Below are 285327 nucleotides of genomic sequence, written 5' to 3' on the forward strand. Positions count from 1 at the left end.
GATTGTGTGGAGATGTACATCAAAAGGAGTCGGGAGACAGGAAAATGGAATGATGAGTGGTGTGGAAAGAAGAAGACTGCTTTGTGTTATGCAGGTGAAAACTTTTAGTTGATGCCCTTACTAATTATCCAACACTCAACTGATTTCACAATCTAATAATGAATTGTCTTTATAGTTTAATTTAACTTTACATAGCAAAATATTTGAATGTGTTTAATCTTGTCATCAGCTGCCTGTAAGAACGACTCATGCGCCTACGGAGAGTGTGTCGAGACCGTCAACAATCACAAGTGTGAATGCGTTCCTGGTTTTTATGGAGAGAGGTGTGAGCAAGGTAAGGTGATACAACTTTTTACTAAGCTGACATTTTTTACACTTACAAGAATTGACATCTAATTGTTGTTCCCTGTTTTCTTTTTACAGTTGTTAAATGTAGCGCAGATGAGTTGATCATCCCAGATAAGGGAAATCTAAGTTGTACTCATACCTATGGGGAATTTACCTATGACTCCTCATGCCAGTATTCCTGTGAGGAAGGATACCAGCTGAGTGTACCAAGACCTCTGAGATGTACTGCCACTGGAAACTGGTCAGAGCCACCTCCTACGTGTAAACGTGAGTTGAGACATATTAGATATATGCAATTACTCAGCAGATAAAGACATGTTACATTCATCAATGTTAATCTAAAGTGATGCTTTGAGCAGCTAAACTTTATTATCAAACTGCTTAGTCTGGTCTAATTTATGTTTTGTCCTGTTCTCAACAGTGGTGCAGTGTCAAGAACTGTCCCAGTCTCCAAGGGGATCCATTGAGTGCTTTGATCCTTTGGGCTCTTTCAGCTACCAGTCCACTTGTATCTTCACTTGTGATCAAGGATATGAGCTGAATGATTCCCTGTCTAACACTCTGCAGTGTGAATCATCAGGAAACTGGAATAGCTCACAACCATCTTGCATCCGTAAGATAATATACTTAAATAATATTTTGTGTTCTTACTTTTACAGTTTCAACTATACCAATCCACTGCAACATTTATATGATTCTTATTTAATAAAACCAATCTCTATTTTTTCAGCTGTCCAGTGCTCTACTCTCCAAGATCTAGAAAATGGTATTGTCACATGTGAGAATGATACAGATATGACATTCAACTATGGAAAGACCTGTAGCTTCAGCTGTGCTCATGGCTTAAGACTGTCAGGACGGTTCACTCAGCAATTCTTAGTTGTGTTTTTTCAGCAGTCTAGGAGGAAATATTTCTAAAACAGCCCAGACCCAAGGTCTGTGTATGTCACCCCATCCATTATAAAAGTCAGCACAAAACAGGTTCACAATGAGAATCATGCAAGGAAGGAAGAATCTTATTACTAAGATAATCTGGTTTAGAGTTCATCCTTATTATTTTATGGAAGTTGGTGTGTCAGCATTTTCATGAAGTTAGAAGTAGATGTTTCATGAGGCCAAAGGTGACTACACAAGCTTTCTTTGTGTATTACTTATCTGCAAAAATAACTGAAGTCTATTCTTGAAAATGTCAGGATGCTGAGAGGCAGTGTCACCAAACACAGCCAATAGCAAAAGAAACTTATTTAAGCGGTTGACAAACAGATTTGTGTAAGGCTTTGCTTGCAATTGCCCATTTGATATGCAATAATAAAGCAGGTGATCAACAGATCTGAGTGATCTGGAGGACACATGAGGCTTCAAGAGGTCAGACAGATAAACAGGTAGAAGAGTAGGAGAATTTAAATTTGAGGCTGACGCCTGCAAAAATTGGTATATCTTCCAGCTAGTTTTCAGCTACAAAACAGCACTAAGCCTAGCTAAGGTCTTTAATGACACTTGCTTGAGCAGAGATAACATTTTAATCCTGGTACTATTGGATCTCAGTGCTGCACTTCACATGTTGGACTATAACATCTTACTAGACTGGCTGAAAAGTTGGGTAGGACTTTCTGAAATGACAATTAATTGGTTTGACTTCTATTTAAAAGACGGTGACTACTTTGTGTCTTTAGGTAACAATAAAACTGAGTGAACTTAATTAACCTGTGGAGTTCCCCAAGGTTCCATCTTGGGGCCACTGTTGTTTATCATCTACATGCTCCCACTTGCTCAAATTATGAAAAATAACTAAATATGTTACCACAGTGATGCTAATGACACACAAATCTACATAACCATCTCACCAGTAGACTATAGTCATATCCAAACTCTGATCAAATGTATTGATCAAAATAAAGATTGGATATGGCAGAAATTCCTTTAGTTAAATGAAGACAAAACTGAAATAATAGTTTTTGGAGCCAAGGAAGAAAAATTAAGATTCAGTACTCTGCTTCTAACAGCTACGTTTAAAACCAACAACCAAACCAGAAATCTGGGAGTAGTCATGGACTCAGACCTGAATTTTAGCAGTTACATTAAGGACCAAAATCCATTCAGGATCCTCTGGTTCGTTATGAACCAACCAGATCCCTCCTCGGGTCATCAGGGTCAAATCTACTTTCTGTTCCTAGAGTCATAACTAAACATGGAGAGGCAGTGTTCAGCTTTTACGTTCCTTACTCTTTACTTACAAGACACAAATGAGCAACTACAGGGCAATCTCAAATCTTCTGTTTCTAAGTTAGATCATCGATAAAGACTTTTTTCGTCAGCTAAATGACTTTTTAACACAAAACAACTATGATGTCTTCCAAGTCAGGTTTTAGACAGCACCACAGCACTAAAATTGCTCTGACCAAAGTCATTAATGACATATGTTTGAATACAGACAATGAAAAAATGCCACTCTTAGTCTTACTGGACCTCAGTGCTGCATTTGATACAGCTGACCACAATATATTACTTAAACGACTGGATAACTGGGTGGGCCTCTCTGGCGCTGCACTACACTGGTTTAAAATTTATTTAGAGAACAGAAAGTACTTTGTCTCAATAGGTAACTTTACATCTGAGCAGACAAGAATTACATGTGGTGTTCCCCAAGGTTCCATCCTGGGGCCTCTTCTGTTTAACATCTACGTACATGTGTCTGAACTTTCTTCTGGTGAACAAAAACAAAACTAACTACTTTATTTCTTTTGAAGTTGTTTTTAATGATTCTTCTGTATGATGGAGTATTAGGGCCACATTGAGAAAAATCATTTTTCACAGACTTTGAAAATAAAGTCCTAATATTATGAGAATAAAGTTGTAATTTTATGAGTATAAAGTTGTGATATTAAAAGAATGAAGTCTTACTTTTTTGAGAATAAGAAGACAAGAACGTTGTCAAAATGAGGGCGGTTGAGCATTTTGTGAAGCTGTACTTCAGCACAGGTTTCACAAACCAGGAGATACTTCATCTTTTGGCACATTAGCATCACATTATCATTAGCATCAGGACTTTGAACAGAATCTGCAAGAAAAGATCTATTCTGCAGAAAGAAGCAGGCGGACTTGCAGGAAATCGTTGCTTTAGGGGAGAACGAAATGGCTGAAACTGCTACAATTATGACTTTATTCTTGTAATATTATGACTTCATTATCATCAAACTAGTAATTTATTCTCGTACTATTACAACTTTATCCTTGTAATATTAAGACTTTATTTTTTTATAAAATTATTAATTAATTCTCGTAACATTACAACTTGTATTCTCAAAGCTTGGAAAAAAAACTTTTCTTAATGTGGTCCTAATACTTCTTCGTACTTCTGCACCCCACTGTAATGCTTTAAAATATCATACATTTGCTCCTACAAACTGACCCTTGACTATATAAAATATGATGAGTCATTTTTCATTATTTTGATTCATTTTTTTTTTTTCATTTTTTTTATTTTTATCTTGCATTTGTTTCATCATACCACAGAGATCTTTACTGTGCTGTGAAATGAAACTTTTTTTCTTTCAGATAAAAGAAGCCTGCCTCTGAATCAACATTTATCAGAAATGGGGGAATTCCACTAAAGGTTTGTCCTTAAATCTTTCATCATTCATCACCTCTATTCAACCTATGCCACTAACATCCAGGTATTCTATGATAATGTTGGAGTAACTTGCTAAAGAGAGACCATAAAAGCTTGACATTTGATTCCTAGCTGCACTGAACCACAAAGTGTTTATATTGGACTGCTGAGCTTCAACATTTTAAGTGTGACACAATTAGAAAAACAGGAGTTTAACTAAAGCTGATTTTTTTTCTTTTAAATCTAACAATTTTGGGTAAGTAAGACACTCTTATCATAATATTGTAAAATGATAGTCTTATAAAGTAACCCTTTTCCTTTTTTTTTCTTAAAACATGCAACCAGTTGCTCACTGAAAATGAAGTGGACTGTAATTCTTATCCTTGGTGGGTTTTGAGTTTTAACACAATGCAAAATGTGTTATTGTTGGTTGAGGATTTGCTGACATGGGAAATGAATGAATTTTTACACTTGCTCTTCTGAACTTTTTTAGGTTGCTTCTTAACTGAAACTACCTTGAGTTGGACATATCATTTCTCAGAGGAAGCACTGAACTGGACCAAAGCCAGAGAGTTGTGCCAGACCAATTTTACAGACATGGTGGTGATTCAAAACCAGCTAGAGAATGACTATATAGTCTCCCTGCTGCCAAATAAAACTGGAAGCCCATATTACTGGATTGGAATCACCAAAAAACAACTGAATGAGCCTTGGACATGGGTTGGGAATAACAGCACATGGGTTGGTGAACATTCATGGGCCCTAAATGAGCCGAACAACAATCACGTGACAGAGTTTTGTGTAGAGATCTACGTCAACACAGGACCAAACCGAGGGAAGTGGAATGATGAGAAATGCTCCAATAAAAAACAGGCAGTTTGTTTTAAAGGTATGTAAAGATGATTGTTTTAATAAGTCAACCAATTGTTTGTCCACAGAAAAGTAGCAGTGCTTTGCTTTAAAAAGTTTTTTTTTTTTTTCTTTTCTTTGCAGCCCAATGCAATTCAACATCATGTGAAAGAGGAAGATGCCAGGAGACCATAGGCAACACAACCTGCCTCTGTGAACCTGGTTTTGAAGGCAATAGGTGCCAAACAGGTGAGAAGAAAGATCTTGACAGTTTTTTTGTTTTTATTTTTCATTGTACTAGGTGCAGTGAAATAAAATTATGTGGGGCAGCTGTGGCATTAGAAAAGAGCAAGAAAGATTTTCAGTGATTTAAGGTACATCAGACAATATGAAGGAAACATGCTCAGCAGGGTTTTTAATTAATCAAACTGAAGAGCCAGACTGTGGTAGATATTTTTATAAATAAAACCACTTTCAAATTTTATGCCTATTGCTAGCTCTTTCCACTCTAAAACCTTAACATTGTTCACAGACCTACTCTGCATCTGTTTTCTTTATTTCCTGAGTCCGTGCAGAGGATGACATTTAAAAAGCACGTTTCAGCATTTTGTCCTTTCATTTTTACAATACAAAGCTATCTTAAGATATTATATAACTGTATTGGTGCTTAACCTGTTTGTGCCCTCAGCTGTGAAATGCCCTCCTCTATCTCAGTCTGATAACGGATTTGTGAGCTGTTCAAGTGGAAGTCGGATATTCAACACAACATGTCAGTTCAAGTGCCATGGTTTCCTCATTGTTGGTTCATCAGAACTGATCTGCACCCATGGGGCTAACTGGGAATGGAGTGGCCCGAGACCTGTTTGTGCAAGTATGTAACATTTCAAATAATTATAAATAAAAAAAGTCTACTTCCAATCTCAGCCAGCCATTTAATGTGCTGTCTTTGTTGATTTTCTACAAGCAATTGATTCTATATTAACATTATAAGGAGAATCAGTCACACTGTCAAAGGCTGCATGACTGCATTTTATCTTCTCAGGCTATGAACTGATTCTGCTGGTTGTAGTAGGATCTGGAGTTTTATCCTCCTGTTACTGCATCTGTTTCTGCTGCATAAGTCACAGAAAAAGTAAGTGTTTCTTAATTATATCTCAAAGAAATAAAATGATGTGCATAATTCCATTACAAAATCTCTGATCTGTTAGTCTAATCATTTTTACAGAACAGAAACTTATCAGAGAAAAGTGAGTATTAAACATATATCCCATGCAGTTCCACCTTTACTCAGTATGTCTTCTTGTGTATTAAACAATGTTATAAAATCTTAAATCTCAATCTGTTTGTCTTTCATAGGCAACCAGAGGATGCAACAAGTCCATCAGGGGGTATAAACAAATGAGTGACACCTCAATACTCACTAATCTTAAAAAAAATATATCCATAAAACTCAAACTGTATCCACATATTAATACTCATAAGAACTTCATTTGTGCATTTTAACACTCACTGTCAATGTTTGAGCATCTATCACTCAGCTCTAAGTATGCTGAGGGATAGCGATTATATTTTAAATATTGCTTAGATACAAATTATGTTTCTGTGATTATTTTTTCTTTTCTGCCAGAAAAATATCCATGTAAACGCAAACACTGCTGTGGAAATTATAATAAATGGAGTTAAATACATTTTAAGGTCATTTTAAAAGTATTGTGAGTGTTTGTGTGTATTGGGGCGGGGGGTTAATTTGGTAGAAGTTGCATAAAGAGACTTAAATTAATTGTAATATCAAGGTGTAAAACAGAACTAGACTAACTGATTAGGCTTGGCCAATTTTTTTCTTTGAATAGTTATAGTTGTTTGTACTTTTTTCTTTGCTGTTTGATTGGTTTGGGGTATAAAGTTGGCAAAGCAGCTGATTAGTAACAAGCACCTGGCAGCCACCTTGCTTTGATGCTGAAGGGAGATCGATCAGATAAAAAGCGGGACATTTGTGGAATGAGGCAGGTCAGAATACAGAGAGGATGCCTGAGGTCTGAGGTCAGAGGTCGGAACACAACGGAGGCGCCCAGGAGGGAGAAGGCAGTGAAGGCGCCCGGAAGCCAGATAGACGGAAAGCGGGTAGCGTCAGCGGCGGTGAATCTGGCCAGTACAAGTCGACTGAGGGGTGGAGTGACGCAGGAGGAGTCCCCGCCTGGAATTAAGAGATGGAGCAACGCACTTGACAAATTAGTGTACAGGGACGTGACACACTGTAACTGCTGTGCGGGTGGGCTGCTCGTCTGGATGAACAGTATCTTCGTGCCTCTTGTCTTTTTGGTAGCAAGCGGCTGCAATGGAGCATCGGCGGTCAGAGACATAGGCGCCTGGGCGCCTCGGAGAGGACACACCGCCGTTCTAGCTGCAGTGGAGGAGCACCGTTTATGGTTTAATCACTTTTTTTTATTTTTATTGACTCCCAAGACTGTAAATAAACTGAAGTAAGATCATTTGGCAACGACCCTTTAATCCAAACCATCACCAGACAAACTGCTACATTTGTACACACCAGCAAATTTCCTGCAGTTTTTACAGAAAACCAGAGCTAAGTACCAAATGCAAACTCCCAGGAAAAAAAAAACAAAAATATTTCTTTGTGTATAAACCCATTGGACAACTCGGTGACTGTGTCAGCATGCAGAGGATGAGGAATAAGGAGTGATCTGTGAGGAGTGGTGAGTGAGATCAAGCTAATACGACCATGCCTCGACGGAGGCTAGAGGCAGACCAGGGCAGCCCAGAGACCTGGGCCATCAGCAGCAACCCCGTAGCACAAACCCAAGCTACCCCTTGCTGAAGAAGACCCCAGTCCCACCTGGAGGGTGGCAGAGGAGAGCCCCAACCAGATCCCCCCGCGGTCTTTGGGCAGAGGCCCCAGTGGGCCAAGATGGGCAGCAGCACCCGCCAGGGACCAGCCATCCAGGGCGGACCAAGAGAAGGGTCCAGGGCCCCAAGAGCCCAGAGGTAGCTCCCTCCATACTCTGGGTCCCAGGGAGGCAACCAGACACCAGGGCATGCACTAACCCACCCCATGGTAGCACATCCGGGCAGGCCCAGACCCCGGCACATACAGACCCCACCACCTCAAAGGGGGGGGGGGGGGGGGGGGGGGGGGGGGGCGGCACCAGACCCCAGAACCCCCACCCAGCCTGCCCGAGAATAACCCGGCCCAAGGCCGATGCCCACCAACCTAGGCACCACCAGTGGTCTCACCCCCCACCATGAGGTGACCCCAACTGCTGGATCCCACAGCCCCTGACAAGGCCAGACCAAGAACCACCCCCATCGCAGAACAGCCTAGTATTGCACCACGTGAAACCACCAAGGATTCGCAACCACTAGTCGCACCCCGCCATTTTCCAACCCCCAAAGCGACGAGGTCACAGTCCTCCACCTACTCTAAGTGATGGAGCTAATCACAGGGGACCAGAGGGAATGAGATTCAGCTAACTGGTTTTTTAAAGAGGCAGACGTTGTCTCACTACTGATGTGGTCTACTAAGAGATTCCTAAACTGCTGAATACACAGATTGTTTTTGGTTTTCCAGTTTACAAGTTCTTAAGTAAACCTTTGCCAGATCTGGAACAAGGTTTTTATCACCAATTCTATCCCTCTGGGTCCAGTCATTTCAGTTGTTCCTGTATTTTTCATTTTGCAACCCAGATGCCAGCAATGACTAAATAATAATAATCATTTGAAAGATACAAGGTGCCTCCTGTCTAGACTGTTCATCATATCTAATCACAGCTGTCATCACTTTTCTGTACACTCACTGATGACTGCAGTAGACAAACAACATTGTGACATTACACGGGGAGGGCAGTGCTGTTTTACTTGACCATTTGTCAGCATGATGATTCATGCCCCTGCCACCTCATGGTCAAACAATGTTTGTAAACCGAGTTAAATCAGGCATGTTTCATAAAACTATTGACACCCCCTAATTGTCTCTCCTGTTACTGGAAATGTGTAAACATTTCTCCTTTGGATAACTGCCAGCTACTGCCAGACAACATTCTCAGCTCTTTAAATAATTCTTTTTAGTTTGCTCTGATCCTCATGGAGACTTTACTTTTGATTTTCAGTGCATATCATCCTGTCCCAGGCATTTTATCCAGAATGTGATGGCTGGTACTAGCTTTCTGAGGAACCAGAGCACAGTTATTCTTCAGTGCCTTTGGAAAGAAAATATAGGGCTCGTTGTTCAAACATAATCTGATCAGATTTTAGTTATCAGATTGGATCAAATCTTGAAAATGGGTTGTCCAAAAGGTAAGGAAGAATTCTAAAATCAGATTGGATTATGTAATCCAATCCTAGTTGTGATCTAGAGCCTTCAGTTTTGAGTAGGATTTGGACAACTTTGATCCAAGAAAACAGGATTATCCTGATCCCAAGAGGGGGGTTGAATTTCAAGGTGGATTTCAGGAAAAAAAATGTGGTAAAACCTCCAATTTAATAAATAATAGTATCTTTTTAGTCAGTCCATATGCTTATATTTTGCACTTGACTTGCTTAACCGTTATAGTGATGATAGGTATAGACTACCTATTAAGTCTGTCAGCATAGTACAGTAGAAATAATATCATAACATGATCTTGTCCCAATGAAATAAACCCCCAAACAAACTTCAATAAAAAACACAAATAAAATAATCTATTTTCCTGTAATTCATCACTGAATAATCAGATAAGAACCTGTCAAAAATAATTTCTAACAATTGCATCCCTCACTACACATCCAGTCCCTCATTCTGAAAGAGTGCCAAAGGTTAGTCCGGTTCCTCACCATGGGGCTCAGGTGCTTAATTAACATTGTCACAGAGAGGGACATCACACCTTTTTCATGTAAGACGTTTCTAAAATATCCACAATGTAGCTGTTAACGAATTTGTTTTATATTTGTTGTGACTCAGATGAGAAATCATAAAATTATTAACAGAAGTGGATGTTTATGATTTTTGTGTTTTGTCTCAAGATGAAAAACACTTAAAGTAACCCCATATTGGCTTCTTTACATAGCTGGTAGCCCACATCGTTTTAAATTCTAGTTATCCGAATTTGGTTCTTGAAAACCTTAATTCTAGATTAGGATGATCCAATCCAATGCTGCTTTAAACAACCGAGTTAAAAGTAAGATGGATTACGTGATCTTCCACTGTGAAAAATGGGATTTCCAAATTCAGATAGCCTTTATCTGAATTAAATCTTTTGAACAACTGGCCCATACCGATCATTGAGAAGCCATGTGTTTGATGATGCTTTAACAAATCTTATCACATTTGTCCGTCTGTGTCTTCTTTTGTTTGCTCTGATCTACGTGGAGCATGAATTTGCCCTGTTAGGGGGCATCTGTTCATATCATAATCAGTTTCATTAATTCATCATATCTTGACTCAAATGAAGAAAAGATGCCCCTCTTCATAACTTTCACATAACACAAAGTTTAGTATGTTTAGTTTGTTATCATCTATTGTACACTGATGCCCTCTACTGGCCAGAGCACCTCACTTACTATCTTTTTATTTATGGCTCAAACTTTGACTTTAAATGTGCAGAAGGTTTCTGGATGAGAAGAAAGAAAGAAAGAATTAGAAAAGACGTGTGAAAATTCAGACCATTTGAACCAGAATCTACCCACCTGGAAACAAGAAAAAAAAAATCCCTATTGATTAAGAAAGAAACAGAGAAAATCCAGCTTTTGAATTCAGATTTTTGTTCTTATTTTCAGAGATTTTACATCATGCTTGCTGTTTGTGTAAAAACAAAAAACTTGGTGGTTATTATATGATACTTGTTCCAAACCCTTTCTTTCGATTGACAGTCATTCTTGTCATATTATATATATTTCATGCATGATATATAAAGTTTGTGTGTAGCTTTAGCTTTATTCCACAGATTACAGATCACAGATTACACTACACACTGGTTTAAGTCTCGGCTTGGAAGGGGTTCAAACAGGGGCCTTTCTGTTTGGAGTTTGCATGTTCTCCCCACATGGGTCCTCTCCGAGCATTCCAGCTTCCTCCCACCATGCAAAAACATGCATGTTAGATTAACTGATCATTCTAAATTGACCTTAGGAGTGAATGTGAGCGTGAATGTTTGTCACTCTGTGTTGGCGTTGCAATAGACTGGCGACCTGTCCAGTAAACCCTGCCTCTCTCCTGCTAATCTTAGGCTCCAGCTTCCATGTGACCCTGAATTGGGAAAAGCAGTATAGAAAAAGGAGAAATTACAGTACTTTCAATAAACTATTAATTTTCTTTTTTTTTTATCTTTATCATGACAAATTCACACTCAGCAACAAATCGAGCATTTAGTAAAAGAAATTGTCCAGTGAAGTGACATTCAGCACAACATGGGCTGATCCTGTCTTGCAGGTGCCGTCCCTCAACAGCAGCTCTGATTAGCCAGATCAACTGAAGAAGAGGAGCAAAATCTCATCATAAGGTGTCATTCTAGTTTATTTAGTGACCAGAAATCTAATGTCAAAGAGTAGAGGTGATCTATCATTGGTCTCAGCTTTCAGAGCACTCTGGGCTCTGAGAGCTGATTGAATATCAGAATATGTTTCATATTTTGATTTCTAAACAATAAACAGATTGAAATCACTATTCAAAAGTAAATTTGCATTTAATGGCTGCCTGAAATACAAGAAAATGTAATCGTTCTTGTCTGTTTGCACTAATACTATACCCTCACACCTTTATATGTGCTGCAATAGGCCCCTTGGAGTACCCTGGGCAAAGTGTGTGCATCTGTCTTGGTACTGCAGCAGCATGAAGCCAATTATAGCAGTTAAAAGACAGAGGGTTTGTGGCCGGTGGTTGGCATGAGGGGTGCAATAAATAACCGACTGTTGACAGGAAACTGTTTGGCTACCATCAGAATAATAATGAGGTTATTGCTACCTGCTGTGACCGTATGATCACTGATTTTTTTTTTGTCTCATCCCATCCAGTGCTGCTGGCAGCCATATATGCATGCCAATTGCAGACACACTCACACACAAGAAGGGAAAAGGTGACCGGCTTGGCTTCTTTCCTGATATTTAAGTCTGTTTTTCCATCCCTTCATCTACCTAAAGATACAAGGAAATGCATTATGATATCGTAGTCCCTACAGCAGAGTGCTGATCCTCTTAACACATGAGCATGCACATATGCGCATGCCAGCAGATACAGACACAAAGGGACTCACAGAAACACACACACAGGTATTCTATGCTGCACACTTCTTTAGCTCTGGTTGGCTGTAGCACACTATGGTGACAGACAGTTAGATTGTTCCTGATCACTGACTTGCGCTCTCGGCTCTGCAAGGTCTGATTTCATAGTGGGAAATATGAGATGGGTACGGGGGAGGGTTCATGGCAGGGGCAAGGAGGCACTCCATACAGTGGGGCTTCATATCTTGGTGTCACCCTGGGCATTCTCCCCTGACACAGCTTTCAGCCCCTCCATTGTCTGAAGCTTCCCCTCCCTCCCTGGGTTTTCTCAACCTCCCATCCCAGGTTTGGTACATTCCAGCTGGGCACAGCGCCTGGGTGGTCCCCCCTTCTCCTCCGCCCCAGTCTTCTTTGACTGGAGGAAGGAAAAGGCAGAAAAATGCGAGAAGCACAATGTGAGCGTTGATGAAGGCGGCATGGATGTGATGCTTACCTGCCACTGACCCATACGGCTGTCATAGCCCAACATTTTACAATCTGATGATCCATCCAGCAGCCAGGGGAAGATGTCTCTCTGACCTGTCACCTAGATGGGACTGATAAGGGCTGAGGATGGACTGACCTCTATCTAAACCTCAGTCTGAATAGTCCATCTTCTCACCAAGAAATTAGCCTGAGCCTACTCACTTCACAGATTCATATTTATTATTTTCATCACTCTTCATTCAAAAAAGAAAAAAAGAAAAAAAGAATCATACACGCATTGAGAATAAATACAAATACACACCCAAAGAGCTATTTACATGAGTAGATGCAATTAAATTCTCATAATCTAGAGAGATTTAACAGTAGGCATGCACAAATTAAACCCTTTTAAGAGCTTGTGCTGTACAGAGGGACAAGAACACAATAGAGGCAGTACTGTAACAATTATTTGTTAGGAGGTGAATATGGTATATTGCACCACAGTATACTCCTGTCCATTTCCCATAGTTTACATCCACTTAATTAAATGCCCATACACTTTGGAGAAGAAAGATGTATCCAGAGTGCTTTGCAGAGTGAGAGAGATGCACAGCTTCTCACTGAGTCAGATCTCCATCCTCAGGAGGTGAAGTATGAGTCTTGCATGGAGTAGAGGCGGTCAATGGGAGTGAGTGGAGAGGAGTCACCAAGAGAGAGGCAGTCGCTGTCAGCTACATGACAGAGAAGGTCACCATCCATGCTCCCATATATGTTCCCACCTTTAAAACCTGCAAAATTCATGTCATTGATCATTGTCAGTTGTGTTGTACTTCAGATTTTATACACAAAGTTGAATTTATTCAACATTAGGAGTACAGCTTTGTTTTAGTCCTGTCTGGTTTGTGTTTTTAAGATTAAAATGTTCTAATCCTGTTTTTAAGGAGTGAGATGTGGGATCTGGTGTTTCTGAGCTTGATCCACACAGAAACCTAATGAATCACAATGTCCCAGCCACTGTTTTACTAATTTGGCTTTAATCAGTTTGGATTAAATCTGTGTGTAGTAGCTGTTGATGTAAAGCAGAGACATTAGTAAGAAAAAGAAAAAAAATACACAAACAGTGCATTTTTACTACATTTTCCTGACATTTTTATATGGTATTTTTATTTTCAATATATTTGTTTTTTTGTTTTTTTGTGTTGGACAGTTGGAATGAAAGTTTTTTTATTATCATTATTTTTTATTATTATTATTTTAAGTCATTTTCTATTTATATTTAAGTGTTTTTTAGAACCACACCTCCCTATTTCTCAGTGGAAGATTTTTTTCTGACCTCACACAAAAAAGAGAAGTTAAACCAGTTTTAGAGTGGAAGAGTAATCCAAAACAAAAAATAGTCATAATGCAGAGATGAAATTTACCACTTCCATAAATTACATTTTCATTGCAGTAAAACAGTGCAAGTTACTCACAATTCTTTACTTATTTTGTTTTTATTTTACAGATCACAAAATAATAATTCTGCATTGTAGCTTTACTGCAGTCAAGTCCTTTACCGTAAGGATGCATGTGGTCCCCTGGCATCTGAGGTGGGGTCAGCCCCTGTCTGAAGGGGTCTGTGTCCCAGTCCTGCTGCTCCAGTGTGGTAAGTCCCATCTGCTGCTGCTGAGTATGAACATGAGACTGTGCGAGGCGCTTCATCTCAGAGGTCAAACTACCACGGGAGGGCGCTGTGAAGCACAGAACAAACAGGAGATCTCACTTCAAGTTGTCCAATACTGATGAGCTTTTGTTCAATTTTTGTTGCTGTTAATTATTTAGCCTCTTTTGGGGCTCTGTTAACTCACATGCTAGACTTCATACAAGTCTTTTATGTCAAAATCTCCTGCATTTCTTGTGACTTAGATGATTTTCTGCTGCAAATTCCCACACCTCTGAATTTTGAGTCAAAGTTAACCTCTTTTATTGCATTTTTTTTCCTGGAAAAACTACTTTTTGCCACTGTGGAACTGCCATATCTTAAAACAGAGCACACGCAAAGAGTCACAATTAATAACATTATTAATACCTGTGTGAAGTGAAGGATGTTCACACTGCTCCTGAGTCTGGTGCTGCTCCTGCTGCTGCTGCTGCCTCCTGGCCAACTTCTTCATCTAAACAACATGTATCACCACAAATTAAAATGCTGTGTCTGTATATCATATCAGTTAATTAAAAAAAAAGAAGAAGAAGAATCCTCATAGTCTCTCTGCCACCCAGGCATGTGAGTATGTTCACTCAATTGCAAAGTATCAACGGTGAGGTAAAGGGCTTCTGTCAGTGAGGGAGGGAAACAAACCACACATGAGCCCACTTTGTGAGGAAATATTGGGTTTAATCTACAGTGATCTTTCTGTGAGATGTCATCAGCTTCCTGTATGAAGAGATAACCAGGCAGATTTCCATTCTGGCTTACAAACATGGTGTAGAAAGACTGATTTTATTAGCTGACATGTGACTGTGTGTGTGGGGGTGTGTGTATGTGTGTGTAATGTGCAGTACCTTGGCTCTTTGGTTCTGGAACCAGACCTGCACAACCCGGACACTCAGACCAGTCTCTGCTGCCAAGGTCTCTCTTACCTTGGATTAAGATTGAGGACAGAAAGGAGAACAGGGGAAGGCAGAAAGGGAGGGTTTAAAGAAAAGTAGAATTGAAAGAGAAAGCAGTCATTTGAAGGTTATGAAACTGATATCATGTCGCCAATTTGCCTCAGAAAGTGAGTATAAGATTATAAGAACAGATTACATTTGAATTAGAATTTTTTACTTTAAGATACTTTAAGAACTGATCAAGGTCATTTATAGGTTATTCCTACACATACTCTCTAACAGCACATTTTTAGTATTTATATGAAATCTTATCAGGCTTCTGGGCTGACTTGAAATGAGACAGTTTGTTTGAAAATGACACACAATGGTTTTCATGTATTAATGTCATAAAAACATCTAAATAACAGAAAGTTTTGGAGGTATTGCATGATCATTTTAAAGGCAGACATATTTCAAAAATAGAAATAGTTTGTACAAGTTGGTATAGTAAGAATGCAGACAGAAAACATCTCTATGCAAAGAGAGCATACAATAAATAACCAGTTTCATACTGTATGTGAGATAAAAGCTGTGATGTAGAAAAAAAAGAATTTAGCTGTTTGTATCCACTCACTACATGACAATACAGTCAGTCTCTACCTTTCGGCATGGTTTAGATGAGACCTCAAAGGATGCTTTAAATGTGCGCCTTTGCTGAGTGGTCAGAATTGTGCGAGGTCTCTTGGGACGTTTGATCTCCAGATCATCTGTTCTTCCACGCCTGCCTGATGCCCTCCCAGAATTCTCCTCTTCCTCTTCATCATCATCACTCTTACCTAGCAAGTAAAAAATGGTTGAAAAAGCATCCGTCTCAAGACTAAGACAAATGCTTAGAAACATTTTTCCCACCACAGGAAAACTCTTTTAAAAAGCTGAATGCTAGTTATATCCTTAGCTTGTGTTTTTCTGCTAAAGTGACACAACAGTAAAATTTTGTTCTAATTCTGATCTGGACCAGCAGTCGACCATGTTTTGCAGACACATTGCTTTGCATCAGAGCTTAATCTGCTGGCCAAAACACTTTATGACTCTGCTTTATATGTGAATTTACACATCATGTGTCATGACTTTCTGTCACACACCACTAAAAAATAATCAAGATGCAAAGACATATTATAATCAATGTAACATGAGGAAAAAGCTCATACTTAAATGCATTTGTAACCAGATCAGTTGGATTTCAGTAAAACATTAATTCAAACTATCAGATGTAATAATGCACAACACAGTAAGTAAATAAAGCTCTACATAAAGAAAAAAACATACTGACATGCTGCTAACTTAATTACACATAAATTTATGAATGATGTGTGATGTAACTTTAATATTCCTAAACTGATCTATTAAGAAGGAACTAAACACATAACATTATATTGATTTGATCATTTGTTATTGATGGCCAACAGGAATCTATGAAGTACCCTGCATTAAGACATTTTCCTCTTATTATACAACCCTGTTATCTGCTTGTGCAAACTTCTGCTGTTACAGTTGGCATCTTCTGTAGATAGTGCAGTTAGTGTAAGACCTCATACAAAAACACAGAAGTAACCTTTTGCAACTGTCAAAGAACACATTAATTATTAACAAATAGCAACATTAAAGCATACACAAACCTGTGTCAGAAGATGCAGGACTGGTCAGACACTGGTGGTAGTCCTCTCTAGCACATAATAACTGTCCCTCCCTGAGGACGCAACGGTCTCCAGTCTGCAAGCGGCAGGAACAAACACTGCAGGTGAAGCAGCGTAGGTGGAACACAGCGTCCCCTGCACGCATCACCAGCTCCGCAGGTGAGATGGCTTCTGCACAGCCCCTACAACGCACTGCGAATAAACTGGAGGGAAGGATGGGTACAAAAAGATTTTGTGAGAACTTAGTAAATAACTGAATGATGCTTTTGTTTGATTTAAATTATTGAGGACCGCTTACACCTTTGTCAAACTGGACTTCAGAAAAAAAAAATTTCTGTAGACATAGGGAATGTTGCTGAGTCGAGCTGTCACTCAAAACAAGTGCCAGCCTGACTTCTCCCCTTTCCTCCTCCTCCTCCTCCAGCCCAGACCACTCAGGCGCATACCCTTAGCATGTCGGTGTGTATTTTAGCGCCTGGCAACCAGGACTGGTGGGCTTAGTCCCAGAGACTGTTGCCGTGGCTCCGGCTGCCGTGTCCGAGGCCGCGCTCCTGGGGACGCAAGAGAAAGGCTCTCGGCAGGCCATGGCTCCAGGCAGAGGGGGGGAATCAGATCTCCTGGTGGGAGAGACTGAGCCACTGGGCCCAGGAATTATCCGTGGAATTATCCTTAAGTCTGCTTAACCAGAATTGCACAAAGACAGAGCCGGCCCCCAAGCAGCAGGACCATTGTCCACTGGCTGGCACCACTGCATTTTGGGTCTGTCACGCAGGATGATGCGTCATCATTCCTGAAGATGCTGTTTGCCTCCAGGCCTGACTGGGTCACCAGGACAGTCAGCACAGAAGCATGAGAAAGTGACAGCTTTTCCTCTTTTGTTGTTTTCAAAAAATACTTCTTACGATTACAGAAAAATTAGGATAATCCCTGCCGTGGCCGCCTATGTGAGTTTCATCTGAATAACAGAAATGCAGCTAAAAATCAGCATTTTTTCATTTATAATTCTCATGATGTAATTTTATTTTCTCTGTGTTTCAGTTGCAAACTGATTAGTGGTAAAGTAAAGGTTATATACTTTTTTGAAGCATTTCACCATTCCCAAAATTTAATAATAGTTCACAAAAATTAGACAAAATAATTCAAGATTTAAAAAATGATGAAGAAAAAAGTAACTTGCTTCAAATAAACCAAGAATTGCATTAGACTTCCTTTTGGATACAGTTAAAATGCAAATTTTGCACAATATTTACAAACAAACAAAGCTCAAACTGAACATAAAGAAAACACCTCTGTGAAGAGATTCCTGTCAAGACGTGCAACATCCTAAAGCCAAACATTGCAGAGACCTCTTATTGTGGCTCTGAAGTCACTATGGAAACGGTAAAGCCCATTCCCAGAATCTCACGAGGGCCAGTCGGACAGCTTGACCCATCAGAGTTGTCTGCCCCACAGCCTCAGCGGTATGTGCTCCAATATGGCCAACATACCGGCAGTGGTATGCACATTCCTGTGGCAACACAAGATGCATCAACCAAATATTTCAAAGAAAGTGTGGCTGAAGATATACTCCAAATGTTTCTCTGTGATACCGCAAAGTGCTTTATTTGATATCTTAAAGTGAAGTTAATGCTATATGTCAGCTGAGAGCAAACTATAGGCATTAGTGTTTTGAGATAATTTGTGTTTCGAGAACTGCTGTTCCATTATACTCGCTGTTCAGTTCGCCTTATTAGCCCCAGTTCTCCTAAGAGTCGTTAATGCAAAGGTAAGAGTACCTCCAATACTTATGGAGCAACTCAATGTGTTTAATATTTCAGAGTTTCCGTTCACATCATTGGCTCAGCGGCTCTGCTACGAGAGCGGGAACACTCAGTCATGCTGGATTTAGACATGGCAATTAGCGACAGGATCATTGCAGAGAAATAAGTCAGCAAATCTCGCACTCCTTCACACTGACATGGTGAACTCTTAAGGTGGATGCACTAACAAGTTGAGTGTTTAGCAAAAAATGTTCACCCACACAAACCAACACTTTCCTTCACAGCCCTCCTCTCTCATTGTTCTTGCCCTGACTTCAGAGCTGACCTTTGGCAGTCAGGCAAACAGAACAGACTGCTGGTCTGGAGGACAAGCAGAGCAACAGATCCTGTTTCTGGATCAGGTTAACCTGGATCCTTTGCTGAACACACTCACCAACAGAGGCTGCATATCAAATACACATCTTGGGGTCAAATGCACCACTTGTCACCCCACTTATCTGACGGCCAATCTGCTGTCCAGTCCACCTATCCACTGAACCGTTTAGCCAATCTAAATCTACCGACAGTCCAACCAACCCTGAACATCACATTACCTGACAGTCATCTGGTTTATAAAATGATACTACAGTCTATTATATGTGGCTTATACAGGTCACACAAGTACAGAAATGTTTATTTTCTTTACATTTATATATAGCTTCTCAAACTTTTTCTGATTTTACAAGCCCAAAAAAGCGAACATATCCCTCAATCCCCCAATTTTGCATCAATCCTGTGAACAGATTTTACCCACATTAATGTCCTGGTTTGGTCAAATTCTGGATTTGGTGTTTGCATGGAAATAAAAACTACAGGTAGGTCAGGTGCCTTAAAACAAAGTCATTCAAGCATTTTTATTATGTCTGAACATTTGTGTTGTTTTCTCCTAATCTTCTTAGACATGTAGCAGAAAATTTACAATAACTTGAATAAGGTTGTTACAGCCACAGAATTCTAGTCTTAATTAAGGAGTAAGCTATTTACATCTTCTAAAAATCCCCAGGATACTCCAGAACAGTGGATACTAGTGTTTATGTAAGATCAGCAAATGAAAGAGGAAACTATTTCTCAGCACAGATCAGAGAAACTAAATAACATATTCAGTCATTTCAGTAGATTTCTATTTATTATTGATTAACTTTAAAACGTATTTTTGATTAACTTGGCTACTAAACTTAGAGGAAAACTACATTCATTCAACCCTTCCAGTTATCGCTGAGGTGAGGTTAATTCACACCAATGATATATACTGACAATGATTCGAATTCATTCAGTTTTGTCCATAAATGTAATTTGCCCTACAAAGAGTATAAAAATCCCTTAATTTTAAGGTTAATTTCTATCATTTTGAAGTCAAATAGAGATAAATAAAATCATACAACAAAAAAAGAAATGTATCATAACAGATTGTGACATGAAGCTACAAAAAAGGAGAAAAAAATAATTTGAATTCAGTTTTCAACATTTTTCTCTAAAGTTTACATTGTAATGTCATCTTGTGGTTGATTAATATAAAGTGTGTTTACTGTATGTGTAATGTTTTGTCAGTACTGAAAATACTAAAGAAATTTCTCTAAGTTTTTCTACCTGCAGCGATTAACAAGATTATTTTATTTTATGATATTTAGGTTCAGTAATTATTATAATTTATTGCCTACAAATTTAAATAAATAAGTCCATAATATTAATTTATCAATATTACAAATTTCTCAAAACTTTTAGATTTTTTTTTATTTATTTATTTATAGTAAAATGCCCCTGCAGGTTTTAAATAATGTTTGTGGTCAGTTAAATTCAAATATTGGCTTTCATCAGTTTAACTCCATTTTTATTGACTTCATTCCATAAATTAACTGTGTCTACTTATTCTGGTATCAATGTATGCAACATTTCAACTAATAATATGATATAACGAGTAAACAAGAACAACATTAACTCCATTCTGTGTTAGAGCTCCTCAAACAAGCATCCAGCACTCAAAAGCTTTGATGGCTAAAAATGCTGGCATTGTTGTCTCATAGTTCATTCCAAACCCGGTGGTCTGGCTGGCACTCGACCACACAAGCAAAGGTAAAAACAAGGCATGAACCAGACAGACGGTACAGCGTGTGGTAAGAGACAAATGTTGTCACAGTATGGAATAATCACACAAGTTCTGCATCAAAAGAAGGGGGAGTGGGGGGGTTGGACATAGTTTGTTTGGTGAGAAAAATATCCTGGCACAGATTTAAAACAAAAGTGATGCCAGTGTTTGGGGTGTCAGAACCCACCCAGACAGGACAGGGGGGGAAGGGAAGATGAAGAAAATGGGGAGGCTCAGAGGAGGAGCCTTGGCACCAGGCCTCCTGCTAATTGGTCAGGTCAGATATCTCACGGTTGGCTGGGCGTTGTCCCATTGCTCAACACAGGAGCTGCAGTGAGAAGAGCTTTCCAGATGCCACTGCACATAACACCAGGGCTCATGGAGCGCAATGTCCCCCAAAATAAGTTCACACCATCCACAATGTTGCTTTGGTTTCACCAGACCTTCTGACATATGGCTCTATTCTCCTAATTACCTCTCAGTCCTGCTCTTTGCTCCTTCCATTGACCCAGATAGTGCTGTTATCTGCAGTGAGTGTTTTGGGAATTTGCATTTTGACTGGAATCAACTCAGATTTTTATCATTTGAAACATCAGTAACAACAGTAGAAAAGTAATCCACTTAAAAATTCGTATGAATATTTTCCTTTTAGGATGCTTGGGCATTCAATGTAAGACTTTTAAAGTAAGGGGAATGATTCCCTGCCTGCTTGGCAAAACAACCACCACTAAATTGTTCAGAAATAATGTGAGCTGTTACCTTTTAGGGTGTGTGGGTTTAGTCTTGGCTCTTGTGTAGACAAGACTGAGGATGAGGCAGTAGCCAAATAGGATGGAGCCAGACAATGTAGAGTTTTCTTTTTGTTGTTGTTTTTTTTTTTATTTTTAGTTTGGGGTGGGCATGAGGGGGACACCATATGTTGTCCCCAGCTTGCAGTTGCCACGCCAATGGGCCTCAGCATTTTAACACATTTTGACAATGTGTCAGTTGAGCTCTACCCCTGGTTGCGCGTGAAGGTGTGACCGCGTTGCTGTGCATGTGTGGTGTGTGGATGTACAGATGTACACCATACAATAGCTTTTTTATATTCCAGCTCCCTCACCACCCGTTCCTCCTTCAGTCACCTTGTTCTGTTGATGCACTGTGCCAAGTTTCCTAAGTCAGTGCACAATATAGGCTCATACAGTAAACACACAACTCCTCATGAGTCATCTAAAATGCACTTGTAGGAATTTAATAATATAGAGATTCATTTAACCCTCTTTGTTATATACAAAAATCGATGTGTGCTTCTTTGACATTCTCTGACACACACAAACACACATGCATTCTTGTTCAAGGTCAGATGTGAACAAGGGTTCTGTTGTAAAAATTGGATTAATGATACACAAATATTTTTTGTTACCAGACCAAAAAGAAATAAAAGAAAGAAGAAAATAAAATAGAAAAGAAAACTATATTCAAAGTAAATTAAATTGTCTGTAATCCTGTTTAAATGGGAGAAATGTGTGTTTAAATGGAACATGGACTGTAATTGCCCTTAAATGGTAGTATTCATAGGTTTTCTGTGAAATTGACTTATTTTTAAGGTGATATGCATAAACTCTCTAGTAACTTAAGTCTAGTTTAGTTTGTTTTATCTTTCAAAAGAAGTTTAATTATTCCCTTCACAATTGCAAACAGTGAAACACATGCACTCACTCAGCATAGTCCCGCTTGCAGTAAAGTTTGCGGTCCCGCAAGAAGCAGGAGGTCCTGAGTGCGTCTCCGCACGCTGCGCACCGCACACACACCTCATGCCAGAGTCCGTCATTGACTCTGAGCAGGAATCTGTCTCTGATCAGGCGGTGACATCCGGCACACACTGCGCTCCGGTCCACATCTGCAAAGTGGGCAAATGGTCTAATGAGCATCGTTTTAACCTCATGAGGGTGCAGCTGAAGTACAGCTAGGAGGTGAAGTGGTGAAACTGAAGTATTTTTGGTGAACACTTTAAAATGTGAGTTCACCTCTTTAATGTAACATAAGCAAAATGCATATTTGGCATAACTGTTTTACTAAAAAGCGAGAAGTTAATTTTGCTTGACATTTGTTAACAGCTGCAAAAAGTAATGCTAGAAATCAAATGCTTCCATTTAAACTGAGGCTAAAGAAAATTTTATTTATTTATTTTTAACATGAGGCTACGAAATAAGAAGTAGTCACCATGTATGTTCACTTACCTAAGGATGCAGCCGGGATATCCATTGCAATTTTGCTGAAGAAAACTGCTAAATATGTTTTGACCGAGAGTTAATAAACAGAAGAGATTTCAAAATAAACTTTTTAAAGTCAAGACTTAAGCTGATGAAAGTCTCGCCGGCCAAACAGAAAACTATTCTGGTTATTCTTCTCACAACATCTCCCACGCTCAAGCAGCCGCTGCAAAAGTTGCTGCTGGGAGCACAGCAGCGCATCCCAGTTTCTCCTCGCGCTCCTCTCCGCGTCCACGCGCACTGAGCAAACAGGCTGCCTATCAATTATCCCGTTAGGACTGAACGGAACGGAGGAAGAAAGACTTCCACCATGTGCAGGTGCAACTTACCTCTCTCTCAGTCAGTCTCCCCCCTCCTCTGTCACTTTCTCTCCCCCTCCGAGGCTCTGCCTATCTGTCTTTCACTCTCCACGAGGAATGCCACAAAAGCAGCTGCACGCGCTTTTTTTTCTTTCTTTTTTTACAGTGCTCGCGTGATGAAAAGAAGGTTAAAAGTTCGTTTTAGAAATATTCACTTCACAGATACTATTTTCTTCTCTTGTTTAATTGATATGATTTAACTACGGTTATATTTGTTTTTCTAAATTATTTATGGCCCCCGCGATAGACTGGAGTCCTGTCCAGGGTGTACCCTGCATCTCCCCTGCTAATTGCTGGGACGGGCTCCAGTCCCCCGCGAGCCTGAATTGGACTAAGCGGTATAAAAAAAAAAGAATAAATGGATGATAATTATTTATTTATTTTAAAGTTTATTATTTGGGCTGCTGTAAAGACCGAATGTGCATAACTCACAAAGAAAATGTTTTAAAAAGAGTTTTAATAGATAACTGAACGTTAGCAATATTTTGGGTATGATTTTGGGTAAATTTATTATCTAATGAATTAATTATTACGTTTCTAAAAATTGCATGAAATTTATAGCTAAGCAATTTGAACCAAAATTGTGATTAGAAGAGAATGAAAAGAGATAGTAACAGCAACAAAATAATTCCACAAAGACCAGCCACAACATCATAACCACAAGCCTAATAGTTTTACCAAATCCAACCAAAACAGTGCTGACACAGATCCTCTGGGGATGCTCTTGCCTGTATCCAGGATGATGGCTGCAGATCTTGGGTGGGGACTCCACAGTTTGGGTTGTTACAGCTGCAGTCTTTAGCTGCTGGATCGGATTGAGGTATGTGGAGTTTGGTCTCCCAGCAGAGCATTGTATTTGAAAGGATGATCAATGTTGCTTGCTTCACCTAATTTTATGGTTGATCAGCAGCTGTGTGATACATTCTGTATGAAGTGATACACTGAAATTATTTAGGTCCATTTGCCCACTTCCATAAAAGGTTCACTGCAAATCTATAAAGTTATCATGAATCATCTTTCTTCTATGAGAAAAATCCTGGGTGTGGTAACTTTGAAGATAAGCAAAGGTGCTTAAGAAATCAATTTTGAAGTTAAACTCTCACGCTGAACCCTCATGTGAGATTTTGTGCAGATATACTAATCAAAACACAAAAGAAGGGAGTATCATTTGGAAGAATCATATTCAACTCTTGCAACAGAGATCCACATTTGTATATTTAAGGGCAGTGCACACAAATCTTCTTTGTGATGAGGTGAAGGGGTCACTGATGTCACTTAGCGCTGGCAAACTGGAACAACTGGAACAATGTTGGGAGGAAGCATCTTTCCATAAGTGATGGTCCACTGTCGCCATCTAGTGGACAAGAGGTAAAAAAATACCAGTAGCAAACAGTCTCCACTAAGTTTTCAGCAACAACGATAGTATATCAATTAAATCATAAGATAAACACACATTTTAAATTATTTTATTCTGTAAGAATCTGTAAATGTGTTTTTTAAGAAATGCAAAGATGGTATCTGTCTCTATACAATTCCTCTTTGAATAAAATATGATTCCTTTTCAAATTGCATTGGGCTGCTTTTAAAATGAAAACCTGAAATCAACTATTTACATAATCTGTTAACAACTCTATAAGAATTTGTTTTGACAGTGTACTTTCCCCACAACCACAAAACACTTTTTTTAATAATATATATTTTTTGCTTGGTACAAAATATGCTGTTTTACAGTTTCAATTGAGTCTCTTTTCGTTTTTTAATTCCATTTTCATATCGCTCATAACATGGGAGTATATACAGGGGGTAGGGGAAGACAGGTGTCATGTGATCTGATGCGGAGCCTCCAGCATCTCCATTAGGAAGGTGTCAATAGGCGTGTCCCCGATGAGCTTGAAGAAGAAGAGATGCTCTAGACACTTGAGGCCGATGGAGCGTAGAGCAGGCAGGCGGAGCAGCAGTTTGGCAAACCTGCAAATGATGAGAAGAAATTTTGTTCAGCGATGTCAACTGGGACTTACTCATTTCCAAAGGTGCTCCCATTTGTCAACACGACGTTATTATCATTCACCTCCAAATTTTAAAATCTAATTCAATGTGTCACCAAAGCATTTTCTGTAAATGATTCTTGTTATATTTCTTTTCATATTTTGGTTTGTTTTTATGTTTGTTTGTTTTTTCTTATTAGAACTAGAAGCAAACAATGACACATATATGAGCTGGAACTGTTACAACCCTGGCTTCAGCTTACAATTGTGGATATTAGTTTTATTAATTATTTTGAATGAAATTACAATTAAATTAGATGGAAAAAATTATTTATTAATCCATAAAAGGAAACCATAAATTACAAATTTATAATTATTCTTTTTCTCACCTGGACAACAAACCTACTAAACAAAATGGAACACTATAAAATGTGTGTGTATTCATCTGCCAATTTCTTTAGATTTTTAATGACATGTTGTACACCATGTTGAGCCTCTAAGAATCACCTTGTTGGTGCACAAAAATATTTTACATCTGAGTGTTTTATCTTAAGTTTTTAGTTTAGTTTTTTTTTTTTTTGTAGATGCAACCATAGAAAGGTAAACTCATTGTGTATTTGCAACAAATAGTGTCTAAAGGTAGACTTTAAACACATAATCCATAACTTTCTGACCCCAAAACTTTGTGTTGACTTGTTTAATGGTACAGTGACATAAATTATGTGCTTTTCTGGAGCTGTAACTCCCCAGCAGCATCCCGGGGCTGAGACGTCATGTGATGTTTCAACCAAGTTTCACTTTATGCTAGCAAGCAGATATAAACACACTGGCTGTTTTGAACGCCCACTGTAGCTGATTAAGTAAAGAAATGCAAAGAAAGAAGAGAGGAAAAGAAAGAGAGATAAGATCAGCTTTTACTAGCTAGAGAGAGCTCACAGTACAGGCAGAGAATCCAAATCCAAGATGGATGCTCAATTATTTGTCGATAGAGGATGCAAAAGTTCTGTAGAGCATCTTTAAAATAGATTCTTTGCTAAAATTTTCTGTTACGTATAGACACAACACTGGTTTATCCTTTGAGTTAGGTGCGTATTTATTTTGGATTGTTCATAGATCAGTGGTAATTGCAGCCAAGCTAAAGAATATTTTCAAAGATCTTCAGAAAGTCTAAAGAAACTATTTTTCAGGATCACTTTAAAACCCCACTGGAAAGTTTTGAAGTAAAACTTTCCAGTAGTGGTTCAAGACTTGCGTAATACATTCTGTAACAAACACAATCTACAATCTAGTCAAGTAACATCACATGTAACATAAGTTTTTACCATTCTGTGAAACCCAAGCTGTAATTAAACAGTGTTGTGTAAAACTGATCGATGCCTACCTGCCGGGCTGGTCTGGGTACTTTTGCTTTGTATATGCCTCAAGCGAAGCATAGACCTTTTCCCTTAGACCCTCTACTTCTGATGGGTTTGACAAACCCTTTGCATCTGAAACAAAGTTTTAAAAAAAACAATAAATAAATAATCACAAGATTTTGTTGCACTGCTTAATATTTGTCTAATCACATTTACAAATCAGTATCAAAAGGTGTGGGATCTACTCCACCTGAGAACATTTTCTGAAACTGTTCTTTTTGAGTAAAAGCCAGACTGACCTGGGTTGAAGAGGACAATAGCTCGCAGACATCCAAGCTCTGTCTTGTCCATCTGCATGTCTTTCATTTTAGAAACCAGCTCTGTCAGGACTCTGCAGAAAGTCAAGATCAACACATGAGCAGGGGAATTACCTTCTCATTTCCTACTTAATTTCCTACATTTTCCTGACACTTCTGAGTCCAGTTAAAGATTCAAGGTTTAACCTATTTACCAAAACCATGACATCATTATCAGCATGATTCTAAGTATACAAGTATACAAGATTTAATCCCTCTGTCAACACACACATAAATACACACCAGGAACAACAGGAAAATATGTACAGATGAACAAAAAGGATGTATGAGGCTTTTGTAGCTGACAGTAGTGTATTTATTATGTCTTCTATTTTGGATGTTAACACTTTTAGTTGTAATGAGTAATCTGCCATGCGACACTGGTCTGCTTAGAGGACTGCATTATGATATTCAAGGAATTTAAAATCTGTATTCACCCTGTATCTACCAGCATTTTGTAACAGCACTGATCTTTAGCTTAAACTGACAAATTCACTGTCTCCTCTGGACAGTTTCTTTGCTTTACTGAATTCCGAAAATCTTGAGATATACATGAAAATTTATTCAGATTAGTAAATATTCTCTTAACATAATACATCCAAGAGTTTTTAATGTGAACCAAAATCTATCTGTTTAAAATACAAATACTGCAATTCATAGCATTTATTTCCCTGAATGTAGAAAGGAGGGTCAGTACGCCGTGTATAAATGCAGGATCACCAACTGTCCTGCAGGTTTTACACATTTCCCTGCACAACACACCTGATCCACATGACAGCTTGTTGTCAAGTTCTGCACAGGCCTCTTAATGACCTATAAATAATATGACTCAAGGTCCACAGATGGTGATCCCTGCAGTAGTGCATCAGAAAAATCTTCATTTTTAAAATAGCTTGAGATGAGTACAGAAAATATTAACTTTAAACTTTTAAAAAATTTAATAAATCCAATACTCCAGCATCCTGGATTTTTATACCACAGACATTCCAGTTTGCTGCTCTTATATTGGTCCCTTCTTATTAAGTTTTTAATACCCAAAAGTTGCAACGGCGCTGTAGCAACAACAACAACACCTGTGCTGTGATTGCGTGTGCACTGCAGATGCATCTGTGTGCCATTGGTGTTACGTCTTGGGAAATGACAGCAGACAGAGAGAAGATCATGGAAAAAATAAAATAAAATAAAATAAAAAAGATTGCTCATGAGTCTCAAATCGCGAGTCTGAGTCGAGTCTCACGTCTTTTGAGTGTGAGTCCAAGTCTAGTCTCAAGTCACTGGCACAAGTGCAACTTAAGTCTGAGTCCCAGACTCGAGTCCCCATCTCTGGCTGATAACCTCAAATGATTAGTTTGAAGATTTAATATGCATTTTGTATATATATATAGTGGCAACATACTTAAGAATACATAAAAAAATGGAAATTTACTTCTACATTTACAAAATTTCATAAATCTTCTGAGTCACTGATAAAAGACTATAAATCATATGATTCAAACCTTTTTACTACCCACATCTAACAAGAAGAGACCATGTAAACCCAATTTTAGCGTTTTTTCTTTGACTCTTGACTCATCTTTGATACTTCATACCTGTCAAAGATGGATCCCACTCCAGCACTGTGGGCGCTGCTTCTATGGACATGCAGACCTGTTGCTAACAGGATGCCATCTTTAACTGTGACTGAGCGGTGTGAGAAAGAGGCGATGAGCAGCTCATTCCAGCCTGGACAGAAATAAAAATATATGTGTATAATGAACTATTAAATATCTGCAGTGACTTGTCAATCTTGTCTACTTTGCTGCCAAGTCTCTTATTGGGTTGGATTTGACCCCCTCATTCAAGCATGTGCATGAAATCTCTCACCAGCAGAGGTCAGTGCTGGTGCAGCTGCAAATCACACTGTTGGGATTTGGCAAATAGTGCAGTTATATTTGGTTTCACTGCTCCATTAAACTAGATGGCAAAAATGTGTTAAGCAAATGTAAAATACTTAAATAGATGGCCTGACAGGGAATGAGTAAGTGCCCTGAAGCAATACTACATGAGTATAAGGACACAGGGTTATTGAAAGGCCTGTTTATTCCTGCAGGATAATGTGCTGCATGTGTTTATAATTAACCTTTCTCTATACACATACATTTATACTGCATCCACAAGCTTGTGTTTGTGTGCCTACCTGCTCGTAGTAGGATGACCTGGTCATCCAGAGGGAGTTCGGAGAAATGCGGGATTCTTTTGGCCCATTCAACCAAGGTGAAGAGCTGCTTGTCTGCTGCTTGGCAGATATTGGTGACAGGGTCATTGGTCTGGAGAGGAATAAGGAGGGAAATGCCATAACAATACAGTGAATAACTGTGCTGTAAAGCTTCCTCAGTGACATCAAGTCGTTGTTACAACATTCAGTGAGCAGGTGCAACTGTGGCTATTTTTGGATAACCAGCAATTTATTCTGAGTTGTGAAAGCTGCAGCAGTCTTGAATCTCACATGTTGAGTGACAGACAGAGTGCAGGACTGTAAAAAACTTACAGTATAAATCCAAACGTGCCTTACAAATGACAAATGACACAAAACAAAAAAGATTTCTATTAAAACATAATAAATATGTTTGACAATTCTTTCTAAAAAGGCAGAGAAACCATGTTGTAATCTAATTGTGCATTGGGTGTTGTTTGGAATTTTCAATCAATTTTCTGTTCAAGATTTACAAGTCTGGTCTGACAGTGAGTGGGTACTTAGGGTGGGTGAATGCTGACCCTGCCCCTAACACTGCAATATTAAAAATTGATCTACTATGATGCATTTAGCCTCTACTGAGCCAACCATACCATCTAGCTGTGCGTCTGTTCTGCCTTTACAACAGAAATGTGTCTTTCTTGAATGTTAGATTTTGCAGAACTTAGGCTGCCTAAGTAAACTGCAGAGGAATTCGGAGATGAAGGAGAACTAGATTTAGTTGGTTAAGAGTTTAAATGTGGAACTACAGATGTTAGAGAAGATACACCAGCTTAGAAAATCAGATTAATCCTTCTTGGATTAAATTGCCAAGTTAACCGTATCATACAGGGACTGCATGTCTGCATACTTGTGTACTTGTAAGTTACACACTATTTTTAATTTGGTTATGATTAAACACCACAGCATAGAGTTAACTGTGCCAAAGGAGTAAGCGGATGCTTGCTTTGTTGATTTTTGTAGAGTTACTATAACAGAGTCGAGGATCACTACTAATACCTGCCTTGTTTTTGATTAAGCAGTTTGAAAAACTTTCACTGCAGACAGCAAGGATTAAGACATGCACCGCTAACACAGTTTGTCTTATCCAAACTGGCTCTCCAGCTCATCGTAACAATAGCTAAACAATATCTTTGGCAAGAAATGACTGCAGTGTGAATTTAAGTTACAGAATCAACCTTCTTGCCTGCGTACATTTTAGTTATTTTTATCTAACAAATTTATTGTATTTATTTATTTGCTTTTATTAGCTCATATTTATGTATTTGTCTTTATTTGTTAATTGTTATTAATTTATTAAAAATTTAATTTTTATCTTATTCCAGTCTCTTTCTTTTGATTCCAGATTTTTTCCTGTATTCATTTTGTTTTTATGTAATTGCAAATAAATTCAGGCTTTAATGGGTTAAACAATTTTGGTAACTTAGTCTAAAGCTGGAGAGTAGCCAAATATTTCATTGTGAACATTTGTGGTATCACATTGAAACAGTTTGATTTAGTTAAAATCAACTGTGCCCCATTTAACTTGTTAGAGCGATTTCTTTAAGCTGGTCTGAGACCTGTCAATTGGATTCCTCAGCAGATACACCCCAAACATTTTAGAGGACTGCTGCTTTTCTTAAGATTCTGAAACTTAATTTTTATATACTTGGTGACTGTTTCAATAGATCATGTTTGAAGTTTATGATTCATGAATCCCAAAGCTGCTGAGCTTATGTTAATCTTTTATTAGCGAACAATTAAACCTGATTTTTTTTTGTACTTATTTTCACTTTGACTGATCAGTCTCCATTTATTCAGTTTAAAATAGTTTAGAATTACTTCAATTGAAGCCAAAGTTTTCAATTAGATTACCATAACATCACAGTACTTCTTAAGAACATAGTAGGAGGATGTCTGTTAGGGGCTGCCAAGTCTCACAATAAAAACAAAGAGTAGTTTGTGGGTTTAGACCACACCATGCTAAGTGACAGGGGTCCTTACAGAGTTCCCGGGGCTGCCTTCGCTGTACGTCTCTGTTTTAGGTTCCACAGCTAACTCAGCGTCCAGGATTTTGTCTACAGGCATGTCTTCATTGAAACCGCTGGTGGATTCCACCTCATTCTCCCCACGCTCCTTCCCACGCTGCCTTTCTTCCTGCACAGCTATATATGCACACAAACATTTAAGGTCAAAAACCCCTTGTGAGACATCCTGTGTCAGCAAGTACAAAGACTTTCAGGTTTACAGTTTGCAAACTAAACAACTACACATTCCCTCCTTGGTGGCTAGTAGTGATTGCTAGAAGGTTTTTACTAAATTAATGATTTAAAACATAAAAATATCCAATTTACTAGTTATAAGTAAATGCTTGAAAGATGTTCTCGCACACAAACACACCTTCTCTTTTCATGCCCATGGCCAGGCACTTCTGGTAGCGACAGTACTGGCAGCGGTTTCGCTGGCGCTTGTCAATCAGGCACTCCTTGCTGTCTCGACAAGTGTAGGTGAGATCTTTACGGACCGTCCTCTTGAAGAAGCCCTTGCAGCCTTCGCAGCTGTACACACCATAGTGCTTTCCTGTGGAATATAAACACACACCACATCAGTCCTGCTTCCAGCCACCAATACAGGGAATCCTGTAAATCTCTATTTGGATTCATCTTTGGTTTGACTGAAAACATGTTCCTATCATAAATATACTGACAATGAAATAGAGATTTTTGCAGAAGGAAGACAACAGTAAAAAAAAAAAAAAACCTGATTAAATGCTCTACAGTGTATTATTGGTGTGTGTGTGTGTGTGTATTTGTAGTGAGTGGGGGTGTCAATATATCTGCCTGACCTTATCCTCCATCCATCCTTACCCTTCAACATTACCTGAGGAGCGATCCCCACAAATGGCACAGATGTGCTTTGACATTCCCCCTGGGCTTGTACACTGGTAGTTGATGTTTCCTAGATTCTGTAGGCCTGGTGGAGGCTTGATGTCCTCCGAGCTGCTAACACTGTTCATAGAGTTCATCTGAGAATGATGGGAAGACAGAAGAGAGAACAAAGAGTTTAAGCTGAGGTGGCCAGATCTGAGCATAACAGAGCAGAGGAGGAAGTACGGAGGAAGCTAAAAGTGTTCCGCAGCCTCATGACACTCTCTCCCTTCCCCTATTTTCTCACTTCATCTTCCGCTAGATCATAATTTTCTTTTCTCCCCACCCACACACTTTGTTGTGAAAGTGTCTCAGCATATGATCACATGCTCAGTCAGTGGGCAGGGCTGAGGCCTCTGTGTGAGGCTTGTCATACAGGCTTTGGTGACAAGGGAGGCAAAAGAGAAGAATAACGTGTGCAGCTGGTGCAGTTCTCAAAGCCGGCAACAGAGGCCACTGATGTAAGAGCCTCACATGTGATTATGAGGGAAATGTACATACACAATAAACTATAATAAACTTAAAATTAATGTAAATTTAATTATATTTGCCAATAATGTCATAGGAAAATTCATCAGCTATTTACAGTAATATCTAAGGTACTTTCATAACTCACACTTAAATGAATGTGACTGATTACTCTTGCTACAATATGACATTGTTGAGTCCCATCAGACTCGCTCAGGACTAAAGCCCTTTACATGAGGATTAGCTTAAAGGCAGAGCAAAATGTTAGATTTCCTTTGACTTCAGTATATTTTCTGCCCCTTATCATCACGAGCCTCTCCCATTGATAAGAACCAAGTAGACGGCATATTTGTGTCCTGTATTTTTGTTTGTTTGTGTGCAAACATTCTTAAAACAGCTGGAGTGACGAGTGACCTACATGCACCCCCGTGCCCTATATATTTGATGCAGTGTGGCTTATAGAACATCCTTCCCAGAGTCACCTCAGGCTCTTCCTATCATTTATTTACAATGTGTACTCTGAATATCCTCCAATGGCAGGTTGAACTTGGACATTACAACTGAGGAAAGGATGCAAGACACTTCGTTAGTTTTCTTTAGTTTTCTCTGAATACGATGGCTTCTATGTGATGGCAACCCTCTCCTACTGTGGATGGCCTAGAGGTGGATACTCACACTTAAAAGAGACATCAGCCTCTACATACTCGCTCATCGGTGAGTCAGTGGAGGGCAGCAATTCCTCTTCAGTGTACAATATTGTTGTGACAAATAATTAATTTCACATAGACTGAAAAAGTAAGTCTTTTTAAGCTCCTGTTCAGATGAGATGATGTTTTAAACATCCAACAAACTGCTGCAGAAAAGGGCTACAAGCACTACATATGGATTATTGATGCATCATACATTCTTTATTCAGCACATGGTATGAAGAGCATTCCACTTCATAAATGCATGGCTTATCTAAGCCTTTACTGAGCTCCACTGTGAAGTGCAAATCTCTTGTATCTGTAAAATGAACGTTTAAGGTTGGAGGGAAAAAAAAGTACAACACATTTAACAGATTTAACATAAGTTTTAAAGCTACTGTTGAGGTTATAAATGAAAACAGAATGGGGAGATTTAATCATTAATCATCTGTTGGGTTTTAAAATCTTTAACTCATTAACTGCTAATGAAATTAACTACTAGTTCCAGCCCCAAATGTAAACAAATATGAAGCTCATATTACCTAAAAACTCATAGGCAGAGGCAAAACTGTTGAGAGCCATTAATCAATGTGATGTTGTAAATTATATAACACAAGGACAAATTTGTTGGTACCTTTCGATTAAAAAAAAAAAAAAAAAAAAAAAAAAAAAGATCCTCACTGACAAAATGAGATTATTTGTTTTGTATTTAGAACAAATAAGACTGGTTTAGATTTTTTTATTCAACCCTTCCTGATTTAATAATTTAGTTTGGGTTAAGTTTGGAGGGTACTCTCTTCACACTGCATTTTAGCCATTCATGGGTGCTGTTAGCTGTGTGTTTTGGATCAAAATCCTGTTGGAGGATGAGACTGAAGCTGACCTTTCTGACACTGGCAATATGTTTCTCTCCAGAAAGCCTTAAGCCTTGATAGTCTTGAAACTTCATTGTATCCTGCACAGATTTAAGGCTCCCCATGCCAGACTCAGCATGAGGAGCCTTTTGAAAGCTTAATTTTCCTCTCTATGAACACTATTTGACACTCCATGTCACTGATGTTATGTTAAAAAAATCCCTGTTTTATCTCATCAGGCCTTTCTCCCAGAAACTTCATGGGTTGTCAAAATGCATCTTAAGAATATTAAGTCTGGCACTGTTCTTCAAACAGTAGAGTTCTCCTGGGTCTTCTTCCACGCACCCCATTGCTGTTTGAAAGCCAGTGGATGGGATAATCAGAAAGTGACATGCCTTGACTCTGAAGCCTTTAGATGTTTTCCTTGGCTCTATTTCAAAACTATCCTTCTGATCAACGTAGGGTTACATTTTCTCTTGCAGCCACATCCTGGGAAGTTGGCTACAGTCCCACAGACTTTATACTTTTTAATAATAGTTGCAATTTGTTGTGACAAAAATATGAATCTACCTGGAGATGGTCTTAAAGCTTTTACCTTTAACATGCTGGTGTGGTGTATTTCTTACTGAGCTTCTCAGAGAACTCTGTCCTTTGCTTACTTAGGGCCATATAAGTGTGGTACACACAGAATTATTTGTTGTTTGCTGTTTGTATTTAGACTGAATGGAAAAACTGAAGACATAAAGGTTTGATTAATTAGTTTTGAACCATTTTTGAAGGACCAGCAAATTTGCCCAGGTTATTTTAAATACTTATGTAAAATAAACAACATATTCCATCTTTTGTCTTTTATTGGCCTACACTATCACATACCAAAAGAATGCACCTTCTGTTGCTGCGCTTCTTTTATAACTAAATCCAACAGTAACTGGATAAGTATTTTGTAATTCTCACAATTAACCCGTTAATTAACAGAACTACACAGTGACATATATGTTTAGAATAGTACTTTACATGTAACGTACAAAATAAGTCTCAAAAGCAATAATCAGGATGTATGTATAGCTAAAACTTTAAATTTGCTTATAGCTTCTGATAGGTACAAACCTTGTATTTCCAAGGCTTTTGGGTTTTAGAAAACACAACTAACTTTGTTAATATTTTTGATTTGTTAAATAATTGTAAAACCCACTCACAGATGCTGTTGCTTTTAGCCCACTTTAACTCCATTTCTCCCATGAAAAACATGTCAGGTTACTGGGTGACATTGTTAGTATCGTCCAGTATATTATTGGAAATGATAGTTTCGTTAAGTAGAGGAAAGATTATTGTTCCACATCAACCAGACTCTCCTTACAGGGCCAGATCTGAAGTAGTATATATCATTGGCTCCTGTGCCCTGCAGCCCTGGCCTCAATTCAGCCATTGAAGCGGCATATGGGTGTAAGAATGTGTTATTCTGTAAGTGCAGCTGATCGTCAAAAGCACTGAGCCTTATGGGGTTTGTAGTTCATCCTACTGACCACTTCAGGCATTTCTATTAGCCTCTTTCTAGTGGTCAACTGGGCCACATGAAGAACTGCAGTGTTGTGTGAGCTGGTGTCCCTGAACCTGAACCTGAAAAGATTCAACCTCAAACAGAAATTAGGATCACACACAGCTCTGGTATTATAATAACAGCATAAGCAAAGCCAGACGAGCAGAAAAAGGAGAAAGCAGGAAAATTGGGTTTCTTTCAGCCTGTCTTCCCTGTCCTCCAGTTATCTATTAAAAGGTCGATAGTGCTTTTGGGTTTCATGTCCCCTTGCATGAGAGTAGTAATTCAGGACTCAGAGATGACCTTTAGGAAGAAGGGTTTAAAGGTCAACTGAAGGGTAGGGGAGACAGCAAAGCCAAGATATGCGATTCAATCACAGTGGATATGCCTAACGCTCAACCTCCTATCTGTACAAGATTCCAAGAATGGAAGGCACATGATCAACCGATGAACATGAGAGTTCAGTGCACATGTAGCGGGTTAGTTTAATTGCCGCCTGTAACTCGAACTCTTCAGCTCTTTGAACTACAGTTTCTAGTGGTTCTAAATTTTGTTCTGAATAGTTTTTTTTTCACAGAAGAGGCAGCTTTGAACATACATGGCGAGGAAAACATGAAAATCAGGAGGATATATTAGAACATTTTGTTTACAAATAAAAACATCCTAAATACAGTAAATTCAAGCTACTAGTGGGAAACCATTTTTAGACGCTCTGATGCTATCAAATAACCATCAAACACCCACATATATTCTTACCTGTGGACTGCTGAGTGGTCCAAAGTTCATGTTGGGAGTAGACGGCAGCGATACAGAGGGCGATCCCAGAGACGATGTGATGACAGAATAAGGAGATGCAAGTCCATTCATTGGTGAGCCCAAGGTGGACATGGGAGATGGCAAGGGCCTCGAGGTGCTGATGACTGACGGGTGGCCCACCATGCTACCCATAGAAGGAGGATGTGTGTGGGCTGCACTCATCGGCCCTGTAGAGTCTAGAGGAGAAAGAAGAGTGTTAAAAAAGAAAAAGCAAGTCAAACAAATTTACACCAGGTTCTGAGCTGCTCAGACACCTGGACAATCAAACACCTATAACAGACAATCTGCCATTGTGATGAATGCAGCCATTAGTATACACTGATACTGTGTGAAAGGCAACCTTGAACACTGTGGTTGGTGGTGGTGTTTTGTTAAACAGCATATTGTCAAAGGTGTTGCTTACATATCTATGAGGCAAAACAAAGCTAACATAACGCATCATAACCCCTCTGCTTACACTGACCTCATGAATTACTTACAAACTCACTTATTAACTTTATTAATATTTTTTAACTGCATTGAAAATAAATGATAATGCATTTGGTGTTACAACCAATAAAAAACACTGATGTTTTAACTTCTTTAAAAGTGAAACAGATGGCAAGGATTTGCTAATTTACTATTTAATCAGACACAGAACACCCTAACTTGATTTAGGGTCCTGTTTCTGTTTAAATCGGAAGTAGGCAACTCCAATCTTATTGTAGTCCTACAAGTTTTAGATGTAGATGTGTTTCGTCACACCGGTTTAAAATAATGAGTCATTGAACAGAACTTGATTAGGTGTTGGATCCATTTAATTTGAATTGTGTGTGTTAGGGAAACATCTAAAACCAGCAGAACTGCAGCTTTCAAAGACAGGAGTTGCCTACCCCTGAATCAAATCAAGCTAACTGAAAACCTCCACACTTTAAAATAGTGGTAGTTAAGCAGGTGAAAACAAATGGCTGCAAAAGTTTATTTAACAACAAGCACGGTCAAAAGGATCAAACACGGATCAACAGCCACCTGAGAACATACTGTTGACCAATAATACAGCATGCACCTTTTATTCTGTTAGCGTTGTGTAAGTACGGCTCCACAGTATGAAGCCCATCTGATTTTGGTCACAGGGTGCTGACTTTGCTTTGCATCTATTGATGTAAACTGACAGGCTGGCATTTACATAGATGACCTACTTAGAAAAGCCGTCAGTCAGCTGTGTAACAGGGCATGGTGTGTAATTTCATGCATGTGTTGTAGCTGTGAGCAAAACAAATTCTAGCAAATATCATCATACACATGCAGTACATACATGCTAAAACAAACATGTACAGTAAACATAATTAATGCACATGCCACAGGCCATCAAAGTACAGCATTGCTTCTCTGGACTGATGTTGTTGACTCTAAGAAATGAACAAAACTGTGTGTTCTTGAGCAAAATGTTGCTGATGAACAGCGACATGCCATCATGAGCATGTAAACATGTAAATCAGCTGGCAGAAGACTGCTGAACCACCCTACACCCACTCAAACACCACCATCACCATTACCACCATTGCACACATACACAGTTTGATACTCGGCACAGTGCCACTGGTCTTAGTTAAATGCCACATTCCTCTGTGTATGTTAGTATGAGTAAAGGCACGTGGCATGATGCCAGGGTAACACAAATAAAACACAAGTACAATTATTTGAAGATGACTTTATTACACAAGTAATGCTGCAATTTTATCAACATGATTTTCTTAATGAAATGGAAGAGCATTCTTATTTTATATACTATATATCAGGGCTTCTTAATTCTGTCCTACGAGGGCCGCAGTCCTGCAGGTTTTCAATGTGTCCCTGCTACAACACACCTGACTCAAATAGTAAATGTGTAGATCTTCTGTTGGATTTACTTAATTTTTTTTTTTTGTTGTTTGTTTGTTCGTTTTTGTTGTTGTTTTGATTTGTTTTTTTTTTTGGTTTTTTTGTCATTAAGACTTGAAATAAATATGTTGCTTTTTGTTCTTGTTTGATCTAAAGTTTGACACTCAAAGTAGTCTCCATGCATGTTATTTTCCCAGAGGCAGGAGTTGTCCTTGGAGCTGCTAACAAAGACGTGTTTCTTTGTGTAGCTCCAAGAAATAACTGCTTGCTCACAAACAGTGTTGGGATTGTTTAGCATGCAAAGTTATTTAAGGTGATTTCTGTGTTCGGGCTGTTTTGAAAGTTACAAGAAAAATAAATAAATAAATAAAACAAAAATGTGCAATCGTTTTGAAATGTTTTTCTGATACTTGATCTCTGTTGGCATTGCGCCAATATCTTTTCTGTTCGATATTACAGGATTAAATTCAGTTTAGAGGAAATTAAGACTTCTAGCAATGACAACTGTTTACAGGGTGAAAGATTGAGTGAAACTGATGGAAAATGTCTGCCTAGTTGAATACAGCACTTTTTGCATGGCACAGCTGGACATTAAGTTCAACTCCGTAAGCCCAGGAACAAATGTTGTGCAACTTCCTGTTTAGGACTGAGACTTTTGCATCCACTCCCCTTTGTTTTTAACCCACACACTTTCTCCAGCCCCCGTGAATGGACTTTTGCAGACAAAAATAACTCTCTCTGTCCCACTGAGATGACTGGACACAAAACTACTGCATTAAATATAGAGGTGGGCCGATTCACTATTTAATCGATTTTAATCGATGCGACACGTGCCAATTCCATTACATCTGGTAAATGTTAAAAATCAATAATTTTTTTTAACAATTAAATGGCAGTAACACAGCTGCAAAATGTGTTAAGAACATAAAAGTGGTGAGACATATTAAGGGGACGGATGGCAAACAGTAAACAACAGAGCTACAAGAAGGCAGCAGCTAGCCCTTCAATCACTGTTACAGAGCATAAGATTTACTTATCCGGCTTAAAGGCTAGCATTTGGAAGCATTTTTTTTATGGACTGGACAAGACTTACTCCTTATGTAAGTTGTTTAAAGTCTAAATAAAATATAATTGTAATACTACAACATGCAGCAGCATCTCATGTGTTCCCGACCCAGGTTGGAGGAGGAGTCGGTTTGACATACGTTGTCAGAATAGCAAACCACAGCCTTGTCTGTCGGTTTAGACTGCTTTTTAAAACAGTATAGATATGTATGCTGTTTTGATAGATAGGTTACAATGATATTTAATATTTTATTTTAAATAGTGTTTTATGTCTTTACATGTTCAATCTCACACAGTTTAGGAGAATGCACTGAATGCTAATAAGTCAATGCTACAATACGTGTTTAAACGACACTATGACCTCACTTGCAAAAAGATTAATAGAAAAAATTTAAATGCATTTCTCCTAAAGTTAGTCATACAAGAGAAGCACTTGAGCAATGTTATTTTTACAATACATTAAACTATTTTGTGGCATCACAGTCGATCGTATACCAACGCAATTTCTGAGCAGTCAGTGGTGCTGAATTGATGGGTCATTTGCAGCTTTCTGTGCTATGCTTTAATCATGGGTAGCTATTCTGACAAGCTATTCCAAATTGACAGAACACCTGTTGTTGCTCCTAACTATTGCTAACATTTTTCCTGTAGATTCCATGTAAAATATGTTTGATATGTGTTGGATAAATGTATGGTTTGACATAAATAAAAGGGAGTGGAGATATGTTTGTTTGATTACTTGAATTAATGGATATTGAACGGATTTAGGAGCATGAAGTAGCCACGGAGGGAGAAAAAATTCCTGAATGGGTAAAAAAAAAAAAAAGATGCAATGAAAATCCTGATAATCGTTTAATAATTGAATCAAAGCACCCTAAATCATATTTTAATCCCTAATTAAATACATACATACCAAAGTCAAGCTTCATGCATCATTAGCTACTATAAAAAGAGATTCCTAGATTTCAATATAACTATGATAGTCCCAATATTTCTAGAGTGCAAGTTTATGCAATAAGCAAGCTTATGTAATAGATGACCACTGTACAGCATGTCCTGGGCCTAATTCTGGCATTGACCCTTCTCTTTATGTAAATAGTAAATTTCTTTTAGGGTTCATAGGATCTATTCTATTCCAGGGCTGAGTAGGAGTGACAGAGATATCATCACACCAGTAGGCTGGCAGCATTCTCATGTTGACATTAAAAGCAAGATGACAAGTTGAGGGTATTAAAATGGAAATGGCAAGTTGGTGAGGTAGAGAAGTTGCAAATAGAAAAGTTAGGGCTGTCACAATCAGGATATTCCAATGTACTATCAACTGGCTTATAAATAACTACAATTAATGATTTTCTTTTTCTGTCTAATTTACTGAACTATGACAGTATTTATTAGTATTGAACTACTTCAAACTTATAGTATGAATAATTTCAAACTTGCAGACTCTGCAAAACAATGTGTCTACTATTTATTCATGTTCTTAGAATCAATAACAAGAGGACAGACCTGATCAGAACTAAAAGCATTGGTCTACAATCATTAATGTACACAGACTCAAAATATTGCATTTGAATGGGCAAGAACATTATCATTTTTATTTATTAAGATAAATGAATGTGGCTAGCAACAAGCAAAGTAATACATTCAATACTGAATTTAGACTGCTAAACCTGAGCTATAACAATCTTTCACTATTTCTTGACATCTGCATATTAGATGTCTAATTTATAATAACCACTGCATTGATAATGAGAATAGTCATGAGCTGCTGTCCTCTTTGAAATCTGAATGTTTACATTTCCTGTGTGGGTACAGACACGAACTGTCTAGAACGTAACCTGCATGTTTGAGACTATATCAAAGACAAATGCTGAAAGTCCTCAAGGCAGCAATACACAGGGGGGAACAGAGGCACATGGACAGTCAGCTGCTGGGATGCCTGCAAGGGAATGACTGGCGAGGTGAACATGCTTTCAAAGGGAACGGGTGAGTATGTGTCTGTGTATGTGTGTGTGTGTGTGTGTGTGTGTGTGCAGGAAAGGCTGACATATTCAGCCAAGGACACTAAACTTAGGCCTGTGCAACTCACAGAGGCACATGCTTGACTTGCAGCTTCAACTGTGTAAATCACTTATATGAAAAAAACCACTGTGCAGTGTAAGCATGTGAGTGGAAGCACTTTTTACTTTACACTCTGTCAGCATAGCAGTTATTTAAAAAAAAAAACAATAAAAATCTTCAAAAATGTTGATAGCTACTAAAAACTTCACTTAGCAGAAACACTGCATTCATCTTTTTGTTGTTTACAGGTTTGTATAATAGTTTTCCAATGTCAGTTTTCACAAAATAGTAAAATAATCAAGTCTGTCACACGTTTCTGTCTAAGCTCGTGTAGTGCTTCAGAAATTTAAGCATCTGAATGTTTGTCTGTCTGAGCACAAACAAACATACAGAGCAGTGACGGACACCTTTGACCGCTGCCGTCGCCAGTCAAAGGTCAACTGTTGCCAAACTCCTGAACCAAGTTCAAAAGAGTTTTCCGCCTGCAGCTGCCTCTTTACACTGATCGCTCTAAGAAATGATTGCACTGTAAAACCAGGAAGCAATCAGGGATCATTAAGGTGTGATGTGAATGTGGGATGCATGGGTTCTAAAATTGGTAGTCATCATAACATGTCATTGCAGGTTTATCTTCTATAAATAAGAGTTGTGTTGGTCATTAGTTTGTTTAGTAGTTGGAAGTAGTTTGAGTGTATTGCTGCAGCACAAATATCAGATTTTCATTACTCAATAGGTATTGATAATAATGACTATTTTGATCAAGTCAATTTATAATATAATTCAAATATAACATTTATTTAAAAATCTAATTATTTGTTTAAGTTAAATCGTTACACTCGCTTTAAATTTATTAGAATTTGCAACTTTTTTTCATGTTTCACATTAATGTGATAAAAAAAATCCTTTAGTTTTGACTTGTGGTTGAACATGATAAAACTTAAAGTCATCACCTTTGGCTCTTGGCATTTTATAGACCAGTTAAGCAGAAAGTGGATCATACGGAAAATTATTTCCAACTATAGTCTTAAGATGACCTTCAGTGAGCTTCAATGTAAACAATATCATCTTGCCCCCTGTATGAAAAATACTAAGAGACCAATCATCATCAAATGATAAAGAATAGCCACAAGCCACAAATGTATTACTCTGATCTGCTTATCAACAGGTTTAAATAAACATCACAGACAGCAAACCCTCTAAATCCCTTAATCTTAATTACTAGGTTGTAACTGGATGGTGAGATCCACTGTGTGGTAATTCAGTAAGACTGTGCCCCCCCCCCTAACTAATAATATCTCCTGTCTGGATAGCAGACCAACAGTGGGAGTGTGCAATGGTGGGAGTGAGCCATGAAGGATGAGTAAAGAGGGTGGGGAGCAGCAGATCTACTCCTGAACGAGCCTCGACATCTGAGATTAACCCCTACAAAGACTAATAATCCTCAGCATGTGCATCAGTCTGTTTAATACCTGTCTTGCAGGTATCTGGATTCAGCATCAGCCAAGTGTGATTTTCAAAAACGGTTGCATGTTCTAATGTGAATGTCTGTGGCAGACAGTGTACTAACCAGATGACAAAGAACAGAGTGCCTCCGAAAGTAATCTGACGAACAACCCGCAGATCTCATTGATCAATTGTGTTACTAAATCCTTTTATCCTTCGTAAGTATCTACAGCTCAGCGGGCCAGCTGTCAAGAAGGTGGGAGGCCAGAGAGGAAAGGACAGAGAGACAAACAGAGCCAGAGAGGAAAGACAGGGGCAATGGATGGCTAGATGGATGGAGGAGGGCACTGATTCCCATGCACTCATAATACCTCTGACTGGTTGACAACATAAAATCATCAATCAAAATGTTTTATTTTTCTGCCCAGCTGAGATTTAGAAGAAATAGTTATCATTGAAACAAGAAAATGAGGAATTGTCCTCACAGTTACATTAACAGCAAACTGGAGACACTTCAAACTGCTTTGTCTGAGTTTAACTGCTAAAGGAATACCGCTCACATTGTCATCTGAACATGAGATATAGATATGCGTCAGCTTTCGTTTTTTGGGAGGAAAAGAAAACATAAAAAAGTTACTTTTATTTCCCATAAATGGACACGGCTGTGAAAACACAAGGAGCTGAGCTAGTGAACTTCCCTGACCTTAAAATGTGCCCTCTGGTGAACTCACAGACATGTCCCCTGAAAAGAGGAGGAAAAAACCCTGCCCCCATCCTTTGCTTGAGTTCATCTGAAGCTGAGATTCAGACAAACAAAATAAATAGTTTAGTCTGCACATAGAAAGCAAATATCATGTTCTTATGTAGGACATCACTGCTGCGTCATTGCATCCACAAATACAGACATTTTCAAAGGGAGACTTTTACACAGAGGCAGAGACAATCAATAAGGAGGCCTGAGCAGAGGTAGGGACAAGATAAAGATTGTTTAGCAAATGATAAAAAAGTTTGAAGCTTAAACAAAAAGAGCTAACACAGAACAGATTGACCAAGCAGACCCTGGAAAGCAAACACACAGCTGGATGTTAGGGCCAAAAGCAAATCAAGGCATCTGCCCACTTGGCTCTGCATGATGAAGCAACTCAATTTGGTTCCTGGAAGTAGTCTTGCACTGTTCCAGTGGGGTCATGAAGAGATAGCCACATGCTACCAAAAAACATACACACATATCTGCACCTTACTTTCATGTAGTGACCCGGTAAATGTGACCAGGGCAACCTGCCTCCTGGACTTTGGGTCAGACCCTGGAATTACAGCCAAGCGTTGCAACCAGCTTCATGGACTGATGTATATTCCTGAGTTACTCAAAGTAATAAACTCATAATTGTAACAGCAGAACGAATGCCAACAGTGCTTTTCCTCTGTATGGGACTGATCAATCTGACACTACTCATTTGTCTCTACTTCATTTATTACTGTGACAGTACTTCCTTAATGAAGGCAGGATTAACTGTATACCAGAGCATAGCAACAAAAAACTACTAACACAAAAACACAAGACACAAATGTTCTGTGTGTGTTTGTGGAAGGAGACATTGCACTGTGAAAACATGTGAGGAAAACAACACAGCTTTTCTGTACTTGTAACATCTCTGTATTAAAAAGATCATGTAAGGTCAGCTGTAAAAGAATAAGTCATGTGTAAAGCCATAGTTGTGATCTAAATCAGAGAGTATGGTGGATGGTAAATCTGTGGATTTGTTCAGATTTGCAGTTCTTGTGCACTGATTTGTCAGCAGCTTCCTCTCAAAGAACAAGAAATGGTACCAGTGTAGTCAAGAGGTCAGCACAGATTTTGCATCCGATCATTGTTATCAGCTTGGATCATTTGGGAGCCTTGACCAAGATGGTGCCATAAAAAGGACAGAGTATAAGATATAAATTATCATGGAAACACCACTACACCAAAAGTAAGCTTCAAGATGAAGATGAAAGAATATATATACGTGCATTTAAATGTGTGAGCTTTTGCTTACTGTTGGCACTGCTGTAAGATAAGTGCTACAATTAGACATAAGTAATAATCAACATGACCAACTTAGACAAATACAACAATTTTGATGCATTTCCTTAGCAAGAGTTTATTTTAGCATATAATGTCTACTTCGATTAAATACAGACTCAATTAGGAACTTAAACATTTAACCCCTTAACACCTGAATTTATTTAAAAAAAATAAATAAATAAGAGAAAAGAATCTGGGAAAAAGTTACAAAAAGAAAATGACTGAAACAAAAATAAATAAATACATAAAGATCAATAATAAATAAATAATATAGACATAGAATAAAATCAATACGTGAATAATAGCAAATAAATAAATTAAACAGAATAACTAGATTTAAAGAATGAAATAAACAAAGGCTCGAAGTGGTTTGATGCATGAATCTGTGGACACGTAAACTCTACACAGCATAAGATTTTGAAATATTAGTAGTCACAAACATACATCATCTTATCAAGATGAAGTACAGAAGACTCTAAAACGGCCTATTTGACACCATTTTTGTACATATGAAATTGGCATGGCAGTGTACTTGCTTGTACATACAATCTGTAGCAATGATAAGCATGACATTGCCATCACATAAGCTAGTCCTGAAGATTTGGCCTAAATACTTCACAGCATACTTTGTTTCACCACTGCAGTCATTTGCTACTTTAAAGGTACAGCTGAGATGTTGGACAAAGTCATCAATTTTCCAGGTTTTCAGAGATAAAACCTAAAAAGAATTTAACAAACTTAAGTTGTTGAATCAAATATGGCGTTGCATGACATTGCTATACCTAAGTATCTTTAAGATCCACCCTTAGAGGAACACTGCTGTCATATAAACAAAATAGATGACCAATAGATGAACCTGACTGTTACGGCCACTGGCCTTTTGGATTGGCCGTAACACTGACCAACTGCAGTAACCCCAGATCATAGCCCCCACAGGCTTGTACAGTAGGTACTTGGCATGATGGCTGCATCATTTCATCTGCCTTTCTTTGTACCCTGATGCTCTCATCACTCTGAAACAGGGGCAGTCTGGACTCATCAGACCACATGACCTTCTTCCATTGCTCCAGATTCTAATCTTTATGCTCCCTCGCAAATTAAAGCTTTTTTTTCTAGTTAACCTCACCGATTAGTGGTTTTCTAATGGCTACACAGCTGTTCAGTTCGATTCCTAGAGTTCCCTTCGCATTGTGTGTGGAAACATTTTTACTTTCACTATTAAACGTAGCCCAGAGTTCTACTGTTGTTTGTCTTCACTTTGATATTACCAATTGTTTAAGTGGTCCCTGATCATTCGGGATTTTCTTCCAAACACATTTCTTTCTGGAAGATAGTTCTCCACTGTCCTTCCAGTTTTTATTAATGTGTTGGACAGTTCTTAACCCAATTTTAGTAGTTTTTTGCTTGCTGCATGACAATGATTTGACCCTTCTTAAACAGACGAACATCTTTTCCATGACCACAGGATGTGTCTTTCCTCATAGTTGTTTAAAAAACATGAGAAGCTACTCGTTGCATCATTTGGGGTTAAATAACTTGTTGCCAGCTGAAAGATAATCGCCCATGCAGTAATTATCCAACAGGAGGATCATACCTATTTGCTTTGTTAAATCCAGATGGCAACTTTTCTTTAGTCCAGGCAGGCAGTGTAGTTTCCAGGGAAACTGCTGAAAAATTTTGTTGACTTATCCTGCACTTATGTTTCAATTTAAAGTGTCCAGCGTTAAGGCATTTATTAAACTATAAGCACTCAGAGAGAACAGACCTCTGCATGGTTCCTCTGCCGGAGCTGCATCAACGCCAGAATGACCCAGCGTCCATTTTTTTTATTGAGCTGTTGACATGCGATACAGTAAATTAATATCAGCTGACTTATTCATTACATTGGCATTATATGATGCTTTTTGCTATTTTCCCCCCTCAGATAATTAAAAAAAATATAAATATATTTAAAAAAAATTTAATTATGTTATATGTTACCTTAAACAGTAAGATAATGTTGTAAGCTAGTGAATATTTGACATTTTCTATTTGAAATACAAGCTCAAAGTAATCCCACTGCTAATCAAATAATTATTTATTGAAGCTGTGTTTAGGCCTGTCACAATAATAAATTTTGCTGTGCAATTAATTTTCTTAGAAATTATTGCGATAAATGATAGCAGTGTGCAAGGCGATAATGTTGTCAGTTTGAGACCATTTTCAACTAATATAATGACAATGCCATAATAATGCAAGTACACCCTTCCAAAGATCAGTAAACTTCAATTTCTAAAGAACATTTTACACTGGAACTGGAACAAAATGTTAAAACAAGAAAAAATAGAATGGATTCTCAGTCTCATTAACAAATAATGAAAAGCAAACACAATCAAAAACAATAAGTATGATAGATAATAAAGTCTCTGTTCTGTAAACAAAATTACCCTTAAAAAAATATTAAAAAGAGATTTTAAACATGAGGCTCAGACAGGGAAAACCAGCAAAACTGCCAGTTAGTACCACTGTATTAAAAGAAATAGAAAACAAATATCCTGTGCTTCGTTGCTGTTTGTGAAGCTAAAACATCCCCCTCATCACTGCGTGTCAGACTGATCTATGAGTGGTGAGTGAACTGCACGCTGCTGCTACGCGACGCTGCGCTTTTTTCACATAGGCCAGGACACCGGCCCAAAAGTAATGCAGCCCACTGGGAATCCTCCCGGACCTCTCGATTAGCCGGCATTTGCGTTTGATGTGTATTTCAGCATGAGAAAGGTTTGAGTCTCATGCGTGAGTTTCAGGGCCAATGTGGCTTGGCAGCCCTGTAAAACAAATGCGGCATACCAGCTCACACAGGTTAAGTGGTTCACTACGGTCTCGTGCTGCAACATGCTGCTATCAAGTATGACACAAGAGAGATCACTCCGCAAGAAACAAGTGTTCAGTTGAGATACTCCATAGTGAAACTTACTGTCATTCTTAGTATGTGTAAAGTAAGATAGAAAAAAAAATAAAAAAAATAATGAAAATCATCGCAGGCGGCAAATACAGTATGTCGCGCTCATTTTTTTTGACCTGTTACTTATCGCGACAGGCCTAGCTGTGTCTACTTCTAACAGAAAAGATTCAAAGAAAAAACAAATTGCCTCTGTAAATGTCACCTTTATCATTTTGTTTTTAATGCTCCGTTGGCAGGGTGTCAAAATGACCCCCTCTGGCAGTTGTAGAGGGTAATAAAATGTTCTAGTGTCCAAAACATTTCTGGATCCAGGTGGCGATCCAGATCACCCTCAAATTCTAATCACTTGTTCCTTATTCCATTTTCAAGACATGCTTTTTAAGTTACGTTTTTAACAGACAGACAGACAAACTTTTACAAGACAAATTTTACAGCAATTGACTCATGTTGCCTTCTACTCAGGCCCCTGTGTCTCGACTTCCTCTCATGTCCACAGACAGACAATAGTCCATGTCTCTTGTGTCATCACATGGACAACTGGAGATGAAGTGTATCTTTGCTGCATACAAGATGCCAGAGCATCTCCTTCTAGTTTGCCCAGATGATTACACGAATCCAGGCTGCTTGCTGGTGTTTCTTCACTGGAAACTGGTAAAACATATTCCCTTTTTGCGTGCCTTCTCGCCTTGAAAATTGGATCAGTCAAGTACACAACAACTGTCTGGCATTGTTCTAATTTCCTCGGTAAACACAAACACGTAGCCTATTTCACTTAACAGCTCAGCTTTATGCCCTGCATTGTGGTTATGAGCATGCACGCATGACATACACATAAATTAAAGGTAAAGGAATCCTTTAAATGTGACTTAGGATTTTCTTGTTCATCAGATCAGCGTGGCTGAGATTCAAACTGGCTACAGCTTCACTGCTGGCACCTTAGGTTTTAATAAGTAAGTGACTAAGTGACTTATTGCCTTTGTAGGACAACACTTCGTTTGTTTGGCACATCTTTTTTTAAAACCTTTTTCATTAAGAAGACAACAAACTGTAGAAAAAGACAGCTTTTGTAAAGCAATGTTCTTTTTTCAGAATACTCGACTAGCATGTAGACTTTTCATCTTATCCACATGCTGGAGCTCAAAATAATATGGATTTAACAGCTGTGTCAAATGTCCAGCTGTGCTCTAAGCGGAGGGGACAAGCTGCCCTCCTATCATCAACAGACAACATTAGTTGAAAGGCACTCTTGTATATCAGTGCTTCTTCCGCTGTCATAAATCCCTTTTTTCAATCCTGGAGAGTCTAGTGAACATCCTCGTGGCTTTCAGAGTGGACAAAGTGCCCTTGTAAACAGCAGAGTTACACACGTTTCTTTCAAGGACACTTTAGAATATGATAGTGCTCTATTATCTACACTTGACAGAGACATAATCACACATTCACACACAGTGAAGCCACTTAATGGGATAACTAAAGCATTTGTTCGAGTGAGCTCACATCAACACCTCCCACTCTTCCTTAGGAAGGAGGAGGAGAAAGAAACTAATCAGCATGAGCGTAGATGGAAGGATGCAAGGTGACAGACAGTAGAAACAAACAGAAGGGGAAAGCAGGATGGAGATGGCTGATGAGAAGGGACAAGTGTTGAGTGTTAAACAGATAGTGAAGGACAAGGCAGTGAGAGCTGGAAGCATCCTTTATGGTTGAGTGGCATCCCTGCTGAACACATCTGAGATTTCAAGTGAGTCACAAGCTCTCAGTTTTAACGCGAAACAGCAAAGCCTTGTACCTGTCACAGTCAGTTAAAATGATGCTTTGATGATGATCATTTTAAAAGCAGGAACTGAGCTGTTGAATGCAGGCATAGTGAATTACTAGGGATGCAGTTCTTTGCCAAAGATAAAACCTTAACATTTAAAAACTGCATCACCAAGAAAATCATGCATAATCCAAAAGACACAATGCAGATTCATAAGAGGAAAATGGATGAATTAGATGAACGTAACTTGATCAAAGAATGCACAGGGATTATAGGCATTACAGTAATACATCTGTGCTGCATAAGCATTTCATGCTCAAGCTGCACCTCTTTGGAAAATCGGAGCAACATTGTTGCAGTGTAGCTAATTTGATTTCCAACAACAGGCGTATACACACACATTCAGGCAGCACAAAACCCAACTACTCACAGTGGCCAAAACCTATCTCCCTCGCTGGACTGCTTCCAGTTGCAGGTGATGTCACGGGAAACCACATGCCTTTGGTTTCAAGTGTAACACTGGCAAAATGCCAGCCACTCAAGACTAGAAGTCAGTGGATACTCAATCAACCACTTCTCAGGAGAGGACAGGAACAAGAGGGTCAGTATGGAGAAGAACGGGTACTGGGAGGGGCGGTGTCACTGGAAAGCAAAAGAGGCGGAGTCCACCAGTGCCAGTTATAGGATTACCCAGATTATCCTTTCCCGGAGATCAATCCCACAGTAAGAGTTTGCTGCCCGGCTGCTGCACAAATCAGCCCTTATACCGCCCACTCAACTAATGTCTGTCTCTCTCTCTATCTGTACTGAGACACCTGTTGTAGTGGCACAACCAGGGTGTTAGGAGTACAGGGAGGTGGGGGTCATGCTTAAGATTGAAGAACAACCAGAAGTTTCTGATTACTCCCCTCGAAAAAAGTATCAAGACTGGAGAGCATCTGAAAACACTATGTAGACTCAGTCTTAGCCCCTAGAGGTTTCAAGTGTCAATGACATTTTACTTTTTATCTCTTTTTTATGTTTGAATGGTGTAAATGGGATGCGAGCTGAGAAAGTATTTGCGAAGGTGGAGGCAGAGGCTGAAGAATTCCCTCCTTTATCTTCTGCCAAGCATCTGTAATCCCCCTTTATGCTAAAAAATAAATATGACAGTATGTGCGCTCAACAGTATTGCTGACGCCACGTTGAGTTGCTTGTGTGCTGCATTAGCATGTTTGTGTGTTTAACAAGTGTTATGGCATTCCAGGATGTCAGGAATTGTCTTTTCTTGTCGATGCTGTGGGATGGCCAAGAAAACACACTGCAAAGTGAAAACCCATATGCAAACACAAGCCAAAAATATACCTTAAAAGGCAACAGCAAACAATACCTGACATGTCCTGAGGGAACCTAAAAAAACTACAAATGCAGTACTATACAGTATGATCCTTGAGCTTTTAGGAGGACTAATACCATGTTTTTATAAAAATAAATAAATAAATAAATAAGTGTTTTTTATAGCTTCTCATCCAACAGTGAGAGAAGCAGCATGTTTTTTTTGTCAAGCAGCACCACAAGCTAAAATAATGTGAAATGGACACTGATTTTAGTCTTCAGCTCCTTTACCATACAGATCAGGGTGTGTGTTTACCATGCCAACCTATCAAATGCTCACCCTTTTGCATTGAAATGCAGCACTAAAAACCTGAGAAGCCTTCCTTGGCATGTGTGCATGTTTATACTCAACAGAATTGTGCAGGACACCTGCATGGCACTGGATCAACTATCCAGACAGTGCTTGAAAGAGAGCCAGTAGTAACCTTATCCTGTCAGAGGCTTGGCAGGAGGCACCCCGACACATGAAGAGAACCACGAAAGAGAAAAAACACTTACCTCTCCTTCAAATGTAACAAAACCCATGAGGAAAAATTAAAATAATGTAGCTCTTCTCAAAAGCATGCAATGTTATGATAGTGTGTCACGGCCCACATAAATCATGTCAAATTAACCCTGAGAGCCCTCATTATAGCAATCATAGATGTATTGTGGATTGTGAAGATATGGGAGGAGGATAATTGGCAGTCCTAAATTTAGGGTATGTAAATGTTTAATCTGAGCTTCTAATAATCTAATCAGCAAACTGTCATCTCAGGAGGAAAGTTTCTCCTTACGTCCTTCTGTCCCTGCCAGCAGTGAAGGGCATACAGTGATCATGTAACACGCTTAACCACGTTTGTTCTTTTGTGAAAGAAGGAAGTTTAAAAATAACAAACAATATTTCAAACAGCAATGTGCACCTTTTGCATTCAGCATTAAATGCCTAAATTGTTGAGGAAAAAATCTCATATATAACATAAATGAAAAATATCAATTTATTATCTGAAGAAGCTAAATCTAAAAATTAAACCAATCTCAACACAACACAATAAGCAGTAACACTACACAATTTGTTGCAACACAACACTGTTACCACAACACTCCACGATTAGCTGCAGCACTCCATAATTAGCAACAACATAATTAGGGCTGTGTGTAGTCACTAATTTCCTGATTTGATTCGATTCACAGCAACCTATTTCGATTCAGTTTCAATTAAATCTGATTCAATATTGATTCCTTTATAGCTAATTGTGTAACACCACCTATTTTCTTGAATATAAATACACTCTTACATAACTATTTGTATAAACACAGTCCATTTACATGACAAGCAAAATTAGTTATTTGGGAGTAACCAGATCACTTGAATAATCTGATCTAACGCGTCTACATGCATTTCTGAAATACCATACAGGCTTTCCCACACATAGACCAATGTTTGGCACAGCGCCACAGAATGAACTCCAAGCACAACAAATTCCACCCTGCCCTTCCTTGATGCTGTCTTAAGCATAAAAACTGAATATTTAAGGAAACATCTTTATTAGCTTTGTGGATGACTCTCAGCCGCTCAACATGGATCAACCCGCGCATTACTGATACATGCTCACACACTGACAGCATATGGCTCGACACACGGGAGGCGACGTTGCTTCTTCTTCATTCATTTCATATGGAACTTGCGAAAAGTAAGGCGAAAATCACTGCCCTTCTCCAGCTAAGGCAGCATTCGTGCAAGTGAAATGTTCACGTGAGTTCACGTAGCCATGCACACGGAGGCTTGTGATTTGACCTCGCATGGAGCGAGGGGCTTTAATGACTGACCAATGAGCTGAGAGCAAGCTAGACCGTGCAGTAGGGCTGGGCGATATGGCTTAAAAATAAAATCTCTGATTTTTTTATAACCAAATCCGATTTCCGGTTTTAGTCGATATTTTTCTTTTCTTTTACAAAACATAAATAAACTTATTAAAAACACTTATTTGTTTATATAGATGAATGCCAGCAAAAATAACTTTATATCTTACATAGAAATATGCGACACAATGCATCCGTGATCTCTTTCCATCTGGATCCTTATCATACAGGATCCACTGCAGGAATAATTCCCCTGATGAAGGTTGTCTCTTAACGAGGGTTTGTGGGTTAAGTTGGCTTCTGCATCGCATAGAGAGCAGCATTTCTCACTGCAGTTACACGCTCAGCTAAATCCCAGGTGTGAGTGAAGAGTCACCTCACTGAAAATCTGTCAAAAACCGTTCTGGTGTGGAGGGAGGGCTAAGTCTGCTGCTAACTCACTATGGAAAAAAATCCCAATTTTCATAAAAATAAATCTCCAGAAATGGAAAATTCGATTTATCGATTAATCGCCCAGCCCTACCGTGCAGTCTGCAAACACTTTCAACATGGAGGAACAGATCATTTTAGCTGTGTCTGACTTTCCTATACTTTACAATGCTTCACGCAAAGATTACAGAGATGTAAATAAAAAGGCAGCTGTGTGGCACCATCATTAATTTGTCTGAACGTAGGTCCTGGATTTATCTGGATCAGCCTTGAAGTCCACCATCAAATAATGATATTCACCATGCTGTTTCCTTGCTTGTAAAATAGGATGAACCCAGGGTTGTCTTTCTCTTTTGTACAGTAGAGTCAACAGCAAGATTTCTGTCAATTCAAGCAAAGTCTTCTAACTATTCATCTTTGATATCTTGTCTTTCAAGGACTGCTTTGAAAATGTCAAAATTCTCTCCAATATCAACCAATCACTTTACTTGGAAACAAACAATTCAAGAGCACGATGCGCGACACTGCCCCCGCCGCTGCCATTTGTCAGGTCCCATGTGTTGGGTTTAACCTGGCTGGCAATGAATTTTTCTTGTCGTGCGTCAAGCCCATATCAAAAGCACACATGAAGCAGCAGAATATTAGCAATAGAGAAGACGGTTAACGACATCTGAAGTTAACGAAAGGTTAGTATTATATATTGTACTCAAACACACCTGCCCAAAAATGTACTGTAACTCAGAAAAAGTAGTGTTAGCACTGTGAACTAAACGTTATTTATATTGAACATCGAGCACCCTAAGTCTGCATATAACACTGGTAACGCAGCAAATAATGCAATTAAAATTAATTGCAGTTAGTTGAGATTGGCTATGTTAGGCTATATGCCCATACAGGGGTGTCTTACCCGTGATGGATTTCATGTTGAGAGGGTCCAACACCCTTATGTCCCCCTCCATCTCCTTTGCTTCTTGAATCATGAATGACGGTGATCAGCTGATTGGCTGTTCTGCGGCAGGTATGGTCTCTTGTCATTCACCTTGTGTTGAGGGGGAGGAAACTACCAGGATGTTGACGTGAAACAGTAGTCCATTTTAATTAAGATGGCTTATTGTTTGCATTTATTTGAAATAATTTTCATTATTAGATGAGGTTTGCAGAAGCCACAGCTGTGAAATCTGCTGGTTATAATACAGCCGAATGGATCAGGTAAAGATGTCAACAGCAAGATAAAACAAGGTGATGTCTTCTCTAAATCACTGGTTTATTTTTTAGGAGCCACGAATGTGGTAAAGGGAATTATGAACAGGTTCTGAAATACAAATCAGAATAGGACCTTCTCTAACCAGGTGGTTGACAGGTAACAGAATTTATATGCAGGGGCGGGTGTAGAAAAGTTTCGATGAGGAGGCAAGGCAAAGACACTCATCAGGACAAGGGTGGCACAAATGAGAAATTTTTTCTGTTTTTAAGGCTTTAGAAAATAATTTGCTGATTATTATAACTTAAGTGGCCAAATGTTAAATGTGTTAAAACAAACAGCTAATGACATTTTTCAGTGTTGACGACAATATGTAGAAGTGCATTACAGGGTTTTCTCCAGGATTTTTTTCAACTGTGGTGGAGGGCTTTCCACCCCCCCATCCCAAATAAGACATAAAGACACAGACCGCTGCTAATGTGAGAGACTGAAGTCTTAGTGTTAGCTGCTAATGTGAGTGGTAACACGCTGAAAAATACTTTACAGGTTAATATGATCCACACTGGTGAATGAAAAAGTCTGAGTTTGGCATTATCTCGGCAACAGAATCCGATTTTGAACAGAGGCGACGCAGGAAAACAGTTGTGTTTATATATGCTAAGTTTTCGTCGAGTCTCGGTAAGTCACCCAAGAGTAAGGTCACGTCATCAGAACAGAAGACACGTAACAAATCGATCTCCAGGCTTTATGAATAAATATTGGGTTTATTAAATTTGAATCGATTCAAATCGATAAACCCTAAACACAATAAGCCGCAACACTACACAATTAGCTACAACACATCACAAAAGCTGCAACACAACACAAGCTCCAATGGAAGTTACATCATAGTTATCATGTGCTCCAGTTGTCCTCAAAACTCAGAATTTCAAGGAATTTTTGCCAGAAATGACAAAGTGATCTGTTTTTTTCAAACAGCGAAGTTGTAAGTTGTAGAGGACCCAAAGATTCCAGATTAAAGATGGCTGCACCCAGTACCACTTGTAGTCCAGTGTTGTCTTTGTTAAAATTCTTAATATATTTAGTGCCCATTAAGTTTCTAGTGTAAACAGCAGCGATTTGTTGTTATCGATAATTACGTTGTTACAGCAGGCTTGTTCGTGAAAAATCATGTCAATATGTGTGGTTTATTGATCATTATCACCAAAATGGGCAGCTGTGCTCATGGTGCTCATTTTTACAACAGGTTTGTGAGGTTCTAGTTTTATACAGCATTTGTAGATGCTCATGTGCATTAATTTATCTGGCTTGGTTAAAGCACTAAAACTAGTTAGGGTGGCATGATGGTGTGGTGCTTAACACCAAACCTCCCATAACAAGAAGATTCCTGCTTTGAAACTCATTTTTAACTTTCTGTTGGGAAAGAAAAATTTGAAAATTTATATAGAAAAGCTATGAAGTAAATGTTAGCCTATTAGCTAATTAGAGCCAGCTGTGTAAACTTAAACTAACCCAAGTCTGTGGTATGAATGACTAGGATCAACACATTGCTAGTCTAAAGACAACTTTATGTACTTTGATAACTTTAAAACAACATTTGTAGAGACCTAGTGGAACTCTTTATTTAGGTCTAAATGCACTGAGTGTGGTTATGGTTGACTGGCATCACTGAGAAGCCAGTACTGGGGCACACTGATTTTTTAAAAGCCAGCTATCCCAGCCTCGGTACAGTATGATACCCTCAGTAAAAAAAAAAAAAAAAAAAAATCAAATCTAAAGTCTATGAGGTAGTATAAAGACATCCATGGATGTAGTTTTGCCACAAAAAGTGTTTTATGGACTAGAGCAAACAATCCTGTTTCTATATATGCACAGCCTTTTTGTTTTTGCAAACAGAAAAAAAACATCTAAAGCACATTCAGAGAAACAAACTACGGTGCACAGGTTTGCTCAATTAAGAATGCAGCTTTAGTAGCAGCAGTTTTATTTAAATGCAGTATTCCAACCAGGAAAGCTTGGTTCATACTCAGGTAGTCTTCAGTTAAGAAAAAAGAAAGTCACTTTTCCACCCCATAGATATATTTATTTTGGTTATTTGGTCATTTATATGGATGCAATCTTCTACAAAATAACTATAACCTTATATATATATATATACACTACCGTTCAAAAGTTTGGGGTCACTTCCCTATTGAATCCCATGGTAAAGTGACCCCAAACTTTTGAACGGTAGTGTACATATATATATATATATATATATATATATATATATATATATATATATATATATATATATATATATATATATATATATATAATTGTATCATTGTAAATCTGAATATTAACATGCTTATTTTTCCCATATTCAGCAGCATCAATTCCAGCACTGTCTGAATATATTAGAACACTGTGAAATTCTACACTGACATATTTACTTGGTAACCAGTTCTGTTCTCTAGGAATAAATCTGCAGAAGTATCAACAGCTGTAGCTGTATGTTTATGGCTGCAACTGTTACTCTACAAATTATGTAAAATGAGCCATCAAAATACCTGTTATACAGCTGACCAATGAAATAAAAACAAAAAACACATAAGAAAAGAGGGATGTGTAATACCTATGGCAAATAAGTTTTCAGTTCATGGAAAACATGTGCATCTATGTGTATACATGTATGTTGTTTTTGCATAATTAGCTAAGGAATAGCTTAGTGATCAAATACTGTTGTAGCCGGTGGGCCTTTAAGGTTCTCTGCTTGATTAAATCTGGAATTAAATCAAGGCTTTGACCTTCTTCACTAATGACTAATTACTGGCAATTAGCCCAGAGAATGGCCTCCTTACGCCCCTTCTTCTCCCTCATTCTGTTCTCACAATCAGCACCTTTTCACACGCAGTCAAGACTGTGTTTTTTACTGGCATAGAAATGCAACACTGAATCAAAAGTACCACAAAATAGAACTATTGTATGTATTGTGTGCTAATGCATGTGTCTGCACTGAGGGATTGCAGGTCTGAAGCTGGAGAGTCCTTAAGCAAATACCTGCAGAGGACCACACCCTTCCTACCTGTGTGGTTTATCTAATTCTGCGGGAGTGGGAAGGAAATTATTTGAGCAGGGATTGACATTGAGCATGCTTTAATGCCCCAAGAACTTCGCACTCAAATAGTACAAACCACATTCTTTAGGTCACATGATGCATATAGAAAGCCTGCATAATTGTATCTATAAAGAATATGCATGGGTGTGTGTCTGTCTTTGCCTCTGCCTGTTTGTGTACTAAGAGGTGAATTTGTGACCCCTGGCAAGTAATGAGGATTCAAATCAACTAGGATAACCTCTTTCTCCACTGCCCGCCTACTCCCCCAATCTTCATTTCCCCTTTCTTTAGCTCTGTCACTCTTCAATCTTGTTCTCCTTTCTGTCATGAGTTCCCTGATCATCGAGCTAAATAAGTTCTCACTGTCTATAGCAACGAGTAGGTGCTCATCAGCTTGTCTAGAACCACTGACAGGAAAAAAACACAAAAAATGCTGAAGTGCTGGGAAAGGAAAAATGCTGATTCTACTCCTAGGCCTCAGGCAAGCCTGCATGAAACCTGCTGAAACATAACATGTCTGGGAAAAGCTGAGGAGAGGGATCATGAAAAAATCTGCACATAATCACCAGCTTGTTTTTTGACTCCACACACTTACAACAGATTACCAACACTGACCATTTCAGAGTCATGACATGAGTACAGTTCATGACCGTATTTTCATCTGAGCATTAGTGTGTGTGCTGTTGATGCTAGAATACAACCACAAATCATAATTATGACCCAACAGAAAGACAAAACAAGGCTTGGAATGATCTGCGGTTGTGGATGTCACTCAGCTTAGTGAAATAAAGTTATTGCTCTATAAGGGCAAATTAAACTGCTGCTAGTTTATAACTATTAGAAATATTAAACTTGTTCATATTTTGAATTTTGTGGCCTTTTTCTTCTACAAAAATATGTACAAACAGTTATCATTTAACCCAGATTGCAGGCCTTTGTGGGACCCTTTGTAAGCTGAAACATTACTGTGGGACCATACTGGAATGCCAAAATTCTCTACTTAAAACCAATCAAATTTTGGGGGGTGGGGGCTGGAGTAGATTTAACAACTCTTGAGCTTATCTGCACAAGCCTTTAGACTGATTAGAGGCCAACAAGAAAGACAGCAAAGCCTGGGAGGTGACTGCTCTGTTACTTCATGCAGCAGGCTTCCCTATGCATGCATTCCCTCCCAGATGTGTCTGTGATTCCCTTGAGAGCTGCATTCATTATGGAAACAATTTTCAGCCTCTCTAAACGGCTCAGATATCTGCGATAACAAAAAAGAGGGCTGCACAGCTTTATCTTCAAAGCGTGGTTTTATTTGTCTCCTTGTAATAGCCCATGATCATCTTTAACGTCTCCCACAAAGGACTGGTTAAGAGACACATGCCATATTTTTAGTGGCTCAACAATGAGTGTGTCATTCAGGGAGAAAAAAAAAACATCACATGATATAAGTGATGTAGTGTGTGACACAGTGAGGCAGAAATAAACCTAAGACTCTCACTTTACATACTGTGCAGCCTCCTGTAGCTGTAGCTACTTCACATGTTGAAAACTCCTGGGCGTCCCAGTCTCTGCGCATTATAAGAGAAAGGTATCACCTGGTTCAAGGGCAAAGTCGACAAGTCTGACCTTAGATTGCAGCTTTATATAGTAAAATCACATCATGTTATCCAGAGCGCTGACCAGGGAGCGTCTAACACACTTCTCTCCACCTCAAAGAGGCAATAAGTTTGTTTATCAGCAGTCATCCGCCATTCCTCCGCGCTGTTACACGCAGTTTTCTTCGGATCCAACGACCACCCCAGACCAATAAATTGTGTTTCTGTCTCAAACAGTTTAGCAATAGACGCGCGACAAGCACCATAAATTACATAAGCGCAATTAAAGTGCCAACCTCTGACCTTGCCGGGCAGGCAAAAGCACGATCACCTGACTTACGCAATGGGCACAGCTTTCGTTTCAGTTCGAACACTTGCAAAATTATTATTACAAGGGATTAACATGACAGCTGGATTCACAAACACGAGTCGGGTAGTTAAAGTCCGCCAACAATTTCGCTCACAGTTAACACACAGTAGAGAAAGACGCCATGAAACAAACCCCTCTCCCGAGTCAAAACAGAAACGCAGCAGATTGGTGAAAAGCAACAACAGTCAGTCTGCGCTGTAAATAAATCGTAAAAGCATAGCCTACTTACTGAGGTGTAAATATGGATCATTACTGTCCATAGCGTGCGAGTTGTTGCGTCGATTTCCTACAGTTGGTGCTGCTCCGCATCCCCGCGCATTCCTCTCCCAGCCCGACTGAACTCTGCGAGGCGGCTCAACACGGGGGCCCAGCGAGGGAGGGGGCGGTAAAACAGGGCTTCTCCCAATGACAGCAGTGGTCGATATCAAGCTTCATCGCGATCATGACGAAACATCTCTCCTGCAGTGACAGTGTGTTGCAACATTTTCACAGTAAAGTGTGACTCGATGGAAAAAGGCTGCATTGCCAACGTTTATTTTTCTTTAGAATCCGGGAAAGCCCATTCAACGAGTTTTAAGAGTCGCATACACAAAATGTAAACGTCATATTAGGTACAACCAGTTTAACCAGAATGGAGTGGAGCTGATTTTTCATTCATGTCATATTGAGCAGTTCAACGCTTGTAAAATACACATGGGATCCTTCAATAGTCAAAAGCAAACAAAACATTGGTTTTCACACTAGTTTTCAGTGTAGCCGCATTAATTTGCATAACCCAAAATAAATCTTATAGGGCTATGCTTTATACAGTAAATTTGTTTTGCAAATGTCTATTGCAGAATAAGTGTTTTTAATCTCCTGCCGTTTTTTCTCTGAGGGGATTCCTCCTGTGTTTACCTAATTGTTGGTGTGAGGCCTGATCTGGATAACCCACCCCCCCGGAGTCCCCCCACAGTCCTGTTCAGAGTACGGGGTCATGCAGGGGTGAAGCTCCCGGTACCTCAGAAGGTTATTCAGGAGTCAAGCCGCACTGAGGCATTCACAGTCTTGAACTGCAGAGCGGGCAGACGCTCCGTCAACGCCGGGGCCGCTGACCACTCAGCGGGGCCCGCTAATGGGACAAGCACCCCCGGCTCCACCGTCCTTGTAACAGCGACCCATAAAGGAGCACAGGAGGATGCTAACCAAGATGAATGGCATTTTTTTCTCAGCTCATTCTACACTAATCAGAGCTTTTCATTTGTTATGGCCTCGCGCCAGCCCCTACGCAGCAGCCTCCATTAGAGCCAGATAACGTATAAATTCATTAAAGTCAAAGAGGGGCATTAAAATGGTCATTTGTCAGATCTCTCTTTGTGTGTTCCTAATGGTGGCACATGGTTCAAGGCATTGAGATGATTTGAGTAGGGCTTTTTCACTGCTGTGCATTAGGAGAGGGACGTGGGAACTAGAAAGCCAGAAACTTTGTTTTCTAGCCAAGGTGAAAAAAAATACTAATCCTTAACCTACTTTTTAATGTTTTTTAATGTTTTGTATTTCTTTATTTATTGTTGTTTTTCTTAAATATTTTCTTTATATATATATATATATATATATATATATATATATATATATATATATATATGTGTGTGTGTGTGTGTGTATGTGTGTGTGTATGTATGTATGTTTATAGTAATTGTAGTCTATTATTAGTTTATTATCATTATGGGTATTTCAACAGAATATTTGCCTTTATCTTAATTAAAACCAAATGTTTTATTTGAGTGGCCATCCAATCCATCAGCCTCAGATGACTACTCCCCCGACTCTAAAACACACACATACACAAACTCAGTCAGTGAAGCAACCCTTTGCACTAATCCCTTTGTATTCATAGCCCCATGCCCCCCAAACAATGTCCTAAAGCCTAATCCTAACCCAAGCTCAGCAAATTTATAGGCCACCTGCTTGCAAGTCACAGTGCAGCTAAAGGCCCAATAACAAAGCTTAACAACAAGCCACCTGTTTTAAGTCACCTTAAAACACCACTTCACATTCAGTTGTGCAAAGTGCACCTATTCATTAATTCCATGTGTAAACACACACCCAGACAAACACTTTTTTTTCTTTTTTTTTTTTTGTAAAATCTTTGTCCTTTTTCTTTTGGTTTGGCCAATTTTTGCCTTTCCTCCTGTTCCCCGTCCTTCTCTGGCTCCAGTATGGAGGTGGCAGCATCGTCATGGGAGATGGCTGTCTCCATCTGCCTCCACTGTCATTAACCCATCTCCATCATGCTTTATCAGAGGGAGCTCCACCACCCCTCACCCTCCTCGACCCTCTTCACCACTCTGACAACCCCTGCCCCCTGCTCCACATATAAGCCTGAGATGATAAGTGTTCTGCCTCTTTGTGCAGGCCAGGATAAGACAATGCCACACAACACTACAGAACATCATCCATCTCATAGGTCATCAATCTGGTGCACAAAAGATGAAATGCGACTCAAGCTCCCTTTTGCTAAGCTGTTCCTCTTTGCTTAGAAGAAACTTGCCTTCCAGCTCTCTTGCTGCTTTCCACTTAGTTTGTGGTTCAGGAGTCTGGAGTCCAAGAAATTCCTCACTGTTGTGTGGCACATATGAGGAAATTAGTTTATGCCTTTCAGCTCTGCATAACAGCAACAGCATAAAACCACACAAGTATTCAGATAATCAACATCAGTGAATTAACTTAGTATGTGCAAAAGTAACTTCTACCCATGAAAAAGTCTAACTGAAAGCAAACTGTCAATCCACGAAAATGTCTTGAATGGAAATGATACAAAATCTCAGCCAATTTTACAAAAATTAAAACCTCTGTGTCACATGGATAACATTATTTACTCCTCTGTGCTTAATCAGGTTTACATTGTCCCATGACCAGCATTGGGTTTTTTTTTATGTCTTTGTTCACTGCCTGCCATTTTCAGTAGTTTTAACAAGATGTTAATGATTTTAAGTGATCCATCCATCCATCCATCCATCCATCCATCCATCCATCCATCCATCCATCCATCCATCCATCCATCCATCCATCCATCCATCCATCCATCCATCCATCCATCCATTTTCTACTGCTTATCTGGGGTCGGGTCGTGGGGGAGGTGCCTAAGCAGAGAAACCCAGACTTCTCTCTCCTTGGTCACATTCACCAGCTCATCTGGGGGGATCCCTAGGCTTTCCCAGGCCAGCCGAGAGAAAGCACTCCACCCTGGGTGGCAAACATGGTCTAGGATTTTGAGGTGTTGATTCTCATCCCAGCTGTTTCACACTTGGATACAAATTGCTCCAGTGAGAGCTGAAGATCACGGCCCGATGAAGCCAATAGAACCATATCATCCACAAAGAGCAGAGACCCAATCCTGAGGCCACCAAACTGGATCCACCCCAACACCTTGGCTGCACCTGGAATTTGTGTCCATAAAAGTTATGAACAGAATCGGAGACAAAGGACAGCCTTAGCAGAAACCAACCCTCGCTGGAAACAAATTTGTTTTACTGCTGGCAATGCGGACCAAGCTCTGGCACCGGTCATACAGGGACCATACAGCTCGTATAATGGGGTCCGGCACTCCATACTCCTGGAGCACCCTCCACAGGAATCCTGGGGGACATGGTCGAATGCCTTCTCCAAATCCACAAAGCACGACCGTGATGAAAACCATACTATTTCTCCTCAATCCGAGGTTTGACTACCCAACAGACCCTCCTCTCTAGGCCCCCCGAATAGACCATACCAGGGAGGCTGAGGAGTGTGATCCGCCTGTAGTTGGAACACACCCTCCGGTCACCCTTTTTGAAGAGGGGGACAACTGTCCCCGATGTCCACACGATGCTGCAGATGCATGTCAGCCAAGTCAGCCCTACAGCATCCAGAACCTTAAGAAACTCCAGGTGGATCTCATCCACCCACTGGGCCCTGCCACAGAGGAGGTTTTTAACCACCTCAGCAACCTCAGCCACAGAAATAGGAGAGCCCACGCAGGGGTCCCCTGACTCTACTTCCATGTCGGAAGATGCGTCAATGGGATTGAGGAGGCCTTTGAAGTATTACCTCCACCTACCCACAATGTCCCCAGTCGAGATCATCCCCACTGTAAACAGTGTTGATGGAGCACTGCTTCCCTTTCCTGAGCTGTCTGATGGTGGACCAGAGTCTTCTTGAAGATGTCCAAAAGTCATTCTCCATGGCCTCTCTTAACTCCTCCCATGCCCAAGTTTTTGACTTAGCGACTGCTGAAGATGTGTTCCGCTTAGCCTGCCGATACCCATCAGCTGCCTCCGGAATCCAACAGGCCAAAAAAGCCTGATAGGACTCCGTCTTCAGCTTGATGGCATCCATTACTGCTGGTGTCCACCAACAAGTTTGGGGATTTCACACAGTCCACTCAGACTTAATGTACCGCGCCTCACCCAGGACATAGTTGAAGAGGGTCCAGCCTATCTCAAGGACAGTGGTTCCAGAGCCCAAGCTGTGCGTCGAATTAAATCCAACTATATCTTGCTGGAACTGCTCAACCTCAAGCACCAGCCCCGACCCCCTCCCCGCCAGAGTGGTGACATTCCACATCCCAAGAGCTAGCTTCTGCAGCCGAGGATCAGACCGCCAGCGTCCCAGCCTTCGGCCACCTCCCAGCTCACACTGCATCCGACCCTCCTGTGGCCCCTCCTCCAGGTGGTGAGTCCACAGGAGGAGGGGCCCATGTCACCCTTTTAGGCTTAGCCTGGCCGGGCCCCATGGGCAAAGGCCCATCCACCAGGCACTCACCTCCGTGGCCCACCTCCAGGCCTGGCTTCAGAGGGGCGCCCCTGTGAGCTACTTCCGGGCAAGGGAAACCTGGATTCACTGATTTGACTCATCATAGGGGTTTATTGAGCCGTGCTTTGTCTGGTCCCTCCCCTAGAGACCTGTTCGCCATGGTTGACCCAAGCAGGGGCATAAAGCTCCCAACAACATAGCTCTTAGGATTGTTAGGATGCGCAAACTCCTTCACCGCAGTAAGGTGGCAGCTCAAGGAGGAGTGATTTTAAATTAATCTTTTTAACCAGAACCTTTGCTTGTATGCAGACATTTCATTCTGGTGAACAAAATGTGTTCTTTTGTCAAATTTAATCTTGACCTTTTCCTGTTTGGTTAAAGTTTGAACTACCTTTAGGGATTAGCACTATTCAAGCTCTCTTGAGTGGTCCAAAGTTTAGGCTTTAAACCTGTTGTGAGAATGTGTGATTGTCCAAATGAGATGACAAGTTGATAACACCTGGGATTGTGTTTATAACATTAAATAATGCCATTTAATACAATTTGAATGCAAATTTTGTGATAATGTACATATTGTATGATAAAAAAACACATAGAAATTGCATTTAAAGTTCAAATAGTTTAAACATGTTCTCATCAAGAGACTGATTTCTGTCAGGTTTGCTTTAAATTGTTAAATAGCTTTTGCTATCATCCGGTCATCAGATAATTTTGACTTAAATGTTAGAAATTAAAGTTGAAACGTTACTGAATGAGGCAACATCAAGACGGATGTTGTGTTTCAGACAAAAAAGAGGACATGTATTATAGTAGATTTCAAAACAATGTGACTGAAATCCTAATCCATTTACTCAAATGTTCCACAAACCGTTCAGACAGCATATCAGGTTAACCCATTAATCTGCTGTCCGTGCGCGCGTGTGTGTGTCAGGGGCTTTACACACAATCAATATGATGAGCCCTGGACCGGCGCAAATAAGGACGCCATCCAATCAGAAATTGTAATTATCATCACAGAACTGCAAAGCAGGCATATGGTTCACGTTTTCAGGATATTTAGAGTTTTCCACCATTGCTCAGTCACAAAGCCACTTTGGTAATTAATACTCTTGCTGCAATGTAAACTATTAAAATCCAACTGACAACTTACCAAATTTAACAGATAAAAAACTGGCTATAGATTGTACTGCATTGGGCTGCAAACTGGGCAGATGGTTGACCTCTATATTAGTTGTCACCTCACAGTAATAAGTTAAGACAGACTAGGGGCTTGTTCTTTTTGAAAGGAGCTGAACCAGACCACCTCAGGTTAATCTCACTCCGTCCTGAAATGCCCATTAGGGATTAGGCTGCTTGTACACCTGCTGCTGATTTTTACATACAACCTCTCTTCTTCCTGTGACCATGGTATTATAATATCATGAAAAATGTTGAAGAAAAAACACAAGAGCTGTCTGATTTTGTTAATGAGACACACCAAAAAGAAATCTCTTTGCATACATTTCCTTAGAACGCTTGGTTTGTCTTTGTGCTAGTGTGACGTAAATCATATTCTATCTCTAACTGTCTTATTCTGCCTCATTACATTTTAAATTAATAGACTCACATCAGTCCTGTTTATCAACTGAATTTTCTTTGAATGGAAGGGAATATGTGCTCTAAGTCATTCAAAACCAGATGCTTGGAATCCTTGTTGTGACACTAAAGCACAGTTCACACCTGGAGTGGTACGTCAGCAGCACATTAGCCTCATGGAATAATCTGTGATCTATCTGATCCCATTGACACGGCCTATGGTCACAACATTCCTTTAGGTGTCTTAACATCAGTTTCAAGTCAAGTGAGAAACTTGACTTCAACATCAATTAACACTTTGATTTGTTTGACTCTGACACTGTCACACGATTGCCGTGTGTGTAGCCTTAATGACTCATCAGGGTGTGAATGACCCAACAAGCTGTCAATGCCTTTATCTCAAACCAGACAGAATAACTAAAATGGCTCCTTGATTGTGCATGTGGTCTTGTAGAAGTTTCCTTTTATTCAAATGTGGTACTGTCAGAGTAAATTAAAGAGATAGGACACAAACACGGCTGTAATTTACTGGAAGGAATGTTATCAGATAGTAGCTAATATTAGAATTGATTGTATAGCCCTTGGTTGGGGCACTCCTTTGTGGCAAAGATATTTGTGTATAAAATTGCACAGAAAATAATTGAAACTAAAGTTGTGCATAATTTAGTGGAAATTATGCAATGCACATGCCATTCTAAGCTCTGCTCCTTATGCAACACTTAAAGTAGGCTACAGCACAGGAAGTGTGAACTTTAAGCCTCAATTACTTAAAAATTAGAACTTAAAATTTTGTATTTTAAGTAATAAATGTTTTGTTGAGTCACTTCACTTTTTTAGCTGCAGGTCATGAACTTCTTAACACCCTTTTCACAGAGAACTTCAACATCCGCGCCATGTGTCGGAGCCCCGCAGTGTTGTACTGCCCTCTTGTGACCTTAACAGGCACCGCTAAATGTAAAGCGCATTTTCGCTTATTACATGTTTGTACCTCGGCGGCGCCCGTACATTTACGCTAAAGACAGACGTGTATCTAGACGTCAAACAGGAAGTTTCCTACAACTCAGCTGAAAGCTTCACAAGTGATGCGAGTCTCCGCTTGTTACAGTCTGATAAGTCACTAATATATTCAGAAAAAGATGTCCTCCGATTTAACGTTAGACTTCAGAAATCGCCACCAATACCCTGTGATGGATAGTGAAGCGGGCACCATCTCCATTGACCAGGGAGGAGAGTGGGGTAAGGGGTCTAGCTCTTTCTAGAAAGACCCACATCGAAGAAGCAAAAGCATTAACAGCTGGCTATTAGGTTACCAGCATAAAGAATCAGGAACATATATGATCGATGAAGTTAACAGTCATAAATATACCCTTGCTTAAGCTTAAAGGGGATATTGTGGCGTTGATTTGTTATTATCCAAGTCACAGCAAGACTGTTAGCGTTAGCGACCTATGGATGTTGAGATGATGTAACCCGCTAACCTCGATGTTAATAACGATCAAAATAGTTACTGGATACAAAGTAACTAGTAATGTATAATATGGATACAACGCCAGTGCTGAATAGGTAAATATTTAAACATAAGATCCTTTTTTATTGGCTAATATTAACCGTGAATTTGAATATTGAGTTTAATTAATTACAAAGACAGTGTAGGAGTACTGTTATTTCTCTACATAATTTCGAAGTGAAAATTTAGTTAACTTGACTTAGACATATTCACACTTACAAATTTATGTTTACAGTAATACTCTATGCTAAAATTACTATTATAAAAAGAAATTTATATATTTTGCTTTATTCTTATACAAACAAAGATGGTTTATTTTGCCTCCTGTAGTAGAAAACGCTTCAGAATACCGCTGACAAAGTATCTTTAAAAATAAATAAATAAAATTTATTTGGATCCAATCTAAGTCATGCCCTTGGGTTTTCCCACACACAACTGGGTACGTGTGGATAATAGCAAAGAACAGCACTTGCTCACAGATAGAGAGACAGACAGTGTGTCTCCCCTCTCATCTGACCCTGAATGTTTTTGTCCCAATCAGGGCCAAAACACACTCCGAGTTTCTCAAACCTCACCCTTTCCACCAGAGCCACTGATTCAGAAGTTACTTAAAGCTGTCACAGTGAAGCTATTTAAAATATATTACCTACTACACAGTAAAAACCAACTGTCAGTATCACTCATGTGTCTTCGAGAAACGTGACTTAACTAAATATAACAGTGCTCTCCCAACAGGCATTGGCAACATCACTGTCACCATGCTCTTCTACCTGTATTGTGTCAGATCACTTTAAGGTTGTCTTTAAATAATTATTCACTGATGTAATTCAAACTAGATAATAATAATTATAAAGTGCATAATATGAGTACTCCATTTATGGAAGAATTTTAGAAAAAAAAATGCTAAATTGATTTAATTTATCACAGGAGGATCTGATGTGATGATTGATTTTGATCACTTAGCTGAAATTCTAAAATACTTCTTGTTGCAGCCCTTGTATGTGTTGATAGTTGTGTGTTGTTTTCTTTCTGACTCTTTAATCATGCAGTGGACTGAAAACAGTTTGATCAGTCTTGTATCCCTATGATCATTGTTACACAGACATAAGCCTGTTTGATGAGCTGGATAACCTTGGAGATGCAGATGAACTGCTTGAGGCCCTCCAGAGTGCTGGCTATGTGAGTGTAATCCTCTTGGCAAAATTATTTATGTTACCTCTACCAAGTTAACAAAGAATTTTGTGTAAGGAAATATGATACAGGAACAGATTTACTCACAGCGTCTGTTTCTGACTGATGGATTATACTGCTTCTACACACCTGGCTCTACAATGTACAGTAGACTGTTTTGTTCAAATCTAAATTTTTCTAAAGGTCTGTTTAAAAAAATGTGTGCTTTGTTTTTTTTTAGGCTAATGAAGGTCCAGATCTGGATTTTGATATTGACATTCCCCCATGGAATGAAATTGACACAAGCAGCACCTGCACAGGTACAATAACACAAGTTGTGTCATATCTCAGTGTGTAACGATAATATTTTTATCTGATCTGATGGAGCTAATAGGATATTTCCAAGTATAACCATGTTTTGGTGAATTCAGCTGTAAGTGTAATGCATTAGCTTTTGTTCATTGTTGAGGAAATCAATTATTTTTGACCAAGATAGCACTGAATTTCTTTAGTTCCAAAACTTGCTTTGTCAGATTTTTTCCTTTTCCTTGTGCTACTCTTATCATTTTTATTTTTTTAATTGTGAATTACATTTGTGTCTTTCATGCTGTCATTGCTACTTTATGATTAAAACAAACAGGATAAGGGATTTGGGTGTTCTTCATTGTGCTTACATGGAGTATATAAGACATGTGTCTCTGTCCTTGTGCATCCAGATGGTGAGATGAGTGTGGACTCTCTGTCACCTGCCCACACTCTGAGTTCCGTCCCTTCCCCTGCCTCTGTGGAAGCTTTGTCTCCGTACATCTTACATGTAAGACACCATTTTCACTGCATTTGAATTAGATTTTCTATGCAAATTCTTACCATTGTTATATCCTTGTGAATGCAGTTGGAGCAAAGACAATATTCATCCAGATGGTCTTAAAAAAATGACAGACACACACACTTGAGACACTTATTAACAAAAGTCTTAAACACCTTGTCAGATTAATAATTAACTGTCCATCTGAGCTGTGTGCCAGCCCCTCATTAAAGAAGGTGCTGACAACTTCAGCGTTATTAGCATAATTTTGCAGGCAGTTGTTTTCACAGTATGTCAACACAAGGACAAGGGTTACATCTTTTTCTAGCCCAACGCGGTCTGCACATATTTGTCTGCTAATCACCCTGACGTCCCAAGGACATGTTTGTCTACTGTTGAGTATTTGAATATTGACAAGGACACTTGATTCGTTGTTGAATAGAGTATATATTCTTTTATATAGAATCAGGGCTGTGCTGCAGAAGAATTTCTTTAAGCTCTTTTTTCTGTAGTTACTATGTTGCACATGGTACATTTGCAAACCTTGTTTTAGTGCATGTACTTAAAGAAAGACTTGTCCACTAGATACATGATCTTAAGTTGGATATGTTTCTCCATCCAGGATGAAGCTCTGTCCCCACAATCGCAGCTTTCTCCAGTTTCCTTGTACTCAGATTCCAGTGACTTTTCTGAAATCCACCCCCCACCCAAAAAAGCCGCTAAAAGGACCACTCAGGTGGCACGAGGTGAGAGTCTCCACATCTGCCCACTTGGCTGTCATCTTTATTCTTTGTGCTTTCAGTATCTCTATATTAACGCTTAAATGTACACACACTCCAGCAAAACCAACTCAGCCAGTCAAGAGGCCGATTCAGATCGGCCCAAAGGTCTCCATCCAGCCCAAACCGCTGATTACGGCCATGCCCTTGACTCCGGCAGCAGCATCCTTGCAAGCCAAGACAATAATCATCCAGCCCCTACAGACCTCTGTGCTGCCTGTGTTTAAACCCGCTCCAATCAGCATCCAACCAGCACCCCCTCCAGGTCAGACCTCTCATTGCAACACATTGTACACGTTGCCTTTCACTAGTATTACATCAGACTGTTGCTTTTTTTTTCCACTCAGAGAATTATTTAAACATCTTATCATAATGTAGAGATGAAATATGGATAACTTGTTATTAATGTTAAATTAGGTTATTATTCATGCTTAATCAATAATTTAGCTGTTGTTTTTAGTCTTTAGGCCAGTAGATGGTGCCTTAACATTTGTTTTACTTGTCTGTAAACACCAGTGTCGCTATTGGTCTGTTTGATAATGAAATAAGTAAATAAAACATTTATTCTTTGATCTGCAAAAACATTTTTGGAAGGTGGAATCAACCATTATAAACATACAATCAAAAGTATTTAGCATTCATGATCCACATATAAATCTGAAACCTTTTATGTGCTGCTGTGTGTTACACATTAAAGTGATTATTGGTGTTTTGTGGTTTAGCTTGCATGGTTTGGTGTGTTAGATCAGCACTATTTAGGCCAGTATAAATACTTATGTCATTGCATGGGGCCTAAATGGGTGGAATATCTGACCTTACTCAAAGTTAATTGAAACCTGGCCCTGTTTTTTTTACTCAGTATTGGCCAAGATGGCAGACGGTTAAGGCCAAAATATCCACATGTTGGTCCTCATATGGATGTCAGAACTGCTTAATGTTACAAAGTTATGTGTTGGTTTGAAATCTTGTCTATGTTCACAGCTGGGTTGTATATCTTTATGCAACAGAGAGATTAAAGAACAAAATTAGTGCATCAGTGCATTTTATGTTCTGATGAGGCAGTAATTTTCTTAAGAACAACAAAACTAGTGTAAGTGATGCTTTAAATTTTGTTTGACTTTAAGCTTCATGAATTCTGCATACAGATGGTGAACTTGGACACAAGACAGGGTGCAGACAGTTCACATATTCATTAGTAAGACCTAGCTAACACTTCAATACAATTAGCAATGACAAGCTAATTCATTAAAAATGAAGAGTACTGGTTCATTTTGAAGAATAGTTCCTGGCACAGCCTTGACTGGGATGGTTGTGCTCCATTTTTAGAGACTGTTTCTGAGCAGCATCACTACAGAGGTGGGTGTACAACTCAAGACACAAGTAGTGCTGATCCTGGTGTGTTCAGCAAAGTGGGTAACTCTAACAACTGACAATTAACGTGGATGAAAGTTGCCCACCGTTTCAGTGAGATCACAATTTTTTGCTAAGAGCAGAAGAAGATTGTGGATCTAGGAATAAAAGGGCAGACTGGAGTCCCAAAATCACCTAAATCTCGACAGTACACACTTGATGTCTAAAAAAAATTAAACAGATTTTCTGTCTTCAAGGTATAATAACCAGGAGATCATAACTGCATGCATCTGTAGATTTGTATACATACGGATTTGTGGTGACTTCTCAGACCATGCTAAATGAAAAATGGGTGATTGTGTGGTACAGCAGGCCATCACTAAGAAATGTATGTCTGTTCTAGACAGTGTTGGGAACTCTTTAGATGAAAACAAATTAAACTATCTAAACTAACCAAATCAAATAAGATTTAGATTTTAGACTCAAATGTGAGAACATGTATATGTTAATGTGTTCAAACACATAAGTCTCACACCTCTCAGTTTGGAATGTGGAAGTTTAAGACCACAGGTCAAGGTGGCAGACATCTTTTCCACCTGTACTTAAAACACAGCGTCCCATTAAAGACAAGGGGTTAATGTAGGTCAACAGAATTGGGGAGGGGTTGGAGGAACTGGACTGTACCATCTGTAGTTGGAGGCTGATCTGACTTCCAGGTTGTATAGAAAAGTAGGTTAAATATAATTTTTCTGTGCTTAAGAGTGTGTAGACCTTTTCTTTTTTGGAATTTGGCATAAACAATAATCAGATTTTTTAAAATAGAAGACCCAAGATTAGATAAGGGGTTCAAATTCAGCAGTAACGCCCAAAGACCAGGGTCAGTGCTGTATTTTGTAATTTTGTGTATTTTACTGGAATCTTTGTTCTAACACTATTGAGTTTTAAAAGTTTTGGCTATATAATTTCACCTGATTGTACAGAAAACACCAGCAATCACATCCACCTCAGCTTTTGCCCTGGCAGAACAAATTAGACAAATTAATATAACAAAAAAATATTTAGTGGATGACCTTGTGCAGCTATAACTGAAACTTATGTTTCTTATAGCAGTTTATTAGACCATCTGCATTAGTTCAGAGTTGTGTTAGCCTATTCCTCTGTACAGAACAGACTCAGCATTGGGATAATGTAGGGTTTCCCTACATCAGGGGTGCCCAAGTTTGGTCCTCAAGATCTACCATCCTGCTACTTTTAGATGCAACCCTTCTCCACACACTTGAATCAGATGTCATCTGCATGTCATTTAGCTCTGCAGAGGTCTGGTAACGAGCCAGTCATTTGATTCAGGTATGTTGGAGAAGGGGTGCATCTAAAAGTTGCAGGAGGGTAGATCTCGGGGACCGGACTTGGGCACCCCTGCCCTACATAGTCCCTGTGGGTCCTCATACAACATTTCTACAGCAGGATTATTACTCTGGAGTTTTATTTAGTTATACCAAAAAAAAAAAACATTCTTGAACAACTTGTTACCTTGATTTGGATCATTGGCTTGTTGCGTGACCTGCTTTCCCTGGATATCCTGAAATTTCCCTTTTAAAATTTGATGTCATTCAGAGTTGTTCCTTCAGTGATCATCAATCACTTTAACCTACACAGTGCAAAGCTGACCCAAATAATGATAGTATTACTTCTTTGTATCACAAGTAGGATAAGGCTACCAACTTTCCAGTTCCACAACATATAGAATATTAGTTCCTCTGAACATAAAGACTAAGCATTTTGTCTTTGGCTTGTTTTAGGTCATGTTATTATAGAAATATGGGAGATTATTAAGTATTTACAAACTTTTAATCACTACTGTAGCTTGTAAGATGAATTTGATAAGACAAGATACACACACATATTCAGTTTGTAACAGCTAATAGTATTCAAACAGTAAACATATCATTGCAGTAAAGCTAAACCCTGTAATTTGATAATGTATGTGTGTTTTTGTCTTTCACTCAGGTCATCCTATTGTGCTTTCTCAGCCAAGCCAGTTACTGCAGATCCAAACGCCGCAGGCCACCTCCGGAAGTGTGGTTGCTATGCCAACACTCACCCAAGACAAGCCTGTTCCTGTAGCTGCTCCCTCCCTGGTTTCTGTCTCACTTCGGACTCCTTCCTCAGACGATGATGTGAGTCAGTCAAACACTGCGATATTAACACTCAGAGGAGAAACAGAAACTTTTGCTCCCGGTTAAAGAGCTGCAATACAGAAAAACAAATAATTTGAACAGTTAAAGATAATATGATAGATGTTTGTATTGTCGTGCTCGTGGTTTACTTTGTCTTATCAGGTACAGACAGAATATGCATAAAGGCAAAATAGTGTACCTGTGGTCTAACAGAAATATGATTGCCCAAACAAGTCGTTTGACATCCGTGTAAAACATTTCGTCTCACCATATATGATTTAGAAGTGCATGGCTGTCACAGTTATTTACCTCTATTGAGTTCTTGGATGTAGTTCATTTCTTTGGTTTATTTTTCTGTCTCTAATCTGAACTATTTTAACCTAAAAACTATTTTGAATGTTGATCCTGCCCAGCTAATGTGTCAATAAGCATTTTATTAGACAAATCTTTTGAATAAGAGTTTATTTTTTATTGCCCACTTTCATAGTGGGAACTCTGACTGGAACACATCCAGCCCAAACTCCTTCATTTTAGACTTTTTTTTTTTTATTTACTTTAATTTTATTTAATGAAAACAAAGTGTTAAAGGGGCAAAAAGCACAATTGTTTCACCGCAAGGTTTGCTGATGTGCGCTGCCTGCAGACCAAAACAAAGTGTATCATGTGCCACACCTTGCTCTTGAGACGCCCACTTCTCTCCAGCTACTATAACAACAACATACACACAACTGACATTTTAGCGACGCTCATAAGGTTCAGTTAGCTGAAGCAGTTTCTGCTTCAGCTAACTTAAAGTCAAAAAAGAAAACTAGTTGTGGTATATCCTTCTGTTGTGTGTGCGTTTTGGGTGGGGAGAATCTTTCATGGTCTTTAAAATAAATGAGAATTGTTTGTTTGCTCGTCCTTCTGATTCCGTCTTTATGGTTCTTTTGAAAACAGCTCTCTCACTGTGTTTTCAGTGCTCTGCTCCAGCACAATCATTTCTGATGTTTTTCCTCTTGTTTGACCTTTTAGTAAGTTGTGAAACATGCTCTCCCACTGCTCCCTCCTCTGAGCTTTGTTTTACGAACAGAACTTTGATATTCCGTGTGTCTCATTATGCTGTCGAACATTCAACTGAAAAAAAGCTGCAAAAATACATAACCGTAGTAGTTTTTTTAATTACTAAGAACTGTGTTTCTCATTGTGGAACTGAACAAATGCAACTTCAGAAAATGTGTCACCTTCTCCTCACTGTGTAGAAAACATGGTCCTGATACACATGAAAGTAAAGAACTTGAGTCGTGACCTAATGTAACAATATTTCGTTTTATTTGTCTGGGCAATTTATCTAGACATTACCAGAGTTGGAACTTGGCCAATAATGTTGGCTGTAATCAAGTGAATGGACCCGCTTTTCATGCCAGACCAAGAAGGCAGTGTCAAGGAATTCCAGACCCTGGAGGCCAAAACAAACACGCCTCTCTGCCATTTATGAAGCTAACTAAGTCAATAAAGTTTACAATAGACAATTAAAGAGGAGGGTCTGTACACTTTAACTATAAGGAAGGGATTCAGACTGGATACTTGTGCTTATTTTTTAAGTGAAAGTGGAGGGAGATTAAAAATATATATTCAAAGGGCATTTTTAGTCCCAACAAAATGACTGTTTTTATCTTTTTGGAAATGCTGTTAAAATATGTTGCAGAACTTTGATGGATTTCATACAAGCTATGGAGTGATTTCAGTAAACGTCCTGTTAAAGAATCTGCTGAGCTGATTAACTATGTGTGCCAGCATATGATTGTGCTCTGTACAACTGCAGCTGTGTCTGCTGACTGCTGTGGCATTGCTGTTGGACTTGTAAAATGCATGTTAAAGATGGCATGCCTGTGCCAGGTGTTTCTGCAAGTTGTATCTCCAACATGCCTATATTCATCACTGTTCCTGTTGTCGTTTACTGTACTGTGGCCTATCATCGGCTCGTGTAAGTCTTGGTGTTAACATGGCTGCTAACGATTACATGCCTTAGGCAGGTGTTTTGCAGAATGAAGCCTTTTGCGACAGCTGTAAACAGCCATCAGGGGATTGGGCCAGTGTAATGTAATGAGCTCCTATACTACTTGGGATTTATCAGCGTGTGCATGACCACTGTGTGTGTTCAACAAAAAAAAAAACACAGTATAGCCTTCTATTAGCAGGATGGGAGGCTTTACAAGAAGAGACTCCAGGAGATGTTAAGCATGCTATGACTCGTGAAGAAATCAAGATCCTTTACATAAAGTCCAAAATCTCCTGTGTTTATTTCTTTTCTTTTCATTTTTTTTTCCAAGCTGGATAGCTGTATGGCTACATGATTATTAAATTTCTTTAAAACATGGCGTTATCCTGTCCTACCCCCTTTATGCATTTCTCATATTCTATTTAAAGCCCTTAAATGAATACACTAGTTAATGGTTTTCATCCTGTTGGGTGTGGTTTTCTATTCTAGTGTTTATTAGCTTTCTTTATGTGTAAAGATTTGTTTATTGTAATATTTTTTCTGCAATAATGCACAAAATCAAACTATAACTTTTTTGTTAAATTATGTAATGAAAGTGTGAAGTTTTGGTTGTTTTACAGTGACATCAGTCAGACTTGTTACCTTCCATCTGCGTGTATAAACTTAAGCTAATTTCAGTTGTATTGTCTGTGGATTTTAAAAAAGCATATTTAGTTAAACTGGGCATATAATAAGCAAATTGCAAAACAAAACACAATTTAGACAAAACATAACATGTTAACTGTTATTACACCTGTGGAGCACATTCCACAATTATAGGGGTTTGTGACCTACAGTAAAATCACCACACATTTTCACCCAATCTGTTGGGTGGAGCGCCTCCCATTTGGACGAGTTAATGGTTAATTACAGACTTCCCTTAAGAGTAACCTGTGAAATTCTGAATACAAAGAGGAGTCCGGACCTTCAGCGGTATTGTGACAGTCATGGGTACTGGAGGCTGTTGTTCCAACTCTTCCCTCTTCACCTATATTTATCTGTTTAAGAGTGATTGTGCAGGCATTCCCCTTTTAACATCTCTCCACATTCCCCGCTTAGTATACCAGCTGCTATATGCATTTGTACATTTCTGTACATTTCCACAGCAACAGCTGGGTAGCCTTCTTCGTTGACTTTTCCCACTGACACATAAACATAAGTTTGAACCAGTATCAGTTTTCAGCTCTCACACATTCTAGTCGACTTAATTGAGAAATCCCACTCTATCATTTTTTTTTTACCCTCTGTCCCACATTCTCCTTTTCAGCATCATTGTGGAGGTGAACTGAAGTTCCCCCTGCTCTCCACTCCCTGGTAACTGCTTACATGCAGTGTTCCCAGGCTTAAGCTGGTGGCACGGCTCCCAGATCTGGGCTGGGAGACAGAAGGGTTTCTCAGGAGACAGAACACAAATACAGGGATCCAAATAACTTAATCACCAGCGGGGCTATTAGGCCCAGGATCTTAGAAACTTCCCCTTGAGAAGGATGTTTGTGTTTGAAGTAGGGGCAGTACAGGGTTGGTTGGTGGACTGGGTGGACAGTGAAGGTGTTTGGATTTGGGTATTCACTGCCATGGGTTGTGTTCTTTTGCGAGAGGTCATGTTAAGTTATGCACTATTTGGGTTTACATGCAGGGCTTTGATTTTACTTCTCATCTTACTGACATCAACTGGAAACAATTACTGTCCAGCACTTGACCTTGGTGTTAGTCATCAATTTAATAATATGTTTATTTATATGTACATATTTTGTATTTGTGGTGATTTGTAAGAAATTTTCTCACTAGCAGATCTAAAAAGAGAAAAAGCTGAATGTAATCGGTTTATTTGCAGATTAACTTGCCGTTTAAGGCTCTAATTATAGTAATTATGATTGGCTATGGCTGAACTCTAACATCCAGACATACAAGATATATAGTGGCCCTGTGTTTATGGGTCTTTGATGTGAACCCATTCTTCAAAGAGCGACACACTCCATAAACACATTCCTCCTCACATGTAGAACAGAGGCATCACTAGTGGCCTCTTAACCTCTTAAGAGGAGCATGGCATAAATATTTTCAAGCAGGAGCTTAATTTGTACACTTTAGGGCTGTTCTAAGTGATAAGTCTGATTTGTTTTTGAGTTGCCATTAACTTTGCAACACATCTTGAAAGTGTCCTTGTATTATTATGTTTTAATGGTAAAGTAAAGCACCAGCAGCCCAAGCACTCGGCTCTCCTTCACTTAATTTATTATCTCACTTTTCTTCTCATGCCAACATCTGCAAGCTTAATCCTCTGTGCTTGTACCTCCTATTGTTAGCTCCTCTATGCATCTTAGTGTACCACACATGCCTTTACTAATGAGATGTTTGAGCTCTTTAATGGAATAAAATAAGTAATGAATACATGTGACACATTTATCTAAGATATAAGATTGAGACTTTTTTTTGGCATGCCTACATGTGCATATCTTCTTTTTTTATTGTCTGTTCCATGCCAGTTTTAAAGAAACCTCCTAAAAATATCTATATAAGTGAAAGGCCATGTTTTTTTAAACCCGAATGTTGTGAAAACATGGCTAAACATCATGTCATTATAGTGAGGGTAACCTATGATATACAGCCTAACAGGTGGCTCAAGCAGGCATTTTATTGCTCGCAACAACAACCTCTCCTTCCTGTTTGGATACATTTTAAGTGTAAGAGGATGAAATTTATTACTTGTAATGAATAATAAATTAAAAAACAATGTGTTCCTGTTTTTGTTGCATTCTTACTCTAGTCAAAGATGTCCCAGAGGCAGCAGCGCATGATAAAGAACCGGGAGTCTGCATCGCTGTCCCGGAAAAAGAAGAAAGAATATCTGCTCTCATTGGAAGCTCGCCTGAAAGTGGCGTTGTCTGAGAATGAGGTGCTCAAGTGTGAGAATGGGAACCTTAAGAGGCAGCTGGAGGGCCTGCTGAGTGAGGTGAGAGGCGAGCGTCTGTCCACAGCTCTGCTCATTGTTCCACAAAACCAATGTTTCTGTGGAGATGAGTGTGCATGTGCTTCGCTGAAAAGGTAGCAATGAAAACTTGAGAAGTTAAAAAGGAAGGACAAAAAAAAAAATGCATTCTTTTATGAGTCATTTCTGCTATTTGTTATTTGTGTTGAAATGTATTTCCTCTCTTTCCCACAGAACACAGTAATAAAGACAAAAACATCCAAAAGGAAAGCTGTGTGCCTCATGGTGGTCCTGGTGTTCCTCGTGCTTAACGTTGGACCAATGAGGTGAGGAAGGGAAAGTGAACTTCTATATTCCTTTGTGAACCCTTCACAGTAACTTGATTTGGTATCCGGTGGTTCAAACTGAATTCAAACTAAGAGAGCTGATGATTGCAGATGCTGTAGCTCAAGCTTTAGCCACTAACTGTGTCTCTGTAAATGCACATGTATTTGATTACTGGAGGAAAACAAACGGGAAGCCCCATGACTCATTGTGGAAATCTCTCTCATGTAAGATATTATGCAGAAGACGTTAACTGAAAGGCAACGTACCGCATTTCCTAGTGAGGTAATACATGAAGGTTAAAGCATTAGGTGTTTTTTATTAAAATGGTGATTAATAGCCTTATCATACCTTATTGTTATTGTGTTTGTACTGCAGTTCTCTAATGTTGCTACCAGACTTTGTTTGACTTCATGATGAATTGAAAAATCTTCAAGGCGTTGTGCTGCTTTGTTGCAAAAGAAAACATGTACTTGAGAAACACAATTTCATGTAGTCATTTTTCTTATCTTTCTTTGTAATGGTCACATTTTTGACCAGTTAGAACATATTATATAAAACTACGCTGAGGAAAAAAGTCTTAATTCCATCCAACAAGCAGAAGGATTGTGCAATTCCACCAAGTCAAAGTCGGAAACCATAACAACAGATTCAGTGTTTTCATTTTTTAGAAATGTTTGTTTTCTGTTGGGAATAATTTTCTCCACAAAGACGTAAGCATCTGCTCATTTGCTGGGAAAATGCTCTTTCAGTTGTTTTCTACAGCTCAAACATGAATGCATTTCTTACAACGCATGAACATGTTTTTGCAATATTAGTGGTAGTCCAGGTAGCTGAAGTATGGGCTTGTGCTTGGGTTTGTATCTGTACACTTGTTGTATTCAGAATCTCCTTTGGCATTTAAAATATGACCAGCTTGTGAGCAGACTCCTTTGAAATGAAAATGCCATCCAGTGTATTAATATGCAACAGCTTGTATTTTTGTGTATGCATGCTAGTGTGCTTTTTTGTTTTTTCAGCCAAGATCAGAACTTAGATCCTGTCTGTGCAAGGGATGTGGGTCACATCAAAATCAGCGTTTATCTAAGTCGTGTAACATCAGACATATTTTAAAAATGGTTTCTTTAATCCTAATGCCCTAATTTTTGTCTCACCTGTCTCATTTTTTTTCAGTGTGTTTCAGGGTGGCTCCAAGCTCGAGGTTACTCCCGTGCAGCATGGTGGCAGACACCTGTTGGGTTTCTCGTCAGAGGCAGAAAATGAGCTGACGATGGATTCCGAGGTCAGCAGCAGCTCCTCTGAGATGCCATTCAGGTAATGTCCCAAACCACACCAACACCCATTACAATATTGTTTTAACCTGCTAATGTTAGACCAGGATGCACCTGTTCCTGCGCTCAGTCTGAACTGGTACGGCTCATTTAGGCATGTATAAACATGTACATCGGCTGATTACCAACGCTGTCCAAATGTCTTCCTTTTGAATGCCTGCAGACCCCAGAGTAACTGGGTAGCTCGTGGGCTTTGAGCAACAGGAAACCAGGGCCAGGTCTTGTTTGACGTTAAGCTTTTATTGTTAGTAAGTCTATTTTAGTTGGGGGTTATATATTTGTCTTTCTTTGTTTAAATACCACTGAGGCCCAACAGTCACATTTGTAAATTGCATAAATAACATTTCTGAACTTCTATGTCACGAAAATGATGTTTTGCAAGGTGGTCAGGGCTCTAATGTCTCCATGGCATTGCCAGCCTGTGTTGTATGTTAGATCTCTGTGTAGGGTATGTCACATGTTAATGCAAACCATTCATCAGTGTTATCAGGTTTCCTAGCAGCATTTATCCAGAGCAGGCAGGAAGGAATATATTAGCCTTTACAAAAGGGGTGACGGTACCAAATGCAGCAGGAAGAAGGATGGGGGGGGGGTATGCAACCTAATCTTGAGATCCCACTGAACAGGACGGTATGTGTGCACACTAGAAGTATAATACGGGCCCCTTAGTGATGAGCAGACCTCCATGGTCTGACATGTCTCATGGAACCATTTCCAGAGTATTCAGAGACAGGAACATGAGGCATAGCCAAGCAGTTGGTTCACATCAAGGAGGCCCAGAGGAGAGATTATGTTGGTGGCATATATTTCCTTTCAGGTGGGCACTGACTGTGGACAGTCTACATCAACCCCTCCAGCATCATAATCATTCACTTTTCGACAGGTTTAAGACAGGTGATTAAAATCATTCCATGTGAGTAACATCTAAGAAGGAATGTTATGCAGTGCTGCATGCTGCTACCAGTGCCACCCATTCAGCAATATACAGTATGTAAACCTAGCATATGGTAACAATTCAGACTCTTTTTCTGTTGATTTAATCTGTTATTGTCAGACTGGGTATGACTAACTGGTTGGGAGCACTCAATTCTCCCAATTCTCTGCATTTTCACAATAATTATGTGCAGGATTTGCCTCTGTGATGCAGGCCAGTCTTTTCTGGCAAATGTTTAGTGACTGAATTTCTGCCACTTGTGTACATGTCAAAAAAGAACCAAACCCATTTTACATAGTTGATTTAAGCATTCAAGCTTTGTGAATTCCTCTCTTGGTTAAATTGTGTTTTCCGTTAACGAAGCCATAACAGACGTTTGACCTACAATAAAAGAGCTTGCAGCCGTATTGGCTCTCACTATGCATTTAAAGCATAATCTCAACATGTGGAAAATATATTCAGCAAATAGTAATTAGAAATTCTTACATATTAATTTATACATTAATGTCATAACAGCCTTGTATGGTTTACATAAAAAAAGAAAAAAATCTAACTGTGTCCATGTGCTTTTATTCTGCTATAGCTCTAAGGATAAAGCCTTGATGGTGGTGAAAGATCCCATCTTTCTCAGACCACCTCCCCCGTGCCAACCTCCTATTAACAGGACCAAGTGCATTGAGTAAGTAATGAATCATTTAATAAATATCCTACTGCATCTCAGGTTTTCTACTTTCACATAAGACCAAATAAAAATCCATCAATTCTCACTTGAAATAAACAAAAAATTAATTGTTTTCACTTGTCAGGTTGGCCCATGAGTTGAGGGGATGGGTCCATCGTCACGAAGTACAGCAGACCAAATCCAGGCGCTTGAGTAACAGCAACCATAAACACACCAGGACCATTCTGGTAAGTCACAGGAAAACATATCTAATAAGCTTACTAATCTATCTTGATACTTATCATTGGCTATCCAAATTGCAAAACTGAATCTAATTTCAAGAAATTACTTTTGGTATTGTGGTATTTTGGCAGGTCAAGCCTTTGCTTTTACCACGTTTCACCTCCCCTCACACCTTCCTTTTTCTGCCTCTCATTTTGCTTTCTTGGACTGAGTTTAGTCCGGCAGCCAAGAGGGAGCAAACATAACACTTCATGGGGAGCTGCAGGATTAGTGCCCCCCTGCTCTTTTTTTCCATATTTTTTTTTCTATATATATGTCACACTAAGTCCAGTCTACACAGATCTGCCCATTTAGTGATTTAGTGTACTAGTTCTTTTTATCACTATAAATAGAAAAGGTTGGATGTGTTTACTTATCAGCGGTGTTTAGCTATTTTAATCTTTTAATCTTTAACCCTCACAGTACTCAGACTTGTTAATTTTTCCACTATGGAGCTCTTTCTTTCTTTCTTTCTTTCTTTCTTTCTTTCTTTCTTTCTTTCTTTCTTTCTTTTTTTCTTCTTTAAACTTGCTCATTATAAGTTTCTATATAATTTTATGTGTATGCCACTGTTTGTGATGCAGTCATATGAAAGTAAATTAGTTTACTTTGATGATAAAACATGATAATATGGGCCACTTGAAGACCTTTGTCTCCTGGTGGATCGCATCTGGATTAAATATGTTTAGAAAGAAATGTGTGTTGATCCCTAGAAACTTTAAAACAACAGTTATTGTGTTTTTTTTAAACAGTCAGTGTTTACAAATTTGCTAGCAGTGTGTTCTAGAATAGTTACTTCATGTAATTATACAAAGATTGGAGCTAATTTTGTTTGTTCTTCCTCAACAGAAAACTGAAAGTAGGGAGGCTGAGAGTGCCCAGATTGTTGCAGTTCCATACACAGATACTACTGAGAAAAAGTGAGTAAAGGTCCATTACTTTGCATTTATATCAGCTTTACACAAGTAAACCTTAAAACTAAATAGTCAAATATAACCCACTGCCTCTCAGCACCCAGTCAGCTGTGTATCTGGTTGATCTTTAGAAGAAATATCAATTCGTTCCCAGTTTTTGTCTTTTTATCTTCATATTTGTCTGCATGTTCATTGTTCTCTCTACCATTCTGCTAACCCTTATCAGGAATCCAGGCAGGGAGCTGCAGGTATACTACGCACCTCAACATATCTACACTGACTTCTTTGAAGAGCTCAATCGCCGCGGTGATACTTTCTACGTGGTGTCTTTCCGTAGGGTAAGTCTCAATTCTCCTGGTGCAGAACTCAGAGATAAGATGGGAAATGCCTGCTGGCTCACAAAACTGTCTCAGTGGTTAAATGAATTAGATTAAATATAAATAAAGTGGTACTGTTCAGTCAGAAAACATCTGGCCTCTCTAGGCCATGTTAAGGTCTTAATCCTCAAGATCGCTTGGTGTGGTAAGAGTTTTGAGTCATGTGGTCAAAGATCAAGGCTCTTCATCACCAAGCAAACTACAATGATCTAAGTTGGCATGGTGACGGCAGGGATAATGGTAACAATGATGCTCTGTCTGGAATTGGAGGCCCCAACAGGTCAAGTAGTTGTTTTTATATTTGTGCCAGGAACAAAGTTTTTGATGTTCCTCTAAACAAGAAAAAAGACATTAAGCTTTACATTAAAAAAAAAAATCTTGGCTATTTTTTCAATTTTTTTCTTTTTCCTAAATTTGCTAAGATTTAATCCTTGCTAAGCTGTTGACCAAAGCCTTCTTATCATTTCAAAGGTTTGACAATTTGATGTGTAAATTTCTAACAGTTGATAACTAAAACTTTACTTCTTAATTTGCTAAATGGTTTCTGGGTCAAGTGATTTGTCATTAATGTTATAAGAGCAGTGGAAAGTGCTTATAAGCCAGTGTCTTCACAGAGCCCTTTTAAGTTTATTATTAAAATCACTGATTTTTAATTGTGTATGGGTTGATTTGTTAAATAGTTGTCCTGCTCTGTGGATTCTTCTGTTTTTTTTTTTTTTTTTTTGCTTCCAGTCCTGTCTTATTTTTTATGTCTGCTCTTCATAGATTCTAACTTATTTATGTTTTAATGTACAGGTGTAGAGATAAAGTGATGTGTGCCATTCCCTGTCCATGTAAAGTTTTTTGTTTGTTTTTTTTTTATCAGGAAAGTTTTGTCATGAGACTAGGAAGAGCTGGATTAAAGTTGGAATTTGATTATATTTACTTTATTGCTTATGCACCTAATTTTCAGAACTTTATTTTTTTTTGCCAAGTGTAGCATGCTTGTGACTTTCTGGCATCCAGCATTACATTGTGATGCTGACCCCAGCATGTTAACATGCCTATGACAAGTAAATGTGAGTTTAAGCTTTTTACAAGAATTTTGTAAAAAAAAAAACAGAAAAAAAATCCCTTTTCTTATTTTAGCGTTAAATTCAAGTTGTACAAACTTGTTCTAATTCTGTGCTAATCACGCAACAGCTGCAGTCCCTGTCTGGACAATCTGCTTCTAGAAGTGAGCTTTTCTGAGTTTGTTGGGGTAATTTCTGCTTGACATAGTATTCAGGTTTATCTGTGGATAGACAGTTGTGACCAGGACTGTTTCTCCTCCTTTTTTCTTAGTTACTGATTTATAATTTCTGCTTTAAGAATGGCCACCTGCAAAAAAAAAGAGGGAGGGAGGGACAGTTTTATTCTTACAGTCCTTTTATTTGCTTTTCATCTTCAGTTCATTTGTCTATATTTTGTTTCCTGGGTTTCAGTTTGTGTGTGTGTGTGGGTGGGGGTGTGTGTGTGTGTGTGTGTGGGGGGGGGGGGCCTTTGTTTTGATTCCAGTCCCTATGATGTTATTACAAGACCGCCAAAGCTCTGGATTAAATTTGGAATTTGTTTAGATTAAGCCAATCACCACCAGTTCTGACTTTTGTCCCTAAGGCAGAAATATTTCACAGAGTTCATCATGGCCTGTTTGCTCTCTCTCCAGCAGTTAGGGCCACTCGCTCATGTTGGGTTATGGCCAGGTTAGAGAAAATGGCCATGTTTAGGTTACAGTTACCTCACCACCTGTTTCTCTGTTTAGGTGTGAAATGAGGTGAGGGAGTGGAAAACAAAACTTTTCTACTGTCATTTTGTGGTTTGGCTGCACTTTTCATGTTGTTTTAGCATCTTTGGCCTCAAGTAAGTGCGTGTTTAGGTGAGGTGGTGGAAACAGTGCTGGCTTTCACTGTAGATTGTGTCTAGTAAGGTTAAGGGAAATGTTATCTGTTGTCAGGGTAGCCTCAGTTTTTGTGTATTTTTTTCTCTGTAATCAGTCTCCTAAACTCTGAAACATCCTTATGTCTTATGTCATTGCTCTTGTCAGTCATCCCAGATCACAAACACACATTCTTTTTTTATACACACCTACGTGCATGTATACACACATATATACAGAAACTTTTTTTCTTTTTTTTTTGTTTATCCATGTGTTTCTGTATTTTCTTTTTCTCTCTCCTGGGGTCTCTTGGTCAGCTTATGTCTGATATTCAATTTTGATTTATTCATATTACATTAAAACAAGTGTAAGAATTTGAAGTCTTAAAATGTAGCCCAACGACTTTACATAAATGTAAAAATAAAAAAAGACAAATTTATTACTTAAGCATGCAAAGACCGGATACTCACAGAAGACTTAAAGTCAAGATTCAAAGTAATCTCCACTGTTGAAAGTGCACTACATTTTCAGTTCAGCTGTTGTTGAGTTGAAAACTTGGATATTATATGATCACACTTGTGCTAACAGTGTGCAGTGGCTCACATTGGGATCCACTGACCCTAAGCACCACCCTCCACTCCGCTCAACTCATTGAACACATTATTAGGACACTCTTTTAAATACAGGATGAGTCTTTAAACATTTTATCACAATTTTCTAGAAAATTACACTCTGAAATCAAATCAAATCAAACTTTATTTCTAAAGCACTTTTCATGCCACAGGCAACACAAAGTGCTTTACATGATTAAAAACATTTATGTATATTAAAAATAAAACAAGCCTTTTCATACATCAAAGTAGAATTACATAACAATAAAAACACTCATTAAAATATTCCGCACACATATGTATACACACACCAAGCAGCCACACACACACACACACACCCTATTCTGTACGAACATGACTCTCTCATTTCTGTCTCTGAACTGAATGTTGGTATGAAATGCTAAAAGTGATAAACATCTGGCTTGATGCTGCTGTGAGGAAACAGTATCAAAGGTCATGGGGATCCATTCACACCAGGGGCCAGTCCACCCATGTCCAACAGCAGCAACCACCCCCATCAGAACAGATCAGGGCCCACACCACAGCCATAAGGCTGCAGTGCAGGGCCACCCCGATAAGTGCAATCTGAAAGAATAGCTATGAAACTAAACTACCCGTGGGCAGGTGGTGACTTTTTTAAAAATGACGTATTGTGCAAATGTCATAAAATAGCACTTTGACATTGAATTTAACTTCATGGAGACTTAAATGTCATTTTGATCTCAGACTTCTGGTGCTTTAATAAGCTCAGTAATTGCTTCAAGATGTTGCAAGTTGAATGTATTAATCAGTGCATGAAGCAGCTACAATGATGGAATAAAAAAAAACATTTGAAAATTACGTGTTGAGAATTATTACTTCATTTAGTTCATTTATGTGCAACAGATGTAAAATGAACTGTTTTCTGATTAAGGAAGTATATAAAATGTCCAGGTCTATGTGTGGTCCTCTTCCCTCAAGCAGATGAAAAAATAAAGGATTATATATAACTTTGAGGCGCATTTTTCTTTCAGTCTGTAGTCAGCTCAGGGTTAATAATGGAGTCCATGGAGTGTTATGAACTGAGATTCAAATTGATACACAGCCTTCATTTGATTCCAAGTGAACTCCATTTTCCTCTTGATGAACTTCTGTTCTTTGTTTTCAGGATCATCTTCTTCTTCCTGCCACCAACCACAACAAAGGAAGTCGACCCAAGATGTCTTTGGTGTTGCCAGCCATGAACATAAATGGTAAGAGCTGCCGCACAGACATAACAGTTGGGGAGTTTGGTCACTCAACATAACCTAGCAGATGAAAGGCGAGCTGGAAGGAGACTCAGAAACACGTCTCCACACAAGAATGCTTTACCGGCAGTCTGACTTTTTCATAAAGAAGAAAAAGAAAAGAAAAACTTTTCAAGAACCAAAATGGATTTTTTTTAAATGACAGACAGTGAGCTTGTGTTGACCTTTTTTTCTTTTTTTTTTTAAAGTCTACCTCAGTGGAACTAGGATTTGAGTTACTTGTTAATCTGATAGAGTGGTCCCTTTTCTGCACATTTATACATATATTCTTTAAGAAATAGTGTAAATCAAAAGTGTGGACATACCTACCCTTTCATTTATCAGTTCATCCATCCAGAATGTCACACATAAAGGCTGCACACAAAATTAAATATGCTGTCAACAGATGGTGATGTGTTCTTGGTTCTGTTTTTTATTTATTTGGCCATTTTCCTGCAAAGGCAAACTGACAAGAAACATTTAAATACTGGTTTACATGAGGCACTGAAGTCTTGATGAACAAAAACATTAGACTTCCTTTTGTCCATTTATTGCAGAATTGTCATTTAACATATTAAAATGTACACTTGCTCTTTATTTTCATGAGATCACCCAAACTTTCTCTCTGACCTTTAGATCTGCTAGAGTGTCCACGCAGCATGTCGTAGTGTTTACGTGGATATGCCTGTAAGCAGTGTCAGTTTAACCAGCTTTTTCTTTTTTTTTTATCTTTTATCAGAAAGCATCTTACTGTTTTATCTCCATGTCTATCTGTGGAAAAACACCAGCAACAGTTTTGATCAGTGTTTCAACCACCCCTGTGAGGGGTGAGTCAGTGGAATAAGAGCCTCGTAGTCAGCAGGGAAGACATGGCCATTAAGATTTTTTTTTCTTTCCCTGGGAGAGGGGTGTTGAAGATTGATGAAAATAAACATTGTTCTTGGTTTGTCTTGTCAGTGAGGAATGTTAAGGTCCATGTCGGTCAGATGGCCCATTGAAATGGCAGCAAACAGTGAAATCCAAGACTTGTCTTTCAGCTAATTGTTGAAATGGCCAAACAAAGGTGGTATTCACAGATTAATATCAGGTCTGGAAAGATTCTTATTTGCTCCAGAAAGAGTTTCCTTTTGCATTATGTTATGAATGCCCACAGTCAGTTGCAAATGTAAAGCATTGTGTTCTATCAGTCTGTCTTAGGGGTTAGTATTTGCATTTAATAAGCTGGCTGGACCATGTGGTGCCTTTTTAGAGAGAGAGGGCTAACCCCAGTTTCTTTTTTTGGGGGGGGATAGCACTACTTCTCCTGCTGGTTGTTCCTCTTTGACCTGACAGTGAGGACTGTAGTTAAAAAAAACAATCCAATAAAGACTGACAAAGCAAAAGCTGGTTGTGGTTCTCTGCAGCACAACACATGCAGGGTTCTCCCTCCTTTTTACACATGAAGCAACATGTGTCACACAGATGACAGCATTCAAGTAGCATTTCAAGTTCATGCTGTCTTTGCCTGAAACTTTGAAGTGGTCGAGTGCAAATTTACATATTTACCCGTCAGACATCCTTAGAAAAGTTGAGGCGGTGTACTCTTTGAGAAGCGTGATTACTCCACAGTGGAAGATAATTCTTTCCAGCTACCTGTTGGTGTTCTCCTTTAGGAATACCTGCCCTCTACAGTCACTAAATGGTTTTCATCTGGAGTGTGTGGATATAATCTGCTAATCTGAACTGATTGTCTGATATATCTTGGTCAATAACTGAACATGGAGGTAGAGACTTTGATGTAAACCCTGGTCTGTTTCTGTCTCACCGTGTGTCTACAGTTCAGGAGTTCTACTCAAGTTACCGCTTTCGCTCAGAAATTGCGCATGGCTAAGCACTGGCTCCTTATAAGGACTGAAGGGTGTGTTTATTTAATGATCTTAGTTTGAAAGTAGCTCAATCAAGTGGAAGTGACATGTTTGGATGTGGATGGAGAAGAGGAATATTTCGGGGGTGACATAATTTACAGGTGGATAGACTGAGGGACTGATGTACTACAGTCTGTTTTTGTTTCTCTGAGATTGTACGTGTGCATTGTAGCTAGCTGGCAGCTTTCACTGGGGGAGCTCTACACCACTGACAGACTTGGGGGTCATACTTTCCTACCCCTCTAAACCAAACAAAACCTCCCCAACAGTGATCTAAAAGGGTGTGCACTCTTAGCAACTAAATGTTCAACCCTTGCCATTATTTCACAGTTATTTTCAGTTCTCGGATGAGGTCATATGTTTCAAAACAGCTGTTCTTCATTGACTACTATTGTCCTCAATGAATCTCAGCTTCAAATTGATAATATATAGTTTTATATGGTTCAAAGAAAATTAATCTTATAGGCTTCTTTTGCTAACCTTTTTTTTGGTGGTTCTGGGTAACCATACAGCCAAAAATTTCATTTTTTAAATATAGTTAAAACTGTTCTGCATTCTGTTGAATGTCCTATTATTGATATAGTGTAAAGGAAAATCTCAGTTTTGGAAGTGAAAGCCAAGTACACTGGCAGAATGTTGTTAACAAAAAACAAGTAAAGTGAACATGAAGCTTGGCTCATGCTCACCATTTGTGCCCCTGTTCTTTCTGGCAGATCGCTTGGGACTGTTTTTGCTTCATGAAGCACCCCACAGTTTTTGTTACTTCCTGTCTTTATTAGCGCATATATAATTTGTATGAGCTGGAAGCATGAGTTTGCTTTGTCTCTTTTTGGATGTGATTATGCATGTTGATGACTTGCTCCCTTCTTTATCTAAAGGGGGAAAAAAAGGATCCACCCTGAAGGTGTCCTGAGAGTTTATTCCAAACTTGCAGTCAGCATCCTTCTGAGACGCTTTCTCAGGTTTCCTCTGATGCATTATTGCCAGGCATTAGGCCCTTATCAGCATCTCGCAGCTCACTATGTCACTGAAACTTTCTGGACTATTTCCAGATGGCACCAGTAAAAGGGGGAAAGAAAGCCATAGAGACCAGGACAGTGGATTTGGCAGCTTCTTCAAAGAGTTGCTATTTGAAGGTGGACTTCATGGCTGCATTCTTGTGGTTCGTCTTTCACTGTTTTGGCTTCTCAAGGAGTTTGAGATTAGAGTGGTAATCTAGTGAAAGAAGGATGACAAAGGATTTAGCTATCAAAGCGGAGTCTAAAGTTTGGATTATGGTTGATTTTGACTCGCATATTACAGTGTGATTATAGTGCACTTGATTATATTTAGACACAACAGTGCTTGAAGTCTAACAAAATCCTTAAGTATCTGTAAATGAATAAGGACGTGTTTTACTGTATAAGAGTAACTTTTCATTTGGGGAGTTTGAGTGTGTTATTTAATCTGTTATTTAATCTGAGTACAGCCTTACAGAGTCGTTCATGTGGCTTGAAGGAGGTGGAAATATCTGTCCTGATCTCATCAAACTGTGTAACTTTTCAGCGTAAATTTGAGCCTAATTTTTTTTGCTGGATGTAGCAAAACAAAAATTATAAATACAGTCACACAGGATGATTTTCAGACTTTTCTTTTGAAACACTGGTCGTTTAAAAGGTCCCAGTTTTACTACAGGTGCAAAAGCAGGAAGAGTATCTGGTAGATGAAGTCATCCTCATTATTAGGAATGCAAACCATCTATTGACCTGCATCCTCCAGTCACAGAGGGAGCTATCATATGGTTTCTGTACATTTTGATGAACTCTACCACATCCTGTATGTCCCTGAAAATCTTTTTGTGAAGTAGAGGAGGCTGATGTCTTGTACAGGTGTCTGGAAAAAAAATGGCTGCAGCTTTTAAACTACTTGCAGCTCTCAGGCATTTTAAAGACTCCTTACAGCTCCATTTCTGGGTCATATAAAAGTGCACTAAAACTAAGTGAGGTGTGCTCCAGATGGGGAATGTTACCTCCACAGGCACACAATAGAAGCTCAAGTTTTTAAGTTGTCTATCAATCTAAATGCATCCAGGATGCCTCGACATGTTACTGCACCCCCCCCCCCCCCCTTTTTTTTTTTTTTTTTTTTTTTTTTTTTAGCAAAGAATTTTACAAGAGTGTCCACTTAAAAGGATGTTCTTACATGAGACTAAGTAAAGTTTAGTTTTGGGATACCACAGACCACGTACCACCAAGGATGAATTCCAGGATCAGTTTCCAAGTTTAAATTTCTCAAGAGAAAGCCAAAAAAAAAAAAAAAGCTTGTTTGAAGGTTACAATGACTTTAAGGCAACTTACAGTATTTATCTTTGATAACGTCCTGTAAACCACCTGTGGTCACTGGGTTTATTCAAACACAATGGTCTGATTCATGAGCATTTATTACATTCGGTCTTAAAGATTTGCCAGTTTCTGTTTCTCCAAGCACAAGTTTCACTGTTAGTGATCACTCTTTTCCTGCTTCCGGCACTCTTGTCAGACTTTTCAATTTCTCCTTTTAAATGTGCACGTCCTGGTTTTGTTTAGGGCTGTTTAGCTTATCTCCATGATGAAGAAATCCAGTGTGTGACTCACCTCTGGACTTCATCTGTAACCCAGCCTCTCAGCCCCTTCCCTCGCTGTCTCAAACATTATGCCTTTCCCTCCCAAAATACAATCTTATCATGTCTCTACAGCAAGCATGATGAAATAACTTCTCCATTATGCTGATGAAAAATGAATACAGTTTGGCGAGCATTATTTGTGTCTCGAGTTGGTTAAGTCATTTGTCTTGGTATAAATCCACCCAATAACTTTTAATAAGGGATGAATTTAAAGATCAAGAGGTAATAACTTGCTTCTTTCCTTCTTACCTCTACAGACAGCATCATAAGGGACAAAGAGTTCGAGGTGATGATGCAGATAGACTGTGAAGTAACAGACACCAGGATCCTCCACATCAGGTCCTCCAGCATCCCACCTTTGCTGCGGGTCAACCACACAGATACATTTTACCAGCACGCCCCGACCGACAACAAGGCTGCGCCTCTTGTTGGTGTGCTAATGGGATCTGCGTAGGATTACCACTGGTCCCAACAAAACTTAATGCAAACGCAAGATAACACAGTTAACAGTTTTTTTTTTTTTTAATAAATTGTTCAAGAATAATTTAGATCTGCTGAACCCCATTGTAATTTAGATTTTTTTTGTTTTTGTTTTTGATTTGAATGCATGAGCTCTGCGGAAGGGATCCCCATATCTGGTCCTCAAGGCCCACTCTCCTGCAGACTTTCAATGTTTCCCTGCTTCAACACACCTGATTCAAATGAATGGGTCAATAGCAGACTTCTGCAGAGTTTGTCAGAGATCCATCTAATTTGAATCAGGTGTGTTGCTGCAGGCAAACATATAATACCTGCAGGACAGTGGGTCTTGAGGACCAGGGTTGGGGATCACTGCTCTGCAGGACTGTACAAAACAAGAATACAAAATAGGTTGAAACCGTCAACTGCTGTGAGCCACATTTTTCAGAGGGGCTGATATTCGGAGGTAGTCAGTAATGGGGTCCGAGCAGAGGCTGGCTCCTTGTGTGGCAACACTGACTTCTCCCTGTAACCCCAGACGCTCTCACATAAGGGTAATTGTTTAGCGGCAGGGGGCAGAGCATTGAACCCTGAGTCACCTCATCATAACACAAATACTTCAACTCCTACCAGCTCTCCTCAAGTCAGCTCTTTCTCTTTTTTTGACCCACTCAACAAATCCATTTATATCTGGTTGGAAGAACAATAGTGTGTTTATGTTTTTGCTAAACAATGAAGTGATCTAACGTTTTTCTTTCTCTGTGTAAATGGGAGGATTTTATAGATGAAATTATAACACAAGCTCAATTTCCTGCAGCAAAGGAACAAAACTCAGGAAAACAGGTGAACTGTAAAAACTAGATGGTGAACCACTATGTTGCTGGCATTTTTAGAATAATTTAAGGGTTCCATGTGCTCAGTTTACTGCACTTTGAAGGATTTTAGTACTTCATTTGGGAGGGTCTTTGTGTCACACATATTGGTGAACAATTCTTTTTATTATGAGTAGTTCACCTATAGGGTTCATTGAATTTTGTGTTTTGATTTGTTAATTTTTTAAGACTTTCTTTATCTCTTTGTGAAGTCTCTAATTCCATTTAAACTCTGTCACATGTTGTAAATAAAGTTTCTAAATGTTGCAAAAGTTGAAGTACATTATAGACTTTAGTAGATATTTTTTGTGTGTGTTTGTGTCAGTGTTATCCTAGAAAAACTTCTTCATTTTTTTATTATATCTTTAAACTGTTGAGCTTATTCTAGACATACAACCACAAATGAAAACACTGATAGACCTCTCCGTCCACATGCTGAATATTTGGTAGTGAAATTTTAAAAGTTGCAGGAATTTCTGTAGAATCATAATTTTTTACTTAATTAACAACTTGTGGTAAAATTTTGTGCTCTAAATGCAGAATATGGGAAGATAAATTCTGGTTTTTAATGCCTTACATTGTGTTTTGTCTACTTTAATGATTATAATTTGATTTTAAATAATGAAGTATTTCCTCACCAGTTTTGTATGTTTATAAAATGGCATATACTTGTATGTTTCTTTTAGCTCCAGGCTTGCACAGATGCCAGCTCAACAGATGCCCATTAAAAACATGTTGTTTTCTTTTTAATGACAGGCATTCTTTGTGTGCAGCTTTCCTTTTTTTTCTTTAATGTTAAGTTTGGACACACAGAAAATGCATAACGTGTGTTTTTGTCTTTTAAGTCCTATTATGTGCTTAAACCAAAATAAACACTGGATTTTCTCTTAAGTATATATGTGTATGTGTGTATACCTGTAAGTCTATTGCCAGAAATCATATTTTTCTTCTGCGTTAATTTTTGTTTTGGCACATTAGATGGTATTCCTGGTACTCTTTTCCCACATTGACTAAATTTGCATCCAGAGAGTGCTCTAAATTACATGTTTAAACATTCAGACGCATTATTTCCCGCCATAGTACCTTCTTTCCTCGCAATGTTCCAGTTAAAATGAAAGCTTACAAGCAACAATTAAAACTACTTTAACATCCCTTCTAATCCAAATAAAGAACACATCCTCCATGTGTAGCTCTGAGCTTTATTGCAGTCTTCTCTACAAAGTCTATCTGGGAATAAGTGATTTCACAAGGTGGACTTGTGGCATACATTATGATGCAAAGAAAAATAGAAAATTAAATGCTGTTTATGAAACAAAGATGTGATTTGAAGAACTGGGAATTAGTTCAAAGAACCAGATTTTATTTCTGTGCAAAAACACCAGCTCAAATACTTTGAGTATGTACAGTTGACTGAGGAAACAGGCTCACTGTTTTAGTTATTTAGGTACCCATTTAAAAAAAAATAATGGAAACACTTTAAACACTAAAATATATGTACACATTTGGCCCATCTGTCTTCATGCTGAAGGCCATGTGGACTGATCTACAATCCATTCAGTTAAAAGGGTACATCAGTCCCTTAATAAGAGTCTACATAGGCAAACTTAATGTCATATGTGACTTGGTGTCCATTGTCCCATGCATACAAAACACCCTCTTTAGGATTGTAGTCAATCTGTGTGGTATAGGTGTAGTTATTTATGAAGGGCATTCTAGGAATCATTTGAGTGTTTGTGTGTGTGTCAAAGGCATATTCTAGGTTAGCATCCTTTTGGTTATAGCTGTCAACGGCATACAGGACGCCGCAAACGATGAAGCAATTCCCAAAACTGTTCCTTCTAAGCCCAGTTCTCCAAGTGGTCTCTCTCTCCATGCTGAGGTCTAAGGGGTTCAGTCGACTTAGAACAACCACCTCCTGTAAGAAGCCCTCGTCATCCAGTGCTGGGTAAATAATCCACAAACCACTCTCGTCAATGGCAAAGTCGATGTCTGAGTGGCTGCGCCACTCCCAAGGTGATGATGACTCCTCAAACAGGGCATCATGAAGCATGGTCCAGGCAGCCACGTGACGCTGTCGTAGGTCAAATTTGATGATGTCACGGGAGAATGCTCGGTTATAGTAGAAGGCCCCTCCATAGACCACATGTCCCGTGCCAATCCAGTTGTAAGGAAGCTTGTAGGAATTGGTGAAACGGCCTTGAAAAGGATAAAACCTTGACTAAGCATGAGATTTATCAAATAGAATAAAGTCTGGTTTACTACAAAAACAACTGGCTCTTACCTTGTTTAAACACTTCCAGGTTGTGGAACTCTAAGAGGTTGTTTCCATAATAGAAGTTTGTGACATAAATTTTGTCATCAGCAGCCTTTGGATCCTTCATCCATGCTCCCTCAGTTCTGCCATAGGTGTTATGAGTGACTGGCTCGGAGATGGTTGCCAATGTGTCCTTACATTCCCCTGTGAAAAAGACACAGAGAAGTATAAGTAAGGATTAAAGCCAGCTTAACAGTATCCAGACCAATGCCAATGAGTCTGAAAATAATTACGGGCTTTTGTTTTAACCAGCTTGAATCACATAATGGATGAGGTTGCCCCAGGAGTGATGGTGGTAAAGGTTTAGGAATTTACTGAGAAACATCCATTTGTTTTTCACTAAATAAGAAATGTTAAACAAAGTCAGTCCTCTCCATTTGGCAACAAGTAAATGCATTTTTTTCTTTTCTTTTGGTAACAGATTTCAAGGAAATCTTTTATAAGTAAAATTTTTAACTGTGAGTGGCCATAGGTACAAAATTAATAATTATTTACCAGGTTTCTTTGAAGATGATTCCTCCTGTCTTTGCATTGGTTCACTGGCATCCAGGTATCCTTCCTCCTTCTCCTCCTCTTCCCAGCTGATTTTGTATTTCTGTTTGACTCGAGTGGACTGTCTGGTAATGGTAGTGGTGCTGGCTGAAGAGAAAGGTGCTACAGTTGCGGCATTGGTCAGAGCAGGGTTAGGAGGTAAAACTGAGACTGACAAGTCGGTGGAATCTGTTTCTTTTTGTGGTGTTGTAGCATCAGGCTGTGTGGATGTGGGAGGTGTGGGATGTACTGTAGCTGAGCTTGTGAAAGCTGTAGCAGATGGAGTGCTGGTAGTTGAAGCCTCTGCCACAGGGTGTCGTGCAATAGTGCTTGGATAAGCCGCTGTCCTGCCAGATAGGGTTTGTGTTTGGTCTCTCATTTCAACACTAGAGGTTTCCCTCTCAGCGACGGATGCATTTACCGTTGTTAATGCTAGTACCATTTGCTTTGTGGTGGTATTATTAGAGGGTTGAGTTGTGTTTATTGTAATTTGAGTTGTTTCCTCAGGAGTTATACTTAAAGATGAATCTACTACCTCAGTCACCAAAGACATTGGCCACTTGGTGACTTCAGGAGTGTGTCTTTGAGTAGTCTGTGGCATCATGTTTGTGGTTTTCTGTTGGTGCACTGCACTGGTTGGTCCAAATCTGACACTAGGTGTGGTTGCTACATCACTTGTTGACTGTGGAGACACATTCACTGTTGCCGTTCCAGCGTCACTGATTATCTCATTGTGAGTTTCTGAAATGGGCTCAGTTTCTTTTGTTGTCACCGATTGGATGGTTTTCCTAGAATCACGAACAGAACCTGATGTTTTTACTTGGAATGATCCAAATCCTGGTCTCATCCTGGGCCGAGGGGCTCTGTGTAGAAGAAGATTCTCTTCTATGAAAAGGTTGACTGAGCCATCACCGCTGAATCCATGATATTCAAAAACTAAAAAAGAGAAAGGGGAATATAGTCCACACACACACACACCCACACACAGATAGATAGATAGATAGATAGATAGATAGATAGATAGATAGATAGATAGATAGATAGATAGATAGATAGATAGATAGATAGATAGATAGATAGATAGATAGATATGACCATTTGTGAGTGTATATGTATACACTTGCTTTAAAGTGATCTTAAAGTGACAGCTACTTTTGACTTACAGTTCTCTCCAGGCTCACCGTCATCTGCCACCATGGGATCTGGTTCTGATTTGTAAAAAGTCATCCCTCTGATGATCATTCCATTTGGGCCAGTCTTCAACACCTGTGGAGCTTCCTTTTGAGCCATGTTTTTCAGGGTCACCTGAGGTCTGACCTCAGTGATCTGACCAGGGCCATCTGTCTGTGGCAAAGGTGGATTTTCCCCAATAAACTTCCCTTCATACCTCTCCTGTTAATGACAGACAGACATATGCAGGTTCTAGAAAAATCCTTTAGTCCACAGTAACATCAGACCAATACATCTGTTCTGCTAAAACTGCATGTCCTCTCTTATTTTTTTTGGGACACAACATGTCTCCAAATAAACTAAATCCACTTCTCTCATCATTTAACACCTTTGGCTAAGACATGAGGGCTTACAGTTCACATTCATAATGTCCATATCTGCCATTTTAACAACCAGAACAAACACACAAACACCGCTTAACTTGTGATAGCTTCTCCTACAACTTGCTAGAGCCCCACCCAGGAAATCAAATTAAAATTTAATTAATTTTATAGACTGTGTGACTTATTAATTGTTAACAAGCAACAAACATAATTTGGTGATGTTAATATTATGAAAAAGTTCATTTTTAGCAAAGGGGATTTTCAATAAAGAGAGAACTTTTCAGCAAACGTTAGTTAAAGCATCTTGTTTCATTCTGATTTTCTTTAAAATCCTCATTGAATGTTTCCCACAAGTTCCCCTGAGAAACATCTTAAGCTGGCGAATCAGCTGCATGTGGAGTTTAGGTCTACATAGTGCAGCACTGCTGGACTTCCTCTCAAGTTTATATTAAAGCAGTCAGGAACCAGCACCCAGCAGGACAGTTCCTGATCTGAGGTCTGCTATTTTTCCCTGATCCTGCCAAACCTTTCAATTACCTCAATGGTTCTTTTACACATTCTTTTTGCTTGACAATGACTTTACGAAGGAGTTTGTTGAAAGTGCATGTTGCTTTTGTGTAGATGAAATGTTGGAGGCTTAGACAATATTTACTAGGTTTTTAACATTTGTGTCTTTCCTACAATGGTCAAATAATTGGACTTGGTTTGCATAATAACCCTTTTTTTATGATTACCAAGCAAAAGTGCAGGTATAGTGATGTTAATGAGACAAATACACAGAAATAACCTCAAAAAAGGTCTTTAAATGACCGTGAATTCCCAAATCATATGAGGTAGTATAGATTTGCCTGAACAATAGAAAGAATGCAATAAGGCAGAAGTGTTTACAGTTAGAACTTCAAATACTTTATCTGTTATACTACAGCTATTTAGTAAATATGACAAATGACTATTTAACTTGCAATCCGGTTGAAGAAAAGTTCTCATTTTATAATTTTTTTAGATGTTAAGCAATTTTTTGTAAAATTGTAGTATAAATAACTGGTGTATAAAAGGAATTTGTTGTGATTTGGCAACAAAAGGTGTTGCATATTGTATTGATACTAACAATACACTGTTACTATTATTGCATCTGTATAATATAGTATGACATGTACTGCATGGAAATCATTACTGGTATACTCTGTTATGACCATGTTCCTGTCTGTTAAGTCGGTGATATTACCTCTAGGTTTTGATATGCTGCTGCCTTTCCACCCTCATTGAGCCTCCTCTCATTCTGATGCTGATGCTGAGGAAGAAGAGAAGGAAGTGGGCCTTCAGTCACCTCTGCTTGGACTGGAGGACTCTCCTGAGGCTTCTCCTTATCTACGCTGTGGTTTGGAGACACCGCCTTCAAAAAGTCAAGGACAAATTAAGATATGAACATAAATTAGAGCAGCTTTAAATGAAAATAAGCTACAGTTTTAAATATGGTATTGCTATTTTGAGTTGTTAATGGGACTTTCATACCTCATCGTGTCATTTTGACATATCATAGAAAGAAAAGTGTTGGAGTTAAAACTAATTTCTTTTATAAATATGTTGTGACAATAGAGGACCCCAAAATTAAGGGGCATCTTCAAAAACCTACAACTTTCCTGCTGACATATTCTGTAAAAAAAGGTCTGTACACCAGATGCACCTTTCCTAGAATGGACTTAAAAATGCAGTGATCATCTTTGTTAATCATTGCTGACATCACTACACATCTCTTGAATAGCAACATCCGTTTCTAATATGTAGAACCTGGACAGTCGACAGTGATTTTTACCCTCCAGTTAGTTTTGCTGCACCTGTTAGGGTGGGTCAGCTTTGTGATTTATAATGGATATGAAGTTTGGTGACTTCAGCAAAATCCTAGCTGCTCCACCCAACTTTCATCCAAAGAGAGTTGTCATGAGTTATCAAACCTGCAGATGCAGCAGCTGTTCACAAGGCTTCTTTAAAGACATGCTTTTCTTAATCTGGAAGACATGAAAATAGGCTTGACTCCGAAACCCCTCCGTGATTGCAACACTATTTGGCTCCAGCTTCTCTCTGGATTAAAGTCTTTGCTTTCATTTAGATAATATTAATATCTTTCAATTATTCACAAAAGTATTAAAGGGAAAAACTATAGAAAGATGTCGCTAGATATTTGGTTTTTGAGAAAAAATAATCAGTATTCTGTCTGATAAATTTCCAAATGATGGAAATAATCAGCACATCTTCCAGGTCCAGTTCCAAACAAATCTGAAGCCTGTCCTGAAGTATTTCATTAAATCCATTGAAGAGTTCACCAGTGTAAGCATGCATGCTACTATGATTTAGTCATTTAATTGTATTTGCATACAGTGAATTGCTGTTTTTGCACCTTTTCGATGTAATCCACACGATCTAGGAGCTTACTGGTAACGGAGTGCAGCTTCAGTAAATCCATTCCATAGAAAGAGCCCTCCAGCAGCTCAAGGATGGTGGGCAGCTGCAACGATCAAGTACATCCCTTGAAAAGAGTTTATCTCAAGACATGCCAATAAAATAGATCCTTCCCCAACTCTTTCAAACTGAGTTTCTGATGATACACACAATATGAGAATATTCTTTTCTGAATCTTATCAAAAATTAAATCAAGGCTTCTTTACAAATCCATTAGCGACAAAACTCTTGGATCTTTTGAGCACTTGATGCGCTTGTGCGAATTGAAAATGGACAAGATGAGGCTTCACCTTGACATTTTCTTTTCCAGCTTCCCTAAGTTTTTTAAGCCTGAACTCTCCCTCGCATGGGTTGACCGCTGACGGAGGAGCGATGCAGGCGCACTTGCACTGTGGTCCTGAGGTGATAGTCTCCACCGTGTAGAAGTCCTGCGCGGTGGCGCTCCCTTCTTCTATCCGCCGACAGGCGCTCCTGCTCAGGGGTCTGACAACACATTTACACCGACAGTCAGAGCCTTCCGAGAGGGCTTTCACTTTGTCAAAATCACCCAGCAGCTATAAAGAGAAGAGGATGGATGTATTTTCCACCAGACTGAATCAGAATTTTACCCACAAAATAATTATAATCAATAAAACATAAATACATAAAAAACTCATCATAAGGAGGCATTTCCTCCTACCTTTGAAATGATGCTCTCTTGACCCTCAATCTCCTCTTGCAGCCCGTCAGTTTCCTCTACGCTGCTTTCAAGTTGAAACCTTGGATCTTCACCTAAGGACTTAGGTGCCGCAAACCCCCGTGAGAAAACCGCGCAGCACACGATAACAGCGCATAACCTATACATACTGTGGCTCTCTGAGCTCCAACAAATCTAATATCACAAGTTATGAACAGCAGGCACAGCCTGTCACCAGCTTGTTTATCTTCAGGGAAATTTTCATAGCCTCCTTATAAGTCCTAAAAAAACAGAGCATATCCAAAGGTTGCATAAAAAACAGCAACATCAAACTTTCAGCGCGACGTCATCTTTCTCGTTCACAATGAATGACAGATAGAGATGCAAAAATAAGAGAGCACTCAGTCAGAGATCGGCCGGCATCTGCAGCTGACAGGAGGCGGACCTGATCACACTGACGAGGAGGAGCTGACCTGCTTAACGGAAGACTTCTCAAACATTATGTGCAGCTTCGGAGTGCGCAAAGCATACTGATATTCATTCTAGAAACTTCTCACAGGCGGATATTTAAAGTAACAATATGTATATTTGTTTCCAAATCAAGCTAACTGCCTGTTACAAAACAACCTGATGTTGCTTAGCAACTCTGCAGCAGCCCGGTTGTGCTGCCCTCAACTGACTCCAGGGACAATAAATGAAGCACTTTAAATACAATAGTTTATTGTTATTTTAAGGCACATTTATACAGATTTTTACCCATTAAATTTCTACTTGAAGTGAAACATGTACATGTATACAGAAAAAAAGGACATAGAATTTTCAAACAAGGCAAATGGTGCCATGTAGGTATGAAAAAGATTTTGACACAATAGAAAATTAAACAAAAACGTAACCCTGTGTTGTGATGCCAAAATAATAGCTATACCTGGTACTTGTTTTATGATCATTATTTAAATAATAATCTAATCTTGCATTAAATAAGTTTTAAATGCAGCAGTTCACATTAAAATCTATTAAAATCCTATTTTCTACTCTGCGATTTATCATTTACAATTGATCAAAGGACTAAAAGAATAAAGTGCTATAGAATTTTGTATCTAATTTTTGTACAATGAATGGAAGCAGTTTTTACAAATATCCCATAGCATTATGTCTTATTCAATCTTCATCTGTGCTGAACATTATTTAAATTTACAAGAACCATTCAGATCTTTAAAATCACTACAAAGAGCCCCAGAAAGTCAGAGATCTGATAGATATGTGAGTGCTTAGACTCAAAGCTCAAACTGGAGTGGCTGTGCTCTTTAACACCCTTCCTGTTCTACGCTTTCCTCTGCTGCCACAGGCAGGATAAGGTGAGAAATGCAGCTCCACAGACCAACATACTTATCGAGGTCCATCCTATCAAAGGACACAGGGTAGTCATCAGACAGAAACTTTTTCTGAAGGTGATCGTCCACCATCTCTTCCACAGTGCTCAAGTGAATCTTTGTAGGGATCTCCTCTTCCTCACCTAGCAGTACTGTAAAAATCAGAAAAGTCTTTTTATACGCAGCATTTTCGTGATCACAGTAGCGGTAGAAAATGAGCGTGGAGCCTGGAGGCAACTCTTCAAAGCGATGAATGACAGCTACAGGTTTGTCTCCCTCGAAAGCTCCCTGTAACTTGCTGTCAATGTCCAACTTGACTTGGTCACTGTCTTGGCTGGCTTTGCTGGCTCCATCGATGTGGAGGACAGAGGCATTGAGTGCAGAGGAGAAGGCAGAGGCCAAACTCTGAGCTAAGCAGTGCAGCGTTCTCTCAGCTTTGAGACCAGATGTCAGGATTAGACTCACTGGCTCAGTGGGCTGGGCAGTCTGGAGGTGTCTCTTCAGGTGGATTCTGCTCCTGGTCCAGAGTACAGCACGCTGGTTAGGAAACTGAGTCTTTACTTTTTCCATCTGCTTGAGGAAGATGTCTATTTGCCGTACATCCTTTTTCTGAGGTGGAGATTCAGATTTTAGGTGATGCTGTATCAGGATGCCTAGGATAGCCACTCCACACACTACTATCCAGAATATTTTTTTTCCTGTGGAGAAATGGCCAGTGTTATTTCAAAAAGATTCATAACTACTTTCAACTATTATATCATGAAAAACACACACACACTGTATATTTTTAAATGACAACCACATCAGAGATTTTCTGAGTCAATACTTGTAGATAAGGGGAAAATTATAACAAAATTACCAGCAGAAATGTTAGCAGCCCCTGAAACTGCTGCTTCAGTTGCCTCAGCAGAGGTTGGGCCAATGGTTTCTACATTATTTCCCTGTTCATCTGACTGTTCCACCTCTGATGTTTTTAACAGAATTGGTGTCTCTTCTGGAGCTGCATTCTGCAGTGTGTCCTTTTCGTCTTCTAGAGCTGAAGTATTCAACAAATCTGGCCAGAGAGAGAAAAAAAGTTCAACACTAACAGATAGGGGGAAAAGAAATCTGATGAATTGAGCCATGCATAAAAACTTCCTTACTAGATACACCTATGCAAACAGTCCCAGATATTTCTGTAAAGTAAAGACTAACCTTCCCCATCTTCGATGTTTGTATCATTAATGGCTGTGGGGTCTCTTTTTGTGGGCCCATCAACCTGCTCATCCATTCTGTCATTCAGTACTTCCGGAGGGTTTGCTTCTAGTGGTTTCCTATCTCTGTTGCAGTCTTCCCCTGCTTAAGTAAAAAAAAAAAAAAAAAGAAAACAAAACAAAACTTAACTTCCACAAAAGCCTGATCATTTCTATGTCTTAACTATCCAGAATATTTTTTTTCCCGTGGAGAAATGGCAAGTGTTATTTCAAAAAGATTCATAACTACTTTCAACTATTATATCATGAAAAACACACACACACTGTATATTTTTAAATGACAACCACATCAGAGATTTTCTGAGTCAATACTTGTAGATAAGGGGAAAATTATAACAAAATTACCAGCAGAAATGTTAGCAGCCCCTGAAACTGCTGCTTCAGTTGCCTCAGCAGAGGTTGGGCCAATGGTTTCTACATTATTTCCCTGTTCATCTGACTGTTCCACCTCTGATGTTTTTAACAGAATTGGTGTCTCTTCTGGAGCTGCATTCTGCAGTGTGTCCTTTTCGTCTTCTAGAGCTGAAGTATTCAACAAATCTGGCCAGAGAGAGAAAAAAAGTTCAACACTAACAGATAGGGGGAAAAGAAATCTGATGAATTGAGCCATGCATAAAAACTTCCTTACTAGATACACCTATGCAAACAGTCCCAGATATTTCTGTAAAGTAAAGACTAACCTTCCCCATCTTCGATGTTTGTATCATTAATGGCTGTGGGGTCTCTTTTTGTGGGCCCATCAACCTGCTCATCCATTCTGTCATTCAGTACTTCCGGAGGGTTTGCTTCTAGTGGTTTCCTATCTCTGTTGCAGTCTTCCCCTGCTTAAGTAAAAAAAAAAAAAAAAAAAAAGAAAACAAAACAAAACTTAACTTCCACAAAAGCCTGATCATGTCTATGTCTTAACTATCCAGAATATTTTTTTCCTGTGGAGAAATGGCCAGTGTTATTTCAAAAAGATTCATAACTACTTTCAACTATTATATCATGAAAAACACACACACACTGTATATTTTTAAATGACAACCACATCAGAGATTTTCTGAGTCAATACTTGTAGATAAGGGGAAAATTATAACAAAATTACCAGCAGAAATGTTAGCAGCCCCTGAAACTGCTGCTTCAGTTGCCTCAGCAGAGGTTGGGCCAATGGTTTCTACATTATTTCCCTGTTCATCTGACTGTTCCACCTCTGATGTTTTTAACAGAATTGGTGTCTCTTCTGGAGCTGCATTCTGCAGTGTGTCCTTTTTGTCTTCTAGAGCTGAAGTATTCAACAAATCTGGCCAGAGAGAGAAAAAAAGTTCAACACTAACAGATAGGGGGAAAAGAAATCTGATGAATTGAGCCATGCATAAAAACTTCCTTACTAGATACACCTATGCAAACAGTCCCAGATATTTCTGTAAAGTAAAGACTAACCTTCCCCATCTTCGATGTTTGTATCATTAATGGCTGTGGGGTCTCTTTTTGTGGGCCCATCAACCTGCTCATCCATTCTGTCATTCAGTACTTCCGGAGGGTTTGCTTCTAGTGGTTTCCTATCTCTGTTGCAGTCTTCCCCTGCTTAAGTAAAAAAAAAAAAAAAAAAAAAAGAAGAAAACAAAACAAAACTTAACTTCCACAAAAGCCTGATCATGTCTATGTCTTAACTATCCAGAATATTTTTTTCCTGTGGAGAAATGGCCAGTGTTATTTCAAAAAGATTCATAACTACTTTCAACTATTATATCATGAAAAACACACACACACTGTATATTTTTAAATGACAACCACATCAGAGATTTTCTGAGTCAATACTTGTAGATAAGGGGAAAATTATAACAAAATTACCAGCAGAAATGTTAGCAGCCCCTGAAACTGCTGCTTCAGTTGCCTCAGCAGAGGTTGGGCCAATGGTTTCTACATTATTTCCCTGTTCATCCGACTGTTCCACCTCTGGTGTTTTTAACAGAATTGGTGTCTCTTCTGGAGCTGCATTCTGCAGTGTGTCCTTTTCGTCTTCTAGAGCTGAAGTATTCAACAAATCTGGCCAGAGAGAGAAAAAAAGTTCAACACTAACAGATAGGGGGAAAAGAAATCTGATGAATTGAGCCATGCATAAAAACTTCCTTACTAGATACACATATGCAAACAGTCCCAGATATTTCTGTAAAGTAAAGACTAACCTTCCCCATCTTCGATGTTTGTATCATTAATGGCTGTGGGGTCTCTTTTTGTGGGCCCATCAACCTGCTCATCCATTCTGTCATTCAGTACTTCCGGAGGGTTTGCTTCTAGTGGTTTCCTATCTCTGTTGCAGTCTTCCCCTGCTTAAGTAAAAAAAAAAAAAAAAAAAAGAAAACAAAACAAAACTTAACTTCCACAAAAGCCTGATCATGTCTATGTCTTAACTATCCAGAATATTTTTTTTCCCGTGGAGAAATGGCCAGTGTTATTTCAAAAAGATTCATAACTACTTTCAACTATTATATCATGAAAAACACACACACACTGTATATTTTTAAATGACAACCACATCAGAGATTTTCTGAGTCAATACTTGTAGATAAGGGGAAAATTATAACAAAATTACCAGCAGAAATGTTAGCAGCCCCTGAAACTGCTGCTTCAGTTGCCTCAGCAGAGGTTGGGCCAATGGTTTCTACATTATTTCCCTGTTCATCTGACTGTTCCACCTCTGATGTTTTTAACAGAATTGGTGTCTCTTCTGGAGCTGCATTCTGCAGTGTGTCCTTTTTGTCTTCTAGAGCTGAAGTATTCAACAAATCTGGCCAGAGAGAGAAAAAAAGTTCAACACTAACAGATAGGGGGAAAAGAAATCTGATGAATTGAGCCATGCATAAAAACTTCCTTACTAGATACACCTATGCAAACAGTCCCAGATATTTCTGTAAAGTAAAGACTAACCTTCCCCATCTTCGATGTTTGTATCATTAATGGCTGTGGAGTCTCTTTTTGTGGGCTCATCAACCTGCTCATCCATTCTGTCATTCAGTACTTCCGGAGGGTTTGCTTCTAGTGGTTTCCTATCTCTGTTGCAGTCTTCCCCTGCTTAAGTAAAAAAAAAAAAAGAAAAAAAGAAAACAAAACAAAACTTAACTTCCACAAAAGCCTGATCATTTCTATGGTCATCCCCTTCTGAAGGAGAAGGTCCTTCTGTACCAGGCACCCCCTTATTTTCAGCTGAATTATTATCTGCAACCAAAACATAAATTAAGTTTCATCAAAGACAGTCATTGTTGAAACAAACTCATGTTTTATCTATTATGTAAAAAAGACCTGTTTTTTTCTCTTTCTTGCCCCAATAAGGTCAGAGCAATCAGATTTTTCTTTCTTAGATAAATGTATTGTCTGTTCTATAACAGAAGTTCATCTGTGACACAGCTCGAGAAAATTTAAAAACATTCTTAATTCACATTCACAGCAACAATTCTTACCTTTAAATTTGGGCACCATGTCTTCACCACTGTTGTTTGGATCCTCTTTGGTTGCAGGTGTAGGTGATAAAAGTGGTATATTAGTAGATTAAATGATGGCGTAGTTTATACAGAAATATATTTAGTATGGGATGAATAACTATCAAGTGTGCTTGAATAATTTACCTTCTGAATATTGCTGTTTCACATCATCAGAAACATTCGCTGGTCTAGACTTATCTCCTGACTGTGTTACACCTTCCTTAAGATCTATTAAAAGTATGTTTATGTAAATATGTTGAAGAAAGTTTCAAGAAAAAAAAAAGGCTTTTATCTCTGGTTTTTGAGTACCTTCTGTGTGCTGACAGAAGACATCCAGGCGATCTTGCTGCTGTTCCTCTGCCATGTCTTTAGATTGGGGCACTTTACTTCGATCAAAATGGTTCACTGGATGGTTCAAGGCTACACACACAAGACGATACATACATACATTTATTTGTGTGTATATATATACGTGTGTATATATATATATATATATATATATATACACACGCAAAGCCACGAGTATATCTATGCTCAAAGTCCAAACTGATGTCAATCTACTAAAATACCTGTCATGTTGGCTATTAAGAAATCTTGAAAAAAACTTTAAAACAGTCATAACAGTACATACAGAAAAAACCAATCACTATGTGAACTCGAAGTCTAAATAAATTTAATAATCTCTTTCGAACGTTCTTTGGGTTTTGATCTATAATATTTGAATGCTAATTGATTGTACGACTGAATTAGCTGCTAGCACAGCAAGAAAACTGATGAGGAGAGCAGCACAGTTAGCTAGGTTACTGGGAACGTGGATCCAACATCATAAATATCTTTTTTTATTATGTTGTGTGCGTAACCCCTGTATACTAGTCAACGGGTTACGTGTTAGACAAGACAAGAATAGTTTCGTTATCGTCTGAGACGCTAATTTTGCTAGTAGTTAGCAAACAACCAATGGCTTCAGTTCATATACGGTTTTGGTGTATAATACAATTTCATTCATCTACAAAAAGGTGTTAATATTTAGTTTTGTATAATTACCAGCTTAAAGCAATCGTTTCCTTTACATATCAGCGGAGTTTAATGCTTCTCAGTCACAATAACAGGAAACCATATTGGGGCGGAACTTTCAGTGCCTTCCTTGTTTCCAGAAGTAAATTTGGTGTTGCCCGGAAATTGACACGTTCCGTCCACTGTTCCTTGCAGTGGGTTTTGAATGTTATGTTGTGTTGTATTGATTAATTGATGTTTTGGGATTGTTTGGTTGATTTTTAATCATCAATGGATTCTAAGATTACTAAAAACAAAGGTTCTACCCCTCCGAGACGATCGACAAGGTCTCGGGAAAAAGTGGCAGGAAAAGGTAAGCAAACTGACAGAATAGCTAGCTTAGCTTTCTAGCTTTCAACGTTTCCCTCGAAGTTTAGCATCCACGTATTTGAATATCTCCTGAAACCACAGTGTACTTTCTTTTTTTTTTTTTGTGCGATTTGTCATTTAATTTTACAAATGCGATATAACTAAACGCAATGTTTTTTTTTTTTTTTTTAATAACAAGAAAACAACAAGAAAACAAACAAAAAAAACAACTTAAATTGCAAATGAACAGACAGACCCTGAAGCAGGAAGTATGGACAAACTCAAGTATGACACTGACTTGTGACAATCTGTAACGGTAAAATGAGACGATACTAGCGTTTCGCGCGACAGGTGTCTTGTGGGATGTTGCCAGTTTATCAGTTTCCGTCACCCTAATATTTTGGGAACTTCTTTTGCATTGTCATAAATGTTTAGTACGTTTGTTAAATGTTTATCAATATTATTTGACGAAATAATGTACCCTACCTCTCTAAAAATAGTCCAGAAACAGTTTTATGAACATGAGAAAAAAACTCAAATGAGTTGACTACCCTTATATTCCGTTGTCTTACCTGGACCGTGTCTATGATTTGCGGGGGAAATTAGTGACCCACCTTAAATCTCTATAGTCCATTATTTTAATGAGGTCTTGGTCAGTATTGAGCAAATTTATTGGTATATTTATTTTGAAATTCATTTCCTTAATCTCCAGCACTGAGCTTTGAACCAACCCCCCGGGGGCCTCTTAAACGGACCAGAAAGAAAACAGAAGACCAGTCTTCAGCGGCAGTTGTCAATGGTGCCACAGATGTGGAAAATGGCTTGGAAGACGAAGGTGGGATGCTCCAATTAATGGTATTTCTATAGTCATAACAACTAAGATACCTATTATTTACACTGTTTACTTGATACTATTATTTTTAATTAAGAGTCCCCTAGCAAGAAGAGTTGACTGGGCACTGCAGGAGCAGATGGTGACAAGAACTATGACAGTGACACTGAGATGGATGTCCAGGAATCAACTGAAGAATTGGAGAATTGTGCGATTTGTCATTTAATTTTACAAATGCGATATAACTAAACGCAATGTTTTTTTTGTTTTGTTTTTTGTTTTGTTTTTTTTTTTACTTTTGGTTTCATTTTTAGGCATCAGAGTCATCTTTAAAACTACAGGTGAAGTGAATAATCGACTGGGCACTGCAGGAGCAGATGGTGACAGGAACTATGACAGTAACACTGAGATGGATGTCCAGGAATCAACTGAAGAATTGGAGAAAAACGAGGACCAGGAAATGGAAACTATAAAGGAGTCTTCAAAAGACAGTAAACTACCGAAAACATACAAAGGTTGAGGCTGTCAGAATCAGTACACAGTAGGATAGACACTTTTAATGATCAAAGATTAACATTAGACTCATATTTTTGTTGATTAATCTATCACCTGTTTCTATTACTGCTCTGCAGAAGCCAACTTACTTGTTGCAATATAAAATATTTTTCTCAGTATATGAAATATGATTCAATGTAATCATAAAGTGCAAAGTGGAATTGGTTTTCACCAGCGTAGATGTTCACTGTGCTTTCCCTGCTGGTTTCCTATTGATTACCAAATATACTGCACATAATTTTACACAGTTTTGTGCTCTGAGTCAGATCAGGACCTCGTTATAGAATCTGATTTGTGCCAAGATTTTATACAACCCCAGTCCTTTTTTTTGTCTTGATTTAATATAACTTCTAATGCGTGCAGCTGTTGTAAGTAAAAAAAAATAATATCACTTTAGCTGGTGTACTATTTCCATTTTTCCTATCTAATTACTGCTAGCTTATCACTTTTAAATAATGATGATTTTGTCTTTGTATAAATAGACTCCCTTGGTGCTACGAGGTTATCTCCTCGTGTAGTGCTTGGTGAACGCTGTCAAGTGATTCATTCTTCCAATAAAGATCAAGACTATTTGAAGCCCAAGAAAGGTAGGAGAACACTGCAGCTTCTTTCTGCACGTGCAAAAAATAATTAAAACCTAGATAATAAATGTGCATCATTCTGCCAAATAAGTGTTAGTTTTAGAGAAGATAATTTGATTGACTGTAAACTCACTTATTTGTTTTGTTTTCACTTAAACCAGCAGTAAAAGCAAATGAGTCTATCAATTCTGTTATACACCTCAAATCAACGGAGCTCAAACATGATGTGATGATCAACAGCATGGCTGATTATAAAAGGACAATGGAGGCCAAAATTAAGAGCACAGGTATCAAACTGTTGATATTTTATCCTTAAGTCATTTTTGTGAAGAAAGATACATTGAGCGTCTGTTGAATGGATTGTCATCTTTGGTAAGATTTTTATGTTAACGATGAAACCTCATTTTTAGATAAACCCAGAGTTAACCATTTTGGCCAAAGCGTGTTTCCAGCTTCTCAGAAAACTTATGCAACACAACGATGTGTGAATAACATTCCAATAAAAAAAGAAACCGTTCATGCCAGAAAAACAGGTATTGCATCTTCAGCAGAAAATAATTTGCTGCATCTGATGTAGCTGAGACTTTTTCAAAACTGATACAAGATTTTGACTTTTCGAAGGCACAGAGAAAACTACTACTAACAACACAAGATCTGTAAATTCCTGTAGAGGTAAGCAGAACTTGTTTTAATTATAATGCCTTCAGACTCAGAATTCCTCATGTTTTGCTACTAATGTGGTTCTTTGTCCCTGCAGGATTTATGTGGTATTTATGGCGTTTGGTTTTCCTGGTGCTGCTCTGCTCGGCAGCCTTGCTGGCATACAGGATCATTCCTGTATTCCAAAGGACAGCAGGTAGTGGAGGGCATCCATCCAGGGAAGTGAAACTAGAAATGTTTGCTGAACAGCTATCACTTCTTAAGACTCAGTTCCCCCATCAGCAGTCTGAGTCGTGGAGGAGGATTAAGATCCACCTGGAGAAGCACCTTAAAACAGAACAACCCACAGAGCCGGTCAGTTTGATCTTCACCGCAGGCCTCAGGGCTGAGAGGACACTGCACTGCCTGGCTCAAAGTCTGGCTTCCACTTTCTCATTTGTCCTCAATGCCTCTGTCCTCCATATTGATGGAGCAAGTAAAGCCGGTGAGGATAGCGATAAGGTGAAGCTGGACATTGACAACCAGCTGCAAGCAGCTTTTGAGGGAGATAAACCGGTGGCGGTCATTCATCGATTTGAAGAGTTACCTCCTGGTTCCACTCTAATTTTTTATCGCTACTGTGATCACGAGAACGCCGCATATAAGAAGGTGTTCTTGTTGTTTACTTTGCTGCTTCCTCAAGATGAGATCAGCAGTCAGCTCAGTCTGAAGGAGGTGGAGGAGATGGCGCAAGAGCATGCCATAAAAAAGCTGGTGGGCTCTGAGAGCCAAGCAGCCTTTAATAAGATGGATTTTGACAAGTTTGGGGGACTGTGGAGTCGCATCTCCCATCTGATTCTGCCTGTAGCGTCAGAGGTGGAGGTAGAGCAAGGTGGATGTCCATATAACAAACCAACATCCCAGAAGGAAACTGTGTTGGACCAAGCAGATTCTTAGTACTGTGCAAGAAGCTACATAACTGTGGTAACAAGGAAACATTTGTGTACTGTGATATTTCACACACAGACTGGATTTAAAACGTTTAAATGATCCCTGTCAGAGATGAGAACCTCTCCAATTGGGAGAAATGTATATAATTCAGTTTAAAGGCAAAGAAAATCGTTTTTATATACATGTAAATGCCCTATTTGCATAAAGGTGTAAAGAGAATGGTACATTATCCTATGAGCTTCAGTTTATGTTAACATTAAGAGGTTTTCTCAGGCAGATGTTACAAACTATGAGTTCTTGTGTTGTATCCACAGGACTCTGTCCACCCTCTGTTTTGAAGTATTTTTTCATTCCTTTTAAGCAGCATGGATCCCACTGGGTCTTTCTTCAAAACTTCTGTTTTCTTCCATTTTCTATAGATGTTTTTGTTTTAGGCAGAAATTCATATTTCTTATTTTGTATCAAATCCTGACAATAACTGATGAGCCTACATAGATGTCTCTCCATTGAACGCTGATGTATGATTAGTTTTGCACTGAAAAAGGAAAATTTTTCTTTTTCCTTTAAATATCCATTTTATCCAGATTACAGGCTTTATTGAGAAAATATTTTAAAGTCTTTATTTTCTTTCCTCTTTTCTAAGGATGTATATTTGTGATGTGTTTCTTAGATTGAAATATTTTGTGATAGTTGTATATATTGGATATATTAAAAGTCTTTGCACTTGCCAAGAAAGTACTAAATTATGCTGAATATGTCAATTTTAAAAGCTGAAGGTTTGTGTGAAATCATTTAAATTTGTCTGAATATTTTGACTGAATATGTCTAAAACAAAAATGTGCCTTAAACTCAGATAAGACGGCATCAGATAACTTACAAAACATTCATGATGCCGTATCTTAACATCAAAACTCAAACAAGGTTTCTCCCTTATTACAGATGATTAGCACATAAATAATGTTTATTACTGTTTTGTTTTCCAATTATCACTCGTTCTCATTATTTCATTAAGATTTTGTGTGTGTGTGTTTTGCTTGTATAAAAACCTGAGTATTTTCAATAAATATTATTTTGATATCCAGAAGAGTTCATGATTACATTCAGGAAAAGTGGCTGTACATTAATGCTGCATTATTGGCATTTATACATTAAAAAACAAAAAACAATTTCCATTTTTTTATAGTGGGAAATGGTAGATGTGCTTTTGTTAGTAAGAGATTACAGTTCAACCAGGAAGTTACATGTTTACACAGAAGCTCAATCATTTACAGAAGCCACTTTGGGTAATGAGGTCTGAAGCAGAAAGGTTCAAAAGTTCATTTAATGATTTTGATAATCACAAAGAAAGTTATTAACAAATGTACGACTCAACTAAAGCTACATTATTATAAATCAAAACGGAGAAACAAGGAAACAACAGCAAGTTTATTATCTAAAAATGATTTCAACGTTAGTCATTTGGCCGAAGTTACCAGACGGATGAGTCATCAAACTGATCGATGTAATAGCTGAAGGTTGCTCAAGAACTGACGGCATTAATGATAGACACACAGTGTTTTAAAAAAAAAAAAAAAAAAAGCAATTTACACAAAGTATGTATGTACACATGAAGAACTCGGTTATTCACATGATGTTTTTAAGAATATGTTGCACTAATACCAAGTTTACTGTGTGAAGTTGTACAATCCACAAAGGGGAATTCCTGTCTGCAGCTACTGCTTCATTTCAAGCATCCTCTAACCTTCCATAAATACTAACGTGATTGATGTTGCAAGGTTTTGTTTTCACCTGAGAAACACATTCCACACAGTTACTGTGCAGTAAAATGATTACTCTTTTATAGCATTTCCTTGGTAATGGCTGGCTGAGTCTGGGACAAGGAAGTATGTAAACATACTGTGGGTGAGTCTAAGCTGAAAAGGGACACACCTTTTGTTACTGTTTTTGAAAATGAAAAAAGAAAAACTGAAAAATAATCAAGTTTTAAAAGTTGATATGTTATAATTTAAGTGTCTATACACACAGAAACACATAAAGCTTATAAAGTACAAAACAAAACCAAACCAGTAGGACACAAGGATATGTAAAATTGAAAAATGAAATTCTGAAATACACTGATATGTTTTTACACAGGTGGCTGCACAGACCTAATTGAACTGACACTGAAATAGTCCAGGAATGACAGCTGCAGTAAAGAGCAAGTTTCCAATAATGAAGATTACTGCGATGATAACATCCATTTTGACTGCACAGAGATTTTGCTGAAATCCAGAGGCGAATAGGAAAATACATGAAATCACGTTTCTTCTGTGATGCACAATTTTTCTTAGTCCGAGATAGTTGTCATGACAATGCAAAATGTAAAAAAAAAAAAGTGTTATACTGTAATAATGTAAACAGGGTCTCACCTTCATGCCTCATGGCTCATGTTGGTCATCTTCTGACCACTCTGTAACAGAAAATAAACAAAATTATCTGCTTTCAACATTAATTAATATAACATTTCATGTATTATTTCCAGACATTAGAGTATAACATATACTGTTAGTCACCTCTTCTATTTTTGTGCAGTTTCTTTTTTTTCCGAACATTGCGTTCAGAGACCCAGATTTCATTCAAAAGAATCCATACTGTGTACGCTATCAGTACTATAAGAAGCCAATATACTTTCTGTTTGTCTTCGCAGAGGCTAACGCAGTTGACAACTCCAAGAAGGATGACAGCAACTGTGTGCAAAAAATTTGAAAACACAATTAGAGCAATCAAATGGCATTAGAAATATCTGCAGACATGGGAAGTGGAACATTTGTCTTTGGTTTAAATCATAATGTGGACATCTTGTTGGAAAAGTTTGTTTCTGTGAAAATCTGAGACAGTGAAAGATGGTGTGATTTCCAAATGCTAAATTTAAAGATGATGCATCTCTTTCATATTTTAAGCAAACACCACACACAATGTTTTTAAATATGGTATTGCTATTTTGAGTTGTTAATGGGACTTTCATACCTCATCGTGTCATTTTGACATATCATAGAAAGAAAAGTGTTAATACTAATTTCTTTTATAAATATGTTGTGACAATAGAGGACCCTAAAATTAAGGGACAACTTCAAAAACCTACAACTTTCCTGTTGACATATTCTTTTAAAAAAGGTCTGTACACCGTATGTACCTTTCCTAGAATGGGCTTAAAAATGCAGTGATCATCTTTGTTAATCATTCGTGACATCACTACACATCTCTTAAATAGCAACATCCGTTTCTAATATGTAGAACCTGGACAGTCGGTGTAGGTGAAGCTACTCTGACAGTTTGTTCATCACTTGCTTTCCTAGCTTTAGCCAGGTCATTATTTCATTTTTTTTTTCATCATTCATTCGTTTTCTATACCTCTCTGCCCAAATCAGTGTTGCCCTCTGGAGCTGGAGCCTATCCCAGACATTAGCAGGTGACAGGCAGGGTACACCGTGGACAGGTAATAAATATGATCATTTACAATATGTTTTATTTTATAGATTAAAAGTAAATCCACAGTTCATCAACAAATGTCTTTTTCAATTATTCTAGAAGTTGGGCTCCTTTCTGCATTCATGATTTTTACCCTCCAGCTGGTTTTGCTGCACCTGTTAGGGTGGGTCAGCTTTGTGATTTATAATGGATATGAAGTTTGGTGACTTCAGCAAAATCCTAGCTGCTCCACCCAACTTTCATCCAAAGAGAGTTGTCATGAGTTATCAAACCTGCAGATGCAGCAAAGCTGTTCACAAGGCTTCTTTAAAGACATGCTTTTCTTAATCTGGAAGACATGAAAATAGGCTTGACTCCGAAAGCCCTCCGTGATTGCAACACTATTTGGCTCCAGCTTCTCTCTGGATTAAAGTCTTTGCTTTCATTTAGATAATATTAATATCTTTCAATTATTCACAAAAGTATTAAAGGGAAAAACTATAGAAAGATGCTGCTAGATATTTGGTTTTTGAGAAAAAATAATCAGTATTCTGTCTGATAAATTTCCAAATGATGGAAATAATCAGCACATCAATCTGAAGCCTGTCCTGAAGTATTTCATTAAATCCATTGAAGAGTTCACCAGTGTAAGCATGCATGCTACTATGATTTAGTCATTTAATTGTATTTGCATACAGTGAATTGCTGTTTTTGCACCTTTTCGATGTAATCCACACGATCTAGGATCTTACTGGTAACGGAGTGCAGCTTCAGTAAATCCATTCCATAGAAAGAGCCCTCCAGCAGCTCAAGGATGGTGGGCAGCTGCAACGATCAAGTACATCCCTTGAAAAGAGTTTATCTCAAGACATGCCAATAAAATAGATCCTTCCCCAACTCTTTCAAACTGAGTTTCTGATGATACACACAATATGAGAATATTCTTTTCTGAATCTTATCAAAAATTAAATCAAGGCTTCTTTACAAATCCATTAGCGACTAAACTCTTGGATCTTATGAGCACTTGATGCGCTTGTGCGAATTGAAAATGGACAAGATGAGGCATCACCTTGACATTTTCTTTTCCAGCTTCCCTAAGTTTTTTAAGCCTGAACTCTCCCTCGCATGGGTTGACCGCTGACGGAGGAGCGATGCAGGCGCACTTGCACTGTGGTCCTGAGGTGATAGTCTCCACCGTGTAGAAGTCCTGCGCGGTGGCGCTCCCTTCTTCTATCCGCCGACAGGCGCTCCTGCTCAGGGGTCTGACAACACATTTACACCGACAGTCAGAGCCTTCCGAGAGGGCTTTCACTTTGTCATAATCACCCAGCAGCTATAAAGAGAAGAGGACGGATGTATTTTCCACCAGACTGAATCAGAATTTTACCCACAAAATAATTATAATCAATAAAACATAAATACATAAAAAACTCATCATAAGGAGGCATTTCCTCCTACCTTTGAAATGATGCTCTCTTGACCCTCAATCTCCTCTTGCAGCCCGTCAGTTTCCTCTACGCTGCTTTCAAGTTGAAACCTTGGATCTTCACCTAAGGACTTAGGTGCCGCAAACCCCCGTGAGAAAACCGCGCAGCACACGATAACAGCGCATAACCTATACATACTGTGGCTCTCTGAGCTCCAACAAATCTAATATCACAAGTTATGAACAGCAGGCACAGCCTGTCACCAGCTTGTTTATCTTCAGGGAAATTTTCATAGCCTCCTTATAAGTCCTAAAAAAAACAGAGCATATCCACAGGTTGCATAAAAAACAGCAACATCAAACTTTCAGCGCGACGTCATCTTTCTCATTCACAATGAATGACAGATAGAGATGCAAAAATAAGAGAGCACTCAGTCAGAGATCGGCCGGCATCTGCAGCTGACAGGAGGCGGACCTGATCACACTGACGAGGAGGAGCTGACCTGCTTAACGGAAGACTTCTCAAACATTATGTGCAGCTTCGGAGTGCGCAAAGCATACTGATATTCATTCTAGAAACTTCTCACAGGCGGATATTTAAAGGAACAATATGTATATTTGTTTCCAAATCAAGCTAACGGCCTGTTACAAAACAACCTGATGTTGCTTAGCAACTCTGCAGCAGCCTGGTTGTGCTGCCCTCAACTGACTCCAGTGACAATAAATTAAGCACTTTAAATACAATAGTTTATTGTTATTTTAAGGCACATTTATACAGATTTTTACCCATTAAATTTCTACTTGAAGTGAAACATGTACATGTATACAGAAAAAAAGGACATAGAATTTTCAAACAAGGCAAATGGTGCCATGTAGGTATGAAAAAGATTTTGACACAATAGAAAATTAAACAAAAACGTAACCCTGTGTTGTGATGCCAAAATAATAGCTATACCTGGTACTTGTTTTATGATCATTATTTAAATAATAATCTAATCTTGCATTAAATAAGTTTTAAATGCAGCAGTTCACATTAAAATCTATTAAAATCCTATTTTCCACTCTGCGATTTATCATTTACAATTGATCAAAGGACTAAAAGAATAAAGTGCTATAGAATTTTGTATCTAATTTTTGTACAATGAATGGAAGCAGTTTTTACAAATATCCCATAGCATTATGTCTTATTCAATCTTCATCTGTGCTGAACATTATTTAAATTTACAAGAACCATTCAGATCTTTAAAATCACTACAAAGAGCTCCAGAAAGTCAGAGATCTGATAGATATGTGGTAGTTTAGTGCTTAGACTCAAAGCTCAAACTGGAGTGGCTGTGCTCTTTAACACCCTTCCTGTTCTACGCTTTCCTCTGCTGCCACAGGCAGGATAAGGTGAGAAATGCGGCTCCACAGACCACCATACTTATCGAGGTCCATCCTATCAAAGGACACAGGGTAGCCATCAGACAGAAACTTTTTCTGAAGGTGATCGTCCACCATCTCTTCCACATTGCTCAAGTGAATCTTTGTAGGGATCTCCTCTTCTTCACCTAGCAGTACTGTAAAAATCAGAAAAGTCTTTTTATACGCAGCATTTTCGTGATCACAGTAGCGATAGAAAATGAGCGTGGAGCCTGGAGGCAACTCTTCAAAGCGATGAATGACAGCTACAGGTTTGTCTCCCTCGAAAGCTCCCTGTAACTTGCTGTCAATGTCCAACTTGACTTGGTCACTGTCTTGGCTGGCTTTGCTGGCTCCATCGATGTGGAGGACAGAGGCATTGAGTGCAGAGGAGAAGGCAGAGGCCAAACTCTGAGCTAAGCAGTGCAGCGTTCTCTCAGCTTTGAGACCAGATGTCAGGATTAGACTCACTGGCTCAGTGGGCTGGGCAGTCTGGAGGTGTCTCTTCAGGTGGATTCTGCTCCTGTTCCAGAGTTCAGCACGCTGGTTAGGAAACTGAGTCTTTACTTTTTCCATCTGCTTGAGGAAGATGTCTATTTGCCGTACATCCTTTTTCTGAGGTGGAGATTCAGATTTTAGGTGATGCTGTATCAGGATGCCTAGGATAGCCACTACACACACTACTATCCAGAATATTTTTTTTCCTGTGGAGAAATGGCCAGTGTTATTTCAAAAAGATTCATAACTACTTTCAACTATTATATCATGAAAAACACACACACACACTGTATATTTTTAAATGACAACCACATCAGAGATTTTCTGAGTCAATACTTGTAGATAAGGGGAAAATTATAACAAAATTACCAGCAGAAATGTTAGCAGCCCCTGCAACTGCTGCTTCAGTTGCCTCAGCAGAGGTTGGGCCAATGGTTTCTCCATTATTTCCCTGTTCATCTGACTGTTCCACCTCTGATGTTTTTAACGGAATTGGTGTCTCTTCTGGAGCTGCATTCTGCAGTGTGTCCTTTTCGTCTTCTAGAGCTGAAGTATTCAACAAACCTGGCCAGAGAGAGAAAAAAAGTTCAACACTAACAGATAGGGGGAAAAGAAATCTGATGAATTGAGCCATGCATAAAAACTTCCTTACTAGATACACCTATGCAAACAGTCCCAGATATTTCTGTAAAGTAAAGACTAACCTTCCCCATCTTCGATGTTTGTATCATTAATGGCTGTGGAGTCTCTTTTTGTGGGCCCATCAACCTGCTCATCCATTCTGTCATCAACCTGCTCATCCATTGTGTCTTGCAGAGGGCTTGCTTCTAGTGGTTTCCTATCTCTGTTGCAGTCTTCCCCTGCTTAAGTAAAAAAAAAAAAAAAAAGAAAACAAAACTTAACTTCCACAAAAGCCTGATCATTTCTATGTCTTAACTATCCAGAATATTTTTTTTCCTGTGGAGAAATGGCCAGTGTTATTTCAAAAAGATTCATAACTACTTTCAACTATTATATCATGAAAAACACACACACACTGTATATTTTTAAATGACAACCACATCAGAGATTTTCTGAGTCAATACTTGTAGATAAGGGGAAAATTATAACAAAATTACCAGCAGAAATGTTAGCAGCCCCTGAAACTGCTGCTTCAGTTGCCTCAGCAGAGGTTGGGCCAATGGTTTCTACATTCTTTCCCTGTTCATCTGACTGTTCCACCTCTGATGTTTTTAACAGAATTGGTGTCTCTTCTGGAGCTGCATTCTGCAGTGTGTCCTTTTCGTCTTCTAGAGCTGAAGTATTCAACAAATCTGGCCAGAGAGAGAAAAAAAGTTCAACACTAACAGATAGGGGGAAAAGAAATCTGATGAATTGAGCCATGCATAAAAACTTCCTTACTAGATACACCTATGCAAACAGTCCCATATATTTCTGTAAAGTAAAGACTAACCTTCCCCATCTTCGATGTTTGTATCATTAATGGCTGTGGGGTCTCTTTTTGTGGGCCCATCAACCTGCTCATTCGTTCTGTCATTCAGTACTTCCAGAGGGTTTGCTTCTAGTGGTTTCCTATCTCTGTTGCAGTCTTCCCCTGCTTAAGTAAAAAAAAAAAAAAAAGAAAACAAAACAAAACTTAACTTCCACAAAAGCCTGATCATTTCTTTGTCTTAACTATCCAGAATATTTTTTTTCCCGTGGAGAAATGGCCAGTGTTATTTCAAAAAGATTCATAACTACTTTCAACTATTATATCATGAAAAACACACACACACTGTATATTTTTAAATGACAACCACATCAGAGATTTTCTGAGTCAATACTTGTAGATAAGGGGAAAATTATAACAAAATTACCAGCAGAAATGTTAGCAGCCCCTGAAACAGCTGCTTCAGTTGCCTCAGCAGAGGTTGGGCCAATGGTTTCTACATTCTTTCCCTGTTCATCTGACTGTTCCACCTCTGGTGTTTTTAACGGAATTGGTGTCTCTTCTGGAGCTGCATTCTGCAGTGTGTCCTTTTCGTCTTCTAGAGCTGAAGTATTCAACAAACCTGGCCAGAGAGAGGAAAAAAAGTTCAACACTAACAGATAGGGGGAAAAGAAATCTGATGAATTGAGTCATGCATAAAAACTTCCTTACTAGATACACCTATGCAAACAGTCCCAGACATTTCTGTAAAGTAAAGACTAACCTTGCCCATCTTTGATGTTTGTATCATTAATGGCTGTGGAGTCTCTTTTTGTGGGCCCATCAACCTGCTCATCCATTCTGTCATTCAGTACTTCCAGAGGGTTTGCTTCTAGTGGTTTCTTATCTCTGTTGCAGTCTTCCCCTGCTTAAGTAAAAAAAAAAAAAAAAAAGAAAACAAAGCAAAACTTAACTTCCACAAAAGCCTGATCATTTCTATGTCTTAACTGCCATGGCTACTTAAAAAAATGTGAGTACATTAAGAAATAAGAACCTGTTGAAACACTTGCTGAGGAAAACTCATCTGAAATCTTCTTAGTAGTCGTAGCTGACTCATCTGTCTTTTGTGACTCTCTGTTGTAATCACCATGACTTTCATTATCAGCCAAAATGTTCTCCCCTGTATTTGTTATGTCGTCCCCTTCTGAAGGAGAAGATCCTTCTGTACCAGGCACCCCCTTATTTTCAGCTGAATTATCATCTGCAACCAAAACATAAATTAAGTTTCATTAAAGACAGTCATTGTTGAAACAAACTCATGTTTTATCTATTATGTAAAAAAGACCTGTTTTTTTTCCTCTCTTGCCCCAATAAGGTCAGAGCAATTAGATTTTTCTTTCTTAGATAAATGTATTGTCTGTTCTATAACAGAAGTTCATCTGTGACACAGCTCGAGCAAATTTAAAAACATTCTTAATTCACATTCACAGCAACAATTCTTACCTTTAAATTTGGGCACCATGTCTTCACCACTGTTGTTTGGATCCTCTTTGGTTGCAGGTGTAGATGATAAAAGTGGTATATTAGTAGATTAAATGATGGCGTAGTTTATACAGAAATATATTTAGTATGGGATGAATAACTATCAAGTGTGCTTGAATAATTTACCTTCTGAATGTTGCTGTTTCACATCATCAGAAACATTCGCTGGTCTAGACTTATCTCCTGACTGTGTTACACCTTCCTTAAGATCTATTAAAAGTATGTTTATGTAAATATGTTGAAGAAAGTTTCAAGAAAAAAAAAGGCTTTTATCTCTGGTTTTTGAGTACCTTCTGTGTGCTGACAGAAGACATCCAGGCGATCTTGCTGCTGTTCCTCTGCCATGTCTTTAGATTGGGGCACTTCACTTTGATCAAAATGGTTCACTGGATGGTTCAAGGCTACACACACAAGACGATACATACATACATTTATTTGTGTGTATATATATATATACACATGTGTGTGTGTACATATATCTATCTATCTATATATATATATATATATATATACATACACACGCAAAGCCACGAGTATATCTATGTTCAAAGTCCAAACTGATGTCAATCTACTAAAATACCTGTCATGTTGGCTATGAAGAAATCTTGAAAAAAACTTTAAAACAGTCATAACAGTACGTACAGAAAAAACCAATCACTATGTGAACTCTAAGTTTAAATAAATTTAATAATCTCTTTCGAACGTTCTTTGGGTTTTGATCTATAATATTTGAATGCTAATTGATTGTACGACTGAATTAGCTGCTAGCACAGGAATAAACTGATGAGGAGAGCAACACAGTTAGCTAGGTTACTGGGAACGTGGATCCAACGTCATAAATATCTTGATTTGTTATGTTGTGTGTGTAACCCCTGTATACTAGTCAACGGGTTACGTGTTAGACAAGACAAGAATAGTTTCGTTATCGTCTGAGATGCTAATTTTGCTAGTAGTTAGCAAACAACCAATGGCTTCAGTTCATATACGGTTTTGGTGTATAATACAATTTCATTCATCTACAAAAAGGTGTTAATATTTAGTTTTGTATAATTACCAGCTTAAAGCAATCGTTTCCTTTACATATCAGCGGAGTTTAATGCTTCTCAGTCACAATAACAAGAAACCATATTGGGGCGGAAATTTCAGTGCCTTCCTTGTTACCAGAAGTAAATTTGGTGTTGCCCGGAAATTGACACGTTCCGTCCACTGTTCCTTGCAGTGGGTTTTGAATGTTATGTTATGATGTATTGATTAATTGATGTTTTGGGATTGTTTGGTTGATTTTTAATCATCAATGGATTCTAAGATTACTAAAAACAAAGGTTCTACCCCTCCGAGACGATCGACAAGGTCTCGGGAAAAAGTGGCAGGAAAAGCAAACTGACAGAATAGCTAGCTTAGCTTTCTAGCTTTCAACGTTTCCCTCGAAGTTTAGCATCCACGTATTTGAATATCTGCTGAAACCACAGTGTACTTTTTTTTTTTTTGTGCGATTTGTCATTTAATTTTACAAATGCGATATAACTACACGCAATGTTTTTTTTGTTTTTTTTTGTTTGTTTTTTTTGTTTAACTTTTGGTTTCATTTTTAGGCATCAGAGTCATCTTTAAAACTACAGGTGAAGTGAATAATCGACTGGGCACTGCAGGAGCAGATGGTGACAGGAACTATGACAGTGACACTGAGATGGATGTCCAGGAATCAACTGAAGAATTGGAGAAAAACGAGGACCAGGAAATGGAAACTATAAAGGAGTCTTCAAAAGACAGTAAACTACCGAAAACATACAAAGGTTGAGGCTGTCAGAATCAGTACACAGTAGGATAGACACTTTTAATGATCAAAGATTAACATTAGACTCATATTTTTGTTGATTAATCTATCACCTGTTTCTATTACTGCTCTGCAGAAGCCAACTTACTTGTTGCAATATAAAATATTTTTCTCAGTATATGAAATATGATTCAGTGTAATCATAAAGTGCAAAGTGGAATTGGTTTTCATCAGCGTAGATGTTCACTGTGCTTTCCCTGCCGGTTTCCTATTGATTACCAAATATACTGCACATAATTTTACACAGTTTTGTGCTCTGAGTCAGATCAGGACCTCGTTATAGAATCTGATTTGTGCCAAGATTTTATACAACCCCAGTCCTTTTTTTTGTCTTGATTTAATATAACTTCTAATGTGTGCAGCTGTTGTAAGTAACAAAAATTGTATCAGTTTAGCTGGTGTACTATTTCCATTTCTCCTATCTAATTACTGCTAGCTTATCACTTTTAAATAATGATGATTTTGTCTTTGTATAAATAGACTCCCTTGGTGCTACGAGGTTATTTCCTTGTGTAGTGCTTGGTGAACGCTGTGAAGTGATTCATTCTTTCAATAAAGATCAAGACTATTTGAAGCCCAAGACAGGTAGGAGAACACTGCAGCTTCTTTCTGCACGTGCAAAAAATAATTAAAACCTAGATAATAAATGTGCATCATTCTGCCAAATAAGTGTTAGTTTTAGAGAAGATAATTTGATTGACTGTAAACTCACTTATTTGTTTTGTTTTCACTTAAACCAGCAGTAAAAGCAAATGAGTCTATCAATTCTGTTATACACCTCAAATCAACGGAGCTCAAACATGATGTGATGATCAACAGCATGGCTGATTATAAAAGGACAATGGAGGCCAAAATTAAGAGCACAGGTATCAAACTGTTGATATTTTATCCTTAAGTCATTTTTGTGAAGAAAGATACATTGAGCGTCTGTTGAATGGATTGTCATCTTTGGTAAGATTTTTATGTTAACGATGAAACCTCATTTTTAGATAAACCCAGAGTTAACCATTTTGGCCAAAGCGTGTTTCCAGCTTCTCAGAAAACTTATGCAACACAACGATGTGTGAATAACATTCCAATAAAAAAAGAAACCGTTCATGCCAAAAAACAGGTATTGCATCTTCAGCAGAAAATAATTTGCTGCATCTGATGTAGCTGAGACTTTTTCAAAACTGATATAAGATTTTGACTTTTCGAAGGGACAGAGAAAACTACTACTAACAACACAAGATCTGTAAATTCCTGTAGCGGTAAGCAGAACTTGTTTTAATTATAATACCTTCAGACTCAGAATTCCTCATGTTTTGCTACTAATGTGGTTCTTTGTCCTTGCAGGATTTATGTGGTATTTATGGCGTTTGGTTTTCCTGGTGCTGCTCTGCTCGGCAGCCTTGCTGGCATACAGGATCATTCCTGTATTCCAAAGGACAGCAGGTAGTGGAGGGCATCCATCCAGGGAAGTAAAACTAGAAATGTTTGCTGAACAGCTATCACTTCTTAAGACTCAGTTCCCCCATCAGCAGTCTGAGTTGTGGAGGAGGATTAAGATCCACCTGGAGAAGCACCTTAAAACAGAACAACCCACAGAGCCGGTCAGTCTGATCTTCACCGCAGGCCTCAGGGCTGAGAGGACACTGCACTGCCTGGCTCAAAGTCTGGCTTCCACTTTCTCATTTGTCCTCAATGCCTCTGTCCTCCATATTGATGGAGCAAGTAAAGCCGGTGAGGATAGCGATAAGGTGAAGCTGGACATTGACAACCAGCTGCAAGCAGCTTTTGAGGGAGATAAACCTGTGGCGGTCATTCACCGATTTGAAGAGTTACCTCCTGGTTCCACTCTAATTTTTTATCGCTACTGTGATCACGAGAACGCCGCATATAAGAAGGTGTTCTTGTTGTTTACTTTGCTGCTTCCTCAAGATGAGATCAGCAGTCAGCTCAGTCTGAAGGAGGTGGAGGAGATGGCGCAAGAGCACGCCATAAAAAAGCTGGTGGGCTCTGAGAGCCAAGCAGCCTTTAATAAGATGGATTTTGACAAGTTTGGGGGACTGTGGAGTCGCATCTCCCATCTGATTCTGCCTGTAGCGCCAGAGGTGGAGATAGGGCAAGGTGGATGTCCATATAACAAACCAACATCCCAGAAGGAAACTGTGTTGGACCAAGCAGATTCTTAGTACTGTGCAAGAAGCTACATAACTGTGGTAACAAGGAAACATTTGTGTACTGTGATATTTCACACATAGACTGGATTTAAAACGTTTAAATGATCCCTGTCAGAGATGAGAACCTCTCCAATTGGGAGAAATGTATATAATTCAGTTTAAAGGCAAAGAAAACTGTTTTTATATACATGTAAATGCCCTATTTGCATAAAGGTGTAAAGAGAATGGTACATTATCCTATGAGCTTCAGTTTATGTTGACATTAAGAGGTTTTCTCAGGCAGATGTTACAAACTATGAGTTCTTGTGTTGTATCCACAGGACTCTGTCCACCCTCTGTTTTGAAGTATTTTTTCATTCCTTTTAAGCAGCATGGATCCCACTGGGTCTTTCTTCAAAACTTCTGTTTTCTTCCATTTTCTATAGATGTTTTTGTTTTAGGCAGAAATTCATATTTCTTATTTTGTATTAAATCCTGACAATAACTGATGAGCCTACATAGATGTCTCTCCATTGAACGCTGATGTATGATTAGTTTTGCACTGAAAAAGGAAAATTTTTCTTTTTCCTTTAAATATCCATTTTATCCAGATTACAGGCTTTATTGAGAAAATATTTTAAAGTCTTTATTTTCTTTCCTCTTTTCTAAGGATGTATATTTGTGATGTGTTTCTTAGATTGAAATATTTTGTGATAGTTGTATATATTGGATTTATTAAAAAGTCTTTGCACTTGCCAAGAAAGTACTAAATTATGCTGAATATGTCAATTTAAAAAGCTGAAGGTTTGTGTGAAATCATTTAAATTTGTCTGAATATTTTGACTGAATATGTCTAAAACAAAAATGTGCCTTAAACTCAGATAAGACGGCATCAGATAAGTTACAAAACATTCATGATGCCGTATCTTAACATCAAAACTCAAACAAGGTTTCTCCCTTATTACAGATGATTAGCACATAAATAATGTTTATTACTGTTTTGTTTTCCAATTATCACTCGTTCTCATTATTTCATTAAGATTTTGTGTGTGTGTGTTTTGCTTGTATAAATACCTGAGTATTTTCAATAAATATTATTTTGATATCCAGAAGAGTTCATGATTACATTCAGGAAAAGTGGCTGTACATTAATGCTGCATTATTGGCATTTATACATTAAAAAACAACAAAAAACAATTTCCATTTTTTTATAGTGGGAAATGGTAGATGTGCTTTTGTTAGTAAGAGATTACAGTTCAACCAGGAAGTTACATGTTTACACAGAAGCTCAATCATTTACAGAAGCCACTTTGGGTAATGAGGGCTGCAGGGAAAGGTTCAAAAGTTCATTTAATGATTTTGATAATCACAAAGAAAGTTATTAACAAATGTAGGACTCAACTAAAGCTACATTATTATAAATCAAAACGGAGAAACAAGGAAACAACAGCAAGTTTATTATCTAAAAATGATTTCAACGTTAGTCATTTGGCCGAAGTTACCAGACGGATGAATCATCAAACTGATCGATGTAATAGCTGAAGGTTGCTGAAGAACTGACGGCATTAATGATAGACACACAGTGTTTTAAAATAAAAAAAAAAAAGTAATTTACACAAAGTATGTATGTACACATGAAGAACTCGGTTATTCACATGATGTTTTTAAGAATATGTTGCACTAATACCAAGTTTACTGTGTGAAGTTGTACAATCCACAAAGGGGAATTCCTGTCTGCAGCTACTGCTTCATTTCAAGCATCCTCTAACCTTCCATAAATACTAACGTGATTGATGTTGCAAGGTTTTGTTTTCACCTGAGAAACACATTCCACACAGTTACTGTGCAGTAAAATGATTACTCTTTTATAGCATTTCCTTGGTAATGGCTGGCTGAGTCTGGGACAAGGAAGTATGTAAACATACTGTGGGTGAGTCTAAGCTGAAAAGGGACACACCTTTTGTTACTGTTTTTGAAAATGAAAAAAGAAAAACTGAAAAATAATCAAGTTTTAAAAGTTGATATGTTATAATTTAAGTGTCTATACACACAGAAACACATAAAGCTTATTAAGTACAAAACAAAACCAAACCAGTAGGACACAAGGATATGTAAAATTGAAAAATGAAATTCTGAAATACACTGATATGTTTTTACACAGGTGGCTGCACAGACCTAATTGAACTGACACTGAAATAGTCCTGGAATGACAGCTGCAGTAAAGAGCAAGTTTCCAATAATGAAGATTACTGCGATGATAACATCCATTTTGACTGCACAGAGATTTTCCTGAAATCCAGAGGCGAATAGGAAAATACATGAAATCACGTTTCTTCTGTGATGCACAATTTTTCTTAGTCCGAGATAGTTGTCATGACAATGCAAAATGTAAAAAAAAAAAAGTGTTATACTGTAATAATGTAAACAGGGTCTCACCTTCATGCCTCATGGCTCATGTTGGTCATCTTCTGACCACTCTGTAACAGAAAATAAACTAAATTATCTGCTTTCAACATTAATTAATATAACATTTCATGTATTATTTCCAGACATTAGAGTATAACATATACTGTTAGTCACCTCTTCTATTTTTGTGCAGTTTCTTTTTTTTCCGAACATTGCGTTCAGAGACCCAGATTTCATTCAAAAGAATCCATACTGTGTACGCTATCAGTACTATAAGAAGCCAATATACTTTCTGTTTGTCTTCGCAGAGGCTAACGCAGTTGACAACTCCAAGAAGGATGACAACAACTGTGTGCAAAAAATTTGAAAACACAATTAGAGCAATCAAATGGCATTAGAAATATCTGCAGACATGGGAAGTGGAACATTTGTCTTTGGTTTAAATCATAATGTGAACATCTTGTTGGAAAAGTTTGTTTCTGTGAAAATCTGAGACAGTGAAAGATGGTGTGATTTCCAAATGCTAAATTTAAAGATGATGCATCTCTTTCATATTTTAAGCAAACACCACACACAATGTTTTTAAATATGGTATTGCTATTTTGAGTTGTTAATGGGACTTTCATACCTCATCGTGTCATTTTGACATATCATAGAAAGAAAAGTGTTAATACTAATTTCTTTTATAAATATGTTGTGACAATAGAGGACCCTAAAATCAAGGGACAACTTCAAAAACCTACAACTTTCCTGTTGACATATTCTTTTAAAAAAGGTCTGTACACCGTATGTACCTTTCCTAGAATGGGCTTAAAAATGCAGTGATCATCTTTGTTAATCATTCGTGACATCACTACACATCTCTTAAATAGCAACATCCGTTTCTAATATGTAGAACCTGGACAGTCGGTGTAGGTGAAGCTACTCTGACAGTTTGTTCATCACTTGCTTTCCTAGCTTTAGCCAGGTCATTATTTCATTTTTTTTTTCATCATTCATTCGTTTTCTATACCTCTCTGCCCAAATCAGTGTTGCCCTCTGGAGCTGGAGCCTATCCCAGCCATTAGCAGGTGACAGGCAGGGTACACCATGGACAGGTAATAAATATGATCATTTACAATATGTTTTATTTTATAGATTAAAAGTAAATCCACAGTTCATCAACAAATGTCTTTTTCAATTATTCTAGAAGTTGGGCTCCTTTCTGCATTCATGATTTTTACCCTCCAGCTGGTTTTGCTGCACCTGTTAGGGTGGGTCAGCTTTGTGATTTATAATGGATATGAAGTTTGGTGACTTCAGCAAAATCCTAGCTGCTCCACCCAACTTTCATCCAAAGAGAGTTGTCATGAGTTATCAAACCTGCAGATGCAGCAAAGCTGTTCACAAGGCTTCTTTAAAGACATGCTTTTCTTAATCTGGAAGACATGAAAATAGGCTTGACTCCGAAAGCCCTCCGTGATTGCAACACTATTTGGCTCCAGCTTCTCTCTGGATTAAAGTCTTTGCTTTCATTTAGATAATATTAATATCTTTCAATTATTCACAAACGTATTAAAGGGAAAAACTATAGAAAGATGCTGCTAGATATTTGGTTTTTGAGAAAAAATAATCAGTATTCTGTCTGATAAATTTCCAAATGATGGAAATAATCAGCACATCAATCTGAAGCCTGTCCTGAAATATTTCATTAAATCCATTGAAGAGTTCACCAGTGTAAGCATGCATGCTACTATGATTTAGTCATTTAATTGTATTTGCATACAGTGAATTGCTGTTTTTGCACCTTTTCGATGTAATCCACACGATCTAGGAGCTTACTGGTAACGGAGTGCAGCTTCAGTAAATCCATTCCATAGAAAGAGCCCTCCAGCAGCTCAAGGATGGTGGGCAGCTGCAACGATCAAGTACATCCCGTGAAAAGAGTTTATCTCAAGACATGCCAATAAAATAGATCCTTCCCCAACTCTTTCAAACTGAGTTTCTGATGATACACACAATATGAGAATATTCTTTTCTGAATCTTATCAAAAATTAAATCAAGGCTTCTTTACAAATCCATTAGCGACAAAACTCTTGGATCTTATGAGCACTTGATGCGCTTGTGCGAATTGAAAATGGACAAGATGAGGCTTCACCTTGACATTTTCTTTTCCAGCTTCCCTAAGTTTTTTAAGCCTGAACTCTCCCTCGCATGGGTTGACCGCTGACGGAGGAGCGATGCAGGCGCACTTGCACTGTGGTCCTGAGGTGATAGTCTCCACCGTGTAGAAGTCCTGCGCGGTGGCGCTCCCTTCTTCTATCCGCCGACAGGCGCTCCTGCTCAGGGGTCTGACAACACATTTACACCGACAGTCAGAGCCTTCCGAGAGGGCTTTCACTTTGTCAAAATCACCCAGCGGCTATAAAGAGAAGAGGACGGATGTATTTTCCACCAGACTGAATCAGAATTTTACCCACAAAATAATTATAATCACTAAAACATAAATACATAAAAAACTCATCATAAGGAGGCATTTCCTCCTACCTTTGAAATGATGCTCTCTTGACCCTCAATCTCCTCTTGCAGCCCGTCAGTTTCCTCTACGCTGCTTTCAAGTTGAAACCTTGGATCTTCACCTAAGGACTTAGGTGCCGCAAACCCCGTGAGAAAACAGCGCAGCACACGACAACAGCGCATAACCTATACATACTGTGGCTCTCTGAGCTCCAACAAATCTAATATCACAAGTTATGAACAGCAGGCACAGCCTGTCACCAGCTTGTTTATCTTCAGGGAAATTTTCATAGCCTCCTTATGAGTCCTAAAAAAACAGAGTATATCCAAAGGTTGCATAAAAAACAGCAACATCAAACTTTCAGCGCGACGTCATCTTTCTCATTCACAATGAATGACAGATAGAGATGCAAAAATAAGAGAGCACTCAGTCAGAGATCGGCCGGCATCTGCAGCTGACAGGAGGCGGACCTGATCACACTGACGAGGAGGAGCTGACCTGCTTAACGGAAGACTTCTCAAACATTATGTGCAGCTTCGGAGTGCGCAAAGCATACTGATATTCATTCTAGAAACTTCTCACAGGCGGATATTTAAAGGAACAATATGTATATTTGTTTCCAAATCAAGCTAACTGCCTGTTACAAAACAACCTGATGTTGCTTAGCAACTCTGCAGCAGCCCGGTTGTGCTGCCCTCAACTGACTCCAGTGACAATAAATTAAGCACTTTAAATACAATAGTTTATTGTTATTTTAAGGCACATTTATACAGATTTTTACCCATTAAATTTCTACTTGAAGTGAAACATGTACATGTATACAGAAAAAAAGGACATAGAATTTTCAAACAAGGCAAATGGTGCCATGTAGGTATGAAAAAGATTTTGACACAATAGAAAATTAAACAAAAACGTAACCCTGTGTTGTGATGCCAAAATAATAGCTATACCTGGTACTTGTTTTATGATCATTATTTAAATAATAATCTAATCTTGCATTAAATAAGTTTTAAATGCAGCAGTTCACATTAAAATCTATTAAAATCCTATTTTCCACTCTGCGATTTATCATTTACAATTGATCAAAGGACTAAAAGAATAAAGTGCTATAGAATTTTGTATCTAATTTTTGTACAATGAATGGAAGCAGTTTTTACAAATATCCCATAGCATTATGTCTTATTCAATCTTCATCTGTGCTGAACATTATTTAAATTTACAAGAACCATTCAGATCTTTAAAATCACTACAAAGAGCTCCAGAAAGTCAGAGATCTGATAGATATGTGATAGTTTAGTGCTTAGACTCAAAGCTCAAACTGGAGTGGCTGTGCTCTTTAACACCCTTCCTGTTCTACGCTTTCCTCTGCTGCCACAGGCAGGATAAGGTGAGAAATGCGGCTCCACAGACCACCATACTTATCGAGGTCCATCCTATCAAAGGACACAGGGTAGTCATCAGACAGAAACTTTTTCTGAAGGTGATCGTCCACCATCTCTTCCACAGTGCTCAAGTGAATCTTTGTGGGGATCTCCTCTTCCTCACCTAGCAGTACTGTAAAAATCAGAAAAGTCTTTTTATACGCAGCATTTTCGTGATCACAGTAGCGATAGAAAATGAGCGTGGAGCCTGGAGGCAACTCTTCAAAGCGATGAATGACAGCTACAGGTTTGTCTCCCTCGAAAGCTTCCTGTAACTTGCTGTCAATGTCCAACTTGACTTGGTCACTGTCTTGGCTGGCTTTGCTGGCTCCATCGATGTGGAGGACAGAGGCATTGAGTGCAGAGGAGAAGGCAGAGGCCAAACTCTGAGCTAAGCAGTGCAGCGTTCTCTCAGCTTTGAGACCAGATGTCAGGATTAGACTCACTGGCTCAGTGGGCTGGGCAGTCTGGAGGTGTCTCTTCAGGTGGATTCTGCTCCTGTTCCAGAGTACAGCACGCTGGTTAGGAAACTGAGTCTTTACTTTTTCCATCTGCTTGAGGAAGATGTCTATTTGCCGTACATCCTTTTTCTGAGGTGGAGATTCAGATTTTAGGTGATGCTGTATCAGGATGCCTAGGATAGCCACTCCACACACTACTAACCAGAATATTTTTTTTCCTGTGGAGAAATGGCCAGTGTTATTTCAAAAAGATTCATAACTACTTTCAACTATTATATCATGAAAAACACACACACACTGTATATTTTTAAATGACAACCACATCAGGGATTTTCTGAGTCAATACTTGTAGATAAGGGGAAAATTATAACAAAATTACCAGCAGAAATGTTAGCAGCCTCTGAAACTGCTGCTTCAGTTGCCTCAGCAGAGGTTGGGCCAATGGTTTCTACATTATTTCCCTGTTCATCTGACTGTTCCACCTCTGATGTTTGCAACAGAATTGGTGTCTCTTCTGGAGCTGCATTCTGCAGTGTGTCCTTTTCGTCTTCTAGAGCTGAAGTGTTCAACAAATCTGGCCAGAGAGAGAAAAAAGATCAACACTAACAGATAGGGGGAAAAGAAATCTGATGAATTGAGCCATGCATAAAAACTTCCTTACTAGATACACCTATGAATGAATGAATGAATGAATGAAAATGAATGAAAAATACTTTATTAATCCCAAAGGGAAATTCAATATTGTAGTAGTAGTAATTTTTAGTAAAACAATCACATTAATTAATTAAGGGCTTTGTTCTTCAGCCTGATAGCTGCTGGAAGGAAGGATCTTCTGTATCTCTCTGTCTTGCATCGGACTTGAACAAGCCTCCCACTGAACACACTCTGTTGTTTCGTCACGGCGTTGTGTAGAGGGTGTGAAGGATCTTCCATTATCTTCGTCAGCTTGTACAGAATTCTTTTTTTGATGATCAACTCCAGCGGCTCCAGAGTTACTCCAAGCACAGAACCGGCTTTCTTGATCAGTTTGTTAATTCTTTTCAAGTCTCTGGTTCTGATGCCGCTGCCCCAGCAGATTGCTGCAAACAGTCCCAGATATTTCTGTAAAGTAAAGACTAACCTTCCCCATCTTCGATGTTTGTATCATTAATGGCTGTGGAGTCTCTTTTTGTGGGCCCATCAACCTGCTCATCCATTCTGTCATTCAGTATTTCCAGAGGGTTTGCTTCTAGTGGTTTCCTATCTCTGTTGCTGTCTCCCCTGCTTAAGTAAAAAAAAAAAAAAAAAAAAGAAAACAAAACTTAACTTCCACAAAAGCCTGATCATTTCTATGTCTTAACTGCCATGGCTACTTAAAAAAATGTGAGTACATTAAGAAATAAGAACCTGTTGAAACACTTGCTGAGGAAAACTCATCTGAAATCTTCTTAGTAGTCGTAGCTGACTCATCTGTCTTTTGTGACTCTCTGTTGTAATCACCATGACTTTCATTATCAGCCAAAATGTTGTCCCCTGTATTTGTTATGTCGTCCCCTTCTGAAGGAGAAGATCCTTCTGTACCAGGCACCCCCTTATTTTCAGCTGAATTATCATCTGCAACCAAAACATAAATTAAGTTTCATCAAAGACAGTCATTGTTGAAACAAACTCATGTTTTATCTATTATGTAAAAAAGACCTGTTTTTTTTCCTCTCTTGCCCCAATAAGGTCAGAGCAATTAGATTTTTCTTTCTTAGATAAATGTATTGTCTGTTCTATAACAGAAGTTCATCTGTGACACAGCTCGAGAAAATTTAAAAACATTCTTAATTCACATTCACAGCAACAATTCTTACCTTTAAATTTGGGCACCGTGTCTTCACCACTGTTGTTTGGATCCTCTTTGGTTGCAGGTGTAGATGATAAAAGTGGTATATTAGTAGATTAAATGATGGCGTAGTTTATACAGAAATATATTTAGTATGGGATGAATAACTATCAAGTGTGCTTGAATAATTTACCTTCTGAATGTTGCTGTTTCACATTATCAGAAACATTCGTTGGTCTAGACTTATCTCCTGACTGTGTTACACCTTCCTTAAGATCTATTAAAAGTATGTTTATGTAAATATGTTGAAGAAAGTTTCAAGAAAAAAAAAGGCTTTTGTATCTGGTTTTTGAGTACCTTCTGTGTGCTGACAGAAGACATCCAGGCGATCTTGATGCTGTTCCTCTGCCATGTCTTTAGATTGGGGCACTTCGATCAAAATGGTTCACTGGATGGTTCAAGGCTACACACACAAGACGATACATACATACATTTATTTGTGTGTATATATATATATATACACATGTGTGTGTGTACATATATCTATCTATCTATCTATATATATATATATATATATATATATATATACATACACACGCAAAGCCACGAGTATATCTATGTTCAAAGTCCAAACTGATGTCAATCTACTAAAATACCTGTCATGTTGGCTATGAAGAAATCTTGAAAAAAACTTTAAAACAGTCATAACAGTACGTACAGAAAAAACCAATCACTATGTGAACTCTAAGTTTAAATAAATTTAATAATCTCTTTCGAACGTTCTTTGGGTTTTGATCTATAATATTTGAATGCTAATTGATTGTACGACTGAATTAGCTGCTAGCACAGGAATAAACTGATGAGGAGAGCAACACAGTTAGCTAGGTTACTGGGAACGTGGATCCAACGTCATAAATATCTTGATTTGTTATGTTGTGTGTGTAACCCCTGTATACTAGTCAACGGGTTACGTGTTAGACAAGACAAGAATAGTTTCGTTATCGTCTGAGATGCTAATTTTGCTAGTAGTTAGCAAACAACCAATGGCTTCAGTTCATATACGGTTTTGGTGTATAATACAATTTCATTCATCTACAAAAAGGTGTTAATATTTAGTTTTGTATAATTACCAGCTTAAAGCAATCGTTTCCTTTACATATCAGCGGAGTTTAATGCTTCTCAGTCACAATAACAGGTAACCATATTGGGGCGGAACTTTCAGTGCCTTCCTTGTTTCCAGAAGTAAATTTGGTGTTGCCCGGAAATTGACACGTTCCGTCCACTGTTCCTTGCAGTGGGTTTTGAATGTTATGTTGTGTTGTATTGATTAATTGATGTTTTGGGATTGTTTGGTTGATTTTTAATCATCAATGGATTCTAAGATTACGAAAAACAAAGGTTCTACCCCTCCGAGACGATCGACAAGGGCTCGGGAAAAAGTGGCAGGAAAAGGTAAGCAAACTGACAGAATAGCTAGCTTAGCTTTCTAGCTTTCAACGTTTCCCTCGAAGTTTAGCATCCACGTATTTGAATATCTGCTGAAACCACAGTGTACTTTCTTTTTTTTTTTTTTGTGCGATTTGTCATTTAATTTTACAAATGCGATATAACTAAACGCAATGTTTTTTTTTTTTTTTTTGTTGTTTTTTTTTTAACTTTTAGTTTCATTTTTAGGCATCAGAGTCATCTTTAAAACTACAGGTGAAGTGAATAACTTCATCTTGTTTAAATAACAAGAAAACAAGAAAAAAAAAACTTAAATTGCTAATGAACAGACAGACCCTGAAGCAGGAAATATGGACAAACTCAAGTATGACACTGACTTGTGACAATCTGTAACGGTAAAATGAGACGATACTAGCTTTTCACGCGACAGGTGTCTTGTGGGATGTTGCCAGTTTATCAGTTTCCGTCACCCTAATATTTTGGGAACTTCTTTTGCATTGTCATAAATGTTTACTACGTTTGTTAAATGTTTATCATTATTATTTGACGGAATAATGTACCCTACCACTCTAAAAATAATTCAGAAACAGTTTTATGAACATGAGAAAAAAACTCAAATGAGTTGACTACTTATATTCCGTTGTCTTACCTGGACCGTGTCTATGATTTGCGGGGGAAATTAGTGACCCACCTTAAATCTCTATAGTCCATTATTTTAATGAGGTCTTGGTCAGTATTGAGCAAATTTATTGGTATATTTATTTTGAAATTCATTTCCTTAATCTCCAGCACTGAGCTTTGAACCAACCCCCCGACGGCCTCTTAAACGGACCAGAAAGAAAACAGAAGACCAGTCTTCAGCGGCAGTTGTCAATGGTGCCACAGATGTGGAAAATGGCTTGGAAGACGAAGGTGGGATGCTCCAATTAATGGTATTTCTATAGTCATAACAACTAAGATACCTATTAATTACACTGTTTACTTGATAATTGTATTTTTAATTAAGAGTCCCCTAGCAAGAAGAGTCGACTGGGCACTGCAGGAGCAGATGGTGACAGGAACTATGACAGTGACACTGAGATGGATGTCCAGGAATCAACTGAAGAATTGGAGAAAAACGAGGACCAGGAAATGGAAACTATAAAGGAGTCTTCAAAAGACAGTAAACTACCGAAAACATATAAAGGTTGAGGCTGTCAGAATCAGTACACAGTAGGATAGACACTTTTAATGATCAAAGATTAACATTAGACTCATATTTTTGTTGATTAATCTATCACCTGTTTCTATTACTGCTCTGCAGAAGCCAACTTACTTGTTGCAATATAAAATATTTTTCTCAGTATATGAAATATGATTCAATGTAATCATAAAGTGCAAAGTGGAATTGGTTTTCACCAGCGTAGATGTTCACTGTGCTTTCCCTGCCGGTTTCCTATTGATTACCAAATATACTGCACATAATTTTACACAGTTTTGTGCTCTGAGTCAGATCAGGACCTCATTATAGAATCTGATTTGTGCCAAGATTTTATACAACCCCAGTCCTTTTTTTTGTCTTGATTTAATATAACTTCTAATGCGTGCAGCTGTTGTAAGTAACAAAAATTGTATCACTTTAGCTGGTGTACTATTTCCATTTTTCCTATCTAATTACTGCTAGCTTATCACTTTTAAATAATGATGATTTTGTCTTTGTATAAATAGACTCCCTTGGTCCTACGAGGTTATCTCCTCGTGTAGTGCTTGGTGAACGCTGTGAAGTGATTCATTCTTCCAATAAAGATCAAGACTATTTGAAGCCCAAGAAAGGTAGGAGAACACTGCAGCTTCTTTCTGCACGTGCAAAAATAATTAAAACCTAGATAATAAATGTGCATCATTCTGCCAAATAAGTGTTAGTTTTAGAGAAGATAATTTGATTGACTGTAAACTCACTTATTTGTTTTGTTTTCACTTAAACCAGCAGTAAAAGCAAATGAGTCTATCAATTCTGTTATACACCTCAAATCAACGGAGCTCAAACATGATGTGATGATCAACAGCATGGCTGATTATAAAAGGACAATGGAGGCCAAAATTAAGAGCACAGGTATCAAACTGTTGATATTTTATCCTTAAGTCATTTTTGTGAAGAAAGATACATTGAGCGTCTGTTGAATGGATTGTCATCTTTGGTAAGATTTTTATGTTAACGATGAAACCTCATTTTTAGATAAACCCAGAGTTAACCATTTTGGCCAAAGCGTGTTTCCAGCTTCTGAGAAAACTTATGCAACACAACGATGTGTGAATAACATTCCAATAAAAAAAGAAACCGTTCATGCCAGAAAAACAGGTATTGCATCTTCAGCAGAAAATAATTTGCTGCATCTGATGTAGCTGAGACTTTTTCAAAACTGATACAAGATTTTGACTTTTCGAAGGCACAGAGAAAACTACTACTAACAACACAAGATCTGTAAATTCCTGTAGAGGTAAGCAGAACTTGTTTTAATTATAATGCCTTCAGACTCAGAATTCCTCATGATTTGCTACTAATGTGGTTCTTTGTCCCTGCAGGATTTATGTGGTATTTATGGCGTTTGGTTTTCCTGGTGCTGCTCTGCTCGGCAGCCTTGCTGGCATACAGGATCATTCCTGTATTCCAAAGGACAGCAGGTAGTGGAGGGCATCCATCCAGGGAAGTGAAACTAGAAATGTTTGCTGAACAGCTATCACTTCTTAAGACTCAGTTTCCCCATCAGCAGTCTGAGTTGTGGAGGAGGATTAAGATCCACCTGGAGAAGCACCTTAAAACAGAACAACCCACAGAGCCGGTCAGTTTGATCTTCACCGCAGGCCTCAGGGCTGAGAGGACACTGCACTGCCTGGCTCAAAGTCTGGCTTCCACTTTCTCATTTGTCCTCAATGCCTCTGTCCTCCATATTGATGGAGCAAGTAAAGCCGGTGAGGATAGCGATAAGGTGAAGCTGGACATTGACAACCAGCTGCAAGCAGCTTTTGAGGGCGATAAACCTGTGGCGGTCATTCACCGATTTGAAGAGTTACCTCCTGGTTCCACTCTAATTTTTTATCGCTACTGTGATCACGAGAACGCCGCATATAAGAAGGTGTTCTTGTTGTTTACTTTGCTGCTTCCTCAAGATGAGATCAGCAGTCAGCTCAGTCTGAAGGAGGTGGAGGAGATGGCGCAAGAGCACGCCATAAAAAAGCTGGTGGGCTCTGAGAGCCAAGCAGCCTTTAATAAGATGGATTTTGACAAGTTTGGGGGACTGTGGAGTCGCATCTCCCATCTGATTCTGCCTGTAGCGTCAGAGGTGGAGATAGAGCAAGGTGGATGTCCATATAACAAACCAACATCCCAGAAGGAAACTGTGTTGGACCAAGCAGATTCTTAGTACTGTGCAAGAAGCTACATAACTGTGGTAACAAGGAAACATGTGTGTACTGTGATATTTCACACACAGACTGGATTTAAAACGTTTAAATGATCCCTGTCAGAGATGAGAACCTCTCCAATTGGGAGAAATGTATATAATTCAGTTTAAAGGCAAAGAAAACCGTTTTTATATACATGTAAATGCCCTATTTGCATAAAGGTGTAAAGAGAATGGTACATTATCCTATGAGCTTCAGTTTATGTTGACATTAAGAGGTTTTCTCAGGCAGATGTTACAAACTATGAGTTCTTGTGTTGTATCCACAGGACTCTGTCCACCCTCTGTTTTAAAGTATTTTTTCATTCCTTTTAAGCAGCATGGATCCCACTGGGTCTTTCTTCAAAACTTCTGTTTTCTTCCATTTTCTATAGATGTTTTTGTTTTAGGCAGAAATTCATATTTCTTATTTTGTATTAAATCCTGACAATAACTGATGAGCCTACATAGATGTCTCTCCATTGAACGCTGATGTATGATTAGTTTTGCACTGAAAAAGGAAAATTTTTCTTTTTCCTTTAAATATCCATTTTATCCAGATTACAGGCTTTATTGAGAAAATATTTTAAAGTCTTTATTTTCTTTCCTCTTTTCTAAGGATGTATATTTGTGATGTGTTTCTTAGATTGAAATATTTTGTGATAGTTGTATATATTGGATTATTAAAAAGTCTTTGCACTTGCCAAGAAAGTACTAAATTATGCTGAATATGTCAATTTAAAAAGCTGAAGGTTTGTGTGAAATCATTTAAATTTGTCTGAATATTTTGACTGAATATGTCTAAAACAAAAATGTGCCTTAAACTCAGATAAGACGGCATCAGATAAGTTACAAAACATTCATGATGCCGTATCTTAACATCAAAACTCAAACAAGGTTTCTCCCTTATTACAGATGATTAGCACATAAATAATGTTTATTACTGTTTTGTTTTCCAATTATCACTCGTTCTCATTATTTCATTAAGATTTTGTGTGTGTGTGTTTTGCTTGTATAAATACCTGAGTATTTTCAATAAATATTATTTTGATATCCAGAAGAGTTCATGATTACATTCAGGAAAAGTGGCTGTACATTAATGCTGCATTATTGGCATTTATACATTAAAAAACAACAAAAAACAATTTCCATTTTTTTATAGTGGGAAATGGTAGATGTGCTTTTGTTAGTAAGAGATTACAGTTCAACCAGGAAGTTACATGTTTACACAGAAGCTCAATCATTTACAGAAGCCACTTTGGGTAATGAGGGCTGCAGGGAAAGGTTCAAAAGTTCATTTAATGATTTTGATAATCACAAAGAAAGTTATTAACAAATGTAGGACTCAACTAAAGCTACATTATTATAAATCAAAACGGAGAAACAAGGAAACAACAGCAAGTTTATTATCTAAAAATGATTTCAACGTTAGTCATTTGGCCGAAGTTACCAGACGGATGAATCATCAAACTGATCGATGTAATAGCTGAAGGTTGCTCAAGAACTGACGGCATTAATGATAGACACACAGTGTTTTAAAAAAAAAAAAAAAAGTAATTTACATAAAGTGTGTATGTACACATGAAGAACTCGGTTATTCACATGATGTTTTTAAGAATATGTTGCACTAATACCAAGTTTACTGTGTGAAGTTGTACAATCCACAAAGGGGAATTCCTGTCTGCAGCTACTGCTTCATTTCAAGCATCCTCTAACCTTCCATAAATACTAACGTGATTGATGTTGCAAGGTTTTGTTTTCACCTGAGAAACACGTTCCACACAGTTACTGTGCAGTAAAATGATTACTCTTTTATAGCATTTCCTTGGTAATGGCTGGCTGTGTCTGGCACAAGAAAGTATGTAAACATACTGTGGGTGAGTCTAAGCTGAAAAGGGACACACCTTTTGTTACTGTTTTTGAAAATGAAAAAAGAAAAACTGAAAAATAATCAAGTTTTAAAAGTTGATATGTTATAATTTAAGTGTCTATACACACAGAAACACATAAAGCTTATTAAGTACAAAACAAAACCAGTAGGACACAAGGATATGTAAAATTGAAAAATGAAATTCTGAAATACACTGATATGTTTTTACACAGGTCGCTGCACAGACCTAATTGAACTGACACTGAAATAGTCCAGGAATGACAGCTGCAGTAAAGAGCAAGTTTCCAATAATGAAGATTACTGCGATGATAACATCCATTTTGACTGCACAGAGATTTTCCTGAAATCCAGAGATGAATAGGAAAATACATGAAATCACGTTTCTTCTGTGATGCACAATTTTTCTTAGTCCGAGATAGTTGTCATGACAATGCAAAATGTAAAAAAAAAAAAGTGTTATACTGTAATAATGTAAACAGGGTCTCACCTTCATGCCTCGTGGCTCATGTTGGTCATCTTCTGACCTCTCTGTAACAGAAAATAAACAATATTATCTGCTTTCAACATTAATTAATATAACATTTCATGTATTATTTCCAGACATTAGAGTATAACATATACTGTTAGTCACCTCTTCTATTTTTGTGCAGTTTCTTTTTTTTTCGAACATTGCGTTCAGAGACCCAGATTTCATTCAAAAGAATCCATACTGTGTACGCTATCAGTACTATAAGAAGCCAATATACTTTCTGTTTGTCTTCGCAGAGGCTAACGCAGTTGACAACTCCAAGAAGGATGACAGCAACTGTGTGTGAAAAATTTGAAAACACAATTAGAGCAATCAAATGGCATTAGAAATATCTGCAGACATGGGAAGTGGAACATTTGTCTTTGGTTTAAATCATAATGTGGACATCTTGTTGGAAAAGTTTGTTTCTGTGAAAATCTGAGACAGTGAAAGATGGTGTGATTTCCAAATGCTAAATTTAAAGATGATGCATCTCTTTCATATTTTAAGCAAACACCACACACAATGTCCCCAGTCAAGCTAGGATATACTAACTTTTATGTGCAACATAATGATTTGATATTTGGAATTTTAGCAGAGTTTGAGCAGAAAGGTGGGCAGTGTCTTATCAGGCTACAGTGGCAGACTGGTGTTTTCTTTAGATGATCATCTCACTCAGCGTTTGTTCCACGGAAAATAGAAAAGATAATTGTTTCACTTCCACAAAAGTCATTTCTGCAGGCGCTGTACAGGAAATCAGTTGGTTGAATTAAAAGCAAATAGTCCTCTTTTTAACATGAACGTGGGGTCATTTCATTTCATTTAAATTTACTATTGGCAAAACAAAAGTATTGTAAATCTCAGCAAAACAGGTCAAACACTTGCTCTGAACACATTTAACAGTAAAGTATTTTCATAGAGTGAATTTATAAAACAGTATTGTTCTGTCAGATGAGCGTTCTTACTAGTGAAAACGTGGTGGATTATGCAACAGGCTTGGTGAGCAAGGTCACAGATATCCTTCCTTAATAGAGTAAAAGAGGGAAATAAACCTTCAGTGCTAAACATTTTCATGTGAAAATCAGGGGAAATAATTAGACAAAGGTAATGGAGTTCACTTACAGTTCATGACTGGGTCCCAATGGCAGTAATAAAAGTACCAGCTCTATGAAAATGATCACAATCACCACACTCACAAGAGCAATGAGAGCGACCTAAGCACATACTCACATATTTAGACATGCAGGCAACTTTTGGAAAACTCAGAAGGTATATAAATATAGTGAAGTGTTTCATAGCATTAGTTATCACTCACTTTATAATGATCGACCATGACAAAAAAGACCAAAGACAATACGGCAAGTATAGCACAGGCTGCTTTGCAGAATGCCATCAAAGCCTAAAGAGAAATTAAATACATTGGACATTATTTTGTATTATCTGAACAATAAAGTTAATTTAATGTTTTTAAATAATGAGCATAAAATGGTCTAACCAAGTAATGGCAGAAAGTTTTTATGGCAACTATATTAGAAATGATGGATAAAATACTAATGTTAGGTTCATTCTATGAATTTAAACTCATTTTGCTGCCATTTGGAATTTATTAAAACTGTAATTACACAGCAATACTTGTTGGTGCAGGGTGTACTTGCTCAGTATCAACATGGGATGAGTTCAGGGGAAACAAGCAAACATGCACATCAAATGTATTTAGAAATAATTTATCTCCAACTTGTATGTTACCTTATTTTGATGAAATTTGAATCTGCTGAAACATTGAGCCATAGTCTTTCGGAGAAATACAGTGACAAAGAAATTAGACTTCATGCATAATTTCACTGGAAGGACTGTGCAGCATGAGTGACATACTGTTCTTGAATATACATGCGGATATATATCTTACATACCCGTGTCACCGCTTCCACAAGATTCTCCACACACATCATCATTAAGCCAATATTCTAAGAGAACATGGAGTATTTTGTTTTTTAAAAGGACTTAAGTTAATGTATCAGTTTCTGTAGAATGCCAGAGGATCAAATTCACCTCATTCTTTTGAAAATTGCGAGATGGTGACTCCGAAGTTGGTGACTCCGAAGTTGTTGGCTCTGGAGTTGTTGGCTCTGGAGTGGGTGTAGGTCTATAATGAGGGTGTTCCACACGAACCCAATAGACTGCATAACCCTCAACAACTGTGGCCCTGCAAAATTATGTATACTGTTATATAAGTCAGGAACAACCCACATATGTTTTCGATTTTTAGTGTTGAAGAAAATGTGTATGAAGAAAATGTGTAAAAGTAACCTGAAGATGATGTTGCAATCTGCTCCCTGTGCAGTCCAGTTAAAACTGACAGAAGTCTTATCCCTGTTGTGGTTGTGACTAACTGCCGAATCCTGAGAAGGATCACAAAAATCAAGAAGAAAAAAACAAAAAAACATCACAAATTTATGAACTAAAATTTACACAGAAAATGTGAATGATGTATCTGTCAGTGTAGTGCAACCTAAATGGAATCAGATGATTGCTTACTGGACCATTACATGTCAGGAGCTTAGTATTTCCTCTGTCAAGTACAATAAACTTCCCAATAGCAGGACCATCACCATTCAAACTAGCATTACGAGCCTCCAGCATGAATCCCGCAAACTTGTTGTAGTTGTTGCTCTTTAGTGTAACTGAAAAATTGTTGCAGAAAAGATACATCAGAGTGGAGGTATGGAAATGGAAAATGAAATGAAATTGTAACTACCAGACAAATTATGCATGGATAGTATTTTTCAGCAGAAATAGAAATTATGATGAACATCCTCCTGGTACAAGTTCAGCAATCTGTGTACCTGTTATGGGGTCTTCAGAACTGTTGCAATTTTGGCAAGTAATCATAAAAGGGGGTTTAGACGTCTCAGGACCAAACCCAGGATGATTTGGTAACATTGATCCACATGAACCTGCGATATTACCATTTGCATATCCTTCCAGCTCTGAGACCATTTTAAAGCTGATCAAAATCCACAACCACATCTGTAAAATGTACAGTCATTAAAATGCTGTAGGAAAACAGGCTTATAATTCATACTGTTAACAAACATGAATGTAAAATTTTATTGATTTTACCTTTGATTGTAACATTTAATTTTTTGTTTAAATTCAAACCAGATCACAAATACGTTTGAAGAGTTCACAGCAACTGTAAATTGTGAAGAGAAATTACAAGATATCAAATGCTAGAAAGTAAAGAGATTTTTTTTGCCTTACCTTAATTAGATTGTAAATGCAATACCATGAACCAAAATTGGCCTTGCTAAAAACCTGGCACTCTCAGTAAGACAACTGATAATTGCTCCCTTCTATAAGAAAAGTAGAAGAAACCAGAAAAATGTCTTATAAGAAATACACGCTCCCTCTGGCCAGGTATACTGGGTGTGCAAAGGAGCGACACAACAGCTGAGTGATAAAGGAAACTAGAAGGGGAACTTGAGCCCGCCCATGTGCGCAGTAAGATGATAAAACACAACACAGTTCCTCTATGTCTTTGATAAGTGATTTGATTCTTAATACTTAGTGTGCTGGAGTGCCAATGTTTCTCTTCATGACAACCCTAAAAGAGGTCATAGATGGATCTGTGTCTTCTGCTATGTTATCCTATCAGTTGCAGCTTTGCCAGAAACTTCAGAAGCCGGTATAATAACGTCAACTTACCCTGGAAGAACAAAGTCCAAATCATGTCCTAATGTAGTCAAGGAAGTAATCTTAAGAAACTCTTCAATGGTGAATTGACAAACTGCAACTGAGTCAGGAACATATGATTCAGCTTTTAATCGTTATTTTTAATGTAATGAGTAAAATACGGAATAGTAAAGCTTTAAAACAGTTGTGATAATAAAAAGTGTGTGATAACACAGGCATTCCATCAGAGAAGCAAATTCATTATGAAAACAGTTGTTATTTCAGCCCCAAACAAAAAAAGAAAAAGAAACCTTTTTCTACTTTCCTTGAAAAGAAGATCAGTTATAATACCTTAGACATGCACACTGATACAGAGCTTAGTATTACATGTAAATTTATAATTTCTCCTCCAACACATAAAGACATGAAAACTTAAAGGAAGATTACAGTAATATTAGTTTTAAATCATTTTGAAATTATTCCAGTGTTAATGTGATTATGATTCACTGACATCAAATATTACTAAGTTCTCTTATGAAAGGGGGCATTAAAGATCCATTTGAGACCTGATTAATGGTAAAATATCAATGTTTCCATGCAATGCTTTGTTACACCTGAAGATGGTCCACTGCTCAAACAAACAAGCAAACAAAACATTAAAAACATGTACTGCAGAGTGCTCTGGTAAACAGATCTGATCCCTGCAAAGTGATTTGCTTTCTAATCCCCACCCATATATACAAAAATATATATGTTTAAATGAGCTTAATCTGAATTATTTTTCATTCAAAATGCTTAAAACAAAAGACAAAAAACAAAAGATAGATGGCATTTCAAATTGCATGCTTGTTTTTTTTTTTTTTTTTAGAGAGATTCAAATCTGTACAGGTAAACCACATCCCTCATTAAACCCTTCTTTACTTTCATTTATTTAATCAAACTGGACTTGGTGCATTGTATTAACCCCAGCAGAGCATCATCTAATTACTTATGCACAAGCAAATACTAAAAATGTTTTCTGTCCAGTTTAAAAACCACATGTTATTGTCTTCTGTAAATAGTTTTTACATTCCAATTTCACTTAAAAATGTCATTTAATTTTTTTTCACCTTATTTCTCAGCAGTTATTGAAATGGTAGTCTATGCATATTTGATAATCTGTGATGTAACCCTGACTGTGACCGTTAGACTGTGTGCTGACCCTAAATCCAATATTTTATGCCTTCTTTTAAGGTTATATAAATGTCCTAGATTGTGAATAAAATTATCCCTCTAAAGGTGATTCATTTTGGAATATACTCATTAAAAACAAAAGTTTACTTCATATTTGATACATATTTTACAGCCGAATTGTCAATTACTCAGTAACTGAATGATCGGTGGTGAGAAAAAGTAAATATGTTGGTTTATTTCAGATATTCTACTGAAACCTTCCACAAATGACAGCTTTCGCGTGATGTCTATGATTGACAGCCAATAGAAAGAAGAAACGAGCCTTAAGCAAGGAGACTTTCGTGTAAAACCCAATGTGGCATAATATCCAAATCCAAATTGGACTCTGGGTCCAAGATAAAAAAAATATAAAATCACATATTAGAAAAGCAGAAATATTTTTTATACATGAGATATGTCTCTCTGATTATGACTGTAAAGTATAAACAGTGTACTTTATTATTTCCTTCTTCCCCGTGCTGGGAAAGGATGTGGAACCATCATGGAAGAACAAACCCCTGCATGGCGTGTACCACAGACAGACAGAAGAAGTAGCTGACAAGAAGTCTCCTCGGTGAGTAGAGGCTGGTGTGAAAGAAATTACAAGGGAACTGATCATCATCACATTAGAGCAGACACTGAGCATGAGTGATAGAGGCAGGGGGGCATACGTGGAATGCCATAACTTAGCGACTGGAATAGTGTGCAGGAGTATCCCACCACCAAGTACAGGCTGGAAGCCCCTAAGGGGAAAATCCTTCAAGAAGTAATGCAGAATAAAGGTAGGAAGAAGGTAGTAATGATAGATGTAGCCATTCCAAATGACAGCAACATCTAGAAGGACCCAAGCTTGAGAGATGAAGTGCTCATGCACACAAGGGGGTGAGTGCGGAGTGTGTGTTTTTCACATATTTACCCACTTAATTCTTACAGGCCTGTGTGTATTTCATCTCATGTTAAGTAAGTTAGCATTTCTCATAATTTGTGACAATTATAATAAATCAAAAAATGATAAAACACACACACACACACAAAGTATGCTATTAGGTGTTTGTTGACCACAGACCTCATAAATGCTCCAAAACATTTTATTCTACAAGCCACTGGACTTCTGCTTTAGAGATGCAACATCGTTCTTCTAAAGGATCACTCTTCATTAGTTGGTTGTCTGATGGCAGTGGTGAGCTCTAACATCTCAGCCCAAAAACCTTCAGTGGTTTTCAGCCAGAATATAATGTCTTGACAGGGAAATCCACAGAGAATAGTATTAGTTGCACGTTCCGTTGCTGTGGTGTCAGTGGTTTGGTTGGTTTAGTTGCTGATGTTACTGTTCAGTTTTAGATCACTTTTTTTTTTTTTTTTTTAGATTAAGCATTTTATCAACCTTATACATTACTTATAATACATTACTTTAATTAATACAGTTATGCAAAATGGGTACTGGCAAATATTGTAAAGTGTATTATTTATTGCAATATTGTGCTGGGGCTCAAGCCTTTAAAGGCGTACCCCAAAGTATTATCTGCATTTATTGTTACTTTCCACTAATTCTGTTCATCTTTTATCTGTTTTTAGCTTTTTACACAAATAGTAACAATCAAAATAAAATAATTACAGCAGTAATATATATATATATAATATAATATATGTAAAATTAAACATGTAATTGTACTTTTTATAAAGATTTTTTTACAATATTTGTCCATGGAAACTATGAAATGATCAAATACATTTACATTGACTATTTTACAGATGTTAAACATGATAAATGTTTGGCACAGACATATACAATAAAAGACATCAAAAGTTACAAATTCAGTGCAGGTTGCTACAAACTGTTAGATATAAAGCAGTTCCAGTAATCTTCATAGAAATGAATTTGATTCAATCAAATTAACAAAAGCCTTACAGTATTGTTGACAATCTGTAATGTGGCAACATGTGTAAGAAGAAAATTAAACTCCCCAAAAACCAAGTATCTACTAATACATTGATCCATGTGACATCAAATTTTGCATTCGAACTTGTTGTTCCTCAACTGGGCTTCGCCGCCTCAGCATTTGATGCAGAATTGTCTTTAAATGCCTCCTAAACTTCACACCAACAAATGCATAAAAGACGGGGTTCAAGCAGCAGTGGGAGAAAGCAATGAGCCGGCACACATGGTAAGCATAGTCAAGATGAATACTCACTTTACAGTCATCAAATGGTGCAATCACACTGTCAGCCAAACCCTTCAAAAAGATTACCACATTGTATGGCACCCAGCCCACAAAGAACACAGCCACAATACATAAGACTAACTTGACAGCTCTGTTCTTTGTGTGAGATTTTGCTCCTGTGATTCTCCTCAGTATCTGAATGTAGCAGAAAGTCATCACTGTAAATGCAACCAAGAAGAAAACATTCTGCTCTGAGATACCGATGCTTTTCCATTTTGTTGCACTGTATTCACAGCCCAGGGAGTTTTTATTGTTGTGGTGAATCAAGATGAGGGAGCTGTAGAGCAGGGAGGGCATGGCTGCTGCAATGCTGACCATCCACATTAGGAAAGACAGAAAAATTCCAGTCCTGAGTTTCGGAGTGCTCAGATCAGAGAGAGGGTGGACCACGGCCAAATACCTGTAAATGGTCATGATGGTCAGGAAGAGGATGCTGCTGTAAAACCCAGTGAAGAAGACAAATGTAACAATCTTGCAAATGAGTTCAGAAAAGATCCATCCGAAGATGTGGTAGATGGCCCAGAAGGGAAGACCGGTAGTGAAGACAAGGTCAGAGATGGCAAGGTTGAGGATGAAAATGTTAGTTAGGGATTTAAGGTTTTCATACAAACCCAGGATTACAAGGACAAGGATATTTCCTGTCAGGCTCAGTGCGATGACAAGAGAAAAAAAAATTGGTGTAGCAATGGATCCAAATTTGACCACCATGTCTTTTTCACACATGTCATCTGAGTAGTCTATATCATAGTCACTGTCATTAAAAGAGAAATTCATGGCTGATGAAGGGGCTGCACTGATACCTAGAAGAGAAATATAGGATTTGTGATAGAATTAATTCACATGACACTCACCCTCATTGATGCTGCTTAAGAGTTCTGTAAAGCAAAAATAACTTACCTCTTCGTTATGGTGCTGATGTGTTGCCGGGTGTGATCCTGTGTGCACTCAAACCTGAGAAGGCTGCTGCTTTTATGTAAAAACCTCCTCTTCCTGATTTATATTTAGGTTACATGTCCGCATATTTGGGAATATCTGTCAGGTTCCTCATATCTTCTCACTCAGGCGAAGTTGTCACAAACATAAGTAACTCCGCCCACCAACACTTTTGTCAACACCCCTCAGATTCCACTATAGCAGTGGTGTGAAACTCAAAGACACAGCGGGCCAAATGAAAGAAAAATAAAATTAAAAAAAAATTAAAAAAAACAAATGGAACAAGCTCAGGGCAGGACTGGTTCAATGTTTAATAAAAACTTTTTTAGAATGATCTTATTGCACATATTGAACCTGGAACTAACAGAGAATATTAGTTATTTCCTTTAAAGCAACATTAATCATTAAATTAATGAAAAAAGAGCCTGTTCAAATCTGTTGCATTTATTTCTTATGGCTCTATATGCATTTTTTTTTTCAGAGAAATTTCAAGGTAAAACCTTTTCTAGGTAAAAGCGCTACATATATATATGTATATATATATATATATATATATATATATATATATATATATATATATATATATATATATATATATATATCATTGTTCATGGTGAAAGTTATAGAATCTAATATGGCTGCCAACCCGTGAAGCCATAATATGAACTTAGATGAGTAATTTTACTGCCACCATAAAATTTGGTTCATATTAAACTTTTTTCTCACTTACAGTTTCCCTTAAAAGCTTTAAAATCTCTGGCGCCTAAAGGGTTAATAACTCTTCTACCCTTTGGAGCCTTTGTTTTTGTTTTCAGATGTTTTGTATCTGTCGTGGGGCTTCTTACATTTTATTCTTTCATTACAGCCTCACTGTCTCCACACAAAAGACACACAGCTTTGTCCTTTACATCCGCAAACATATTGTTTTCAAAGACCTCTTTTCATTTAGCCATTCTTTGGGAAGAGGGATTTGTTGCTAAAGATGAGCAGCTCTGTCAGGCTACTAGAAAACGAATGAGGTACATGCTCATGGGCTGTGATTCCAATGCTCTGGCAGTGCGTTGTGGGAGTTGTAGTATTACCATCATCATATGGGCCAAAAATAATTTATTCATGGCCGGATGTGGCCTGCGGGCCTTGCGTTTGACACGTGCACTATAGTAATAGATGCAGGTACAAATGATCATAAGTTCCAGTCATAGACTCTAAAAAGTCATAGACTCTAAAAATGGATTCTATCAACCTTATCAACAACATCAAACAGTTAAATAAACACTGCATCATCTCTAGTCTACTTCCTTCGCCCTGCTATGGAGACATCAAGTTCAGCTGCATCCAACAACTTCATATCTGTTTAAAAGGTTACTGTCACTCCATCAACATCCCATGCATTGACAACATCATAACATTCTACAATAGATCACACCTTTTCAAACCAGAGTGCTTACACCCAAATCAGAAAGACAAAATTATGAACTAGTCTGTGCCCTCTCTCAGTCTGCGTTCAACCTGCCTGACCTCGATACCCAGGACCTGCTTACCTGTCTCACCTGGATTACCTGAAAGCTGAAGAATAAAGCTCTTTCTGTTCTTTAAGTTGCTTGGTCTCAGAGTTCTTCCTGCCTGGTGTGAGGCTTAAGATCGACCTTTTTAGCTTAACTTTTAATTTAATTTTATATTATTTAATCCTAATTTATTTTATTTATTTATTTTTTTTTTATTTTCATTTTATTCAATTTTATTACTTTTTTTAGCACATTATTTTATTAAGTCCTTTATGTGTATTTTTGTTATTTCTGCTCTTAGTTGTTATTATTTTTTAAGGTTATTTCATCTTTGTTTTAACTCCAGTGTTTTCCTCATGAGGATCCTCCATGCTGGGGGTTTTTCCTGCTCGGTTTGGGGGTTGTTGCTGCAGTTATCGCCCTTGTCTGGGTGGCTGAGGTCCTGTACTGCAGCCTTACGGCTGTGTTGTAGACCCCAGCCTACCCTAAACTGGGTGGAAGCTATGGCAGCGGCCTCTGGGGACATGGGTGAACTGGCTCCTGGTGTGGACGGATCCCTATGATATTGTTTCCTCACAGCAGCATCAAGCCAGATGTTTATTACTTTTAGTATTTTATACCAGTATTCAGTTTAGAGACAGAAATTAGGGAGTCATGTTTGTGTAAAATGGTGGAAGGGGCAACAGCTTTTTTGGTGTGTGTGTGCATGTGTGAGCGTGCGACTGTGTGTGAAAGAGACAATGATAAGTTTTTTTTTCCTAGTTGCTATGTTACCTATTTTGTGGTGTGAAGGCTTTGGTGTGTTTATTTTAAAATGCATGAATTTTTTTTTTTTTTTTTAAATCATGTAAAGCACTTTGTGTCGCCTTCGGTATGAAAAAGGCTTTAAACAAAGTATGATTTTATTTTATTTGGGTCTTTATTTAGTACACAAATCTGCTATAAGAATCTCTCGAGCTGTTTAATATTGTAATGGGACACAGTAATAGCATACCACAAATGGGAGAGGACTGTTAGGGAATTTGAAAATAAGAAGCAACATTAAGTGTCTAGAGTAAAGTCTTCCTCTCTGAACCCATCTATTTTGTGACTTCGTTTGTTGTTGTCAGTACAATATATAAGTTTTAAGCTTATTTTCAAGCATGATGCATTCTTCCTACACAGCCAACCAATCATAAAATAGATACAGGCTTTATCCATTTGGTAGACCTGTAATTATGAATTTTTTCAAAGTTCCAATGGCAACATAAGGGATTAATCAACAGCTGTTTTATTGTCAAATTCACTATTTTGGTCAGGTGAAAGCGAAAAATTACAAGTGGTTATATTTTACATTCTTCTTATTGTTACCTTCAGTCTCACTCTCACCGAAAAGATAGAATAAGATGAATTACTACACCTAAAAAGAAATCTTCCAAATGTTTTTTTTATAGCTATAACTGGTTCACTTTGTGTTAGTTGTGGAGCTGTTAGAGTAGAATTACATGATTGGTATTATAATCGCTTACTATACAGACAAGTGCACAGGATTAGCTAGAGGAGTAGTCCAATGAATCTGGGGTCTTCAAAAATATATCTCCAAGTTATATTATATAACAGGCAATACAAAATTACTGAAAATGGACGTAAAATTATAAATTTAAAATACAAATATATTCATATATTTATTTATATGTATATATTTATTTGTATATAAATGTATTGTAAAAACATGAAACTTTACACATAATGGAAAGTACCTGTGCAATCAGCAACCACAGATCTTGAGTATTTTCTTTCAAATGTGGGCTTTAGAATGCAGGGAAAGATGTTTGAACATGAACAATTAGCAACTTCTGAACGGCTGCTAGCATAACACAGAATTATATTCATGCTTTTTGCTTTACTAATATCAAGTTAACTGAACACATTTAATAAGAAATTCTAAGAAAAGCCAAATATTTTTCAAATTTAAGGGTTTTCTTTTCAATTTATGTTTGAGAATTCCGAGACAAAGAGTTACATTAAGCTAGCTAATAGAGCATAACACCTAGCAACAGCTCAAAAGCTGCTAGCATGATATTTGCTTTTTTATATATATATTATCTTCCCACACTTGTTTATATAGTATTGTCAGAATAACCAAACAACTTGATTCCATTAACTCACATGAAATGGCACTACATGGAAACAATGAAATCCTTCTTAAATCTAAGTGTTTTCTTTCAAATGTGGGCTTTAGGATGCAGGGAAAGATGTTTGAACATGAACAATTAGCAACTTCTGAACGGCCGCTAGACTAACACAGAATTATATTCATGATTTTTGCTTTACTAATATCAAGTTTACTGAACACATTTAATAAGAACTTCTAAGAAAAGCCAAATATTTTTCAAATTTAAGGGTTTTAATTTTAAATTATCTTTAAGAGTTTAACAAAAAGAGCTACATTAAGCTAGCTAATACAGCATAACACCTAGCAACAGCTCAAAAGCTGCTAGCATGATATTTGCTTTTTTATAAATAATGAATGAATGAATGAATGAAAAATACTTTATTAATCCCAAAGGGAAATTCAATATTGTAGTAGTAGTAATTTTTTAGTAAAACAATCACATTAATTAATTAAGGGCTTTGTTCTTCAGCCTGATAGCTGCTGGAAGGAAGGATCTTCTGTATCTCTCTGTCTTGCATCGGACTTGAACAAGCCTCCCACTGAACACACTCTGTTGTTTCGTCACGGCGTTGTGTAGAGGGTGTGAAGGATCTTCCATTATCTTCGTCAGCTTGTACAGAATTCTTTTTTTGATGATCAACTCCAGCGGCTCCAGAGTTACTCCAAGCACAGAACCGGCTTTCTTGATCAGTTTGTTAATTCTTTTCAAGTCTCTGGTTCTGATGCCGCTGCCCCAGCAGATTGCTGCAAAGCTGATTGCACTTTCAACAACAGACCTGTAGAACATTTGCAACATTTTGGTGCAGACGTTAAAAGATCTCAGCTTCCTTAAGAAGTAGAGTCTGCTCTGACCTTTCTTGTAAATGTACTCAGTGTTGCTTTTCCACTCAAGTCTGTTGTCCAGCTGAACTCCAAGGTACTTGTATTCCTCCACCACCTCCACCTCCTCTCCCATGATGGAAACACTTCTATGTGTGTTCTTGTTCCTCCTGAAGTCAACAATCATCTCCTTTGTTTTCTTGGTATTCAAGATGAGATGATTGTCACCGCACCATTTCACAAACTGACCGACCAGTTCTCTGTACTCTGCTTCTTGTCCATCACTGATACACCCAACAACTGCTGAGTCATCAGAGTATTTCTGCAGATGACAGAACTCAGAGTTGTACTGGAAGTCTGAGGTGTACAGCGTGAATAGAAATGGTGAAAGTACAGTCCCTTGTGGTGTTCCAGTGCAGCTGACCACCATCTCAGACACACAACCTTTCAGTCTCACAAACTGTGGTCTGTTTGTGAGGTAGTCGTAAATCCAGGTGGTTGTGGAGGGATCCACCTGGAATTTCTGCAGCTTCTCACACAGCAGAGCAGGCTGAATCGTATTAAAAGCACTTGAGAAATCAAAGAACATGACCCTCAAAGTGCTGCCTGACTGGTCCAGATGAGAGTGGGCTCTCTGAAGCAGGTATATGATGGCATCTTCAACCCCAAGCCCATTACGGTATGCAAACTGTAATGGGTCCTGAAAGGTGTTCACCTGCTTGCTGAGGTGAGCCAGTAAGAGTCTCTCCAGGACTTTCATGACGTGAGATGTCAGGGCGACTGGTCTGTAGTCTTTTGGTTCAGCTGGTTGTGGTTTTTTAGGCACTGGAACAAGGCAGGATGTTTTCCACAGCACCGGGATTCTTCTCTGGCTCAGGCTGGTGTTGAACAGGTGCTGGAGAATCGGACATAGCTGTTTTGAGCAGGTCTTGAGAACTCTGGGACTGACACCATCTGGACCTGCAGCCTTGTTCTGGTTCAGTTTCACCAGTTGTTGCATGACTTGGTTACAGGAGACAGACAGAGTGGAGGTGGAGGCAGAGGAGGTTTCAGGAAGTCCTGATGTGGAGGGAGATGAGGTTGTGTCCAGGTCCTTGACTGAGCTGCAGGGTGACAGAGTGGAGGTGTGACAGGAAAGCTGTGGGCTCATGGAGGGTGTGTGGCTAGTTGGGGTTGAAGCAGGAGGTGAGCTAAACCTATTGAAGAACATGTTCAGTTCATTCGCTCTGTCCAGACCTCCATCAGTCTGATCCTCCTTTATCCCGAAGCCAGTGATCTTCTTCATTCCTGACCACACATCCCTCACATTGTTTTTCTGAAGCTTACTTTCCAACTTCTTCCTGTAGTCCTCCTTGCACTTCTTCATTTGTGTTTTAAGTTGTTTTTGTGTGGACTTCAATAACTCCCTGTCTCCATCCCTAAAAGCTTTCTTTTTGATGTTCAGCAGCTTTTTCAGGTCACTGGTGATCCAGGGTTTGTTATTGGGGAAGCACCTCACTGTTCTTGTTGGAACGGTGCTGTCCACACAGAAGTTAATATAATCTGTCACACACTCAGTCAAGGCATTGATGTCATCTCCATGAGGTTCACATAGGACGTTCCAGTCTGTAGCCTCGAAGCATCCTCTCAGAGCATCTTCAGCTTCATTAGACCAGGTTCTAATAGCCTTTCTAATGACTGGTTGTTGCTGAACGATGGGCTTGTAGGAGGAGGAGAGAAGAACTAGGTTATGGTCTGATCTTCCTAAAGGTGGCAGGGCAAAGGAGCTGTATGCATTTTTAATATTTGCATAAAATAAGTCCAACGTTTTGTTTTCTCTGGTGGAGCAGCTGACAAACTGTTGGAAAGTTGGTAGAGTTGCAGAGAGGGAGATGTTGTTAAAATCTCCAGAGATCGCCACAAATGCGTTTGGATGTTGTGTTTGAAGCCTGGCCACTACAGAGTTAATGACATCACAGGCTGCGTCTGGAGCGGTACCAGGTACTATATATACCGCTACCAGAATAACGCATGTGAACTCTCTGGGTAAATAATACGGGCGGAGACTCACAGCTAGCAGTTCAATGTCTCTTTTGCAGATCTTCTCTTTAACAGTGACATGTTCAGGATGACACCAGCGCTGGTTTACCAGCACCGCAATTCCACCTCCCTTCAGCTTCCCGCTGAGTTGTTTATTGCGGTCTGCACGGACCGTCCTGAAGCCGTGTACAGACGCATTACAGTCTGGGATGTGTTCATGCAGCCATGTCTCGGTGAAGCACATAATACTGCACTCTCTGTATTCTTTAAGAGACCTGGTTAGCACCTGAAGTTCATCAATTTTGTTAACTAGCGATCTCACGTTTCCCATAACAACCGTTGGAAGAAACGGTTTGAATCGCCACCGTTTTTCTCTCTGCCTCGCTCCTGCCCTGCATCCTCTTCTCTTTCTTTTCAACTCCGTTGGGATTTGAAGTGTTGTTTCACTGATAATCTTGAGTTTGGAGAGTTTTATCAGTTGATCCCGATGGTAAACAAGTCTCGTTGCCATGGAGACTCACAATAACAAGTCTTGCAAAAAAGAAAAAATATTCAGAAAAATCTCCCGTATAGCACAGCCTCTGACCAGCGCGAAAAATCTACCCGAACAGACACAGATTGACAGCTGATGTCTTAAAAAAGACGGCTATATTGCAAAAAATCACAAGTTAAAAACAGAGCTACTACAATTGCTGCTGCCACCTAGCGGCGCATTCTAGAACCCGAAATATATTATCTTCCCACACTTGTTTATATAGTATTGTCAGAATAACCAAAAAACTTGATTCCATTAACTCACATGAAATGGCACTACATGGAAACAATGAAATCCTTCTTAAATCTAAGTGTTTTCTTTCAAATGTGGGCTTTAGAATGCAGGGAAAGATGTTTGAACATGAACAATTAGCAACTCCTGAACGGCTGCTAGCATAACACAGAATTATATTCATGCTTTTTGCTTTACTAATATCAAGTTAACTGAACACATTTAATAAGAACTTCTAAGAAAAGCCAAATATTTTTCAAATTTAAGGGTTTTCTTTGCAATTTATGTTTAAGAATTCCGAGACAAAGAGCTACTTTAAGCTAGCTTATAGAGCATAACACCTAGCAACAGCTCAAAAGCTGCTAGCATGATATTTGCTTTTTTATATATATATTATCTTCCCACACTTGTTTATATAGTATTGTCAGAATAACCAAAAAACTTGATTCCATTAACTCACATGAAATGGCACTACATGGAAACAATGAAATCCTTCTTAAATCTAAGTGTTTTCTTTCAAATGTGGGCTTTAGAATGCAGGGAAAGATGTTTGAACATGAACAATTAGCAACTTCTGAACGGCTGCTAGCATAACACAGAATTATATTCATGCTTTTAGCTTTACTAATATCAAGTTAAATGAACACATTTAATAAGAACTTCTAAGAAAAGCCAAATATTTTTCAAATTTAAGGGTTTTCTTTTCAATTTATGTTTAAGAATTCCGAGACAAAGAGCTACATTAAGCTAGCTAATAGAGCATAACACCTAGCAACAGCTCAAAAGCTGCTAGCATGATATTTGCTTTTTTATATATATATTATCTTCCCACACTTGTTTATATAGTATTGTCAGAATAACCAAACAACTTGATTCCATTAACTCACATGAAATGGCACTACATGGAAACAATGAAATCCTTCTTAAATCTAAGTGTTTTCTTTCAAATGTGGGCTTTAGAATGCAGGGAAAGATGTTTGAACATGAACAATTAGCAACTTCTGAACGGCTGCTAGCATAACACAGAATTATATTCATGCTTTTTGCTTTACTAATATCAAGTTTACTGAACACATTTAATAAGAACTTCTAAGAAAAGCCAAATATTTTTCAAATTTAAGGGTTTTAATTTCAAATTATCTTTAAGAGTTTAACAAAAAGAGCTACATTGAGCTAGCTTAACCGAGCATAAAAGCTAGCTACGGCTTAAGAGCTGCAAGCTTGATATATGCTTGTTTTATATATTATCTTCCCACACTTGTTTATATAGTATTGTCAGAATAACCAAACAACTTGATTCCATTAACTCACATGAAATGGCACTACATGGAAACAATGAAATCCTTCTTAAATCTAAGTGTTTTCTTTCAAATGTGGGCTTTAGAATGCAGGGAAAGATGTTTGAACATGAACAATTAGCAACTTCTGAACGGCTGCTTGCATAACACAGAATTATATTCATGATTTTTGTTTTACTAATATCAAGTTAACTGAACACATTTAATAAGAACTTCTAAGAAAAGCCAAATATTTTTAAAGTGTAAGGGTTTTCTTTTCAATTTATGTTTAAGAGTTCCGAGACAAAGAGCTACTTTAAGCTAGCTAATAGAGCATAACACCTAGCAACAGCGCAAAAGCTGCTAGCATGATATTTGCTTTTTAAAATTATCTTCCCACACTTGTTTATATAGTATTGTCAGAATAACCAAACAACTTGATTCCATTAACTCACATGAAATGGCACTACATGAGAGAAAAATCCTTGTTAAACTTGAGTGTTTTCTTTCAAATGTGGGCTTTAGAATTCAGGGGAAGATGTTGGAACACGAACAATTAGCAACTTCTGAAAGGCTGCTAGCATAACACAGAATTATATCCATACTTTCTGTTTGTGTCCAGGGAACCAATATTTTAAAATCCATTAATGACAGTGTTAAATGTCAGGCTACTTTTATTTAATCATAACAATAACATAGCAACATCAGTACATCACGTATTATAGGTAAAACAAGGTTGTTGTTGTTATTTGTTGTTGTTGTTTTTTTTCTGTTTTTGTTTTTGTGGGTTTTTTTTTGTTTGTTTTTTACGATAGACATAGTTTTATTACATTAAAATGTTTAAAGATTTGCGTCAGAATATGAACAAGGTGTTGTTTCAAACCAACTAAGAAAAGTAGGACGTTCGTGTGTGTCATTGATCACATGACCCCACTGTTTACGCTGCTACTGCAACCTAACTAGCCCCTTTCTGTGTCCCGCCTATCAGCCTCATAGTGATTGGTCCTAAGGTTACAAGTGGTATTGTAAGTGGACACTTTGCTGTCAATCATGACAGTTTTAACAACTTTGTATGCACACTTAAACGCTCTAAGTTGATTGTTTTGGACTTGAGTCATATTTCTAAAAGTATGTCAGAGTTGTTACTTCTCAGTTATTTTTCTACAGAAACCATCTAGAAAGATGTTAGATTATATACGTTATCGTGTACCGCTGATGTCACAGTTATTTTCTAAATGTCAGTCAAATGATTAATATGTCAAAGCTACGTCTAACATCACCAAGACGGCTTAACAGTTCATTTTATGAGCTTTAAATTGTTAGCTGAGTTCGTTTGTTCGTCGTCCTTTGTTTGTTTAAAGTAAGAGAAGAAGAATATAAGCGAATGCTAAGTTTGGGTACTTGTAATTCTAGAATCGTTTACAATCGAATTAGGAGTTAGTTAGCTTTTAGCTAAGCAAGCTAAATATTGACATTACCATGAACAACTCAACGGCCTTTTTTCCTTTTGATTAGATGCCATGCAACATACTTATTACATGATTTTTGTAATTTACTTAGCTAAGAAGCATTTATTAGATGAATGATTAGATGATTTAGAAACCAATCGAAATATAATCAAACAATGTTCAATATCATTCAATTGTTGTCATTGCTTTTGTCTTTGTCATTTTAGGGTTTTAAGGGCGCTGGAGTTAAAGGAGCACTAATCTCAACATTCACTTAACATTTGTCCATTTTCTAGAATACCCTTGTATTCTAGATTTAGCGAGGTGTAAACAACAGAATGAGGATTAGTGTCTTGTCCCAATGTGTTATCATTTGTCAGCCATTAATATCTTATATGTGACCTTCTGAACTTTAAAGAAGGTGTCAGGATCCATAATTGCAATAATTTTTGTCAATATAGATCTACAGTTAGATAAATCCATATCTTTAGAATATTTGCTTTAAACAATTTTCAATTTTTTAATTTTTATGTATATACATATATAATATTTCAATCCTTGAAGCCAATTGTTTTCCTAAAATCTCCACTAGATTTGTACTTTATGGGAAAATGAGAATCTGTGAAAAGGAATAGATTTCTTATATCATTTTATCTACCTGAAGACTAAACTGGATTGAAATTGAGATTAGCTGTACAGTACAGTTGAACATTGTTATAAACCAAATATGTATTTTGGGACTAAGGACTAAATTTTTTGCAAAGGATATGGGAGGGTATTCATCATCAGACCTTTTATTAATGTGTAATGCATTTGTCTGAACCAGCTCAATCTATCTGTGGACATGAGAGAGTATGTTGGAAGTATGCTTGACAATCTTTTGTTCCAGACTGATTACGATTCTCTGATTCAGCAGACTGGATATGACCCTGTAACCCCTCGTTGCTAGGGGAGCAAGAGGTGGGGCCATGGCTGCTGGGGCTACAGTCGGGGAGAACCAACTCCAGAGGATTATCCGAGATCTGCATGGTACGTCAGTTTTATGTGTGTGTGATTGGTGGCGTGCATTTGTTGACTGAAGAGAGAAGAAAGAAGAGTTAGATGCGATTTCATCACCTCTGTTTGAGTAGAGTCTTTACATCTGGAACTATGTAACCTCTAGCTATCAGATCATTTGAGAAATCATCTGACATCATGTTTGTGTAGTAAAAGTGTAATGGAAGCCACTAGTGTCAGCACGCAACGAGAGAGGGAGAGCGTGCTGAGGGTGCACCCATCACGGGTGTCCTTCCAGTTTTTACGATGGATACGAGGCAAGTTTTTAACATACCAATTGACAACATTTAAATAAGGGGCAATGTAAAAATTGAAATGGGTGTTAGTTTTTGGTCATCAGGTCTATATGTTTTGCCAAAACGTACCAAAGAAGATAACTGATTTTTTTCTGGTGAACTTCCATCCTGCCTCAGTATATTAAGTGAATGAAGAAGAGTTGCTCTTTTCAGTATTATCTGAAAGTATTCCACATAAAGTTTCTAAACAGTTTCCATTATGTTTGTGTATTTCCTAAGGTTCATCTAGATGCTTCCTGCTTTGTAACTAAATTGTGTTACTGTCAGTGGGCTCTCTTAAATTTTGAAGTGTTTCTGTGAATTTCAGAGGCTGTTGCAGACCTTGCAAAGGAGTACAGGGAAAGTGGGGAGCCAATTACAGATGACAGTACCAATCTGCACAAGTTCTCCTACAAACTGGAGTATCTACTACAGGTGGGATTCTGCTTACACCAGACTTAATAAGTCCCAGTTACCCAATGAAACTGTAAAAAAAAAACTAACAGAAATAACATACAGCTAGTTAGAGAAACCCCGCCATCTATTCTCAGAAAATAAAATTGTGTAAAGGCTCAACTTCGCATGGTTATACTTCTGCCAACGTAAATTTTGTATCCTTGCTGTCCTTTGCTTCTTTGAAAACAAAAAATAAAACATTCAACAGTTTTTAACTTCAGCTGTATTTTTTTCAGTTTGACCAAAAGGAAAAGACAACATTTCTGGGTACCAAGAAAGACTACTGGGATTACTTCAGTGACTGTCTGGCTAAGATCAAAGGAGCCAATGATGGTATCCGTTTTGTCAAATCCATCACTGAGGTGTGCTTTTGTTGTTTATAATGGCACTACTAATGCAATACTAAGTGCACACTGACTATTAATATCACATAAGCCCTAAGCAAAGAGGCCGGTCTCTTTGTCATGATATTCTTTTTACATTGCTGCATAGAAATCCACGATTTTTTAATATAAGACTGAAAATACTGACTATATTAATATAGTCTTCATGCAGATTTAAAACCATGTTGCTGTTATTCTCACATGTGTGCCATGGTTTTTATCGTTTACCTTTTGACTTTTTTCTTTTCCTTTATTTAATTTAATGTTATTTATAAAAAAGAGCAAGAAACATATTTTTTTGCATTTTGAGTTTGGAGATTTAATAGTTGTATTTATTTTTAAAAAAGGTGAACAGTAAGATGCCATCATGTAACATTTGTTTTTCTTTGTATTCTCTGACGTATGGAGTATCCTTTGAGTGTGAATAAGCACTGATTTAAAGCTATGTATAAAACAATGTGTTTTTTTGCTTCACTAGCTGAAGACATCTCTGGGGAAAGGACGCGCATTTATTCGATACTCCCTTGTCCATCAACGATTGGCTGACACGTTGCAGCAATGCCTGATGAACCAGAGAGTCACCAGGTAAAACTGTCAGACCCTCTGAAGTTCAGTTTTTCATATAGAAATAAAGACTAGCACCATCATCTAAAAAAAAACAAACATTGAATTTGAATTAACCAGAATATAGTCAGCATAGAGATAATGAAACGCTGCCTGGAACGGGCAACTTAGGAACGAACCTCAATTAGTTATTTATGCTTTCAATGTAATGCTGGTGTGCTGCATGATCAGGTGTTTTATTTCTTCATTTTGCTTCTCGTTAAAAGAATTTGCTGCCTCTGTGAGAAATAGTTGCAGCAGTAAGGAACTGTTAACTATAAGGAAGCATTAGATTTTTGGAAATTTGCCAGTCAGAATAGGTGTGTGTTATACAGTAGAAATGCAGGTTGAATGAGAATGTTAAAAAATACTGTTTTAAACAAAAGGATAGACTTAGAAACATTATGTAGAAACATGTATTTGATCATTTTCAGAAAAAGTGCTACAAAATATTGATAAACCAAAGTCTCATTCTTTTATTGCCACCATCTTATCCTTCTAGTTGCTATTCACAATTTGAAAGGGGCAGGCTTAGTAACTGAAATCCAGTTAAAATAGGCTTATACACAAAAGTGAGGTGTTTAACTCAAGATCAATCACCATGAAAAGGCCTTTTAGGTGAAGCCATGTTTGTCCCAAATTTTCTTAAGATATTGCAACGACCTGTAGGTCTTACCAAGTCCACCATTTCTTTGCCTGCACAGTAGATATTTACTCTATATACTCAAGAAAATTGATTTAGAGTCAGTGACTAACATTAATGAAAATAAACAACAGTAATGAAATAGTGTAGTTTCATTTCCAGTGGCTCAAATTGGGGACGAATCCTGCAGCATTCAGTTCAACTCCATCAACCTGGGAAATACAAAGGTCCTCGGATTTTTTCTAAAGCAAATATTGACTTGTGGAACAACAGTCTTGTCATCCATATTATGTGTTTACAAAAAATCCCAAACAGACAATAAAATAGGTGATAACATTTCAATATTTAAAATTTTGGAATAACTATTATAAGTTCAGTCTCGTGTGAACGTTTATGAAACTTTATTAAACATAATAGTAGCCGTTTAGACTCTGATCCATCCCATCTCTATTTGTGCATAAGTATTCTCAGTGTAATATTGGCTAAAAATGTTAAACCCTCCAAACATCACCTTTTTGAAGCTCTGAATATTTGTAGATTATTCCCACTGAAACATCAAAGTGCCAGAAATGTTTTTCTGTACAGTAATGTTATTGTTTTTAGTTTTCTATGAACTTTCCCTCACCTCTCCTCACATAGTGATTGGTACTACGCAAGAAGCCCCTTCTTGAAGCCCCACCTGAGTGTCGACATAGTCAATCACTTGTATGAGTTAAATGATGTCCAGTTTGATGTGGCTTCTAGAGGCCCTGATCTGGATGCCTCCTGGCCAACGTTTGCAAGGTAACTAAATGAGACAACTTTTGTTTCATCTACTTGCATATTGTTGTTTTTATTTTATCAAATTAGCATTATTTGTTATACCTGGCATGTTTACATCATGCTTTTTTGTACTGATGTTCATTAAGCTGCACTGTCCCAATCAAAGTAAAATAGAAAAACAAAAACAAGATGTTAAATTTCATGAAAACTTTGGCAGCCAGTTTTTTGCACAGCAGTCTCAAAAGCTAAATAAGAAAGTCCTTGATCTGTATGACAATCTGGATCAACAGGAAGTCTTGCTAACAAACCAGTTGAACAAGCCTCATAATTCTCATACCAAAGGTAATGACTGCAATACCTGACTTTTTCTCTTCAACAGAAGGACACTGGGAAGTGCAAATTCCCCTGGCCACATGTGGAAACCACCCAGTCGCAGTTCTAGTATTAACAGTCTGGCTAGCACCTACTCTCAGGTAATAGATAGTTGCCTCTAATAACATTGTCATTTTACAATAACTTTAATAGGTATTCATAAGTCCCTCCATATTTCTCTAATTTCTATTTCAACCATCTAGCAAGCCCATGAATTTCCTTCCAGCCCTGACTATGGACACGGTCTTTTAAATGATCTGAATGTGTCTCTGCCTGCCTGTTTGGAAGATGTAAACACAGTCGAAGCACTTCGCTTGGAGCTGGACCAGTCAGAGCTTAAGCAGCAAGAGCTCCTTGATAAGGTGCATCAGCTGGGTGAGGAGGCCTCTGAACTCAGGGGAGTAGTTGTGGAGCTTCAGAGACAGCTTGATGTGTCATTTGCTGCCCAAGAGGAGCAGAGGAGCTTGCAGGGAGAATTCAAGGCTCTGCAGGGGAAAGAGGAGGCCCTGTCCAGAGAGGTGGAAGCATTCAGGACTGAAGAAAAAGGCAGGAATGTTCAACAGGCCTTACTTCAGGAGAAGCTAGCAGCAGCTGAAGGCAAAAACATAGAGCTCATGGCCAAGTTGGATGGTATTTTGAATGAGAAGGGCCAACAGGCAGCGAGTTACTTTGATTCAGCACAGAAGATTCACGAATTGTTAGACAGTTTGAAAGAGGCAGAGAAAGGGAAAATGGAGGCTGTAGCTGAGATAGAGGAGAAGAAGAGGCAGGCAGAAAGGTTAGAGAAGGAGCTAAGAGTCAAGGAGGCAGCAGCAAAGGATGGTGAAACAAAACTTGGAGCATTAATTAGATCAGGGTCTGAGGAAAAGTCCAAGTTGGAGGCAAAAGTAGAAGACCAGTGCAGGACACTTGAAAAGCTGCAGGGGGACTTGACTTTGAGAGAGAAAGAGGTAAGTAACTTACAGAGGCAGCTGAAGGACCTCCAAAGATCTCAAGAGGAGAAAGAGAAGGAATTGGAAGAGGTGAAAAAGAAGGCACAGGAAGATATAGATGAGATACAGAGGAATACTGGAAGTTTGAAAAAGTCTTTAGAGGCAGACATAGCTGCCCTTACACATCAGCTTCAGAGCAAAGAGGCAGAGCTAAGCTGTAACCATGAGACACTTAAGCATTTAGAAGCTAAGAACCAGAGCCTGACAATGGAAATAGACAAACTGACCACTAGTCTCACTGAGCATGAGATTAAGATCAAAAAACAGGCAGCAGAGATGGAAGACTACAAGATGGAGTGTGCCAGTCTAACAGAGTTAAAAGGGAAGCTGATGGCCACTGTGAAGGAGCTGCAAAGTGAGATAACTGAAAACAGAGCAGCCCTTGAGGCTGAATTAGCAGCTCTAAGGGCTTCTGAGAAACAACTTAGAGGCCAGCTGGATGATACCAAGATGACAGTGGATGAAAAGGAAAAGAGACTGCGTGAAGAAAACTGCAAGCTGGATGAGAGCCTGCAGCGAGCAACAATGGCTGCAAAGCTATCAGAGGCGACGTCAAAGCGGCTGGAGCAGGAGAACCTGAGTCTACGAGAAGAGCAGGACACTGTGAAAGCAGCTCTCAGTCGTATGCAGGCAGACTTGAAAAACGTTCATGGGCAGATCAGTGAACTGGAGAAGAACCTTGGAGCTGCACACAAAAACGAAGCCAGTCTTAAAGAGCAGCTCCAAGCCAAAGAGGCCCAGTTAGGCAGTAAAGAGAAGGACCTTGTTAAGTTGACGTCTACATTAAAAGCATTAGAAGCGAAGGAGAAGGAGCTTGAGACTGCTAAATCCATTGCAGAGGCAACTTGTGCAAGACAGTCAGAGATGATTGAAAGAGCAACAAATGAGAAGCAGGCAATGGAAGTATCACAACTGGAGAGGAGCGCAGTCCAAGCCAAGGAGAACCAGGATTTTAGTGCCAAATTAATGGTGGTTGAAGGCCAATTGGAGGTTAGCTTGAAAGAGGTGTCCAGACTCCAGGCAGAGAACGTGGACCTCAAGGTGCAGGTGCAGAGATCTGAAGAGGAAAAACTAAAATCCCAAGCACAGCTGGAAGTGACAGATGCCCAAAGAGATGAGTTCAGGTCTCTTACTGAGCAGCTTAAATCCCAAACAGAGGCGCTGAACCAAAGGCACATAGCAGAGCTCATGGAGAGCAAAAGGAAAGAACAGGCTCTCATTGAACAGCATGATCAAGAAGCAGCTGCCTATGCTGAGTTGGCCATCTCTGCAGCTGCCATGCGAGAAGAACTGTCCACCCTCAAAGCAGAAAACAGTAGGCTGGCCTTAGAAAACAATGAGACCCGTGAGGGTCTTCACAGAGCAAACACTGAGATGGCAGAGTTGGGAATGACCATCTGCAAGCTCAGCGCAGAGAAGGAGGAGGCCAGAGAACATTCGGCCGGCAACACTGCTAAGATTGAAGAACTAGTGAAAGAGATGGGGCGATTGAAGGAGAGCACAGAGGAACTGCGGTTGGAAAATAACCATCTACAAGAGGAGTTAGCACAGAGGGAGACGCTTCCGGAGACTATCACAGAACTTCAGGAACAACTGGAAAAGACAAAGAAACAAATGCAAAGCATCAAGGACTGCTGTCGAGAAGAGATAGAGGCTGTCAAGTTCCAAATGAGCTCAGAGAGCATGAATCACCAGGTCCAGATAAAGGTGAGTTTCACCAAATCTGTTAGTCATGACTTGTAGTGCACTAAAGATAACCAGTTTTTAATGACTGGGTATGTATAGGAAGGTGTTTTAGTCCATCGGTTTATTCCAGGCTATAATACAAATATACAGACAAATACAACACTAATCAAAAGTTTGGGGTATGATTTGGACACACCCATTCCTTCATTAGGAATAAATAGGTGTGCCTAGATTTTTGACTGGTACTGTGCATCTAGGCAGTCATGAACCCCATTTATGAGTCGCGATGTCTTTGCTTTCCCTTCAGCATTATCTTCAATTCATGACGCACTGTGAAATATTACAGAAACAGAAAACAGATCATAAATTTTAACATAATTTATTTTAGATGAAATGTAACTTCCCTGCATATCCAACCAGTCCATTAAGTTATCAGACTTTACTTTTAACTTTTAATCCAAACTGTGGCCATAGTAAAAACTCCTTGAAATTGAATTGGTGGTTATTGACATTAAACTACAGACAAAAAAAAGAAAAAAAATTAAATTGTGTAAAGATGTATGCTTGTTTCAAATGTGCATTTAAATGTAATGTCCTTCACATACTCTCACATTTCAGAGTGTGAAGGAACAGCTGGACAAGGGGAAAATCCAGCTGCAGGAGGAGCAGAAGAACGTGTCGAACTTGCAGGCCAGAGTGTCAGAACTAGAGGTTTGTGTTTGTCGAGATGAAAAATTTAAAATGTAAGAATTTGTGGTAGCAGAGTACGTGATTTTATGTTATCATAGATGAAATTGCATCATCTCTTACACCTACTCTTGGACCACCTCTGCCTTTATTGAAAGGTTTATTTGACAGAGCTGCACAAAAACATGGAATATTCTGATTATTTGTGTGGTACTCGGTAGGAACGGTAAATTATTAAGAGGTAGACTCATTAGTTAGTTGTCTCTCTTTTTTTTTTATTAATTTTTGCACAGTTTAAGAGAAACTTTGATTACAAGAACTATTTTTCTTCCTTTGATTGCAGGATGTAAAGAGATGCTAAACAGCTGTGGTCCAAATTAAATGATATACTCACTGAATTGTCTTCAGATCATAATTTTCCTTGTGGTTTGATATGTTTATAGGTTTGCATTATAAAATTTCAAGTTTAAGGAAGTTTTTTTAGATTTTATTGACGGTTCCAGCTGTTAGATTGGACAGCAGTGATTGATGTTTATTGTTTCTATCGCTAGACATCCTCTTGTACAGCAAACCTGTTTAACACCCTTCAAATGAGAAATTCAAGATCAGCAAGATCACAGTATTTATGTGAAAAAAAAGTATCAATGTGATGATGCCTATTTTTCTTGTTTACTTTGTAAAAGACTATGAATGAGGAATATTTTCAGCTAATTGGAGAGAAAGATGCTCACATCTCAAAGACAGAAGCAACCATTCGTGAGAATGAACATGAGATTCAGCAACTAAGAAACACAGTAACAAGGTGAGACATGATCTTTAATACTTTTAAATTCTATGTTATGATTAATAAAACATGTAGACTAATTATTGTCTCTATTCAGTGTTGAGGAGGGACACTTGGCTGTGCAAAACGAGTGTGAGGAATTGAAGCAGAAATTGAAGGCAACAGAAGCTGACAGGCAGAGCCAATATCTGAAGCTGACTGCAGAGATCGATGACCTGAACAGAACCAAGACCAGACTTGAAGAACGCCTCATTGAGCTTATAAAGTAAGACCTCTCCCTATTACATCTGTGTGAAAGGCTTGTAAATAAAATAAAAAATAAAGTGTTCAGCTTTGTTTTCTTTTTAGATTCTCACCACTTTGTTATATTTGCAGGGTACCTGCACTTTCATAGTGATTGGGGCGTGTTTAGTTTGAATTGGTTCCTACATTAAAAAGAGTCCTCTGGATTTGCTCGTCTTGACAGTGGTTGTGAAAATTAGGTCTGACAAGCAGGATGAGGAGAAAAGTCTTTGAATCCTGAAACAATTTACTGAGGTTAAGTGGGAAAGAAAGTGAAAGGTAATGTGTGGTGGAGAACATCTGTTGAAGCAACAAATAGCTTTTTCTGCATCATTCATTCTCTTTAGGCTGAAACACACAAACATCAGTCAATTCCTATCACACAGAATCTTTCATGCTTTTGTGTCATTAATGCTCTCATTTATTTCTCTTGCATTGTTCCAGTTTACAGAATATTCTGCATGTTAAGCAAAGTTATTGTTCATTTGATGTACATTACATGGATATTTTAGTTAAGCTAAAGATGAGACATCACCTAAAAAAATATTTACAGTTCTTTCCAAAAGTCCTGAACACCCATTCTCTTATATTTCGTTATAAGTTGACTGATTAAACCAGAAATGTGTGCAGTGTTTGATTGAAATATGCAAATATAAATGGGAATACATTATTTAAGGCAAAGAAGGAATTTATACAATTCCAACAAGCTTGAAAGTCAGTATTTGGTATGACTGACTTTATTCTTCAATCCTTTCAGACATACTTGTAATTTCTTTAAGTAGTCTTTAAGAATAGTTCTCTAGGCTTCTTGAAAGACTCTCCAAAACTCTTTATTGGATGCTGGCTGCTTTTCGTTCTGTTCTCTGTCAACACCCAACTCTGCTTCAATGATGTTGAGGTCTAGGCTCAATGGAGGATTAATTACTTACACACCTGTTGCCTGTGTGTTTCAGTTCTTGTTTAATTCAGCATAGCTTAGCCTTTTCTTCCTGTTTCTCTTCCTATCAATTGGCTTCAGAAATGGTTTCTGTTGAAAGTGACTTTGATAGTAGCTGTTTCAATGGAGACCATTTCTGCCAACAGTAGATATATCAATTGAAGGGCTGAATACATCTCTTAGGTACTGAGCCAGATCCTTTCCCTATTGTTTTCTATTTTTTTTAAGGTAATCATTTTCAGAAATTGTTCATCTGCTGTAGATAGTTTTTTTTTTTAGGCTTGATACATCCTGATTTGTCCTCCACTTGCCCAGTTGCCTCATATATATCAAGGACACACTGCACACCATGCTGAGAGATGCCAAGTAAAAATAAGCAGTCAATGGACACATTAAATTAGTGTAAGAGTTTAGAAAGCTTGCAGAACTATTGCTCAAGGCCACTAAGGGTATAAGAAAGTCTGGCTCCTTTATAGCAAGTTACAGAGAAATGAAGGGCAGCTTAAGATCACTGCACAATACTGTTCTTTGCTACCGGCTTCCATTTGCTTTAATGTTTTAACATCATACACAGCCAAATAAGCCATGCAAGAAGGAAATATTTTCCAAAAATCCAGGTGAATTAAATGCAAATGCATTTTGTTTTTTTGTGAATTACATCAGGGACAAAGATGCTCTGTGGCAAAAGTCAGACGCTCTGGAGTTTGAGCAGAAACTGCGAGCAGAGGAGCGCTGGTGGTTGGTAGATAAGGAGGCCACACACTGTCTCGGCTGTCATGGTCAGTTCACCTGGTGGTTGCGCAGACATCACTGCAGGTGGGCTTTTTAAGTACCCAACTGTACTTACACTGAACTGATTTTCATCCTGCACAATGTATCACAATTCAGCAACATTCCTGACATCAAAAGTTTGGTGATATGGATGGACAAATGTTTATCATTTTGTTTTGAATGTTCTAGGCTTTGTGGCCGCATCTTCTGCTACTACTGCAGCAACAACTTTGTCATGACCAAGCACAGTGGGAAGAAGGAGCGCTGCTGTAGGGACTGCTACACCCAGCACAGTGCAGTGGTGGAGAGGTTCACAGAGGCAGAGCTGAGTCCATCAGATGTGCGACCACCTCCACCTGGAGCAGGTTCTCAGCCACCTCCTGAACCAGCTCCATATAAACCCACGCCCAGGGTCACAGGTGAGAGATGGTTGGGAGAGAAACAAAACATTCTCCATAGCTTGCTGACTTCACAGCTGTGTACTTGACAAAGTTTCTTTCTGTTCTTTTTTGTGGCCTCAGTTTTAGAATAAGCTGGAAGTGAAAAGCCTGACCTTTTCATATTAAGGAACAACGACTGACAGCTTTGCTGCACATTTTCAGTTTAGTACACAAAAAGGGAAATAAAGTGACCCTCACAACCAGAGGAGGAAGTTTTTATTTATATTTTACTTTTCCTTCCCCCAAAAAGTTAAACAAAAAAAGAATACAAAGTAAGATTTTTATTTCTTTTCTTTTAAAAAAATACTTATTTAAATTTAGATGAGTATTTTGTCTGAAAAAAATTGGTACAGGGGCAAGAAAATAGACGTGCAATAAAAAGAAAAAAAATACCTGGACAAATTCCTCACAGCTAATAATGTTACATGGCAGCAGGTCAGTAATCTGACTGTGTATGAAAACAGATCCCAGAGAGATGAGCCAAGAGTTCGGTGCGTGGATAGATTTCTGGGAAAATTTAAGAATCCTGTTTCTTAAAATTCACTGATCCTGAAGAAGAAAAAAACTGCATGGGCTCAGGACACTTTGTCAGTACATGCAGATCATTGCTGCATGCATGAGCTCCTATTTGTCACATAGTGCAACCAAGAAGAGAAGGGAGACAATTTTAGCCATAACCATGGCACTAAAGCACAGTAGTCTCATCCTGGGCTCATATGAATCCACAATGATGAATGAAATAACTGAAATAAGACCTTTTTTTTTGTTTGTTTGGAAAAATTGAGTACAGAGGCTACCTCGGACTGTCAATTAATCAAATTGTTTTGGTCCCAAGTCATTTAAATTGTGCTACTTGCATCAAATTCAACATGAAGACATATATCATCATTTATATCAACAGTTTTGGTTAAAAATAGGGTTCATATGATTTCTTCATCATTAGATTGTGTTTTTGTTTACAAGATTTATTGACAAGATTCAAAACTTATGGCTGCACATTATGTATGTTTGTGTTTATGCTTTTTAGTTTGTTAAATTCAGCAAAACATTTTCCCACAGTTTCAGACCCTAGTAATACATCTGATGATGGAGCTTTTGATATCATCACAGAAGAGGAGGTGAATGGCGTCTACGACAGTGATAGCACCTCTCAGACCACAGGAGGTTCCCTGGAAGGAGAACAAGACCGAAGACACCAAGGAGGACTGGAAATGTGAGTGTGTTAAGACAAAGTAAAGCTGGTCAATATCTGAGTCATGCTTCTTAAATAAAGCTCAAAGAGAAAAGTTGGCCTGTAAAACAAATTAGCATTTTGTTCATGCAATTACAGCGTTTTTAATCAGCACTATCAATAATTCACCATAATCTGTTATGGTAAATCAGAATGGAAATATATATCATTTAGTGAATTAAACAGTTGAGTCACTATAAATACACTCCATGGCACATAACTGCTGTGAGCCTTTTGCCAAAAAAACAAACAAACAATAAACAAGTATTGTAGCTTATTTCAATAAAGGAAGTGCCAGGAGAAGATTGAACAAAACTAAAAAATAAGTAGAACTTACAAAGGATTTTAACATATTTTCCTTCTCCCTGTTCCCCTTCTGTATCACATTGTTATTTATAATAAAATTACTTCTGATTGCTTGTAGATAAACTAAAGTACTTGATTTTAATCTTCTCTTATTGTAAACATAACATTTATGTGCCAATGATGTGTTGTTGCAAATAATAAAGGTCATTCTAAGTCTGGACATTTGCATGACAGAAAAAAAGGATGGAAAAAATGGCTTTGAAAAAGGATGTTAGCATGTTAGTCTGACCAAAAATTTTTTAAATAAGAGCTTTTAAAACTGAACTAATTCACCCTGATTCCAGTTAGAGGTGAGATCAGCCTCGTCTGTAGATGGGCCTGGATGCTGCACATGCTCCAAACTTGCATCTTTTTGCATTTTTTTTTGTGTAAAAAGAGTGAAGTCTATAAGTATATTACTGCAAATGATGCTCACATGCTATAAAGATGCTCACATTCCCATATTTTTCTCTTTCATTTGTCAGACGTCTGAACATGAAAGACTGAAAACATGATTGAAATGCAGCTGAAGTCTGCTCTGCTCTCTCAAATCCACATTCAAGAAAAATAAAAAACTTCTGCAGTTTATTCAGCTATACTTACATGGAAGATGATCTCCTTCAGAGAAAGTTGAAAGTGACAGAATTTCAGACATCATATTATTTCTTTTTCATCATCAGACATCCTTCTGTGCATAAGTGGATTTCCCTCCCACACATGTATACGGGGACATGGCCCAATTAAATAGCCGGCTCAAACTATAACCGTACATCAGCTCAACTGCGTATGTAAACATCCCAGCCTCCATACCTACAGTATCCCCTCATCGTCATGATACCTGCACTGTTATTTGAGTTAGATACCTTCAAGCTGAGAGAGGCAGGTTTGGGTGGCCATGTGTAGGTATTTCAGTGAATCAGTATGTTTACATGCACAGATAAGTGAAGCTATGGCCATAAATACACTTGGCCTGTAAATAAGCAAGGGAGAGGAATTTGTTCATGTATGTATAGGACATCCCAGTATGATTGGAATAAAAATCTTTTTCTTTTATCCCAGATTTTTAAGGCAGTGCAGTCAAACCATTTTCCAATATTTTCACAGTGATGTGGAGATCTATCTATGTGAGTGTCAAGGTTAAGAATATTTCTGCAAAGGTATCAAACTTGAAGAAATAAGTAGTTGTCCATTATGGTGCACATGCACTGATTTGCAGGTAAAATTCATAGTTCAATTTAAATGCATAGACATAATACCTACCCCCCCAAGATATCTTGAAACACAGATCAGTGCTGGCTACACCCGGCAGTGAATCATGGTGAATATCTCTATCCTCCATAAAGACATTGCTCTTACTGTGGATTTTTTCATGTTGAATTTTGCAGAGGCACAGGAGATGTGACTCCTGGTGAAGAGCATGTTCCCACTGTTCAGGATTCAGAGATTAATCTTCTCAAATCAGGAGAAGTCACGTGAGTGTCAGCTTTAATATGTTTCATAAATGTGTGGTTAATGAGGCCCTGCATGAATTAATGAGTCTTTGCTGCCAGTAATAAAGGTGCAGTTCTGAAATTTCTCCTGGTCTGTAAGGGTTAATGCACCTTAAAATTTAAACTATCATTACAGAATGGCTGTCCCCCTCAGCACTGATGATATTTCTCAGTTTGGCGATGGTTCCAGGGAGCTCTTCATCAAGTCCAGCTGTTACAGTGTCATCACTGTTGCTGTGGGTAACTGTGGGCCAACTATCAGCTGGATGTTTTCCTCTGAGCCCAAGAGTATCTCTTTTAGCGTGGTTTATCGGGAGTCCAGTGAGACTCAAGTGGAACAGTCAAAGGTAGAGCTGCTTATTGCCTGTGGTGTTATTTTAACACATAAAGGACATATGTTTTTAACTAGACAAGAGCTCTTAGAATTTGCAGAAAAGGGGACTGACTTGTGTCAAAATATTTTGCTGTCAGTAGTTTTTTCAAGTCCAAAAACTACTTCACAAGGCTGGATATTTTGTTGTTGTTGTTGTTGAAAGTAGCTTGCAGGAAACTCACGCTTATGTTTCAAAAGCAGAAGTTATTACCACACACAGCAGGGTGAAACTGCACACCCCAGATAGAGAGCAGGGTCATTTCAAAGATGATAGACTGAGGAAAACAACAGCAGGTCGACAGTATGCACATCCTGCACTAAAATGTCAGGGGTTTTAAATAATTTATGACATGTCATCTTATTTTCACACGTCCACCCATCCGGACAGCTCCTGCTAGTATTTCCTAAAATGTGATTTATCTTCTTTTTCTCTTTTAAACTTGATTGAATTAAAATTTTGACCAAGTTTACAGAATAGAGCTTCTTTTTTTCCAAGATATAATGTAATATATTCTTGCTATGAAAGATAAATGGTCACATAAAATCCTGACCATTTGAGTGTTATTGATTGCATCAAACTGTATTATAAATGACCAAGAGAAAGGGGGATTTATCAGACAACCCTTTGGTAAGCTTTTCACATAATCACTGAGATTTCATTGAAACCAGTGTTTCTGTTCTGCTCACAGGTCCTGATTCCTCTGACTCGCTGCAATTCCCATAAAGAAACCATTCAGGGACAACTGAAAGTCCGGCACCCCGGCTTCTACACACTCATCTTTGACAACTCCTTTTCTCGGTATGAAGCACCCAACAATCAGAAGGTTTTTTTTTATTTTTTGGGCTTAGCTAAATAACAAAAACATCATTGTATTTGCTGTCATGTCTGCATTTTGTCTTCAAGCTGGCTGTTAGTTTTACTTCAGCGTCTTTTCAACAGGTTCATTTCAAAGAAGGTCTTTTACCATCTGACCATGGAGAAGCCCATAATCTACGATGGAAGTGATGGCCCCTGACTGCAGTCTGCAGATTCTTCCTCTTCCTTTCACATATAAACCAAGTGTTTTATGTTTTTAGAAATGTGTGTTATTTAATTCCTATTTTTGGTGGTTTGAAGTGTGCTTTAAGTAGACCATTGTCAAAAAAGAGGAAGGATGTTTTAAAAAAATATCTGTTTAATCCTGTTTACACACACGCACATATTTATATATCGTGTTTATCTAGTTTATTTAGAGAGACTTGGTAATTATATTTTTGTCTCTGTGGTTTTGTTGGACCTGGTTTTAGTTTGGCCTTTTTTTTCCCAGATATCTTAAATCATCAAGAAAGATAATTTGTATGACTGTAGTAACACTACAAGTAACGCAAATACCATAACAAAAAAATCTGCTGCGGACAGAGCAAATATTTTTGGCAAAAGTTGTCTGTGAACACACACATCAATGGCCGGTTTTAATAATTTGTGCAATCTTTGTAATTATTCATAAATTAATTTATCTAAACACTGCTGCTACCAGAGAAAGGAAACAAAAACCTAAGTAAAACTGGTAAAAAAGGAGTTTTTTGCTTTATAACAAAGCCTCAGCTTTGTGCAAACCTCAGGATTGGAACGTACAGGTGTTCTAACTTAATGTTTTTGGGAAAACAAAATGAAAAAAAAAATTATGTTTTACTGTCTGGGTAAGGAGACCAGCACACCAGCTTTTTCCATCCAGTTTACTGAATCACATCAACTGTTTGTACTTAGACATGCTGACCTTTTTTGTCATAACAATGGCCGTCAGTCGTAGTGTACTACTGGCTGTCAGCTCGAGTTACTGTGCTTCTAAAGTGCCTTTGAATTCTTATTGTACGACGTTTCTTTGCTTTTTAAAATTGTTTTAATCTTTGTTTTCGGCACAAAACATGAAACTTGGAATTACTTTGTATGATTCTGTAAAAAAATCATAAACACCAGAATCACATTATACACAATTTATTTACTCAGTTTACACAATCAATTTATCAGTTAAAGATTTAATTAAAATTCTCCTAATGTTGTCTTAGTTTTCAATAAAACCCATCTTATTTTCTTTTTTTACTCCAAGCAAAGCAATAAGAAAAAATTTGGGTCACTTTTTAAACTCAATGCTTTAGCACGTAGCATGAAACTTTCTCTTTTTTACTTCTGTGTTTCATCTAGGCCTCTTATAGTTTTAAAAGTGGTAAAATCTATGCAAATTGTATGCAAATCATATTTTCTCTACAGAACTGCACTTTTTGATAATTATTTTTAATTGTTCCAAATAATATTAGATCAGTTAGATTTATATGATCTTTTTCATTTATTTCACACAAGTACAGATTTTTCTACTTGCTCTTTTTTTATCGTTGTCAGGGGAGTAAAATGCACACAAATCATTGCAACATGTACTGAGTGTAACTGATGAGAGATGACACCAAGTAAACATGAATAAAATGTGAGAGTGATGATGTCTGACATACAGTGATCTGTGTGTAGTTTATTGTGTCGGGGCATGAAACATCAAAATATGAAGATCAAAACAATACTTGTGCTCGTTGCCTTAGTTGACTTCAGCAAACAAGTATTGTTTGCAAGATGAGGTCATTGTAAAGGGAAATGATCTCTGAGATTTAACATGCTGCACAGTATGAAACCAAGTGGTGAAACTTATTTTGGCTCAGTTTAAGTGGTGAGAAACACATAAAGTGCATGGACCACCCCTAAAATCTGACTAGCCATCTGAAGAATGCACCTGGGTAAACCTCAGCTGACAGCATGTAATGCACTTCTACATCATCACCAGCAAACCTCTTGTTTATTATACAGCATGTATTTGTCCAACTGCCTACGTGGGTGATGATATTTGTTTGTCTGACCTTTTTACATTTTATGAAGAAGATGTGGAAGTCATAAAACAACCAGATGTGACGATCGTGCAAAGTTAATTGGTCAATAATGCTGAAGAAACTCTAAAAAACCTGTGATTTGGCTCAAAGCAAGTTTTTCTCATTACCACTAAAATATTAGGCCATGTTCACATGGAAACGAGTTTAGGTGTACCTGGTACATGTTTTGTTTGTACGTTTTGTCCACATAGAAAAATTTGGCGACTAGAAAGGATTAGTTTTTAAAGCCCGCTCCTTAAGTGAATGGATCTGAAAATGCCACCCCATCTTTACGCCCATATGTGCCATTCCCTTATTTAACCTGCATGTTCAAACTCCACCAACAGCTTCAGCAGTGACAGATTACAGTGTTATACTCATGCTATAGATCTACTGAGCATAATATGGCTTTTACCGCTTTTATAGCGTTTGCTGTCTTAATGCTTGATTCTCCACCATCTTCTTCTTATGTTTGTTTGTTTACACCACATGAATTTATGTGTCTATGTATTATTCTCTGTTTTTGGTGTATTTCTGAGGTAGGGTTTCAGCACCACTTACAGGCCTGGCATATACTACAGCACTTTTACTGTTACATTCATGCACACATTTATTTAATTGATTTTGTCAAAAAGACTTTTTAAAATGGTTCCGGCTCTGTGTGGATGTAACCCAAATGTTGCACAGGAGGGATTATACAATGCAGGACCATACAATGTCAACAACTGTTTATTTATTCTTTTTTTTTTTAAATATATCATTGTTGTATGCTTAAAATAATAATAGTAATAATGTAAAAATGCTGTACATTACACATTAGGGCCCTGTTATGGACTTGCAACCTGTCCAGGGTGTACCCTGCCTCTTGCCTGCTGCTGGGATTGGCTCCAGCTCCCCTGCAACCCTGAATTGGACTAACTGAAAAAGATTAAAGATTTCACATTAAATGACCACTTCAGTTGTAAAAATAAGTTCATTATTTCCCAAAAAAATAAAAAAATCAGGAAGACTACTTTTTGTACATTTACAAGTGCCATCCTTTTTGAGGTTTGATACCTTGCCTGTCTGCCCCCCACTCAAAACCTTTCTACACTCCTGGTATGATGAGCAACCAAACTGGAATATTTGACAGTTAATGAGTTCACTTAGAAAGCTAATGTAATTTCACATCAAATTGTATTGTGTGTGTTCGTGTGTTTGACTCAAGCTTGGAGTATGTTCAAATTTGCCTTCAAATTAAAAATCAAGAGTATTTCTTCACAAGTATAAACATGTTTAACTGTCTTTACATTCCCCAGTTTCCGCACCCCGCTGGTTTCTGTTCTTGGTGTGGCTGTGAGGATGTGAAAAAAGTCATTTACCCACAAGAATTCCTGACTTACAGGAATGAAAGTCAGGGTTTTATTGCGGACACCAATACCGGAAGTATTTCTGTTGGGTTACTGAATGCTTGACACGTGTTTTATCATCTCTTGGAGCGAGCCGAGCATCCCGTCCTGCCAGAGTGCCGCTCAGGAAAGCGCTACGCTCGGACTCAGAGGAAGGAGCCGACAGCATGTCCTGTCTCCGCTTCAGGAGGATTTTTCTCACTCTGTTTTTGTCTCAAACTGTGAGTAATTTATTTGAGCTGCAAATGTTTGAAAGAAAAGCATGTGGAAAAGATGACTTACTTAGCCAGAAATGAGGTAAAAAACTGAATCAAATTGGGACAAGTGTTTTTGACAGATGACATTATGGCTGGAGAGTGTTGTAGCAGGACACGATTGACAGTTAATATCTATCTATCTATTTATCTATCTATCTATCTATCTATCTATCTATCTATCTATCTATCTATCTATCTATCTATCTATCTATAGAGAGAGAGAGACTGTTGATATATATATATATATATATATATAATCAGACTTTCTTTTCGATAAAAATAACCTGACTTCAGCGCCCCCACCCCTCACCCCCAGCCCCACAAAAAAGAAGAAGAAGAAGCAGAAGAAGAAGAGAATTAAACAGGGTGTCCATCGTCATTTTAACACACATAAAATCGTGCACACCTGTCCTTATCAGGGCTTTGCACTTATTGTTATTAAATATGGAAAGCCTATCATGGAGACATTTTTAAAAAATATTAAAAGTTTAAGTGACAGTTATTCAGACCTACTCTGAAGTTACAGCTAACTATTATATGTGAGCTTAAAGATTAAACTCGGCTTAATTTGACGCTATTAAATTCGATGGAGGTTTTAGGAACTGAAGCGCTTTAATATGTAGAACAATTTTTATAATTGGACAAATTAACGAGAGAGAGAGAGAGACATATGTTTTGTGGCATATGGCACAAGCTGCAAGCATTGCAACGATCCTCAGAGGAGTTTTTATACCCACATTACAACATTTTGCTGATGTAATCTTCACACCCCTCTACATCTCAACAGTGTCTCTTTGGATTGAGATCTTGTGACTGTGTGGGACATTTCAGTCCATTTAACTTACTGTCACACTAAGGAAACCTGTCTGAGTGTGTGTTTATCTATACACAGTATATTTGGCCATCATTGCTCACTACTGTCAGCATGTTTGATCTGTATGTAATTTATAGGCTTTATGTGGAATGGCACAGGATATTTGTGTGTGTGTGTGTGTGTGTGTGTGTTTGTGTCGTATGTGTGTTTGCTTAAGCTTGCATGTGTGCTTATCATAGATTATGGCCTAGATTTAAAAAGGTGTAGTTAGCATCCAATTTGTTGACGCTTGTAGATCTGATGTAAATATACGTAAATGTATGTTGCTAAAATGTAAAGTCCACTTGGCTTACAGACATGAAATATTCATTTGTTGTTCCTGTGAAATAAAACTGATCAGATGTTTTCTGAAAAAATAGTCATTGCCGTAAAAGTCTCTGAGCTCTGACTTTGGGAAAGTGTGACTGACATTTCTAACTATTTTGCCCATGCATTTTAAAGCTGCAGCTCCTGACTGAATTGGCATGTGAAGGAAAAGATCTACACCAGTTTAGCCATAGTGGGTCATGTGGAGATTACTTTTTGCTGGACATTTTAAAGATGGGTTTATATTTGTGCATCTGTGGGAGCAATTGTAGATTTTGCTGCAAGAATGTAAAAAGATAGTCAGGTAGAATAGGGATGATGCAGTAGCTTTATCACTTTTATGCACTGAAATTTAAAATTTGTAACTCATGGAATGAATGTAGTGAAATGGGGCATAAAGTTGTTTGTGAATTTACTTGATAGAAAATCTTATTAAACTCAGTAAATGAAAATAACTTCAGGACCTGTTAGATCGTAACACCAAATTGTTTATTAGTTTGCTTTCCCCAGTCAGCTGTACAGAAGCTCACCAGGAACTTAGCCATGCACATGTCACATTACCACAGCTTGTCACGTCACATTCAGGTACACAATTATTACTCTACCACCTCTGTAATTTCCTAACTACATAGTAATGTGAGAAACAGGCAAACTGGTGGTGTGATGATCAGCATGCAGCAGGAAGAAAAGGGGCAGGGCACACGCTCTTGAGCAGGCATTTCTTCAGTCTCTGTTTCAAATGAAAACACAAAACTAATGTTCTGCAGTACAATGAAGCAGGTTTTATCTCTATTCTCCTGAATGTTGAAATATGATTAAAATGTTGCACTTTAACAAGCCCACTACATGAGAGGACAATAAAAGAGGGAAAGGGTAAAAAGGACTATCTTTTTTTTTCTTTTTTTTTTTTTTTTTGGTGAGATCCATTTCCTTATGAGCTTTATCCAATTGATTAAACATTAGTAGAGGCAGAGGGGGAAGCAGAACATAAATGCAGGTTGCAAACATGGTTCTTGTTTGTATATTAAGTCGTTTAATGGTTAAAAATGTGTTAATCAGTAATATAAAGATGTACTTTACTGGCAGAGAGATCTGATGTAAATGGACCACCCCCACCTGTTCTTTATGTTCACCTGATCGAACTGTTTCCAGCTTCTTGAGTTCTTGGCATAAAAGCAAGTGAACTCATTTTCAAAGAACGTCAAAATATTCCTTTGTGTGTGTGTAATCAGAACTTCAGAGGCTGACCTTGTTTGTGCTCTGTTTCTGATTGAAAGAACATGTTTTATATTTCTGTGCTGTGCCAGAGTGCAGGAGCGTAAAAGTGCACCTGATTCGTAGTTGAAGGCAACATCTGCAAAGTGAGCCCAATGCTATGCCCCCTTTTTGGGTAGTTAGTAGATAATGGGTTTCACCTCTCAGAGAACATTTTTACTGCCGACTGTAGAGTAACCTGGCAGTGTTAAGCTTTGCATCTGGTTTCAGGGTTCATATTACCCAGACGTACCTTATGTAGCCTTTTCCTCCCCATCTCTGGTTCTTCCTACTTCTGTTTTTGCCTCTCAAGTGCAGCAGAGTGTCTTCCCCCATCACATCATGTAGTTGAAATGCAGGGGCACGTCATGTGCCCTTGGTGCCCCTAACAACCCTGCCTTGACTCACTTTATCCCTCACCTCCTGATATTTATTGTGGGTCTTATGTGGCACTCCATTCTTATGTTGCATAAGATATTGTCACAGCATCCCCTCATGTGAAAACACCACCTATCAGACCTGCAGTGTTCCATTTAGCTGATATCTCCTTCCAGGTATTTTGGGTTGTTTTATGAGTGCAAAGACTTTGACTGTCAGATGCCAAATGTGAACCTGGCTAAACTCATCCAAAACTTATGAAACCCCGAACAAAACAAAAACATTTTAGTAAAAACATAAAAAGACAATAAAACATGATTTATTCTTTATTTCACAGTTGAATAGAAACATGGTGTGGTTCTCTATTTTGTTGTATTTTATGTTGTTTTGTGTTTGTTTTCTGGGGCTTTATTTTAATTTTGGTGTGTTTTCTGAGCTGTTGCTACATTTTCTGCTATTCTGTTTGTTTGGGAGCGTTACAGCTTTGTTTTTGGTTGTATTTGTGAAATTTTGTAATTATATAATAAAAATAACAACACATATTTATAAAGCACTTTACTAGACAAACAAAGAAGCTTTACAAGGACAAAAACAAAAATACAAGGTGCATAACATAAAAAAAAATACACAAAACATTATTGAAGATGCCCAATCTCTGGAAAAAATATAATTAAAAGCAGCTCCAAAAGAATGTGATGAATTTTGATTACTTTCTTTTTCTTTTTCTTTTTTTTTTTTACCATGTCAGGTCAGAGCAATCACAGATAACATTCGGGATGGACATCTTTGAAATGTTTCCTTGGTTTCTCTTTTGTTGTTTGTGTGAAATGATGCTCCATTTCTTCGCTGGCATTTTTAAATGTTTGGTTTTTTTATGTGTTTGACTGAGATGTTTCTTTTGCTTTGCTGTACTTTAAGAAACTTTTTTTTCCGAAGATTTTTGTTTTTGTTTGTTTCTTGTTGGTTTGTTTGCAAACTGTTTTGCTTTAGTAATTTAAACTATTTATTTTGAAACCATATGGAGGTCTCGGAGTCCTTTGTAAATTAAAGGTCACTAAAAAAAATGTTAAAGGTTTAAACTTGGATTTAAAAAATACATTAAAATAACTCATTAAAATGATATAGTTAAATTTGGTCATGAAAAACAAATTTTATGAATGAATAAATTAAAAGTCCTTAGGAAAAGAAAATAATTCAAGGTTGCAGGTGCAGAGTGCATAAAGCTGGGTTTGACAGGATAAAAAGAAAAAATAACTAGAAACTGTAAATGTAATCCAATCACTTCAGTGAGTTGTGATGAGGGTCATATAAAAGGAAGTAATATAGAGGGGTAGAATAGCTAGGTATTTATAAATAAGTAGAACCGAGTGTTTATCACACCTTCATAATAGAAAGGGCCACCCAGCCTTAACATGCATCTCACAGAGATGAGAGCTAAAACCATCACTGGTGATAAATCTCAGTGCAAAATGATAAAAAGCTTCCACAAGCTGTAAGCAAATATCACCATAATCCAACATTAGACTTGTAGAATAGTAAATATTCAAAGTTCTCATTAAACTGAGAATCATTTGATTCACATATATTCTTGTGCAGTTTCAAACAGTCTGTCGTGTCTGATGCTTATTCTGTTTTAACATGTTTTTTTTAAGTAATGCAGTATGTTACTGCATGCAAACACAATCGAGAAGACCATTTTTTATGTCTGTGTGTGTACATGTGTAAAGTATTAAATTTAGAAGTTTAGAAGAAATATGTTGAAGAATGATATTGATACGGATATTGATGACGTTGCCACACATCTTTCAGTTCAAAGACCACAATCTTTTTGCAGGTGCAGATGTTGTGGTTTCCGCTACAGAGAAACTCTTAGATCTTTTTAATGGAAATATTTATAGCACACAGCAGCTAGTCCTATGGGATAGCACTTAGAAAGCTAGCAACTTGGGGAAATTATGCCTCTTCAGAGGAAGCCCTTGTGATCCCGCAGGAATTTAGCTTTAGAAGCTTTGTTTCATTAAGACTTCAGCAGCATTATGTCACAAAGGCACATCTTGTTTTTCCTTCTGGCTTTTTGAAATGAAATGAAAATGAGCTGAAACAAGGACAAAGTCTGAGTAATATCAGTGACAGAGTTATCTTCCTTTGCACTGCGTCTGCGACATGTTCTGTCGCCCTGCGGTGGTTAACTGGATGCGGATCTCTTTCAGATAGCTGCCACAAAATTACCCAGCAAAAAACAAAATACAAAACATTCCCCATATTTAAAGTAATTTTGGAAATGGACATGCAGACATTTTTTCTTCTTTTCTGCACTTTAGTCCTACTTTTGTACACACACACACACGCAGAGGGGCATCCATGACTTTAGTGGACATTACACAGACTTTTTCATTTCCTGGAGATCCATTATTACTTCTTAATTGTACAGTTTGCAGCAGTTAAGAATTAAATTATTAATATTTTGGGAATTGCTTTTGTCCCTTTGAGAAAGCGATATCCACATGATGTGACTGCGTAAACACATGGAGGTCCCTACAACATGAAAAATACCTGTATCGTACACACAAACACAAAGAGACACACTGCTGTCATTCTTGACATCCATTTGTGCCTTACAATATCTTCTAAGGCCACACAGAGAAAGAATTTTTGCTTACTGAATTGTAAAGGAAAAAAATCTGAACTGCACAGAATGACCAAATGAGAGGAAATCATGTCACTTTCCAAACAGAAATGGTGGCATTAAAGTTAAAAGATAAGCTAACTTCTACAGTAATTAACACATATAATGTTTTCTTGTAGTTGCTTAAATATGGTAATATGCATTGCATGTATATATTGACATAAGATTAAAAAATATTTAGGCAAATTGCACCATTGACCAGATGCACTGTGGGGAGACATTTAATCAGGTGGCTCACTGTTGCAGTGTTTTGTCATAGCTAAACAAAATGAGAGCTAACATGCTGGTCTGACCTTTAGAAGTAGACCGCTTTACTTTACTGGCAGCATAAATAATAAAATAAGTGACTTTGCAGTTTAACCCATGGTAGAGTAGCACCTTCACTCATACTCCACTCACCTCCAACCCCTGCAAGCACAGAGATTTAAAAGTTTAATGTTTCAGCGTTAAAATATGTAAAGAAAAAATCCAAATATTTAAAATAAAAGCAGAAAATTGTTTCAATTTGATAATTTGTAAGGCCTCATAAACCTATTATGCCATCTGCTTGCTATGAAATCATTAAAATATCCTTAATAACAATAACAATAAGTTTTCTTTTTTTAAAAAAAGAACTCACATTTAAAATGGCCGCAGTGGATAAGATGTATAATCTACGAAGCTGAAAGAAAAAGTGTAATGAGCATGAGCTCAACACGTCTGAGTCCCTCTGCATAAAAATACTAAAACACATGTATCCCTCCTTTGTTTTTTTTTTTTTTTTTGTGTGTGTGTTTTTTTTTAGCTTGATAACTGAGGTAACAGTACATTGCTTTAAAATTGCAGATATCCCAGAAAACATGTGCAAAATGCTTCATGCTCTTTAAGATTGTCTGGAACATTTGGGTTGTAGCTTCTAAAGCTAAAATATGTTACCTTTGAAGATGCACTACAGAACATACTGTAAGCTCTCTACAACCTGTAAAAGACAGTTTTATCTTTTCTCTTGTCTTATCTCTTGTTTTGTCTCTATCTCTCTTTCTTTTCCTCTCTTCCTCCGATAATGTCTTCTTACATTTCTTTGTTGAATCGGCCATGGTAAAACGTCCAGTTAAATCTGTTTGCTAGCATCCGATGCGGTGCATAAAGTAAAACTCATCTGCAACCTCATGTGGCGTCCTGGATGAAAAAGCTGTATAGTGCGGTATGCTGCTGGGCAGCCATGGCTCCAGAAATGCACATAACAGATGCCACTGTGCCATGAAAGGAGTCCAGAACAAGTCATGCTGAATTGTGCCTGAATGCACCCTGAACCCACCAGAATGATTTCTGAACCAGTTACAGGTATAATCCTGTTTATACAACTAATGCAAATACATAAGGATATCTAGAGATGTCTAATTACAGATGTAACTAAGTGCGCAGAAGCATCCATGGCAGAAGAGACAGTCATACTGGCATGTAAGATTGTATGATTGTGTAACTTATAGTGGCATACTATAACATAAGTTGGTTTCACCATAATGCCGTAAGGAGAACAAAAAAAGCAAGGCTGAATCTGAATGATGTACTAGGCAATTATGCATAGCAGAGAAACTAGAGAACTTTTGACCTTGCATGTTTAACCACTCTGTCCTCATATGTGTCACACACTGTAACTAAGTATGATTTTATCAGCTGTCAGGCTCCCCCTCTATTTGTCACATGCACTGCTGCTGGTCTGTTTTATTTTGGTTCTTCGTAGCGTATGACATTTTGCTGTTGCTGGTTATTTTGTTGTAGTGGTATTTTTTTAACATGCTGCTGAAGTTGCCTTTATTGTAATGATAATTTTGAGACAGAAGCATTTGTCCTTGAGCCTCTGCTGGACATCATTTCGTTGGTGTGCAAAAATGCTGAGCTGCAGATAGTAGGAAAGAGGCTATATAAAGGCAGTCTTCACAGTAAATAGTTACTTTTAAATTAGTGAGTAATGCACAGGATGCATTTTGCCATAAACGGTGGTGTGCGAATCGTGTCAGCCGTGAACGAAATGTACAATATTCATGAATCACTTTACTGAACCATGAATCGTGATTCCTTGTCTCCATTGACTCATTCGCTGACTCATCCCTGCTATCAGTACCTAGCTAGCTACAAAGAATTGACCAAACAAAATATCACTATTGTACAACTGCTATTCTACACTTATATAAATATATCAAATTAATTGTTGTATTTGTAGGAAAAGGCAACCACTCGTGTTTCTTGTTTCAAATCAGTTTCTTATTTTCCTGGCAGACCATCATTACTTCCCTGCCTGCAATGAGCTGTGCAAAATGAGAAACACTAGATATGTAGCTCACCCCTGCCGTACTCACATGACGAACAAATTACTCAGTAGCTCATAGTACATAGTCTATGTGAAGCCGTAGAAAGAAATCCACTCACGTTATGTTTGTCTCGCAAAGATACTAAGCAGACTAAATAAAAATATAATTATCAATTTTTCCACTGTTTATTCTGAAGATAAACTTTAATTTTAGTGTCTGACGCACTACTTTTTGTGTGCTACAGTTAATAACTGTCGTTACATTATTATTTTTATTTTTATTTATATTTTTTTGTAATTCAATACTTAAATCACATACACAGTATAACAGACAGACATATACAGACATACATGTCATTCAAACAAAAAAAAAGAAAGAAAGAAAGAGAAAAAGGAGGGAAAAGGAAAGAAAGCACCACTGCCAGAATTACATTTTAAATTAAGTTTATAAAATAGATTTTTGCCAGGAAAAAGAAAATCTGAATTATTTTTAATTTGCCAATATGCTTCATTTTGAAGAGGAAAGGATTGCCTTTGTACAACTATATTGTTTGCAATTATCATTTTTTTATAACGCTGGATTGTAGAAATGACATTCATTGTAATGTTGCTTGGTTGCTTTTACATTTAACCTTCTAAGTACCAAAGTCACAAAATTTTGATCTGTCACCACTATTCACCGCTAGATGGCAGACATGTAAATCGGCCATCAGCAATGCCTGATATCTCTCTCTCTCTCTCTCTCTCTCTCTCTCTCTCTCTCTCTCTCTCTCTCTCTCTCTGTGTGTGTGTGTGTGTGTGTGTGTGTGTGTCTGTTTGTGTCACACTACATAGTTAAAGTTATTGACAGTAGTGTGGATGCTCACCTGTGATGATGCCATGATATTAAAATAGATGACTAATTTTATTTAAATCATGAACTCTGGTTCATATTCAGAATTTTTTCTCATTTACAGTTTGCCTTAAAAACCTTAGGGAGAGGGGCAAGAAAATATTTTCCCTTTGAGTATTGTTGATCTTTTACTCTTTTTTCCCCCCACTACAAATTCGATTATTTTCCTGTTTCAAATCAGTGGTGTTGGTGGTATGAATCAGTTTGAACAGGGTGAAAGTATGTGCATATATGGATTTCTGCATGCTCAGGGTGACTGACTCAGTCACTTATATAAGTCAAAAACCTGATTCTCCTTGGTGAGTGCCACATTTAAACTCAAGTCAAAAAAAGAAGAAGAAGAAAAAAAAAAGAAACGGGATCCCCATCACTCTTGATAGTTGAGTAAGATCCAGAATGAATATGGACAGAGATTAAGACAAGAGCAGCGATTTGCAGTAATAAAATTTTAATCCCTAAATGTTTCACAGCTATGTTCTAAGGCACAAATAAAAGAAAAACTCATAGCTTATAAAAATGTAAAACTTGAAAAGCTTTTACATGGCTGCAAATGAAACCCATTTCCTGATCTGATGGCTGTGGAGTGAAATTAGTCTCATATGTGGTTTACAAGCAAGTAATAAAACATGTGAGGGTACTTCTAAAGGTGTGATGAACTACTCTGTTTCCACAGAAAGCTCTGGTCCCACGTTATAACTATTCCTCTAGCACTTAAAAGTAGGGTTGCAAAGGGGAAGAAAAATTTAGGTAAATTTCCGGTAAATTTCCAGAAACTTTCCATAGGACGTTAAGCTTGGGAATTTTGGAAATATTCCAAACTGGAAACTTGGGAATTATGAAAATGATTGGGAATTCACGGGAATTAACTGGAATTGGGGGATAATTTCAACAAATTATCATATCTAAACATAAATATCAAAATGTTGTTTTGTCATAAGTAGACTTCCATGCAAAATAAAACAGTTAAAAACATGACATTTCGACAGATTTACTTCAGAGTAGAACTTTAAAACTTTAGTTCTTGTACTGAGCAATCAGTTCTTTTAGTATTGCTAAATCTTAGTATTGCTTGTTTCGGTACTTTGCCAAACTGCCCACTTTACCTGAATAGCATAGATATTCAAGTATGCTTGCTAGAAATCTGGTTGTTTCAGCCATGATTATACAACAATATATTTTCCTCAACTATATTTAAGTTCTCTGTTAAGTGAATAAACCTTATATTTAGTAAATCTGTTTAATTCACAAATATTACCGTTAATTCCCATGGAAGGTTTCCAACTTTAAGAAAGAAACTCTACTTAAAAGCAACATGTATTTGAGAAACTGGAAGGAGCTGTAAAATGTGTGAACAGAGTATTGAAACTCCACATGCACATTAGAGCAGTGGGCTGTAAGAGGCATGCATGTCAGGCTGTGCATGCACACACATTTAGCATTTTTGGAAGCTTTTTGCGCATGAAAATGATTATATCATTGAGGGTGAGGATAATAATTTTTTTGCAAAATGTTAATGATTGAGCAGTTTTTAATGTGTCCATGTGTAATTTTACATGTGTTCCCACTAATTTATATTCTGTGGATTCAAACACATATTTGCAAGTGCCCAAAGTTCATTCATTTGTAAAGCATGTAATAAACATTTGTAACCATTGTAACACAGACTGCTACTACCAGTGAGGCAGTCCCAGCACTCCTCTCAGGAGTGTGGCATCAGTAACACATGTTAACTTATGGAATTTGCCATATTGACCATGTAGCTTGAAGTTCAGTGGAAATGCAAAAGACTCAGGTATCAAATATTTAGTTCCAGAAAAAACAAAACAACAGACATCAACAACAACATAAGCACAAAATCATATGAAGTCGTTGTGTTGGTCTAAATAGGCATCATGATAACACCAGTACTTCTTTTCTACATGCCACTACTATGCAAGTACATTTTCACCACTGCATTAGATTCAATTTTCAGACCCAGGTACTTTATCTAGTTTATAGTCTTATTTTGTTACATTAACAATTTGTTTTTTAGTACCTGTACTAAGGAAACTCTTCAAATTATTCACTTTCACAAGCTTTCTGAACTCATTTCCATACTGTTAAGCTTCATTCAGACTATTATAAAACCACAATTCTCTTTTAAAATCAGTCCCTTCTCTAAAACTTGCCTTATTATGATAGATTTGGTACTCAAAATCACACTATGTTCTATTCTACATATTTTATTCATACAAATACTAAGCAGAACGGAAAGATCTTTCACTGAAATGGTATCATATGATGTTATGACTTTAATCTTTTCTGAATTATTTAGGCATATCAGCTATTCACTGTGACAGATTGAGCATTAGATTTCTTCCACTATTTTCCCCCATTCCATTTTAATCACTTTACATAATTTCATTAAATTCTCACAAGTAAGAAGTAGTTATGTTGTTCAACCTCAAATGAAAGTTGGGCCACTTAAATGCAAATCAAATATCTCTGTTTTTCTTTTTGACATAAGGAAATCCAAACAATAAGAAGAATCTGTGAACGCCACCAAATGGAGTTCAAATCAAATCAAACTTTATTTCTAAAGCACTTTTCATGCATAAGAGCAGCACAAAGTGCTTTATATGATAAAAACAACTATTGAAATAATAAAAACACAAGCAAGCTTATGAAGTGTATCACAAAACAAATCAAAGCACACACACTTAATCATATTCTCTCACACACAAGCTAAATGGAGATTGAGTCCCAATCTCCAGTCTTTGACCATACTCTAAAATAAACTGTCTCTACCTTAAAAATGACAATATAAGCAAACATATGTCTTGGGACCTAGTGAGGAAACAATATCCTAGGAGTCCATCCACACCAAGAACCGACCCAACCTGCAACCACAAAGGTCGGTACCATGGGAATGACCCAGATCAGGGCAGACCGGGCCCACACCACAACCATAAGGCTGCAGTGCAGGGCCCCGACTACCCCGACAAGTACAATCCCCACAGCAACGACCACGTGGCCAGAGCAGGCAAAGCTCCCAATGCAGAGAACCCCTATAAGGAGAACAGTGTGGTGGAATAAATAAATAAATATAACAGCTCAAATCAATTTAAAACTGTAACAACAACAAAGACCAATAAATGCAGAATTTAAATAAATAAGTAAAAAAATAAAATACAAAGTTTAATGATTAAGTAAAAGGTAAAGATAGATTAATTTAAAAGTGAATGAATTAAATAAAAATGAGTTATAAGCTAAGCTAAAAAGGTAGGTCTGGAGCCTCTTTTTAAAACCATCATTAGTCTCTGCAGCCCTGAGGCCCTCAGGCAGGTTGTTCCATAGACAAGAACTGTGGTGATGGAACGAGACCTCTCCATAAGTTTTAGTTCTCACTTTAGGAAGAACTAACAGGCCAGTACCAGAGGACCTCAGGGTCCGCTAGGGCCCATAATTTAAAAGCAGTTTTGATAAATAAGAAGGCCCAGGACCATTAAGCCATTTAGAAACAACTAAAAGAACATTAAAATCAACCCTGAAACACACAGGGAGCCAATGCAGCGATTTTAAAACTGGTGTAATGTTTTGAGTCAATGATAATCATCTGTGTTCTTAGGGACAAACTCCTTTACAGACGTGCCCAAACTACTCTAATCTCTCTCTGCTCTCTAATGAAGAGTATTGTCCTTAAAGCCACCACTGGAAAAGGGCTTATTTTTCCATAAGGGTACATTCTTTCAGTGGGTGAGCAAAATGAGTCATTGCCCTTTCAAAGAAGACATGCACTTTTTTCACATTAAATGTCTCTTTGAGGGCATCAGTGACCATGCAGTCTACATGTATATCTCTGACTGTCCCTCCCCCCTTTCTTGCCTTGTTTCCTACCTGTAGGCTTTGTCACGTCTGCACCCTGAGTGTGAGTACATATATCAGCTAGAGAAAGAGGAGCGCCACTGCCTTCAGTACATTGCTAAGCAGGGAAACAGAAGTGCAGAAGGTGTGTTTACCTTTTTTTTTTCTTTTTTTTTTAAACAACCAGCTTATAACAACAACTCATATGAATTCAAGAGTGCTGTAGCTGTGGTATGAAATATGCTGCAGACAGCTGCATTAAGGACTAAAGAGTCTAAACTAGAATAAATGTTTTAAAGACAGTTTTTGGTTCTCTGGGGAGATGATGGCATCGAGACTGCTGCATGAAAATACAGTGAGTGATTTATCAGTGTAATGGATGCTTACAGAAGGATTTAAGTGTATAATCTAACATAAGTTAAAAGTCAGCCACAGTGGCTTATCAGATTTAGGTTAGTAAATGCAGAAGTGGGAGTGAGGGTTTGGAAGAATACTTTGGAAGTATTCAAGCATGCACCAATTCCCTATGACTGTTCATATTTCAGCTTATGTTTTAGATCATCCCTCACCTCCACCCTGTCTAAACACTCTGATATGCACATTTTTAAGCTTCTTTTTTCTTCTAAACCTCCTAAAGGTTGTCGACCATTTTGGGATGCAGTTGCCTGCTGGCCTCAAGCAATCGCTGGGGAAACTGTCCAGAGAGCTTGCCCTGCAGTCTTCTCTCTTTTCAAAAACAACACAGGTGCCTATAAGATCACATAAAGTAGTAGAGGCAGATTGTCATTAAACTGAAATATTATACTGCTTAAATCAAAGGGTTTTTGATCCTCATGAGCTCATACATTAAGCAGTTTTTGATTTAATTATTTATTTTCCATTCAGCCATTAATCTGGTCACTTGGGTGTATTTGGATTTAAGCAGGCTTGCCAGATTGTCACAGGAGACTGCAATTTAATTAAGTCTTTTTGAACAAATAAATTAGGTTTAAGGGCGTGTACAGTGAAAAGCAGGGTGTTTTTCAAAATTAGCAAAAAGAATTACATGCAGGGTCTGAGTTCTGTGAGGCTGTACTGAAACACATTGATACTTCAGGCTAAATGCGTATGCCATGTTCATGTCATATCGGATGAATGGCTGAGATGGGATGACTCACCAGCATCATTTCATAGTGCAAAGGTTTGTATGATGGCAGACTTGTTAGTGTGAGGATTAAAAATGAATAGTATGTTATTATGTTTAATATTGAACACCAGATGGGTTAGACATATAAATTAGACATAGTGTTATTTTGTTTCAGCAGCAGCTGAAAAATAATAATAAAAAAAAAATCTTACTTGTGATTGACACTTAGACGCTGACATTTCACAAAAAGGAAATTTACTTTATATGATGCGAAAGCAGAAAAATCTCAGCATGCTAACATGCTCACAATAACATCTAACAGTAAAGACAAGATACCAACCTTTTCAGAATTACTGACACTCCTGAATATTTTTAGATTAAAAAAAATCTAGAACTTTCCCATCTGCCTTATAAACACTTTTTTTGTGATTTGGATTAGCGAAGGCTGGAGCTCATCCCAGCCGTGTTGTGCAAACAGACAGATTGTCAGTCCGTGGCTAAGAGATACCATCATGTCTCACAAACCCACACTCACACCCTGCCCTATAATCAGTTTAAAATCAACTTCTAATCTAACATCCATGTCATTTGTCTGTGACAGAAAACATGAGAGATAACCTCCTCAGACTTTTTATCTTTAGTGTTCACATGATCTGAATTAACCAGTAGATGAGGATTTTACTTCATTAAAAGGCACTTACTGTTTTCCACTTGTTTTTCATAATTGTGAAGGCAAAAGAGTTAAGAGCATCAAACATGTGATTATACTGAGTTCAGTTTGAATTTGTTTATTTGCCACATACTGAACTAAGTAAGGCTTTATTGGTAAAGTCCAAGAGGACACCACTATTTTAGAAAGGCACATATACACAAAACTAACATTTGTAAGCCCAAGCCCATTTTTTTTCTATGACCAGACTTTCAATTTGTTTATAAGAAATTAAATAAAGCTCTTGAGAGAAAGGCCATTTTACCAAGGGTAAAATATGGTGGACCTTCTGTCATGAGGGATTGCTTTTCTGTCTCTGGACTGGATGCAATGAATGTATTAAAAGAAAATTAAAATTGGAAGATTATAAAAGTATTTTAGATTCAGTTGTTTTAACCTGTTTCAGAAAAATACCAGCATGTCTGACATCCAGCAAATGCATCCAAAAAATGATGGAGAAAAGGGAGAAATGGTCTGTTTTGAGTTAACTAAGCCATAAGTCTTGACCCAAATCCACTCAAAAACCTCTGAGAGTTCTAAAAGAAAAAAAAGATACTTCTGCAGACCTAAAATAGCTTGAATGAGTGACAACAAAAGTACTCATAGTAGAGAAGTGGAAGAAGCCTCTAGATGGCTGGAAGACACACTAAAACTCTGCTGCTGCCAAAGGTTTTGCATCCAAATATCCCTTTGTTTTCATTAACTGCATGACAACTTTAATAACCTTTTTTGTTTTTTTAAACATATTATACATTTTGAGTAAATCTGTGTTTTCTATTCAGATATTCTGAGTTAAGTACTGATTTGGGAGTGAATATGACAAGAACTCCACACCTTAGAATGTCGTTAGTGCATTTGAGGCTTAAATGTACATATAAAGAGTCATCAGAATGATTGCTATGCATTCTGAAGGGGACAAGACAAGATGTCAGAGTTAAATTTTATGCCAGTCTGTGTACTGATTTAGAGACATGTCAGTCTCAAACAATTAGGTGAAACAAAATTGTCAAAGAGTCAGAATCTTCCTTAAACAGCAGACTCTTTTAGCGTAATGTATTTCTTTTAGAACATGATTCTAAACAAAAGCCAAGCACTGTGACATAGCTGACTTTTTTATTTGCCAATGTCCTTTTATAGGGTCAGTGAGCCGAAACTGCACAAGTGGGGGTTGGTCAAGGCCTTTCCCACCATACTATATTGCCTGCAACGTGGAAGATGACATTCCTGAGGTGAGCGTCACTGAGGCGAGGCAGCCTAAGAGGTCAGATGGAGGAATGAGATCCTCCAGATGGAGAGCACAGAGATCAGGCAGAAAATTAGAAACAGGAGGATAAGCTGCAGGAGCAAGCAGACAACCAATAGAAAAAAAACAGAAACAACTCAAAAAGAATAGTAGAAGTGACAGTTGGACGACCCATCTTACTCAGCTGAAAAATGAACAGACCAAACAGGTTTTTAGATGAAGGACCAAAAAGCTGGCAGAACACATGAGATAGGCAAGTAAAGAACTAAAGAGGATTCAATGTATCTTAGAAAAGCAGATGCAGTTGCACCGGCAGGAAATCCAATGACAGAAAATCCAATATGAATATAAAAGGCATGAAAACTAAATGGAGAAGAGAACAGGTGAAAAGCTGGAGTCAAAGACAACAAGCAGAGAAACAGATGAGGTAACAGTAATGAGAATCTGGCAAATGTAAATAAAAATCATAATAAATACAGATATACAGTATATTTGACAAATAAAAGGCAGGTCAGGTGAGCAGGGAATTAAAGCTAACTGAGATGCAGAAAGAAAACTAGGAGGTAAACCAGATAGAAAGTGACTCAAATACAAAACATTGAAAGAAAGGATCAATGCTAAACACAACACATCCAAAAACAAAAACCATGACAAAAATTTTAAAAAGTGACATGTTTTGACACAAAATATAAGTATATGGATTCAGACATAAATGTGAGAAGATTCTGGCAGGAAGAATTCAATATCACTCATTGGATAATAACTGAAATGATCTCCTTTTACAAATAGAAAATGGTGCTTAAACACACTGTCGTCTTTAGAGAACACTAACATTGATAGAGCATCTTTTGTTTTGATGCAAAATACAGAAGACAATGTCCCAAAAGCTGGGATGGAAAGAGCCTTCTTGCAGTTATTCCTCAGTCATCTCATGTATGCAGTTGGGTCTCAAGTTTGCCAGTAATTTGGTCTCATTTTGAAAACATTACTTTCATTTTGAAGCTGGACAGCATTTTGAAAAGCTTTGATATTTGGATATAATGACATTGCTTACAAAATGATCATATTTTTTGTCCTTCTTTTAGACTGAGGAGTCATACTTTGCTACTGTGAAGCTGATATACACCATCGGCTACAGCATCTCTCTTGTGGTGTTGGCCATCGCCGTGCTGATACTGTTACTCTTCAGGTATGAACTGATTAGGTGAAGAGCTTTCTGGCTGTCTAGAAAAGTGTTAGACTTTAGTTCAGACTTTACTGAGGACACAACTCACTGTGGACCCACAGTACAATAAAAAAAAGGCTCTGCTTGTTGCTGTTAAAGAAACAGCATGACTCCAAGCAGACAACTTTTAATAATGGCTGCCACTCATCCGTTTTAGGAAGGATCTTGTCAGAATGCAGTGAAGCAGCAGAGTTTTTACACAACATGTTGTTCGCTGCTCTGCCACATTATTTTGTTTCACCTGAGCAACCTGTTAAAACATACTACAGTAATAACACTTCATATAACTAAGTAAAAAATAAACTAATAAATAAAAAGAGAGAAGCACTAAAACATTAAAAATAGGAGAAGCCACACATTGATGGTTTCTTCATATTTTTTAAAATATGCTGAAAACCTTTCAGTCAGTTAAGCTGCACAGCTTCAGGTCCTGTTGTAATTTGTTCCAAGTATAAGCGACATTGTTAGAAAATGCCTTTTCCACAAATTCTGTACGTACAGAAGGAACAGTGAATATAATAAAAGCTTGTAGTTAGATACACTGGTGGGAAGCCAGTTACTGATTATGAATTAAAATATGTTAATGCAATAGTCTGCATGTGGACATCGAAGGCTAGTAAACCGAAGAGTATAAACTACAATGGTGGATAAGAGTATTCCATCCTGTGATGAATCTCAGTGCTCCATGATAAACAATATAAAAAATATAAAAAAATAAGCTCATGAAACAGGCCTGGACAAAAATTGTTACCCTTAACTTAATATTTTGTTGCACAACTGCAGGTGAGAGGCAGAGTACACCCTGGACAGGTCACCAGTCCATTGCAGGGCCAGCACAGATATGGACAAATAATCACTGACACACACACTCACTCCTAGGGAGAATTTAGAGTGACCAGTTAATTTAACATTCATGCATGTCTTTGGACGGTGGAAGCCGGAGAGAACCCACTCATACACGGTGAGAACATGCAAACTCCACACAGAAAGGCCACCGCCCTCCAGGTTTGAACCGCTTCTCAGCCGAGGCTTGAACCAGCGACCTTCTTGCTGTGAGGCTGATATTCATGTGTGTGTGTGTGTTTGTGTGTATATTATACATCACTATATACTACACTGTGTTCTTTCAACAGGAGACTGCGATGTGCCAGAAACTTTATTCACATCCAACTCTTTATTACCTTCATCCTAAAATCTGCAGCAGTGTTCATAAAGGACGCAACTCTGTTCTCCAGTGATGACACCAACCACTGCACCCTCTCCACCGTAAGATAATTATCCTCAGGACAAGAGGATTTTGGCTTTATTAGAAGATTCCTCTGGGCAGATTTTTCTTGACTCACGTTCATGCGTAATTCTTTTTTGTGCTAAGCTCTCTCCTTCTTTTTTATTCTATTTTTTCTGTCCAGTTTGCCTGTAAGGCCGCTGTGGTCTTCTGTCACTATTGTGTGATGGCAAATTTTTTTTGGCTCCTGGTGGAGGCGCTCTACCTTAATTCCCTGCTGCTCTCCTCTTTCTACCACAGCCGTAGATGCCTCTGGGGCTTCAGCCTGCTGGGATGGGGTGAGACCACTGATGCATTGTGACAAAAAATTCTGTAATTACTCCTGCAACCACTGAGACATGCAACGCTGACATGCTAACTGCATAAAAGTTACAAAATGCATGTACAGTATAGTGCATAAACTCTAAAAACTGTTTATTCATGTTTAGTTTTTGCTGCACAAATTGGTGCAGATATTGTTTTTGAAAAATTCAGTTAGCAGCCTCACCCACGGATAGCTGCCTTATTATGATTCAGCCATCTCAGTGTGTCTTGATTACATCTCTCTGACATTAATTTGGGGTCTCTTCTTCTCCACAGGCGTGCCTGTTTTCTTTATATTCTTGTGGATTGGATCCAGGGTGTATTTTGAAGACACAGAGTTTGTATTAATTCTAATTACCGCTTCCGTTACCACAGTCACTGTTATTTGACATATACACTCAAGGCAGAGCCACAAATTAATATGCAATTCAATTATTTTCTGACATGCACTATACATTTTCATTAAATCAATAAATACTTAACTAAAGGGAATGCGCACTTAACTTTTTTGTTTTTAATTGGCCTTCTTATTCATAATTTGTACTCATATTCGCTCAGCATTTTTTACCTGCCAGGAGTTTATTTCTTTACTGCTTTAACTTCAACTGTTGTATTTAATGATGGAATAAACCTCTACAGAATGGCTGAAGAGCCCCTTTTCAAAATGTTTTCTTTTACAGATGTTGGGATATTAATGAGGACTCACCCTACTGGTGGATCATCAAAGGACCAATTGTCATCTCTATAGCGGTAAATGCTCCATTTTGTTGAAACAAGTAAAATAATGAACTGTTAATTGTGCCCAAGGATATTACGGACTATTAGTAGACAAGCTTTTGTACCTAAATTTTAGAGACATTGTTTTCTGTTATTACAATAAAGTACAGAAAAACATTATTTGTACCGTTTCTGGCCAAAAATGTTTTAAAGAAGAACAACTTTTTTCTTTTTGTTTTAACAGGTTAATTTTATGCTCTTTGTAAATATCATCAGAATCCTGATCCAGAAGCTCAATCCTCGACTGATCCAGTTCAACAACTCCTCACAATACAGGTACTGTAATCCTTTAGCTGAAGTCAGCAGTTGTAGATACTGTGAATTCAGCTCTAATAGAGGGTCTCATCTGATAATCTCTTCTCACTATGAATACAGAGCCTATATACAAAATGCAGTATTGAAGAAGTCCACTTATGAGCATTCTTTAGGTTTGAGGTTTACTTTTATTAAATTTAGATTTAATCTTTTCCTAACACAGTCATGGATTTTTTAAAGGCTGGTTTTTGCGACTTATTTATCTTGAACTTCGAAGCCTTTTTAGTGGGATGATTGACACTTTTAAAGATGCTTTTTAACTCTGAGTAGACATTCTGATGTTGAAAGATGCAGTTTGTGCAAAAACTGTTGATTCACCTCAGTATGGAACTGAATAATTCACCACTGAAGCAAAATCTCCTCAGTCAAGCCACGTTTACTTTTCCACTCACCAGTAGGCTTATCAGAAATTCAAATTGAAATAGGCTCGCTAATTGACTGTAAGTGCTCGGGCACATCAAGTATTCTGGTACTCATATAAGACATATCAAGGTAAGTTAGATGATGCTTGACTTAATTGTGCCAGCTAGCTTAATACAGTGGTACCTGCACACAAGTGTCCTCATGACTGACATCTGACCATCAGTGTGTCTGAATGCATGCTGTTGTCAGGAGCAGCATTCAGATGAGACAGCCACCAAATAACTCTCTCGGGTAACTGCACCTCCTGCATTTAAATTCTTTGTTTTTGTGTAACAGACGCCTGGCCAAGTCCACCCTCCTCCTAATCCCTTTGTTTGGAACCCACTACATGTTCTTCAATTTTCTGCCAGACTACTTCAATGTTAACCTGCGCCTCTGTATTGAGCTCTGCATGGGGTCCTTCCAGGTACAAATATGGACTTGAAGTGGATATACTGTTTACACTGTAGTCACATTTTTAATTAGCCTTGCTTCCTGCACTTCTATATATTTCTTGCACTAATAAAAGTGAAACCTATGAGCCATAATTTGACACAACCATGCTTTAAAATCTACAGCTTAGCAGCACTGTGCTGTTGTGAATGCAAGAGAAGCTGCGGTTTGTTGTCATCATTCAGACAAGCCATCACAGACAAGTCTAAATTAAGCCCTCTGCTGAGAACTTCAGTTACTGCATAACTAAGACCATATTCATGTATTTTCTTCACTATAAAGATAAAAAGGATACAGCAGAGTTTGCTGCCTTCATCTTTAGAACATTTAGGGGATTGCAGGAGTGTATTATTAAGATGTGATTGCAAACCATCTGATATCAGTTTACCAGCTGTGTGAGCAAAACAACATAGTCATTCTTCAGCATAACATTTCTATTTGGTTTCATACATCTAAACTATACTGACTTCTGTAATCTCCCAATTATTGTAAATGTTCATGATTTCTGCCATTCATGTTTTTTTTTTTGTTTTTTTTTTTTTTACAGGGTCTTCTGGTTGCAGTCCTCTACTGTTTTCTCAATCAAGAGGTTGGCGCAAAAGACCTTACTGTTCAACACTGACTGTTATATTTATATTTAACTGGAAGGGGAATTTTGTCTGGATACAGGAAAAAAAATTAGCTGTTTCCCAGTTATTTTGGCTCACTGGATGTTTGCTCTGACCATATATTTAAAGTAAATATTGAGGGGTAGTTTCTCATCTAAATAAGAAATAAATTATCAGAATAAAATACTCCTTTATCCAATGTTACAAATCTAACATAAGACAAACATAATACCAAGCCATTTAGTCATAGAAAACAATAGCATGTTGATTTTGATATTTGCTATGTATATGTATATGTATATGTATATGTATATGTATATGTATATGTATATGTATATGTATATGTATATGTGTGTGCGTGTGTGCGTGTGTGCATGTGTTGATGGTTGGGAGGGAGTGCAAAGATCAGTTTACTTGTGTGCAAACATCTTGTGTGTATGTGTGTGTGGCAGGTGCAGAAAGAGGTCCACATGCAGTGGCTGAGGTGGCAGGAGAGGAGTTACGGGGTGGTGTCGCCTGCTGCAAAGGGAAGCCAGATGGACACACCCTTCTGACATCTTCCTTTAAGGTTGTCTTGGATGGCTCTTGTGCACATCATCTCTAATGAGCTGTACAGCACACACAATAACAGTCATTATAGTTTATTCATCGCTGATGCCTGTGAGTGTGTAAGTCATTTCAAACTGTGCAACAGTCTGGCTGCACTCCCTCAGCAAGAGTGGAGGAAGTAAGGTGAACTTTCCACAGGACAGTAATTCTGAAATCTCTTGACATTTTACACACACATCCTACATGACAGCTCCTTCCAATTCTCATATGCATCTCCCAAACTGCACAGTGGTCGGGGATAAAGGTCAGCTTTTAGATGTCTTTGCAGGCATCACCTGCCAAATTAACAAATAATAATTTTTCTGAGCTGAAAGCTTATCCTGACAATTACATTGCAGTCAACTAGGAAGTGTACTGATTGAGACAAAATGGTGATATATTAGCATTAAATGTTCTCACTTTATAGATTAATGCATTGCATAGAAATATGAAGTCCTGTATTATTATTATTATTATTATTATTATTATTATTATTATTATTATTATTATTATTATTATTATTATTATTATTATTATGGCAACTATCATACTAAAAGGTATCACACTCACTCAAATTAAAGTAATGAACATTTTTTATTAGTGTCATAATGCTTCTGTCTGTACATTTATCATTATGAGAGGCTCAACACAAAGTTTGAGATGTGCTTTTGCTTTTGTTGAGATATTTTGACCTGCTGATTTATTTATTTATTTATTTATTTAAACTTGCCATAAACTTGGTATAAAAGAATCTTTAACTTCAGAAGCACATTACTTAAAGCACTGTGCTGTATATACTGTGAAGGTCAAGCCAAATGCAGCATGATGTGTTCAGCCATGTCTGATAGTCAACCAGTGGGAGATAAATCTCTGCATCTCCACTGCCACCTACCATTCACCACTCAACTTCATATTAATTTTCAACATACTTTCTAAAATATTGTAAGTGTTTTCAACTGCATGGTAATACAATATGTATGTATAGAATATATATGTTTTTTTGTATATTTCTTTTAAATATTTTTTTCTTTTAGATAGTACTATACTTAATCAAAATACAAGCTGAAGAGCTAAATCCTTGTAATACAGCTTTACAGTTCAGCTCTGCACCATCCATGATCTTCATATAACAGTGAAGCTTATTCATGTAAATTAATTCTTTGCCTTAAACTGAATGTAAAATCTCTAATAATTACTGTGAGACAGCTGTTTTATTGTCACTGTCCTTGTCGTATTTGGGTGTTTGTTTTACTGCTTTGGGTCTTTTTCTGTGATGTTTTGATGCCTTGTGAAATGACAAGATCCTGCAAGTTTAAACAGAAACAACTTCCTCCACAAGACAACATGAAGCTGGCAGCTACCAAAGTTAAAGCACTGACTGATACTCGCTCCACAAAAGTCATTGTTACCATGTTAAGTTCGGACGAAGGTGTTTCTCTTTTTCTTTTTCTTTTTTTTTTTTTTTTTTTGGAGGGGTGGGGGGGATCAAAAACAGTGTTCATGACTTATAACTATATTTAAACATTTCTGGGTTGTTTGTCAAAAATAAGATTAATAAATGTGAATGTTAAAAGCAATGGCCGAAACTTTATCAGTGTTTGATTTTAGAGGAGATGGACCTACAAGGAGTACATCAGGATGGATTACAGTTTTTAGTTGTAAAAGAACAACAACAAAAAAAAAAAATATTAAGGTTGATGGTCACAGCTGCAGAGGCAGGTTGTTTACTTGTCTAAGTAAATACACACCCACAGCAACACTTAAAGAACTTAGCTTGTGTGTTATATTACCAGCTTTGTTATTGGGTAGTTGATATTTTTATGATCATTAGCATTTTGGCTTCCAGGTTTTGTGTAGACCTTTTACATGCACAAAAATAAGTACTGTAAACCAAGGAAGGTGTGGGAAAACGCCAAGAACCATAACATGACCTCTTTAATTTGTGGAAGAGTACGTGCAGAGTTCACATGCAAATGGAAAGGAGAATCAGCAAAATCCATTACAAATTCTGACCATGAAGCAATCTATTTAAACCATCATAAGTCATTAAGTAGTCATGGGACCCATAATTTAGATGATTTCCATTATTTCTACTCTATGCAAAGCAGATTTTTTTGTCTCTTCAAAGGAAATGTCTCAGAAATGTTGACTGAGGACCCCAAATAACGAAAGTAGGAAATTGCTTTTAAGTTAAAACTTTAAACAACACAACAGCATAATGAGCTGCAGACCAACAAAGAAAAAACATGATTGATAAAGAAATATAAAAACAGAAACTGAACCTGCACAAAGACTGAAATAGTCAACAAACATGAATTCTGCCTCCTAATTTTCACTCATTTGAATTTGTTTTGCAGATTGATATACTAAATTCAACTGCTGGTAAAAAAAAAAAAAAAAAAAAAAAAAAAAGCAAACATGGGGGTTTTGTTTAAAATACTACTGACATGGAAAACTGTGATCCAATATAATGACTGGAGCATAAAAATAAATCTTTAAGCTGTGACTGCACTATATTAATTGTAATCAAACCTGTTGTTGATTTTTAGGTAAATGTAGGGATTAGTATTCAAACAAACACTTCAGAAAGATAATCCCTGAACGTTTTTAATGTCCTAAAGGCATTAATTATATAGGCTATGCAATGGAAGCAAAGTTGGGAAAAGGGTTAAATTTGACATTTGCTCTTAATGCCTTGATGGTAAAGGTCGACCAACGGGCATCCCACAGTTTGCTCTGCTGTCAGATGTTTGCAACATCACCCAGGTTCCTCTCAGTCACAGCTGAGCCCTGGCTTTAACTAGAGTGCAGATAATAAACTCAAGACGACTATGTTTACTTTATATTTGCATTGCTGTTAATCATCCCAAAAACCACGTGATAGAGAAAAAGACTGTGTGAGAGTTTTATTGGATTTTAACTGAAGCGTTTTGTATTCACTTGAATTAACGGCTAGCTCATTTGTATTTAGAAAAGCTGCATTTATCATATGTTCCTAAATTTAATAAATTTAATAATAATTTAGAATTCAGAAAAAAAAAAAATCTTTCCCAAATGAATGCAATAAGTTTCCTGCTTCAAAGAGGTCATCTGTCAAGCTTTACAGTTTTATTTTATTTTTCGCTCTAGGAATTGCTCAGTATAATCTTCTAAGCTACACAGTCTTTCCTCCCATGCTCAGAGGATGAATCTTCCTGACTGGTCTATGACCTTTAGCCTATGTATAAAGGTTCATGGCCGGGACATTAAGAAGCAGCCTGCAGGCCGATCCTGCTTCTTGCTCCAATTTTATAGTGGTTTGGGATTTGTGAAATGGGAAGTGCAGAGCTCCGGGACAGGATGTGGAATCACTGCTTGGTCGTTCAGCCCGTAGCCATACCGCTCCCCACACCGACTGACACACGGAGCATGCGTGCAGTCGCACCAGAGTCCGAGTCTGGAGAGGACGGCAAAAAGATTAAAGTTTTGGCATCTGAAATTCTTCCCTTCTAGTCCCCGGTGGATTGAAAGTCATCTTTTCGAGCGCATAAAGTCTGGCCCGGGTAAGTCGGTGAGCGCTATTGTACAGCTTTGCATCACATCAACACCCCCCAAAACACTATCATACTTTTGTGTTTATTATGTTTTAGGATGCGTCGTCCAACACCAAACACTCCAAATCTGCACCTTCCTTTATCAAATTACATTTTGGTTTACGTTAACTGCAGCGGCTCCAGTTGCAGAAAGTTTCTTTTGTTCTGTGCAGACAGCCAGAGGGGGAGTTGATGTTAATAACAGGGTGTTTTTACCCTTTTGCTACTTTGCCTGCTTAAACATGTTCTTTATTGGCTTTATGTCTGTGTTTTCCAATGAAAACTCAAACAACCTTGAACTAACTGTCAAATGCTCTGTCACTCTGTGCATTATTAAATACTTTGATTTGCTGATGGCTGAGTGATCTCTTCCTTCCTCCTCTCCATACAGATTCAGGTGATGACTCACTTCTGGACTCTCCTATCAGCCCTGCTGCTAGTTTTGTTGGTGGCTGAAGCTCTGAGCAGCCCTGAGGAAAATGAAAATGAAGTCCTAAAACATGCAGAGACAGAGCTCACCAAGAGTCAGGCCAGTAATATATTAGTAACACGTATTTAACTTGGCCTTTTTGGACCAGATTGAACAAATAAACCTCAATTTGTTGGTCTCATGTGTTTTTAAATTCAGATGGTTGGGAATACAATCAGAAATATCAGTGAAACAACGCAGAGCCACATACCTACCAAATGTAAGTTTTCTGATTTTTGTGTGTTTTTTTTTAATGGCCTTCTGTTGATCTGAGCCGTGCCCTCTCTTTTCTTTTAAATTAGCAGCTCAGTGGACTTCCACAGCTCCAACAACCTCCTCTCCTGCTCCTTGGTGTCCAGGAAACCAGGTGATGCATAAGAGCAGCGTTGGCTGTGGCTGTCCACCTGGAACAGTGAAGGATGGTGACAACTGTACCTGCCAAGTGGGGTTTACTCTGGAGGGAGCAGCTGAGTGTAAAGGTAAGATATGGGAAGTCTTAGAAGCACAATGCAATGGACAAAAAGAGATGTTTGTGGTGTTGGAGCAAAAATAAAATAATTTAATGTGTACAATTTGAGCAATTTGTAAAGATGTTACTGGCCAAAAAACAGTGGGCATGCTATATCCACAGCAATTTAGAATATTTACAATGCACAAATTCACCAGGAATACAGTTTATTATATCATCCAAGACATTATTCAGAATTCCTCCCTGTGATAAGTGCATGTAATAAGTTAAAGTTGGGGGAGAGATTATTTTCACTAGAGTTGTCTCTAAGTGGAAAGCAGAATATGTACTTTGTGTAAAGGACTGAAGGAGTTCATTTGGAGAAGCAGCTGCACCACCCTCAAGGAAAAGGCTTCCAGTTGACTTAACTGTAGTTTATAAAATAATGCTTAACGTTCAAGTATTGTGCTACTTATCATTTTATAGCCTATTATCGCTCTCTATTTGACAGATGTCGATGAGTGTGAAGCAGAGGGGCCAGGCCCATGTGGTCTCCATGCCAGCTGCACTAATACCCCTGGCTCTTACTCATGTGGCTGCGTCCGTGGTTACTTGATGAGCTCTGAAGGGTGCCAGGGTTCGTGAGCTGATACATATGTGTGTTTGTGTGTGTTTATGTAAATTTATATGCTGAAAGCAGGGTTTGAGAAATTTTTATGTAAATCTTATCAAGTATGGTTACTATGTTCCTTATGGGTTTCATAGACATAGATGAGTGTGCTCTGGCTGCAGTAACTGGTCTGCAGGCCTGTCAGGATGGGGCTGAATGCAAAAACACCCCTGGCTCCTTCACTTGCTCCTGCCCTGTGGGATATGTAAGGGCTTTAAATGGACAAAGCTGTGTAGGTAAGATGTTAGCATCTGGCATGTGAGAGTATGGAACTGAATAGTTAGAAGAAAGCTGAAGTGGATAGTCACATTGTCTGCTGTACACTGTAGTTAATAATTCAGCCAATAAAATGTGAATGGCTATTAACCCTCCTGTTTACAGTTGTTAATTCCCATCTCGTGTAGATGTGGATGAGTGCAGCTTCGAGGAACATTGTCGCCGTGAACTGGGAAATGTGTGTGTGAACACTCCTGGCAGCTATCTTTGCCAGTGCCAGCCAGGCTTCAAAGCAGAGGCCCCTGCTTGTGTTGGTAAGTCCCTCATTAAGCATCAGCACATCTGGATCAGACTGATGTTAAGACCTGAGCTAGTGTACCCTGCTTTTTCACAGACAGTAATAACTTCTGTTGGCAGTAAGGTACACTTTGTAGAAATACAGAGCCGCAATATGCTGCTTCATTTTTTGCATGCTATAAGCCTTGTTATTGTCTCCTTGTACTCCTTTCTCATGAGGCACTTTCTTCCATGGCCTATAAAACCTTTCCCCAAATCCTCTATTGCTTACCTTTTTGACCAGCTTACCAGTTTGTTTTTCCTGTGATGCTTCTGCACCTCTATCCACTACTGCTCTGCAGGTCCTGTGTGTCCAGACTACACCGTGTGTCAAGGTATGATATGCATCCTGCGCTTATTTCTGTTGCTTGCTTTTTGTGTTTAAAACAGTCGAGGTAAAAATACCTCAAGCAAAGTTTTGAGTGTAAGTAAAGAATATTTTTTTTTACCCAGGAGTTTGTTTTGGTATGTTTTTTTTTCTTTTCTTTTTCTTTTTTTTTTTTTAAGAGTACAACTCTGACTCCCAAAAAAGTTGAGATGGTGTGCAGTATGTAAAAAAAAAAAAAAAAAAAAGAAAAATTCAATATTTGCAAATGTCATAAACCATCATTATTTACAGTGTAGCATAAAGAGCATACCAGATGTTTAAAGTTAAATGTATTACGTACTTATAAGCTTATCATTAATTTCATGGCAGCAATGTTTTTTAAAGTGAAAAACTATTCTGTAGACAGATTAATTAAAATGTGAAATTCATGGATTCTATGTCCTCTGTACTAAATGGAGGGAGCATTATTGGTTTTTAAATTTTGTAAGTAATTTCATTCTGGTTTAATTTACACTTTAGTGTTTCGACTTTTTTTTAAAGATATATCCCCAAAGTGATGAATTTTAAACTACTTGCGCATCACTCTCTTTTTCTGTCCCAGATGTAAATGAATGTCTGGACAGTCCTGACTTGTGTGATGGTCAGGGTGTGTGTGAGAACACACTTGGGAGCTACAAGTGTGTTTGTCGGCCAGGTTACCGGGGAAACGGCACACACTGTGAAGGTAAGTAATTATTGCTGACGTCTCTCCCTGGAAAACTGTTTTGATGGGGTCAGCTTCCTCATGTGCGTGTGTTTTAATGCTGTTATGCCTCCCATTAAAACCATCTCGGGTGGCAGAATGTTTATGGAATAGAAATGAAGCGAGTTTTAGATGCAGCTTTACAAAAAGCACCCTCTCTTTACAGATGAGAATGAGTGTGCATCAGGTGTCCACAGGTGTGACACCAATGCTCGGTGTGGCAACATTATCGGCTCATATTTCTGCCAGTGTTACCAGGGCTTTAATGGAGACGGTCACTCTTGTTTTGGTGGGTAAGAGGTCTTGTGCTTGTTTTCCTCCAGCGACATGTGTCATGCAAACATTACTCACCATTTGTCAGCAGTATATGACCATATCAGCCCTTCAAGGTTGTCCTTGTTTACAGACATAGATGAGTGTTTTGTGTACAACGGCCACTGTGAACACAACTGCACCAACGAGCCTGGAGGGTACAGCTGTCAGTGTGCCTCAGGTTACCAGCTGGACCAGGGTGGACACAACTGCACAGGTACAACACAGGGCAGGAGAAGGATGTTAATGCATTTGCACCAATAGCAAAAATGAGCTCAGCTTATTTTATCTTCTGTACTGACTTGAAACTTAAAGTTGGTGAAATAATGCATGTTTTCATTTTTAGTCATGAACAGTAAATCTAATGTTACAATGGTGGATGTTTGTATTAAACATGACCAGTGATTTGAATAATAAGACAAACTCATGTAAAAGAAATCTTTGTAAACCAAAAGCCGAAATATCAGACCAATGTTTTATTTATTTGTGCATTCACTTTCTACAGGAGCAGCTTGTCCATTATGTCAAAATACATTCACTTTAAAAAATATGTGTAGACATTCTTCCCAGAACAAGCTCCTTATTCATATTCATTGCATGCTGTCTTAAAAAATAACAGATGGCGCAAGGCGATACTATACAATCAATTTTTGGGGTGCAGTTCTATTAACAGTGACTTAGTCCATTTAGACACATTCAAATGTAAAGCTTGTGCTTAAAGACTTAATTCATTGAGAGTTCATACAGTAAGTAGGTAATAACCAAACATGGATTTTGCTGTAATTTTTATTGCTGCTGGATCCATGTTGTCATCTCTCATCTTCTGCATCATAGTCAGACAATCCCTTTAAGGCGTCCCTCATTAAGTTATGCCAGTAGCATAAGCTTTTGCTTTTGAAAAATAAGGCAATTATCATGCATTGACGTGCTCCACTGTGACACCACCAAGCTCAGCCACTTTCCAAATTCCACACATGTTGGCTTCAGTTCTGTATGCAAATTAATAGCCAGTGAAAAATGTTTTGTAGAATGCTGGTTAAGCTTTATGTTGTTTTGGTATTAAGGAAAAACACAAAAAGCTCAGTTAAAAATCACTGAATGTCACTGTTTTTAAAATAGGTGGCAACATGCCAGTGCAGTCTGCAATGTGTTGCTTAAAAGGCAAATGAGGTGATGCAGTAGTATAAAGTGTTGTTCAGTAGAAACACTGTGATCTGTAAAAATTACCCTTGCACCATGAGGAAGATTTTAACTTCTTACAAAATGAACTGTTATTCCACACAAATGGCATATCAACAGAGGGCAGCAAAGAGAGCGACCCCATCTTGGATCTGTGCATTAATCTCAAAGCCATTGCCAGTTTTTATTCATACAAGTTGCACTCAGCTTGCCTAAGTTTGTTTAAATTTGTAACAAATTGAATTGCAAATAGTGTTTAACTACAGTCTAAATGAGCTCTTGCATAGTTATGTTGTGCTGAAAGAGTTATCTAAATGTCTCTGATCCCACAGATGTGAATGAGTGTTTGTCTCTAAATGGGACCTGTGAGCACATTTGCGTCAACACTCTGGGCTCTTTCCAGTGCTCCTGCAGACCGGGCTTCCAGCTGCACATTGATGGCCACACCTGCGTGGGTCAGTCACTCACAGACGCTCATTCAGTTATTACTGCAGTTTGCACACTCATTTTCAGTCATTTCAAGTAGCTAAGTGTCAGTAATTTACCAGCATGCATCAGAGGCAAAACTAGCCATGAATATGTTATTTCTCACTGTTATTTTATGTGGATGCACTGTTATTTTATGTGGATGGGTTTTTTTTGTTTTTTTTTTTTGTATTTGTGTGAGTGTGTGAATGTTTTTTTTTTTTTTAGCCCTGGACATGAGTGGCTGTCCTGGGGGAGCACATTTCAAAAGATCAGTGAGATGAGAAAGACAGACTCTGTTAGGAGTGTGGGTTTCACAAGAGATGCAAGAGTCTGAAAAAAGAAGCTGACAATGTTTTTCTGTCTTTTTCTGTCTGTGTGTGTGGGTTCATGTAGACGTTGATGAATGCAAACTCCAGAATGGCGGCTGCTCTCACACCTGCACCAACTCTCCAGGAGGATACACTTGTCACTGCCCACCTCCCCTGTTGTTAGACACGGATGACCTCACCTGCAGCAGTGCGTTACTAAACACATTGCTGACATGTTATTTCCTGTATGAAAAATGTATAGTCTCATCAGACTGCCATCAATAAATCATGCATAATGTGCTTCTACAGTGTTAAACATCACCCTCTAAGCCTCTTAACAATTAACTCCCACAGAGTTCATTTGTCCCTTCCTCTTTAAATTTCTCTTTTACACTATGATGATTTTGGCTTATTGCATACTGTGTTGTTTGTCTCATTATTTATTAGTTTGTATTTAGTATGTCACTGATCTGAGCAAAATGGAGACACCCTGTGAGACAATTATAGAATATGTCATAATCAGTAAATATTCAGTAGTAAAATCAAATTTTCTTTGCTTGAACAGATGTTACATCTTGTAAATGGAGAAATGGTGGTTGCAACCATGTATGTAGTGTGAGGGCTGAGGGCCAAGTCCAGTGTAGCTGTCAAGCAGGCTGGAAGCTGGGGGAAGACATGAGGAGCTGCGTGGGTGAGACTTCACTTACACTCTTCACGCTGCCACTGCACATCCTAGTTTTTGATATGTTCTTTATTTATTCTTGTGCAGCTGCAGAGTTTTGGTTTATTTTTATATTATTGTTTCTCCTCATCTTTTTTTTCCTTTAAAAGTAATGATGATATTTTAATGATATTTTATTTGGTCATTTTAAAGAAGAAAGCATGTTAGGCCATTTGATATAAATCATATAAAAAGTCAAATTAGTTATTTAGTCCTCTGGAATTTCAATCTGTTGAAGGCACCATCCAAATGCCATTTCGTAAACCCTTATTGCTTTGGCTTTGGCAAAACAGTAATAAAACTGGAAAGCTTTTCACAAACATCTCGTCTGTTTTGTGCTCGCTAGTCCTAAAGTGTTCATAAATAGAAATTACATTAACTGGGAAAATGGGAAGTACAGAAACGTTATTGCTTGTCATTTACTCTGAATGATTCATTTGTGGCCAAGTTTTCTGTTTGTGCACACTTACACATTTGCCACAAAGCCCTGAAAAAACTTAAAAGACTCCCATGGGCCTATATTTTCAAAATATCTGCTCATCCTTTTATTTTTTGTTGTGAGATGTGAACGAGTGTGGAGACTTTACAAATGGAGGCTGTGAGCAGCTCTGCGTGAACCATCCTGGTGGGTTTAACTGCACATGCAGGGAGGGGTATGAAGTGCGAACAGATGACCCCACAAAGTGCTGGCGTGAGTTAGACATCATCCATTTTATACTAGGATTTTTGGTATCTTTCAGAAACGCTTACAAACTGCTGTTAATGAGCTTCTCTGCCTCTTCAGCTGTGTGTGATCCCCCATGTCAGAACTATGGAGTGTGTGTGGCACCAAATAGCTGTGACTGTCCTCCAGGATATCCTGGTGTGGGCTGCTCAGGTACAAAACTCTACTTTGGATGGTATAGTATTTGGATATACGTTGAATGATTGATTTAGTTGCATTTGCTGCTAAAACAACAAATGTGGTAGCATGCAGTGAAATCTGAGTTTTCTTTTTTTTCCAAATTGATTTCACCAAACAACTGACACAGTAATTAATAATTTTCTTCCAGCCACAGGGTGGGCTTGTTTCACTGAACTTTTTTTTTTAATGATGCTACAACTAGCTTCTTTAGACTGTGACTTACTGGATTAATTACTTCCTCTGCTTTCTGTTAGCAACACATTAGCGTTAGCATCGCTAACAATTAACAAGAAGGTGCTGGGACCAGCTTAGAAAAGCTAACAGATAGTAATGAGTTGTTCGTGTTGGTACTGGGGAGGCTAACAGTTTGTATGTCTTAGTTGGTGACTTACTGGATTAGACACTACCTCGACTGGCTATAGGATTATATATCCACCTACTACAAGTATGTAGCTACTACTGGGAGCTCAATATTCTTAATTTTGCCCCTACAAGTCTGTGATTTTTAATATCTAGTGGCTGGAGTAAGTGTTAGTAACTTAAATGCAAAAACTAATGGCCCTGTAAGAAATGGGTGTATTAAGTGTGTTGGTTATGTTTCAGCTATGTGCTCTCCACCTTGTGCTCATGGAGGTACCTGTATGCGTTGGAACAAGTGTTTGTGTCCTAGTGGCTGGATGGGAGCAGGCTGTCACACAGGTACATGCCTCTAAAGATTAAAGCTATTGCTCCTAGTGTTGCCAGATATGTCTAAAAGCACACGAGGATAAGCTGTTTAATAAATATAGCAGATTGGTATAAAGAAGCTGCTATTAACATTTTCTAAATGCTGTCACATACTTATTGCTATGCTTTGTGCAGTAAAAACTTTGCATGAATCAGGATCTGTCTTTCTTTACTATGTTTTTAAGCTCAAATATTTTTAATTTAGATTTTAAATTAGTGTCACTGACTATTTATTTTGGACATTTCTTTATGTTTTTGTTGCTGTCTCTCTTTGAGCTGTGTGTGAGTTGCCTTGTGCTAATGGTGGCCGCTGTGTGGGCCCTGACACCTGCCAGTGTCCCTCTGACTACACTGGCCCTCAGTGCCTTCTGCGTGAGTAACAGAATACCAACACATTTGGCAGTTTTTACCACTAGCATGCACATACTTCTAGGGGTACTTACCAGCATATCTGGCTGGTAAAATATTAGCTGTACCACAAGGAAAAACAAAAAAGTGTTAAGGTACTGTAAGGCCTGGACTGAATGCTACCAGTATGGACCAGGCTTTACTTTGAGTTGATGTAATTTTGTGTGTGTTGTAGCCCTGTGCACTCCTTCCTGTCAAAATGGGGGAAGATGTGTGGATGTCAATAAATGCATCTGTGTCGGAGGATGGCAAGGCCCTCGATGTCAGATTGGTGAGATAACACTTAAATGTTAAATTTGTATTCATCCATTGTTATATAATGGAAAATTGGTGCATACTCTACAAGTGTCTTTAAAGAAATACAGTTACAACAAATCAAAGAGGAAACAATTGCTCCTTTTGCACTTTATGCAAAAATAAAAGAAAGGATGCTGGATAAACAACCTCCATAATAAATGTGTAGTATGATGAATACACCTACTAAAGGAGCATCTTTAGTTCTACAGAAAAAAACAAAGTACAGCCCTTCGTGCCTGAGGGCCTGTTACCCACAAAGCAAACGCAATCCAGTGTACAGGCCACTTGTAATTGCCCTATTTGTTGTATCTTTTTTCTGGTCACTGACTCTCACTGATAGGTGTAGACGAGCTTTGTTGAATGACTTACCACAGACAACCTTTCTCTTTTACTTTTCTGTCTCCATCAGAGCCTGTCAAGTGTCACAAGCCATGTAATAACGGTGGTGTGTGCGTGGGGCTGAATAGGTGTCGCTGCACCAAAGGATTCACTGGAAGTCTCTGTGAAACAGGTTGGTTCCTGCTTGTCAAATACTATGTGCATTAATGTGGATAATCCTTTTCCCCTTTATACTGCATTGGTTACCTTCCTGTTTGTAGCTGTGACCACACCTTGTGTCCCACCCTGCCAACATGGAGCCACATGCAGCCCTCACAACACATGTACCTGTCCAGAGGGCACTGCAGGTCTACGCTGTGAGAGACTGTAAGTCCAATAATACACCAACAGCAGAATCAGAGATGACAAAAACTTCTCTGGGAGATGCTCTCAGTACATTCTTATGAGTATATTTTATTTTTCTTTCTTATGCAATATCCCTTAATTTTTTTTTACATGCAGCAAGATAATTTTTATGGCATTAAATTAAGGCACCTCCCTGTGTTTGTGTGTCCTAGGACATGCCCTGTGGTCACCACTGTGGTCAGTATGGCCCGAGCGGTGAGGAAGGCATTCAGGGAGAGTTATGTTGATCGCTGTGGACCCTTGGGAGTTCAGCTTTGCAATAAATACAGGTTATTTGTTTTGCTATTGCATTGTCCAATACCACATAGTTCATGAAGTTACTGCTGAGCAACCCGATTTCTATAAATTTTCCTTAGATCTTTACATACCTTACTCAAATTAGAAAAACTAGATTTATATCAAGGGTTAATATCACATGTGATATGCTAAAGCAACATTTTAAAATAAATGTTATGCTACACCACTGTGCAGCTTTAACGCAGCTTGACGCATCTTTTTCTCCTTTTTGGTTCTGTTTCCAGGATAAACCAGGCACGCGTGTACCTGCAAGCATACAGGGTTGGCTACAAAATCCAGTGTCCTGAGAAAAAGAGCAGATAAGCAGTGCTGGATCTGTAGAAATGTTTTTCACTTGCACCAGACAGCATTTTGAACAGCATCCAAAGACAAAAACAGAAGGGTTGGATCAAATCTAAACTGTGGAAACTAAACTGAAAAGATGACTTTTCTTTGAGGGTAGTTTCACCTGAATAATGGTTGCTGGTCTGAAATAAAAGAGCTGTTGCTGCAGCATAAAGGCAGTTTCACTATGATGTGTTTAAAATCTTATAAATAAAATAATTTTTAAAAGTATTATTTTACTTTTTAAAATGGGCAGTGGATTCCTTATTTGTTACGTTTGTAAATGGCAGCTGAAGGTAATAAAATGTTTCAATCTTTTTTGTGCACTTTTTACTTTTTGCAGTGTTTTTCAAATATTGACTGTGAGTGTACAGTCATTCAAGATCACCTGTGAGAATGCTGTCATAAAGATAAAGTTTAAAGTAGAATCTTTTAAACTACTACTTGCATGTAGCACTAACTAAACAAGCGGTGACTGGATGAATCATCTATCCATTTAAGTGAAGTTTAACCTTTAACATTAATTAGATCGAACACACGTTACATGTAGAACCAGTATATGAAAAGTTTGTTGTCACACCTAAATCTGGTCTGTAGTTACAGATATAAGAAACCAATCTGGCCAAAAGTTCCTGTTATGTCTATGAGCAGATAGCTTGGAGACATGAAAGAAGGAATTGTAATGCTTCATATCTCTTAAGTTCCCAGCTGTCTTCTAAAGTGGTAAGAAAACCACTACAAGTAGAAATAATTTGAGATATTTGTAACCTGTAATATAATTCATAATAATCAGAAAGGTAATACTTATAATGTTAAATAAAGCCCAAGTGATTTCTAATGCTTATGTATATTAATCACAACCACAATATGGATGTCTTTATTTACAGAACACAGATTTTGTTGCTACTGGTGTGTGGTAAAAAAAAACAAAACAAACAAACAGGATTTAAAAGATAAATTAAAAATTAAGCAACAAACTAAATCATTACACTCTACATACATGCCTCCTCTCGTGCAGCATTAATCTAATCTCTCCATGTTCCAATCTCTTTCCTCCTCCACTGACAGGAAGCTACCTATAGAGGGCACCATTCTGCAGCTACATGATGTTCAGACCAGTTGTAAATGAAAAAGAAGCATTTTTGCAATTTTCTGTGCATCTTTTTGTTAATGTTACATGTTCTAATAATGTTAGTGAATTATGAATAATTGATGTAATCAGATGTGTGGAAAAATCTTAATGGCTTTTTTTTTAAATTATTATTAAACTTCTGTTTAACTCTGAGATGACAGACTGTTGTTCTCTCCAAGACAGACACTTCTCATAGGCAAAAAAAGGAGAGAATGTTAAACTTAATAATCAGCAGGAAGTCTATGAAGTGATCAGTAACTTATCAGTAAATCAGTAGTTTTAACATCGTTCCTACAGAGCGTCAAAGTGCATGCTGGACACATCAGTTTCATGGAATTCTTATTCTTGTACGTAAAGTCATGACTGGATTAAATTGTACATTTGTACATAATGTGGACATAAAATGTAAATCATGAAAGTGTTTCTGTGTGTCAGATTGACCTTCACACCCTCTGAACTCTTCTGAATGTGTATATTTGAGTATGTGTAATGATGACTTACAATGACGTACCTTTTGTACTGATTATTTCTATAAAATACTAGTGTGCTTATTTTCACAGGCACACATTTACAGTACAACTCCACTTTATACTCTGCCAGGTTTAATGCCACAAAATGAGTTCAAATCCTGACTGAAGGGACAAGCTGCCACATATGGAGTTTTCCTGCCCTGAGATGTGACTGGATTTTCCTACTGTTGATGTAATTTTGCATCTCCTGCAGGAGTGTATTTATACCACATGATCATTGCAAGAAATGTAAAGAATGCTATGGCCAGCTAAAACATATAAATAATAATCCTTCATTAGTCCCACAGTGGGGAAAATTCTTTCTCTGTATTTACCCCATTCTGGTTGCTAGGAGCTGTGGTCTGCCAGATTCCTTTGCAGTCAGGGGTTGGGGCCTAAGCCCACCTCTTTAACCACTAGGCTACCACTCCCCTAAGTAATAATTAAATAATTACAACAGCTCTCAAAATACTGACTATTTTAAACATTTTTTATTTAACCTTTATTTATACAGGTAGTTCCATTGAGACACACAGTCTCTTTTAAATACCTGTTTGGACAGACAAAACAACATTTAGTCACATTTATAGACAGCTCTGACAATGCAGGATTATTAATTGTATACTACTAATATGTATACTTTTTAAAAAATTATTATTTTTTGTTCGTGCATTTTAAAACTTGGTCTAGTTTAACTTTGTGGTCTCATTTTTGTCCAGTAAATGTTCTATCAAAAATAATATGTGATTTACTCAACCTGTTGGTTTTCATCAAAAAGATATTCAAGACATTATTAATCAACATCAATTTTTACATGTATTTCATGTTCCCATTTGACCCTAGCACTTTACCTTCCTGCCATCCCCTTAGCTAATAAATGCACTCCTAAAAACTGCATTAAATGTCGTCAAACCAAAATCACTGAAACCCAACAGATCCAAATCTGAGCGTGCAGAAAATAAGAACTTTGCCACCCTGAAGGACAAGGTGAAAATTAATCTCTTTAACTGGAGGATTAACAGATTTGCAAACACACTGAAAGGAGGAAGAAAAATAGAGTTGAGGATCTGATTTAAAAAGACATAATTTAATAAGATAATTGCTTAATTTGGCACACAGGCTCTGTGGATCTTATAGTTCACATGAAATTGTTGTTACTCGCTTTGGAAGGGTAAAGAATGACCACTGCAATGATGACGTCTCAGCTCCATACTGGCACAAATAGTCTCACTTTTCCTACTACAGCAGACAAGAGGAGGAAGAAGAATGTTTTATTCTAAATCTCACAGGGACTTTATCAAATTCCCTTTGACATAGAATATTCATGTAGATTTACACACTTGGTGAGTAAAGTAGAGCTTACTTTTGGGTAGTCTTGCAGGCACTGGCTCACAGAGCCTCCAGGCACCAAGAGGTTTAGAAAATCCTCTTCCCTCACAAACTGTGGACCACAACTGCAAAATGAAAAAAAATAATAAATAAAAAACAATTCACAGATTTTTTTTTTTTTTTAAGCAGCCTGTTAGTGAAATATCAACAAAGTAGTAGTTCAAAGTTTTCTCTCTTGATTATACTTGATTATTTAGTCACATGATAACAATAGTAGTGTTTTTGTACTTCTTGCAGGTCCACGTGCTCAGCATGTGAAAGTTAATGTGCACACTGATGAGGCAGGTGTAACTCAAGCCCAATTTTGCTGCTTCATCTGCATGTCTCATGTCAGAGGCTGCAGCAAGACCAGCACAAGAAACTCACAGACTCAGAAACATACAGAAGAAATTATTCAGATGGTGACATTTAACAAAAACTGTAAACAACTTCAGTATGCATCAGTCTGGTTCTGTGCTTTGAACCATAAATAAAAAGCAAATAAATTTTTTGACCATCATCCTCAAAATGTGAGTTAAACTGAGGAACAGTATATTTAAAGGAAGCCATAAGCCCTTGTTTTTCTTCTTGATGTTGGTGAAGCAGCACACCCCAACATCTACAAACCCTCTGGAGAGAGCAAACTTTAATAAGAAAGGATGTTTTGTTGATGTTAAACAGTAAAGAAGCAGATAATTCAAAGATTAGAGTGTGTGCTTTGCTGTCCTTCAGAGGATCTTGGGTAAGATCTTCTCACCTGCTCCACACCTACTTGCTCAATGCCAGGAGGCTCTGCAGGGTCAAGTGTTAATTACATCCCAAATAAGCAATAGGATTTTTTGGGATCATCCACAACATTCAGGCCTTGAAGCACAACAGCAAGCAATGATGCCACCAGGGTGCTTTTATCTTTTCATTCTCAGTTGCTGCTGAAACTGGAGTGTTACATGAGTGTGAAGCACCCTGGTCTCCATCTTCACCATCCTCAGGCTCCTTGATGTTTTTCATGCTGGTGATAAAAAAGCCCAAAGTATTTTTGAGAAGTGAATAAGTTTGGGTTAACACATGTACATTTTCAGTCTATCTATACTTAACATTTGTAACACTTGTTACAGAAATCAAACAAATCCACTTTTGTATGGATCTGGTTCAACATACATACATACATACATACATACATACATACATACATACACACATACATACATACATACATACATACATACATACACACATACATACATACATACATACATACATACATACATACATACATACATACATACATACATACATACATACATACATACATACCTGTATGTATGTATGTGTAAGAAATAAATATATCCAAAATAAATCCATAACAATAACCCACATAAATATATAGAAATAGAAATATTGGGAAAAAACAGATGTGAAATCATAAGAATACACATGTTAATTGTTTTCTTCTTATTTAATAAATGCTTATTAATTTCAAAGATTTTTTATTTTCTAATGTCACATTTATTTATTTATTTATTTATTTATTTTTAAACTGGTTTCTCAATCAGAGCAAGATAGATTACATCACTGGTGATTAGATTTTTACCTTGGCTTTAGGACTACAATGTCTGTTTCCATACAGCTTTAGTACATCCATACATCAATACTGCATACATTCTCATTAAGATAATTCCCAGAACCCCTTTCAGGTTAACCCTTTATTGAACCATATTACATCACATCATAGGGCTTACAAAATGCTTCCTCATGCTACTACATGAAATCATTGGCTTTCAACACAAAAATCTGAAAAAAAAAAATTTAAATTGTAATTGTAATCGTATTTTTTTTAAAAAAAAACTGTATGTCTGTCATTATTTTAGGAAAAAGTAATAAAGTTTTAAAGTCTTGTACAAAAAGTAAAGATTGTCATGCAGCCAAGCATAACATTCATACTGCCTCTGTCTGATCTGGTGAACAATGTGTTCTTGTGCAGGTACAGACTGTGCGTATGTCTTGGCCAGTGGCTGTAAATTTACTGTGTCAGCAAAGGGACATCTTGTTACTGATTCTACTGTCCTGTATTAAGGGCCTATACCAAGTGCAATGAATAACAATTAAGTATATGATTGATATAGATTAGTGCTTTAATGGGTGTGCTCAGTCTTAAACTGAATCATATCAGTGCTGCTCTCAACGTGAGTTTGCACAGATTTTATATTCCTTTGGGGCCAGAGTGAGTCCATGGCAATAATCAAACACAGGATCCACCCCATCAGGCATGGAGAAGGTGAAGTGCTGCATGAAAGAGGTAAAGAAAAGGAAAAGCTCCATCCTGGCCAGGTTTTCTCCCAGACACAACCTCTTGCCTAAAAGAGAGAGAGAGAGAGAGAGAGAGAGAGAGAGCGAGAGAGAGAGAAACAGATTTTCCAGATTTGGAACTGTACCATTCTAGACACTGCAGTGATCTGTAACTTCTTTGATTAATGATAAAAATAACCAATGATCCCCCAACTTTGCTTTGAATGAGTACTCTTCAAATAAAATATCTATTGTGTTGCTCCTCACCAGCAGAGAAAGGGATGAAAGCTGCTCGTTTCACAAACTTGCCCTCCTCACTCAGAAAGTGTCCTGGATTGAAGGTGAAAGGTGTCTCCCACTCATTCTCATCAAACAGTGCTGAAGCTAAGTTGGGAATTATCATCACACCCTGGTGAATAAAACAATGATTTATAGTTACACACAATGTAAAACTGTGTTTGTACTGCACAAAACTGATTTGAGATATTACCTTTGGGATTGTGTAGCCTCCCAGCTGAACCTCTTTATTGGTAGCATGGGGTAAACTGAGAGGAACTATGTTGCCCATCCTCTGGATCTCGTGGATAACAGCATCTGTGTAAGGCAGTTTTGTACGATCCTCCATGGATGGCTGTCTAGACTGTCCAATCACTTGGTCTATCTCTGCCTGGACCTTCTCTGTTCAAAACACAAAATTTTGAAAACAACATTTGATTAATGTAACGTGGAAACACAGAAATCCAATCAAAATGTTTACTTGAAAATTTGTTATAAAGGCTCCAGCCATCTTTGCAGTGTTTTCAAGGGCTTTTTACATTTGTCCAGACACTTAGTGTCACCAACTCTCACACTTAGATGAGAGCTAGGGCATTTACTGGTCTTCCATTGCTCTCACCCTGTATCTCAGGATATTTTGCCATGTAGAGGAAAGCCCAGCGCAGGGTGGTGGATGTGGTCTCGGAGCCAGCCACAAATAGATCCAACACACACATAATCAGGTTTTCATCATCAAAAGTGTTGCCGTCCTGCCCCTTGTTCTGACAATACAAATAAATACAGGATGTTAAGATGATGCTAATCAAAGTAGAGGAATTCAAAATCAGCTTTTTACTCGGGGCTATGAAAAACCTGTCTATTTTACATTTTTGATCACCCGCTGATCAAACCTTATTTATTTACACAACTTTATTTTTACTGAAGGAAAGTGCCAAAATCAAACAGATCCATAACACATATAATCAGGTTTTTATAATCACAAGTGTTCTCATGCTGATCTTTGTTCTGAGAATAAATACTGGAAAGCAGTGAAGAATAACTCAATATCAGTACTTTTATTTAAAGACTATAAAAGACTTCTGTACCATTTGTATTTTTTACCATTTACCAGTCAAGAGTGCTGCCACAATAAAATGTCATGTCAGTAAAACAAACTAGCAGTGACTAGTTATGATGTGAGCATGAAAAACCCATAATTAACTATTAAACTCAGCATTGTACAACATATATTTATATGACAGCACAACTGTGAAAACAAGGCAGAACCCATCAGTCGGTAAGTCAGAATTAGATTTCTGACATGCTATAGATGTTTTGAGACGGTGAACTTTAAGTCCTGTGAGCAGAATGTGGTGACATCTAGTGGTTTAAACACTGTTTACCAGTTACTTTATGTCCACATGCATACAACATAAATTAACATCATGTCCCAGAACATGAACCATTAGATTGTTTCATGACACTTTCACAGACATGAATGAGATTGTGTTAATGTTTCCAATAGCTGTACACTCACGATCTTCATTAGTATCTAGTCACAATTACCATCTGGATCTCCCTCAGGTAAAAGTCGATGTAGTCTCTTGGTTCAGAGGAATCCCAGTTCTTCTTGTGTTCATTTAGCTCTACTCGTATGAAGTCCTTCACGTCATTCCAGATCTGTTTGACTGTCTGATGTGGACCAGGCAACCATCTCATCAGCCAAGGGAATGAGTTGTAGAACTGCACAGAGAAGAAGGTTGGAACTGTGTGTTTAAACTATTCATAGATAGGAAGCGCAAAGACAATGTCTCACCAAAAATCCCGCTATTTACAAGTTAGACAGCGACAGAGAAAACAATCTAATTTAAAGCTATCACACTCATAGACAGATGATGTCACGACTGGGCTCTCCAGAGTTTTTAGGTACTGCAACTATGAGAGTTGCCTTGCAGCAGTTCTCTTGTCTCAGTCGTATGTAAAAGAAATCAGTAATCAATTACTTGATTGGAACATATCTACTGTATTTAGTAAATGGCCAAGAAATGTATCACGCTTGCTTGTGGTGCTTGTTTTGACTCACATCTATTCTTTATTTTTCAAGATTCAGCTTTACCATTTACTGCTATTGTGTTCTGATATTTCCTGAAACCAGCCCCTAGTTATAATAATCAACAATGAATACTGAAAACATGACATGTCTGTGACATCAATCATTCACTGATATGAATCATTAATTGCTTCACAGTGTATTTTGCAACCATGGGAAACAGCATTGATATTTAATCAGTAGCTTTAATTACCTGTGGCCAAATGGAGGCTTCAATCTGTAATGCTTTACCAAATAACAGCATCAGTCTCTTGAACTTCTCATCGGTGTACTCAAAGCGATGGCCGAAGACCAGGTGGCAGATGATGTTGGAAATGGTGTTGTTGACGATAAGGTGTGGACTGAATGACTTCCCTTCAAGATTGAATATAAAAGTGTAAATTGTGTATTGTCTTGTTGTAAATATTTAATTATCAAATATATACCTTTATAGCTTCTAAACTCCTCTGCACAACATGCAAATTCATCCAGGATGACAGGTTCAAGAGACTTCTTTCCAAATCCAAAATATTTAAGGGCTGAAAGTGCAAAACGCCTCTGCTCCTTCCAGATGGTCCCATTACTGAAAATCACACCTTACCAGGAAAAGTCAAGATGGAACAAGGTATTCACTTAAACAGCTCTTTATTTTTTGAGCTACTTCTTTATTTTAAAAGAATAGAGACTTGTGAATATGTAAGATTGTGTATGTGTGTGTTGTCCTCTTACCTAATCCACCTGTTATATCATCCTGTATAGGGAAATCTGGGCGGTCTACCACACTGTCCCCCTTCGTTACCAGTGCTTCTTTCACAGCCTCAAACCTATTTAACGCCACTGCCCACTGTGGACCCAATCGTAGGCTGAATACATCCCCATATGTCTTTCCCAGCTGAGGAAAATTTCCAAAAGACAGGAGAACACAATTCATAAAAACATATAAGTAAGACGAGCATTTTCAGGTGAACTATGTCTTGATACCTCTATTAGGCTTTCATGGAGCCTGTTTCGGTCCAGTGTGAATATGTTGCCAACAACTGGAAGAGCTCGAGGTCCTGGAGGGAAGCCAGCTGGCCTTCGATTTTTTATGTAATCTGCAGTTAAGAAAAAAACTGCTGCAAAGAGTAGAAGACTTTTTAAATCAAATCCAACATAGGATCCAACCATCAAGAAAAATGAATCCATATTGCAAGCATGGGCTGTCAAAGTGAAGACTTTCTCCTGCTAAATGAAGTGATAATGCTGTACTACCAGAGGAAAGGGAAAAACAATATCAGCACTCTGCCTTGTAGGGAGCAAAGCTCAAAATCGTTATCTCACTTTATTTAAATCCTTATTCAAATATTGAGATCCCGAACTCTGGCCTTCATAAACCCCAAAAAAGATTGTATAACACTGTTATCAGTAGCCCTATTATTATATTGACTTAGCACATAAAAACTACTTTGAGGAACACAATCATTTGGACAAAACTGATAGAATTTGCATTCGGGTGGCTGTGAGTTTGGAAATAAAAGCATTATCCGTGAATTGATAGGTTATTAGTTTCATTCCTCTTTCTCCTCAAATGATAAATGTTTTCGAGAAAGACACTGTATTCCTCATTGCCTTTATTCATCTATGAGTGAGTGTGCGTCATACCACTCAAAGTGGAAAAAAGGGTTAGCAGTGTGCTACTGCACAAATTTGACTTTTACTCTTGAGCATTTTGAGTGGTCGAGAATAGAAATTCATTAAAAAAAATATTACTTATGAATTCATTATAATGCTTCCAATAATCTTTGTAGTGTATTCAAGGGCTTTTTATGTTTATACAGACACTTAGTCTTAGTCTCGCCAACTCTTAGTGAGAACTTAGTGAGAACTAGGACCTTCAGTTATCTGCCAATGTTCTCACCCAGCGCAGGGAACATGGATGTGGTCTCTGAGCCAGCCACAAACAGATCCAAAACACATATAATCAGTTTTTTTTTTTATTAAAAGTGGTGCCATCCTGCCCCTTGCTCTGAAAATACAAATAAATACAGATGTTAAGATGATGCTAATCAAAGTAGAGGAATTCAAAATCAGCATTTTTAATTAAGGCCTTGAAAAACTTGTGTATGGGGAGAACAGGGTTGGTTGTCACACCTTTTACTTTGATTTCAATTCTCAAAAATTGGTAGCCTCAGCTAGATCCCTTTTAATGTGTAATGGAAGCCTAAAGTTTCAGGTCAAAAAAGAAGCTTTCACTCCTTAATATAAATATGTTCCAAAGATATGGACTGCCAAATACAATATGGGCTTTTCTGACAACAATCCCCATTGTGGGGTGGGTTGTCCCAATGCTATTTCAATGAGAAAAGAAATTATAAAGTACTTGAAAAGAATTTGCTTAAAATTGTATATAATTAAAACAGTACAACAGAACAAACATAGGCCTTCTATAATCTGTCATTTCATTCACTAATGCCATGACCTGGCTGAACATTTATGCTTCATCAGCACTTGTGTCAATGTCAGAAAATCAGTATCAAGAACAATGCACTATATCAGACAATAACAACACAGGCACAAATCCCTGTTATTTCAATCACTGAATTGACTGAACACTTATGGTACTTTGAAAACAGTAAGTGCAGGAATCCAGGTAAATTGGCCTATGTCCATATCCTCCTCGTTTCACTCACTTTCCAAGTCACATGTGACAACCAACCCTGTTGAAAATGTGACAACCATCTCCTCAACAAGGTTTTTTTTACCAAGTCTATAAACTCTACAAATGCAGTCTATTCACCAGTTAACATTCTAATCTGTTATTTATATAAGATTCTTGGATTTTCTTAAATATCATTAGGACATTAAAGGATATTTGGCTGCTGATGTTGGATGATGAAGCAAAGGTGGCACCTCGGTGAAACTGTATTAATAAATTTTACGTTCTCCTTTCTCTCTTTCTTTCCTATAAACACTAAGACTACATGCTTAAGGTAAGAAAATAGAACAGATTGTCCATGAGAAATAAAAAAATGCAGACATTGTGCTTATGAATTTTAAAAATGTGGAAACACATACCCTGTTTATATTTCTGGCCTCCAGAGATGAAAATTTGCAATGTATTTCATATGAGATTGGGCTGTCATAGACTGGAAAGATGTAAATGATAGATTAAATGCACTATTTTTAGCATGTATATTTGAAACGATGGTTTGATATTCAGTTTTGATGTTCAGTAATAATAGAGACAATTCACTTGACATAGATGATGCCAAAGCTGAAAGAGTAAAGGAAACTAAGTTCTTAGTTTCTTAGAGGTTATTTAATTTTGGTTAAACTTTTTTTTTCTCCGTGTTTTGGACTAATTGTTCCATAAAAAGGGAGCAGTTGTTATAGGATCCTCCTTTTAATTTTTGTATTTGGATTATCTTTAATTTTTTTTCTTTGTGTTCTTTTGGTTCAAGAATGAATTAAATAAACTTAACTATCATTCTTGCTAGCACATGGTGGCAGTAAATATACTTCCCAAATATATTATTATTGATTCAGACTTCAAAATAAAATCAAATTTGTTGGTTGCTTTTAAAGTAAAAAATAAAAATTCAAAAAGGAAATATGCTTGTATGTCATCATTCTGAATTTCAATGTTGCTCTAGACTATTTTATTGTAATAAATTGTTATATATCCTAGCTTTTACCACTTCCAGGTTTATTCTGAAAGTCTCGACTTCGGAAGCAGTGTAGTTTGTTTTCACCCACTGTTAGCTTGTTTCATGTCTTTGCTCGTGTGACCTGTGGTGTCCTCCAAGAGCTTCGATTTAACAGCCAGCCAGAAAAAGACGAAAGAACCCAAATAATGGTTTTCGAAGAGAAGATGATCATGAATGGAGAGCCCGAGGAGGTTAGTAGCTATTAAAGATTCAAGACGACTTATTTACGTTTGCGATAGGTGTTAATTGTGACTAGCAAGCTCGCTATGCTTGGCTAACTAGGCTAAATCATCTCTTAGCTTAGCATTAGCTGCTCCTATTTTAGTTCAGAATGATCCGTATGACTTGAACAACTAATTTAAATTTTAAAAGTATTTTAGTGTTAATTCCTATTAATTTCCATTATTGTTTAACGCGTATAAATAGGGAAAGCAATTGCTATTAGCTGACTGATGACTGGGGTGAGTTATGTGTCATTGAATGTGTCTTTTACAGGAGGAGGAAGAAGAGGAGGAAGAAGAAGAGGAAATGGTGGTACGTTAATTGCTGTCCAACAGCTTATGCTTCTAATTTTTTTAGATGACCGGTTCAGCACTCACTGCCCTTTAAGTTTAATTAATTTTGCTGTTTAATTGAGCTCAGTAATTTGAGATGCAGAAAAGTAACAAGACCAAAGATATCCAGACTTCCGGCTGTTTGAGGCTCTCTGTTATTACAAATAAAAACGAATATGCATCACTTCTGTTAGTCTGTTCTCGTAACACTGGGGATAAAGAAATTTAGGCAGTGTAAATCACCCAACACACTAATATAAACGTGTATTTATTTAAAGGCTGTAATCTGTAGATTTGTTCAGCTGCATTGTATTTAGCTATGATTTTACATGACTGTATTGTTCTTGTTTGCTAAAGAGGAGGAAAATGTACCCCATATTGTCAAACCACCAAGAGGAAGCACTTGCACACTTTAAGCTTTTTAACTGTCTGTCACTAATTCATTGGCTAGAAAAGTGTCACATTTAATTAAATTGGTCTTTAAAAAAAAAAAAACAACAACACATTTTAAGTATTGATACGCCCACTTCTCTAAACATTACTGCACCACTCAGGGAACTCATGAAGATAGGTGTCTTGAATGCTGCATATTCTGTTACAGGATCCTATTGAAACATTGCGACAGAAGTGTGAAGCGACGGAGCACTGCACTCACACTCGGGAGCTTTTGGAACAGTGTGAAACCAGAGTTGGCTCTCGATCTGCAACACAAGAGGATTGCACTGAGGAGCTGTTTGATTTCCTGCATGCTCGAGACCACTGTGTGAGTGTTACATTTTCCAGTTGGATCAAACACTAAAATTAAAAATACACCTCATAAGAGCAAAGATTTATGACTAGTTACAGGTAATTATGCAACAGCTTGGCCAACTCTACTTTTACCAGTCATGAACATTAAAGGTTGGCCTACATTTACAAAACCCTGCTCCATATTAGTGGATCTTGAAGGCAACATTTGAGCTGCTGTTTTCTCTGTTTGGGGCATTGTTTGGAGGAGTCGCAGAGGACAGATTAATTCTATAAACTTCCTACGTAACCCCAGCATTTTGTCTTTACAGGATATCAAACTGTTCTGCAAGCAGAAGCAAAAGAGGGAAAAATGTGGTTTTCCCTCTTTTGTGTTGTAACATGTTAAAGATCATATACTACCTATCAGTAGGCTGGCTTTACCATACCGGATCTTCTTTGGCTGTTGGAAGATGCTTTAACCATAAATTCTAGATTTCTTATTCCAGTTATCTACATTCTCTACAACAGCTGTCTTTCAGCTATGAGCTATATGGACTATTGGAATATGGAATCTTATTCATTTCTTAGCACATTGTTATAGCAATCAATCCAGTGATACTAAATTCTTTTACTTTGTTAAACAGTTTGAGGCTGTTTAGTTCACACTGTATGTGGTGCTGTAAGATTAATTTTCTGTCATCTCTCTCTATAGGTGTCTCACAAACTGTTCCATTCTGTCAAATGAAGTCTCTCTTGGAAGTTGGACTTCTTGAAGATAACATTCTTTAAATATTGTATTATCAGAAGAAACTGGTTTTAAATTCATCCATATGTGGATCTGCTGTTGGTTATAACTTTAAAATGTATGATTTATCCGCTTATGTGAAACAGTATTGAACAATCGTGTCTGATTGTTAAAATTTCATTAAAGTGGGTTGAGAACAATGCCTTTTGTGATAAGTTCATTTTATCAGCAATAATTTGAAACCGATTTATAAACGCAAGCCTCTAGAAATACACTATATTGCCTAAAGTATAGACTCACCTGCCTCGACTCTTGTACAAACTTAATAGACATCCCATTCCTAATCAAATGAGTTCAATATGATGTTGGCCCAACTTTTGCAGCTATGACAGCTTCAACTCTTTTGGGAAGGCTTTCTACAAGGTTTCGGAGTGTGTTTATAGGAATTTTTGACCATTCCTTCAGATGTGCATATGTGAGGTTAGACACTGATGTTGGATGAGAAGGCCTGGCTCTCATCCTCCGTTCTAATTCATCCCAAAGGTGTTCTATCGGGTTGAGGCCAGGACCGTGTGCAGGCCAATCAAGTTCAACCACACCAAACTCGCTCATTCATGTCTTTATAGACCTTGCTTCGTGCATTGGTGCACAGTCATGTTGGAGCTGGAAAGGGCTATTCCCAAATTGTTCCCACAACGTTGGGAGCATGATATTGTCCAAAATCTCTGTATGTTGAAGCATTCAGAGTTTCTTTCACTGGAACTAAGGGGCCATGGCCAGCTCCTGAAGAACAACCCCAAACCATAATCCTCCCTCCACTAAACTTTACACTTGGCACAATGCAGTCAGACAAGTACCGTTCTCCTGGCAACCACCATACCCAGACTCCATCAGATTGCCAGATGGTGAAGCATGATTCGTCACTCTAGAGAACGCATCTCCCCTGATCCAGAGTCCAGTGGCGGTGTTCTCTACGCCACTGCATCTGACGCTTTGCATTGCTTGTGGTGATGTATTGCTTGGATGCAGCTGCTCAGCCATGGAAATCCAATCCATGAAGCTCTCTTCACACTGTTCTTCAGCTGATCTGAAGGCCACATGAAGTTTGGAGGTCTGTAGCAATCGACTCTGATGAAAGTTCCTGACTTTTGCGCTCAGTCATTTTACGGGGGCTACCACTTCATGGCTGAGTTGCTGTCGTTCCCAATCGCTTCCACTTTGTTATGAAACCACTGACAGTTGACTGTAGAATATTTAGAAATGAGGAAATTTTACGACTGGACTTGTTGCACAGGTGGCATCCTATCACAGTACCATGCTGGAATTCACTGAGCTCCTGAAAGCAACACATTCTTTAACAAATATTTGTAGAAATAGCCTGCATGCCTCGGTGCTAGATTTTTATACACCTGTGGTCATGGATTGGAACACCTGATTTCAATTATTGGGATGGGTGAGTGAATACTTTTGGCAATATAGTGTAGATTCTTTGAAAAAAAGGAGGAAATGAAAGTAACATTGTGCATGTGTTATATGATGCTCCACTCATTCCAGAAGACAGTGGGGACAATTGGACACATTAATGTGGTTTTAAAGAATAAAGCTCAAAACTATGCTGTCTTCTGTCAAACATGGGGTTATATAGAATGTCTGTGCTCCTCTGACTCCATATAGTTAATGTCAAACTGTTAAAGTTGCTCAAAGTCCCATTCCAAAGTTTACTGGAATGGTATAATGATTGGTATGCTGCCATATGATGAGTTTAGTGAAAGAGCAATAACATTTAGGCTCAGGCTTAAACCGAAGTACAGATGCATCATGACCACAAAAAGACAAGATGCATACAAAGGAAAAATCAACCATGAGAAGATTTAAAAATGACTAAGATGCAGAAAATTCAAATGAGACAAAGTAAACATCAGGTGACTGAAATTCACTATTAAGAAACATGGATTTATAGAGGTGTAACTGAAACTTAATCTAGCTGAAAAAATCACAATCAGCCATAAAATTACAATCAAGGGATCCAAAATATTTAACATGCACGAGTAACAAAGTGGGCAATGAAATAAGAAAAAGTTTAAATCAAACACTGAATTAAACAAATGAAGACATTAATTAAAAAGAAATCGATGCACAATTCCCAGAAAGTTGTTGCAAAGTATGCACAACATTGGCAAGGTCCACAACCAGAAGTCTTATCTGCATGGAGTAGTTAATGGGTGAAGACTTATACAAGCCTGTAACATGTGTTATGTGCTCAGGGGTCATTTAAGCCTCAGACAACTACAGCGCAAATGGATACTATCCAGGATTTTATTATCATGGGAGCATATCTTGAACGTGTAGCTTTAACTTGGACAATGACAGCGTCTGATTGCTTAAAAAATGTCCTCGTTCTTTTTGTCCTCTTGCGGGAGCCATACTTAACATGTGCCGTCTCATTAAATTGGAGTGGTATTTGTAAGGAAGACTAGCACCAGTACTGTTGCGCAAATGGTCGCTGCCCAAGAAGATCACGCGGGCACTTGACTAAAGAGGTGGGAGTTCCAAGATTAATTATACAATTATGCTAACCTCGCCCACTATCCGCCTAGTTTAAAACCTGCACAATATTCAGAAACATCTTCATTCAACTGTGTGTTTGCCCGAGTTAGCTGACGTTAATCCTCCTTGTTGCAAGATATCACAACCGAGACATCATGCAAATAATAGAACAGTTTATTCAAGGACTGAAGGTGGACACCAGGACAGCCTCCCTGCTGACTACCGCTGTTTGTGGGGTGGGAGCTCTGCTGGTGCTGGTACGGACCGTCAGCAGAGACAGGACATCCAGGGCGAAGATCCAGAGAGCCAGAGACCGGAGGACCGAGAGTCTGCAGCGGGCAGAACTCGCGGTGCTTCGGTACAAGCAGTCGGTGAGAGCTCAAACTTGAAATGGTGATCAACGTAGAGTGAAAGGTTCATGTATTTGATTCAGACATATTCAGAATTTTTTAAATAACACCTTATGTTGTCAACACGCATGAGTGAGCTTTGGACCCATATGTTGCAATCTGCCTTTAATAATAATAATAAAAAAAAAGCTGTTACTCTGTTGATGTATTGATCTCTTACAGCTGAGAAAAGACAAACTGCTCTTTTATAACATAAAATGAATTTACTAAGCCATTTTGGGCAATATCATAAGATAATATCTTAACATAAACTCTATCAGACCCTGGCACTGCTGACCTTTAAGTTCACCTACAGCAACCAGTAACCACACTGGTTAAACAGGTTCAGCTTATTAAACATGTCTATAAGTACAACAGTTTTTGTACACATGCCATACACTAAAACGTGACAGTTTTTGTTTTTTGAGCAAGGTTGTGTGATCATTACTTCTTAGCTGTTTATTTTCTGTGATTACCAGAGACTGCGGTGAAGTTAGTTTCAAGTTGGATATTGGATATTCGCGCTGTGGTTGTTGACTTAGGGACCCTCAATAAATTTTGAACCATCACTCTTCAGAAACAAAACTTATAGCTGTCCTCTCTTGTTACCAACTCTCACAAAATCAATGAAATATCATGCAACAAAATTAAATGAATCTGCTAAATTACCAGATTTTTGAGTGATTTTGCTGTATTTTTTCGACGTGTTTTTAGCCATTTTTTTTATCCAGAATTTCTGATTATCCTTCAATAGCTTCCAGGTCATGTGACCCATTGACACAAAATCCATCTTAAACTGTTCTCCTAGTCTCCACAGATGAGGCACACTCATTTTTTATTGCATTTATAGTCATTTATTATTTTTGAGTAATTTTTTTACTGTAAATTTATGATTATTGTTCAATAGCTTCCAGGTCATGTGACCCATTGACACAAAATCCATATTAAACTTTTCTCCTAGTCTCCACAGATGAGGCACACTCATTTTTATTGCATTTATACTCATTTATTATTTTTGAGTAATTTTTTGTTACTGTAAATTTATGATTATCGTTCAATAGCTTCCAGGTCATGTGACCCATTGACACAAAATCCATCTTAAACTATTCTACTAGTCTCCAGAGATCAGGCACACTCATTTTTTATTGCATTTATAGTCATTTATTATTTTTGAGTATTTTTTGTACTGTAAATTTATGATTATTGTTCAATAGCTTACAGGTCATGTGACCCATTGACACAAAATCCATCTTAAACTGTTCTCCTAGTCTCTACAGATGAGGCACACTCATTTTTTATTGCATTTATAGTCATTTATTATTTTTGAGTATTTTTTGTACTGTAAATTTATGATAATCGTACAATAGCTTCCAGGTCATGTGACCCATTGACACAAAATCCATCTCAAACTATTCTAATAGCCTCCCAACATGAGGCACATTTATTTTTATCCAAATTAAAGTAATTTCATCTTTCTAAGTATTTAGTATTTAGAAAAAAAAATCCCATTTCAAGACGAATATGATTTTAAAATATTTGTTATGACAAATACCATCCTAAACACTAGGTGGAGCTAACGTGATCCACCTAATTTTATCCTAAACAGAGTGAAACGGGGCAGAGAGAGCACATGGCAATGGCAAATCTACTCTCAACTTCTGTCCAAAATGGGTCGTTTTAGAAAAGGACAGAACCAGAAAAACACAAACCTGTGGCAAAAAGCTGGAGGTATGCTATCGTTCAGTGTTTTATTTCTCTGGGATTTAGTGAGGCAGTTGTAACAAAGCAGCAGTGGCTATCGCTTGTATTTGCTGTGTTTAAAACGAACGAGAAAAATTATTTAAAGTGGCTTAAGGTAATCTGGTCTGCAGATCGACAAGGAATCGGGACGAAGGTGCTTACTGCAGGTAATGTTTATTCTGAAACATTCAGACAATTTTTGCTTTTTGCTTTGTTACAACTGCCTCACTAAATCCCAGAGAAATAAAACACTGAACGATAGCATCGATACCTCCAGCTTTTTGCCACAGGTTTGTGTTTTTCTGGTTCTGTCCTTTTCTAAAACGACCCATTTTGGACAGAAGTTGAGAGTAGATTTGCCATTGCCATGTGCTCTCTCTGCCCCGTTTCACTCTGTTTAGGATAAAATTAGGTGGATCACGTTAGCTCCACCTAGTGTTTAGGATGGTATTTGTCATAACAAATATTTTAAAATCATATTCGTCTTGAAATGGGATTTTTTTTTCTAAATACTAAATACTTAGAAAGATGAAATTACTTTAATTTGGATAAAAATAAATGTGCCTCATGTTTGGAGGCTATTAGAATAGTTTGAGATGGATTTTGTGTCAATGGGTCACATGATCTCGAAGCTATTGAACAATAATCATACATTTACAGTAAAATAATTACTCAAAAATAATAAATGACTATAAATGCAGTAAAAATGATTGTGCCTCATCTGTGGAGACTAGGAGAAAAGTTTAATATGGATTTTGTGTCAATGGGTCACATGACCTGGAAGCTATTGAACGTTAATCATAAATTTACAGTAACAAAAAATACTCAAAAATAATAAATGACTATAAATGCAATAAAAAATGAGTGTGCCTGATCTCTGGAGACTAGGAGAATAGTTTAAGATGGATTTTGTGTCAATGGGTCACATGACCTGGAAGCTATTGAACGATTATCATAAATTTACAGTACAAAAAATACTCAAAAATAATAAATGACTATAAATGCAATAAAAAATGAGTGTGCCTGATCTCTGGAGACTAGTAGAATAGTTTAAGATGGATTTTGTGTCAATGGGTCACATGACCTGGAAGCTATTGAACGATAATCATAAATTTACAGTAACAAAAAATTACTCAAAAATAATAAATGAGTATAAATGCAATAAAAATGAGTGTGCCTCATCTGTGGAGACTAGGAGAAAAGTTTAATATGGATTTTGTGTCAATGGGTCACATGACCTGGAAGCTATTGAACAATAATCATAAATTTACAGTAAAAAAATTACTCAAAAATAATAAATGACTATAAATGCAATAAAAAATGAGTGTGCCTCATCTGTGGAGACTAGGAGAACAGTTTAATATGGATTTTGTGTCAATGGGTCACATGACCTGGAAGCTATTGAAGGATAATCAGAAATTCTGGATAAAAAAAATGGCTAAAAACACGTCGAAAAAATACAGCAAAATCACTCAAAAATCTGGTAATTTAGCAGATTCATTTAATTTTGTTGCATGATATTTCATTGATTTTGTGAGAGTTGGTAACAAGAGAGGACAGCTATAAGTTTTGTTTCTGAAGAGTGATGGTTCAAAATTTATTGACAGTCCCTAAGTCAACAACCACAGCGCGAATATCCAATATCCAACTTGAAACTAACTTCACCGCAGTTTACCAGAGGTGTAAGTCAAACGTTTGGTATGATATATTGATTGATTGATATGATTGAATTACAGTAAGAGGTCATAGTTGTTAGAATAAAGCAAATAAAATAAAATTTCATGTTTCATCTTGAGTTACAAATGATAATTCCATTAATGTATTAAGAGTATTTTCAATTTTTATTGAGGGCATTAGTGTATTGAACATTGAGTCATAGTTATTACATTGTGTGTCCTTGTAATGCTGCTTGAGCCTGTCCCTGCCTTTAGTTTTTCAATGTTAAACTTATTCATTGTTTTTATTGATATACAATATTTTTTGTAAGGTAAAAGCTCACACAAACTAAGGAATTGTTCACGTGCAGTTTGTCTAAGTGTTAAATGGCAGTTCCTGTGTTACATTTGTACTTTCTTATGGTTACAACTATTTTGTGTTTTCTGGTCATTCTAGCACCCATCTACTGACTCCGCTCTCATCTTGTCACTATCACTGTCTGAGTTGACAAGACAGCTGCAGGATGGCTTGCTGAACCCTGAGGATGTGTTTTACACCTACATGGAAAAGGTCTATTGTCCAGAATAACACATAATTTCTCCTCCTCACATAAGACAACTCCCTTGTTTGTGCAACTCTGCTAATGCACAGGGAAAGGATGCAAAATCTCCAATATGAAATACTTGTAGCTGTTTAACATGGCTTTTTGTACTGACACGCATTTTAGTACAGATAATCACCCATTACAATAAAAAAAAAAAAAAAAATCAGCAAACAAACTACTTAATTTTTATGTTTTAATCCCAAAAATGCAGATTTTAAAAAATGTTTCACATTGCAACCATTTATTTAGAACTGCATATACAAGTCTGTCCACGCTTTCCTCTTTTCGTGCCACCAGACTCTGGATGTACACAAGAAGCTGAACTGCTGCACAGACGTTCTGCTTGAGAGTTTTGACCAGCTGAAAACGCTTGACTCCAACAAGGACGGTCTCCTGTATGGAGTTCCAATCAGCATCAAAGACAACCTTGCATATGAGGTATTTGTGGTTAAGTGGATGATATTTGGACAAACTTAAATGTACTTGTTAAACTATTAAAGCTTCTTGATGAAGCTCAGGTTTACAACTTTGATGTGCTGTTAAATAACACTAACATTTTTCTGCCTTCTTTGACTGTGTGTCTTACAACAAAGAATCACGACTGCTCTTGTGGTGTGATCATTAATCTGGAGCAGCCTGTCCAGAAGGACTGTGTCCTTGTTGAAGTTCTCAAGAAACAAGGAGCTATCCCCTTTGTGAAGACCAACCTGCCCCAAGCACTGTTGAAGTGATGTTATGCTATGGTTCTGTTATCTCTGGAAAAAAAAAGAACAATGAAAACAACATGTAAACTCACAATTGAATTTTTTCTCTGTGATCATTACTCATGTTTGATTTTTCTTGCCTTATCTCTAGTTATGACTGCAGTAACCCCATTTATGGGCAGACAGTGAACCCCCACAATCCCCAGAAGACCTCTGGAGGTTCATCCGGAGGGGAGGGGGCTCTCATCGGAGGAGGGGGCTCCATCCTTGGCATAGGCACCGACATAGGGGGCAGTATCCGTATTCCGTCCTCATTCTGTGGGATCTGTGGCTTTAAGCCAACAACAGGTCGGCTGAGGTGAGCCTGCTTCAGTAAGTTTTATGAATAATTAAAAAGACAGTCATGTGTTTGAACTTTATATGAGTGCAGCTTTTCTTTGTCATGTTCAGTTCACAGGGTCTAGTTCCCATTTATCGAGGGCAAAAGTCTGGTAAGAAGACACACAATAAATTCAGAGTTGCATGTTACAAACATGATCTGGAACATTGGGATGACTTTGTTACGTGTCTTGTTGAATTAGTGCTGTCCTCTGCTGGACCTATGGCAAAAGATGTGGACAGTCTGGCTCTGTGTATGCAAGCTCTTCTCTGCGATCATATGTTTTCCTTGGACCCCACTGTGCCACCATTACCTTTTAATAAGCAGGTGTGTCCGTCATTGTGGGATTTTCAGCTTTCACTCTGACTTGAACTTTTTATGTAATATTTGTTACTTTTCTATAAACACAAAAAATGAAATATCTCTGTTTTTACAAGAGAGTTTAAGTTCTAAGACTTCCTTTAGTCTGGTATACAACTCATTTAGAATCATTTTTTGCTTTTGTGTATTAATTTAATTATTTGTTCATTTGTTATGCATACTTTATCTGTGGTGTGTACAAATTAAGGAATATCTAAGATATTATCAATAAGTAAGCTTTAGATTTACAGGACTGCAGATTGTGTTTTTTGTTTTTTTTTACTTTACTTTTTTACTCACAAAATGCAAATCCAACACAATGAAAACAAAAACAACAAATCCCATCCTGTTCCACCCTGTTCCATGCATACTCTAATTAACTAAAAGTATTAGAATTTTCTAAAGAACATTCAGAGGCTTGTAAGGACAAAAAACTAAGGAAATTATGTCACATTTGCCAGGAATTCCTTTAATTTGGAAAGATAAATAAGATAAAATGAACAAATATGCTAGTTAGTGACGGTGAAATAAGAATAACGAGTGAAAGTTAAATAAAAATAATTACAGTTATCAAAAAGTAAAGATGTTTAAAAGTTTGTGGATTAAAGCTAATCTAAGCTAGATAAATAATACAATTAAAAGCAAGATAAATAAGATTGGAAATGATCCTGTCTGCTTTACACATTTCCTGAGAATGCAGTCAGGTATGAAAGAACTACATTTGACAACTCAGATTTCAGACTTGACTTCAAAGTTCTGCTTTACATCAATATAAAATAAAAAACCTTTTTGATATGCAGCTGTGTGTAAATGAGTTTTTCATGTTGAGAGGGAGTATTGGGAGCATTTTACTTGAATTTTTAGGTAATCATTGATAGAAAATGTTTGGGTATGAACTCCTTTGCTGCCTATATATTAACAAATGTAATATAGGCAGCAAGTTAAAAGTTAACTTTGTCTGAAAGAAGAAACTGCTTATATATTTTTAAAACAGATGAACCTTTTGAGCTGTCCCGTGCTGCCTGTTGTTTTTGTGCCACTGATATTTCCTTTAGGGTAGCAGGGAGAATGATGATGGGATCATGTACAGATGGTTCAGGTGATATGTGATTATTTCCTTTATTGGGACTGATTTAACATCATGATAAAAAATAAATAACCCGATGACATGAATCTATTAGGAACTGATGCATCATAGGAGTATGCCTATGTCTAAAGGGCATCTCAGATATTTAGAAGCTGAAACGTGGAGACAAAAGAGAGAGGAGGATTTTATGGGACAGTGAGCAGATGAAGTTGCTGCATATCTAAAGCTACAAATTAAGATAAATTCTTTTAGCATTTGTTTATTTTACCTACATGAACGTTTTGGAAAAAAATCTAACCTATTGGAAATCTCTCATTTCTAGATATACCAGAGCTCCAAACCTCTGAGGATTGGTTACCTAGAAAACGATGGCTACTCACAGCCTTCTCCAAGCATGGCCCGTGCCATCAGAGAGGTTAAAGCTCTGTTAGAGAAAGCAGGGCACACTGTAAGCCCACACCTTACACTAAACATCATCGTAACATGAAATATGGGACATGAGCTAAATGTTTCTATGGTTATCATATCTGCCCTCAGCTGGTGCCGTACCGTCCTGTGAGGGTAAATGAAATTTCCACTGAACTCATGGTTAAGGGTGTATTTGCAGATGGAACCACCAGCATGTTGCAAAAACTGTAAGTTGTTTTTAATCATCTAAGTAATATTTAAAACATTCATCAGGCCTCAAAGTTGCATCTTCAGATAGATACGTTTCACAAATGATTGTAATCTGCATTTTTTTCCAAGTGTTCACTCAGTTGGTTTTCTGTCTCAGTCTACACTGACATATAACTACTCTTATGTGGCTAGCACTTAGTATGGCATTTTCCTGAGGGGGACACAAGGGTTATTTGTTAACTCTCACTATGGTGCAGGAAAGCCAGCATTTAAAATTCTCAATACTGAAATTTAAGAAGAAATACCTGGAAATGTTTAACGCCAGACAGCACATGTTAGAAAGAAAACCTAAGATAAATGTGCTGTCATAACAAGTGCCATGATATGCTTACATACTGCCAGCAAGAGCTACATTAGTTTCAAACCTCTCCTGAAGCAGTTATAATACAGTGTCCTTTGTGTGCCAACAATGTCTTATTGCTTCTCTTTTAGGAAGGGGGGGCCCCTGGACCCTTGTCTCAGATCTCAGGTTTTTATATACTATCTCCCTAAGTGGCTGAAGAAAACGCTCGCGTTCATCCTCAAACCCTTCGTGAGTTCTCTCCCTCTGTCAGATAAATAAAGCTTTGAGACACTGCTTTTCTTTAATATGTCGGTTTGCACTGATCTCAGCAGTTACTTGATAAAACTATGTACCGTTCATTTCTGGGATGATACATTGTGTATTTTGTTCCATTTCTTCTGCAGTCTCCTCGTCTCCCTGACACTCTCAAAGCCGTCTGTGGGCTGAGGTGAGAAAGAATCTTTGAACTTGATCATTTGTGCTTGATTCAGTTCAACTCAGCTTTATTTATATATTTATATAGCGCCAATTCACAACCAAGTCATCTCAAGGTGCTTTAATAATTGATAGTTTGTTATAAGTCATAATATGTGATGAACAAAATGACCCCCCTTGTCTTTGTTTATATATATATATATATATATATATATATACATACATATAATTTTTTTTGTGTGTGTGTTTCTTTTTTTTTTAGTTCAATTTCAGATCTGTGGAAGCAGCATGCTGCTGTTGAGGTACTGGTAACTGTCAGCAAATTATGTTTGGACATATATGAATGCACAAATTGAATTCTGCTGTGTTTTCATTAGGACTACATTGGTGAGACAATTGCACATTGGAGAAAATGCAACATAGATGTGCTGCTGTGCCCTATTATTGGACCAGCCTTCAACTTCCTATACTGTGGCAAACTTACAAGTACGGTATACTGTGCAGTTTATCTGTTTGTCCCTTAATTTTCTACGTGATGATATTTTACCATTAGTATAAAGGTCTAATGGCTCTGCTGCTGTCAATTGGAAGAAATCCTTGTCTTTTTCTTTAGCAGCCACACATTCCAGTTAATCCTTAATGATCTTCATTGTATCTGACAAATTAAGAATAATAATATCTATCATTTCAGACAATAATTAATCAGGAGACAGACAATAGTAGATTCTCTTTCTGTGAGGTTTCTCTGGGCTTGCTGAGGTTTCAAGAAAGTCACAAATTTTTTAATACTTTAAATCAGTGATTCCCAACCCTGGTCCTCAAGGCACACCATCCTGCAGGTCTTAGACGTCTCCCTGCTATGACACACCTGATTCAAATCCATGGCTCATTAGCAGACTTATACAGAACTTGTCAGAGATTAAGACCTGCAGAATAGTGTGCCTTGAGGACCAGGGTTGGGAATCATTGCTTTAAATCATAACATATGTTTACAACCTTAAAACCCTGTGCCTCCGCCTTTTTTGACAGCAAACTGACCTTTATTATGCACATTCCTGGGACTGTCAATGCACAGCAGCATCTTGGGGCTAATAAACCATACATCACAAATTTGTGTTCCAGCCTGGAGCATCACATGACAGCTGTCTTTTGCTGCATGGCACCATAGCACACGGCAGCAACTAGAAATCAATACTAACCGTTTTCAGCAAAGAAACCCAAGAAGACATTATCAGAGAAAGCAAGGAAAAGAAAGACAGAAAGAGACGGAGCAAGAGATAAGACAAGAGTCAGCATCAGATTGACTTACTGACTGGAGTAGGCTCAGAAAGGAGACAGGATGCAAGATGGATGCCAAATTAACCTTTTTTAGAGGGCGTAAGCCCCTAAATGATCAGTTCATATTTTCTTTCCTTTCAGGTTTTGTAACTTACTCAATGCTTTACAATCTCCTCAACTTTCCTGCCGGCGTGGTCACCGTTTCTACAGTAACAGCGGAAGATGAGAAGGAACTTAAGCACTACAAGGGCGTTTATCAGGACACCTGGGACAAGCTCTTCAAACAGGTGATGCAGGGATTAATAGAAAACAAAAACACCCTAGGTATATAATATTATTAAAACTACCAGCATTGTGAAGGTTTTCATTTTCTGTGGAAGCCATAACAAATTTTTCTATTTGGTTCAGGTTTAAGATTATTTTCTCCCTCACAGATATTTGTGTTTAGTGACTAAAAGAGATCAGCAAGCATTAAGTATTTCAGCTTATGTGCAACTGCTGAGAACACCTTGTAATGTTCTTGGAGATAGATTATGTCATTTATCATTTGTTTATTTAGTTTTTGGACATTGTTTAGATATGGATAGCAATTAACTGAAAATGGTACAAAACCAAATATTCCAAATTTCCCATCAGCAATTATTAGCATTTCTCTTAAAATGCAAGTTCCACATTTGGTCAGCAGGTGGCGGTAGAGGACTGCAGTGAGTCCAGCTGCAGACTGTTGAATGACAGGAGTGTGTGTTTGTGCTCAGGCTGTGACCGGAGGCGAGGGTCTGCCCGTGGCCGTGCAGTGTGTGGCTCTGCCGTGGCAGGATGAGCTCTGCCTACGCTTCATGAAGGAGGTGGAGGAGCTGGTCAAACAGAACAGAAAGTAGAGGATGCTCAAGATCTTTGGGGGTGGGGGTCTCCCTCAGGTAGCTTGACTGAATCAGGTAAACATGAGTGCACAATTTCTTGTGATTGCTACACAAAACCCAAGATGTTAACCACTTGAAAACAAATAGGAAATGATTAAAAGTAACAGTTCTGGATTGAAAGTTATTAAATATTTGTAGATTTGAGATTTTGTATTTTTATTGTGGCCTTTTGGTGCCAAAAGAGCATCTAAATGTTAACTGTTGTACTGAAGAAAATAGTAATTATTTTCAGATTTTTATTCTTGCCTGTGTTTTTACACTTGAATTTGAGATCTTTCGGTTTTGCTTTAGATTTGGGATATGTATAAATGAAGTCTTTGTTTTGTTTTTTAATGGCCAGATGTCTGTAACAGTGGATCATGAATAGCAGTTAAAATAGGAAATAAAACTGAATTAATGTCGTCGTCAGGCAAATAGATGACACGTGTTTAAAAAATAATAATAGGATTAATTCTGAATTAACTAAACATATAAATTCTTTGCAATGTTTGTTTTTTTTTTTCAAGAACTAAATGTTTTTTGTGATCTAATAAATGAGAATAAAATTGTTAGAATTTTCTCACAGCGATCATTTCTCCGCATTACAGTTTTTCTCAACTATTGTAACGTGATACATTTTCAGTAACATTCTGATGAAATTTGATCAACTCTTCCTTCCTGTTTACATCTCTGTCATCACTTATCATTCATGGTGCCTTTACAGTAAACTATGCTGCTGAATTTGATATTTAATGACCTAATTTCATTTGGAGGTGCGCATTTTCAAGGCAACCCAAAACCTCTTCCTTCGCCTTCACCCTCCCTCATCAGTGTGCCACAGATGAGCGCATATCGCTTTCATTCTTATTCAGATGTACTGATGTCATAGCAAGAAAGAGAAAAGAGATAAAGGAGACTAATGACACATGCCGCCTCCATCTCCAAGGCCAGCGCACCATGTCATCATATTGTGATCACCCTGTGCTATTGTAAATATGTGTTTCTGTTGGGTTTACATAAATTTACATATGTTTGAAAACTGTCTTGGAATGAGAGACCATTAGACACAATGTTAGCATTTGCCATTATACTCTCTCACGTTTTCGCTGCCTCCTTACTGAATGGAAATGGCCATGTGCACGCAGTGGTGGAAGGAGGGCACATTAGGCAAGGAGAAGCACTGAAATTGAGAGGTTGTTCTTAGCATTATCTGCAGCACATAGAGAGTGAGCGTGGCTCTCGCTGTGCCACTCAGTCAGGGAGCATTAAGCCTTAAGAGGCAGTGAAGAGACTCAGGTCTTCAGAGGGAAACTTGACATTGTTCATAAATCCCTCAGGATCTGAGACAGAAGTAATGGCACACTCACATAAATGCACCATTTCTGATTGCTCCATTAAATACATCAGCAATTTGGGACATGAAATATATTTAAATCAATGTAAACATTATTTATATAGTGCAGAACTTTAAAAACATAAGATATGATCAAACAGTTAGTGATATTATCAAAATTAAATTTATCAGATCGGTAATTATTGCACTGTAAATTTATTTAAAAGATAAACATCCCCTCAAAACAATCAGTTTGGTAAAATGTAATGTGACACAGCGATTATGATGTGATTGTGACTCTTTTTATGGTATGGGGAAACAGATGAAAATAGGTCTGATGCAAAGAATGAACAACTTTTTCCTGTTGATTAATTAAAGCTCTCCTCAACGTACAGGGTATTAATTAACAATTAATGGAATCAATGTAAATTATGATTTAAGCTAGCACAATATGTCTCTTTTGTATTAAGCACTTAGTAAAAATTTAAATACAAAATCCCCTTGAATGTTTTTTTTTTCTTTTAAAGATCTTAAAAAAATAAATAACTTTTAAAACTTTTTTTAAAAAAAGAAAATTTTAAAAGGAAACAACAGGTGAATAAACATCCTTTATTTAAGCCTTTCGCATAAAACATCATTTTTGGGAAAGAAAAAAGACAGTCAAACATAAACCAGGTACACCAAATGCATACTGGTCTTACAGTTGATGTTGTTGTTGGCTGAGAGGCCGATTGCCACTGCAGTGATTTAACATTGAGTTTATAAAAATAAATAAAAAACTAATTAAATTTACATTCAACAGTTTGCTTACATCTCAGTGGTGTAAGGCAGCTTAGACCTGATTTGACCATCAAGCAAGTTAAAAAGTAAGTAAGTAGTCTTTCTGCACTACAGGTTGCAGTTTGAGAGAATTTTAACAGTGATGTTCACACAAGTGCCTGAAGTTGATTGTAAATGTGTTTTTGTTGTGGCAATTTTAAAAAAATCCATTCAATTCAAACAGAGCAGAAATCTAAAACAAAATGGGAAAAATGACAGATATCACTTTTAACATCACACTGTCTGTAGATATTTTCAATTAGACCGTTTAATACATTAATTTGCTGATCAATGACCCTGCGACAGACTGGCGACCGGTCCGGGGTGAGCACTGACTCTTGCCTGCTGACTGCTGGGATAGGCTCCAGCTTCCCCACAACCCTGAATTGAAGTAAGCGGTACAGAAAATGAATGAATGAATATATTCAGTGTTTAATTTACATTTTGCACAACTATTATGGCAACTTTGACGGAAATGAGGTTTTAGAGAAAGAGAAGCTTGTGTGTAACTATTAAAAATTATCAGGGCTGACTCCCTTTTATCTTGTTACTGTTCATCTCAGCTCACTGTCACATTGCCATCCATGGCTTCACTTGGAAGCCACTTTGGATAAAATCTTCTGCTATGAGTGTCTTGTAGATATTGTCAATTAGATGGTTATATGTTCTTAAGTTATTTTCACTGTTATTAGCTGAACTTGTTTTCCCAAGATATAGTGTTTCCTGTGAGGAAGAACTATCAGAGAGCACAAAGGCATTCAAGACAATTGAAATGAAAAATGTGTCCTGTATCTTTGGGTATCTGAAGGGAACATACAGTATGTGTGCAAATACCTGCAACAGTTAATTCCACTGAACCTGCTGGAGAGCATTAGCCAGCTTATTTTTAGAAAACTTTTCCTACTGTTGCCCAAAAGTATTTCATATCATTTTTGATGAGACAAGCTGGGTGGTGTGGGAGATAACTGCCATGATGTTTTTATGATACGAATTATCCTTATGTGGGATTTAACACCTGATGCTACATTTGCGTATTATGGTGCCACGTTCTAAAGAACTTGCAATAAAAGAAAATAAGTGACAGAGTTTGAGAAGTTAGCTGTTGGGAGTAAAGCTGAGCTCTTTTGTAATCATACAACAACAGCATCCAGCAGGCTGGGGTATATTTCTCATGTAACGTCTCATTGATAAGAGCAGCAAACACCTCATTTACAGGAACCTTAGGCTATAAGATCAGATACTTTAAAAGCCATCCAAACACATTCAGACCCTGCCTGTGCCAGCAAATAAAACACCTTGATATGACCACAACTAAACTAGGATGATTCTGTCTTAATGTCCCATTTCAGGGACCAAGGAGCCCATAGTCTTTATGGCTCTGTAGAATTGCAGCTGGTAATGTGAGACACAGCAGGGCTCCAGCCTTTCAGATGATCAAAGTGACAAGTTCAACCTACAACTAGAGCCACTTACAGGCGACATCAAGAAGCAGCAAGATTGGCAGCTTTTACGTCTTTGGTCCATTTCATCAACCATTACTACCAGCAGAGGCAACATGCTGTGGAGGAGTAGTGGGAGGAGGGGATGGCAGATTAACAGACAGCTGATACAGGTGTACAGGCAGTATAAAACAGCAGCCCTGTCAATACAGCAGGCTCAAGATTTCTTGAGATGGGGCTGGGATCCCCAAAGTGTGCCCACTGATTTCACTATGACGGGATTAACTGGGAGCTCTGTATGATTTTCTCAGATTCTGTGACTCAACAATTCAGTGATCCACGTTCTATCGGCTTTAAGGGCCCCTATCCCAAGTTTCAAAAGCCTACTCTTCGGACAAGGTACATTCTTTTCTCCCACACGGTTCCGCTTTCCCTTTTTTGCTGCATTCAGTTGTTCGCCAACCCCCACGTCCTCGCCAACTCTCCCATCCTCCTTTCTCCACACATCTGCTAGGTTTGGGTTTTCCTTTCTTCCCTCCAGCGCCTTGCTTGGCCCAAGGCCCTTATAGCCAAATTGGTTTACATTGGAGAGATAAATGCTCTGCAAATGCGCTTAAACACGTACAGTAAAAAATGCAGACAGTGCGTGTCAGGATTATCACCCAAGTCAGGGGGAGAAAGGAGAGCGTCTCTGTGGCACAAAGCTGGGGAGCCAGAGTGAAGCCTGCAGATACAGTCCGTCTCATCCACTTCTCAGGAGAAAGAGAGAAGGATTTAGCATTTGCATGCTAGTCTGTAATTCCTGGCATTATATAACTTGTCGCCAACAATCAAACTCCTGTGGTATTGTGAAAGTATTGTTTCACATGGATGTGCAAAGTGTGGAGTTACACTTTGAGGGAAGATGTTTTGGTGAGGCTGTACATGACAGAGACCACCCTATAAGCCCAACCATGATCAGCTGTTCTGCAAAACAACCCAAGGCCCAACCAAAAAATGTTTTTTTTTTTTTTACATAATTAAGGATGCACATGCAAGATTCTCATTTTATTTAACATGCAGAATACAGTTTTCTCATGCAGGTCTACCTGCACTCTTTCAGTAAATGGTGGATCAAAGCATAAAACCCTACATTTAATTTTGCATAACAGCATAAAACATCAAAAAGTGAAGAAAATTGGACATTTGATTGCTTCTTATAAAATATTTAAAAGACACCATGGTGAACATCTTACATCTGATAAAAGGCTGTGAGAGAAAAGGGTTCAACACTTTAAGAATAATTATTCATTTACTGTACTGCAAATCAACACATTTACAAGATAATCTGTGGGAAAAGCTGCAAACGTATGTCTGCATGAAAAACAGACAACACAGTTGCAATCACTGCATGGGCCCAAAAACATTTCTGAAAACCATTTTCTCTTAACAACACAGCCACAAGTTAAAATTATAACATGCAAAGGAAAAAAAAACATATAAATAACTTCCAGATTTACTGCCATCTTTCACCTAAGCTGATTGGAAGAGTACAGGACTAAGGTAAAGTGCAACTGTCTTGTATTTTGATGAAATTCTAAAAAAGTTTTTGGAAATGAAAATTGTCTGTGTTTTTATACTATCATACAAGATCATTTTCAGGGAAGGACATTCTTGTTTCAGCAAGACAACCCACGGTTCTGCATGGAAGCCAACAACATGGCTCCATAGTCACACTATAAAAGAAAATGCCACAAAACTGTTGAGCAGCTGAAACATGATACAATTAAGAAAGGAGAAGTAATTCCCCTTTGAGTGTGTTGTTCAAAGAAATGGTGATGCATTAAAGTACCTGTGGGGTTTTTTTCTGGTATGTGCTGGTATGAAATTCAAAATGAGATTATATAAAAGAAATGAAAATAAGTCTCAGCATAGGAAATACTTTCTTTATGTTATAGTTGATTAGATTTGGGATCTTTGCCGACTTTTTTTTATTGATCAAAAAGGTATTTTTGGGAGTACAACGTTGTAAAAACAAAGTTTTACAGATTTTACAGATAAACAATCCCCAGTTGTAACTACTTTTGCCACTATTTAAGAACAAAGGATCAATGTGTGTGTCTGTTTCTTGCTCACCAGTTCATCTGTGATCATTAATTTCCAATTTGTTCCTGAATAATTGCATCAAAAGTGGACTGAAATATTACTCAAATAATCCTGGATATTATGGGATATATGGAATATACATAACATGGATTAAGTGTCTATGGGGGGAAATTTTGTCCAGGGGGATAATTTACTCTAAAACTGATTTTATCAATTAGTCACTTGGATTTTTATTCATGTAAAATTTATTGCCAGTAAATGTAATCTCCATAATCAGGCTTCAGTTAAACTAAGCTGGATGCTGCATAACAACCAACATCTAGCAGACAGAAGAACTTAAAAGGCTTGGATTGGTACATGAGACCCTCCCACATTTCGAAGCAGCTGATCCATCACAAGGTGAAAGAGGCCTCACTTACTGCAGACATGTAGGATTTATCTAAAGTGGATCCTGAAGAAACAGCTTTGTTCCTTCCCACCTGCTGCTACTATCGTCCCCTGGGGCCATCAAACTGTTGTTGCTGTCCGCTAGCATGAGAATAAAAACCCTCTACATGCTCTTCTATTTGGATTTGGATGTTAGCACCCCCCCAGAAAAAAAAACACAAGCAGCCTCCAATCCGTCCCCTTTTTTCTACTCCCTGGAGCCCACCCCTCCCTGCAACTCAACGCAGTTCCCCTCAGACCTCCCAACACAAAGCCCCCAGAGCAAACCCAGCACAGAAATCATACCATACCATTCAATCATTGTTTTTTCCTTACTCTCACCCCTTTTATGGTCCCACTAAAGGTTTTAACCGGGCAGAGAAGGAGGGCTGTCACTGAGGAAACCTTAGCCCATTGATGAAGTGACAGGAGCTGCCAGAATATGATCCTAATCCTGTTTCCAGCATTCTTTTAGCCTGCTGGCATTGCAATTCCTCCACACATTCTCTGAGCTGTCAACTAGGAAAATCCCTCTAATAGCGCATTGCCCAGATACACATCAAAGAGCTCCTGGAAACCTTCAGCGGCTTAGCTGCCATAGACACACGCACACACTAACATACTATTCCCATTAACTCACACCCTTATGAGCTTAACAAACACACAAAACCCAGATGTTCATGACAAATTGACCACACATTTAAGAAGTATGTCTGAAAATAAGCAAAGGGTTGTAGAGAATTATCACTCTTCCCCCAAAATTAAATTATTTTTAAGTCCAACTGGAAACTGTTGTCTACTTGTTTTACTTTCTCCATTTAGTAAGTGGTGTCATGTTTATGGACATGGAGTCTGGGAAGCAGGACTGAGCAGAACAAAAAGAAAAAGAACAGGTGTCAGAACTTTGCTGACTCCAGAAACCCTTTCAGTCCTATTTTATCTTATTCTATTCTTACTTAATCCATCGATATCCCAACCAAAGGTAATCTTCTTATGAGGCATTCTGTTTCGGTGCAGCCAAACCTCGGCTGACAGGGTGGGGGAGGATGAGGGGAGAGCAGGGAGTATGTGAGGAGTGGGTGGGTGGGTGGATCGGAGACTCTTTAGAGCCTGACACTTTGCTTCAGTCATTTCATGTAGGATTAGTTCTTCTGCTCTGGGTGAACAAGTGGCAGTTCGCCCCTATGTGGTGTGTAAACCTCACCACTGTGGATGGTAGACCCCCTGTGTTTGAATTATTTACGGATCATCAAGGTGTCTTCAGTGGAACATATAAACCAGAATTAAATTTTCACCACAAAAGGTCTCAAATCTAAACTGTTTAATGTCACTCTGCCTGACAGAGAAAGGATGAGGTGGATTTTTCACAGTCATATTTAACGTTCTTCCTGATTTGTTTCCAAACTTTTGGAACTTTTGTGTGTCGGATCTTTGCTGGGTTACAATGTGACTAACTTTTCCAGTCTTCCTCTGACTCAGCATTTAAGTAACCAAGGGCATAAAGAATCAGAAATCCATAAAAAGGTGCCAATTAATCTACAGATATGTCAATACAGAAGCTTATTTTTCATCCATTCATTCGTTAGTGTTGCTTTTACTCTGTAGAAATGTCTCAGCTCATTATTAGATTATCTAGTTTACAAACTCACATAGTGTGTAGATACACACATCAAACCAATGACACAGTGAACAAGAGTCATTCTCATGTGTGATTTATTCTCTTGGATTGAACAGATAAATTACTCACATTTAAAACAATTGAGAAATACATGTCTTTAATCTACAGTGATATAATACATAGGGATTCGGCGTGTGCGTTCTTCTGCTGAAGCCTCTGGCTCAGAAAAAGTGTTCAGTGTAACTGAAGTTTACTAAATATGTGTCAGCTGGGCTCATATTTTAATTGTCATCTGCAGATTCTTCCTTTATTTCTTTGTTAGGTCCTTAGATTGAAGCCACAGTTGCAAAATAAATTGAAGTTCTCAAATCCTTTGTACAAAAGGAGATGTTGAGTTACTCTGGAGACAAGTGAATGGAGATGAACACTGAGGGCTATTTACAATGCTCTATTATTGTTGTTTTTATTTAAAAAAAAAAATCTCATTGGACCTTTATTTGTGATATCTAGTCTTTTTTCTGTTGCCAGCATTATAACATTGATGCTGTAGGCCATGCTTCAGAGAGTTGCATGCATAGATGGTTCACAATCAGAGGTTCTCGTACGACTAAGGGACATTTCAGTATCACACTGATGCTGGAAGGAGTCTGATTGAGATTTTCTGCTCTGCACTGCCTGATTCTGTCAATCAAGTTGAGTCAATTACAAGCAACATCCAGAGGTGAACACCAATGTTCAGCCACAGCTGCAGTCTCAGTTTGTTCATCCGTTAGGCTCTTGTTATAAGCTTGTTTGTGCTAAATTTAACCAGCAGAGGTGTTCTTTGTGTGTTGTTGTGTTCCCATCAGTGAGATGCAAGTCCGTAATAATTAAGAGGTGAAGGGGAACATGGGTGTTGACAATCCATACTGAGGTAGGGCCTCTGAATTGCATACTCTAGCACAGTTTGTGTTGGCTAATAAATCTTATACTGTTTGCGTACTCTCTGGTTTGAAGGTTGAGTGATTGGAAATTTACAAAAACTGCAAACATACCAAAATGTGGCCAGAAACTGAAAACTGGAGGCATTTTTGCTGTTTTGGAGTTGTATCTGTATTCTGCATGAATACACAGAGTTATTAGTTGAGAGGTCATGAGGAAGCTGGTGTTGTGAAGGAAGGGGAAGAGGATGAGGGCTCACTATGGCCTCTGGGTTGGAGGCCAGATATGCAGGCAACACAGCCTGGAGCTTCAGTTGGGAAGCGTGTCCAATCCCAGAGAGGCTGCGTGCTGCTTGGCCCTCAGACGGAGGTTTTCGATGCTGGTGGTCTTGCTGTTGAGGCTCCCCGGCAGGCTGCCTGGCGATGCCTGCAGAAGTGGGCTGTTCCACACCTGCTGAGCCTGCGACAGGGTCTGGTAGTAGGACTGGCAGGGCAGTGATCCCAGTGGGGAAGGCATGTTAACGTTCATGCCCAAGTAGGGCAGGGAGGACGGCGTGCTCATGTCAAAGGACGGGTAGTGAACCAGGTTGTTGGTGGCTGCCATGTGCTGCCGAAACTGCTCCTGCAGCCGGAAGAGGCTGAGCGGGGATGAGGCGTAGGAGTTGCTCTGCACTAACCCACTGGTTACGCTGCTGGAAGATGGCAAGGCGGGGGAACTCAAAGGAGAGTCTGAAAGACCAGAAGAAAGGAGGACATCAGTAAGTTTTGACACTTGGGTTTATCTCAAAAGGATACAGTTTGTATATATATATATATATAGATACAGATATATATCTATATATATATTTTTTTTATTAAAATATTGTTGTTATTAGAGACAATCAAGGAGGAAATATCTGTGTTTATTAATTCACATTTGTACCTGAGGTGGGGCTGAGTTGTTTGCAGGATGGGGAGCTGCTTCCTGCCTGTGCCGCCTCCTCCCCTTGCGCCTCCTCCCTGAGTTTCACCCTCGACTCCCCTCTCATTTCATCCTCCTCTCTGTCAGCATTATCTTCCACTGCTGACTCGCTGTCCGAGAGCTCTGGAGAGGTGACGTTTACTTCCACGCTCATCTCGCAAGGCTGAGGCCGTGCTGCAGCCAGCCGCTCTGACTCTGAGTGACAGGATGAAGAGGAGGAAGGAGGAGGAGGAGTGCGAGCCTCAACAACCAGGCTGGAAGTGGTGGTGGTGGGGGCAGTGGTGGAAGTGAGGTCAGTTTTGGTGTCTTCTGTACTGCCCTCAGCAGCTCCAGATGCTTCTTTCTGTTTCTGGAGCTGCTCCTTCTGGAGGCTGCGCTGCTTCTTACGAAACTTGGCCCGTCGGTTCTTGAACCAGACCTGGGAAACGGAAGATTAGATCAGACAACTGCACGCTACATCTCCACTTTATAGGTTTTAAAATGACTATCTCAGGGTGTAAAAGTCAAGCAGCTCATCCTATGTTTTTACCTGCACACGGGCCTCAGGCAGGTTGGTGCACATGGCCAGGCGTTCACGCATCACTACATCAGGGTAGTGGGTTTTCTGGAAGGTTTTCTCCAAAGCCTCCAGCTGCTGAGCAGTGAAGGCAGTCCGACTGCGCCGCTGCTTTCGGTGCTGGGAGCCATACCGGGCCTCAAGGATAATGTCTTGAAATGTACAACCGTTGAGAAACAAGAAACATGACCAGTTTAACTTAAGGTACAGGTCAAAGGTGCAGGTGAGCTCCTAGTTAGAAAACACTGTATTGCAAGATGTTGTATTCACAGTTTACACATGTTGCTACAGTGACAGAGATGATGGAAGTGTTACAGCAAATATGAACAACTGATTCTTACCAGCAAGTCTTTCTGCAAGAGTAAGGGCATGCACAGAGGGCCTGTAGTCAGGCGCGTGCTGTGCTTGCTGCGCCGCCTGCTGGTGAAGGTTGTACATGGCGCTCAGTGAGTTCATGGCGTGGAGAGAGTAGCCGTTCACCCCGTAGTGCTGCATGACGGCGAGCTGTCTGCAAAAAGGACAAGCTGGTGTTAGTGTTGAGCCTTTTTCACGAAGACAAACTACACTCTTTTCAACAAATATTTATATAAGCAAATGACCTTTTTTGTTATTATTATTTTATTGTAATGCTTGTCACTGAAAACTGAACGGCAACAGGTGAACTTTAACATAGAAAACTGTGTGACTGATTTCTGCATTTGATCACAGAATGATTAGTGGAGAGAGATGTTTAACAATTTATAAGATTAAAAATTCAAGTGGAAATGTGTACTGTAAATCTTTTACTATTAATACAAACATAAGCAGTATTTTCGAAGAAGGGTTTTCAACATGTAAACAATATATATATATATATATATATATACAATATGTGTGTGTGTGTGTGTGTATATATATATATATATATATATATATACTTAATTATATATATATATATATATATATATATATATATATATATACTTAATTATATAATTAATTATATGTGTATTTATACTTAATTACAAATAAATATGCTAGGGTGTTTTTGTGAATTATGCCAGTCTTTTTTCATTATGGTATATATACATATATATATATATATATATATATATATATATATATATAGTAATCGTTTTTTTGTTGTTTTAAAATTAAGTTAGTGCTGTTAAACTTTTCCATTATAATAATAATAATAATAATAATAATAATTTAGAAAAGTAAAAATATCGCCAAATTACACTGGGAGTGCAAAATAGAGCTGAGGCGTTAAATGACCTGATTGTTATTTTACTACCTGCAATACTTTGTATTTTGTTTTTAAGGTATAGAGCGCTTGCCGTCTACATTCAGTGCGGAAGACAGGTTTATCAAAATGTGCAGGAAAATATTTAGTTTGCTCCCAGAGAGTTTGACTGGACCGGTCGAGGGCGTTTATTTCAATCTGTGGCGGGTCCCAGGTCAGTTTCAGACGCCTGGAGGCTGAAGGAGACGTGTGACAGATCGACAGTGAAATATGCACAGCATCCCCAGTTGGGCTCCTTTTTTAATGTGTCTGCAAATAGGTTTCAACTACACGGGGCTATTAATTTATCATTAGGTCTGGCATGTGAAAGGTGTGCCACTGTGCGCGCGAGTGTATAACATCGAGTTTGAGGAAGACGTGAGACTAATACAATAATATGGGCTTTATTTCTCATATGTTTGTCTCATTCCAGTTATTTGACCAAATCGGGCTTTGCTTGGAATCGTGCATCAGCTATCTTTTTTTTTTTCTTCTTTTTTTTCTTATAATCTTCAGCTTAAAATTTGAACATAATGCTCTTCTTTCAGGACAATGTCACAATGCTTCGGGCTCCGATTTAAGCCTAATTATGCTAATTGCCGTGGATTTATGAGTTATACAGCATTTAGTAAAGACTGCCTCGGGGGCCGGAGCTCTGTGTTCATGCATCAATTCAACACCATTAACAAACTCAAACGGTTCAGAAAATAAATGGGGAAATGTGGCTAAATTATAGTCGATATACTGTAGCTAAAGAAACAAACAATATCTTTTGAAAATCGCATTAAATCTTTCAAAGAATTTAGTGTAATTTAGCCCACATCCAGTTAGTGAATAATTTGGAGCTTACTTTTAATCGGTGACATTAAGCAAGAAGCCTCGTTTTCTTAACCAATGGTATTGTTATTGGAGGAGCTCAGGTCGCCAGACTGCGCTTTTGAACAATTTTATGTCGCTTTTACCAAGTTTAAAAGCTGACAAAGTTCCATATACGCATATAACTTTAATGTCAAACTTATTGTTTTAAAAAGTTCATTGTTAACGTCCAACTTAGACAAAGTTCTTACCTCTTTTCGCTGTGTAGTCTAAATAAATCTTCCGCCTGTAGCCAAGTATTCGCTCCTTAAATTACTTCTCTAAAATCCGCGGGCGGCTGTTCATCTTTTTCTCTTCAGCTGTGTTTTCAGTGCAATATCCTGAAAATATTCCGCTGTGTCCGCTCCGTGGTCTGCAGCTCTGTCACTGTGGGTGTTGGAGGATGTCGAGCTGCCATCTATCGGCCTTTAAATCGCTCCGGGTGGGGTCAAACAGACGCTCCTTCTCTGCGCCAATCACGTCGATTCCTCCTTCACCATCGCAGCCCCCCACCCACCCTTTAAGGGATGATTGCTGCATCTAAAAGTTGCTGCTACTTTACAGAAAAACAAGCCTTTCAGATTTCTTTCGTTTTGTTCTCCCAAAACAGATAGTTATTATTTCAATTACGCCACTGAACTCCTGATCGCCTTTTTGAAGAATATAGGCCACACAGACTACTTTATGGGCTATTTGTGGTTTTACTGAGAGCGCAAACATTACTGCGCAAATATAAAAATATAATAATTACTAACTCCTCGTGTAACATCTTGTTTTTAATACAATTTGCAATATCTTAGATTAACTTCAGCCAAAGAAAAACTCCTTTCATTTTTACCTCGAAATCTCTCTTAGATTAAACTAAAATGGTTTATTGAATGGCTAATAAATGTTACAGCTGACCTAAAGTGTACTTTCTGGACTGGCTGTAGGTAACCAAATGTTTGAAAATGAAAATAAGCAAAACAAATCTTGCGTTTTAAGAAAAGAAAAATGCTGTAGCTTAATTTTAACATTTAATAAATGCTTGAATTGAGAAAAGGTATGTTACACTAATGAAATGATATGCAAATGGTAGGTTAAGCGCTGGCCTTTATGCTCTTGCAGTGAGTCTAGCGCGGCGACTTTCGGGTTAATTCCAAGCATTAACTTTATTTTGCTGCTGCCTCGGTGTGAGCGCAGTTTCGGTGGGAATGCAGCTGAGATGGAGAGATGCAGACTGGGCTGCTCTGCCTCCAGCAGCTCCCCGGCCCCGAGGGATTTAGGTTAGGATTGAGTAGACAAGACGCCATTTCACCCTCCAAAAAATGTCTTAAAATGAGTGCTGGTAAGAGGATTAAAACAATAATGCCCCTCTCTTCTTCTTCGAGGTTTTTAGAAAAGATTTTTTCTTGCGAAGAAAAACCGTTTAGGCTGGAATTAAGGGCAGCAAAAGTAGCCTTTTAATGTAAAGCTTGCATATTTTGTTGAATTTTCTTCGAGAGGGAAAGAAAAAAAAGGAAGGTGGGGTGGATGGGTTAAACTCCTAAATTTGATTTTTGGTCACATTCAACCCTAAAACTTGAGACTCATTAAAAATGGTGTGTGAAAATAAAAAATGTGCTCCTGCTCTTTGAAAGCTTTTAACCAAAGTTTATTTTATATTATTAAAGTGTTGCCCTCCATATTTTTTTATTATTTTTAAAGTTTTTATTGTGATGAGTTTAAGTGAGTTAAATAATCAAGAAAATCTAAACGAAGAAATCAACAACAACAAGTGGTTAACAATGCGTAAGTGAAAACATTAATAAAATATAAAGTAACATTTTTATCCCTATTTTTTGCCTTTTACCGACCTGATGTTTTCTTCTTTCTTTCTGCTGTCAGTTTAGCTGCAGAACATTTGGGCCTAAAGGGGGGGAGAAAGAAAAAAAAATCGGATTAACTTGTGAACCGATGGAAATAAGAACTTAAACTGGAGGTAAATCTGGCTAGTGTCTCTTTGTGGGAACCGTTTCTAAAGCAATTAAAGCGAGAAGGAATTCCTCTCAGCTGCTCTTCCTCAAATCAGCTTTTTTTCGCAACGTAATGCGGGCTAATGTCCAGCATGGCCGAGAGCTTTAATGCAGGTGTCAAGAGGCCCTGCTATTAGGATGATATTAGGGGCCAGCGGTGCACCAGCCCCTCCTGTTCGCGCAGGGATGGATTGGACAGTAAACTCCCCCTGACAAGGGTTGCACTGCATTTTTAAGTTAGAGAATAGACCTGAGACAAAGTAGGGACACACGCATAAACCACTGGCAAAATTTTTTAGGCGACAAAGGGGAAATGCAGTTCAAATAATATATGTAATTCCTATTTTTAGTCAAACTGCGATAAAACTGCATTAAACCAATATTTGTTGAATCTGTAGAACTGTCCATGTTGCTGGTTTGTCTGTTTAATTTATACAATGGATCCTGACTGTCTTTTGGTCTCTTCATGTGATCCTTCCTTAATATTTATGGCTGGCTGTATGTTGTTATTTATTTAACTAACCTTTATTTATACAGGTGATCCCATTGAGACCCAGTGTCTCATTTACAAGAGACATCTGTTTTAGAGAATGTCCTGCAGCAGAATGTGGCCCAAACTGAAAGTGAGCTCAAAGTACCATTGAATTAAAAAAAAAAGCTTATAATCTCTTTGTCACGTCATTTAGAGTGAGACACTGAACACATTTTTCATTTTCTAAAAGGTTAGCTGGACTTGTAATTAATGACTTTAACTTTACATAAATTTAATGAAATACAACAAAATCTAAGGGATTAAAAGAATATATATGATTCAGCAACAAAAGAAAATGATTATTTGTGCTGTTTAGCTGAAATCTTAATGGGTTATGATGTTGCAGTGATTCTTTTTTTATGTGATACTTGACTGAAGCATTTGCTGTTATTGTCATGATCAATCAATCTGGATGATTATTTTCTTATTCCATTCTCTGTCAGATATCAGAAAATATAGTTGATTTTTTTCTTGGAGTTTAGAGTTTTTGTTCTATATCCACCTTTTTCCAAGCAACAGCCAATTCAAAAGCCAGTTGCTAGAGAACTAGTTAATAATTTATTTTAATCAGTTGTTAGAAACAAAATAAAACAAACAAAAAAGGTATGGATTAATTCTGCTTGGCAGTACAGGTTGTTTTGCAGCTTAATCATTCTGATTATCCTAAGTTCAGGCCTTGTGTATTTATTTCACACCCTGGAGATGCCAGTGCTGCTTGTGCCTGGATAACTCTCAGAACCCCAAATTCATCTCAGATTTCTGTGGATTTTATTGGCATGTTCATTGTTCTCTGCACTCTGGCTACATTGGCGTTTTATCATGTTAAAGCTTTTCCTCAGATGTGAGTTAACATCTTTGCTCTCAATCAATCTCCCGCCTCAAAACTTCTATCCCTGCATCGAGACTTTGGCAGTCTGAATCAGCGCTCAGCCGAGAGAAGCTGCAGAGATTTATAAATCATCTGCAGTTTATAATCAGGTTTATAGCGCGTGAGTGTTTGTAATTTTACCCCTCAAAACGCTTCCTGTATTTCCAAGTGGCAATCTACACACACTCCAGTAGAAAGTTGACACATTCAGCCTTCAGAGCCCATTAACTTCTATCATTAGGTTTTCTTTAACTTCATGAATATATTAGGCTTCAAACCAGCTGCTGTGGCCAGCACATGCTCTTAGTCAAGGTTAGCTTGTGCTCATTTGGGTGAAATTAATCATTTTGATGCATGGTTCAGAATTGACTGCTTCTATGGGACTTGTGTGACTGGTGTAACAAAGCAGCTTGCCATTAGAAGTCCTCTGGCTGTGTTTTAGAGGGGCATTCACCTTTAAGACTGTCCTCACATGTGTTGGATACCTGATTTTAAATGGACAAAATTACAGCTCCGCAGTCTTTTCTTTTGCTCAGATTTCATCCAGTCTCATCTAGCCAGAGGCTCTCACATTAATGTGGATGACATGTTTTTATGTATCAACTAGGGTATAAACATAAAAACCAATCATGAGTCACAAAAAGGAGAAATTTCTTTAATGGTTACTTAAACATCTAAAAATCACCTAAGGTTATGTAGTTCCTATAACAATTCCTGCACAAGTATGGTCACATCTTCATTAAAACATAAACATCCTGAGAGAATACAGTGTATTCACAATATGTCAGATATCTGTTTTAGCGATTTATGATGTAGTTTCTGTATCATCAGGAAAAAATGACACACTGTGGAAGCTGATTGTAGCAACAGGTGGTCACCAATGCCTTTGCTACGAATCCCATTTCCAGGACAATACTCCAGGACACTGTTTTCTCTGATCCGGTCCATCATAATTATGAAATATATATTTAAAAAAAATCTAGAATGTAATGACAGCAACACACTATAAGAAAATAAAGTCAAGACATAGTGCTACATCGTTCTTCCTTTTGATAACAGTTTTAAGTTGTTTAGGAGAATATTAAATTTAAGAATTTAGAGGAATTTGTGTGTATTCTTGCTGAATTTCAGTTCAACACCACTGTTGTGTGATTCTTTTTGTATTGTCCTCGTACATTATCAGTAGGAGACAGAGCTGGATGGCAGAAAGGTCAGCCGAGCACAGGCAGCGTATATGAAATCAATGTGGTGTAGACAAATCACCCCAGACCTCATGGGTAAAGATGTGCCTTAGTGGTAGCATATACATCTCCAGACTTAAATTATATCCCTCTGCATGCATGTGCAGGTGCATGTCCATCAAAAACTCTAGTATTTTAAACCTTTTTCTGATGACAGCCTGGATCATCCTCCTCATATTTGGTACCAGATGCCTCCTTTTCTCAAAGCAGCTTAAACATTGACACATTTGAACACAGAAAACATGACCACTGTCTTTCTGTCTATCTGATACGATCAGACAACTCTGGTGTGTCGGCAGTTTTTATGGCTTTCTCATTGTATAATACAGTTTCAGTTTGACATTGCTGATGCAGCAGTGGGCTTTGATGAGTCAAGAACAAGCCCATGTGGCTATACTGATCACAGTGGGATGACTGCTTCTTATACAATCATCTTTGGGCCTTTGGGTTCGATGTGAAGCCTTTTCAGATGACAATTGTTTTTATATAAATGATGGTTGTAATGAAATGCCAGTTTAATGTCCACAAGCTTTTTTATTTCTCTACAACAGCAATATTCATTGTTATTGGTGGACTTTTACCTTATGTGTTTTAAACAAATGCAGTCCTATCCGTCAACATGGCATTTCCCCTCTAAATATTCACTGTAAAACTTCGACATCAAGCACTAATAGAAATTACATATAAAAGAATATATCTGGTTAAATAAAGATACAGTTACTGTCCAGATGTGAGGCTGACCAGGAGTTGTTCACTTTATTTATTTATCCTTGTTATTCTGCAGGTGCAGCACATCATGCAGCAGCCAGAGCCACTTCTCTGAACAGTTTCTCTTGCAGACTTGACATATCGAGGTTGGCAGGTTTGTTTCCTCCCTCTTTCTCAGAGCTGGTCTTTGGTTGTGCCCCTGAGGCTGCGGCCCAGCACAAGGGTTCCTATTGTCAGGGCCTAATCCAGGGGCTACACAGCTTTAGCAACATGGTGGGATAAAAGCCCATCAAACCACTGCTTTATGGGGGCAAATCTTTCCTAATCCGTCGCTTTATCTAAACAAAAGGAGAGAAACAAGAGGATAGAAAGAAATTGTGCAGACACAGGGCAAGGCTGGGAGCTACCATGCAAAGAAGTAGTTTCACTGGAGAAGCTAACCATTTTTGACAGGCTTTCACTAAAGAGCTGACAAAAAACGGACACCGGGATTCCAGAAGGGGCTGTACAGGGTCTTTTTTTCCTTTTCTGAAGTTAGGCTTTAAGATCCTAGAGGGATATGTCGAAATTAGTGAGATTAAATTCAAAAACCTGAACTATTAAGAGCACTTGGCAGGGAGCACCTGTCAGTTTGGTACGCTTGAAAGAAATTGTTCTTGGTTTACTTGGTTGATGTAAACAGGCGACAACAATGTGATTTTGAACCTTTTCTTTGCTCTTTTCTTATACTAGGAAAAGGGAGTATGGGAATTCCACTTTCCCACCTCAAATCACTCAGAAAATCTGCTCCACCACACTGACTAGGTGACCCAATCTTGTGTTCAAAGCATGAAGCATTTTCTTTTAAGAAAACAGAAGTCAGTGAGAATCAGCTTAATTTCACGTGCAGAGACCCAACACCTTTTGCTTGAAGAGACCACCCTTGTTAATCAGAGGACCCTCAAACTCACATGTTTTGTGTGGATGCGTACTGTATATCAAGTGTGTGAGCTAGTGTTGTGTATATCAGGGGCAAATCCCCTGACCCCATTTCATGTCTGCTGCCAGTTCCAATTTCTATCTTTGCACTGCGGCAACTCGCTTCAAATCCCAAGTGTCACATCTGCAAATGACTCTGTGAGTTAGAGGGTCCATTTTCTGCCACAGCCCAGTTCCACAAGAGGACCGTTTTCAGCCCGGCGGTCAGAAAGCCGAGCAGAGATTGAGAACAAGCTAGTTCGGGCTCTACGTACATAAACCACCACAGCCGGGGGCTCTCTCAGGTATATGGACACAGTGACATACATAATTCACCACCTGACGGTAAATACACTGCCCTCATCCACACACATAGAATAAAGCTCAGACTTTTGAAATTTGATGTACATCATGGAGCACAAACTGATTTGACTCATGCCCCCTGCTGGCCTGTGTTTCTGCCTCGCGAGTGGGGTAATTAAGAGATAATAGGCTGGGGATGTTCATCAGGGACTGAGTGATTAGTGATTCATTACATGAGCTTGGAATGAGGAAGAAGAGAGGAGGGAAGCAGTAGGTGGGTGGGTTGGGTGGGAATGCTGGCACAGCCTGACAAATTGCTAGTGGATTTATCCAGGGTAATTAACTATCACCCAGGGAAAGGGTTGGGACCGGAGAGATCAGTAACCTACAATGGACTCCCACAGCCAACACACAGACAGGCTGAGAGCTACAGAAAGCCAGATAGAGAACTATTGTTTTACTTACTTGTGCTGCATTTGGACGATTAGGAATGTATGTGTAGATTAAAAACAATAAGACAAAAAAGTTCATACTAATAAAGTGTTGAAATTTAGTTTCTTACAGTGTATTTTATTTTTTTACAGGACGTTTTTGCATGTCCAGCCTTCTATTGCACGACTGCACTGCAAGGTTTCATGCACACTTGAGAAAGACCATCACTCATAACAAAGGTCTACCTTTGTGTGATCGATATTAAATGAAAAGCTGAAATTTATCAGCTCCATTGGATAATAACTTAGATTCACCGCACAAACCCATAAGTTTCAAATTTATACTTTCTGTAAACCACAATTAAGCACGTTGTCATACAGGACAGCGATCACTTCTACATGACAAATTTATTTGCCTGTACAGTCACCATTGATGCATTAGGGTAAATACATAGTAGAAGTAGTAGAAAATTCAGTCCCATTACCCCTTTAAGAATCTTTGCATGGAACAGACAAATGGCTTCCAACCACTATTTGACTATCATGATCCTATAAAGTAGGAATGTCTGTATTTCCATCTTCGTAGATCTTCCAAAGCCAGCCTCCCATTCAGGAGTAATCCTCTCTGGTTCATATCAGCGTCATAAAGCGGTGCACGCTTACATGGAGAAGTTGATTTTCTCTCTCTGTTTTATCTGATTTGGAAGCACTTAGAAACAGCTCTAAGTCTTTTCCAGATTAAAGGGAATAAAATGGGGGGAAAAAAATCAGCCGGTGTGATAACCACTTGCCATACGCCAGCTACCTCTCAGCATTCAACATCTGTCTATTGTTGTTAAATCTGCTTTAAAGCATCTGCAGGTCATCTGGATTCAAACATTTAGTGAATTGAGGCTCATCTGTTGAGCTTAAGTCACTCTTGAGATGCTTTCCTCTCCTCTTTACTAACGAGAGCTCATGAACTTCTCAATAGAACAATTGTTCTATTTCAAGCATCTCTGAAGGTGCTGCTTTACCTGTAAAAAAAAATATTCTGTGTATGTGTGTACACACAGTTCACCATAAATACCACTTATTCATGGTTTCTGACAGCTAAACTTCAGTCTAATCCATTATAAACTCCACTCACCAGCCTGCATCTCAGTAAGAACATACTGAACTTGTTAAGTCAAGCTTTTCCTCCCATAAGCTTTATTATAGTGTTTTATAAAATGAGCATAAGGGATGGTTTTATTGTTGTTTCATAATCAGGGTTTATGCTTTGTTCTGCGGAAAGCCTTCTTTAAAAGGCTTTAGCTGGATGTTGGGGCACAGCTGCATCTGGCATTAAGCCACAGACGGACCACAGCAACACCAAACCAACATGACCACTGAAACCGCAGCCAAGGGCTATTTATCAAGAGGAGTCAGAAGTTAAAATGTTACTGCTCACGTTTGAGAAATAATTATGTTTAATTTGATTTTTTCATTGCTGTTGTCACACATAATTCCTTGACTATATTCAGTGAAATTGTGCACAGTCATTCTTACCCACGTGTTGCTCCCAAAAAGAGAAACAAGTTTACAGTCACAGTCTCATGGCAATTCATGACCTGCTGATCCTGGTCCAAAATCTTATTGTATTTAGTAAAACTGTTATAAAAAGAATGTTTCCATCTTTTTAACAGGCAAAACATTTCATATTATGAGGCTGGAAGGTCTGATTGCTGCAACTGAGAGTAAAGCATGCACAACACTTCTCACTTTATTTCTGTTTTTGACAGATAATAGAGCAAGTGTGGTTTTCTGACTAAAATTTAACCCTTGTTCTTTCATACTTTCAAGCCAAAGCTAATGTCTCTTCAGTGTACATTAGTGAAACATGTAAAGTACAGAGGTGGGATGGGGACTCTGCTCCATCCACAAAACATGTGCAAAACATGTGTGCATTCTAAAATTTGACCATCAGTAAGCAAGTCTATGGCCCTTACTGGAATCTCTGCTATTACACATTTTGTCTGCATCCTTATGACATGTTAAATGAAAGAAAAATTTTTTGTTGTTGTTGTTGTTCTATCCCTTTTGTTTGTGTTCATCTGGTTTCAAGCCTGTTTCAAGCATTAAATTTGGACAACATGCCATCTCACTCTTTGTGAATTGTCCTTACAGTTATCTGCATCACACATACACGGTCAGCTGGATATCATGCAGGCTTTGTATTAAACTTTTTATAGGGAGCTGGAAAGGGGAAAACACTTAATGATAAGTAAAGTGAACGTGGACATTTACATTCTTGCCTACAGCTCCTCTGGGTAGTATCTAGATAAGTTCTCTACAGTGACTGAGTGGAATAGATTTAGTTTATCTAAATCTAACTGTACCTAAACTTTATTGTAGGTTAATGTGGAAAAAACATGCTTTTGCAATTTGATTTAGTGAACGTTTCAAAATAAATGCTTTTTTAAAAATAAGGAAAAAGATTAGATTCTGTGCGTGCAATGACCTGTGCAGCTCACATTTATCATGGACAAATTTCACAAAGTTTAATTATTATGTGATGTCAATGAGCAGAAGAGTTGACTGTATTTTACAGGGTTACCTGCAGATCAGATCCGCTTCCAGCTATTCGGCTCTAATTACAGTCTGGTGGAGGCCTCTGCAGAGATGGCAAGCCTGAATGGAAATAAGTGCTTAAGAAATGACTGTTTAAAAGGGCCTGAAGGCATCTGGCTCTCTCTTGGGGGGCTGTGGTGGGCCACTTAACCTGGATACCTGCATATACACACACACATCCCACCAATCATGGATGAATGAAGAACTCCTTGCAGCATTTGAGTTATTGTATCCTTTAAACTAACATTACAAAATGTGGAATAATGTGTGGCTACATGGAGAGAAAAGAGTCTTAAGAAGAAAAAGAAGTCTTGCTGGGCCTAACTGACTATGTAAAGAGTCAGGTCGTCCTGCATGTCAGATGGCAACCGGCTAGAGGACCCCAGGAGTAAGAGCTACAGTCCTCTTGTTAGATAATCCCTCCAGCACACATTGGCAGCAGGGGGGTCAATGAGGGCCTGTTAAAAGGAGCCATGGAGATCTGTATATGTTTATCTAGCTCTAATGGGTGCTGATTAACTGCTCACTGAGCTGAAATATTGGCATTAGGAAACAAATTGTAAGGAAAATACATGACTCAGGGTATAAAATGAACAATTTCTTACCTCGTCTTATGCAAATGTTTTGGAATACCTCAAATTAATTTTCTGTTTTGGACAGAAAGCATTGACAGTGTCATACTGAGACTGACTGTTGTTCATGTGTGTGTGTGTGTGTGTGTGTTTTGACTGTGCTGTCTCAAGGGTCCTGCCACTCTCTCTCTTTCTCTCTCTCTCTCTCTCACACACACACACACACACACACACACATAGGACCCCTTCGGCAAAGATCTGGCTTTACATGAATATGGATGAGGGGGTTTTTTAAACACGGGGGAGTGGGGGGGTCTGATGACAGTGCAGGAAAAGACCACAGCATCTACGGGGATGTATGACTTCCCAGCCCTGCCACTGATATGATAAAGTGGATGAATTTGAATAAATGTGTGTGGGGGTGGACATGTGTGTGTGTGTGTGCCTTGTCACCGAGTGTGTCCCATCAGATGGATATGAATAATGTATTTATGTCCACCCCCCTGTGGTAGTCCATACAATCTCGCCTGTGAGTGTTGTGTTTAGCTGCCCAGCTGGCCGGGCCACAGGGGATGCACACACATTATGTCAGAGTCCCAAGAGAGGTGTGGGTGCATGTTCCCTTTTCATCATCAATCAACAGAGCAAACTGTTTAACAACAACAAAGAGGCAGTTAAGAGGCCCCTCAGTTCCTGCCAGAAGTGGTGATAATTACCTAAACATGAAGTTGTCAGGCCTCTCACTGCATCTGCCTCTTTTGATTGTGTGCCGAGTCAGCCGTGACTTGCCCAGACTGAGACAGACAGTAATTGGTGAGATTGATTTTTAAAAGTTTGTTCATTTGACCCACCCCGTGTCCATATGAAGCATATTTTATTAAGCTTGATAAATGCCTCAAAAGGTTCTCTGATGCTTTCAGTTTGGTGAGATGTGTCCCTTTACTTTGTAAATTTGTGTAAATTCCCTCAGTTAGTTGTTATCTTTGCAGTCACCCGTTTCGGCTGAGAGGGATGGCGAAACACTCCTCCTGTCAAAGGAGAGTCAAAGATGTCAAATACTTACTCTGCTAGATCTTTCTACACTTGCATGTTTACAGGTCTTCCAACAACTTAAGACAGAGGTTTCCAAGATTAAGCCCAATAAGTTTCTACAGCATGTGAACAAATAAAAATGAGAAAAAATTCTAAGACTATAAAATCAAATAAAAAATATTACATAAAAACAAGCTTGTGCTCACTTTGATTATTTATGATTTGGTTTTGTTTTGTTGTTGTTTTTTTGTTTTTCCCTTTACCTTCCCAGTTCATATTTTTTGTGCTTGCAAAAGGTCTGTAGAGTCCACATCCATAAAGAATAGTTTCTCCCACAGGAGGCACTGCTCCTGAACTGCCTGAAATGTCTTGAAAGTCCCTTTGGGAGCACCATGAAACTCATTTACACAACACGTGTCTAATGATGACTTTGAAATGCCTCAAACAATGTAATAGCAACCATCTTGACCAACACAACGCCCCCTAACACCCCCACCCCCACCCCCACTTCCAAAAAATAAAAAGAAAGAAAGAAAAGCAAACAGCTGCATAAACAGAGTCAGGGACCCTAGAACTGAGACCCTTTACTACATGTCTAAAACAACACTTTTCCTGCAGGGACAGTTCTCTATCTTACTTTTTTGGTACCAAACATGGCACAAACAGCTGTATGTTTTTTTTTTTTTTTTTAATTATTATTATTATTATCATTATTATTTTATTATATATACACCCAATTTGTGACATTAACATGTGCAAGAGGGTTTGTCACTAAAACAACAGCTCTTCCTCAACCTATATACTGACATTTAATCTTGAATTATATCTGACAGAAATATCATCTTGTTTCACTCTTATTCCAGATTCAGTCAAATCATCTGGACTCTGACTAAATTCAATCCTTGATGATAAAAAAAATAAGTTATGTAAGACAATGAAAAAAGCTTATTTTTCAAAATGTTACATTTAATACATGAACGAAATGTTTTGAGGAATTAAAGGCAAAGTTCTGTTTTGTATTTCAGCTGTACCTGAGGACCACTGACCTTAAGTGCAGCTCCTCCATGACCTCTCTGGAGCAGTCTTCCCATCACAGATTTCTCCTCTTTTCCTGCCTTCAGCACAGCATTAAGTTATGGCTAAGATGGAGAATATTTTCTTATTTGATAGAATGAGTGACAATCTAAGGGTAAAAAAAAAACAATCTTTGTAATAAATTAGGATCATTAGACATTTTGAACAAAAAAATTACTCTACAGTACATCTTTGAAGTAGGTTTTCTGTAGTTTATTTCACACCACCAAAGGGAAAGCTGTAGTGAAAGAAAAAAAAAAAAGTTAACCACTGGCCATGTGACCATGAGTTGGTAACCAAAGTTAGTAATAACTGGTATTGCATATGAAATTATGATCTTATACTGAGGCAGTTTTTTTAAGCCCTGCAAAGGCTTGCAAAGGCAGACTTTACAAACATGCTCTAAAAGAGCCACATAGCCTTGAAACACAGAAACTAATTCATGGTATTGATCAGTGTGTTTCACATTGGCCTCTGTAATCCATCAAGCTAACAGTGTGGGATAGGCCTAATTTATATCATTTGAAAGGTGTAATCAAAGATGAATGAACCCCAGCGTGATAGAAATGTGAGCTGGGTCATAATTTCTAGCACTGTGAGTAATGGTGGGAAGGGATAAACACAACAGTCGATGTGGAAAAAGGTAGAAATAAAGTCAAGGTTTGTGCTGCCAGGATGAATGTTCATGTGTGGCAAACTTTTTCAGGCGAACAGCTCTGAATACAAACTTATCAAATGAGTTTGTGCCACAAACACATAACAGAAGCCTAAAAGGTGCATAATGACATTAAAGGTTATATGTAAACTTTACTTCAGATTTATTTTATGCAAACATGACTAAAAATTATCATTTGATTACACAGCTGAGCTTCAAGAATAACAGCTTCATTCATCTGAGGCATCCTGTGAAAGTCTGTCATCTCAGCCAAACTTAATAAATCACAACATACAATAACGCCATAAGGCAAAAAAAAAAAATGTAGGTAATGACTGGATATCTCCAGCCATCTGCAGCTTGGCTGATTTAGTCAAGTGTTGCTGTAAGCTAAAACTTCAGTAGCATCTTTATACATCGTACAATGAAGAAGCTCGTGTACATGGGTGACCCAGAGGGTAAATGATGGCTGTTAAGGAGCTCCAAGAGTAGCTGTGGAAAAGGAAAGAGGGTGGAAGTAAATATATGTGTAAATATATATAAATGTTTCCTTTTAAAAAGCCACTTAAGAACTCCAACCCTTTAAATAAGGCCAAGAATAATCTGTTCCCTCCGTTGCAGTAGATCCAGCAGGGATTTGCAGAAACATTCGGCAGTGACACAGATCTACATAATCATTTTAAGTTTCTACCCGCTCCTTCCAATGATTCTCCTGCTGTCACTTTAGATACCGCTAAAACTGATTTGGGCTCCCTAATCTCCCAGTATTTCTTAGACTTTAAAAATCTCTAATATCATAAGGAGATTATTTCATTTATAATTGATTGAGTGCATTTGCCGGAGTGCCACTTCAAAGTTGCTGAATTAAGGATGCATTTGAAAAGCATGGTGCTGGGCGTTGTGAGTCGCAGGGTGGGGTGTGAGGTTGTGCTGAGGATGAGGATGGCAGAAGAGGAGGGGTTGTTTGGGAACGGTGGTGCTGGCGAGGGGAGGCTTGTGTCTTCTCGATGGAGAGAGCAGTAGCTGATCCACGGAGATTTATTAAAATGGGCTCTTGTTTAGTGCCTCGCTTGGAGGAGGCATGAGAGGACACTAGCAAGTGGAGTCCTAGCAGTAGTGGTGGGAATCAATGTCTGCGCCAGAAAAGAGGAGCCTCTTTCCTCAGAGATACTGCCTCAAGCCCAGTCCATCCTACTAGTTCTTCCAAAAACACATCAAGAGGATGATTCCTAGGTGAAGACAGCTCTACCTGTAAGAGACTTTACCCAAATATCTTCATTTCCTCTCAAGTGAAACCGCTTTTGACTGCCTAAAAAAGTGAGCATACTTCAATAGCCTTATTTCTTAAGCTCCACCTTTGGATTCCCCAATACACACAACCCTAATATCTTCACAGGCCAGCACTGAAATATGAAGCAACTGACTCTCCATCTGCCTTGTATGACTCTCATCTTCTCATTGGCTTACCAACACTTGCTCTCTTCCCTTTGGACCATTTTTAGGGCATTCATTAACACAGACCGAGATAGAGAGTCTTTAAAGAAAATCCAGCCCAAAAGAACAGGAAGGAGATATGGCCTATTGGGGAGCTCAGGCCTACTGGAGTGCTTAGTTCTGACTAAATGAATCTTGACAGTGAGGAGGATGCTCTCCTCCTGCCCAGTATTGTGCCAACTGACTGTGCACCCCCCACCTCAAGCTGCCTGACTAGACGCTCTGACTCCCCTTCCCCTACTTTCTCCACCACCACCACCAGCAATGGCCCAACCAGATCATAATCCTCTTAACGCTCTGCCTTATTAACCACTCATCTAAATGACATGAAAGCAACCGGCTGGAGAGGGGAGCGAAAAAAAAAGTAAATTATTTCCCCTGGAATAAAGTCCTGGCCCTTTCACCATACAGTACTTTGTATTTCACATTTGATTATGTGACAAGTGTATCTAAGTCTGCTCGAGGCTCAAGAGAAATGTATTTCAGAGCCCATCAAGCACAGCAAATTTAAAAGAGGGTCCAATGTGGCCTGTGATCATAGAGCCACACACACACAAGCCCACACAGATAAATTGAATTCCAATTAAGACGATTGCACAGAAGATGAATAAATGGATGATCTATTTGGCTTACTTTTTTCAATTGAGGAAACTGTGAAATACTGATCCCTCTTACCCCCCTTAGGAATCCACTCATTAGGGTCCAATGCTTGAATTAAGAAGTCAGTTTCCATTTACCTCTATTTGCCCTCGCACACTTCACCACCACCCTCCCTGTACAACCTTGTGAACTTTTATAATACTCAATACAATCACCTGTAAATTAATTCTTGGTTCAACCATTTGACCCAGTTTTGACTCCAGAGGTAATAGAGGTTTGTCCCTCTGTGTATTTACAGACACGGGCTTATGGAGGACTAAGAGCGGCAAATAGCTCAGGGAGCTGGGTGCACATGCACACAGTGCATGTCTGGATGCTGTGTTAGGTGTTGAACAAGTGTAGAGTTACTGAATATTTTAAATGGACACAAGCCAAAGTTTCATCATACTAAGACAAGTATCATAATTGATTATAATGTATATAAAGATTAATATGGCCAAACCATGAGGTAGATGGTTTTTTTACCTTGTTTGTCAAACTATTTTATGTTGTCAGTCATGTATTTATACATGTTCATATTAATGCAAGCTCTAATCACTTGTTTTATGTTAAAATGCACCAAATATTGACTTAAACGTGAGAGACAAACTTTTTATATCATTGTTTTTTTTACACTCTGATGACGAGAAACCCTTTAAGTAAACCAGACTTGTCTAGACACACGTGGAACATGTAGAATAAATGGGGTGCTACCAGGTGATACCAGGTATATCATACAGTACACCACCATCAAGAATTTGGAAAAAAAAAATTATTTAATTAGATGCAGAAAAATGAGTTCCATTTAGTTTACATTTGACAGGGTAAACTGGAATTTTCTTATTAGCGACTTCACTCAAATTCAGATTTGGATAATTTATGGACTAGATAAAAATCTCCAAGGCACCAGATAGGGTCGTCCACTTTCCCCTTCACTGTTTGCAATTTTTATTGAGCCTCTAGCAGCTGCCATCAGGCTAAAAAAAGATGTTAATGGCATAAAGGGAAATTGGGATGGAGGAATGGGGTTTGGTATATGGGAAGGCTAAGTGGGGGGGTAACTGAGAATGGGGTAGAAAGGCTGGGATGGGGGACGAAGGGGGGACTAGGTGTGTCGAGGGACTGGGTGGTGCTAAGGTGTATGAGATGTGGTCTCTTGGTGCATGGAGGAGATGTTGATCTATTGACCGGTTGTCACTATTCACTGGTGTGTGCTAGCGTTGTGTTTTAATGTGGGTATCTGCTTGTGTGCACAGGGTTGGGGGGTAGGGGGACGGGGTGCGAGGGGCTATTGGGTGGTGGCGAGATGTGATGGGAGGGAGGGTGGATGGAGGTATTGTGGTTGGGGGGTTTGATTGTGGGTTGATGGGGTAGGAGAGGGTGTAGGGATGGGATAGGAGTGACGGAGTGCGTATTGGGGTGTGGAAGGGTAGGCTAAGAGGGAGGGAGGGGTATCGGAGCGAGAGGATGGGATAGATGGACGGGAAGGGGTATTGGAAAGTGACACAACCACTAACCTGCATGCTGTGACAGTCACTGTGTTGTGGGTTTAACCACTAAAACTACAGTTATTCATGTTTTTCTTTGTGTTGTTGTTGTGACAATTTTGTTTGTTTACAGCTTGTCTGTCTTTTTTATAGGCGCTTCTGATGACTGTCAGTTTTGTTTTATTAAATAGTTGCAGGGTCTTTTTTTTCCTTACAGGTGTAGCAGCTGGCTTTTTGGCTTTTTTTTCTGCTGATGAAACAGCTGATGTTGTTACCTTTGATCTGGTATAGCCTTGTCTTCTCTCTTGTCTCTTCACTCTCTTTTACTTTTTCATCTTCTTTCTTTCGTTAATGTTCTCCTTTCTTACCCCCCAATCCTCTTGTCAGATTTGCATAAATATGTAAAATCAACAATAAACAAATTGAAAAATAAAGGAAAATGCTTAAATTATCAAGAGGGGCCTTATATCCATAAAATTCCTCTTGGCAAAGCAATTTTGTTTAGCATAACACAGCAGCCAGACCATCATTCTACTTGCTATGATGCAGGACATGACAAGGTAAAAAAAATTAATAATAATAAGTAAAATAAAATCAATTTCCCCTTCTTTCACACATAAACATTTACTGTGATGTCAGCCAGTCATGAAATAAACCAGTTTTACACCCACTTGTTGTGAACTCTCTGAAAGTTGACCTGTTACATTTACAGTGGCTCTTAAAATGGTTTAATGCCCATTCTGATGGATTCTAATCCATGTAATGATGAATAGAAAATATGGGGGAAGATTACCCCAACCAATGCTTGATCCAGACTTACATTCAATACATGTGTTATACTTGATGAGCTGAATAATAAATATAACCATTCAGTACTTGAATTTCTGCTTTTCTCTCTCATTTGAAGTTCAGCTAAACTCTGTGTAATGCCATGGGCACAACATGATCATAGAATAGATTAAAGCTTATTTTAAACCAATTGAAATACAACAACAAACATATGTGAATGTTGTCCTTCTGACAGACAGCCTCCAATGTTCTAAATCCATCTATAAAATATGCGTAAAATAAGGCAGATATTTAAACAATTAATCTAAAAGCACTTCCAAATGTTCAAATGCCTAAGACAGCTCTATCTTTTTGATCCACCAGTTGTCCATTCTTTAAATTCCTCATACGCGTCCTGCCTCTGCTAAGCTAGTGTGTGGACTGTATTATCACAGTTGTGACAGAATCTCACACCGCAACCATAAATGACATTGCAGAGTCCAAGTCTAGATCGTGGTGCTAGTCTAGTCCGTGTTTAGTTACACCAAGTATTCTCATCATGTCACAATGAGTAATGAGACACAGATTTAATTATTATTTGACTTGCCTCAACTCGGTGAAAAACCCCAGTCTTGCTGCCATATATATTGAACATCAGAAAGAAAACTGTTCTCAGACTTTCCCTTCATTCTATGCTGAAATCACTTGGAGACTTCTCAGCATGAAATGTAGCACTGGTCTGTGTTTTGACCTGCTGAGATAAACTGCAGCTGAAATTTGCCTTTCCATTTACTCCTCCAAGTGAACACCATACTCCTGTTAAGTTGACTAAAGTCACCGTGTCCAGGGCTTTGTAAGGTCTGTTTAGTTTCCCCACATCTTGTTTTCTTGTGGCTCCTCAGCACTCTAAGTCCTTTTCAGGGAGTTTATGAGGGCCCGCCTTGTGGAGAGAAAGCTCTGGTTGTGTTTGCTTTGGGAATAGTCTCCTGACAGGGTGCTAAAGGAGCATGTCAGAGCACGGGTCCCAAAGTGTTTGGGTAAAGAGAGCCGCTACTTCTTGCCACAGAGGAATCCGCCCTTCTTCGGTAATCTGTCACACCTCCTTCTAAATAAAATGGCTCAGAGATTTTCACACAAGTCTGTCAGGGTTAATATTTACCCCTGCCCTTTGGCCAAGAAGGGAGAAGAGAGGGAGGGAAAGTTTCAGGTTTAAAAACAGGGAGTCTTCTATGTGTCTTTTTACATAGTTGATATAGTTTGATAAACCAAATTTCTTTGTAAAAGTATATTACAATTTTGGAAAAAATGTTTGGTTTTATTTCAAAAGTTAAGCTGAAGACTGATGCCTCATGTGTTTGTACAGCTAATTTAAAAGTGGATCTGCTGCAGTTAGTTTAATGAATGAGTAATGGGTGGAGAAGAGGAAAAGTTATTACCTGGAACTGACAGCTGAACAATTTATTTGCCACAGGGTCTCTGGTATACATGTAGTCTGCATATGGTGGCAAAATCACAGTAAGAGTGTGCATCTCCAGAGCTGTCTGGAGAAATTGCAGAGCAGTTTAGCTTTAGGAATGTAATGCTGCAAAAGGAGGAAACAAAATATAGAAGCCGATTAATCTAATAGGCTGTATCTCAAAAAAAGTAACAGAGGAACTAAGCCTCAGCTTTGGGAACTGGGGCGACAATAGGGAGAAAAAAAGAGTAAATTTAAACCTTTTACCAGTAATAAAGGAACAGGATACATTATATTTCCACTGTTTGAGTTACTTGTGCAAGATTTTTGACTAATTTGCTTGACAAATTGATTAAAGCAAAATGGGCAAGATATAGGTGTATCTCTAAAAAAACAATATGTCAAAAATCCCACTTTGCTCCCAATTATATTTCAACATGTTTAATTGTCTTCAAGAGTATCTGCTGCTGTCATGGATTGTGGACACAGGAGGCAAAGTGGAAGAATCCAAATGCAAGACTCTGGCACATGGATGGAGGTAGAATGAAGGTTTAATTACACAAAGCCACAATTGCAGACAAGATGACACCAATAACACGCAAATGAAGAACATGGAATTGACGGGACTAACAGACAACTAACACATACAATGAACTGGCAATGAAGAAAAGAAGACCTGGAGCATATATATAGTGGGGCTGATTAGAAGACGAGGGGTAGGTGTGACGATTGACTGGAAGCTGGGAACAGGAAGTATAGTACACAGAATGCACAAGGGGAAACAACTCTATATAATAAAACAGGAAACAAGACAGAACTCAAAAATGACCAAAGACAGAAAACTAAATAGAGTGTAACAGAACAAGAACAAAAACCCACAGATCATGACAGCTGCTTGTGTGGCAATATTAGACTAGACAATAAATACACTCATTTCTACAGCGCCAGAAGGTCATTTAACCATTACGTCTTCTAGTGGGGTCCCTCAGAATTAAAGCTCTACTGCTTATTTTCATGGTATAGCTGCACTGCTAGGTGGAATCCCTCATAATGTCCAGTCAGAGTTATACAAAATCGTGTGCAGTAAGTCCAACTGAAAATGTGGTGTCTCTTTTGATCACTCTGGAATACCAAATATGATATTCAGGAAGCTGCTTTAACTTTATTTGTATGAGCAATCAAAATTTAAAATAAACATTCAGGTTTAATTATTCATGTCAGTACAAACAGAATGTGTTCATTTCTGAGCTTGAGAGGCTGGTAGATGGGTGATGTTGTTTCTGGATAGTGCCAAGCTGGACATTTTAACTATATCTTCAGTTTTATATTTACATGATTCTGTATTGTTCATTTGCTCTCATTAAACTCTCATCATCAAATTCATGATGTGATTGTTTCCTAAAAATGTGTACCTTCAACATTTAACAAATACTTTTAGGCTACTGCTATTTTAGGTGGATAAATCTTTTTCTCTTAAAGATGGTCCTAAATCTCTTCTCCATCATTTTCTATTATTTTTCCAGCATCTGTCAGTCACTACCTGTCAAACATGTGTGGATAAATTAAGGGAGGCACTGCACGAACGCACAGGAGCAAGTAAAGGCGGGTGAGGGGGGATTTAGCATGGCCTGTCGGAGGGCTAATTCCTGTGCTGGCGTTGAAGCTTCTCAGCTCCACCGTGGCTCAGATATTCAGATTTGGGCTGGGTTGCCATGTGGGCTTGGAGATACTCTGCAGCCGGCTCCTCCCCCGCTCTATTCAGGGCCTGTGAGGAGCCTTGGGATGGCGTTTAAAAAGGAGATTAAGTTTCCTCCAGAGAGCAAAGCTCCTTAAGGGGGTATCTGTGTGCCTCTCAACCGCCTGGTCAGTGAAGGATGCGCAAGGGGGGCCTCACCATGAACTCCACTGAGACATAGGAGGGAGGAGGCGGGGTAACACAAAAATGCGGGGCCGAAGAACTGAGGGAGGCTGACCTGACTCACACCCTATGACTGGTTCTATTCTGACCCTAAATATAAGCTGAACTGTTGATATCAAATCAGACTCACAGCCTGTGGTGCTACTAGAAAGCATCCTCTGGTACCTGATGGCATCATGTTAAAGGATTTTAGTTTCATTTGTCTGAGTTATACAACCATATAATTTCATTTTGAGAGTATATCTCTAGGGTTTTATAAGCATGGCCATGTATGTATGCACTATTAAGACTCTGATAGCAATACAATATGTAAGCATATAGTAGCAAATGTCACCTCAAAATTTACAATGCATGCTCAAAGGCTCATTGGTTTTCTTTTAGATATTTTCTTGTCCCCTTGGGAGTGTAAACACACACAAAAGCTGAACATAAACCATCTTTTTTAATATATTTGATCTCGTAAAATGATCTAAATAGTATCAAACAACATTAGATTATATTAATGGAGTAAAAACTCAAGCTTCCAACTACAGTATATTTAAGAGATCCCATTTTGAAGAACGCTTTGAAAAGGCACAATTATAAGTATTGAAATTTGGAAGTGAAATAAGTTTAAATCTAACCCTTCAAAAGCCTTTGATTCACTCCTTTGAATCTAAAAGGCCTGGACCATAAAAGAAGGAAGCAAAACCCTTACACATTCCTTTAGTTTATTAGCAATACTGATGACAGCAATGAATGAGAAGAAAAAAAATCTAATGACTCCTTTGGCTTTGCAGCAAGGCTGCAAAAGCCTTATCTGCTTTATTCAGCAGTGGTCTCTCCTGGGAAGCGAGGATCACTGTGCTGTGGGACTGTCAGGTCCTGCCAATAGCCGTAATGGGCCCTAATTCCACATTAATGCAGTCTAAATGAAGTGTCACGGGAAGATTGATCTGCTGAGGGCGTTGCCTTGATGAAGGTTGTTCTAGTGAGTGGGCGCCTCAGTGGACACCTGGTTGCTCTCTGCAACATCCCCAAGGGCCTCATCTGAAGCCTGCAGAGCAACCTGTCACATAGAAACATTTAGAAAGTCTTAAATATATTCAAAATACTGTAACCAAGTCAAAATGAGAGTAATTTTTCTTGATTCCCCAAATAAATGCTTGCAGATGAAGGGATGGAGCGGTGATGTCTCTAATGTTTTGGAGATTGTATAATACCTGCTCAGCTCCTTTTCATGATGGTACATTTTTCGTCATGTTCTGTTGTCTGACAGGTGCATAGGCCGGATAATGCTGCCAGTGGGAGACTTTGCAGGAGCTTAAATACAACCAGTCCTCCTACTGTACATATCTAAAACCCCATTTTACTCCTTTCCATTAATAATTCTTGTCCACAGAAATGGATTTTTACTCACTGTCAAATCTAAACTGCTACTTTTCCTGTATGCAGAGTATTAGGCTAATCATGCAGTAATTCCAGTTTCTCTATGCTTGTCAAAATATATATTTTCCTGGGCACCCACTTTTTTATTTATTTATTTATTTTTCTTTTCAGTGGAGGACCAAGTCAGGTCAAATGATTCATACGGGTTGTTTATTAAATTTTTATCACACTTTTATCACATACACAAAATATTTATTCAAATGCCCTTTTTTACTGAGAAAAAGTACTTTAAAGGGTAAATTTGTTATATTTAAAGACTAATTACAGAAGCAACATGCATGCCCTTGGTGAAATTATAGCCTTCATGAAAATTTTGTCATGAGGACTGATGTGAAATCTGCATTCAGTTCCCTCCATCATCCATGTGTCATGAGATGTCCCAGATCAGCACCACCATGTAGCCTCCCAAGTTAATTGCTGACATATTAGCTATTTTTATGATTTATTTAGTTTATGTCTGTTTGCATTTTGCACTAGCTTAAATGGTAACTGATTTAATTAACTCACCATGACATCGTCTACTAACAAATAATGTTAGTACAATGGAGAGTTTGAGTTCCACTGACACCAGTGTATAAATGGCACACAACAATAACATTTTAATTTACAAAACAGCAAATCTAACAAAGTAAACAAGTAAATTTCAGTCCTATCTTGAGTCTTCACTTTCTTTCTTTAATTGTTTATTTCAGTGATGTCCTCCCAGGTTTCTTTGTTGAATTAACCATGTTGCATATTCAAAATGGCCTGTGTTTAATATTCAATTGCTGACATGTGTCATACGATGCCTCAGGCTGGTGGGAAAAGTGTAGTTTCTCAGCCATGGGACACTGCAGGGCAATGACAGCTCCAGAAATGCGCATAATGAATGTGTGCCATCACAACATGCAGGAGCACCAATTTTTAAGGTCAGAAACTTATCTGCCAAAGTGGATAGTAAAAACTCCCTATGAATGACATAAGACACAATTAAAATGGTAGGGCAGTTCAAGACCAAAAATTAATATTCAGGAGTAGCGAAAATATAATGAATAATTATAGCATCAATCATAATAGCTTTAGTACAACAGTGTTAAAGCCATTTTATAGCTTTGTGGAGGATTCATCCATGTTGCTCTCAGCCCTTGCAGACTATTTTTTTTATTAATATTATTACCTTTATCTATCTATCTTCTTTTTTAGACAGGCAGAGAAGGGGTCCTCCCAAAACTTATCAACATATAGCTTCAGAGATGATGCAACATGTTGTTGAATCCTTATTGACTACAACGTAAATTCAGTCACGAGAGGCCAAAAACAAATTATTTCATATCAGAGAAGTGATTAAAATGATGAATACCTAAGAAGCTGCACTGGACTACCTTCATTGTTGACTCCATCACAAAGCAGATCTTGGTCCACCCTGCTTTCCACGGCCGACCAAAGCTCAACTCTTACATACTGTTTATATTTTGTGCCTTCATAGTATGGTCTGGGTCTATTTTGACCTGGGCTAAGATTTCCTTCATAATAAGTGTCTACAATTTTAAGCTACAGATCACTTTACAATGTCTAAACAGCTTTGGTCACACAGATAAACGCATTAATAATTCTTAATAAATGTTTCAGAGAGCAAGATGAGTGTAATTTTAGGTTTTACAACAATTGCTTTTGGAGAAAAACATTTGCAAATACACAATATTATGTCCTGTTTTATATAAAACATAAAAACATAAAAGCTATTACCACATATATTCTCTTAATTTAATAATGGCATGAACTTATATATTTATTTAAAATAAAATTATGTTTCGCTATTGCAATCATTAACAGTCTTCACTGCTGTATCATGAGATAAAAATAACTTTTTTTGCTTGTTTGTTTTTTTTTGTTTTTGTTTGGCTCTAGTGGTCTTTATTTTATAGTTAGTGTACAGGAAAGTGGGTCAGAGAGAGGCTGAAACGTGCCGCAAAGGGCCTCTGGTGGAGCCAACCACATTGTCAAAGAGCTGTGTCTCTGTACATGAGGTGGCTTTAGCCAGTTAAGTTAAACATCACCCCGTAATTATTAATATTAATTTAACATTTATCAATTAAACACAAAACATTAAATAATAAAATGCTATAAACTGTTTTCTGCTAATTTTCCATTCCTCCTCTATCCCCTTGTGTTGCCTTCTTGTTTAAAGTGAAGAGCAACAAATAGCACTGTTTTTCTTTAGTTTTTTTCCCTTCCATGTTGTGTCTCTACTCCGACACAGGTGTTTATTTCAGTGTAAACCAAGGCGAATGTAGTGGGAACACAGACAGTTCTTATAACAGTGTCAAGGCCCCTTGAACTCTGTCTCTGCTCTTTCATAAAAATAAATAAATAAAAATGATTAAAAAAAATAAAAAACAAAACACACAGAAACATGGTTCCATTTTCCTTGACTTGACCCACACTGGGTCACTTAAATAGATACGGGTCAAATTAGACCTGAAACAGCCTCAGTGTGCAAATATTTGTAGCATCTATAAAAAAGTGTAGAATTGAAAGTATCACTTTAGGAAAATTTTATCAAATTTCAGATAAAAAGAATGATGTTTAAGGTATTTTTTGAGTAGGTTAGAGTTAAGCACCAACAACAAAACCACTGAGAGCAACCCAAAGCTCAGATTGTTCCACATATCTCTTGCTTGTGGTGTATTCCTTTGTCTTTGGTCACTATCTCTTCATCAGCTGTAGTATTCTGCTCTAAGCAGTGAGATGTTGATGGTCAGTTACTGTGGCAATATGTGCAATATTGCATTCAGACTGCATACCTTCTATCTAACCTTTCAAAGTTAAAAAGTTGATTTTTATATTGTGTATGTTGCTCCTAAGCTCTTTGATGGCATAGATTGTCTTGCAGTATGTGAATTAACACACACTCCACCTAATAAAAAATGAAAGACACAGACTCCCTGAAAAAAATGAATATAATTTGACTTAGCTTGTTTTTTTGTCAAAGATAGAACTTAATGTGCTGTTTCAAAAGGCTGTACCTTAGGTTCACTTTCAGTTTTGGCTGTCTTTGTTTTGGCTGGAGTTGTGTGATTTTTCAAGTTACTACTCACAGTATTCATGAAGCTTCTAGAAGTAACTATAAGACAGGTATTGCTTTATTTAATTAAAATATGTTAAAGTTATTTTTTTCAGCTCAGAGCCTCCATATATTTGAGAGCAATACATGAATCCAATTCAACTAATATATTTGTTAAAATAATTCAAAAAGTTAATTGTATGCTAAGCAAAAAAGGAATCTACACTCTAGTAGTGCTTGCGTCTGAAGATGTCTCAGTATTTTTTTCTACGTATGTCAGATTTAAATTTTAACTTGACTCTAATAATTTCAAATGTGGCTTTAGATGAGGCCTATAGACCCTTCAAAGTCCTTTTTGATGTTCAAATCACATTCTTGCAATAGTTGCATTTGGTCATGAGGCTTAGACACACTTTTCCACAGTTAATTGGAACTTCATAAATGACATTTTGTGTATTTGTGGTTGCAGAAGAGCGTTGCAATGAATGTGTCACTTTGTAAGTGTGTGCAGGAGCACATGAGGAACATCATGCATATTTTACATGTGGATCTTCAACATTTGAAGCAGCATGGGTCTGGATGAGCTTCCCAGGTGACCCAGAAGACTGCAGCAAGTGTGTCAGTGTCAGTTTGATTAACTCTAATACCAGGGCTTTTGACACATGTGGTCAGGTTAATGAAACTCAGTGAGAAGGTACTTTTTCCTGGTCCCCTCCCTGCCAGGAAGCTGTGGGTGACGGGATGAGGTTCAGTAGCTTTCCCCTCTCTCTCTCTGTGTGGCTCTCACTCTCCACCAACGGGACGGTCTGATACCCTATTTAGGTGCCAGAGCTGTTTAGATGTATTACTCCTCTGCCATCTCTTCCCCTCTGCCCTAAGACATCCTGCTAATCTTTACCCATTCAATTTATGTTCACCTAATAGATTAATATTTTTGGTTTTGTTTGATAAAAGTATAAATATGATGTTGTCTTTTAACAGGGAGCAGTTACAGATTTTTGTTGCCTCTGTTCCTGTCTACAAAACACTGTAAAAATAAACTTTTGCAGACATCTGCCAGTAAAAAGCTTTCTTTAAACACATAATTTAGTTAAGGTCTTACAAGGATTGCCAAGGTTATAAATGGCAACCACTTTTCAAACCCTCAAAGTGTTTCTTCTTGCTCTCTCATTCTTCGCTGACATAGAAGTAGGGCACACCGGAGAATGATGAACACAATTGGGAGGCATCCTGTGACTTTAAGAGGGGCACCTATCGAATCTCTCCCTATCCACTCAGGCCTCGGATTTATAAATTTCTTGCAATCTCGATAGTCAAAGCCGTCTTGATTTCAAGAGTAAGTGTGTGTGTTTCTACTTGTGAGAGGGGAAGCGTAAGACTGGCAAGAGGTACTATTGGGGGTAGAGGGGGGAGGTTTGTTTGTGCTGTCCTTTAGAAAAAGAGCTTACGGGTTCAGCAGAAGAAACGCGGGGAGCTAATGTGAAGATTTAGGACTTTCTCCGAGGCTTGGCCTCGTCTAAGCTGTGTTTGCTTGAGCCGTTTGTGGGGTCCTGCTCACACTAAACCCAGATTAATATTCCCCCCATATCCAACCAGCCCAGACACCGGCTCCCGGCCTCGCTGTCCTCCACCCCCCTCCCCTCTTTTCCCTGCTTTTACTGGCCATGATCGTCTCCCTTCCCTAATCCAAGTCCGCTGCCTCTCATCTTGCTCTTTATCTCGTCTAAGTAAGCACCTTTCTCATGCCTTCTTTCCATAAGGGGGGGAAGCAGCAGGAGGAACATAAATATATTTTCCCCATCCCTCCTCATTGCTCACTGACCTCTGTGAGGTGTTATTATCAAAGTGCACTCTAAGCCTTGAGATTGCTTTTACCCAGGTTCACCAAGGGGATAGTAAGCTTGGCTTTAATGGCTCTATATTGGTTTATATGCTATCAAATTAAAGCAGAAGAGGATGTCTGTTAATTATTTTTTGTTTGTTTTTAACTATTTGTGAAATATCCTAAACAAAAATCCTCTGAATTGAACTTTTATGTAATTGGCTGTGCACACATGTTAATATGTCTCTAAATGTGCACCTTGAAAAAAGTTACATTAATAGATTTTTGAATTTAGAAACAGAAAGACAGAAAAAAGCAGTGATGATGAACTTCAGAGGAATTGCATTATACTGTTCTTGTTTTTCTGTCCTGCCCCCTGTAAGTCACCTGTTTACTCAACACCCCTACTCAATCAAACCAAAAGCTTTTTATTTACTTCAAAGTCATCTACAGTGATATACATATATGTTTGTAGTGTATATTGTTCTGTCATAGTGATTAACTGCAGCATCAGAGCCTTTACAAGCAGCAGACAGTCAGAGCTCCCTGCTACACTTCGCTGCTGGTTTCCCAGATTTTCACACAAGACTGGCACCAGAAGCCTTCTCTCCTTTCTCTACTCCTCAATATTTTTTTCCTCCACTTCTTCTTGTTTCCTTTCTCCAGTCTGGATGAAGATTGAAGAAAGAATAACAAACACATTATGAGCCGAGAGAAAAGGGGATGAATCTGGCGAGCTAAACAGGCAGGCTAAACCCATTACCTAAGTGTTCTTTATCTTCCCCTATGCTTTTGTTGTTTAATCAGCTTTGTATCTCTCCAAATCCTGGATTGAGATAACAAACAAATGGATGAGCTCAACATGCAGAAGGAAGAAAGCCTTTTTGCTGGCACCTTCAACATCGTAGGCTATCCTGGTTCTGCACAGCGGTCAGGGGAGAAAATTCAGCTTGGTTTGATTCCTCTGATTTTTGAACCTCCAATTCTCCCCCAAATTGCCTCCTGTCGCCTCCATCCCCCCTGCTGTAAGGGAATGGACCCAGGAAAGAGAGGGAAGGGGGAGTAAAGCCTGGGCTCAAAGATTTGCAATCTTCAGCCACAATTTCTCTCTGCTTCTTCTACATAAGAAAAGAAGGATTCCAGATTATCTCTGGCATTCAGAGACAGTGAGAGTTGATACCCAATGAATACAGAGAGGACTTTGCTGCCAGTAAGGCTGTACAATAGCCACGGTCATTATCAGAGTTATTTGCAGGCCTCTAAATACAGTATATACTTGTGTCTGTTGCTTTAAAGTAGTCTTGACCACAGAAGGTGACATGAGACTCATCAAACAAAACAGAAAATCTTTAAGTTTGACTGGGCTCTCTGTGGTGTTCTTCAAGTCTGTCTACGTCAATGCCTTTATCTTTATGTCTAAACTTACAGTATACACAGCATATGTCATAATTAACTATTCATAGCTGGTTGGTTTATCTCAATTATGCATTCTTTGTATAAAGAGCATATCACAAACAAAAGTATTATTTTTAAAGTTTCTGCTTTAAAGGTGCTGATACAGTAGAACTTTGTCAGTGTTAGAAAGGTGACTGCCTCCAGACTTCGTTTTAAAGCTGCAGAAGGAAAGATGATTTCAATTTAATAAGGCTTCTGATGAATATGCCATCCCCATTGTTAACTAAATGACCAAAATGCATTAGGATTGCTAACTTGCCATATATATGTCAGCTTATAATATCCCATATTTTTTAGCTGTTTTCTATCCTTCATCTTCCATATACTTTTGTAGAATTAATTTTTATACTTCTTTTTAAATATATTTCCTTCCCTTTCTGTGAACATTCTCTGGATGTTTTTTGGTAATACATTATTTCTTGCTTTGTAAATAATTTGTTTTAAATTTAACCAAGTCCATAAATTCAGTGTGTGTGATTTTATAAAAAAAAAGTTTGTGTGTTCTCTATATCCTGCTTTATTTATTGTCCATATTGCTCTTTTTTGAAGTGTGCATATCGGCTGTAGAGTGCTTTTATAGATGTTTCCCAGACCTCTACACAGCAGGATAGATGTGGTAAAAACAGTGATGAAAATAGAATATATAGTGATTTACCATCCAGAATGTGACTTATTTTTCAAGAATTGTAGTGCGTTTTGCCAGCTTTGCTCTTACATGGCTTACATGAGGTTTCCAGCAGAATTGGTCCAGGATACTCTATTTGTGTATTATCAGTTATCGATTCCACATGTGATGCTGTGTTACTTCACCCAAACAGTTTCTATTTCTGTTTCTGTTGTAATCATCTCCAAAATCTGCTGCAAATTTTCCCAGAACATAAAATATTTGTGTCATCTATGAACAACACAAATTTCAGTCATTTTGATACTAAGCATATATCATTGATGTATATATTATAAATAATATCGGACCTAATACTGGCCCCTGCGGTACTCCGCCTGTGATACTGATTTATATTCACCTATTTGCACAAACTGTTGCCTGATCCTTAAATAGCTTTTTAGCCAGTTCAAACCAACCCCCCTTATTCTGTACCTTTCAAATTTACTTAACAGTGTGCTGTGATCAATGGTGTCAAAGGCCTTTTTTATTTATTTATTTTTTTGAGGTCTGAGAATTCTCTTACTGCTTTTTTTTACTGTCTATAAAATCTGTGATTTCTTCCATTAAGTCGATTAATGCTAGAGATGTTGATCTGTCTGTTCTGAATCCATATTAACTTTCTGTGAGTAAACTGTGATTTTCAATTAACTTGTTTAATCTGTCTGCAAATAGTTTTCAAGTATTTTGGAGAATTGGGGGAGCAAAGAAAGAGGCTTGTAGTTTGTGAATTGGTGTCTAATCCCAATATTAAACAGGGTATTACTTTAGCTATTTTCATTTTGTCCAGAAATGAACCTGGGATCTGCACCAAAGTTCACAGTATTCATACGTGTCACACCCCAAGTCCAGCAAAGAAGTCAATCGAACACCTGTTGCCATGGCAACGGGGTGGCCGCCATCTTGGATTTCACGGCAGTTTGAACGAACTAGTCTGACGGGATTCGTGCGACTGACTCCAAACTTGGTGGGAAGCTTCCTGACAAGTTGGGGACCAAACGCTCCTCAAATCTTTCTAATAGGAAAAACCGTGTTACCGTGGCAACCGACAGAAAAAGCCTTCTCGCCACGAAACACGGTTGCTCATATCTCCATAGGAATACATGGGAACTGCACCAAACTTCACAGGATTCATACTTGTTGGGTCCTTAACGCATTACACCACCTGTTGTCATGGCAACATCGTGTGGCGGGGTCCAGGATGCTCGGACCCGATGGATGCCGCTTGCGGCTTTAATTAGTCTTATAGTCATTGTCAGTAAAGAAATCTGGGTAATTTTTATTTTTGGATTATTTTCTCACAATGCTGTTTATAAATTTAAATATACCTTTAATGTTTTGTTTTGTTTCCAATAATTTATTAGATTTTTTCTTACATGTCTTTATAATATTAGTTCATTTATTTTTGTATCTCGTACTTTCCCTCTGCCTCTGTAGTTCTATGTTTCAACAAATGTCTATATAATCACTTTTCTTTTTGCAGGCTTTAGTAGCCCCTCAGTGACATGTTGACTATTTGTTTGCTTATGTATATTCCTGCATTGCTTTGTAGGACAATTTTAAATCACACCAAGTTAAATATTTTTAGAAATTCCTCATATGATTTCTTAATGTCATTTTATTTGTAAATAATCTCCCGGTTCCTTATTAAGTCATTTTGTTGTGCAATCATTATTTCCTTTATTTTAATTCCTATATATCCATAATTATTAGTATCCTTTTTCTTTCTATAATCACAGTTATATAAGACAAAAATAGGTAAGTGGTCACTGATGATTGTTAGTAAAATCCACTTTCTGTGTTGTTTTCCCAGATGTTTGTAAGTATATTGTCTATTCGATTTGCGGAGTGGGATGTGATCCTGCTTGGTTTGGTGATTGATGGCTATAAGCCCAGGCTGAACACTGAATTTATAAACTCCTCTGTCACTTTGTTTCTTTGGATTTAATAGATTTGATTAAAATTACCACAGGTGTACACAACCTTTTGTGTTGCTTTTGTGAACATGTTTTCAATGTTTTCTCTAAACTATCTGTGTGTATACACAGATACTGTAAAAATGTAAACGTCTTCCCACTCCTATTTTGAACTTCTTTATATTATGATTTCATGCAATAATTTATTTTAGTATTCTTTTTTAATACTTTCTTTTTTATAGTTTCTCTTTTGTTCATTCAAAATAAATAAATAAATTCATTCATTCATTCATTCATTCATTCATTCATTGGATTGTTAATTGATCTTTGTCAAGTGTCATCAATCCTTTACCTATTTGTAAAAAATTAAATTTATGACCATAAAAATGGTTCTGAAATATCAGTTGCTAAACTCTGCAGAGTGCCGGCAACACCATGTGCTGTCCTTGGTGCTGAAGTACTACAAAGATGTTTGATGGCACCTTTGTTTTTAATCTTTCTATTTCCATAGTAAACAAAATTAATTAAATATATATGCAGTATAGATAGATATTGAGGCTGAGGCTGCATGAAATTGAAAGTTCTCCTTTCAATTTCATGCAGCCTCAGAATATAAAATGATACGCTGTATTCCAGACACATATTTTCACTTTTACCCTGCAAGACTAATAATTATCAGTAATGGCTAACTGACTAACAAGCAGGCAGCAGGGTGTTAATTGCATTGACGTAAATGTCGGAGTAACCACATTCAGCCCAGAGGATATTAGAAATACTGATCTGCTAATGAAGAGGTGACATGACAGATGTGTAGATAGATAGATAGATAGATAGATAGATAGATAGATAGATAGATAGATAGATAGATAGATAGATAGATAGATAGATAGATAGATAGATAGATAGATAGATAGATAGATAGATATGGGCAGGTTTACTTACATCAGATCATTTTACTGCTGGATTATAATACAAACTTTAACTTAAGATTGTTTCCATTCAGTTTAAAAACAGATACTTTGATATTTCCGTCAAAAACACCACTGGGTTTCACAGGTGTCATGAGGTCTTTAAATTGAATTGCAATGTTTTTAGTTGTCCAACAAAATGTGTTCTGTCTGTCCAGAGAATTTTAATTTGTCTTCTGGCTTGTCCATCTTAACAAACTGCAGAGAGGCATCAATGTTATCTTTGAAGGAGAGTTGCTTTCCTGCACATTGTTTTTTCGTGTTCTGCTGATGATGAATATCAACATTAACCAATGTTAGAGAGGTATTAGGTAGCTTTTAAGTCATCCTGGGCTCTTGTGTAACCTTACAGACTATTATACACTGTCTCTGTGTGGTGAACTTTGTTAGTCGACCACTCCAGAGGGAGAGAACGGTGGTCTAGAATTTCCTGCAGTTGTACACAATGAGTCTGACTTTGGATTGGTGAAGGTCCAGCTCTTTTGTCCAACCTTTTCCAGCCTGATGAGCATTAAAAACTCTTTATTTGTTCATGTCAGTTGTAAAAATCTGATTTTGACACATTCTTGTTACTTAAATTAAGACAGACACTCACACTTGATTTCTAATCTCTAATTAAACTATGAAATTTAATTCTACTTTGAGATTCACATGCTTTTTGCATCTTAAAGTGGTGTAAAATAGGGTAAATTTTTTGTTTAATTCTCTCTGGTGTCTCTTTTCTTGATCTGTAGCTGCTGGTTCTTTTCTTGCACAGAAGTGCACATTTGTTTTTCCTCTTGGGCTCCCCCTACAGCTGTGGAACATATCGCGCCCTGTACATGGATGACCACACAAGCGAATCTGTGATCATGCTAAGAAAGCTACTAAAGGAGCCATCAGAGGCCACCAAAAAGCTCAAGCTATGCAGCAGGGTAATGTTGCATAAACAAGAATAAAACTGCAAACAAATAAATGAAAAGATAAACATTTTTAGTGCTGTTGTTTGTTTGTTTGTTTTTTTTTAATTTTGAAAAAGTTTTCTGTTTCTAAATAACATTTTCCATCTTCTCAATGTGCAGCATGTGTACAATACAGGCGTGGTGCATTTTGCATTATCGTAGTGTGATGTAATGCAAGCAAGTAATGTTTTAAAACACTGCAAACTTTTAAAATTTTGGTGAAAACTTACCAGATTCTTACATGAGAAGAAGTTATTTACATGCTTGTTAAAAATGGGACTGAGTTACCTAAGACTTCATTATTGAGGCAAGAACTAGTTACATTTCAATCACTGCTAAATAAAATAAAATAATATCGGTAAACAAGCTGCTGT

The 285327-nt window shown here is 38.0% G+C and overlaps 19 protein-coding genes and 1 long non-coding RNA gene across 56 annotated transcripts; 9 read left to right on the top strand and 11 right to left on the bottom strand.

Annotated features, from left to right (window-relative positions):
- Positions 1-3944: 3944 nt before the first annotated feature.
- LOC121653533 (L-selectin-like) lies at positions 3945-6463 on the top strand. 2 transcript variants are annotated; one of them, XM_042007082.1, is made up of 8 exons: positions 3945-3961; positions 4304-4344; positions 4452-4847; positions 4952-5056; positions 5496-5678; positions 5850-5939; positions 6033-6054; positions 6164-6463. In XM_042007082.1, exons 2-8 carry the CDS (start codon positions 4317-4319, stop codon positions 6207-6209), a joined length of 870 nt encoding a protein of 289 aa, XP_041863016.1. In that variant the 5' UTR covers positions 3945-3961; positions 4304-4316; the 3' UTR covers positions 6210-6463. The 2 variants fall into 2 exon arrangements, with proteins under 2 accessions (XP_041863016.1, XP_041863015.1); XM_042007081.1 differs by lacking the exon at positions 3945-3961 and adding an exon at positions 4118-4214.
- Positions 6464-12741: 6278 nt separating this feature from the next.
- On the bottom strand, positions 12742-23264 carry lmx1a (LIM homeobox transcription factor 1, alpha). 2 transcript variants are annotated; one of them, XM_042006498.1, is made up of 8 exons: positions 22848-23264; positions 22327-22507; positions 16726-16946; positions 15710-15885; positions 15023-15100; positions 14550-14634; positions 14038-14211; positions 12742-13269 (listed from the first exon to the last, which is right to left on the bottom strand). In XM_042006498.1, the coding sequence occupies exons 1-8, from the start codon at positions 22870-22872 to the stop codon at positions 13121-13123; spliced, it is 1089 nt and encodes a 362-aa protein (XP_041862432.1). In that variant the 5' UTR covers positions 22873-23264; the 3' UTR covers positions 12742-13120. The 2 variants fall into 2 exon arrangements, with proteins under 2 accessions (XP_041862432.1, XP_041862431.1); XM_042006497.1 differs by lacking the exon at positions 22848-23264 and having other exon boundaries at positions 22327-22668.
- Positions 23265-24691: 1427 nt separating this feature from the next.
- Positions 24692-59953, bottom strand: rxrgb (retinoid X receptor, gamma b). 2 transcript variants are annotated; one of them, XM_042006524.1, is made up of 10 exons: positions 59761-59953; positions 36376-36611; positions 32028-32172; positions 31548-31727; positions 31152-31312; positions 29112-29241; positions 28525-28657; positions 26879-26970; positions 26606-26711; positions 24692-25207 (listed from the first exon to the last, which is right to left on the bottom strand). In XM_042006524.1, exons 1-10 carry the CDS (start codon positions 59789-59791, stop codon positions 25060-25062), a joined length of 1362 nt encoding a protein of 453 aa, XP_041862458.1. In that variant the 5' UTR covers positions 59792-59953; the 3' UTR covers positions 24692-25059. The 2 variants fall into 2 exon arrangements, with proteins under 2 accessions (XP_041862458.1, XP_041862457.1); XM_042006523.1 differs by lacking the exon at positions 59761-59953 and adding an exon at positions 54182-54248.
- Positions 59954-66905: 6952 nt separating this feature from the next.
- atf6 (activating transcription factor 6) lies at positions 66906-93979 on the top strand. Of its 2 annotated transcripts, none has more exons than XM_042005764.1 (16): positions 66906-67115; positions 68489-68565; positions 68798-68876; positions 69273-69370; positions 69984-70107; positions 70202-70405; positions 73498-73667; positions 78455-78640; positions 78851-78942; positions 80114-80254; positions 81789-81884; positions 82012-82114; positions 82995-83068; positions 83289-83400; positions 87092-87176; positions 92012-93979. In XM_042005764.1, exons 1-16 carry the CDS (start codon positions 67016-67018, stop codon positions 92206-92208), a joined length of 1938 nt encoding a protein of 645 aa, XP_041861698.1. In that variant the 5' UTR covers positions 66906-67015; the 3' UTR covers positions 92209-93979. The 2 variants fall into 2 exon arrangements, with proteins under 2 accessions (XP_041861698.1, XP_041861699.1); XM_042005765.1 differs by having other exon boundaries at positions 82998-83068.
- A 285-nt stretch (positions 93980-94264) lies between these two features.
- Positions 94265-101146, bottom strand: LOC121652770 (olfactomedin-like protein 2B). Of its 2 annotated transcripts, none has more exons than XM_042005762.1 (8): positions 100620-101146; positions 100231-100494; positions 99879-99986; positions 98709-98876; positions 97094-97322; positions 95895-96866; positions 95367-95543; positions 94265-95281 (listed from the first exon to the last, which is right to left on the bottom strand). In XM_042005762.1, the coding sequence occupies exons 1-8, from the start codon at positions 100782-100784 to the stop codon at positions 94665-94667; spliced, it is 2700 nt and encodes an 899-aa protein (XP_041861696.1). In that variant the 5' UTR covers positions 100785-101146; the 3' UTR covers positions 94265-94664. The 2 variants fall into 2 exon arrangements, with proteins under 2 accessions (XP_041861696.1, XP_041861697.1); XM_042005763.1 differs by having other exon boundaries at positions 100231-100423; positions 100620-100727.
- A 173-nt stretch (positions 101147-101319) lies between these two features.
- On the bottom strand, positions 101320-135140 carry LOC121652768. 16 transcript variants are annotated; one of them, XM_042005745.1, is made up of 25 exons: positions 135041-135075; positions 134268-134373; positions 134104-134187; positions 133939-133983; positions 133490-133696; positions 133224-133366; positions 132483-132677; positions 120855-121061; positions 120585-120728; positions 120249-120443; positions 119846-119989; positions 119511-119705; positions 119097-119255; positions 118762-118956; positions 106150-106293; positions 105815-106009; positions 105408-105551; positions 105073-105267; positions 104662-104805; positions 104327-104521; positions 103920-104063; positions 103585-103779; positions 103181-103324; positions 102846-103040; positions 101320-102684 (listed from the first exon to the last, which is right to left on the bottom strand). In XM_042005745.1, exons 6-25 carry the CDS (start codon positions 133297-133299, stop codon positions 101921-101923), a joined length of 3969 nt encoding a protein of 1322 aa, XP_041861679.1. In that variant the 5' UTR covers positions 133300-133366; positions 133490-133696; positions 133939-133983; positions 134104-134187; positions 134268-134373; positions 135041-135075; the 3' UTR covers positions 101320-101920. The 16 variants fall into 16 exon arrangements, with proteins under 16 accessions (XP_041861679.1, XP_041861682.1, XP_041861681.1 ...); XM_042005748.1 differs by lacking the exon at positions 120855-121061 and having other exon boundaries at positions 120585-120725; positions 133224-133363; XM_042005747.1 differs by lacking the exon at positions 120855-121061 and having other exon boundaries at positions 133224-133363.
- On the top strand, positions 107632-112701 carry LOC121652772 (torsin-1A-interacting protein 1-like). 4 transcript variants are annotated; one of them, XM_042005770.1, is made up of 8 exons: positions 107632-108066; positions 108775-108897; positions 109209-109385; positions 109932-110036; positions 110195-110317; positions 110441-110563; positions 110652-110702; positions 110788-112701. In XM_042005770.1, the coding sequence occupies exons 1-8, from the start codon at positions 107985-107987 to the stop codon at positions 111624-111626; spliced, it is 1623 nt and encodes a 540-aa protein (XP_041861704.1). In that variant the 5' UTR covers positions 107632-107984; the 3' UTR covers positions 111627-112701. The 4 variants fall into 4 exon arrangements, with proteins under 4 accessions (XP_041861704.1, XP_041861702.1, XP_041861703.1 ...); XM_042005768.1 differs by having other exon boundaries at positions 107633-108066; positions 109209-109409; XM_042005769.1 differs by having other exon boundaries at positions 107633-108066; positions 110192-110317.
- Positions 114150-116821, bottom strand: LOC121652777 (olfactomedin-like protein 2B). 2 transcript variants are annotated; one of them, XM_042005780.1, is made up of 4 exons: positions 116526-116821; positions 116137-116400; positions 115820-115892; positions 114150-114346 (listed from the first exon to the last, which is right to left on the bottom strand). In XM_042005780.1, exons 1-4 carry the CDS (start codon positions 116688-116690, stop codon positions 114165-114167), a joined length of 684 nt encoding a protein of 227 aa, XP_041861714.1. In that variant the 5' UTR covers positions 116691-116821; the 3' UTR covers positions 114150-114164. The 2 variants fall into 2 exon arrangements, with proteins under 2 accessions (XP_041861714.1, XP_041861716.1); XM_042005782.1 differs by having other exon boundaries at positions 115785-115892; positions 116526-116817.
- On the bottom strand, positions 127838-130752 carry LOC121652778 (olfactomedin-like protein 2B). Of its 2 annotated transcripts, XM_042005783.1 has the most exons (4): positions 130251-130752; positions 129862-130125; positions 129510-129617; positions 127838-128071 (listed from the first exon to the last, which is right to left on the bottom strand). In XM_042005783.1, the coding sequence occupies exons 1-4, from the start codon at positions 130401-130403 to the stop codon at positions 127994-127996; spliced, it is 603 nt and encodes a 200-aa protein (XP_041861717.1). In that variant the 5' UTR covers positions 130404-130752; the 3' UTR covers positions 127838-127993. The 2 variants fall into 2 exon arrangements, 1 of the variants encoding a protein (XP_041861717.1); XR_006012684.1 differs by lacking the exon at positions 127838-128071 and having other exon boundaries at positions 129428-129617; positions 129862-130054.
- On the top strand, positions 134950-139832 carry LOC121652773 (torsin-1A-interacting protein 2-like). Of its 4 annotated transcripts, none has more exons than XM_042005771.1 (8): positions 134950-135362; positions 136146-136268; positions 136363-136542; positions 137064-137168; positions 137323-137448; positions 137572-137694; positions 137783-137833; positions 137919-139832. In XM_042005771.1, the coding sequence occupies exons 1-8, from the start codon at positions 135281-135283 to the stop codon at positions 138755-138757; spliced, it is 1629 nt and encodes a 542-aa protein (XP_041861705.1). In that variant the 5' UTR covers positions 134950-135280; the 3' UTR covers positions 138758-139832. The 4 variants fall into 4 exon arrangements, with proteins under 4 accessions (XP_041861705.1, XP_041861706.1, XP_041861707.1 ...); XM_042005772.1 differs by having other exon boundaries at positions 137326-137448; XM_042005773.1 differs by having other exon boundaries at positions 136363-136518.
- Positions 139833-139900: 68 nt separating this feature from the next.
- Positions 139901-144585, bottom strand: LOC121652774 (ferric-chelate reductase 1-like). Of its 4 annotated transcripts, XM_042005776.1 has the most exons (15): positions 144436-144585; positions 144295-144367; positions 144018-144201; positions 143710-143855; positions 143482-143573; positions 143224-143377; positions 143085-143138; positions 142921-142965; positions 142490-142573; positions 142297-142388; positions 142140-142198; positions 141298-141471; positions 141154-141194; positions 140893-141006; positions 140644-140663 (listed from the first exon to the last, which is right to left on the bottom strand). In XM_042005776.1, exons 2-14 carry the CDS (start codon positions 144307-144309, stop codon positions 140893-140895), a joined length of 1254 nt encoding a protein of 417 aa, XP_041861710.1. In that variant the 5' UTR covers positions 144310-144367; positions 144436-144585; the 3' UTR covers positions 140644-140663. The 4 variants fall into 4 exon arrangements, with proteins under 4 accessions (XP_041861709.1, XP_041861711.1, XP_041861712.1 ...); XM_042005775.1 differs by having other exon boundaries at positions 139901-141006; XM_042005777.1 differs by lacking the exon at positions 144295-144367 and having other exon boundaries at positions 139901-141006.
- Positions 144586-145076: 491 nt separating this feature from the next.
- On the bottom strand, positions 145077-149308 carry xcr1a.1 (chemokine (C motif) receptor 1a, duplicate 1). The gene is made up of 2 exons (XM_042005779.1): positions 149178-149308; positions 145077-149080 (listed from the first exon to the last, which is right to left on the bottom strand). The coding sequence occupies exon 2, from the start codon at positions 149052-149054 to the stop codon at positions 148041-148043; it is 1014 nt and encodes a 337-aa protein (XP_041861713.1). The 5' UTR covers positions 149055-149080; positions 149178-149308; the 3' UTR covers positions 145077-148040.
- Positions 149309-158810: 9502 nt separating this feature from the next.
- fyco1a (FYVE and coiled-coil domain autophagy adaptor 1a) lies at positions 158811-176259 on the top strand. Of its 3 annotated transcripts, none has more exons than XM_042005744.1 (18): positions 158811-158882; positions 160116-160231; positions 160862-160968; positions 161226-161351; positions 161851-161957; positions 163258-163401; positions 163760-163853; positions 163956-166451; positions 167049-167141; positions 167801-167919; positions 167999-168166; positions 169784-169936; positions 170081-170310; positions 171391-171544; positions 173293-173379; positions 173534-173744; positions 174460-174569; positions 174711-176259. In XM_042005744.1, the coding sequence occupies exons 2-18, from the start codon at positions 160171-160173 to the stop codon at positions 174784-174786; spliced, it is 4536 nt and encodes a 1511-aa protein (XP_041861678.1). In that variant the 5' UTR covers positions 158811-158882; positions 160116-160170; the 3' UTR covers positions 174787-176259. The 3 variants fall into 3 exon arrangements, with proteins under 3 accessions (XP_041861678.1, XP_041861677.1, XP_041861675.1); XM_042005743.1 differs by having other exon boundaries at positions 158812-158882; positions 160119-160231; XM_042005741.1 differs by lacking the exon at positions 158811-158882 and adding an exon at positions 159047-159114 and having other exon boundaries at positions 160119-160231.
- Positions 176260-178113: 1854 nt separating this feature from the next.
- ghrhrl (growth hormone releasing hormone receptor, like) lies at positions 178114-201347 on the top strand. Its single transcript, XM_042005380.1, has 13 exons — positions 178114-178268; positions 190867-190972; positions 191465-191572; positions 193800-193891; positions 194991-195094; positions 196264-196396; positions 196540-196693; positions 196995-197055; positions 197399-197468; positions 197680-197771; positions 198510-198639; positions 199213-199254; positions 199726-201347. The coding sequence occupies exons 1-13, from the start codon at positions 178215-178217 to the stop codon at positions 199825-199827; spliced, it is 1248 nt and encodes a 415-aa protein (XP_041861314.1). The 5' UTR covers positions 178114-178214; the 3' UTR covers positions 199828-201347.
- A 1738-nt stretch (positions 201348-203085) lies between these two features.
- si:ch211-221n20.8 (neurogenic locus notch homolog protein 1) lies at positions 203086-214545 on the top strand. Of its 3 annotated transcripts, none has more exons than XM_042007385.1 (23): positions 203086-203403; positions 203825-203962; positions 204062-204122; positions 204205-204381; positions 204862-204987; positions 205116-205256; positions 205425-205550; positions 205875-205907; positions 206502-206624; positions 206809-206931; positions 207049-207171; positions 208466-208588; positions 208995-209117; positions 209475-209600; positions 210193-210321; positions 210415-210507; positions 211138-211233; positions 211537-211632; positions 211844-211939; positions 212375-212476; positions 212565-212670; positions 212862-212978; positions 213231-214545. In XM_042007385.1, exons 2-23 carry the CDS (start codon positions 203834-203836, stop codon positions 213307-213309), a joined length of 2448 nt encoding a protein of 815 aa, XP_041863319.1. In that variant the 5' UTR covers positions 203086-203403; positions 203825-203833; the 3' UTR covers positions 213310-214545. The 3 variants fall into 3 exon arrangements, with proteins under 3 accessions (XP_041863319.1, XP_041863320.1, XP_041863321.1); XM_042007386.1 differs by having other exon boundaries at positions 204208-204381; XM_042007387.1 differs by lacking the exon at positions 205875-205907 and having other exon boundaries at positions 203087-203403.
- A 1198-nt stretch (positions 214546-215743) lies between these two features.
- On the bottom strand, positions 215744-217145 carry LOC121653731. The gene is made up of 3 exons (XR_006012845.1): positions 216589-217145; positions 216335-216425; positions 215744-216210 (listed from the first exon to the last, which is right to left on the bottom strand). It is a non-coding gene; the product is annotated as an uncharacterized LOC121653731 (long non-coding RNA).
- Positions 217146-218450: 1305 nt separating this feature from the next.
- On the bottom strand, positions 218451-222235 carry LOC121653729 (cytochrome P450 2J4-like). Its single transcript, XM_042007390.1, has 9 exons — positions 221951-222235; positions 221699-221861; positions 221416-221565; positions 221184-221344; positions 220447-220623; positions 219521-219662; positions 219116-219303; positions 218893-219034; positions 218451-218693 (listed from the first exon to the last, which is right to left on the bottom strand). The coding sequence occupies exons 1-9, from the start codon at positions 222152-222154 to the stop codon at positions 218518-218520; spliced, it is 1503 nt and encodes a 500-aa protein (XP_041863324.1). The 5' UTR covers positions 222155-222235; the 3' UTR covers positions 218451-218517.
- Positions 222236-224685: 2450 nt separating this feature from the next.
- Positions 224686-226883, top strand: LOC121653730 (cytochrome b-c1 complex subunit 6, mitochondrial). Its single transcript, XM_042007391.1, has 4 exons — positions 224686-224846; positions 225151-225189; positions 225811-225972; positions 226651-226883. The coding sequence occupies exons 1-4, from the start codon at positions 224802-224804 to the stop codon at positions 226681-226683; spliced, it is 279 nt and encodes a 92-aa protein (XP_041863325.1). The 5' UTR covers positions 224686-224801; the 3' UTR covers positions 226684-226883.
- A 2259-nt stretch (positions 226884-229142) lies between these two features.
- LOC121653728 (vitamin D3 hydroxylase-associated protein) lies at positions 229143-240468 on the top strand. 2 transcript variants are annotated; one of them, XM_042007389.1, is made up of 16 exons: positions 229143-229601; positions 233472-233585; positions 233917-234057; positions 234213-234346; positions 234475-234681; positions 234774-234814; positions 234905-235029; positions 236472-236597; positions 236687-236784; positions 237260-237359; positions 237515-237558; positions 237808-237847; positions 237923-238031; positions 238965-239110; positions 239579-239733; positions 239965-240468. In XM_042007389.1, exons 1-15 carry the CDS (start codon positions 229386-229388, stop codon positions 239699-239701), a joined length of 1764 nt encoding a protein of 587 aa, XP_041863323.1. In that variant the 5' UTR covers positions 229143-229385; the 3' UTR covers positions 239702-239733; positions 239965-240468. The 2 variants fall into 2 exon arrangements, with proteins under 2 accessions (XP_041863323.1, XP_041863322.1); XM_042007388.1 differs by having other exon boundaries at positions 239579-240468.
- A 7461-nt stretch (positions 240469-247929) lies between these two features.
- On the bottom strand, positions 247930-252384 carry LOC121653176 (diencephalon/mesencephalon homeobox protein 1-B-like). The gene is made up of 5 exons (XM_042006465.1): positions 252211-252384; positions 250221-250387; positions 249853-250031; positions 249285-249741; positions 247930-249091 (listed from the first exon to the last, which is right to left on the bottom strand). Exons 2-5 carry the CDS (start codon positions 250372-250374, stop codon positions 248673-248675), a joined length of 1209 nt encoding a protein of 402 aa, XP_041862399.1. The 5' UTR covers positions 250375-250387; positions 252211-252384; the 3' UTR covers positions 247930-248672.
- Positions 252385-285327: the final 32943 nt, after the last annotated feature.

This window comes from Melanotaenia boesemani, chromosome 14 (genome assembly GCF_017639745.1).
Source record: "Melanotaenia boesemani isolate fMelBoe1 chromosome 14, fMelBoe1.pri, whole genome shotgun sequence".
Lineage (NCBI taxonomy): Eukaryota > Metazoa > Chordata > Actinopteri > Atheriniformes > Melanotaeniidae > Melanotaenia > Melanotaenia boesemani.

Coding starts and splice junctions, on each gene's coding strand:
- LOC121653533 (XM_042007082.1), top strand. CDS start 4,317: ATGAAGTGGACTGTAATTCTTATCCTTG. Junction 4,848..4,951: donor ACAGGCAGTTTGTTTTAAAG/GTATGTAAAGAT, acceptor TTTTCTTTGCAG/CCCAATGCAATTCAACATCA. Junction 5,679..5,849: donor CCCGAGACCTGTTTGTGCAA/GTATGTAACATT, acceptor TTATCTTCTCAG/GCTATGAACTGATTCTGCTG.
- lmx1a (XM_042006497.1), bottom strand. CDS start 22,538: ATGCTCATTAGACCATTTGCCCACTTTGCAGATGTGGACCGGAGCGCA. Junction 15,886..16,725: donor TCCTGCATCTTCTGACACAG/GTTTGTGTATGC, acceptor TTTACTTGCTAG/GTAAGAGTGATGATGATGAA. Junction 13,270..14,037: donor GGACCACATGCATCCTTACG/GTAAAGGACTTG, acceptor TGAATTTTGCAG/GTTTTAAAGGTGGGAACATA.
- rxrgb (XM_042006523.1), bottom strand. CDS start 54,233: ATGGAGGGGGACATAAGGGTGTTGGACCCTCTCAACATGAAATCCATC. Junction 31,313..31,547: donor CATGGGCATGAAAAGAGAAG/GTGTGTTTGTGT, acceptor GTGCATATATAG/CTGTGCAGGAAGAAAGGCAG. Junction 29,242..31,151: donor AAGGCAGCCCCGGGAACTCT/GTAAGGACCCCT, acceptor ATTCCTCTCCAG/ACCAATGACCCTGTCACCAA.
- atf6 (XM_042005764.1), top strand. CDS start 67,016: ATGTCCTCCGATTTAACGTTAGACTTCAGAAATCGCCACCAATACCCT. Junction 82,115..82,994: donor AACACACCAGGACCATTCTG/GTAAGTCACAGG, acceptor GTTCTTCCTCAA/CAGAAAACTGAAAGTAGGGA. Junction 83,401..87,091: donor ACGTGGTGTCTTTCCGTAGG/GTAAGTCTCAAT, acceptor CTTTGTTTTCAG/GATCATCTTCTTCTTCCTGC.
- LOC121652770 (XM_042005762.1), bottom strand. CDS start 100,784: ATGTATAGGTTATGCGCTGTTATCGTGTGCTGCGCGGTTTTCTCACGG. Junction 100,495..100,619: donor AAGAGAGCATCATTTCAAAG/GTAGGAGGAAAT, acceptor TTCTCTTTATAG/CTGCTGGGTGATTTTGACAA. Junction 98,877..99,878: donor GTGTGGATTACATCGAAAAG/GTGCAAAAACAG, acceptor GACTTTTTGAAG/GCGGTGTCTCCAAACCACAG.
- LOC121652772 (XM_042005766.1), top strand. CDS start 107,985: ATGGATTCTAAGATTACTAAAAACAAAGGTTCTACCCCTCCGAGACGA. Junction 108,898..109,208: donor AAATGGCTTGGAAGACGAAG/GTGGGATGCTCC, acceptor TTTCATTTTTAG/GCATCAGAGTCATCTTTAAA. Junction 110,564..110,651: donor CGTTCATGCCAGAAAAACAG/GTATTGCATCTT, acceptor GACTTTTCGAAG/GCACAGAGAAAACTACTACT.
- LOC121652777 (XM_042005780.1), bottom strand. CDS start 116,690: ATGTATAGGTTATGCGCTGTTATCGTGTGCTGCGCGGTTTTCTCACGG. Junction 116,401..116,525: donor AAGAGAGCATCATTTCAAAG/GTAGGAGGAAAT, acceptor TTCTCTTTATAG/CTGCTGGGTGATTATGACAA. Junction 114,347..115,819: donor GAAGCTGCACTCCGTTACCA/GTAAGATCCTAG, acceptor TTTTGCACACAG/TTGCTGTCATCCTTCTTGGA.
- LOC121652778 (XM_042005783.1), bottom strand. CDS start 130,403: ATGCGCTGTTGTCGTGTGCTGCGCTGTTTTCTCACGGGGTTTGCGGCA. Junction 129,618..129,861: donor CTGGAAAAGAAAATGTCAAG/GTGAAGCCTCAT, acceptor TGATCGTTGCAG/CTGCCCACCATCCTTGAGCT. Junction 128,072..129,509: donor GTGTGGATTACATCGAAAAG/GTGCAAAAACAG, acceptor TTTTGCACACAG/TTGTTGTCATCCTTCTTGGA.
- LOC121652768 (XM_042005745.1), bottom strand. CDS start 133,299: ATGGATGAGCAGGTTGATGGGCCCACAAAAAGAGACTCCACAGCCATT. Junction 121,062..132,482: donor GGCTGCTAACATTTCTGCTG/GTAATTTTGTTA, acceptor TTTTGGTTGCAG/ATGATAATTCAGCTGAAAAT. Junction 119,256..119,510: donor GGCTGCTAACATTTCTGCTG/GTAATTTTGTTA, acceptor TTTTTACTTAAG/CAGGGGAAGACTGCAACAGA.
- LOC121652773 (XM_042005771.1), top strand. CDS start 135,281: ATGGATTCTAAGATTACGAAAAACAAAGGTTCTACCCCTCCGAGACGA. Junction 136,269..136,362: donor AAATGGCTTGGAAGACGAAG/GTGGGATGCTCC, acceptor TTTTTAATTAAG/AGTCCCCTAGCAAGAAGAGT. Junction 136,543..137,063: donor ACTACCGAAAACATATAAAG/GTTGAGGCTGTC, acceptor TTGTATAAATAG/ACTCCCTTGGTCCTACGAGG.
- LOC121652774 (XM_042005775.1), bottom strand. Junction 143,856..144,017: donor TTCTGAAGACCCCATAACAG/GTACACAGATTG, acceptor ACAATTTTTCAG/TTACACTAAAGAGCAACAAC. Junction 142,574..142,920: donor TCAAATTTCATCAAAATAAG/GTAACATACAAG, acceptor ATTTCTCTTTAG/GCTTTGATGGCATTCTGCAA.
- xcr1a.1 (XM_042005779.1), bottom strand. CDS start 149,054: ATGAATTTCTCTTTTAATGACAGTGACTATGATATAGACTACTCAGAT.
- fyco1a (XM_042005744.1), top strand. CDS start 160,171: ATGGCTGCTGGGGCTACAGTCGGGGAGAACCAACTCCAGAGGATTATC. Junction 163,854..163,955: donor TGGCTAGCACCTACTCTCAG/GTAATAGATAGT, acceptor TCAACCATCTAG/CAAGCCCATGAATTTCCTTC. Junction 169,937..170,080: donor TTGCGCAGACATCACTGCAG/GTGGGCTTTTTA, acceptor TGAATGTTCTAG/GCTTTGTGGCCGCATCTTCT.
- ghrhrl (XM_042005380.1), top strand. CDS start 178,215: ATGTCCTGTCTCCGCTTCAGGAGGATTTTTCTCACTCTGTTTTTGTCT. Junction 196,397..196,539: donor ACCACTGCACCCTCTCCACC/GTAAGATAATTA, acceptor TTTTCTGTCCAG/TTTGCCTGTAAGGCCGCTGT. Junction 197,469..197,679: donor CAATTGTCATCTCTATAGCG/GTAAATGCTCCA, acceptor TTGTTTTAACAG/GTTAATTTTATGCTCTTTGT.
- si:ch211-221n20.8 (XM_042007385.1), top strand. CDS start 203,834: ATGACTCACTTCTGGACTCTCCTATCAGCCCTGCTGCTAGTTTTGTTG. Junction 204,382..204,861: donor GGGAGCAGCTGAGTGTAAAG/GTAAGATATGGG, acceptor TCTATTTGACAG/ATGTCGATGAGTGTGAAGCA. Junction 210,322..210,414: donor TGACCCCACAAAGTGCTGGC/GTGAGTTAGACA, acceptor CTGCCTCTTCAG/CTGTGTGTGATCCCCCATGT.
- LOC121653729 (XM_042007390.1), bottom strand. CDS start 222,154: ATGGATTCATTTTTCTTGATGGTTGGATCCTATGTTGGATTTGATTTA. Junction 219,304..219,520: donor AAAATATCCTGAGATACAGG/GTGAGAGCAATG, acceptor TGTTTTGAACAG/AGAAGGTCCAGGCAGAGATA. Junction 218,694..218,892: donor TTTCATCCCTTTCTCTGCTG/GTGAGGAGCAAC, acceptor TCTCTCTTTTAG/GCAAGAGGTTGTGTCTGGGA.
- LOC121653730 (XM_042007391.1), top strand. CDS start 224,802: ATGGTTTTCGAAGAGAAGATGATCATGAATGGAGAGCCCGAGGAG. Junction 224,847..225,150: donor TGAATGGAGAGCCCGAGGAG/GTTAGTAGCTAT, acceptor TGTCTTTTACAG/GAGGAGGAAGAAGAGGAGGA. Junction 225,190..225,810: donor AAGAAGAAGAGGAAATGGTG/GTACGTTAATTG, acceptor ATTCTGTTACAG/GATCCTATTGAAACATTGCG.
- LOC121653728 (XM_042007388.1), top strand. CDS start 229,386: ATGCAAATAATAGAACAGTTTATTCAAGGACTGAAGGTGGACACCAGG. Junction 233,586..233,916: donor TTTACACCTACATGGAAAAG/GTCTATTGTCCA, acceptor TCGTGCCACCAG/ACTCTGGATGTACACAAGAA. Junction 234,058..234,212: donor AAGACAACCTTGCATATGAG/GTATTTGTGGTT, acceptor CTTACAACAAAG/AATCACGACTGCTCTTGTGG.
- LOC121653176 (XM_042006465.1), bottom strand. CDS start 250,374: ATGCAGCACTACGGGGTGAACGGCTACTCTCTCCACGCCATGAACTCA. Junction 250,032..250,220: donor TCTTGCAGAAAGACTTGCTG/GTAAGAATCAGT, acceptor GTACATTTCAAG/ACATTATCCTTGAGGCCCGG. Junction 249,742..249,852: donor TGCCTGAGGCCCGTGTGCAG/GTAAAAACATAG, acceptor TCCGTTTCCCAG/GTCTGGTTCAAGAACCGACG.